The 221,954-nt window shown below is 39.0% G+C and overlaps 21 protein-coding genes across 30 annotated transcripts; 7 read left to right on the top strand and 14 right to left on the bottom strand.

The window, feature by feature from the left end:
• Positions 1 to 984: 984 nt before the first annotated feature.
• slc17a6a (solute carrier family 17 member 6a) lies at positions 985 to 9,170 on the top strand. Its single transcript, XM_058644940.1, has 12 exons — positions 985 to 1,596; positions 2,982 to 3,240; positions 3,618 to 3,736; positions 4,675 to 4,789; positions 5,856 to 5,943; positions 6,156 to 6,242; positions 6,335 to 6,477; positions 6,560 to 6,709; positions 7,582 to 7,714; positions 7,804 to 7,914; positions 8,020 to 8,147; positions 8,285 to 9,170. The coding sequence occupies exons 1-12, from the start codon at positions 1,511 to 1,513 to the stop codon at positions 8,612 to 8,614; spliced, it is 1,749 nt and encodes a 582-aa protein (XP_058500923.1). The 5' UTR covers positions 985 to 1,510; the 3' UTR covers positions 8,615 to 9,170.
• Positions 9,171 to 15,426: 6,256 nt separating this feature from the next.
• fancf (FA complementation group F) lies at positions 15,427 to 18,160 on the bottom strand. Its single transcript, XM_058644961.1, has 2 exons — positions 18,080 to 18,160; positions 15,427 to 16,585 (listed from the first exon to the last, which is right to left on the bottom strand). Exon 2 carries the CDS (start codon positions 16,543 to 16,545, stop codon positions 15,526 to 15,528), a length of 1,020 nt encoding a protein of 339 aa, XP_058500944.1. The 5' UTR covers positions 16,546 to 16,585; positions 18,080 to 18,160; the 3' UTR covers positions 15,427 to 15,525.
• A 420-nt stretch (positions 18,161 to 18,580) lies between these two features.
• LOC131469692 (growth arrest-specific protein 2) lies at positions 18,581 to 33,331 on the top strand. Of its 2 annotated transcripts, XM_058644960.1 has the most exons (9): positions 18,581 to 18,845; positions 20,464 to 20,653; positions 21,765 to 21,926; positions 23,907 to 24,037; positions 27,014 to 27,155; positions 28,210 to 28,273; positions 28,423 to 28,651; positions 28,744 to 28,851; positions 32,015 to 33,331. In XM_058644960.1, exons 3-9 carry the CDS (start codon positions 21,782 to 21,784, stop codon positions 32,222 to 32,224), a joined length of 1,029 nt encoding a protein of 342 aa, XP_058500943.1. In that variant the 5' UTR covers positions 18,581 to 18,845; positions 20,464 to 20,653; positions 21,765 to 21,781; the 3' UTR covers positions 32,225 to 33,331. The 2 variants fall into 2 exon arrangements, with proteins under 2 accessions (XP_058500943.1, XP_058500942.1); XM_058644959.1 differs by lacking the exon at positions 20,464 to 20,653 and having other exon boundaries at positions 18,582 to 18,845.
• A 374-nt stretch (positions 33,332 to 33,705) lies between these two features.
• Positions 33,706 to 37,268, bottom strand: svip (small VCP interacting protein). Of its 3 annotated transcripts, XM_058644971.1 has the most exons (5): positions 37,016 to 37,254; positions 36,798 to 36,861; positions 36,093 to 36,143; positions 35,127 to 35,240; positions 33,706 to 34,913 (listed from the first exon to the last, which is right to left on the bottom strand). In XM_058644971.1, exons 2-5 carry the CDS (start codon positions 36,858 to 36,860, stop codon positions 34,899 to 34,901), a joined length of 243 nt encoding a protein of 80 aa, XP_058500954.1. In that variant the 5' UTR covers position 36,861; positions 37,016 to 37,254; the 3' UTR covers positions 33,706 to 34,898. The 3 variants fall into 3 exon arrangements, with proteins under 3 accessions (XP_058500954.1, XP_058500953.1, XP_058500955.1); XM_058644970.1 differs by having other exon boundaries at positions 36,798 to 37,250; XM_058644972.1 differs by lacking the exon at positions 33,706 to 34,913 and adding an exon at positions 35,653 to 35,699 and having other exon boundaries at positions 36,798 to 37,268.
• A 2,328-nt stretch (positions 37,269 to 39,596) lies between these two features.
• On the top strand, positions 39,597 to 73,982 carry ano3 (anoctamin 3). 3 transcript variants are annotated; one of them, XM_058644911.1, is made up of 26 exons: positions 39,597 to 39,721; positions 42,654 to 42,836; positions 54,924 to 55,130; positions 57,574 to 57,704; positions 57,803 to 57,958; positions 58,067 to 58,167; positions 58,259 to 58,303; positions 60,879 to 61,013; positions 61,371 to 61,477; positions 62,654 to 62,709; positions 62,793 to 62,914; positions 64,238 to 64,372; positions 64,461 to 64,557; positions 65,370 to 65,430; positions 67,229 to 67,311; positions 67,493 to 67,633; positions 68,044 to 68,208; positions 68,519 to 68,555; positions 68,674 to 68,785; positions 69,080 to 69,137; positions 69,403 to 69,500; positions 69,789 to 69,955; positions 70,142 to 70,294; positions 70,866 to 71,016; positions 71,106 to 71,295; positions 71,787 to 73,982. In XM_058644911.1, exons 1-26 carry the CDS (start codon positions 39,682 to 39,684, stop codon positions 71,967 to 71,969), a joined length of 3,114 nt encoding a protein of 1,037 aa, XP_058500894.1. In that variant the 5' UTR covers positions 39,597 to 39,681; the 3' UTR covers positions 71,970 to 73,982. The 3 variants fall into 3 exon arrangements, with proteins under 3 accessions (XP_058500894.1, XP_058500895.1, XP_058500896.1); XM_058644912.1 differs by lacking the exons at positions 39,597 to 39,721; positions 42,654 to 42,836 and adding an exon at positions 45,827 to 46,038; XM_058644913.1 differs by lacking the exons at positions 39,597 to 39,721; positions 42,654 to 42,836 and adding an exon at positions 45,972 to 46,038 and having other exon boundaries at positions 57,577 to 57,704.
• Positions 73,983 to 81,086: 7,104 nt separating this feature from the next.
• On the top strand, positions 81,087 to 82,420 carry fibina (fin bud initiation factor a). The gene has a single exon (XM_058644967.1). It carries the CDS (start codon positions 81,363 to 81,365, stop codon positions 81,993 to 81,995), a length of 633 nt encoding a protein of 210 aa, XP_058500950.1. The 5' UTR covers positions 81,087 to 81,362; the 3' UTR covers positions 81,996 to 82,420.
• Positions 82,421 to 85,041: 2,621 nt separating this feature from the next.
• tmem276a (transmembrane protein 276a) lies at positions 85,042 to 87,654 on the bottom strand. Its single transcript, XM_058644962.1, has 4 exons — positions 86,868 to 87,654; positions 86,333 to 86,446; positions 86,093 to 86,230; positions 85,042 to 85,928 (listed from the first exon to the last, which is right to left on the bottom strand). The coding sequence occupies exons 1-4, from the start codon at positions 87,274 to 87,276 to the stop codon at positions 85,681 to 85,683; spliced, it is 909 nt and encodes a 302-aa protein (XP_058500945.1). The 5' UTR covers positions 87,277 to 87,654; the 3' UTR covers positions 85,042 to 85,680.
• Positions 87,655 to 88,653: 999 nt separating this feature from the next.
• On the top strand, positions 88,654 to 90,985 carry spi1a (Spi-1 proto-oncogene a). The gene is made up of 5 exons (XM_058644963.1): positions 88,654 to 88,753; positions 88,996 to 89,089; positions 89,170 to 89,354; positions 90,026 to 90,191; positions 90,294 to 90,985. The coding sequence occupies exons 1-5, from the start codon at positions 88,727 to 88,729 to the stop codon at positions 90,602 to 90,604; spliced, it is 783 nt and encodes a 260-aa protein (XP_058500946.1). The 5' UTR covers positions 88,654 to 88,726; the 3' UTR covers positions 90,605 to 90,985.
• Positions 90,986 to 91,840: 855 nt separating this feature from the next.
• On the top strand, positions 91,841 to 97,320 carry LOC131469680 (protein regulator of cytokinesis 1-like). The gene is made up of 14 exons (XM_058644935.1): positions 91,841 to 91,997; positions 93,108 to 93,240; positions 93,330 to 93,452; positions 93,564 to 93,797; positions 93,885 to 94,055; positions 94,157 to 94,306; positions 94,413 to 94,560; positions 94,650 to 94,786; positions 94,870 to 94,965; positions 95,246 to 95,392; positions 95,491 to 95,601; positions 95,735 to 95,842; positions 96,192 to 96,362; positions 97,012 to 97,320. Exons 1-14 carry the CDS (start codon positions 91,987 to 91,989, stop codon positions 97,081 to 97,083), a joined length of 1,812 nt encoding a protein of 603 aa, XP_058500918.1. The 5' UTR covers positions 91,841 to 91,986; the 3' UTR covers positions 97,084 to 97,320.
• An 18,334-nt stretch (positions 97,321 to 115,654) lies between these two features.
• On the bottom strand, positions 115,655 to 118,265 carry LOC131469690 (ubiquitin-associated protein 1-like). Its single transcript, XM_058644956.1, has 6 exons — positions 118,224 to 118,265; positions 117,994 to 118,142; positions 116,980 to 117,579; positions 116,696 to 116,869; positions 116,018 to 116,119; positions 115,655 to 115,896 (listed from the first exon to the last, which is right to left on the bottom strand). The coding sequence occupies exons 2-6, from the start codon at positions 118,114 to 118,116 to the stop codon at positions 115,762 to 115,764; spliced, it is 1,134 nt and encodes a 377-aa protein (XP_058500939.1). The 5' UTR covers positions 118,117 to 118,142; positions 118,224 to 118,265; the 3' UTR covers positions 115,655 to 115,761.
• Positions 118,266 to 118,845: 580 nt separating this feature from the next.
• clpxb (caseinolytic mitochondrial matrix peptidase chaperone subunit Xb) lies at positions 118,846 to 128,976 on the bottom strand. Of its 2 annotated transcripts, XM_058644931.1 has the most exons (15): positions 128,666 to 128,976; positions 128,097 to 128,171; positions 127,196 to 127,356; positions 126,945 to 127,059; positions 124,850 to 125,004; positions 124,564 to 124,723; positions 123,596 to 123,637; positions 122,900 to 123,076; positions 122,595 to 122,759; positions 121,685 to 121,773; positions 121,397 to 121,561; positions 121,013 to 121,312; positions 120,768 to 120,860; positions 120,340 to 120,446; positions 118,846 to 120,232 (listed from the first exon to the last, which is right to left on the bottom strand). In XM_058644931.1, exons 2-15 carry the CDS (start codon positions 128,146 to 128,148, stop codon positions 120,142 to 120,144), a joined length of 1,872 nt encoding a protein of 623 aa, XP_058500914.1. In that variant the 5' UTR covers positions 128,149 to 128,171; positions 128,666 to 128,976; the 3' UTR covers positions 118,846 to 120,141. The 2 variants fall into 2 exon arrangements, with proteins under 2 accessions (XP_058500914.1, XP_058500915.1); XM_058644932.1 differs by lacking the exon at positions 123,596 to 123,637 and having other exon boundaries at positions 128,666 to 128,974.
• A 522-nt stretch (positions 128,977 to 129,498) lies between these two features.
• On the bottom strand, positions 129,499 to 131,566 carry LOC131469698 (gliomedin-like). The gene is made up of 5 exons (XM_058644966.1): positions 131,478 to 131,566; positions 131,318 to 131,383; positions 130,998 to 131,123; positions 130,763 to 130,913; positions 129,499 to 130,643 (listed from the first exon to the last, which is right to left on the bottom strand). The coding sequence occupies exons 3-5, from the start codon at positions 131,077 to 131,079 to the stop codon at positions 130,181 to 130,183; spliced, it is 696 nt and encodes a 231-aa protein (XP_058500949.1). The 5' UTR covers positions 131,080 to 131,123; positions 131,318 to 131,383; positions 131,478 to 131,566; the 3' UTR covers positions 129,499 to 130,180.
• An 18-nt stretch (positions 131,567 to 131,584) lies between these two features.
• On the bottom strand, positions 131,585 to 139,380 carry LOC131469678 (mucin-2-like). 4 transcript variants are annotated; one of them, XM_058644929.1, is made up of 22 exons: positions 138,886 to 139,378; positions 137,755 to 137,806; positions 137,636 to 137,662; positions 137,487 to 137,558; positions 137,006 to 137,128; positions 136,315 to 136,377; positions 136,137 to 136,211; positions 135,861 to 135,944; positions 135,697 to 135,759; positions 135,359 to 135,439; positions 135,179 to 135,268; positions 134,671 to 134,751; positions 134,421 to 134,495; positions 134,169 to 134,258; positions 133,986 to 134,060; positions 133,643 to 133,717; positions 132,826 to 132,855; positions 132,634 to 132,711; positions 132,131 to 132,217; positions 131,975 to 132,049; positions 131,797 to 131,877; positions 131,585 to 131,715 (listed from the first exon to the last, which is right to left on the bottom strand). In XM_058644929.1, exons 1-22 carry the CDS (start codon positions 139,183 to 139,185, stop codon positions 131,600 to 131,602), a joined length of 1,893 nt encoding a protein of 630 aa, XP_058500912.1. In that variant the 5' UTR covers positions 139,186 to 139,378; the 3' UTR covers positions 131,585 to 131,599. The 4 variants fall into 4 exon arrangements, with proteins under 4 accessions (XP_058500912.1, XP_058500910.1, XP_058500911.1 ...); XM_058644927.1 differs by having other exon boundaries at positions 134,421 to 134,507; positions 138,886 to 139,376; XM_058644928.1 differs by having other exon boundaries at positions 134,421 to 134,507; positions 137,487 to 137,549; positions 138,886 to 139,376.
• Positions 139,381 to 140,810: 1,430 nt separating this feature from the next.
• On the top strand, positions 140,811 to 144,455 carry LOC131469705 (aromatase). Its single transcript, XM_058644974.1, has 9 exons — positions 140,811 to 141,129; positions 141,662 to 141,812; positions 141,920 to 142,074; positions 142,171 to 142,347; positions 142,768 to 142,882; positions 142,962 to 143,076; positions 143,180 to 143,342; positions 143,433 to 143,674; positions 143,757 to 144,455. Exons 1-9 carry the CDS (start codon positions 140,973 to 140,975, stop codon positions 144,006 to 144,008), a joined length of 1,527 nt encoding a protein of 508 aa, XP_058500957.1. The 5' UTR covers positions 140,811 to 140,972; the 3' UTR covers positions 144,009 to 144,455.
• A 322-nt stretch (positions 144,456 to 144,777) lies between these two features.
• On the bottom strand, positions 144,778 to 156,795 carry ap4e1 (adaptor related protein complex 4 subunit epsilon 1). Its single transcript, XM_058644973.1, has 21 exons — positions 156,485 to 156,795; positions 153,582 to 153,653; positions 153,360 to 153,483; positions 153,118 to 153,191; positions 152,919 to 153,040; positions 152,671 to 152,830; positions 152,416 to 152,582; positions 152,252 to 152,325; positions 152,046 to 152,168; positions 151,854 to 151,963; positions 151,622 to 151,761; positions 151,003 to 151,115; positions 150,769 to 150,887; positions 150,126 to 150,428; positions 149,429 to 149,540; positions 149,208 to 149,346; positions 148,862 to 149,117; positions 147,962 to 148,519; positions 147,696 to 147,880; positions 147,452 to 147,612; positions 144,778 to 146,368 (listed from the first exon to the last, which is right to left on the bottom strand). Exons 1-21 carry the CDS (start codon positions 156,623 to 156,625, stop codon positions 146,208 to 146,210), a joined length of 3,414 nt encoding a protein of 1,137 aa, XP_058500956.1. The 5' UTR covers positions 156,626 to 156,795; the 3' UTR covers positions 144,778 to 146,207.
• A 595-nt stretch (positions 156,796 to 157,390) lies between these two features.
• On the bottom strand, positions 157,391 to 162,973 carry gnb5a (guanine nucleotide binding protein (G protein), beta 5a). Its single transcript, XM_058644958.1, has 11 exons — positions 162,749 to 162,973; positions 161,269 to 161,405; positions 161,134 to 161,175; positions 160,180 to 160,256; positions 159,947 to 160,079; positions 159,456 to 159,599; positions 159,257 to 159,348; positions 159,077 to 159,125; positions 158,773 to 158,869; positions 158,519 to 158,685; positions 157,391 to 158,414 (listed from the first exon to the last, which is right to left on the bottom strand). The coding sequence occupies exons 1-11, from the start codon at positions 162,882 to 162,884 to the stop codon at positions 158,403 to 158,405; spliced, it is 1,086 nt and encodes a 361-aa protein (XP_058500941.1). The 5' UTR covers positions 162,885 to 162,973; the 3' UTR covers positions 157,391 to 158,402.
• Positions 162,974 to 163,523: 550 nt separating this feature from the next.
• Positions 163,524 to 175,584, bottom strand: myo5c (myosin VC). The gene is made up of 40 exons (XM_058644907.1): positions 175,119 to 175,584; positions 174,289 to 174,399; positions 174,022 to 174,193; positions 173,780 to 173,924; positions 173,537 to 173,693; positions 173,225 to 173,368; positions 173,060 to 173,141; positions 172,856 to 172,963; positions 172,651 to 172,763; positions 172,284 to 172,549; positions 172,105 to 172,186; positions 171,878 to 172,018; positions 171,651 to 171,773; positions 171,167 to 171,250; positions 170,903 to 171,034; positions 170,701 to 170,798; positions 170,520 to 170,606; positions 170,004 to 170,115; positions 169,704 to 169,915; positions 169,441 to 169,606; positions 169,205 to 169,351; positions 168,960 to 169,124; positions 168,778 to 168,871; positions 168,636 to 168,699; positions 168,280 to 168,554; positions 168,126 to 168,189; positions 167,968 to 168,048; positions 167,682 to 167,862; positions 167,503 to 167,596; positions 167,339 to 167,402; positions 167,092 to 167,260; positions 166,902 to 166,986; positions 166,733 to 166,831; positions 166,429 to 166,583; positions 166,104 to 166,193; positions 165,856 to 166,006; positions 165,482 to 165,767; positions 165,220 to 165,394; positions 164,592 to 164,672; positions 163,524 to 164,507 (listed from the first exon to the last, which is right to left on the bottom strand). Exons 1-40 carry the CDS (start codon positions 175,143 to 175,145, stop codon positions 164,355 to 164,357), a joined length of 5,235 nt encoding a protein of 1,744 aa, XP_058500890.1. The 5' UTR covers positions 175,146 to 175,584; the 3' UTR covers positions 163,524 to 164,354.
• A 209-nt stretch (positions 175,585 to 175,793) lies between these two features.
• LOC131469667 (unconventional myosin-Va-like) lies at positions 175,794 to 195,170 on the bottom strand. Its single transcript, XM_058644906.1, has 40 exons — positions 194,897 to 195,170; positions 193,662 to 193,772; positions 192,562 to 192,733; positions 191,782 to 191,926; positions 191,517 to 191,673; positions 191,286 to 191,429; positions 191,047 to 191,128; positions 190,853 to 190,960; positions 190,043 to 190,149; positions 189,657 to 189,922; positions 189,476 to 189,557; positions 189,255 to 189,395; positions 188,991 to 189,116; positions 187,765 to 187,848; positions 187,394 to 187,519; positions 187,033 to 187,130; positions 186,858 to 186,944; positions 186,301 to 186,409; positions 185,992 to 186,203; positions 185,758 to 185,914; positions 185,425 to 185,664; positions 185,020 to 185,268; positions 184,575 to 184,668; positions 184,344 to 184,486; positions 183,971 to 184,093; positions 183,294 to 183,428; positions 183,122 to 183,178; positions 182,102 to 182,329; positions 181,918 to 181,985; positions 181,655 to 181,729; positions 181,365 to 181,563; positions 181,090 to 181,183; positions 180,843 to 180,986; positions 180,593 to 180,747; positions 180,413 to 180,502; positions 180,161 to 180,311; positions 179,455 to 179,737; positions 178,483 to 178,657; positions 177,198 to 177,278; positions 175,794 to 177,073 (listed from the first exon to the last, which is right to left on the bottom strand). The coding sequence occupies exons 1-40, from the start codon at positions 194,921 to 194,923 to the stop codon at positions 176,921 to 176,923; spliced, it is 5,478 nt and encodes a 1,825-aa protein (XP_058500889.1). The 5' UTR covers positions 194,924 to 195,170; the 3' UTR covers positions 175,794 to 176,920.
• Positions 195,171 to 196,129: 959 nt separating this feature from the next.
• arpp19b (cAMP-regulated phosphoprotein 19b) lies at positions 196,130 to 198,123 on the bottom strand. Its single transcript, XM_058644969.1, has 3 exons — positions 197,929 to 198,123; positions 197,354 to 197,476; positions 196,130 to 197,224 (listed from the first exon to the last, which is right to left on the bottom strand). Exons 1-3 carry the CDS (start codon positions 197,971 to 197,973, stop codon positions 197,054 to 197,056), a joined length of 339 nt encoding a protein of 112 aa, XP_058500952.1. The 5' UTR covers positions 197,974 to 198,123; the 3' UTR covers positions 196,130 to 197,053.
• A 967-nt stretch (positions 198,124 to 199,090) lies between these two features.
• Positions 199,091 to 201,678, bottom strand: rsl24d1 (ribosomal L24 domain containing 1). The gene is made up of 6 exons (XM_058644968.1): positions 201,518 to 201,678; positions 200,361 to 200,474; positions 200,198 to 200,270; positions 200,040 to 200,103; positions 199,770 to 199,855; positions 199,091 to 199,537 (listed from the first exon to the last, which is right to left on the bottom strand). Exons 1-6 carry the CDS (start codon positions 201,596 to 201,598, stop codon positions 199,461 to 199,463), a joined length of 495 nt encoding a protein of 164 aa, XP_058500951.1. The 5' UTR covers positions 201,599 to 201,678; the 3' UTR covers positions 199,091 to 199,460.
• A 981-nt stretch (positions 201,679 to 202,659) lies between these two features.
• Positions 202,660 to 219,155, bottom strand: LOC131469670 (protogenin B-like). The gene is made up of 19 exons (XM_058644908.1): positions 219,010 to 219,155; positions 218,213 to 218,512; positions 214,405 to 214,549; positions 214,182 to 214,315; positions 213,435 to 213,731; positions 212,626 to 212,785; positions 212,253 to 212,500; positions 211,564 to 211,728; positions 211,017 to 211,322; positions 210,079 to 210,264; positions 208,282 to 208,377; positions 207,993 to 208,179; positions 207,602 to 207,729; positions 207,323 to 207,493; positions 206,784 to 206,966; positions 205,855 to 205,978; positions 205,623 to 205,761; positions 205,072 to 205,179; positions 202,660 to 204,976 (listed from the first exon to the last, which is right to left on the bottom strand). The coding sequence occupies exons 1-19, from the start codon at positions 219,074 to 219,076 to the stop codon at positions 204,575 to 204,577; spliced, it is 3,546 nt and encodes a 1,181-aa protein (XP_058500891.1). The 5' UTR covers positions 219,077 to 219,155; the 3' UTR covers positions 202,660 to 204,574.
• Between the last annotated feature and the right edge of the window lie 2,799 nt (positions 219,156 to 221,954).

Raw genomic sequence — 221,954 nt, 5'->3', positions numbered from 1 at the left:
TCCCTTTAATCCAATAATAAAGCTGATCTGAAAAATGATTATTAAAAAAGTATGATGTAGTCTAACTCTTTGTATGCGTGTGTGTGTATGAGAGAGCAAGATGATCAACATGACCCATTTTACAATAACAAGGTTTTTACCATCCAACAATGTGCATATATAATGTATACATATATATGTATATATATATAGATATACACATTATATATGCACATAAACACACACACGTGTATATCTATATATATATGTATATATATATATACATATGTCTCTGTGTGTATATACATATATAATTGAGGCTTACCCTAACTGATGAAGTTAAGTGATGAAAGAATAAGTATTTATTAAAAACATATAGAGTGGATTATAATGTGTGATGTGTATCATTTTATTGCATATAGTTTCTAAAGAGGACCCCAGTGATTTTAAGGCTACTTTCTTCTTCTCTTTCTCTTATTTGCAAACTTGTGGGGGATTTTCTTTTTAATTGCACAGCTGCTTTTATACCTGGAAGTAGTCATGTCCTGCACGTCCAACTTGCAGTGCAATTGGTCAGCACTTTGGCCCTGTTATTACCTGCCTGCAGGTTGTACTTCGACTGGGATTCGAGCCTACTTTGATCATTTCAACATTAGATGTATAGGTATGCCCAAATAAATTGTATTCGAATCAAACACTGTAGATTGAATCATGGGATTATTTTCGGTCTGTTTAATACAATACTGTTAAAACCCTGTGGTTAATGAATCATAAATCATGTTTAGAGCATGTTGTCCTGCTTTTTCAACAGTAAAATGTAGGGACATGAAGAAAACCCGCAACTGAAACAATGAATCAATGAAACAAGGTTGTCCCACATTATAAAGGAATATCTTGGGAGCAAACCCCGAAGCTGTTGGACTCACTAACTGAACATTACATGTTCATGTCGGTCGTGTGAACGTTTTCAGAAAGAAAATGGGGAATGAATTAGAGGAGAGGAGTTTGCAGGAAGCAGAGGGAGGAGGAGGGGGCGCTGCACGGAGCTGCTGACAGGTAGATGAGCTGTGCGCTGTCCGCGGTGCTGAATGCTGCTCCGGCTGCTGCTCACCGGAGATCTTCGACGCAGATTTGACACCGGAGCACCGCCACAACCTTCATCGGCTCGAGCTTTCCAGACTTCTAACACAAATATCCCACTTTTTTCCACGTTTTACCGTTATCTTTTTTCTTATCGCTGGCTGGATCTTAAGATGGCACTGCGTGGAGTAACATTGCGCAAGGCAAAAGCGGACTTATTTGACTGCTGTTTTGTGACTGTGAAAACAGCCCTTTCATACTGAACGTGTTTCTCCTCTATCTCCATTTTCTGGCTCATCCTTTTCAGGACATCGAGGCGTTTTCTTTCTTTCCTTCCTTTTTTTTAAAACAAAAGGGGAGGCGTGATATTTGCATTATTTTAACAATATGCTCATTATTGCTGCACATCCATTTATCGTCGTATTATAGAATTCTTTAAGATCATTTGGACATGGAGCCCGGAAAGGAGGGAGCTCTCCCTACCTCTAAAGAGGGATTAAAACAAATCGCGGGAAAGGCCCTCGGCAATCTGTACAGGTAAGAATAAATGAACATTTGTACATGTCTTTTTTAATCACGGAATAAAGCTGCTGTGAGGAATTCGACACAGACAATGTCCCAGGTGTTGGCACCACACATGAGACAAGGTATTGTCTTTAGCAAATACGTTTTCTCAAAATTGCAATTCAATCTAGAGGGAAAACTCGTCGTTATGAGAGGAATCACGGGTTTGGTTGTGAAAGCAGAGTCGTGTGGCCCGAATATTTAAGGATCACATATTTCCCTGGAGGATGATCCCCCTCCACCAGCAGCTGTGGGTGTTTTTTAATAATTAATGCAACAGAACGAGTCGTGACACAAGGTCGGGGGGTATCTAGTACCCTGTGTATCAATCTGTATTAATTCAAGATCGATTGAGTCCAAATCAATTGACTTCCTGATATTCTTCATAGTGTCACGAGGACGTACAAGTGGAATGTGGTCTCAGTTAAACCTGATAAGTGACCACAAAGAAATCAGATCTTCATTTTTGAAATCATAGTAGAGGAAGCTGTGTGCAGAGGAACAGTTTTTTCACTTGTATAAAATGGATGTTTTTTTCATATCTGAGGGGGGAAATGAAACGATGGTTGAATATGAAACGATGTATTACGAAAAAACGAGGCATTTACAAAAAAATCATAAAATAAAGAGGTTTTTTATTATATACGTTAGACATTTCCCTTTTTTTCGTTTGGTTAGTTTATCCTCATTCGTGTTTTAGTTATCGGATTTGAGTCCACGCTGCAGCACAGAAACGTGACAGGAAAAAAAACGAGTTGGTTTTGAAAGCTGTGATAGGCCCGGTATTTTACCGGGTGAGGCCTTCACATTTCAATGTCAGTTTTTTAAAGAAATCTATACCTCACATTTTTCCAAACAGATTCCGTGTGTGAGCCCAAGCAAAAAAAAGGACCAACGTCACACGCTCAGCTGTGCGAATAATAATAAGAATAAAAAATATATATATATATATATATAAAAAGAAAAATCGTGAATTATACTCCAGACACCAGGGATGTTGCTGCAATGCGGTATGAAGGTCATTTTCTCTTCGTTTGCCAGACACTCTCTTGCTTTACAGAAATGTAAAAAACAAAAAAACCGTTTGATTAAAATAAGCAGTGCTGGCTGTAAGGGCCTTGTGCCAAATTAAAGATAAAAACTAAAAATATAGTTATGGTCTGTGTATAAACTAGTACAATGCACAAAATGGATACGTATATTTTCTGTACAGCTGAAGCATGTGAATAAATACATAAAACACCGAAACAGACAGGCAAAATTCCCACTTTTCCATTTCTCGCCTTTTCATTTAATCGCAACAATCGTGTTCTCCTCTACTATGAATGTAACCTCAAATAAACGGGCTTGTCGTGCAGGAGGCTGGAGAAGCGGCAGCAGCAAACAGGTGAGGCCATCGAGCTGACGGAGGATGGGAGACCCAGAGAGGAGCAGGCGCGGAAGACGCCTCTGTGCGACTGCACGTGCTTCGGGCTGCCGCGCAGATACATCATCGCGGTGCTGAGTGGGCTCGGCTTCTGCATCTCGTTCGGTATCCGGTGTAACTTGGGTGTGGCCATCGTCAGCATGGTCAATAACCACACGGTGCACGAGAACGGCAAGATCGTCATAAAAGAGGTGCCTGGAAACTCCGCCCTGTTCTAAACCCGCACCCGCACCCACCACCATCATCATCACCACCACACATGAACCCCCCAGTGCATGAGGCCCTCCCTCACAATTTAAACCCAGAAATGATTTGTGATTTTTTTTTTGTTTAGAGAGCAGACGTAAATTATTGTGGACAATGATTCTGAAATGTTCATATTTTCATATATTACTGATTGATGAGTCAAAATTCACTTTCTTTGTATAACCCATATTTTTTGTGAGGCAATAAGTGGATTTTCATTATATTATATTTTTTTTTAAAAAGAAAAAAATTTGGGTTATTTTACACAATTTGAAAAAGAACACATTTTTTAATATTGATTTTTTTTTTCTGTGTCTTGAAGAAAGCGATATTCAACTGGGACCCAGAGATCGTGGGCATGATTCATGGATCCTTCTTCTGGGGCTACATAGTTACTCAGATTCCAGGAGGGTACATATCCTCAAGACTGGCTGCAAACAGGTAAAAGCGCCGGAATAAACAAATAGTGTGGGGGAAAAAGAAGAAAGAGTGAAAGGATTAAAAAAAAGAAAACATGGCGTTTCCATCCTGTTTCTATCCTGAGCTGTAATTAACATAAAAAAAAAATGTTTTTAATATTTATGCGATAGGCAGTCATATACAGACGTCAGGCTTGAAGAAAGGTGTCTGACCTTAGAGCAGATAAACTGGGGATTTGGCCGATGCCCGCCGGGCTTGCCTCCTCATGTTAATGAGCTCCCACGGGACAACCGTGTCTAATCCTTTATGTTCAGAGGCATGGCAACCACACCCACCCAAAGCCCTGTTCTAATGACTGTGGTATGATTTCAAGACCACATCTACAGCACATTATTTCACTTGCAACTGATTAGTCAGCTATATTTGGACAAATACAATGAGAGTAAAGGTGCTCCAGAGGACAACAAGCCTGTAAAAGATGTAAAACAACAACAACAACAGTTGTTTCGACAAATACAGCTTTTAGTAAAGTCTTTAAATATTTACAGTAACAGTAATGGGAGAAAAGTAGACGTAGAATATGGTCACATTATAAGTCCTCGTACATGACCATTTTATGATTGTTAAAGCCCTGTTTCATGAGGGAAATGGAGACTTAATAAGATGCAGGATGAAGAGCTTCATCATGCCAAGTCAGCTGAGCCCACTGACGCCTTCTTCTGCAAACACCTCCTGTCCTCACTCCCGGAAAACTGAGTAACTGCCTGTTATTTGTGTGTGTGAGGCTTCCAATTGGCACTGATTTATCTTCCTCATCACAACTATAATGTTCTTTGTGGGCTGTTTCATGTGAAATGTATGATGTCGAAAGCACGTTGAAATACTTTCTTGCTGAAGAAGAGCAATCTTGTATATCGACATTTGTTTGACAAAATAATCCCATTGTTTTGTCTGTTCAGGGTTTTTGGGGCTGCCATCGTGCTGACATCCATCCTGAACATGTTCATTCCCTCTGCCGCTCGGACGCATTATGGATGTGTCATCTTTGTGAGGATATTACAAGGGTTGGTGGAGGTACTGCTGCATGCTTTGCACATCCGATTCTAACCTTTAAAAGACCCACAAATGATGCCTCATTATCAAGCTGAGAGCTGAACTCAAACTCTAATCAACTTGTCCTGACATTCAATATTTAACCGTGTTTTGCAGAAATCCTCTCCACGTAGCTTTCTATTTGAATTTGCACAGGAAAATGGCTCCCATTATGAAGAACTCCTTTCATTCACACCACATACAATTGTCAGCTTACAAACAGAACAGCAAACAACATACAGTGAAACCCTGAATAGCTGGGGTTTTGAATATTGGTTTTCCTGGCTCTAAGAGCCTGATATTCACATACAAACCCACAGAACAAAAGCAATAAAACCACTTGATACAGGCAGCTCCCACAGCTCAAGCGAGAGAGCATGATTTCAGAGACGGACGCTATTATCAGACTGAAGGTCATCTTCTTTTGTGATTTTGTTTAGCTGCATGTAGTCGTTTCGACAGCAGCTCGTGACCACCGAGAGAGAGAGAGCGGGAGGGAGGGAGGGAGGGAGGGAGGGAGAGTCAGCTGTGCTCGGCAACCGTCGACTTATTACTGCAAATTAAACATTAGCATTTCAGGGTGTCTCCCACTGCAAACCCCAGCAATTTGTGTCTATCAATAGTTGATTGTATGCCACTTAGTGTGTAATGAAGATTTAATGGGAGCAGTTCAGTGTTTCTTCTTCCATGAAGCGGGCAGAGTCAGCTCGAGTTTGGACTGAGTCACACCAAACCCATTAGTCTCAATTAGAAAGGTCAGCCACACAGCATATCAGTTTGTTTGTTATTAACAACAATTTGTCTTGTGTGTCTGTGACAAATAAGGACAGACTTTGACAATCAAGCAGAATGTCTTCACATTATGTCACTTGTTATTGACCGAGAGTGGAAAGCAGATGTGACTTGTATTGATAACTCAGAAAATCTAACACGGTAGCTCGTGAAATGACGGAAACAATTATCAGAGAACTGAGAAAAGGTCGAGCTGCAGTTATCCCTGTGTTGTTCAGATCATAGCGTAACTGCAATGTCATATGTTGCCATGCAGGGAGTGACTTATCCAGCCTGCCATGGGATCTGGAGCAAGTGGGCTCCACCGCTGGAGAGAAGTCGTCTGGCAACCCTTTCCTTCTGTGGTACAAAATCTCCACACACACACACACACTCATGTTTCTGTCATCAGTGTGATATAGTTTGTATCATCATGTCACTCCTCACACTGAAACGTGAGCAGTGACTTATAGTGGCTGTAAATGCTTGTCACCAAACTCTGTAAATTCATTGCTCTCAGAAAAAATAACATCAAAATGATAAAATAGCGTCAAAATAACAGTTTTGTCTTTTTCAGGATCCTATGCTGGTGCAGTGGTTGCAATGCCTCTGGCTGGGATCCTGGTCCAGTACACAGGATGGTCCTCTGTGTTCTACGTGTATGGTGAGTGTCACCTGCGTGAAAACACCTATGATTTGGAAAATGTATATAGTAAGATTTGTCTGTGCAGCACAAATGACAAATGATCTCTGCAGGGTCCTTTGGAATTGTTTGGTACATGTTCTGGATCTTGGTGTCCTACGAAAGCCCGGCCGAGCACCCGACCATCACGGATGAAGAGCGGCGTTACATTGAGGAGAGCATTGGTGAAAGTGCTCAGCTGATGGGAGCGATGGAGGTGAGTCCTCAGTCTGTAGCCGCTTTTGTTTGTCACACAAGTTACAGTACACAAAAGCTCCTGTTCTCTTTGTTTTGACCAGAAATACAAGACACCCTGGAGGAAGTTTTTCACCTCCATGCCCGTCTATGCAATCATTGTGGCCAACTTCTGCAGGAGCTGGACATTTTATCTGCTGCTCATTAGTCAGCCGGCATACTTTGAAGAAGTGTTTGGCTTTGAAATTAGCAAGGTAAGGAAGTCCCTATTAATGCCAGGTATCAGTCTTTTATGACATTACAAACACTGTTCATTCATTGAGTGGATGAATATGCATTTATTTTAGAGTGGAGCAAAAGTAATATCATTCATATTTGAAGTAAATAGTAAAATGTCTTCATATATTCCAATCACACTAGTTTGTATGCAATGGAAACCTCCCATGATGCACCTGTGCAGCAGTCATCAATTGTATGTGTTGCTGCTTTGTTACTCTTCCCAACCACCTGCTGTGTAAGAGCATTAGAGACCTGGTTTGTAAATGTGGTTTACATTGTGTTCTATCATGTTGTTCTTATAGTTCCTTATTCAGGAAAAGTTGTGGTGTGGTTAGGAGGGTGTGTTGTCTGTATCGAGCTCCATGATACCACTCCATCTGTTAAGATACTGAAACATCATATAAATAGTCACCTTTAAAATAAGAACTTTTTATAAATGGTTAAAGGGGTTTTCTTGACATGTTGAGTTAGAAGAAAGCATGAAATCGTCTTTTAAAGAATAAGAATATTTATAGTAATAGTATTTCTGTGATGGTATGTTATGTAAACTTAAATATTCCCTTGTGCTTGAATGTGTCTTCCAAATGGTAGAATCCATTTAATATAATCTTTAAAAATGTATGAGCTTTGCCCTGCCTGTGTGAATATGGGGCATGAATCAAGCAGGTTTGGCAGCTGTAATTCTACAGCTACAGGATGAGCTTGTATCGGCACTTCGCTCTTATTACTCGCGTTGAATTATTGCCCTGATGTGACACGGGGAGTCAACGGTGGAAAGCACAGATGAGGATTTGCTCTGACACTGAGAGATCACTTTGCTGCAACAAGTGTTTGCTGGTTTCTTCAGGTTGGAATGGTATCGGCTCTCCCCCACTTGGTCATGACCATCATCGTACCCTTAGGTGGCCAGTTAGCAGACTATCTGCGGACCCACAACATCATGTCCACCACTACGGTCCGTAAAATCATGAACTGTGGAGGTGAGGCTTTGACCGTCTTTGTTTTCATAAAAATGCAGACATACTATAAGTGTCATCATTTATTTCATTCATGGTCCTGTTGTTTGCAGGGTTTGGTATGGAGGCCACGCTCTTACTAGTGGTTGGTTATTCTCACAGTAAAGGGGTGGCCATCTCATTCTTAATTCTGGCGGTAGGATTCAGTGGATTTGCAATATCAGGTGAGACTTATTGCGAAAATATTGCGTTTCAACTTTTTATTTGAACCTCATTCTTCTCTGTTCAAATGAACACCTACCTCTGAATATTCAATCTTTTTGCTTTAGGTTTCAACGTAAACCATTTAGACATCGCTCCTCGCTATGCCAGCATCCTCATGGGCATATCTAATGGTGTGGGTACCTTGTCTGGGATGGTCTGTCCACTGATAGTGGGCACAATGACAAAGAACAAGGTGAGTTGTTTTTGCTCCGACTCAAATCAGACCTTTGTCATGTATATCCAATTATTGATATTATTATTATAATAAGAAATCATCACAATTGAAGGTGGTCTATGATCAGTCACTCAGTCTGATTTGTCTGTCCCCAGACCCGAGAAGAGTGGCAATATGTCTTCCTCATTGCTTCCCTCGTGCATTATGGTGGTGTGGTGTTTTATGGGATCTTTGCATCTGGAGAGAAACAGCCATGGGCCGACCCTGAAGAGACCAGCGAAGAGAAGTGCGGCTTTATCGATGAGGATGAGCTGGCCGAAGAGACGGGTGATATCACGCAGAGTTACGGCGCAATGGGCGGTCCGGCTAAAAGCTATGGGGCCACTTCTCAGCTCAATGGAGGTTGGGTACAGGACTGGGATAAGACGGAGGAGTATGTGCAGGAACCGGCGGGAAAGATGTATGCTGAGCGTGGCTACTCTTAAAGCAGGGCGGCTGTGGTGAGTCTGCTTACAGAACCAGACTCTCCGTCACAGATTGCACAAATAACCACTATATTAGATGATATTTAAATCCATTCAGTGTATTACAGTAAAATGGTTCCTCGTAGTTTCAAGAAGCAAGTGTAAAGAAGTAGTTAGTCGCAATGCAGAACAATCCTTACTGATTGTCACATTTTTCACCATGTTTAGCTTCATTATACTGTTGATAGCAGTTGAAAAGAAAACTGCAGGCCATCGTTGTACTTCTTAGGCACCCAAACCTCATCAATCTACTTGAACAACCAAGAGCCAGATGACACTGCAGCTGACCATCATATGGGGTCTTTCTCTGAAGTACCACTCTGATTGCACTGAAACAATGAGTATTCTAAAAATGAGATTCTATCCTGTTTCTCAGATGTGTTTTATGTACTGTATATACCTGTATACTGTTTCTGTGAGACTGTTGTGGATTTTGGGTCGTTGATCTGTGTTAACATTAATATAAAAGGCCATATTTTTCATGGACAGTACCTTTTCAGGGAGATGTCTGCTTGCAAAAAAAGGCCTTCTCAAGCAAAGCCTATAATACACTATAAGACAAAAATAGAGTGAGTGAAATTGAAGTGTAGAGTTTTAGTGTGTGTTTTTTGCATGAATTTGCTCAATCAATGTTTCAGATGCAGCTGCCATAAGGTCACTGTCCCTCATCCTGCCTACTGCTTTCTTCTTAGTGTCTTCTGCCATAATAAATAATAAAATGAACTTTAATTATCAGGTTTTGGCTGTGATGTGAGACAAATTAAAAAAAAGGAAAAAAAAAAAAAAAAAGGTTTTGATGACTATTGCTCAGAAGGCATTGTTAATTGATGTTTGGTGTGCACTGCAATAAATTCTGTGTACCAGCCACCACCCATCACATTCTGTTTTGTAATGTAACCTTGGCTTGCTGTATCTAAGTGTACTTGTTTTGGAGTCATGTGATGATCAACACTTAAGATGTGTGTTTTAACAAATTACTAGTGTCCGGAGAGTCCAGCTTTGTGCTCATGATGCAGGGCATATTGTTGCATTTTGAAAACGAGGGATTGTGTACGAACAACCAGGCATTGTGATCTCTTGGTGTTTCTTGGTTGTTCTCATTGTCACCAAAAGTACTTTATTGACACTTTGATATTGTCACGTTTCAGTGGACCATATGAGATGGCTCTTCCACCTTAATAGATGGCTCTTCCACCTTTATTTGCAATTTGAACACCTTTTTTCATTTGCTGTATGGATTCTGCAAGGATGTTTAAAAAATATATGAATATTTAAGAATGTTTAAGATGACCAAAAGATGCTATTACGGCTTTGTGCCTAAAGTTTATGTAAAAAGATAAATGTGATTTTATGGCTTCTAATGTTGTCTTTATTGAAGAGATATGTTGATGTAAAAAAAAAAAGTGTTATAAAAAATAATACTCATATGATTTTATAAAAAAAACAACTGCCATTGTTTCATCTCGCGTGTGGGTGTGTTGTACTGTAAGATGTTATATATGTGTTTTTTTTTTTCTTCATCTGTTTATATAAAGGTTAGAGGTCCACTGGGACTGAAGGCAGACTACCTAACCAGTTACCACCTTCACCAATCAGTGTCCTGCATCTACTATTCTCTCCATGTTTCTCATTAGTAAATCAATGGCAGTGTTCCCTGGAGTACAGGGCAGAGTAATGGATGCTGTAGATTGGTAATTCATAGAAGGGAAGAGGTAAACAAGTGTAAACACTGATTCTGGAGCTTACCTCCTCACATACCGTGCAGGATCCGTGACTTTAGTTGTGTGAAACCTGCTGCCGAGGTGTCATGTAGGCCCAGAATAAAATGTGTTAAACCTCTCGACGGCAGCTCACATGTCTGACTTCTACAGGAGGAAGACAAAACCAGAGAGTTCCCTGTTTTCCCTGAGTGTAAGGCTGAGGCTAACAGTGTAACACAAGATGACCGCAATGACTCAAATCACATCAGTGATCAGTATCATTTAGGTCAAGAGCGCATATGAGTTTAAAAAAAATAAATACAAAATCTTAGTTGTAATGGAGGTTTCTATTAAGAATTTATGTTGGTGACGAGGGCAGTCATGTTGTCTTTGCTCTAATTCCAGTATTATTTTGTAATTAGTTATTAAATTAGTGTTTTGAGTGTGAATGTGTGTTTTAGGCTCATTAGAAGAACAATGAACACATGTTAAATTCACTGTAAAATGGAAAAAAAGGAAACGCCATTAGTAACAGTAGAAAAAGATTTGACTCATACATTTTGGTTATACAACATTCATCTTACACAATGCGATACTTTGATAAAGAAAAACAAAACATATATGTGTATATATATATATATATATATACATATGTATATATAGCCAGAGGTAAAGTGACTCTAATTATTATTATTTAATATATTTCCTTATTTTTTGCTATTTGTTTCATTTTCTACACATTCCTCAGCTCCACTCCGATCACATACCCTAGTAGAACAGTATTTCTGTTCTGTTCTAAGCTTGCGTACCAATGGTGGTACACGTACCACAGTTTGAGTACCATGTGTCTACGCTACAGTATGTAGAGCACCTACACCTTTCACCCGGGAGGACATGACTGGCAGGTATGACGTTTATGGAGGCGTGGGGTTTAAGAAGTGAACACATGATGGACAGTGCAGCAGTAGTGTTGCGTCTACAGTACAGCCTTGTTGACTGACGCCTCGATTACAGGAAGCAGCTCCATGTGTGAATAAATCTCCGCTTGCCTTCCGACTTAATGCCCAACTGAGAAAAGAAATCCATTAACACCTCGCACCGCTTGCTCCTCGGTGGACATGTTAATTTGACAGAAAACACAATTGTGCCACCAGCCACGTGGAACATGTTTCCTCATGCCTAACCAGCCGCAGTGGTCATGGCTGTTGCACCGTTGATGGCCTGTCCTGTTAGAGTGCACAATAATTGGAGAGATTTTGACGTCAGCACTGTCGTCATGGAGGCGGAAACTCTCCCACTATCCACCTGCCTGTGAACTCCACTGATATTTAAGTCTTAGTCACTGTGATATATAGTCGGTGCTGTGTGCCTGGTTGTGTAATCATGATGGTGAGTTAAAGGAGACTGAGTAGTTGTCAGTCTGTGGGGCAGGTGCAGTTTGGGTCCTGGGGGACTGTAATGGGATGAGGCCCAGCCGGAATGAGTGTTTGATGACAGGATTGCACTCCTCCCCTGGGATTGTGCCTGCATACAATCGTCCTCCTGGTGCCTCCTTTTCCTCCCTGTCTTTGACCCAAAATGTACACAGCAGTCTCTCCACACTGCTGCTTGAATATGCTTTCATTTACAGTCTGGAAATCAGCTCTCTCATAAGCGTGAAGATCCATTTTCAACCTAAAATTTCAAAGCAGTAATTACTTTTTTATGGCACCACAATACCTTGGGGCAATTGAATTTACACGCACCTCCTTCTCCTCCCTTGCTAATTGCTTTATTGATGAAGAGCATGCTCACTATTTTTCGTCTCAGATTTCCACACCCCACAACACATTAAAGAAGCATTAGCATAGAGAAGATTTATGTTTCAAACTGATTCCTAAATCTCCCATAAATTATTTACATCATACCTTTTTTTTATTATTTTTTTAGGAAACAGCTTGTTTGGCACACAGCAGCAACAACTATGTGCTATTGTTTTTCTCTCTGCTTACCTTCCACTTGCACTGAAACATTTATTAGGCTTTAACTAAATTTTATGTCACCGACAGTAATGAGGCCGATAAATCCTTGTTTTCACCTCTGAATTGAGGATTGCATCTTGCACACTCACAGGAAGGTGATTGCTACATCCAATTGTTTCTTCTCCACGAATCTGGTTCTTCCTACAGTCGTATTTGATGTAATCCATCACGGGTCCTTCCAGCTCCCCTCCCCCATGTTACATTATGTTGACAGCTTCATGCTCTCCTCTCGACAAAATGCTCATGTACTCACGGAGACAAAGGATAAGAGGCAGATAAGATTTCACATGATACACTTGACATCTATGGGTGAAATTATAATTTTGTGAGTAGATTATAGGGAAAATATTGGATCTTTGAGAAGGTTGATTCACATTTACGTGATCATAAAATGTTTCGTTGTTAGATATGAGGCTTACTTGTTAGTCAATTGTTTGATCAGAAAATGCTCACCACAATGTCCAAGGTCAAGTGTGTAAGAAAATGCAGCACAATTTCACATTTGGAAATCTTAGACTGACGTTTTTTTAAATAAAAAAAAGGATTCTATGAACATTATTTATCCCCATTGTAATCGCTGAGCTAAAAAGAAAACCATGAAGTGGCTGGCTGTTTTCTTTCTTTCTAAGTGAGCAAAAATAGAGGAGCATTTCTGCAGCCACAGCACCTCACTGGAGCGTCTGACAGCTGTGCATGTTTTTTATTGGATGTCAGGCAGAGGATGGTGTGAATACCTTCCACCTTTTTTCTTTTTTTTTTACAGGCAACAGTCACACCTGATGTGATTCTGTAAAAAGAAAAAAAAATCACATTAACCCTTTTCCTCACTGCTTCACTGCAACAAACCAAATTAAATTACATTGCCTATGCCTGGGTATATGATGATGATGATGATGGTGGTGGTGGCGGCTGCTGACCATCAGTATCCTCTGAGTGGGACACAGGTGTGTGGAGGGGCCTGTCTGCCTCTGCGATCTGTCACTGAGACCAGACATGATCCAGGCTGGATCGGCTTAGGCACGTGCCAAGGGAGGGCTCCACCCCACCCCCCTCCTCCCTGCTCCTCCACCCCGCCCCCCTTTGGAGAACTCTCTTTTCACACCACCAGATGGGGGCTGGATCTGAGCTTTAATGAATGCTATCCTTCAGGAGCCTTTAGAAGCTGCCACACAACAGTCGCCCTCAGCACATCTCACTACAGCGTTGCAATATCACAGTGCAGTATCCACAGATAGATGAGAGATAAAAATGTGCGAGAGGAGAAAAGAAACAACAAAAATAATCACATTTAAGAAGCTGGAAAATCAGAGAACTTGTTTTTATTAAAAAACAAAACAACTCCCGAACAAATGAATTCATTATGAAAATAATTGGCGATTCATTGTGAAATTAGTTTGATATGAATGAATATATAAATATAAACACAATGGTGTCTCTAATTCAGCAGTGCCACATATTAAAATTGGCTGGTTTAATTATTAAGTGGTGTATTTGGCCTCCTGCTGCTCAAATTGATGCAGTAACACTAACCTATAATTTCACCTGGAGGTTGAGAGCTGGGGGCAAAGCAGACAATAATGAGCTTTTCTCAAAACCAAGCTATCACACAGTTGTTGTATAAAAAATAACTTCAAAAACATATTTTCAGTAAACACAGGCAGGCACTTAAAGTTGGGTATAAAGGCTGATAAACACAAAATCTAAAACAAAAAAAAGCTTTTATTGCGAACTTCCAAAGGTTCAGTGACAACATGCAATCACACTGAGGTAGAAGAGTCTCATTAGTTTGCTGAAAAAAAATATCAGGTTTAAATAAGCTAACAATTCATATGTAATTTCGTCTTTTATTCATATCCACGTTAATCAATGAAATTCGAAGTAAATTACTTTGCATGTAGGCCTATAGTAATTTTCTCAACTGCTCCTATGTGTTTATATAATATATAAACACATAGGAGCAGTTGAGATCCCTTCAATCAGTTGGTTTCCATCCAGCTCGTTGCATATGTTCTTTATTGGTTGGAAATAAATTGGTGGTGTACTTGCTGCCCCTTACTCAGTGACCCATGTCTGTCTCTACGTGAACTGCTTTTATGGTGTGTTTAATGAGCTGTGGCCATGTTGGTGTTTCCTTCCACACGGACCACGACTCTAATCCGCTGTCTGACAGTTGGACACCAGCTATTGTGGCCGGTGTGATTGAAGACGCCTGATTTGACTAATTGATCCCTCGCCTCACAGAGCTGGTACGACACATGAGCCCGGCCTGAGATGTGTGAATTGGCATTCAAGTCACGTGACTGGCATTAAGCCAATAAAACATCTTTGATTGAGACCCAGTGTGGCCTTGTGGTGAAAGGTGATGCTGACAGATGGAGTGAGAAATTGAAATGATTTTAGGTGTGTGTGTACAGAGGGAGAACACAATGTCCTTGCTTCTTTATTGCCATTTTATAGACAGTTGTTCATTTAGCTATTCAATTAAACGTGTCTCTCTCCATAGGTTTGCACACTGTAACAATCAGGACTTTAAAAACAACAGATCTATACCTTATATACATTTATTATGATAAATGTAGCTGTAACTCCCCAGAGTGCAATTTATTAAGAATAAACTATTCACTGCCTGACAATTACTTGAATTTAATTCAGTTAGGTCATGTGCTTCTGTTGATTTCTAAGCAGCATGTGATGTAACCATCTGTCCAAACACTGTGAAACTGAACAAATATCAAATTGTACTGACTCAGAAGGAATGACTTTGATTTCAACAAGGAACACAGCTAAACTACCACAGAAGTATTACAACTAGAATGAAAGCAAAGTGAGTACATTTAAGGTTTTATTGCTTTTCCTACAGTAAATGTACACAGTGCATACTATGCAACTCATGCTTTTGTTTGTTGAGTCTGTGTCCAGGTTTGTGTGTTTTTCATGTGTACCTAACACCAAAAAACAATAAGTATCATTTTAAATGTGTGTTATGAATGTCTGAAGTTTGTTTTTGTTATCAAGTGTATACTTTGAAACTACAACAGCTTTCAATAATCAGTTTGATGGACACACTTAGGTTTAATATGCACACCTCTACAAACAATGCATCAATATACAAATAAACACATTATAGGTCTATAAAAAAAGCTTTTGACAGTCACTTGTTTAATGCTGATAGAAGATCTCCCCACACACTCAAACCTCTGACATCAAAGTCTCCATCAGAGACCTTCAGAGCATCAAACTGTTTTTCCACATCATCCCTCAGAGAAGGACAAGCCTCAAACAAGGCCAGAAAGTGCTCAGTCAGTTTCTGATAGGACACCATGGGGTTTGCACAGGTCTGAAGCCATTCACCCTCACTGAGGCTGTACTCCATACCAGAAACCCACTCTTTCAGTACATCACAGTATGCATCTCTAAACTTCAGATATTTTTTGGCCAGGTCCGTAATAACTGCAGGAGGCAGTGCTGTGACCATGAGTTTCAGAATGCTGTGTTTTTTCAGCAGCCAGTCTACGAGAATATCCTGGGGAGCTGAGTTTGTCCTTGTCAGCAGAGCTACAGCGATGACTCCACAAAAATGTTGTGGTGATTCTTCACATCCTTGGAGTACACGGTCTAAAAAATGCTCTGTCCTGCACATGTTACTGCCTTGGCTCATCAAAGCGCCCAGCCTCTCGATCAGACCCACTCCCTGCACCTCTGCATCAGCACCAACAGCTGAGGAGTCTGTGAGAGGACGTAGGATTTTGCATGCTGATTTAGACTGAATGATCCGACTGCAAAGGCCAGTCACCTCCAGGTCGTCACTGTGCTTGGTGTCCGCAGGACTCTTGCAGTCAAATAGTGTCTTCATGAGGGAGCCGGGCAGTTTAGGGTTGTTCAAAAGCCCAGAGAGCAGCAGGTGCTGGCACTGGGAAAGGTCAGAGAAGGACAACTCAGTGTATCCAGAGAGGGCAGATAGCAGATTTTCATTTGTGAGCTGCAGCTGTTTCTCCATCATCCCTCTTATCACAGGGTTATTGTCAAACCTGGAGAAGAGATGTTCGCAGTACCGGGCCCATTGAAAAGCTCTGGTCAGAGTTTGTTCATCCCACTGCTCCACCGCATCACTCTGTGCCACCACCGCCAGCAGCTCCACTGAGCTGGCCAGGTTTTTCAGCAGTGTATCCATGTGCCACTCTCTGCCTCAGGGTTCAGTCTCAGGACAGGCACTATGGAGACAGACACAATCTAGCATTCAATAAAAATGGACACATGTCCTACTAAAATGAGGATTTCATTGCAGATAAAAAAAAACCACTGGAAATGGAAAATCAGTTGCAAAGGAGAGGTACAGTGTGGTAACTGCAACCATCCATTTGCTGTTGTGCATTTGCTCCAGAAATCAACCTATTTTCAAAATATGTATTGGTGTGCACATTTCTTGCTTTTTCTCCTGCAACACTTTCCAAACTATTTGCAAATGTTTTTAATTTGATTTCAATATGGTCCTGCTCTAACTTTTCTGGCTCAAGACAGACACAAAATAGGAGGCAACAGCACACATAACTACTGCTCACACATGAGACAGACAATGTTTGTAATGTCTGAAATATTTGTGTGATTTCACCAGAGGAAATCATGTGCTAAATCTGTGCTAATATTGTTATGGATGCTGAAAAGTCAGAGGACACAAACTGAGGAGGCAGTCTAAGGATAGATTGTGTTTGCTTAGGAATGTGGTCAACAGCAACCTTGAACCACCCTCAGATGTTTTTTTGTGTGACTGCATATGAGGATGCATTGTGTTTAATGCCGTCTACATGTAATTGGATCACTTAGAATGGATGTTTTTGTTGAAACTGGTAAAAATAACAGGTGAGTTGGGTTAACAGTGTGCAAGTCATCAAGCATTTATTATAATTGAAATAGCTGTATGTAACATAAATCATGACAAACGTGTGTTACATTCAGACAATGATGATTAAGCCTGTGTGTTTCTCAGTATAGCGATATTTAGATCTCATATCACTGGGTAACACTTCGATGCTACACACAGAAAGTAACACAATTTTAGTCACAGGGAACAGCAACATTACACAACATAGATAGCAGAGTAAGCACCTAATTTAAGTTTTGGAAGTATATTCTACTGCTCTAAACCCCAGTTGTTAAGCAGTTTGATAAATGCTTCTTGTCCCCTCCTGCCCCTGTGCTGCTGCAGTATACACATTATTTTCACACTAAAGAAGCAGCATACAATAGTGTAACATTATTTATGTACCTGAAGACCAAACAAAGGCAGGATACTAACATAACAACCAAAGGTTCAGCACTGCCACTTTAATGATCTCACTGGGGGACAAAATGTAATTCTGCTTCGGTCCCCATGTAAAGGTTTAGACCGGCCCTGAGACCGTGCCTGAACATAAACTACTGAGCTCCAGCTAACAAGCATGTGAATGAGTATGTGGAGACCCAAAGACACCGATGACGCTTCTTGACTGGAGTTCAGTCAAAGACAGAATCAAACAGAGATGAAAGTTAGCCCGAAAAACTCAGTTGGCCAACTTGCTAACTAGCTCAGGTTAAGCGAGACTTCCTGTTGCACGTTTCAAAACAAAACCCGGCGAACAGCTGGCAATACATACAAAAGACAATGTGACACATTTATAAAGGATTATACAGTAGGAATCAACAAACATCTGCTTTTCATGTTAACTTACTGTTTGTGTGTTTGTGGCCTCCCTCTGTCTCTCTCCAGTCTCCTCCCGCCGTCTGTCAACGCCGCTGCTTTAACATTTGCGCATGCGCACACGAGTAGAAGCCTCGACAAATCGTTTCCTTCAAAATAAAAGCTGAGTATGTACTCACGTCCACACTGACTGCAGAACTGATATATAAAACTAAACTATACATACATTTAAATCCCCTCAATTTGTATATGTATATACTGGTTAATATAATATCTACATTACAGTGATTTTAATAACATAAGTGTTTTTTTGTGTTTTGTTGGTGGATAACAAACAATGAAATAAGAGGATACGATTTAAGATGGAAAAGATACAATATAATATAAAAGTAAAACCTAAATGTATAAAATAAGAAGATAATTACGCACATACAATATGAACATCTGATATTAATATGGGACAACACAAATAGTGGAGAGGGGGAGGCAGCGCCAGCAGCAAGAAACTTCCCTCCCATCACCAGCAGCAGCAGCAGCGTGTGGTGAGTGTGTGTGTACATACATGTGTGCTTGTGCATGTGTGTGTGGGAGTGTGTTAGTGTGCGTGAGCGCGAGCGCGAGCGCGCGTACGTGTGTGCGGTCAGATGCTAGTATGAGAGAGAGATTCCCGCTCCACACTGGCTCAGTGTTGTGGAGTGTAACCTGTGGGTCGATGCAACGCTGCGAAAAGCATGAAAAGTGCGACCCCGAAGTTCACAGTGAGAGGAAGGTGCGCACCAACAAGCTGAAGCCTCAGGGTGAGCACAGACTCCTGCGATACATTGTCGCTGCCTTCTAAATGATTATCATACTTCTGACTGTCTGTATGCATATCACGATGGGACATTACACTTTTCAGAATTACAATTTTCTGTAACTTTTTTAGGCTCAATTCATTCTCACTTGAACCTGAAGTTACAGCGTGTGGTTTTTATTTATCTCAAACCTAATTCAATGTATGTTTAATCATCCACGCTGTGATTTCTGCTTTTACTTCTGTACTTAGACATTTCAGTGGTTTTAATTATTGTGTGCAATGGGCTGGAGTTCAGCCATAATTCATCAGGCATCCTCCCTTGATCCTATTTTCAGAATGGTGAAACGTCTGATGTGGTTGTTTTTATTTGAGGCAGTTGCAAAAGGAGGAGGCAACACAGTCTTAAAATGTTATTGCTGAGTGTTTGACGAGGTATAGATACAACAGTTATCACACAGTTAAATCTTAATAGCCTATTTTGTAACATAGCCTGTCTGACTGAAATGTCGCTGTTTGTTGTTGGTGCAAATCTTTGCACATTTAGAGTATTTTTGTGTGACACTTATAAACCAAAGTGACTTGTTTGAATGTGTGCTATGTTTGTGGAGTATATGCAAGCCTTGTGATGTAGTATAGTATGTATATATTATGAGTATGTTATGATTCCATTGACATTTTCTGATGGTGGCAATGTAAAGCTGCTGATGCCATGCACCAAACAGTTTCTTTGTGGAATGCATACATGCAAAGTCCTCGTGTTTAAATGGACAAACTAGTCTCCAGATCAGTTTATTGCTGTGGAGGAGAAAGGCATGAACGTTGCCGAGGGTTAATAGGACAGAGCCACTCTTGTTTTTTTTGTAATTGATGGGATTCAGCAGTCGAATTTCCCATCCATATGCCTTTCCTGTAGCAAGCAGCAGCCAACTGCAGCTTTTTATGAAGGCTTTGCTGAAGTCATGAGGCCTCTGGGACTGAGAAAATGTATATTTGAATGTGTTCGTGCCAGATTCTGATTGTAATTCTGACTCTGAAGTTTCTGATTCTGAAAAACTTTAGCAGATGGTGTATGCAACATAAAGCCCATGCAGGCGCAGTGTTTTTGGCTGGAAAATGAGGAGGTCAGGCTGCAGTGTGGTGATAGAAACCAAGTATGTTCAATAACAGCTGGTTGTTTCTTTTAAGACTCTTCCCTGGGAAAATGTAGGGGAAACCCAGCAGGATGTTCATTCACGGTCCCGTTGAGAGAATACTGTTATAATAATAATTTTGAAGTAATAAGTAGTTTATGTAAAACAATGAAAACAAAACAATACAGCTTTGCGACTACGCATTTAAAATTTTCTCAGGAGTATTTCATCTGAGAAAAACACAAAACCTAGTGTAATTGATTTTTATCACAGCAGATATTTCTCGAAATTAAATAGCAGGATAAACACAAGTTTTATCAGTAACATTAACTAGGATTCCACTCCAGTTTTCAGAGAACCAGGGTCTTGCTATTGTTCAGGTGTTTTTATTTACACACAACACCAGTCATCAAGCTTGTATGAAAAGGTCTCGTACATTGAGACATGAGAATTCTCAATGTACGACACTTCCCTTGTTCTGTCTGTCAGCCTCCACCATGGGAATGTAGCACCTGTGTGAGACTGCTGAGTGTTTGTACACAACGAGGAGCTCTTGTCTTCTGGAAGATAAAGACGACCCTGGTCGGACATCAAGGTCCTGATGTCCAGTGTTGCACCACCGTGTGATTTGGTTACAGCCAACTCCTGTGGGACCTTGAAACGTTGCAGAGTTTTAAAGGTCAGATTCCTCACATTGTGCTGCTCTCCCTCAGTATTCAGACTACATTTTCCAGACATCACACTATGAACGTGTTGTTCGGGGCAGCTTTGCTTCTGTGTTTGAATAAGCCCTTTTTGTAATTTGCATCAGATATCTTGTCACTATTTGCATTCCAAAGTGAAATGTTAGATGCTTGTGTCCTGGCCGGAGGTGATACAGCACAAACACAACAACTACATTTCATTCTCTGTTTTTGTTTAATGTGCCAATGAACACAATGACACATAGTATACAGTAGCTTATTATTATCAATTGTGCTATTGGTCTGTCATCTGTGTTTTTAATTGATGAACAATAAGAAACTAAAGGATGTAGCATGGTGTATTCTCATTTATATGGACTTGGTCTTGAATAACAAGTCGTGTGACACCAGCAGAGGATCTGTCACCTCTCTCTGTATCACTCAACTTTACATTAGTCAGCAGTATATTCAGACACAGTAATGACAGCTGGGAATATTAACTGCTGACCTGTTTCATGTATGTCGTTGTGCCTGTCTTACATCTGGTGCCCATTTGTTTTTGTTTTTTTAAGTACTCACTTGTCTCAGCCTCAAAAAACATTAATGGAGTGACACTGGACTGAAGTGTGAATGATTTTCACTTTAGAGCTCATTGGGAGCATCTTATTGAAGAAGACTGTGAGAAATGTCTCATTTGCTGTATTGCCCTGAATACTGATGTCAGTAGCAGCCTCTGGATCAGATCATAATAATAACGTATTGATTTAGACCATATGATATAAGACTAGTGCTGCCAGGATCCATGAGAACATCTCATGTTATCAGATGGACTCTCCAAGAGGACAAAAGCACTGCATGTAGATTTTAGGGATGGAAATCAGTATCAGTCAGTTACTGGTCAAAATCAGTATCTGACCGGTTCGGATATCGGACAGATGAAAATGTAAAATCCGATACAATCCAAAATCCTATATTGCATGCTTCACCACGCATTTTAGCTGAGCAATGTATCGGACACAAAAAAGTGGTATCGTCTCATGCCTAGTAGATTTACATGACACCTCTGCATTTATGTTGAAGGTTACAGTGTGTCCCCGTCTTCCTCAGGCTGTCTGTAGGGAACTATGTGCAGCTCCCTGAGCCCTAAACATCCCAGTAGCCCTGGCCTCACAGACATGCAGCAGTATCACCAGTGGCTGGCCAGTCGACATGAAGCCAGCCTGCTGCCCATGAAGGAGGACCTGGCCCTGTGGCTCACTAATATTCTCGGTAAGTGACTCTCACTCCAGCACATGACACCAACAGGATGTTATTATATTCATGAGTTTATGAGTCATCTTGTGAAAAAGCTTACTACAATCTATTGGTATTTGTTATAGCTACACACAGTCACTTTGAGTTAAATAAATTACGAATCAAATAGTAGCTCATAGGTTTTGCATTAAAATTCCACATCAGCTAAGTTAGTTGTAATTACCTTTTCTGGTGTCGCTGGTGTATCCAACACGGACTCTTTGAAATAGCTTGGCTCTAGGAAAAAAAACCCTGTAGATTTCATGATCGCTAACAGTAATTGAACTGGTATTGCTGATGTAAACACCTCTGCAGGGACCTGGAATCAATCTGAACCTCATTACAAACTATTTTAAAGTACCTGACTGTGTGGACTTCTTTCCATGTTCACACACTCTCCCACAGGTTTGCCTTAATTGAATAATGGAGATCATTAACACTTTGTGAATACTGCACAGCCAGTGGTTGAGAATAAGCAGCGGAGGGAACAACAAAAGCTTTGTGTAAGGCTGTTGTTGTATAATATATGGTGCTGTGCTCCTCTGTGGATCTAAACTGAACTTTGTCACTAGTAAATCCACCTGTGATGAATTTAACTGACATTGCTTCAGATTTGGGGTTAACGACACACAAAGTTGGTAGAAAAACTCTAAAAAAGTGGCAGCTCTAACTAGAGTTGGCATACATTTTAAGATATGTCACTGCCGTGAATTTATGAGGAGACGTTTTTCTTGAAAATAAACTTTTTGAACCATGTGTGCTTGCATTTCAAATAGTTCACCTAATGACTGGGAGTTATTGGATACTCTGTGGACTGTGTTCGTCCAGCAGATATTTGTCAAACTGACCCAATTAAGCTCCTGAAACGGATTCCTGCCTATTTGTTAACAACTTAAAACAACTTTATTATATTCCCTGTTGTCTCTGGCAGTGCGTGTGTTTGTTCTGGAAACAAGTGCAATAGAAACCTTGGGCTCGCTGTGGTGATGGACTGTTTAAGCCTTCTGAAGCGCAAGCATCCATTTGTTACCCGTAAATTCACAGTTTTTAACCAGGTTGATTTTTGTGCCATATTTTGCATTCTCGGTAAAGTCTAAGGGAAACAGTGTTGACATGCAGAGCAGGGTTTACAGTTTCAGGTGGGAGGAGTGGTGTGGTACAAGGAAGAGTCCACTGATTGAGTGGGAAGTGGATGCTTGATAATACTGGAGAGTCATTTTGATGTTGTTGAAGGTGGTGAAAGGAACTGAGCCGCTCATAGGCAGAAGTATATGCAGAAGTTTAAATATTTCCTTGAGAGCCCTACACAAAGACAAGAGTGGGGGAGAGTCTGAACATATAAGACGGGAGCTCACTGAGTATTTTTCAAGATTTCAATCTTTTTTTTTTCTGCGCTCATTTACAACATTTGGAACTCATTAAATGTCAAACCCCTCAGACCCCTCCTCCTATAAGAAACAGAAAAGGGATAAAAAAAAAAAAAAAAAAATCTCTCCAGTTTCTTTCCACAGACACCCCCCTGCCACCACCTCCTATTTCACAATGATCTAACTGAGAAAGAATGGTCCTCTGGAAGTCAGTCAACTGGACACCACATGTTGATCACCAATCCATCTCTGGGACTGTGCAGAATAATGAAGCATTCCAATATACAATCACATGATACCTTTTCATATGTGTCATTTCTACCCCACAGTGTTTTCCCAGAAAGTCCCCCCAGTTTCACTCAGATCCATGTTGTAAAATTTGAACACTTTTGCAGAAATGCTTAAACCCAACAGTGTATAATAAGCTCAGACGCCCAAGTGGTTTCTGTGAGTTAACAACAACAACCCCTTAAATTCAGCTCCAACTGGGAATGGACAAGGGACCAGATTATATTTCCTTATACAGTATATATTTATACATGAGCACTATTTTTATGCTGGACTCTTTCTTTATGTGTTCCCTGGTCAGGTCTGGAAATCACCGGCGAGAGCTTCATGGATCGCTTAGACAATGGATTCCTGTTGTGCCAGCTGGCTGAGACACTACAGGAGAAGTTCAGGCAGAGTAATGGAGATCTGCCCGCCCTTGGCAATACTAAGGTATAGAGCAAACTTGGAGTATAACAGTAGTCTGGCATGATAACAGATTTGGTGATAACACTAATCTGGAAGCCAGGTCTGGGCTGAAAATGTTCCTAACTGACTTTCATCTTGAATGATCTGACAGAAAATTCTTTCAGGCAGAGGAAACATCAGTCAGGCATTATTGAGAGGCTGGATCAGACTGACTGACAAGCTCAGCTATTTACACAACTCTCCCTCTTGATTATAAGCAATGTGACATCCAGCCATACTAAGTAATACAGGTTTTTGCATTGTGACATAAATTAAATTTTTATGCACAGCAATAGCAATCAGAAAGACTTATTTATAATATCATAATATTTATAAGCATTTGTTTTAAAACTGTGTCACATTGGTTTTACCAGCTCTGCAACGACCATCAGTCTCTACTTAACAAGGACCACTGCAATTTTAGAAAGTAGTGCACAAAGGTGGGGTGGGGGATGGGGGCTGGCAGCCTTCAGCAGGGCTAAAAAAGAAAAAATAAGCCTGGCAGGGACACATTAACTGATGGGGCCCCACATCCCTTGTGAGAATTGGAAAAATATGTTGAATGTTGATTTCTTTTGAGCTTTGAGTGGGGGCTTATTGATATCGGGAGATAAAAAGCTAACTTTGCAGATTATTGTTGTTTTTGTAATTTCACCTTAGCAATCAGTAAAATGCATATTTAACTGGGTCAGTGCTGAAGAAAGCAAATGAAAATCTCTGATCTATATCAGGTCTAGGGCCACTTCAGTGACATTCAAGGGAAGGAAAATAAATCATTTAGAAATGATTTGTGTTTGTCTGCAGAAGTATCCTTTCATGAGCATTTGTAGAGCTTGTAGCCTTCCAGACCAAAATGTGGCTTTATGAGAGTTTATAAATAAAAATAAAATAGTTTGTTTGTTCTATAAAGCCACATGGCAGATTAGTGGCTAGTACTAGTACTGTTGCCTTACTGGAAAAAAGACCCGGACGGAGGGCCTTTCTGCATGGAGTCTCTATTTTCCTCCCACAGTCCACAAACATGCAGAGGTTAATTGGACACTATAAGAATGTGGTGTCAGCTGGGTTTGGCTCCAGCAGCCTTGCGGCCCTCACGTGGAGGATAAAGTGGTAGACAATGAGTTAAGTCTTTAACTTGTAGCCATGAATGTTTGTGTCAACATCTGCAGTTAATGTGGATATCAACTTACCGACGCGACATGTCTGGTGCTCAGTGCGATTGATTGGGCACGGTCTTTATTAGACAGAGGGAAAGCAGCAAAAGACTCATTAGTTGGCTCCTTGGTGAGCATTGTTGATGTTTGCACTGAGGCATTACTGCACTGATGACAGTTTGTCTGCTGATCTTAGTGTGAGTGCAGCAGCACAGATGTGAAGAAATACTTGAGGTCACTGACCGTGGGACGACTGAGGAGCTACTGAAATAAAGGAGCCTATTGATCGTGGAGACAAACAGAGAGGAGTCCTGAGAAAGAACCTTTTCATAATCAAAGCCACATTCTAAAGAATTATCGTCAATGTGATTTACCAAGTACAGGACAAGCAACTTGTTTTGGACCCATATGTTGATTTGTTTTGCTATTTTAAGACAAGTAACCTCTTTATAGACAGGACGAGATAGAGATAAAGAAATTATAACATTTCCCCCGTTTTATAGCTTTAATATCTGATACACAGTACCCCATTTTACAGGTCAGACACATAATTCTAGCTTGTAGTGTCCCTTGCTGGCTGTTGCTGTTGACACATAACCATTTTAAAGAGGACTTTGTCTGGATTCAAGTCCCATTATAAATCAATGTGGGGAGTGGAGTGAGACTAAGTGATTCCAGCCGAGAGAAATTATATATCACACTTTGTACAGTAGATGCTGTCTCTCACACGTCTTCCCACGTGTTTGTGTCAATCAATCAATCAATTACAGATGAATTAAGCTGCTTTTTTTTTTCTGTGTCATATTACGACCATGTGCCAAGATCAATACAACTATTTTATCAGCTGTTGTGATTTATCGCCATTTTCCTGGAAGCCTATAGCATTATTATGCACTTTTGCCTCACATGATGAGTTAGATGAGAACATGATGACCACTGTAGCTAAGCTACAACTAGCAGCTGGTTACGTCTTAATGCAAAGTCTAGAAACAGTTAAAAAAGAGCTGGCCTGGCGTTCTCCGATTCCCACTAATATGTCTTAAGGTGTTGAACTATTTGTAAGAGTTCATGTACAGCTGTGAAGGCAAAGGCAGCTGTACATAAATAATTTGATTTAACAATTATGGGATTTTTGAGCAAAGTATTTCCCTGTGCATATTATTACTTCCCATCCTTGAACATAATGTCTTCCAAAAGGTCTGCCCCGTCTGTACAATAGTCAGACATGTAGATAATTCAACGAGGCACCTCGGATATAATAACATGTCATTATGATTGTTAGAGATTATTTCTGCAGGAATGCAATGTAATTCAACAACACAAAGGATCCCAGAAAGTCAAAAGGAGACCCTGGAAAGAAAAGAAAAATACCCACTAAAGCATGCATATTTCCCGCATGAGCTCATTGCACCTTTCTCATAGCACAGACGCACATATCCTGTAAAAAAACCACAGGAAGGCGCATAAATCTCTCTGAACAGACGATGTGGGGGCTGAAACCCATGAGCTTGTCATTTGATCCCAAATCACAGAGGGCCTGGTAAAGTAGCCAGGGTTTTTTAACCTGCCATTTCCCATATTGATCTGTAAGAACAAAAAGGTCCTTGATCCTGATCTGAAGCCAGCGTCCCAGTAGATCCATTAGAAATCATTGAGAAGAGTTTAAATTATATGGGTTTTGATGAAAAGTCAACAAATCAACTCTGGCGGGCCCGTGTTTTTGTCTTTGTCAAACAAAGTTAGGGGGACGTATTCCATGTTCATGACTGTACAGAAACATATCTACTAACCTTTTTGTCTGTAACAGAGTATTCCATATCGGAGGATACCATGTCGGCGGAGTGCTCCCTCCGGCTCCTTTTTTGCACGTGACAACACAGCTAACTTCTTGGCCTGGTGTCGTGAGGTTGGAGTTGGAGAAACATGTCTGTTTGAGTCAGAGGGTTTAGGTGAGTCTGCAAAACCAATCTTTATGTTGGACAAACCTTTCGTTCACATACATCACTGTTAGTCTTTGGCTGTCACTGGCATTGCCAAGACATTGGAGTCAGGTTTCTATTTTCTGTGAATGGCCTGATTGTGCAGGTAGACTATCACACAGGTTGAGAACTGCCTCCCTCTTCTCCACTCTGTGGCTCAAAGGACACGCATCTGCTTGGCGCTCTACCTGGTCAAAAAAAAATGTCTGTAGTGAAACAAAAGGCACGCACACAGCATGGTGATTAGTTAGCGGGAAAGTAGGCCAACAATATGCAAATGTTTTCCTCAGCTCACAGGCCAATTTGCTCTCTTCCTCCTTTTTGCACTCACACACTGTGTTATCTATGTCTCTCCACAGCAAGGATTTCTTGCACATCACAATATTATGTGTCTGAAATATGTATTCAGCTATGTCTGGACTGACAGTCACATACATACAGTACGTGGCCTCGCCTACAACCGAAATGCCTGAAATATTTCATTTCTGACTAATGGCTTGACGCCCATCACTAAGCAATTTAAAAACTATGCAGTTAATGAAGGCCAAGTTGCAGGCTCACACAGTAGGCTCTCAGCACTGCTCCTGCACATGCAGTGGACATTAACAGTACAGTAACGGGTAACATCTGTTCTTACTTTCTTGTCTTTTCTCTCTTGTCCCTGATTTCTTGCTCTGGATGGATTTATCAGTTCAGAAGTAGATGGAACAACAGCAGGTTGGCCATGATGCATGGTGTGGTGTGTTGTGTATCATTCATCCTTCATCCCCTCTCACTGTCTGCTCATAAAGGTCATATAGAGGCACTTAAATATCTGCACCTCAAGACAATTGCAGCAATACTTTCATTTGATTTGGGATAATTGGTTGCAAAAGAGTGAAATGTTTGAATGCATGACGTTAATGCCCTTTCATCGTGTATTTTCCTTCCACTGCCACTCATCCTGATTCACTGCATCAGATACAGTGTCTGTGTAATAAATATATGATAAGTACCTGCATTTTTTTTTTATCTATTGCTATAGTTCTTCACAAGCAGCCACGAGAGGTATGTCTCTGCCTCTTAGAGTTGGGACGAATAGCATCAAGGTATGGTCTTTGTATTTCATACTTTTTCTTTAAGTACATCTCTGACTGTTCACACAGATATACATTGTTGGATTATTTTACTGTTTGTGTTCTTTTTCTCCGCTTGAGTTAAATGACAGTGCTCTTTATGTCCTTGGTCTGTACTATAGGTACAACGTGGAGCCCCCAGGCCTAATAAAACTGGAGAAAGAAATTGAACAAGAAGAGAAAGCGCCTCTACCTCCTCCATCACCCGAATCTCCAGCTCCGCCCCGCCCTCCATCTCCTGCTTCGTCTCCCTCCCCAACTCCATCCCCTTCCCCAACTCCGTCCCCTTCCCCGACTCCGGCCAAAGTGACATCCAGTAAGAAAAGCACAGGAAAGCTTTTGGATGACGCTGTAAGTCAGTGTAGTTCGTCCCTGATTTGGTTTCTATTTTTGATGTCAGAAGGGAAACATCTGTGATAAGTGTATCTTTGTGTGTGTTACAGGTGCGACATATTGCTGACGATCCCCCCTGCAAGTGTCCAAATAAATTTTGTGTAGAAAGACAGTCACAGGGTCGATACCGTGTTGGGGAGAAGATGCTCTTTATCAGAGTGAGTATATCGTAACATTACCCTGTAATGTAACTTCAGGTTTCAATGTATTCATGATCATTCATGATTGTTTTAGGTTAAAAGACAGTCAGTTTATACAGTCTAATAAGATGTGTAAGCAGAGCCAAAGGGGACTAGACTACCCTGATATAGTGTACATCTTTATCACAACAACAACATATTGCTAGGGCAAAATAACTGCTCATCTTTGCAAACCAAATCCACTCTATTGTTCAAATTTGAAATGTATTAATGCATTTCTCTTAGCATTGTTTTTATAACTCTTGGGTAAAGTTAACACATTTACTAGTAGATTAAATCCAGATTACTTTATGCCTCTCTGAAATCTGAAGTTTGTTGGAGGCCAAACCAGATGAAAGTTTTGGTTTCCCAGTCGTGAATGGTGTCAGGTATGTTAATGGCGTTACTAAACACAAAAGGCAGAGTGTTACTGAAATAACGGTGAGTGTATTTGTAATGCATTTTCTTTTGACAGCACATCTCAAGGACATAACATTGCATCAGATTAAAAGAGAATAAACTAACATAAAACATCGACCACTAAGATTAAAAATTTGGCATTTGAGACACAAACAAACATGATGATTAAAATGGTTGGAATTAGCTTCACCTTTCAAGTTTGACTTAATATTTCCTTAGAAAAATGATTTCATTCACAGTGCTGTGTGAATTCCTCTTCATTTAGCCAGCATATGGCACCCCGTTGACACATGGGACTAGCTGGGCAGTGAATCAACCATTGTGTCTGAAGAGCCTGTCGTTGCTGTGAGGTCTCATTTACTGGTAAAGGTATTCCAACAATGTCCATCTTCAGCCAAACATAATGTGGCTGACTGGTTGTAACAGGAAAATAGAAGCCACACATCTTTCAATGATATAATAACCAAGTTACTACTAGGAAAATCTGTATCACCCAGTGCTGGCTGTTGCAACTGGATTTTACTGAATCTTTCAGTCTGAGAAATGTCTCTCAACTTTGGATGAGAGGAATAAAACGGGTACTAGAGAGAGATAAATAGCAGTGATCACAGATTAGAGAATAACACTGGTCCCTTTGGGATCTTGGTTACTTGGCAACCCACAACCAGGCTTCACACCTCTAAGCTTGTGATTCATGCCGATTGCACCGAATGTTTTCGAAGTGCAGACATGCAAAAAAGGGAGCTCACTCTTGGATGCTCTCTACTGTCAGCTCATTAGATTGCAACCACGGACATAACATCCCAACCAAAGCAAATTTTAATTTAACTAGAAGGCACGGACAAACAAGAGCGTTATCAAATATTAGTGATAACAACATCACGATCATTTCTATGTTTTTTTCATTAACTATGGACTTCAGTCTTTATTGTGTTGCTGAGCAACCAAGGACAGATGGGTAGAGAGTCACACTGCTGGTGCAGTACTGGCATCAGACCGTCATTTCAAATGAATGAAAACAGAAACATAACACTAAACCGAGAGAAAAAAAACAACCTTAGGATGAACAACAGATAAAGGATTCTTCTTCTAGGCCAGACAGAATTAGTCACATGCAGAATTACACAAAGGTTTGCATGTATTACTCGGTCACAGTTACAGATACATCTTTTGATCCCAGTCAAAGCAAGTGTAAACCTCAAATCAGCTGTCTCTGCCATAGTTCCTCACGCAGGCTGTGATTTTTTAATTAACATTCCTCAGATGGTTTTACCCCCCCGAGCCCACAGAAACAGTCTCAACTGAAAAGGCATGAATAGACAAAAGCCAGTCACTGGCGAGGACAACAGTGACATGCAGCACATCTGAGACTCAGTGCTCCACAATGCTGTGTACAGCCTGAGAGGCTGACCTTCTCAGTTTGTGGAATAAATGAGGTGGTTGTAGCTTCAAGAAGGAGGCCGAGTAACATTGCAGTGTTTGTGAAAAGCGTTATCCTAGCTCAGCCCTGGGCCTGTGCCCTTCTCTGGGTTACTGAGGGTAAACTCCAGCTCCAGCAAGGGTCGTGTCCCAGTGTGGCATGATAGAAACAGGTCTGCATCACACAGATCCATTAAAGTCACAAAGCCTGAAGGCCTGGTGCTGGTGATTGGAAGCACTGCCCTGCCACTGCCCCCTAGATTGATTTTTTAAGAGGCTTATAAATGTTGCATGTTATGATGCTGGAGGGCAGGAAGACTAATATCTGGCCAGAATGAGGTGACAATCTCATGAGGTAGTTTATCCTTTTCTTGTTTTCATCAAATGATTTAGTATTTGTCTGAATCGTGATCCTACTGATTGTCGTCTAAAAGGTCTTCATGATGACCTATTTATTCACAGTGCCTGTGAGGAAGGCCTTCAGTGAACAAGCTTGTTTTAGTGGAGGTGTAATGATGTGTTAATGAGGTACAGGGGTGATAAGGCTCCATGGTCGGGCAGACGTGTTTTATGTTCACAGTCTCTGGGGAATGCAAGTGTCTGAGCATTCAATATACCAGAGCCTTCATTTCTTCTTCTCACCATTATAATGGTTCATGTTGCCATGGTAGCCAACCTTGAGAATGTGCCCTGATACAGCAGGTGGCATCATTTTGAAACTAATATTGCAGATTTAATGAGATGGAAAAATACTGCTTATTGATTGAGCACAGTAAAGGTTTTTATGTATTTTTTATTTTATTTTATTTTATTTTGTCTTTCTGTCTACCACTTAGTTCTAGCTGGTTGGACAAGCGTTCAGTTTCGCAGATGCCAGTTTAAAGTGTGCAATACTGACGTTTATGAGCAAACTGTCATGCAAGGCTCAGCTGTATTTGTGTTTGTAGCCAGTTATTAAAGGTTAGTAAGCTAAAGTACTGATTTTACTGTGTATGGTGAACACAGTATACATTACACCTGCTTTGTACAAGCATCATAGTGCATGTGCATTATGTTATCCCAGAATTCTAACTCTTGTTTGTTTTGTCAGTACCTGCTTAACAAGGCATTAGGCTGTTACAGAGAAAGCCTTTGCCACCAGGGACATCAACCAGTCTGAGGCCTCCACATCCATCAACAAGCTCTGACATCAAAGCCATGCCGGACTGTCCATTCAACTTCAACTCTATCACTACATTAGTTGAAGTGTCGAAGTGAGAGCTCAACACACTGTGCACCCCCATAATCCAATTTCTCTCCGCAGATGCTGCACAACAAGCACGTGATGGTGCGTGTTGGTGGAGGCTGGGAGACCTTTGAAAGCTACCTGCTGAAACACGACCCGTGCCGCATGCTCCAAATCTCCCGGGTGGAGGGCAAGACGTCTCCCATCAGCATCAAGTCCCCAAATATCAAGGACCTCGCGCCCGACAGCTACCTGGTGGTGGCAGCACACTACCGCAGCAAAAAATAAAGAGATGAGACTGTAGTTTGTCATTAGTGAAAGGACACAGAGGACAAGGCTGATGGATATGGCAATCTCACATAATGATGCCTGGTTTATTAATACAGTAGCAACAGACACAACAGCATTCATTGAAAACTCACGTATGTAATAGTGATGCTTGGGGCTTTTTTGTGGGTTTGTTTTTTTGAAATAATTCAACCAAATGGAAGTTTTATTTTGTTTTACATTAACTGTGAAACTAAAGCCAAATGCATTGAACATTACAATATGAGTTAACTTGGTACAAGAGAAGTGGTGGCTTTATCAGTCACTAACTGTTATTTTAAACGATATACAATATGATTTTTTTTTGTAGGTAGAATTTCTACTTTTTAGTGCACATGGTGTTTAAATGTAATCAAGCCCATGGTGTTTCTCTGCTTTTATACATGTCCTGAGTGAAGTTGTGCAGGTTTCAGGACCTACAGGAGGTCAGTATTCATTAGCATATGTGTATGTGATGGCTGATGGAAAGTAGACACTTTTGTTCATGCGTTTTTCCTCCTCCAGGACGTTTTGACCTGATTGCCATATATTATAGTGGATGAGTCATGTAATTAACCAAATATTGACACGATGTCTACATTCTCTCCCTAAAACCAAGTATTGGTTGTAAAATGTTATGGCGTTTATTTTGTGTATTTTTTATTAGGTTCTTGCAATGCTTTGATTGTTTGTACAAATATTCTGTGCAATGCATTTTTATACATCTAACTAAATATAACTATTTGACAATCATCTTTACATTAATTCATATTCTATTGCTTTATTCTCCACGAGGGTCGGCTGGAGCCAATCCCAGCAGGCATAGGGCGAATGTTTAAGTTCTTTTACTTGTTTTATGCCATTCACCTCTAAAGACTGAAATGTGTTTCACAACAATTAAGAAACATAATTCACATGTTCATTTATTGAATTGCTTTTCCCACTTTACCAGAAAACAGATGCGACTATTACAGGTCAGTGACTTTGACATGTGACATGTAATCCACAGATCTGCCTGTGGTAAAACAAATCCAACATATGCTTTTAGATGTCAAGTTTCAATAAATTCTTAAAACTTGATTATTACAATTTGAAATATCTTCACTCATTTTCAACCACTTTACTGTCTTAAGGGTCGCAGGTTGAGCTGGAGCCAATCGCAGCTCACATGGAGCAAAAGGCAGGGCACACCCTGGACAGGTCGCTCGTCCATCACAGGGTCTGAAACATCATGGTATACCATATTCAAAACTTCCGTGAGTCAGCTTTTGTCTTGTCTCGATCATCAGAGTGAGCTAAAAAAACCAGAATATCATATGGAGTGATGCTTTCATGTTCAGTACAATGTTAATATTAATTAGTAAACATAAGTCTCAACTGCGCATTACATCATTAATAATTTAAATGAGAATGAACTGAGATTTTATTTCTATATAAGTGCAAAAAGAAAACAAACAAAACAGTAGCAGAAATGTGATTTATTGTAGCAAATAACATTGGCTTTCCTGATCTACAAAACAGAGAGTGTGTATGCACTGGAAGCCATTAGAGTTAGGTGAAGGCCATCAGTAATGCTCTCATTAAAGCAATTCAAAGTTTAACAACAACAAAAAAAAAAAAAACATAATATAAATAATTAAGACATTCTTTCCTTCAGTTTCTTCATGTCTCCATTTCAGTTGATATTCATTTTATCCCACCATTAAAAGTTAGCAAGCTCAATTCCTGTTTGTCAAGACTGACAAACCGTGTACAAAATAGATGTCTAACAAAAGCTTCTCTGTCTTGTGGCAATTCATAAATGCATTTGAAATGTAATTTAAAAAAGTGAGCAACACATCAGTAATGTATTTCAGATGCATTATAATTTAAAACAACACACCAAAACTGTTCAGAGAAAAACCAAAGACTGCATGAAAAGACAATCAACATCGCCAGTGCAATAGGTCACCTTCACAAGGTAAATTAAGGTGTATTCCCCATTTTACACTTTTGAAATCTGAAGGTTGTGTGTTTGTTTGCCAGGTGTGTCATTTGAGCTGAATGCTCAATGACGTGATGTGAGATGTAAAATTAAGCAGTCAGGAAAATACTCTAGAGAAAAGCAAGAAAGTGAATTATAAGTTTGGTAAACACATGTTACAACACTGTTTGTACTAAATGTCGTGTTACCAACAAATAGAGCATTTCATAATGTGAAATGAATGGTACCTGGAAGCTTAATATTACTGTACACTAACTCATGACAAAGAGCACAGTAAAATTTCTTTGTAAACATTTACTGTGTTCAACTTCTGACATGGATTTTAGAAGTCATGCAAAAAGTAATGTGGACATTGACAATTATAAAGTAATTATTAATCACTGGTTATAAAAACTAACATGAGTAATGTAGTGGTGAAGCATAAACATCATCTCCGACTTGTACAAAGATCCAAAATATTTTGTGTGACTCAGTGAGAAGGAGGTTAGTCCTGCTGTTATTTCCTCACATCAGATTACACGACGCTGGAAAACTGTAACCGTTTGTCAACAGGGGAAACATTGTTGAAAAAGTGAACCGCAGTTCAGACACTTTTCAAGTCATCTTGCAGCAACACTCCATGTTGTTTTTGGAACTTCAGACTTAATTCTTCACATTTTTCCACCAGTGTACTCATCCCATCTGCCACTACAGAAAAAACACAAATGGGGGGATTATAACAATTTACGGTAGTTTTCAGGAAGATAAGCTTAATGACTTGATGATGTATACACATTCTTTTTTTAAAGTGGATTTACTGAAAAATAAAATCTGTGCTGCCTTTTTTGACATATAAGAAAAGCCCTGCATTTACAATACTATACAGTTTAAATGAAAATATATCAAGGATAAACAACTTACCTTTAAACCACCACCACCTGATAAAGAACTGTTCATCGCCTGTTTCTCAGTCTCTTCCTGTTTCTTCCTTTTCCTCTCGACCGCTTCTGGATTTTTGACACCCCTATATGTTGTCTAAAACACAGAATGTACAATGACCAAGGACTAAGAGGGAAAAGCTTTATTTAAGTATCTTATGTTAGAATTCTAAACAAGAAGTTTTTATAAGCATGCATGTGTTTCAAAAGCAGATTTGAATAACTTGTATTACTGCAAGCTTTTCGGGATGCACAAAGCATATGCTATCACATCTTACGAAAGTGTATTTAAATGCCAAATAAGTGATTCAGCTGAAGCTGTTTGGAAGAGTGCAGTACGGGTAAAAATACTGTGGAGTGGGGCTCAGGCTTTTGTATGTGGTAGTTTGGGGGTGTGGATTGCAAGGATGTCGATTATTTAAAGATGAAAAAAGTGAGACAGAGAAGCAAGATGTGGTGGTTAAAATACCAGCAAATCCAAAAGATTCACCTGGTCCATGTCTACTTACCTTGATACAACTTTAGTATGGCTCTTACGGGTTTGCATGAAGCTTTTCTGTACAATAAAAAATGACTCACCACACTGTCAAGCGTGTCTGCCTTGAATGGGGTGTGTATGTATTTTACAGTGGGCTAAAAAGTTAAACTTTAATTAACCTTTAAAGATGCAATAACATTAATAAGTACACATCAAATATTACCTTTGGAGAGGTTACAATGTTAGATAGTATAAAGTGCTGAATAGCTTTTGGTCACTTTTGCAAAGCTGTGATGTGTTTTGCTGTTGAATTGTACTTTGTAAGGCAGATTACAATTTTGAAACAACTCCCAATGTCACAAAATACAATTCAACCACATCATCAACTGCAGCCAGCAGTAAGATGTATTGCTTTCTAAACTATAAGTAATTAGTTTGCGCTACATTCATACATAAATGTTTATTACTGACCTCCTTTTGTCTCTTCTCAGCAGCCTCAGCTAACTGCCGTCTCCTTGTTTCCTGTTAAAAACATAAAAAGCTGTAAACACGATGGGCCAGTGAGGCCAAACACAAGGCATCAGTGGGCATTATTATAATATGAAAACCACATACTACAAAATTTATTTAAAAAAATATATGTAACCAAAACATTTTTCGACCAACATTACAAAATACATAACTTTACTACACCAAATATATGACCACAACATTTGTTTGTGATCATGTCCATCATTGGGGTGGCTGAAAAGATGCAGACTACCCCTTGTGACACTTTAAGTGGCATACATCACTAGGACTGTATGCTAGCGAGCTAGAAAGCGTTTACAAGTCAATCACGTGTTGTGCCATATTAGATTCCCCCACCTCTTCAGATAACTGGAATTCACCACGGTCAATTCATGCTTTAATACCGATGAGGATTAACATCATGTATCGTCTCGTCCATATGGAAGACGTAGGTTTTCACGTTGTTGACAGTGTTGGGCCTACAGCTGAGTTAAACATGCCGGTGTTTACAGAGGCGGAATACAGCCAACGCCTCCTGAACATGACCCAGTATAAAGCCTGTTTGTTAAGTCACGGAGGCTGAAATGATGTGCAGTGTAACACAAAAGGTCTGGGAACATATGCAACACATTACACTTGGATTAGTGCTGTAGTCATTTCGCTTACAGGATCTGGAGTGATAACGACGTCGTCCGCTTCACCGCAAAGGCACGAAAGGCACATCCCCATACTGACGTGAGTGGTCGATCCAAGGCAGCAACAAAAAACACAGCGTTGAAAATGAAGTATCAGTGTTTTAGTTTAGCCCACGCAGCTGTTTGTTTAGAGGGTCGTTTCAAAGAGTTGTGCTTAAAGTAGAAGAAGCAGCCGCTACTTCTAGTTACCGTTGGCTCGCCTGGCATTACGTGACCGGTGGCTAACGGTAGCTTCACTACGATAGCGTTAGCACTACAGCTAGCCAACGCTACATACAGTCTCTATCCACACCTCTTGTTTAATCCCCTCGGCATTTAGAAGTCAGCTGTTTCAGAGTCAGTCAAATATTTTCCCTCTCGGTTTGTTTTGGTCAGAGTTCAGCTGGCTGGCAAATCTACCAGGATGCGTTCAACGGCGGTACGTTGACAAACGCAGCTACTAGCCTTTTTAGGCACACAACTGTGATGTCAGCGGTTTAACACCAATACCCGTGTATTGCTGTTTGTCAAATATAAGAAGCGCTGTAACTAACTTGATATTGATAGAATTGATTCATTGTACATGATGTCAGTTTTTTGTGACTTTGAACATAGCTCAGCGTATAGGTACAATAATTGTGTTAGTGTGGCTACAGCGCCACCACGTGGTCAGCAGGGGTTACAGCACTTAAACAAATACACTAAACCCAGAAACTAAATCCACACATGGAGTGCTTGTTTCTGGGTTTAGGTCTTTTAGGTTAGAGGGGGGTTAAACTCAACAGAAAAGATTTGTATGCATTTTATATTTATCCACTAATGTAGTCCATGTACAGTACTGTGAAAAAGTATGTCCAACCAGTAACAGGTTTTTTTTCCTGGAAAAAAAAATACATTTATACATACATCATGTTTAATATAATATTGCATATTGTTTTACCTAAAATCCCAACAGTGAGGGGGAGGAGACCACACACTGTCCTTTACTGAAATCTGAAATGTAAAGCAGGTACAGCACATGACTCAAAAGAGACCTGTTGACTACTCTGGAGTCTTAGTCGGAGGAGAAGACAAGACTATTGCTTCTAACCCGTGCCTTTGTTGGGTAACCTTTTTTGATATTTGGTATACAAAGGCAATATCAAATACATTTCAAAATAGTGCAAGTCTCTTAATGCACCCATAACCCATATTCAAGACAGTAAACAGGAATTAATGACACAGTTTAAACCAGACATCTTATGTGGCCCTCCAAACAATTTCATGTGGCCCGCCACTTAATATCAAGTCATAATAAGTTATTTCTGTGTTTCTTTATTAATAGATTCATTTCGCATCATCAAAATGTTTATTATTGTGAACTGTATAGTATAGTTCATATCATATCAAAACAAACACTTTCTGGGTTTTTTTTGATACCATAATAGAATATCGTTCACATCGCCCACCCCAACTGAAAAGTTCATCACTTGACGACCCCCTCCTGACCAGATGCTCAGTGTTCCCCAGGTCATTTGAGTTTCAAACCCCTGGTTTAAACAGTATGCTGAATATATAATTTTCCTTGAGATTAACAATACATTTCCTCTTCTACATAGATGATAACTGCATTATTTTTTAATAGCATTGAACTCCAAATTGTATTACCCTAGACAGTCAATTATCTATTGATCTGTCTGTCTGTCTGTCTGTCTGTCTGTCTGATGTCACTTAACAGGATAATGATATTGAATGCATTATAGTGAACTATATGTGTCTGCTGTCAGAAATGTTACTGTAGTTAATACTGACCTTGTCAGGAGCAGTAGTCCATGTGGAGTTCTAACAAGGATGTGTGCGTAATGTCAGTACCTGTTCAACATGTACCTAATTCCTTTTGTTTTTTCTTGTATTTCTTATCCAAACACACTGGTGTTCCATTGGACAGTTATGTTATTAGCAGAACAGACGGACATACCTCGTATTTATAGATGGATGTGCTCTTTTTGGTCTGTGAGTGGATGGTAAACTGCACCAGATGGTGTTGTAGACAAACATGTTCTGTATGTGCTCCAAAAAGTTTTTCATGTGTGAGAAATTATTATGTAGTGCAGTAAAACTGTCAAAAACTTGAAATGTCTAGAACCAGAGTTTTTGAGGCCAACTCCACAACATGTACTTGTACTGTATGTGCTTATACATTTAATCTGGATTCTTTTTATTTGTTTTCTGCCTGTGTTTGTAGTATTCCGTATTTTCTGCTGCCTGTCTTGGCCAGGTTCTTAATGCCAATGGGATTTTCCTGGTTAAAAAAAGGTTACATTAAAACAAATACATATATATATTTATATAATATTAAATCATATTATATTTATATATAAAACTTAAATACAAAGAAATCTTATCATAGCTAGTTAGATACATATCCTTACTGTGGTTATAAATAAAATAAATAAAATAAAGTCCAGTCATCCATATGACGTCCAACCAGAAATATGCTATCACACTGTATTTTCAGTTAGAACAACATATTCGCTCACAAGTGGAATTAATCTGTATGATCTACATATAAATAAGTATGAATATATAAATCTATCTTTAGGAGAGTGAATCTCTTGTCATCAGCCTGAGAAAAGTGACTGATGCTCCAATTCCTTTTCAATCAGTATTGCACAATCAATGACCCGTGAGTTTAATGTTGTAGTAGCCCAAGCCCAACAACACTCTAAACTCCACCCATCCATCGCCACTGCACTGCCTGGGCTATTTCACAGCTTAAATACTGCGCTGAAGAAACAACAGCTTCATGAAGCTGCATTTCTTTTGTAGTTGTACAAGTTTTCAATAAGAGAATTTATTGATGGGGAAATTATGCTGAAGACACAAACCTACAGGCAATGGAAGTGAGAGTTTCAGAGGCGCTTGGTATCTCCTCAGGTATGTTTGACTTTTTAATCAGGGAGCACACCAAACTTAAGACAGCTTTAAAACATGATATCATACTTACACTGAGCTGGCTTGTATTCCTATTTTATCAGATATGTGTGAAATGTTTGTCGTTTTTTTTGGTTAAAGAATCTTACGTGAAATTATTTAAAATTTGTTGAGGATTTGCTGAGTATAAAACATACAGTTAATCAACTGGATGAAAATGGATTATATGAACTGAGATAGTGAATGAAGCAATGGTACATTACCCAATGATGGTTTTCTAAGAAGAACAGCCATGCATGCTTCTTCCATGACATGTTCCATAAATTAAAAATAAAGGAAGAGGTCATGCCGGTACGTTAAATGGAATAGTAATTACACACGGCACGTTATGTCTCTCCAGTGTGTGGCGTTAATGCTTTGACTGACATGTTTGCACAGTGCTGAAACAGCTACACTTTGAAGAGAGGAGAGCGTGACTGTTTTCGAGGGAAATCCAACAAACATGTCCGGCATCATTCAGTTTAATGAGCTATTTAATGCACGAGTGACATGACTTTTATTCTAAATCCTCACTGCCCCAGGCAAAGATAAAAATGGCAGAACTATTGCTTATGTCCTGACAGGCTCATCGGACAATGTGTTAAGCCATGTGCATAATGTTCAGTGGTGAGTCTGAGGGGAGCATGGGGGCAAACTGTGATGAACTGTGAGCTGGAAGTGTTTAGCACAGCATAAACTGCTTGGATCACTCAGTGTTTTCCTTTCTTGTGTGCAATAAAACAAGAAAAAAAATCAGAGTTAGCAGCTATATGTTTCCCTTTAAAAGATAACACCCATGGCAGGAAAAACTTTATTTAAATGAATCCCCCTTTTTTTTTTCCTTTGAGTTATTTTACAGCCAACAGTGGCTCTGTTGTTTTTGTTGTGTGTTCAAATGTCACTAATCTTGTATTTGTCCACAGTGGAAATCTGGAAGGAGACGGGAGTGTTATGATTTAATGGAATCCTTTATGTTGCCCTAAGTGACCACTGCTCACAAATAAACTATACGCTGTGTAAAAGACATCAGGCTGACAGACGAGGTTGGTAACCACATGTAATGGAAATGCTGATGTATAAATGCCCGCCATACTTAATGTATACATGCTTTAGCTCATAGGTTGTAAACACAGATGCTCCTTTTATTCAATTACCAAGTTGCTGGATAAGAAATCCACCTGCCTGCATTCAAACTAAATTGCATTTGTTTTATTAGCTGCTAACATATCGCTATCATAAAGTGCTCGTTCCCATCCACTGTGTTAGTCAGTGTCCATAGAGTACAATAAGAGTACAATAAGCCATGATGTGACAATTTCTCTACAAAGTATTTTAGTCAATTATATGCAGACGATCTGGCTGTGGTGCTTATACTTTCCTATGGTTAATGGGGTCACACTTTGCTCAACATCGCATCATAGGTTTGCAATCATTGAGAGTGGAATTTAGTGACCTGTAGCTTCGAAATGTATTTGTTTAAATAAATAATCAATGTTCCAGGAAGCTGAAACAGGAACTACCTGCTCATCAATCGATCTACCTAATGTCTCTATGCTTTTGACATCTTCAGGACACTATCACTGCACTTAATGGCAGTTAGTGTTTATCAGTAAAGCACCAGTGGGAATTGAGAAACTGCACTACTCTTGACTCAAACACTTCATCATCTGTATGGCACTGTCTTCAGTTCCTGCAGGCTTGGGGCACATTTGATATTAAGCATTTTAATAACATGTGGTAGACACCAGCATGTCCTGCAGTCATGTCAGCTCCACAGAGGAGAGATGTTGAAGGGCCATGTAGCTAATGAACTTGTGAGGAATAAAAATTAAAGATGTAAAGTACCTCTGAATGTTGGTGAGTCATGTCTTTTGGACTCTGAGTGCATCCTGCAGCTCACCCTGTTGGTCTTAATGAAGCCAAATGCACATGAGGGAAGGAGGGAGCATGTGTCAGCATGCACTGAATGAAAAACCTCAGATTATCTATTTCTTATAACACCAACAATCAGAGGGTCTTTAGCATTGTAAACCACTTGACATGTGTTACTGAATACCAACCTCAGCAGTGATGTGTTTAGGATGCAGAAAGGCAGCCTCCACACTGTGCAATCAACGCAATCATTAGAAAAAGAATGGCTCAGTAGCATTAATTTACATGAATGTATAATGTGCATTTTTGCCATTTTTAGTCTCACTCTCACAGTGAGGTTCTCCGTCACATTCTCACAGAGGAGTTCACATTTAGCATATACTTCTGTGCCATGAATAGACATGTGTTTAACATTTCAGTTGAATAGTTTTTTAAATATCAACTTTAATTCCTATCCTAGATGTGTAGTTGTGTCGGATGTAATATTAAGAAAGCATGCTTGAGTAAAATTAGGTGTTAAAAAGGGAAACAAATCAGCTCTTTTTCTTATGATGGAAAACAAACTCTGTGGTAATAAGATTGCTATTTTAGCAAAATGTATGTAATAAATAATGCAACCATCAATGGTTTTAGTAAATACATCTTTCTGTGTCGTACTCTGATATTATTAGATATTTCTGCCTGTTTTACTGATTAATTAACACTTTAATCAGAGGGGTTGTACTGCTGGTTTTGGAGAGCCAAAAGCCTCATTGTTGCCCATTAGTGTCAAGTATCAGAGGGTAAAAGGAATTATAAAGATGTGTTAAAAATGCATGAGTGCAGTAACACGAGAGGGATAAACAGGGCGCTGGACTGCTTTGATGAAAGCTCAATTGATCGAAACATATAATCTCCATGTCCAAACATTTTTTATTATGGTATGAATATGTGGTCCTGACCCTAACCCTTCACGATAAAAGCAACATTAATATTCCATTCTGTTCGCTGCTTATGTCTTATGTTGATGTGTGGGTGTTTGCAGGATCATGTCACCAGGACAACTGTATGTTTGCGCCCCTGCTGGAGAGTCAGGCCTCCAACTCTTCTGGAGGCGATGGGCATGTTCTTCACAACCACACCATCAGCCATTCAGCGTCCTGGAGCTCCTCACTTGCCAGCAGTGTCAACTCTGGAGGCACAGCAACAGAGACCAACAAACACTCAGGTCAGTTTTCTGTGTGTGACTTTTTTTGATTGAAATGTGAATGATTATTAAATATATATATTTTTTTTATTATAAATGATATTTATACAGCCATTGCTTGTTAAAAGTCCAGTTGGGCTATTGCACAGACAAGGTTGCCTCCAAGAGAAAGCTACTTGTTAAGTCCTTGCCGGTAGGAGAGCCTGGGCCAACTCAAAACACAGATAAGGTTGGAGCCAGGAGGAGATCATTCCAGAAAGGGTTTGTTTCTTCCCGGGTCTAATGAAATATGTTAAAGTCGATTATATGTGTTACCCTGAGGACAGATCTTCAGAATTGAAGTAAGCAGGCTGTGTACATCCTCTACTCTCCTTGGCCAAGTGTATTCAAACAAATGTCCTTCAGTTGAACTTGTCTCAGACTCCACAATGCCTTCTTCGCTGTCCTCAGCATTTATAATGGTGGCATGAGACAGCTTCTTAAATTACCATGGTGGCATCGTGCCAGTCGTATGTATGCCAGTGTTGGTGTGCTGACCTGTTACACCATAATAACAATTAGGACATGAGAAAATAGTATAATTCAAGCCTTAACTCAGCCTGACTTCAGCTCGATCGGGTTTACATCCACACTGTGGAGACAAACATTGGTGCTTCCTTTTGTACACAGGTGAATGTTGTTGACTTCTCTTTATTTATATGTATTCACTTTCAATCCTTTAAATCTTAAATAATGTCAGTTTGCTTTTATATGTGGCTATGGACCTCCTTTTGTGTCTTTAATGAAGTCTCTAGTAAAAATAACAACACGGTGAATATCAGCAATCTTAGCTTCGTATTGCTGCAAAAGTGCACATAAAATATTAGGTTGAGTTTTCTGCTTCATAAATATTTGTCCTACACTGTGGATAGCTTCCTGATTCTGATGTGTTGAGGGTCAGTGAGGCTGTCAACTTTTTGTGCTGTGGCTGCTGCATATCAAACACACTTACTGTCACAGTAATGATTGGTTGGGTTGACTGTACTGTGAAAGGGAAAAGTGTTCGTCCTCAGTTGAATGGTTTGCTCGGAACTTTGAAAACGACAGCATCAGCAGATCCCTCGGCTGTCAAGCGCCAGCAGTAATTTAGTTGAAAGTCTTGATGTTCCATGTCATTGTCGTTCAGGGACCTCTTCAGATAGTGCGGCACAGTCGTTTTGATTCTTAAAAATGTGTTGACAATGATGGAAGCCACAGCTTTAAACTTTAAACTAACTTGTTTATAAAAATGCCTTTGACTGGAACATTTTATTGCAAATTTCAACATATTTTATCATGCATAGAAACCTACTACCATCATAATGTAACAGTGTTGTTTTACAGATAATTAATAGGATTTTGATTACTCGATACTGACAGCTAAACTAAATGAAACATATGATTTCTTGTTTTAATTGTAAAAAGTATTGTATAGACATGATAATTAACATTATTTGAGGATGTAAGAATTTCAATATGACACATTAGAATACTTTGGTGTGAAGTACTTCATGGCTGTGCTTTTACCCTGATGTAAATAATAATAATAAAAAAAAAACATCTGTTTTTCTGCTGTGCTGGTATTTAACCACAGGGTGGCAGTAGTGTATTCATCTAAAACCTCGCTCCCTCAGCAACCCTCTCATCTGACCTAAATCTCTAAACTCAGAGGCAGGAATGGAAGGGAAACAGCACTGACCATATGAATGAGCTGCTTGCTTATTTATTTACAGGCCCTGTGGAAGAGACAGTTACCTGGTAATTCATTGACTTGTTTTTGAGGCTGATGCACACAGACCTGCCACCGGTGCTCAATAAATATCATAACAGTGGGAGGAGGAGCAGATGCATGCTGTGCTTGGAGACAGCAGATGGTATCTGCATGTATGACAGATGCCAGACTACCAAGCAGAATACCAGCACAGACAGAGAGACGTATTACAAAAGTGTGAACCCTGTTACTGTGATTCTGATCCGCTGGTCTGCAGCCAAATGTTGCTGACATTGAGACAAGACCAGTGACCTTGCAGCTAAAACAATGATATGTTCTCAGTAATGGTATACGCAGTTAAAGACCTAAAATAAAGTCATGCGGAGGCAACTTTCTGTTGTATTTCGTTATCTGAAGCTATTGTCATCATATAATTTGAACTCACGTCTCTGCTAACTTATATAACTTTTTAAATACAAAAATTAATTTACATGTCTTTACCATTCAAGCCAATTCACAGTAAATCAATCTGAGGGGGAATAGTCCCTTCAGTTTTAATATCAGGCTAACGTTAGGCTATTAAACTTTACTGCTGTCATTTAGCCACCCTGGTTTCAGGTTTCATGACAGATCTTATATTTGCTCTCGAGCAAGGGAACCCCGGCCGTCTGCATCAGCAGTGTGTGTATGAACAGCTGATCTGAGCTCTGTAGTAGGAAGTTACTGTATAGTATTGATTGTTTAGAGTTTCTCTGCCTGATCTTCAGTGGCTTCAGACAATCTGATATCTACAGTATGTATCTTTAAATGTAAGCTACATTTAGGATGAATTCCCAATGATTTTTTCCATTAGGCTACAGTTAAATGGCATTCTTTTTTGTGAAGGCAGTGAAATGTCATGACAGAAATAAGGGGGGAGTCTGTCTCATTATTGGAGAGGTGGGATTACATAATAATTTAGTCAGCACATCAGCCTAACTGATCTTTCATAGCTAATAGTTCCTGATACTATGACTCAGCTCTCAACATGTGCAAATGTGAATGATTGATGAATGAATCAATATACAGTATATACTGTGTATATGCCCTTGACGGTCCATAGAGATCTGCTGGCCCGGGTAATAGCCTATTTGGAGTCAGTAAATCAGGACGAAAGGGGACGTATCCATCTCAGGACCTCCCCTACCGCCCATCACCATGACAACAGCCGTGGATGGTGATGGTTGGGGAGCTGAGGAGGAGGAGGAGGAGAGGAGGGAGGGAGGGAGGGAGCATGCGGAGCTTAGACAGGTGTTGCTGGGGTTTGCGCATCGGCCGTGTTATCGTGAGGCGGCATGGATGCTGAGAGAACACTGACGCTCCCTCAACATAGTTGTTCATGTATGGTGCGATTCGTTTTTTCCAAACACGGGATTTAAATCACCCCTGGAAACCGAGGGATCGTCGCGATGGTGCACCACTCGGGATCAATCCAGTCCTTCAAGCAGCAGAAAGGTTGGTCTCGTATGATGAGGTTCTTCCGCGTCTTCTGGTGATTTATTTTGGAGCCAAGTTTGATGTGTGCTGACTTTTCTCTCTAGTTGAAGAGTTTGTGGTGTGATAGTGCACTCTCGGAGTCGGATTCTCCACTTGCTCCACTTGTGACGCAGAGTTGACGCGTTACGACCTTCTTAACTTCGTGCGCTTTGGATTCAAAGATTTGTATCTGTCACGAGCTACGATCGAGCAATACATACAGTGACACGAGGAAGGGAAGGTGGCCTGTCGTTGTGCATCGACGCCGTGCAAACATAATAAAAAGCAAGCAGATTAGAGTAAAGAATAAAAAGTATAGTGCAAAGTTTAATATATAATCTGAAATTATAAAAGACAATGTCAAATTATGTGCATAAAAATATTACATTTCGTACTTTAAAGTTAGAAAAAAATATTTCATTTTTTGAATTTCAATTGAAGTTACATGTTGGTAAAGTGGCTAGTATTGTTGCCTCCCAGCAAGAAGGTCACTGGTTTGAGTTTCCCAGTGTGTGTGGGGGTTCTTTCTGGCTCCATATTCCAAAAACAGGTAAATTGGACACTATAAATTGACCTTGAGTGAGAGAGTGACAATCTGACAACTTTTAAAGTATCCATTTTTGACAGTGTCCTGTATGTTATTTGATATTTTATCCACTTTATGGGACATACTGTATGGCAGGGGTGTCAAACTCATCTTAGTTCATCAGGGCTCACATACACACAACGCAATTCGATCTCAAGTGGGCTGGACCAGTAAAATAATAGCATAATAACCTATAAACAACAAGATCTCCAAATGTTTCCCTTTGTTTTACATTTGAGGAAATATCTTTTTATAAAACATATTATGAACAACCTTAAATTTCTGGAGAAAAAAATAAGTACAATTTCAACAATATTATGCTTAAGTTTCCATGTGTGCATTACAACTTACAGATCACAGTGGATCTACAAAGTCACAAAACATTTAGTCACAGGTATCTGACCAATATAGTTGTTCACATTATGGGCAGACTGTAATCATAATGGGAAATTTGTGGGCCGAATTGGACCCTTGGATGTCCCGGTTCTGGCCTGCAATCCACATGTTTGACACCCCTGCTGTATGGTGTCATTATTGTAGGCTGCAGGCCAGCGTACAGTAGATATGAATGCAACATGGATATTAACTAATATTACTTTTCCCAAGAGCGGTCCACTATACAATTATTGGACAGTTGCTGCAAATGTGTCTCTATATGCAGTCATTTACAGTCAAGTCCGCATTGAAATATTCAGTAGGCTTAACAATAACATTATGTTAAGTCTTTGCATTAGATAGAAGCATTAACATGCAACTCTGTCATTTCATAGCTGTGAGGTAATGAAAGTCGTAAAAAAAATGATTTGAGGCATTAAAATGTTCACAAGGAATTGTAAAACGCATCTCCACTCAGCAAGTTATAAAAGAAGCAATGTGAGACATCAGACACTGACTAATGCAGGGGCCGACGGTAACTCAGTAGATCGTGTATCAAACTGTGCAGTGAAAGAAAGACATCTGGTCTCCACAAGTAAATTTGATCAAATCTAAGTAATTACCGATATCAAGTCATTAACCATTACACTGATGCACTAGCAATGATCTTAGAGACTGATATTAGTGGGGTTTTTAACACTTGGTATTAATTATACATGTGCCTGTTGTCTATATTTAGAAAGATGGCAGGGGGAAGTTCCTGTTTCTCATGCTGACAGAAGATCAGAAATGAGGCAGATGACCTCCTTGTGTTTGTGTGTACCTGGCTGAAGAGGATGAAAGGGTTGAGGGATGAGATGATGCTGCGCTGAGCAGCATGAAATCTCATGACTGAGGGACGCCCTGCTGAATGAGGGTGTGAGCGTATTTGCAATAAGCCAGGATATTTACATTGACGTGATGTGTTTGTATTTAATCTCATTGACCCACATGCAGAACGGACAAGGGGCTGGGTCATATAGCCAAAAACATATTGTAATAAAAACAAATTAGTTATAACAATAACTTGACGGATGAAGTTGCTTCTTGAGAGAAGGCAGAACATATGGTTAATTGTGGTTTCAAATTTATTTAAGGCCAAAAAGCAACAGTTTTTAAACATAAGCTGAGGCAAAACATTTAGATTCCAAGGTGAGGATATGGAAGACAATTTCATGTCACAGGTCATACACCGTGGTAAGACTAAGTCCAGCAACAAGACTCAAGGTGCTTACACTACATCAGTAAAGTCTCTCCCAGGCAAATATTTCAAAGCAGCCTGGGGTTTCAAGATGTGCTGTTCAAGCTCTTTTGAAAAAGCATAATCAAACAGGCAACGTTGAGGATAGCTGACACCGTGCTCAGCCAAGGGAACTTAGTGTGTGGTACATGAGACACATTATGCTTTCACCCCTTTGAAATCTGAAGATGTCCAGCAGTGTCATCAGCTCAGAGCTGGCAGAAACCTGTAAGACCCAGGTACACCCATCGACTGTCTGGAGAAATCTGGCAAGAAGTGGTCTTCATGGAAGAAATTAGCCCCAAAAGTCATACCGTCGACATGGAAACTAAGCGCTCAACTATGCATGAAATCATAACAATTGGGGTGCACGAAAATGGAAAATTTTAAATATCTGGCTGTAGCAGAAGGCAGTTTGTTCATCTGCCGGGCAACATTGAAGCATGGTGATGGGAGTTCCGTTCAAGTGTGGGGCTGCATTTCTGCAAATGGAGTTGAGGATTTGGTCAGGATGATTTCCCTAATGCTGAGAAATACAAGCAGATGCAGATCTATCATGCGATACAATCAGAGAGGCGCCTGGTTGGCCCCAAATGTATTCTGCAGCAGGAAAATAACCCCAAACACACAGCCAATGTCATTAAGAACTATCATCAGCAGAAAGAAGAACAAGGAGACCTGGAAGTGATGGATGATACTGTACGGTCCACACAGAGTCCTGATCTCAACACCATCAAGTGTGTCTGATTACATGAAGAGGCAGAACGATGTAAACCAGTCGACAGCCACAGAAGATTTGTTTCATTCTCCAAGTTAGAAGACTGTCCCTTCACATTCTACACTTTGAGCATGAGCTTTACATTAACCATGAGTATAATATGTGTGTGTTAACCATGTGTTTCTGTAAACTTTGGTTGCACAGTCCTAAGCTGGCCACCTGTCCTCTTATGCAAGCAGACAGACAGATGGCTTTATAGATACAGACACTAATTTCAGGACAGATTTGAGGAGCACACGTGTACAGTATCATCTGTGATTATTTGAACAGGTTAGTGTAGACTATTAAGAAAGCATGGGTTTATGTAAGATGATAATGCTTCACACAAGTGCCTCTCATCAAAATGCTGCCAGGTAGAAAAACAGTTTACAGAATCACAGAACAAAGAGGCTGTTTTGTTCTGCATGTGTGTGTATATGTGTGTGTGTGTGTTGTCTGCAGTCTGCGGCTTTACACGTTCACACTCCTTAAGTAGTCAGTTGCTAGGTTATAAGGACATTACACCCCAAAGTTATGTGGGAGTGCAAAGTCATTATTCTTGCATTTTAATCAAATCTAAACGCACAGATTATTGTGACGATGGAATAATCGCGGAACTAAAATGTTGTCAACATAATGCTTGATGTTGTTTACTGAAGATGACGCAGTTCAGATGATAATGTGTTCCTGCGGACACAACAGAGGCTTTATGTAAAAAAAAAAAAAAAGAAATCCCATGACGTAGTAGAAGTCACAAGCAATCAAGGGGCATAAGAAGATAGTGTGGTATTAAAGGAATTGGGAAATACAGATTGAGAGACAAGGAAGAATGTTTAATCTGCTCAAATGATACAATCTGGAGGTTGTGCTAGGACTATACAACAGGCTGCTAAATGAATTTAAACCACTGGTTAAAACAAAACAATTGCCATCTGCTCTAAATCTGCAGGGTGTGCTCAAGGTCAGGTTAGTGGGTCCAGCTGCATGTGACAGACAGAAGAGACTTTGATATATATTTGATTTAATTTTTAATCCTGAATGTTGCACAAAGGAGAAGAGAGTTTAGTATGTAAATGTGTTTTATTATAAGGCAACTGTTTTATTATTTAGAAACTAAATTTCCTCCCTTCTGCCATTAGCTTGAATCTGCAAATTTCTTCATCTGCTCATGTTCAGCTTTTACTCAAACTGTTATATATCTGTTTTCTTTTTTCTCCCAACCATGACATCTTGTCAATCTTATTGGCCGTCGTGTTTGAATACAAGGTGTCTTGGAGTGAGTGTCTTCTTTTTAAGCCTTTTGTATCTATTTGTTCTTCTCCGTGTGTGTTATGTGACCGGGGCGACACATAACACCGTATTTGATGCCTCAGTAGTTGTCATTCAAAGAGTATTTGACAATTTGGCAATTGTTAATCACTTAAGCACACATCTTTCCTCTTAACACATTACCTATAAATGATTGAATCCAAATAGAGTTCAAGTTTATGTGATTTGGAGTTGAAAAATGTGCACTGAAGTTATGAAGATATATATCTTATGAAGATATATATATATATATATATATATATATATATATATATATATACATTTTCTTAATTGGGTGAAAACTCGACTCAGATTCAGACTTGAATATACAGTCAGTGCTGGTTTAAGTGCAGAGATTATGTTGAATATATCATCATGTAAACAGGCTCCAGTAGACAGATGTAAATGGAAACTCAAGATAAGGGAGGACATTTCACCACAGCTGACTCTAAGCTGACAGAGATAAGTGGGAGCGCAGAGATAAAGAAGGGAGGCAGCCAGGCAAGGACAATGAGCCCGATAACAAACAAACAACGGGCACACAGGATGAGTATATAATATACAAACTGAAAAAAAATTGCTGTTTAAAAACCATGATTTTTAAGAGTCAGATGGATTGTCAGGTGAATAAAGCAAACACATGTTTTTTTTTCCCACAAATGATGCTCTCACCCTGAGACCATGGTTATCTTCTTGGTGTAAAAGAAATGTTGGTGTGCCTTTAGCACTTACCATGTGACATGAGATATGAGCCCAAATATTCAGCAGCCGCTATGAAACCATCTAAATCCTCTGTATATGTGTTCATTGATATAGTGCCAAGCAGAGGATGAAACACACTCTTGGAGAGAAACTTTGCTGGCAGTGCTGCTGGCCTCGCCTCAGTCCAGCCTCCACATATGATCATTTTTTTGTCAACATACCACATGTTATGCCAATGTTGCATCCCCTGAAATGCACTCTATAAGTAAAACTATAATGATGTGTACCGAAAAAGTTCCCAATGCAGAATGTTCCCCCTCAGTTAAAAGCTGTAATGCTGAAAGTGTGTTCGTCTGAACGTGGATAAATAATTGAAGATATAGAATGAGGAAACACAGAGGCATGATGGGAAACAACCCACTGACCTGAATTCTCTGGTACTTTGTGCACCATCCTTGCAGATAATCTAATAATACATGCTTCAGTTGCTCAGGTCTCAATCAATGGCTGACGATGGAAAAACAGCAATAACTTCTTGGAACTTTAAATCTTGGACAGGTCTGTCTCACTTTCACCACCATGTTTTGCTTCTGTTGCTTCTGGCAACCAGTACTTGACTGTAAAATATGGTGTGTTACTTCCTCAATCCGGCTCAGAGTAGTTTGGCTGCAGGGACTACCAGAGGAGTATTGTTTGCCAATGCCAGAGAAATGTGTACTTTTTCTGACAGGCAGGACAGCAGTTTGCCACAAATGCAAACCAAGATATGCAGTCACAATGGCTTTTCCTGTTTGTATAGAATATTATTCTACACTCATGCCCAGACACAGAAAAAAAAAAAATGTTTGAATCTCACTCATGGATAAATTGCACAGGAAAGATCTAAATCCCAGATCACAACCTTCTCTGAGGCTAATCCAGCTCCGCCCCAGCTTCTTTGTTATGGAGATATTTCTCTCACGCCTCCTCGCGGTGAGCGCCAAGCCCCTCTGCCTCCTCTTGTCCTTCTTTTACTTTCTGATGATCCTCTTCTGTCACCTCCTTCCTGCTCCTTGTGCAGGGCCCACAGACGCTCCTGTTCACACACACACACGCACATATATATTGTACAGTCAATGTACACTCAGGATTAACTTCCTCCTGATAAACCAGCCAACACACAGTGAGATTAAATGCAGCGTTTCACTTTAGATTAATCATTTATATATTTATTTAGACCCACAGAATGCTGCTTCAGAATAAACTTAAGATGAGGCTAAAGCTTTGCAGCAGGGCAGTCATTGTCTGATAACTGTTACTTTGTATTTGATATCCAGAGGTTTGATCAGTGATTTTCTTTTTTCCATTGACACATTGTCCCTGAAATTTCCATGAAAGCATTTTCACACACCAGCTCTGTCTAATTTGTCGGTCTATTTTAAACTTTGAGCGTCTTCTGGGACCACATAGCTTTACCCCTACAGGCCCATTAGCTCACACTGATCTGATTCATCATCTCCAGCATTTTGATTCTCGCTGCTGTCTGTTGGGATTACCTTAACCACCTGGTTAGCGCTAAAAATGCATTTTGTGCATCTGGCTAATACACATTGTTTTTTCCCCTGTATCGTGATGGGAAGAAATGACGCAGGGTCTTCTCACTGAACCTGTGAAGTAAAATCCATCAACTTTTTAAAACAACCCACAGAGACAGTGAACAGTGGCACTTTCTTCTGTCCAGTCATAAAGCGTGTCATTTCTGTGTTTGCTGCAGAGTGAAACTGACCTTCACGCTCATTGGTCCATAAAATATATTATAATATGTCATTGTAGATGTAACTGGGACAACTGGGGCCCCTTTCAAAATAAAAACAGTAGAGAAAGCAGAGTATGTACACAGGGAAATCAAGCTTTGTGCATAATATCAAATTTAAAGTGTCTGTTTTATATTTGACATACTTATTTCAAACTATTTTAAGAAAAAAACTGAATTCTGGTATGGAATCTGGTATGGTTTCTCAGTTGTTCAGTTTCGCCTGTAGCCGGAGCTCACTGCTATCATTCACTTCATATCATATCAGTGTAAATATCCACTGCATGTTTCATGTCTCCCATGGGCTCACGCCTTCAACTGTCTCCATTCTGACATCAATAGAACAAGAAAAAAAAAAACACTAAGATCACTGACATGGTTATTGCATCCTGAATTATCAATGCATCTGCACATTTCAGGACAGTCACTGGGAGAATTCCTCACTGGAGGTGAACCCCACTCTCATCAGAAAGAGAGTGAGAGTGTCATAAATAAATTCATCAGGACCTGCACCACTGAAGCTGCTTCTTGCTGTGAAGGTCACGTACAGCGTGCTGCTCCTGTTGCCAGACGGTCATTGTTGTTATTAACCTTCTCTTTACACTTTATCATTGCAGGAGTATTAAAGTTGTTATTCATGTCTTGTCAACCACCACACAATTGTTCTTTCATAGCTAGAATGACCTTGAAAATAGCCTCTACATTAATAAGTGGTTAGCACTGCCCCACCACAAGAATAACACACTGAGTGAATGTTCTTGTTTTAAATCCCGCTTCAGCCGAAGCTTTACTGGGGAGTTTGCTTGTTCTCCCTCTGTCTGCGCGGGTTTTCTGCCAACAGCCCTGCTTCCTTTCACAGTCCCAACACATGCACGTTAATTTGAAACGGCATGTACATTTGAATGATTGATTGTCTTTTATCATGTCAGCCCATTTACAGGCTGATCAATATGTCCAAGTTTTACCCTCCTTGTTTCCCAGCGTTGGCTGTGAGCGGCCTCAGTTGCCTCCTCGATCCTCACAAAGAGATCATTGTAAAGCTAATGGAGGGTTGGATGCTTTTAATGACATATCAATGAGAAAGTGACTGTTTGTATACAGCTTAAAACGTGCTTAGCTTTGTTTGCTAACGAGCACACACTGTGTGTATGTAGTTAAGTGTTGTGGATACACCCTCGTGCTGCTTGTCCTGACGTTATTGAGCTGTGCAATTTGATGGCGGACTGCTGATGGTTTAATGCACTCCTCTCTGAAGGACAGACATCATTACAGCACTGTAGTCCATAAATGGATGGACCAGCTGATGACTGGTTTCTCCCTCCTTACTTCCCTCAATTTTACTACTCATCTGTAAAAAAACAAATGTTTTTCTTACCTTTTGTTATCAGGCGTTAACATCACAGTCAATAGTTTTTTTTTCAATATATATGATGCAGAAATGACATAATTTAAACAGCCAATCGAGCAATCAAGCAAAATTTAAAAAAAACAACAACAACAAATGTTTTAATATCTTTAATCAAATAGTCATACATACTCTAACTAAAAACAAATGAATTAGATGCTCACATATAAATGATTACATAACTGATTGTAGTCTCCCTGGCGACCAACAACACTTCAATACTGTAGCTAGTGTTATAACCCTCTTTAGTATTATTGACTAATGCAATATAAAATACTATGTGTTAAATGTCATGCCTGAAAATTGGCTCTTCCACAGGAATATTTGTGGCTGTGGCTGATTGTTCATCAAAGCTTCAAAGTTCACCCTTCACTGCAAATGCCACTGACTTAAATATGTCCTTATTTCCAAGTCTTTAAGCCTTAATATCCATCCATCTTTTACTGCTTAATCCTCCACATGAGGGTCAGGGGGGCACTAGTGCCAATCTCAGCTGACATAGGGCGAAAGGCGGTGTACAGCCTGGACAGATCGGCAGTCCATCACAGGGACACATAGAGACAAACAACCATCCACTCTCACACAAAGGCAAGAGTGCTAATCACTACACCAACCATTTCAAGAGAAAAAACACCCCTCCCCTGTTCTTCTCATCCTCAGGCATGCACACGAGCATCAGCGAGATCCCGAAGGAGAAGAGCCTGAAGCCGTCTCGCCGCAGCCTTCCCTGCCTTGCCCAGAGTCAGACTCACCCAATCAACCTCAACCACTTCCTTTCTGTGCCTCTGAGCCCGGAGCCCAAACCAGATGTGGAAGTTCTGACTCAGGGCATCAGCACTTCCTGCAGCCTTCTCCCCCCACAGACAGGTCAGTCTCTTGTGAGGAACCTGGTTAATGGATGTGATGCTTCAGTCGTGGAGGAGTGGCAGCGCTGGTGTGTGTTGATTTTAAAGTATAGCTTCGTTGCAGGTTCTCTCTGAAGTAAAGTATGATATCAAAAAGAAAATAAATGAATGGGGGGAATTTTAGGTTTAATGCCAGTAAGCTTAATTTAAACCGCCTACATACTAAGTATTAAATAAGCTATAAAATATAGCAAAGTATAACAAAAATGTATTGAACAACACTTACTCTCTCCAATCAGCACTTCATTTATATAATTGAAATTTAAAAAGTGTATAAACTAAATATTTAATACATGAAACAGGTAATTTCTTTAAAACATGACCTAATTAATTGGCCGACTGAATAATCAGTCAATCAGTAGCGTTTAATATAATAACAACAGCATTTAAAGCATGTGTAAAATAGAGTGTGTGTTAATGCTATAAGAGATTCACGTCTTTGTGAGAAAACACTCACATGTATCTGATGCATTTTCAAAGGGAGTGAGAGTGAGATTTTGCAGGAAAATACTGTTACAAGAAACACAATACATTGCTGTGTGGGCTGGTGAAATGAAAACGCCTGTTGAAGAGGAAAATTACTTGGTCTTATGAATAATTTCAAGTATCTTGGGAGGCCATTGACACCGGTGGTTGTGTGCATGATGGCATTTCCCTGACATTGAAAAAGCGCTTTATCCTCGACCCGGTGGTATTTCTGTGCTGTGAGCAGTGGGCAAAAAAACCAGGAGGAGCGATTGGAGTTTCATGCCGATCAGCTAAAGGTGAGGATGTTGCTATTATGGTGAAAACTGGCTCTTCGACGTTGTTCTGAGAATAGATATCTGAGGAATGGTTGAGTTTTCTCTTGGCCTCAGGAGTGTGTAGACAGGAGGAGGTGGAGTGTGGGCAGTATAAACAAACAACCAGAGGTCGACAGACAAGGACATGATCCTTCACCAGCTTCTCAACTGTGATTACTGACAGATTAAACAGGATCAAGCTGGACATAATACATGATGATGTTTTACTATCATTCTACTCATTTTGTTGAGGCTAAAAACAGATTCAGTTACAGTTATTATGAAAGATTATTCACAGAAAACATGTTCAGCTCCCGATATATAAATACCTCATTTATGTCATAATTCCACACCGCAAACTTATGACTGCTGAGATTTTTACAACAGAAAGTTCTTTACCTTTGGATAAACTTAGTCTTCACCTTCATTATTTTTCCTAAACAACCTCACGCCTACATATCTGTAAACATGGTTCATATGCAGGTACAGATGCGGACAAATTTAACACAAACCAGGCTTTGCTTTTGAGTAAATTTTTTTAAATAAGAAAACAGAAATGTGTTGGTCAAAATGATGGTGACTTTGATATGTTATTGTCAACAATCACTGCCAACAAACGACCTCTGTAACGCCAAATAAAACTCATGCATCTGCCAACAGGTAGTATTTCACTTTAAGTTTAAGACCTGGAATCATAGAGAATGGAATCATAGAGAATGGATGTTTATAAGAGCCATTCTTGGGCGCTTCTAGTTGTGTGTTTTGGGTCATTATCATGTTTGAGGACTCATAAACTGTGATCAAGATGGAGCTTTCTGACACAGGGCAGTATTTTGTGCTCCAGGATGCCGAGGTAGACTTTCGTGTGCCCTCCACCTGTGCCAGATATAGCAAAGCAGGCCCAAATCACAACTAAGCCCCCTCCATGTTTCCCAGTGGGTATGGTGTGCTTTTCTGTGAGTGGTCTAATTTATTTTACCATAAACATAGAGAATGCTCCAGATTTTTCTCCTCACTCCAAATAATAATGTCCCAGGAGATTTGCAGCTTGTCTACATGTATGTCTAACAAATCTAGGCCTGAATTATGACATGATCTAGATAACAGTTTCATAAACACATGTTGATCAAACATGGAAGTCACTTTTACATTCAAGCCAAAGTCAATGCTTTAAGCCACTGAGCCACTGAATCTGTCTGATTAATAATAGGCTGAGCCAAACTTGCAGTTTAACACTTAATCCATTTTTTTTGCCAACAAAGCTCCTTAGTGTCCATTCACTCAGCACCCTGGCCTGTGAGTGACAATAAAAAAGTACTAATTTCCTGCTCCGACAAACTGTTTTGGATTATTGTGGGGGAAGCGCATAATAAAAAGGATTCCTTGATAGAAAAGTGTGTGTTTAACATAAGCTGAGATTTAGTTGTCTCGACATCAGTGCATGGATCTGTATTATGCCATCGTGGTGGGAAATAACATGGATTTGTGTTTGTCTCAGATCTCATTTCAGTGTTGAAATTGAATAAAGGATAATATTGACTTGAGCAACAACAAAATACATCAGGGTTATGTTGTGTGATTTCATACCAGTTCAATAACTGTCTCGTTGATTGTGCTGTTCAGCAGACGATGGCGGGGATCTCTATATGGAGGAATCAGAGGTGACAACGTGTGAAACAAGGACAGACGAGCCATTTCTGCTACAAAAGCCTGTCACCCGTGCTAAACTAGAGGCCCGCGCGGATTCATTTCAGGTATCCCACTCCTGACTGATCCACAGTCACACCACTAAATGTTCAGAGTGTTGTGCCATTGTGATTGCATCTAAAATTTAGAACTGTTGTTGGTACAGCGAAAGAATCCTGCTCATTCCTCTGGGCTCTTTTTCCGAGATGGAAAAAAACGAATTGACTACATCCTGGTCTACAAGAAGTCCAGTCCACAGGTGGAGAAGAGGTGCACGTTTGAGAAGAACCTGCGTGCCGAAGGCCTGATGCTGGAGAAAGAGGTATAAATATGTATCTAACCACAAAATCAAGATATCAGGAGGATAACTAATACCATCTTTTAACTTATTCCTCAAATGTCTCTTGTTGTTATTTTTTTTACTTAAAAGCCGTCTTTGACAAACAACGACATCATGTTCGTGAAAGTCCATGCTCCGTGGGACACACTTTGCAAATATGCGGAGCAGATGAACATTCGAATGCCTTTCAGGTAAATGCAGTGTGAGAAAAACAGTTTGAACTTTCAACTCTGGGAAGTTCTTTCATTCTAATGATTGTTTTTTTCCTTTTTGTTTTTAAAGAAAAAAATGTTACTTCACGGACTGGAAGAGTAAAACCCTTCGCAGGTAAGTGGATTTAAGTTGTAGGCTTCTGTCAGTCTGTTCCTGTCTGGAGGCAGAAAAATGACAGTGTCTGTGTTGAGATGAAGGAACAGCATATAGCTGCGAGGCTAACAGAGCTGTGAGCTGTGGATGTCGTTTTACGAATGAAGCTATATATATATCCGACATATCTACATACAGGCTGTGAATATATACTGCATATATTAAACAAGAAGAAGAGTTCATTGATTTCTGAAAGTCATTCAAAAAAAAGTACAATATTTACAAGTGTGATTAAACTTTCCATATTCATTATTCACCACGGCGTTCAGCTCTGACACAGTTTGTCTAATAAGTGCTTGTCAATTTTCAGACTGGAACTGCTCTGGCTTGTTTTACATGCTATTTTTAGAGAGCGACGTGCATGTACTTTGATGTGTTGTTCTGCTCTGCACACAACGCCAACATTTCCATGCCTACATCTGACTAAAAGGCAGATAGAAACAGTCCAGCAAGTGAAATTAAGCAAATATAGCAGCTTTTCCTTTGAAGACTAAAACCTGTTAGTACCATACATTAATGTACATTTTAAAATTTAAAGGCTCTTAAATATATTCTCTCATGCAACATATCACTGGGATTTAGATATTTCTGATAGAGATATAGATAGGTTTCATTTTTTGTAGGTTGTAGGTTGTCACTGGTCCTAATTAACAATCCAGTTGTCCACACCCAAACCACAAAGTTTAACTTAGTTTCTTAAGTTAAACTCTAAAAAAATCAAATAATGTAATATCTATGTGTAGATATTTTATAAGGTGTACTTAAAGGCCCAGCTAAAGTAACTGTTGTACTGTACCCGTCAAATAAAAGCTAAAATAAATACATGAAAAGCTTAGACATGGATATCCAACTGTCCGTACTGATATAGTTAGTTTGCAACCTGACAGACTATCAGGAACAAATGTACCTTTTTTTCCCCTATGTTTAAAGAAACTTTATCCTACAAGATATGCTGTGTAAATAAACTATTACAAATGTACACACAGCTGACAATATCACATCGCCAGTCACTCACCCTGTTGTCCAAATCACAACAAAGCCCCACTTTTCATTTTTATGAGAGTGCTCTTCAGTCAACGTGACGAATGAGCACTCTTAAGATTTCTTCAGAGCTGCTGCAGTCTCTCACCAAGCGGTTGTTCTGAAAAGAAGTAAATAGGCCTAATGTGTTTAATAATAGTCTGTCACTAACTCGCACACCTGTTAAGCTGAACAAATGGGCCCTGTGCTGGTGATGGCAGCCTGCTGCTGTGATATTACCTGTCCTCGTCACGACAACATTCATAAAAAGTGTGTTTCCTCGTCGGAGTTCACATTTATACTCGTTCAATCCATACCAGAGCAGCCGCCTCACAAATGAATCAAAGGCTGCTCCAGCAGTGAGAAAAACACCAAGCCAATTGATTTTCAGCCACAACCAGCAGCAGCATATCAGTCCAACAGTTGGTCCAGATGGAAATATCTCGTCAAGTATTTGATCGATAGCCAGTACATTTGGTGCAGACTGTCATAAAACCCAGTGGATAATTTGTTATGTCTTTGGTGAGTCTCAAACTTTTTATGTAGCACCTTCATCGTCTCAGATTTTCTGCTCATTCACTCCCGTTGTAATTATTTCCATCCCACACCCGTCTACCATCTTAAAGGGTGGTTTCACCCATTTTTATCCCACTTGGTCAAGAATAAACATAAAATCAAGCATTATGATGCTTCTGTGTTTGTTTAATTTACATTCTATTACAGAATCAGATTGAAAAATGTTTTATTTATTTGATTTTGTCTGATCTTTCACTCATAAAACACAGTAAGTAAGCTGGGGCAGTGTAGGGCTTTTATTTTCTTTGAAGGAAGTGATTTTGATGTTGACTTTTTGTCAATTTTATTTGGTTTTTTTTCAATCCCAACGTCCTCTGTTGTTGTGGGAATGAGACACGTATCTCACATCCACTGTCTGATAATCGAAGAACACGTTTAGCTCTAGAAATTAGTTAAACAAAAAAAGTTCTTCTTCTTTATTTGATTAATGTACTTCCATTTCAAAACGTTTTCCATTCAGGCTGCTGTAGAAACATGGGGGCACAAAATGGCAGCCTCAGCAATGCGAGGTCTGTAAAAGACTAAGGTTACAAAACCAAAACATGATAACACACAAACAAACACACTCATGGACAGTAATGCTTATATGGCTGCTGCAGATGTTTTCTTCCATTTATTAAATTAACTTCGGAAAAATTTGTATAACGGCTCATGCCAGCAGCTTTCTGCTGAGCCTTTTAATCATGATGCAGCAATATGAGAAAATATAATTATCCATGGAGTTGGATTCAGCACGTATTTATCCAGGATCAGTGACTCCCACGCTCAAGAATAAGTGCAAATGATGCCTGCAACACATTTCTACATGTGCATGTATGTGTAAACACCTCCATTAGTGAGGATGCGGTGGTGTGAGATTGCCAGAATGGATTTAAGGAGGAATGTTCAACAACAACAAAGATCTGTGTCATTAATCTCACGTCTCCGTGTGTCCATGCAGCAGGTTTCATCGGAGATGTCATCAAATAAAAAGTTGGCTTCCCAGAAATCCCATGAAGCTGGACAAAGAGGCCTTGCCTGACCTGGAGGAGACTGACTGCTACACAGCCCCCTTCAGCAGAGCACGCATGCATCAGTAAGATACATAAACTCTCGTTATCAAAGTGTTGCATCATAGCAGTGTCTGTAGTGTTTGTATGGTATCCGTCCAATTTCGCTCTCATCCTTCACGTTCGCTTTTACACTGAGCTCTGGATGTAGAATTTGAAAAACAGCTGATGATATTTTCATGATGAAGTGATATACATTTGAAGTTGTTCATGAATAAAATATCAAACTACAGGGGCAGATGTCCAAGAAAGCATAAGCTTTCTCCCTTTTCCCCAAAAAACATTTGTTTAATGAAATCTCCACTCTCACACTCACACCTACGGTCTATTTAGAGTGTCTAATTTGGTGATCAAGAACTCATAGAATGTTATTTTCCACCCAGCTTCACTATCAACAACAAAGGGACCTTCTTCTCCAATTCCACCAGAAGCAGAATAGTGCATCATGTCCTGCAGCGCACCAAGTATGAGGACGGGAAATCAAAGATGGGTAAGACAGTGCCCTCGCTTCTCTTTTGTCCTCCTCACATCCTGAAGAATCATTCTGACAGTGTCACATTAGTGATTTCCAATGGTCAGTTTTAAATAATCACATCCATATTCCCATCATATGACTTATTCTATTACTTTATTACAGCTACGGTGTGTGTTATTAAAATGCAATGTTATCTACTAGGGAGACTGAGGCAGAAATAATATATTTAAGGGGCATTTTCTTTCTGTTTTTTCTGTTGATTTTACAACTTCATTTCTCAGCAAAGTCAGTAAAATGTCATCATTCTTGATTCATTTGTGTCTTTGCATTTTTTTAACATGTCAGTCTGTGATTTTGTTTTCTCCACTGAAACTCCAAAGTGTTGCTGCCAGTGTGACTTCACAGAGTGATAGTGGGGGGATTATAGTGCTTTTGTTGTTTTTTTTCCTGTGGGAAGATTAAAACCTGGGCAGTTGTTGCTTGCTGAGCTGTTAGTATCGTTGTTCCACTTGTGGCGGATCCCTCTGGCTGTTTTTTTTTTGCGATCAGCAGTATATACACTGTCTCATTGATTCCCATTCTCCTCGGACTGCTGCTGACATCTTTTGCTGATTAAAGTTTGAACTTAAAGAGCTGAAAATTGATTCCCCATGCATATTTAATCACCGTTGACTACTCTATTTTCCAACAAGTAGAATTAGCTCAGCCAAACAAAATGGAAAAAAAGCTTTACTGCCTGCACCTGTTCCCACCAACTACAGTTGCAGTCAGGAGATGACAATGCAAACGAGTGCACTGTTGTCCTGTAGAGCTTATATTTCATTCATTAATGTTGTATCACAGCCATTTTAGATGCAATTCAGTTTCATTTGAGACAATATTTCACGACCTGCATCAATGACGGTGTGAGCACCTTGTAATTATAGTTCAGGAAAAATTAGAAAGGTTGTTTTGAAGAGCGATTTGAAATAACCTGAGTGTTTTAAGCCTCTGATGTGCTTGTCTAATGCAGCTTGTCAGTTACATAATGGACTGAATTGTTATGACTTTGGTAGAGTGGATTTAAATGAATCCCTCTCTGGACCCCTCTCCTAATAATGCCTGGTACTGAATTTTTAATGTGCTGTCAATGTGTTGGTCTGTTTCTTATCCGTGCATCATTTCACATGATACACCTCATTGTTTATGCAGGTATTAATCGGTTACTGGGCAACAACACATATGAGGCTGCGTTTCCTCCACACGAGGTGAGACAGCTTTTATTTTTGCAGCTTTACTGTAAATTGTAAAAATGTCTCCAGTCATGCATAATTACACTTTGTCTCATCAGGGTGGTTACAAGAGCAGACATCCTATTAAGACGCATGGTCCCCAGAACCACAGGCATCTTCTGTATGAGCGCTGGGCTCGCTGGGGAATGTGGTACAAATATCAACCTCTTGACCTCATCAGGTAATCAGCTTTTGAGCAGATAACGCGGCATCATGAGCGGTGTTTGGAAATTTACCGGAAATCGTGTGTCCTTTCGATGACCATTGTCATGCTTTTTGATCGTATTCAGTGTTCTTCACACATAACATAAGTGACCCACTGATTTATTCATGCAGTGCATGGTTATTTAAGGTCCAATGTGTAGGAATTAGTGGCATCCAATGGCAACACTGCAGATTATAACAAACAGAGGACTCCTCCACTCATTCTTCCATTACCTAATGCTTCAGGGAGTAACAGTGACCTTCACTCACCAGACAGGATGCCGTTCTTCTTCATTTGTGGAGTTAGCTTCTATTTCAAAATGCAAAACACACATCCTAGATTGTTTGGACTACTGCAGAAAGGTGGTGCAAGATGGCAGCTCCTGTAAAGCTAAGCCCGTACCTAAATTGCATATGAAAGGCTCATTCTGAGGCTGCGAAAAAATTATTTACATTTTAAAGCAATTACACATTAATGCATGGGTATTTATGCAAATAACTATGGATATGATATTCAGATTTTACCATCAAAAGCTTGAAAATATTATAAACTGGACCTGCTATCACTATATTTTATGAACAGGCTTTTTTATAATTTTCCAACTTCAGTTTTCTCTAATATTTGATGGCAGAGCTGTTTTAACATTTGAGGATAAACCTACTTGATCTTTAGTCTTTTAAATTAAGCAGCAATGTGACAAGGAATATTTTTGACATTTTGAAAAAGGAGGTGCTTGGATCCTTACTCTGAGGATTTTTCCTGCCCTCCATCACTTAATCTTCAAACACTAACAAATCAATTGATGCATGTAATGAATGCACAGTGTCCTTCCTCTTGACCATGGCCTTTGTAAAGAGATAATTCATGTTGTTTGTCAGTGTGTCTGTTTGTGCGTTAACATCATGGTTGATGTGTGTAGAAAATGCACATACGTTCTCATTCTGAAACGATGTGTAAACAGAGATGAGATGAATTACTTGTATGTTGTGTACGCACTGCTGTTACATTACAGTTATTTAAGCTGCTTTTCTGAAGCAGCTGTGAAATGATTGTCTTGCTCAAGGGCACATCAGCAGCCGTGGTCCAGGAAGCAGACATATTTATTGATTATTTCCCACCATTGTCTTGTAGTGTGTTATTTTTTTTTACGTCCACATCCTCCCTTTCCATTAGGCCACCGCAGGCACCTCACACTGCAATATTTACACGCACAACTGCATCATAAATGTACATGGCCACGTTTAATTAACAGACGGGAGGGTTGAATGGTGAATTTTGACCACTCTATCGCTCTTGCAGGCGTTACTTTGGTGAAAAGATTGGCCTTTACTTTGCATGGTTGGGCTGGTACACGGGCATGTTGATCCCTGCTGCCCTGGTTGGTGTCTTCGTCTTCCTGTATGGTCTGTTCACTATGGACTCCAGTCAAGTCAGGTCAGTTCACACAACATACCATTTAAACCTTGTGTAGTTCTGATTCGTCATGTTTATTTCCCCTGAGGCTTGTTCATTTTCTCACCAGTAAAGAAATATGTGAAGCCAACACTACCGTCATGTGTCCTATGTGTGAGGAAACCTGTGAGCCGTGGACGCTGAGTGACAGCTGTGTCTATGCAAAGGTCAGCGCCATTTTGACGAAACTATGAACCGGAGTTGTGAGATTGTCATTGGAATTTAAAGTGGCAACAGAGAAGTGATATGACGCTTTGCTGCAGCACATAGTGCCTCTCAAATACTAACAATACAGAGGGAAAAAAATGGTCATCACCACTTTGGAAATAAAAGACAGAGTCGTTATTGCCAGAGACAAAGTTTGTATCCATATATGTAAATTCAGCAGGGGTTGTGTCAGAATGGGGGGGGGGAGAAGCAGAAAGAAACTGGATATATTGTTATTTCATTTAGTTTATAATGGAGAAAACATGTCAGCAAATACAATTTTTTAGGGGGACGCAAAGAACAGCTACAGAGGAAAACAAAAGCACTATCCTGTTTCTGTTCTGGATGCACAATAGTATACACACTTACTACACGCTGTAAGTCGAGCCTTCGTTTTTTCCAGGAACATTTACACTGCATGTGCCGGGACAGAATTTCATGGTGAAAGTGAGGTTTAGAGAGAACCCAGCTAAATTCTGATAGCAGCATCCCATCATCATTACACTGTTCAAATAACATGTACTTCATGATGATAAGTCAAAGCAAAAAATCGTGTCTATTGCCACTTTATATAGAGTGTGCTTCATGAATTATTTTTACTACAAATGGTTCCATAAAAGCTTTTATGTTTAACTGACAGATGTGAGAGTGGTGTCGGGCTTTTCCCTCTCACAGTTTCCAGAATTGAATTAGATTAAATACATCAGATTCTCTGTTTCAGGAAACATTCTTTATCTTCTTACAACAACCCTTCAAGTTCTTGTGTTTCTAGGTGACCCATCTGTTTGACAATGGTGGCACTGTGTTCTTTGCTATCTTCATGGCTATTTGGGGTAAGTGGAGGCTCTTTTTGTCTGTACAGTTTACACATTTTGAAAACTCTTGTTGTGTTACCTTAACTGTGCTCTCACTTTGATGCAAACCCTTCTGGAATTCAAATCTATTTATACAACAGGGTGTCAGTGCTCAAGCTTTCACTCGCAACTTAACTCCTCCAAACACATTAAGCTTTTCAACGGAGAACTCACTACACAAACACTCTGCAGTGCCAATACAGGAGATTTTCGTTCGTTAAAACATTAGTCAGCCAATAAATCATTGTCAGGTTTCACTGACTGAATGTCTGCTCCGACACTACTAGTGCTGTCCTGATGTAATTAGCCGTATAATTACACATGTCTCCGGAGGAAGATTCTATCATTTAGATGATAGGGTCTGTAGAATTGCATTATGATAGCCATGTGAACGTACTGCAGCTATATTTTTGTAGGCTGTACTGTGATGTTGAGTGTAAATAAAACTGTGCAGCATCTGGCTCCACTCCATCTTTCTGCCATGGTAAATGGTAAATTATCACCTGTGCCCAGAGGGAACACTGCACATTGTGTTCTGTGTTTGGGCTAAATGAAGGGCGGAGAGAGCTGCAGAGCCATGAGAGGTCCAGCCAGCCTCCTTGACTGAGCTCTGTGGCTCTAAATCCTGAAAGAAAGCTTTTGGCAATGTGGAACAAAATGAGCACTACTGCACCACTGAGTGAGTGCACTCTGGATCTAGTGTGAGAGTGTGTGCGCAATATAGAAATTGAAATTGTTTAGCCCATGGGTCCAGCATCTGAAAAAGCAGCCTCTTGAAACAAAAGTGGGCCAAGCTATATTAAAACTTCAACGCCTTGAAAAGCAATGAAAGTTGTTCTCAGTGTGGATTAATCTTCTGGTGCTTTTTTTTTTTTTCCCTTTATGTGTCCAAAATTAATTTTTAGTATAATTTGTTTTGGCACAAAAAAAATCACATGTTGCAAGTAACAATGGCTTTACAGATCAGTATTTTGGTATGTAGATGTCAGTAAATGCAGGGAAGCCTAAGATGATGTAATGGAAATGCTTTGGACTGTATATGTCTAATGTAAAGTGGAAAACTGTTCTCAGTCATCCAGGTCATAGTCATCTTCTGTGGTTAGCTGTAGGTGACTGGACTTGCTTGGTTGACTTGGTTCAATCATAGAACAATGTGCCCTTCATCACAGATCATACATGAGTGTCTCTCTCACTGTCTTTGCATTAATGCAAACTCTTCCTCACATACTGACCCAGTTAAATGCTGATTCTGGAGTGTGTGTGTGCGTGTGTGTGTGTGTGCTCGCAATGTAGCCTTTATAGAAACCATTTTAGTGTTATATATCTGTAAAAACTCAGAGGTGTTGACAGCATCATTGGCTGATCTTGTGTGTAGCTGAACTCATGGTATTACAGTTTAACACAAAAGGAACCAAAACCTCCAGACTAACTTCTGCCCACAGAGGCTTTGTATTTCAAGTCTTTCTAGATAAAAATAGATTTTTGCCTGACAATGACATGATTCTCGGGTGAAACACTGAACAGCCAAAGCCTGTTTGCTGTTGCCACTGCTCTTAAATGTCACCACATGACAGAGTAGTGTGTGAATCAAAGGCTGTAATCATTCTCCATAATGGGCTTTCTTGCATGTCACTGCAGCCCATGTTTCACTCACAATATCTGATCTTTCAGCTCTGTATTGCCTCCTAAGTGAATAACCCGTGTGATTATTGATCATATTGTGTGTTACATATCAGAGTTATCCAATAGTGTGATTGATCCCTGATCCTCTTTGCAGCCACGGTATTCCTGGAATTCTGGAAAAGGAGGAGAGCGGAGCTGACTTATGACTGGGATCTCATTGATTGGGAAGAGGAAGAGGTGCGTCAGCAATATCCTCAAACAGAGCTGCTATAATTTGATGACCTGTAGTCAATGTTCATACCTTGCATTTTCTACATTTGATGCTGCTTACATGATCAAAAACAGGAGAGTTATTGCTACATCAGGCAGATGTGGCTACACTTCAGTAGTTCATACTGGAATGTGTGTTGTTAATCAGGAGGAGCTGAGGCCTCAGTTTGAAGCCAAATACTCCAGGGTGGAGAGAGTCAACCCCATCTCTGGCAAACCCGAGCCATTCCAGCCTTTCTCAGACAAACTCAGCCGGCTCATGGTGTCGGTGTCCGGAATATTTTTCATGGTAAAACTCTTTGATCTTTAAGTAATCTGGCACTTTGGGATTTAGACTCAATATGAGCTCACTGTTATGTGTGTGTTGTATTTGAAGCCCTATGTGTGTGCCCATAGTGGTGTGACATCACCTCCTGCTGGACAAAGAGTGTATTTTATAGGTAATAACTGGATCAGGATTGCTATTTGTGCAGTTTACTGATACACATATGAATAGCGAGGGGTTGTTTTTTAATTGTTAATTGTTTCAGTAGGTTTCCCTTTTTTCCACACAGCCCTTAATTATAAGATAAGATGAAACCCCCTAAGCCTAAATTAGTATGGTAATCTTCTCTGAAGCAAAGTGCTTATCACAGTTTTTTAAACTCATTCATGATCCTTTCTTCTCTCTGCTACTTTCTCGCCATTGTCTCTGCTCAGATTTCCCTCGTTCTGACAGCTGTGTTTGCCGTGGTGGTTTTCCGTCTCATTGTGATGGAGAAGTTTGCTTCCTTCAACTGGAAGTTTGTGAAGAAGAACTGGCAGTTTGCCACCTCCGGCACTGGCGTCTGCATCAACTTCATGATCATCATGTCTCTCAACGTGGTAGGTGTCTGGACAAGCATCATCTGGCACATGTTCTACAGCATTTATTTAGACTGAAACTATCCAAAAAACTAGGGATGACTAGATACCACTATTTTGTATCTGATACAGATATCACAGGCTTGAGTATCTACTGAAGCCAGTGATTTTTGACCAGTATCGGATCGATACCAATACTGAATATCATATCGCCACAACCCAAAAAAAAAATTTACTTTTACAATTTTTTCCAAATTTTCTGTTAGATTCTCTTTATCATGATCTTTACGCTTCTCAACTCTTATCCTGTTGATGCCTATCATCTTGTCAGGTGTATGAAAAGGTGGCCTATCTGCTGACCAATTTAGGTGAGTTCTGTCCACATGTTTCATGGATTAATACTTTCATTATTGCTCACTTTCCAGATGTCGACTAACGCTGATTTTCTCCCCTCTCCACAACACAACCTCATTGTCCTGTCATTAGAGCATCCAAGAACAGAGTCTGAGTGGGAGAACAGCTTTTCTCTGAAGATGTTCCTCTTCCAGTTTGTGAACTTAAACAGCTCTACATTTTACATTGCTTTCTTTCTCGGGAGGTAGGTCAGCGCCCATGGAACTACACTTCCTGTTAATAGTGGATTTAGTGAGTGATGTACAGAGATGTTTTCTCTCAAACTCCAATGTCGACATCTGCCAAGACGGCCTCCCTTTCCCTCCCTTCTCTACAGTTATTATTTTTGGATCGTGTCTCGGCCCTAACAAAATACTGGCCTGCCTAGAGAGTTACTGTTACTGAGTTGTGGTTTATGAGACACAATTAGCAGCTTTGTGTCTTGAGTTTTCCTCTGATTGACTTTCGCTGCTAATGTTGCCAATCTTAATCTGTTCAGGTTTGCTGGCAGGCCTGGGAAATACAATAAACTCTTTAATCGATGGAGACTGGAGGAGGTGAGTGCAATTAAACGTCATTATAAGATGGTGATTCATTTCACGGGCCACTTTATGATTATTACACAGGAATAACCTAATAAAATGACTGTGGTCGTATGTATAGAAAAGGGGATGTTGACACACTCAAAAAATGTGTATTATGAATATCCCATATAATCACTGGGATTTTCAAATGATCGGAAAGCAATGAGGCCCAGTGTGTTCCAGGATTTATGGTTTATGGGAGATTTTCTTTTTCATATTGAAATTGATTTTTGTTCAGTGTCACCCGAGCGGCTGTTTGATTGATCTGTGCCTGCAAATGGGAGTCATCATGTTCTTCAAACAAATCTGGAACAACTTTATGGAGCTTGGTTACCCGTGAGTAGTGTCTTTATAATCATGCACTTCCTTATCTGTGGCCCATTAGAAATACCATATTTAATTCTTAGTGATTTTGAAGTGTTTAGCATTTTACACACCTTGTGTAATTTCTGCATAGTTTTTCTCTTTTCTCATTAGCATATGAAAAGGCTTTTTTCTCTCTCTCCCTCGGAAACACATCAAACCCTCTTGTGCCTGGTTTAACAAAAGTGTTTCTACAGCGCTCAGCGCATTGTCAGAAATAATTGCTTTGAGCTGACAGTTAGCTTTTTGCTATATTCTTAGTTTGCTGCAGAACTGGTGGTCCCGCAGGAAGATAAAAAAAGGAGGAGGAGGAGGAGGAGGAGGAGGGCAGAATGTAGAGAATAAAAACCAGCTTCCACAGTGGGACAAAGACTGGAATCTGCAGCCGATGAACGCCCATGGGCTGGTGGATGAGTACCTTGAAATGGGTAACGCATTACAGTCATTTGATTTTGTTTGATTTTTTTTTTAACTATTAACTTTGAACTTTTATCATGTAGGTCTGCTCCATATATGCTTCTTTGTGATCTTTTTGCTCCTTTAAAGCACACTGAATGAGCCTGGTGTATGATAATGTGCTATATAAATATATTTGCCTTGCCTGTCTTCTGCAGTTCTCCAGTTTGGCTTCACCACCATCTTTGTAGCAGCTTTTCCGCTGGCTCCTCTCCTCGCTCTGCTCAACAACATCATTGAGATTCGTCTTGATGCCTACAAGTTTGTCACTCAGTGGAGGAGACCCATGCCGGCCAGAGCCACTGACATAGGTTACTGTTTTTATTTTTGGTCCTGAGCCACGTTCTTTACACAGTAAACCACCAAATATGTTCCATTCTTAGGCTGCCAAATGCTGCACCTTCCACATGAATACTAGCACCACCCTCCAACTGCCATATAGTGCATGAAAAATGCTCTGTGCGGCATGTCACCCTGTAATTAAATGGAGAATCCACCTTGAAACATTTAGAAATCCCTGAGCAAATGATACATCACGCAGAGTCAAAGAAAAAAAGATCCTTTGTATGTTTAAACGGACAGAATATGCAGATGAACGTAGCCGCTGATCGCAGCCTGAATGAACTGTATTTTTAATAATAACTTTACAGATGTTTTAGATTTATAGTTTCACATTTAGTATCTCTGGAGGCTAAAGCCAAATTACAAAAGACTTAAAGAAACTCAAAAATGTGAGGTTAGTGGTTCATGTAAGGATGCATTCCCTGAAAAACCAACAAAAGGCTCAGTGATGTACACATCACTATGAAGACTATGTTCTTGTCTTTCTTCATGCTGGAAACAATTTTGGAAAATGTCTACTCCTTCTCTTTTGGCCGTCAGGAATCTGGCATGGGATTCTCGAAGGTATCGGCGTGCTGGCAGTCATCACCAATGCCTTCGTCATTGCAATCACCTCTGACTACATCCCCCGCTTTGTTTACGCCTTCAAATATGGCCCATGTGTAGACAAGGGCCATCACCACGAAGATGAGTAAGCATCTAGAACGACGCTCAAATGCTGAATATGTCCAACAGAATGGCCTCTCTTGTAGTCTGATAGATTCTCCTTTTCCCTCTCAGGTGTTTGCAAGGCTACGTGAACAGCAGCCTGGCCGTGTTTGACATGGGCGAGATTATGAACAGCAGCCAGTCCAGATACTGCAGGTACAGAGACTACAGAGCGCCACCCTGGAACTCTGTGCCGTATGAGTTCACCCTGCAGTTCTGGCACGTCTTGGCTGCCAGGCTCGCCTTCATCATCGTCTTTGAGGTCTGTCAACACTCCACATTTCTTTTTTGTCGGTTAGACGAGCAAGACAAGCAGCTTAAAACTCAGTCTCCAATTCTCCACTTCAGTCTGTGTAACTGCAGATGCACATTATTTTTTTTAGTTCTGTTCTTCTATATTCAGCCTTGTTAAATGGAAACCTCACAAGCCCAACTTAATTGAATCTTGCTGCTGCAGTAGGTTGAGGAATTTCATTCAAACTCCGCAGAATAAAACCTAAATTACACTGTGGTCCAGCTAAAAAGAAACCACTATGTTTTTGCTCTTTTCTTGAAAAGTTAACATAGTTTGAGTGTTGCCCTATGCAATAATTCCTGCTGCAGAAAAGCTGGCATAATATACAACATAAAATATTACACTGCATACGTATAAGATTCTTTACCTTATTCCACCGTGTTTACATTGGCATAGTCATTAAATTTTGCAACAAATACTGCAGATGATAACTCATAAATGCTGAATCCTCCCCTCAGCACCTGGTGTTTGGGATCAAGTCCTTCATAGCCTACCTCATTCCGGACATGCCGAGGGATCTCTGCGATCGCATGAGGAGGGAAAAGTACCTGATGCAAGAGATGATGTATGAGGCAGAACTCGAGCACCTGCAAAAAGAGAGGAGAAAGAATGGACGACGTTATCACCACGAGTGGCCTTAGCTTTGTTTCCCCATGTCTCCACTACACACGTCGCAGCACACAGACACAACCTTCACTGCCTGCTTATTTATATGTATGTATTTTAGCATCAGACTTCACTGATTCTGAACACCAAAGACAACTCCCGTTCAGTGACCAGATCCTCCCCTGAGCCTGTTTGGCTTCAGCTCAAGTCCCGGCCCTGACCACTTCCTCACCATCTGTTCCACATCTAGTGTTGGCGCTTATCTTCGTTCCTGGCTCTGACCCTCTCTGCCTCGCCCCGATCCCTCACATGGCTGCATCCAGCAGGTTGCCCTCGAGTCTGTGGCTTTAATGGGGGAACCTCCGCAATTGCAATGTTTACTATGCAGATCAAGAGCTGCAGATCACCATTGTTCACTTTTTTGGCATCCACCCTGCACTCTTCTGTGTGGCAGCTACCACTTCATTTTGACTCTGCAGCCTGGTGCAGCCTCTACAGCATGGCCGTGTATTTCTAACTATGAGTGGCAGCTGAGCCACGTGATGTGATAGCGCTACTGTGGAACTTACTGTATTGTTGCAAAAGTGATTCTGGTGTTGTGGCTACCAAATGAATATTGACTGCTCTTGCAAAGGGACTGTACGTATATTGCCCTTGAAGCATGATGATAAAAAAAAAAAAAATGGCTACCATTTCATTTCAGACAAAATGAACATAAAAAACAACGGGAGTCATCGTTAAGGATTTTAAAATCCTCTCAGTTCATTTGACATGAAGTTCTCGGTGAAATGATGCATGACAATATTGTTTTGTACCTCGTAATAGATGAAGTCCTTGTCTTGATGCCTGGTTCATGTGTGTCTGTGCTCAGTTTGTGCTGTTTGCTCATTTCTGTCTGTGCAACTGCTGAGCTTGGCTGTCCAGAGTTTGGGAAATGTGAACTTTGAATTTGATTGTGCCTACAGTTGTGTGCATCACAACTGTGTCACCAAAATCACGTGTGCCTGTTTGTGTTGCACACGCTTTTCTAGTGCAAGACTTTTACCTTTTTTTTTCCTCGTTCTGTCGTCCAAGCTGCTGTACAAACTCTGAACGCTGCTGTCAGGATTTGTTTTGGATGTGAGTCACACCACTGTACCTACTCGGCTCTCAGCTAACGGCTCTATAATGCACGGAGAGTGTACATTGTAATGCGACTCCCGGCGTGGACAACATATACAACTGCATGCAGGAGCTGCAAATCTGTTCTTCCACTCTGTGCTTGCAGCATGTTTTTCATTTGCTGTTGGAAACCCTGGTCGAAACTTGGACTACTCTGACATACCTGTGGCTTGATGTTCAGTTGAAAAAAAGTCTGCCCAGTGTTCTTCACTCAGAATCGTTCTTCACTTTTAGTATATCACTTAGCAGTTGTGGTTTCAGCTGATTCTCTCAAAGTGAGACATAAGATTTTTTTTTTTTCAATGCAGATTCATGACATTGCCTTTTATTGTGAGTTCTGATGGATTACAGCAGCAGGTTTTTCGCCCTAATGAGAACTCAGGAAAACAGGCAGCGAGAGCAACACATCCGTCTGAATCATGATCATTCCCCGCTTCATTCATGTTGGGATGGAACGTTTTGATGCAGCTAGAGAATTGATGTGAGAATTAATGAGCGAGTGGAACTGAGGAGGTGTAAACTAACTCACTCAGCACTAACGGTCACTTTGATCTTGTACTGATAAAATATGACAATGGCGGAGACTGAGAGTTAAGCGTATTATGCAGAGAAGTGAGTCTGAAGGTGAAGGATATCACTACCCTGAACGCATTGCACAACACTGAGAAACGTATTCCTCATTTTAACTGTCCTTTGTATATACATTTTATGACGTATGTAGTGTTTTTTATACTGTTTATCGCGTACGTCGTGTATGAGTTCACCTGTTTTCACCCTCTGATCGACAAAATGTCCACATTTCTCAGGTGTCCTTTGAATGTTTGCAGATGATCAAAGTTTTATCATGTTTTCTATAATGCAATCAAAGAAAGCCTGCTCTTTTTAGACATATATTTTTGCACTGCATGACTACGATGCACATTCACCATCATCTTTCTGCATAATCCCAGTATATTAGAGCAGATCAGTAATCATGGAATACAGTTATAGACTTGAATTGTTGGGAATTCGGATGCAGAATGTTAATGCTTTTCCAGTCATAATGTTCATTCATAATCATTTCATGCGGTAGATAGAGAGATTTGTTTAAAACTACTATACTAATATTTAACATTCTAGTCCAGGTTTTCAGAATATCTTCCTTGCTATGTGATCATGGAAATCTATGCATGTTGTTATCTTTGAGTGCTATGTTTATTTTTGAAGAGATGCAGATGTAAGTGTGCTGGTACATTTGTACTGTGTCTGCATGACCCCCTTATGACCCCTGCTTTGAGCAGTGCTACCTTCTGTAAAGTTGTGAACAACATCGTAAACATATCACCTTCCTTCTTTTTCAGAGTTGATCCGTTTTAAAGGTCAGTTTCTTGATGTGACAGAGTTTTATATTGTAAAATGATTTATAAATATTTGCTTTGATCACAGGACTAATTAATATAATCTGTGCTGGACTAAATTTCTGATTAAACAAAATGCAGACCTGTTGTGTTTGTTCACTCTACAGGAAATTTCAATTATGTTTACCCTGTAAGAGCCAAAGTCTTAAATATAATTGGAAAAGAGCAATGTGCTGAATAATGACATGACCTTGGATGTTTGTTTTGCCCAGCTACTAATCATTCCTGGATGGACCTCTTCTCTGTTATCTCTCTGAGAGCATGAATTCATGTTCTCACTAATACAGACGCTGCACAGTGGTGGAAAGGTGTTTCTCAGGCCTTCTACTGTTGGCAATAGTACAGTATGGGTATTGTGTAATAAGTAATAATGGCATGACCTTGCACATCTCTGAAAACATAGCAGTCTGAAGAGGATTACGCTTTCTGCTCTACGCTATGCCTCCTAATAGGATTGTGCTTGAGCAAGTGAGGCACAGTGACGTTTCAAGATTTTGTTGTGCATTAGGACGGTATCAGTCGTGACATGAAGTGTATCAGTAACATTGTTTACTTCGTTCCTGTTTACATGTAAAAACATTGAAATGTACAAAAAAAAATAGTATCACATTAAATAATTTGGATATCACTCTTTTCTGTAATAAATCTTGGATTGTATCTTTTAAATCAAATCAGGGTTCTTCATTCCTTCTCGTCTCTTTTATGATGTAGAATTGCAGACAGGCAGACACCGGGCTCAGCTGATATCTTCGTGATTATTCGACTTTAGCTAAATCTGCTTATGGCAAGAAAGAAAAACTGAGCACAGCAATAAGTGTAGAAGTTATTTTCTTTTCATTTATTCACAAACCACAAAGGTGTTTGCCAAAGAGTCTTCATGTAACATATTGTTAAAAAAGATTATGTTACATGAACCTGCTATTTGAGTTTGTGGGATTTTCCTTTACTATTACACTGCTGCTCAGGCTGAATGTCCAACTGTTTTTCCATTCACGTCACGTCACTTAACAGCGGGTTTGATTTCGTCCGGTGAAGTCTAAACACTCCAGAAGAAGCATGGTTACATCTGGATTGTTTTGAGCCCTGATGACAGATGCTTAATGCTTCTAATATGTCACATGTCGAGCTTTTGCTCCAAGTGCAATATTTCACTTTTTTAACCAACATACATTTTACTGTCCTAAAAAGCTGTGGTTTGACATTCCCAACACAGTTGTTTCCAAAGTGCTGCTCTGCGTCAATGATGGGTCATGTGGCACTGGAAAACTATTTTAGGAGTCATTGAAGAAATAGAAGATGAAATCCAGAAGCTAAAAGTACCACCTCACTAAAAGCTGTCACGATCTCTCGCAGAGGTAAGAAAGCGCCAAATTAAAGTGTCAATACAACAATAGCATTGTGCAAGATAATTGTATTTCTTTGTGAGGAATTCTGGGGAGAAATCATTCTGTGTTGGACTTATTACTGTGACAGTGACCTGCAGTTTAAGATGACACAGAAGACTGGAGTGCAGAGTGGTTTTTCCATCCTCTCACAATCCTCTCACGGTCAGTCACTGCACAGAAACACTGGTCTGAATGTAACACAATAACACGCATACATTTAATGTATGAAAAACAATGGGGAGCAGCTTCCTCACATATGTTCTCCCCACATAAAAGATGCTCTGGTTCAGCAACATTTTTATTCTCCAGCTCAGCCACAATAGCTGCACTAGAATTAAACCCGCAGGTCTGTACACCAGTGAAACATTAGTGACATTGTCCACATTTTGTGCTGAGTGGTTTTCCAAAGCAGAAATAATTCCAGCTTCATGTATCAGTGATTTTAATGGCGCCCTCTCTCGTGCAGGCTGCAGACATTCGTTCTTGTCTTTACATGCACCCTTGGGTGACTGATGTTATTCATACAGGACAGATTTACAGTTCAGGTTAGGAGGGTAATCAGAGGAGCCACTGAAACTGTGACCATAAATCCGACAGTGCTAACGCGTGAGAGGAAAGGGAAGCAATGATGAGCAGCTAGGGGACAAAGGAGTCACGACTCTGATGTTGACAAATCATCAGCGCTCACACAGACAGCTGCGAGCAGGAAACTGAAGAATGTGCAACACATTTAATGGATTCCTTATGTAAAATAACTGCATAAATATTTGAGCTGAAACAATAACTCGATTCATCGATTATTAATCGATTACTAAATTAATCGTCAACTGTTGTGATAATCGACTAATCGGTTTGAAGCTTTTTTCAAGATTTCCGATTGTTTCAAGCTTCTTAAATGTGAATATTTACATCATTTCTTTGCTCTATATAACAAAGAAATCTTTATGACTGAATCATATTTGGACAAAACAAGACAAAACAAGACTTTCGAGACCATCATCATTTCCAAGTTTGACAAACACTGATGAACATTTTTTTTTTTAAAGTTTATTGACATTTTATGGACCCAACGATTACTCCAATAATAGAGAAAATAATCGACAGATCAAATGATTATGAAAAAGACATTACATCTACTACCAATGTCAGGTCAAAACTGTGGGTCTATACCTGCAAACTCTCTCAAATAGATATAAAAATACATATATATATATATATATATATATCTGCTTAAATTCAGCTCCTGTACCTAAGAGACTATGAGACTTTAGCATTTGTCATCAACTCACTGGATTTCATTTTTACTTGTTTTACAAAGTAACTGAACTGACAGCATCTCAGAAAGACTAAATAAGTAGAGTTGGAAAAGGGATATTTTTTATAATTTAATTAATATATATATATATATATATATATATATATATACACACTTTTTTGATTACTTTTAGATGTGGGTCTAAATTAATTTCACGCATTAAATGTGTTTAGGTTTCTTGCTGAGCACAGCAGCTTGTGAGTAAGGCAGCACAGCAGACACACTGCTAAAATATTTGTCTGTGAAGGAGCTGTGAGATTCTGATGTTACTCATACGCAGCAGTGAGTGACGGATGAGTTCAACCTGTGTGAAGCGCAACAGCCTTGAATTACCTGCTGTCAAACCTCCTGCAGCAGCAGGAAATACATGATCTGAAAACCTCCATCATCATCATCTTCATCATCATCACCTTCATCATCATAGCCACCTTTGCTTTGTCATGGTTGCCATTAATATTAATGCGAGTGTGTGCTGCTGGCTGAGCAGCTGGGAACCCAGATAAGTAAACATATATCCTAGTGTTTTGACGAACACTGTTTCTAACAGCCTCTCTGTATATATTCACTGTCAACTGTGTGATGTGCTTCTGCTGAAGCGTCACAGCTGAGGGAAACGCTTATTCGTCATCAACATTGTTCCACTGTATCCACTCTCAGGGGCACATGGAAAAATCCCCTCCTTTTTTTGCTTTGACTTGGGATCATTCGTTGCATTCATTTCAACAGGGTCACACTATTTCATGTGTCGTTTAAAACTTTAAAACAGTAGTGAACAGAAAAGCTCATGAAAGTGTCACCAGTCACTTGTTGACCGTGTGTATGAGAGACTTTACAGTGGAATAATTACATTTTCTGTCTCATTAAATGTCTCACCCAAGACTTTTTTACTGTCTTTAGTAGGCTGGTCCACACAAGTTTAACAGGCTTTTTAAGGATTAAGACCTGGTTTTGGGGTTAGGGTTATAACTGGGTTAGGGTTAGGCATTTAGTTGTGATGGTTAAGGTTAGGGTAAGGAGCCAGGGAGTGTATTATGTCTATGAGTATCCACACAAAGACGTTTGTGTGTGTATGTGTGTGTACCTTTTATCAAGTGCTTGTTGTAATGCATGCAGGGCTACATGGATGAACTTGGCTGATCACCGACTAAGGACGTGTCATGTGTGTGAATTGTCACGTCTAAATAATTCTGTTGGTTGTGATGAGCATGTGGTTATTAAGATTCACTGTGAGTCAGTAGCTCTTCAGGCTCCCACGCAGCCTGCAGGCCCTTCAACTCTTCTACTGCCTCACACCAACACTGAGAGGAAACCCATCACCAGCATCTGAGAGGCATCTGTCCTTACTACATCCCACTGTACACACACACACACACACACACAGACACACATTAAACAGTAGAAGATCAACAACATCCCTCACAACTCCATTAAATTCTATTTGTTGTCATATCTGTGGCTACATCTGCTTCCAAGCCAGTTTTTTTCCCGCACAGTCGCAGCGCTGTGCCTCGGCGAGCTGGTCAGTGTTTATGCTCACAGATATGATATTTATTCAGGTGTGCGACTTGTACAGTATGGAGGAAAAGAGAGCGCCTGCATGCTGGGATGCATCAAACTATCCTTGCTTGTATCATTCATTCAGCAGTGTGTACAGAGGCGTGTACAGAAGTACAACAGCGGATTTCAAACAAAGAGCTCCTTATTATTTTTCTAAAAAGTTTAACTCCGGTGACGTTAATTTGGAGGAGTAAATACGAAACATATGCCCACTTGGCCTCCCTTTCGTTATTTCTTCGACTTCATCCTCAATGTTATGACAGCACAGCTGTCTTACAGATGCTGTGACGCTGGCTTTATTTAAACTGCTGACCCCTTGGTAACGCTATTAAAATCTCTCATTAACACATTTTTATGTGAAGAAGAGATCAACTATTGCACCTCTGACGAGGCTGTTTCTCCCTGTGTGCCAAATGTCCAGTAAGACAATGCTTGTTAATGTACTGCTAAAAAAAAAAAAAAAACCCAGACAGGATTAGGGGGATGACTACGGCCCCTGCTGTCTGACGTCCTAGGTGTGTGATAGGATGTAAGGTCCCTCTCGGGGCCTGTTTCCAGATCTCGTTGGCCTTGATGTCCCCATGCATGAAACATCACATGACCCTTCTGAGGAAGACCACAGGACACGGTCAAAACACGTCAAAGTGGTTAAAAAATACTTCTTTTTCTGTCTGTCTGACTGAGCGGAACTTTAACTCAAGGAAACCAAACCTTTTAAGGGCTAAATCCAAATCACACAAAGAATCAAAGACTGTGATGTGTTTCCTTCATTTTTATGATGGAGACTGACATTTTCAGGGCGTCAGACTTTAACTCCCTTATTGGTGGCCACACATTGTATTTCAGTTGGACACAAACATTACTCCAATGCTGGACAAGGTCATATGCCTTTGTTGTGTTTACACTTGCTCTGAAAAGCTTTAATTTAAAGCAGCATTCCTCATATTTGTATTGTCCCTACTTCGTTTTCACATACTGTATCTTTTCTCTTTCTTTCACTCTTTCTCTTTGAACTCGCTTCACCTTGTGTCCCAAAACCTTGCTTTTATCCCACATCAGAGAAGGTGAGCAGCAGATCCAGCATCTGACAGTGAAGTAGAACAATATTGTTTCTTTCCTTTATGAAATAACCACATCTGCCATATATTATATTAATCTGTTGTGGCAACAAAAACACGACCCCTCCCCCAGATTCAGATCCACTATAGAACATGAATGGATCGAACACAGGACAAAACCATCAGGTTCTATAGCCTCGTGTTTATAGCTCGCCATGTGGTTGTAGTTTGTGTGAGTAGCGCTGACAGGCAGAGAGACGTATCTTAGACCACCTAGTGATGATGCAATTATCCAGGACAGGATGTGCAGTCGAGGGAATAGAAGCCCAGAGGATTTGTCCCTCACTGCAGTAACTGAAGTCATCATAGTGAGCTCTAACTACTGTAGCCTCACCCTCACAGTCTGGGAATGCAATCCACAGCAATATCCATTTAACTTTGTCGTTGTTTTTGTTTGTTTGTTTCCTTTTCAAATCGTTTTTTGTCATGATTTACAAGATTTTTGTGGAAACTAAAATAATCACTGTGTGTTCTTTTGCTAGTACAAATCTTGGTGCTATTATTTTAACATAGACCAGATGTTGTTGAAAGTAAACTATTAGGACCTCAGCACCTGACCTGTCAGGTGCTGAGGTGCCCCTCTCTATTTGAGAGAGTTTGCAGGTATAGACCCACAGTTTTGACCTGACATTGGTAGTAGATGTAATGTCTTTTTCATAATCATTTGATCTGTCGATTATTTTCTCAATTATTGGAGTAATCGTTGGGTCCATAAAATGTCAATAAACTTTAAAAAAAAATGTTCATCAGTGTTTGTCAAACTTGGAAATGATGATGGTCTCGAAAGTCTTGTTTTGTCTTGTTTTGTCCCCCTGAGCAAGGGTCAAGACTTAACACTCGGTCATCATGCTGTTGTGTTAAGTGCATCGAACCTGCCAAAGTAATTATTAAGATGCAGCTCTGTGCTGCCATCACTAATACTGTAGTGGGCAACCGTTTGAATACCCTGTCACAGTCTCCTGGTGTCCCTGTTGTCTTGAAAGTTGCTTTGTATTCTTTGTCCATAAACTCTTTTTGTGCTTCTAATGACCTTATTGAAGTCAGATCTCAAGGCAGTTGCATCACTAGATTTAACAGTTGAATTTCTGGCTTTCAGCAGGGTGTGGTTGTCCTCCATGGTTTCTGATTTGCCCACACTGTGACGTTGACATCCTCTCCATGAATTCAGCTTATACCAACATCTATGGTCTGGTCTTTCATGGCAACCTCTCTGAACACAGACCAGTGACTGTTGTGAAAGTTGGACTGTCATTAAAATAGAAAACCACAATAAAGTTGTGTGTTACTTTTATTAGGAAAAACCTGCCTCCGCACTGCTCCGCACTGACACTGCGCATGAGGTTGGAGTAACCACATTCAGGAGCTCTCTTCACTCCAACAGGCGTCTGCGCCTTTTAGGTGACGGGGAGAGGTGTAACATGAGTCGGGATGAAAACTGTGCGCTGGATCTGGCTGTGAGTGCAGATGCTGATCGCCAAAGAGAGAGAGGAGGTGCATGATGGTTGCTGTCCCGCTTCTGCTGCTCATCATAGTCACATCTTTACCATGTTGCCCCGCAGTTTACTCCGGACCAGTCCAGGCGGAGATCTCCAATGGCACTTTCCATCACTTCTTTGTCCCGGACGGATACTACGATGAGACTGAAGACCCGGAGAAGTGCCAGATGCTGTTTAAATTCTCGGATGTGTCTCCATGCGGAGCCTCTGAGGAGCGCGACTCCGTCGTGCGGGACGACTTCGTCATTGCCAAACTGCAGGCGGAGGACGCGGCGCGGCTGCTGGAGGGCATCGGACGCACTGTGGCGCACGACCTGGACGGAGAGGACAGCTACGGCAAGTTCCTCCAGCGGGAGATCTCCCAGATCGGCGAGGCTTTCTCAAACGTGGAGAAGTCACTGGTGGAGCTGGAGGTGAAGTTCAAAGAAAGTCAGGAGACTGAGCTGAGAGAGGAGCAGCAGCTCAACGGCTATGTGGTGAAGCAAGTGAGTGGCATCAGGGACGCGCTGAGGGAAACTACAGAAATTTCTCTGGGACTGAAAGACAAACACGAGCTGTTGTCTCTCATTATTCGCAGTCATGGCACGAGACTGAGCCGCCTCAAGACTGAGTATCTGAACTTTGGCTCCTAAGGTTGTTTTGGCAAATTAACCTGTGCGTGTGTGAGAGAGAGAGAAATAGACCATCCAGTTAAAACAACAACTGGAAAGTTCATTGTGGTCTATATACTGCAGGAATATGTATTTGAATATCTCTGACCATTTGGTTGAGCCCATATTCCGAACAGTGTGTCGTTAAAATGAGCTCTAACAAAAACATCAACACATTCCTCTGGGTCAGGAAAAAAGAAAACTGTGAACATAAATTTCTCCTGCAAGGAACCAGGGGCCTGGAGCCCGCTGTTCCTCTGAGGAAGAATTATATTCAGCAGAAAGTAATAAAAGTCTCTCAGCTGAGCAGCCAACTTTCTGTCTGTGTATTTTAACGTATATAGTTTTTTTGTTTTCTTTTCAATTTTAAGATATTACGACAAAATAAATACTCATCTTTCATCACAGATTGTAACGTTGCCTTTTCTTCTTTTAGCTCTTATCTGCTGCCAAAACAATAATTTAGCTTTTCTTGTAAAACTCACTATACTTGTCTCTCATTGTCACACACACACACACTGTTGTGTTGGAAAACCACTTCCACCCTTTGAAGCTTGAGATTTACACAAACAAAAAACCTTTTGAAGTCTGAACTTTTGATTATCTGCAGTGGAAAGTGACCCCTGTCATATCTTTCTCACCATGTGTATTGCTGGCTCTACATGTGGCAGTGTTTTCTCTATCACCATGTATTAACTGTAGCCTGTGGTTGACATGAAACAAAGTCATTTATCTATAGGGACACTTATGAACAGCATATACAGGATGTTTAAATCTCTACGAAAATGGAATGTGTTTGCTACAACCTATTGTTCCAGACACAACTGTTTATTGGAGGAAAGTAGTTTTGAATTCCTGAAAGGAACTAACCCTGACCTATTGGTCTCTCTCTCACACACACACACACACACACACACACACACACACACAGAGAGAGAGAGAGAGAGAGAGAGAGAGAGAGGGAAACACTGCATGCTGTTTTAATTTTGTAGTGCCTTGAATTTATTATTTTGAATGCCTCCTGTGTTTTTTCTGTCTTTAACTACCATTTTAAAAGGCTCTTGTTTTAACCAGTGTCTGCTTCGACCACAAAGTTATGAGCATGCCAACTTTTTACAGAGATAATGTCTGTGCAGTAGTGAGGGAGCCTGCAATGGGCAGCCATGGAAGCAACTGGGTGTGATTTCCTCTGTCTGGTTTTCCTCACAGTCCAGCTTCCCCAGAGGGACCCTCTTTTTAAAAACAGCTCTGTGCAGCCCGGCACAGTGCTGAGCTGCCGGAGAAACCCTATATGTCTATATGGCTCTTAATTTCCAGGGGCACTGCACAGGGGCTCAGACGATTTGATGGAAAGGTTCTGTTTAAATTTCCACTGCGTAACCAAAGGCATGTCACCAAAGTGATCATAAACAACCGTCACCATTACACACTTCATGTGTCTGTTTTGGCACGGATCATTAATTCCACCTTTTTCTGTAAGTGAAAAAAATGTATATTTTTCCTATTCAAAGTATTTTTTTCCTACAGATTCAAAGTTCCGTGATGCTCAGACACAGGATGGGCTGCCGCTGTTAGGAGAATGTATTCTCCTCCTTGACATTATTTTAAGGACAAACAAAGAAAGGTCAGGAATGTAGACCAGAGTTGACCTTAGAACACGGCGATCCATCTCTGTGGATTACAAAGCTCTGAAACCACATGGCTCTGAGCACTGAGAGATACCTTTATACTAAAACTGAGTCAAGGATTCTCCTCCTTTAACATATTAACTGTAGTTTAAAGTATAGAGTATTTCATGTCATAGACATAGTTTTTATCAGAAGACCAAGTTCTTCCAACGATGAACCATGAAACCTTACACTGGGCAGACTCCATACTCTGATGAAGACCATGAGATGATGTAGTATAAGCCAGAGTATTGCCCATGTGTTGACATGTTGCTCTGCTCTTTTGCTCAGACACTTAGTGTATAATTAAGCTTGAAAAAAAAATAAGTCAGTGTCACTTTAATAACTCATATATCCTATATCATGAGACATAATAATTTATTAGTTGATTGTGTTTCATCAAACGACGATTTAGTAGGAAACTACATCTTGACTTCAACACATGGATATTAGTCAATGTGACATTTATAAATCTCTTTTGAGCGGATTTGTCCTTATGCTTTCACAAACGACCACTTTTTTAAAATGAAAATAGCTTTTTGCAATATCTACAGTATATTTCATTTTGACTATGTTAAAACAATAATATCCACGCGTGTTAAAAAGGTCAAATAAATGTACTGAAAATAATTGAATGAATGCAACGTTAATTCATCTCATTCTTCTCATTTATCTTGTGATATTTTTGAAAACATAGCCTTCAGTGGGCAATACCGTTTTGCAACCGTGATTTATATCATGGCTGCAGCTGCACATAATCAGCCTGTGATTATAATAAATACAATTAAGCAATACAATGGTAAAGTCAAGACATTGAGGACTGAAGAAACCTCGGGAAACAAGTGTAGCCAGAATTTGAATTAGATGTCAGAATGATTGAATTTCTCATAAAAGTTCAGAAAAAAAATAATCATAGAGTACAATGGCTGCTGCATGTTGTCAGCGGAAAGCACAGAGTATAACTTGTGTAAACCAGTGCAGCTGTTGTCGGAATGTTTAAAACATGTGACCCAAAAACTTCTGATGTCGTTATGTGGATAATCTAGTTTTTATGTGTCTTATCTTATGTTTACTTCACTGTGATGCACAACTGACATATTTGTTTCTGTTTTATTAGTATTTTTGTAAGCTTTGGTCACTGACTCATTCTTTGGCCACTGACATTCAAATATCCAGGAGTAGTTGCATAAACCAGACACAGCAGATATTTAAAAATGACGCAATAAACGTTTTGACTCCATTAGCTGGTCCTTCTGTCTGCTTACATACTTATGAACTCATATAATTTCACACTCTTAGAGTATACCAACGCAGGGAGAACCCCAATAAAGTCGATGTCTTTCAGTGAGGGAAAAAAAACATAGTTTTGCATGATTGTTTTATTTTTCAAAAATATTTTGATGGGGGGGGTAAGACATTAAAAACAACAAAACATTTCCCTCAAACACAGTTTGGTCTTGATGCTCATATTTTTCCTTGAATAAACACAAATTCATCTGCATACATACAGTTAAAAATTACATGTACATATCTTGTTTTGAATGAGTACATAATGATACACAGTTGCCCTTTGAAATGTGAAGGTACACATCCATCTTCAATACAGATTTTAAAGTTGTGCTATGGGTCTTCTGCCAGTGTTTCTTTTTCTGTTCTTCTTCCCCATCCCCCCACCCCACCCTCATCCACTAGCATATTTTACATGAAGACATTTTGTATAACTATTTGTCTCCTCGAGAGCAAGCAATAACACTGAAGAGTTCATTCATAGAGAGAGACACAAGAAAAAAGCACCAGAGGAACTGAAAGCGTCTTCAGTCAAATGTCGCCTCTTTTTCTCATTTTTCACGTGAGTTAAGAGTCAGTGTCCTGTGCTTTCTCTGTGCTGCATCACGGCTCTCACTGCTCTGAGTCCCTGCATGGGTAAAAGTGTCTCTGGAACAGGGCTCGTCACTGTTTCAGGAGGAGACAGGTGTCTGTTGGATGTGTGGTGTGGCCTGTCAGACACAGCCATTTTCCTGCCTGGGCTTGTGCACCACTGGAGTGTGTGGAGGGTAGAGGGAAGGAGCCAGTGTGCACAGGAAACCAGCCAGCAATGTAAGGCCCAGTCCACCCCACGCACAAAACATGGACCAGCCATAACCATGACTGATGTCCTCTGGTATCCCAAACATATAGCGAGGATAGCGGGACAGCTCGAAGTTGATCCCAGCCACACATGTGCAAAGAGAGATAATGCAGCATGTTCCTGCCAGAGAGGAAGACAAAAACAACAAGAGTGAGACACTACAGCACAAATAATTTCATCACCTCTCATGCGTCCATCCAACAGCTTTGCAGTGGTAAATACTTTAGCACCCCAGTGTGGTAATACAGGGTAGTGCTCTTTCTACAAAATCCAGTACATTTTACCTCCCATGAGGAAGAGAAGTCCAGCGACATACTGCATCAGATCATGCTCCTTACAGCAGCCCAGTACACCTATGATCCAGCCGAACAGGATGATGGAGATGGCCATGCCTATGAAGCTGGCGGTCATCCTCTGGAGGTCTGCAGAGCAAACAGCACAGAGTGAGGCCGTGCTCTGTGGGCGATGTTAAGTGTTGTCTGCTTTAAATCATCACATTATGAAAGAGCGTTTTGGGAACTCACGGAGCGCGTGCCATTCATCCTGCCTTATTGTCTTGGTCAGATTGACAGGCAGATTCCTGGGCAGCGCCGATGATGAGTAGTAGTATTTTATTGGCGTGCAGCGCGGAACCAATCCTGTGGATGTAAACAACGTGAAAAAAGATGCCACATATAAGCACACAGATGGAGCGGATATTTACCACAAGGCTCTCTGCTGCCACCCCCTCCCCAAAAAAAAAAACACCCAACCCATTCCAGCACCATCCACCCACAGCACTGAAGCTTACTGTAAGCATCTGGAGGATTCTCTTACTATGGCTTTCCTCTCTGAGCTGGAAAACAACACGGCTCGTCGATTGCATTGTAACTCTACCTATTCCTTGTTATTCTGCGTAGGCCTTCATGGTCTGTGCGCAGCATCAGCACCTTGGATAGCGCATTCGTGCACGGAGTGTGCTATTTACAGACAGCGCAACAACACAAATGTCCACAATAAAGACATTATAACATAAAACACCCCACACAGCCCTCCCTCCCTCCCCATCCAGCACCAAACCTTTAAATATCAAATCTTCTGTCTCTAAGTCAAATCCCTCCCGGTGGCACTTTCTCCACAGTCCGGTGATGGTGGAGTTGAACTGCCGACTGCAGAGAGACTCCATGGCGGGCGCAGGAGGCAAGAAGTGCCGCTTGGCCCGCAGCAGCATCAGTTCGCCGCCTCTGACATTGGAGCGCTCCCTCCCCACAGCCGTCTCCTTTGGCAACATGCGAAGCGGGAGGTTGTTGTTGGAGATGTAAATATAGCCAGGGTCGTTTCTTTTGTTTGAATAATTCTTGCAGCGCTCCCGGTGCCTCCTCGCGTCAGTCTCGTACCAGTTGTCCGTGCTGATCGCGACTGCTATCAGCCCCAAAGCGCAAAATGCCAAAAAAAGACCTGCCACGGTTAAAGTCCTCAAAGCAGCCATGTTCCATGCGTATCTCTCCTCGGTGCCGTGATGGTTCCACGGGACAGCAGGATTCCGCTCCTGGCTGCTGTTGTCAGTAGCTGAGGTGGGCAGGAAATTGAGCAACACAAAGGAATCTGAAACGCAGATGTAAACCTGAAGCCCTCATTTCTTTGATTTGTCAACCATCGTCAAAAAGAGCCACATTCTGAAGCGGGGAGATAAATAAATCTGATCCTGGGTTGTCTATTTTGGATGCCTCATCGATGCCTCTCAACTCAGTCAATAGCCGAGATACTGGCCAGTCCAATATTTCTTATCCAGTAGATGGAGACAGAGCAAGTATTTGAAAGCACAACCAGCCTCCAGGCCTGGACTCCCTGTTCTGTAGATCATGCTCTGTTTGGAGCGACTGCCAAAGTCTGTCAGTACTCGACTTTGTCAGTAAACACACCATTTCCTGCATCACCAGCAGCTGCTGCTGTTGTTGTGAAATACTGAAGGAGATAAGAGCCTAATTTTCCCTTTCTGATTTCATCACAGGCAACATATTCATATTCATGTTGGCTGTGGGTAACTTTCCATCCCAACAGTGAGTGATGATGTTTGTGTACCCAAACAGCAAAATATCCATGTATTGTTAGTCCATTATTGGGGGGGGGGGGAGTACTGCAACACAAAGCAGTTACAGAGGGTAGCAGCAGCTCTAATGTCCACCATGTTTTCATTGCTTTCATTCTCATGGTCATCACTTCCTCAATTGGAAACCATAATGCCAAGCTAAAAGAGGAACAAGCCAAACTTCACTTTTGGTTTCACCTCCTGTGTGCAGTTACTTGTAAAAATTCCTACTTTAATAAATCTCATTGGGGATTTACTGCTATGGAGAGTTAAATTAGATAGTATTTTCCTGCACAGCAGTTTTAGAGGAGACTGATTTCTTCTACTTAACCATGAAGTGTGGAATTATATAACCGTATTATTCTAGTTTGACGTGAAGAGTGGGAAGTGTAAGCATAAAGAAACACCACTGGCCTTTGTGTGATATCAAGTGATGTCCAATACCGTGACTTCCTTACACAACTATGTATACACGTCACCAGAGTCACTACTGATTCAAACACAACATTTTTACAAAGATTTGGGAGGAAATAACTTTTAAAAAAAACACAGATTCTGTCTTTTTTTCTGAACTCTATAACAAAACAGTTTCAATAATTAACATTGATTATTGATTATTGTGTAATTAAACCCCTGAGAACATGGATGTACATTTGCTCATACATGACACTTGACGCCTCAGGAACTAGTGGATGGTTTGCTAGTTCTGTAATATAGGAACACAGATTGCATCCAACCTTTTTCTCGCTTTCAGTTCCCATTTGTCTGGTGAAGTCAGTGCTCAGCAACATAACATGTTTGTCAGTGAAGCAATAAGAAAGAGTTAACATTCACGGTGGTGCTTGTTTACATGATGGACAGCTATGTCATATCATCCGTAAGTTCTGCTGCTTCATTTCTTATAAGAACAAATGTGGTATGTAAGTCTTTGATTATGACAGGATATCTTAATGTATATTGTGTATGTTTGTTTATATTACATTTAATGTACCTGAGAAGTAATGTAATGGGAGGAAGAGGAGGACTTTCTTTTTATGTTTTGCTGATGTTTAATTAGGATAACGACAAACAAATGTTCACTTTTTTAAAGGACTACATATAATATTTTCCTTTCCAAAGCCCACAGAGGAAATTATTCCAAATGAGCCAGAGAATTATCGTCCACCTGCAGAGCTGTATCCCTACCTCACTAATGTGGGGGAGATTTATGAAGGTGAGTAAACTCTGTTTAACAGTTACAAACAAAAGGGAATGCTGACAGGGCTGAGGGCTAAATATACTGTCACGTTTCAGACCACAGATGGACCTTCCACTCTGAGCGCGTTCAGCCGCTGGACCTTGAGAATTCACCAGTGAATCACCTCACAGAGCTTCAGTCTGTGACTCCTCAACAACTAATCCAACCTTACCGCTACAGCAGTGAGTGTATACCCCTTCACCTGGACCCTCCACTCGCACCTCTCTCTGTGTCTCCACAAGTAAGTTCATGTGTGGAAATAACAGTTTCCAACTGTGTAAAAAGACATAATCTCTGCACTTGTTTGATATACAGATATCAGATATACAAGGAAAAAGATGCCTAACATTCTCAATGTGATATCATTATTAAAATGCAGGACTGATGTCAAATATTACTACATTATGTGATTCATAAGGGTGGTTACTCATTCTTTGCTGCTGAATGGGAAGAAGTTTATTTACGGCATTCAAGTCGAGTCCAAGTGTGACGATCTGAAGCATAAAAATTATATTAGTCATAAGTAAAATCCATCATTGCTATTAATTTATCATGGGTTGTCAGTATGACACATTTTCTCCGAGAATGTTTTTTGCTTGGAGCCCTATCGACGTCATCAATGCTGTTGCATTACAGTAATAGCAATATATTTGAAAACAAAATGTCACCATTTATTTATAATTAATAAAGTGATGATGTGGACAGCCAGGGATGTTTTCAGTTAAATGTCATCCACGCCATGTGGTCTCTCTGAGCACTAAATTGTATTTTGGCAAAGCTACTTCCTCTTTTACTACAATTTCAGCATTTAAACGTAAATGTCAGTCGATGAACAACAGCAAAACCAAAAAAGATTTTGTCTTGTTTCAGTGTAATCTTGAACTATGTCCTGTTTTTAAATGTATCATACAGATCCCCTATTACACCCCGTCTCTGTGCTACCAGTACCAACCCTCCACCTCGCCTGGCCGTTACTACTCAGAGGAGGAACAAAGAGGAATCAGTCCCCCACTGGAGGTATCAGAAGGGGAAGATGAACTTGATGACCGTATCCACTCCTCCTTCAGGAAAGACCATAGTAAGTATTTCCATTGAATATGTTCTTCTGACATCAAATCCAGATGAATAAAATCCAAATTGAAGCTTTAAAATTGTTTTAACAATATATTGTTTACCCCAGGCAACAAGAGGAAAATCCGCCTGTACCAGTTCCTCCTGGACTTGCTAAAGAATGGTGACATGAGTGACAGTATCTGGTGGGTTGACCAGGACAAGGGTATCTTCCAGTTCTCCACTAAATACAAAGAAGCTCTGGCCAGCCACTGGGGTATTCAGAAAGGAAACCGCAAGAAAATGACCTATCAAAAAATGGCTCGGGCTCTGAGGAACTATGGTAAAACTGGAGAGATAAAAAAAATAAAGAAGAAGCTAACCTACCAGTTCAGTGAGGAAGTGCTGAGGAACCTCTATTTACGTCAGTATTCTCACTGATGGGGGAACAATGGCTGTCTTTTATTTTGATAAAATCACTAAAGTAGTTGAGATTAACTTTACCTGTACATTTGCAATTGAATTTAACTGATTTTTTTTTTTTGGACCAAGTTTTCTCACTTATTTATTTGAGATGCCAGTGCAGTGGAATTCCTCTGTGACAGCTGCATAATCCAAATACTAAATCTCTTTATTTCAAACTTAAATTACATTTTTTTTTGTCCATGCAGTGAGTACAACGATTAAATGACTAAATGTCAGGGACAGCAACCAAAGAAAAAGTGTACATTTCAAATGTTTTCAGAATATTTTGTTGTGCATTTGTGTAAATAAATATTAAGTAGTATTCCTTTTGTCAACCACTCAAAGGAACTGAATCTACTTTTGGACAAAGAAACATCCTTTCTCACAATGCACATATTCACATGGTGTAGCCACGGCTACAAATTAATATATAAATAATTTTAGCCTATTTAAAAGAGTACAGAAGAGTGAAGGATGTAACCGAGACAGAAAAACAACTGATAGATTCAAAAATGAATAAAGGTGTTTAAAACATAGGTTTAACATAACTACAAAGAAAGAGGAATAGAAAAGTCCAACATGAAGTGGAGCTCCATACACTGAAACACATTTTCTTTTTAGAGACTTTAATTTGTAATAAAATATGTTGAAGACACAGAATGAAAAGATTCACAACTGACAAGACTTTGACCATGAAATCTGCTGTTTTCCATGAATACACACAAACTCACTGCACATCCACAAAGGAAGGAAACTTGATTTCCATTATAATTACAACTTACCATTGTGTGCTCAAGATAGTGTAATTTTGTTGAATATGCTGATGTTCTATTTCAAAGAATATTAGGGTTTATACCAAAATGATGAGTCATAATATTATCTGCATTGTTAGAGAAATAAATATTTCACAGGAATTGAACTAGGAGGATAAAAGAATGACAAGATAACAACACTGAACATGTTTTCCAGATATGAAAACATGATATGATAACCATGTATTTATGAATTATTCTGATTTAAAATAAACAGTAAAAATGTAAATAATAATAATAATACTAAAGCAACAGAAATGTGCCTACTTACATAAGCCCTCTGGGCGGAGTCGTTTCAGATTAATTATTTACATTTTTGTTTTTGCAGTCGATAAGCGTCGGCCACTGGGCGATTTCCTGTGACGTCAGTAAAATCAGCCAATCAGAGCGCGGATGTTGTTTCTGTGCAAAATTTCAAACGCCATCGAGTTTTAAACGAACCGTCCATCAGCCGGTCAACCGTCGGAGAGCCACGAGAGCGTTAAAGAAGATAGGGGTTTGTTTGTTTTTTTTCCGGACAAAGTATAATCTTTCCGCGAGGGCAACATGAGAGTGAGGTACGTATTTAATACTTTAATGAACTAGAGTCTCGGTTGTTTACGTTAACACAGCAGTGTATTCACTTTGCAGAGTTGTTTCCTGGTTAATTATTAGATGAAGCTAATACAGAAAATCGGTATCACACTGGGACAGAGTAGTTTTGTGTTCATGTTACACTGTGTCCTTTTTAATCGCAGCTGTGTGTTTTATGATAATCCCAACTCTCTTCATTATTCGGCGTTTATTTTAACATTTGAACTAATGTTAGCCTCTACCACAGCGTCAGCAGCTAAGCTAACGTTAGCTGATAATGGTAATAATGAGCCTGCTTCCTGATTAGTGACGAGAAGATTTCCAGCTCTATAGTTTTATTCACTGGCAAAATAAGAAAGGTTCAGTATTTGTTTGATAAAACCCTTGGAGGTGATTTCCGGCAGATGTGCGAACTGTTGTTTTCTTATTTAAGTTCTCTCTTTAAATCTTTTTTGTTATTATTACTGCGATTGGTTTTTAGCCATATCGTCCAGCTGTACTAATTTGAAAGCTCACGTTTATATCGCACTAACTATCAAATCAGTCTTTATTTGTGTAGCATTGTTAATTTTCTTTAAACTAACTAAATTCATATAATAAACCCATTCAATTCACACATTCAAAGCTGGAATAGATCATTAAGAATAAATAAAAGTAATATTTGGGTGTAAAGGGAGTATTTAGACAAAGTAACAATTTGGTGAAATGGGCCTTTAAAGCATTATATATTTAGACAAAGTGATATTGGATAGAAAGAACCTTTCAATTTTAAGTACTTGGGACAAAGTAGTGTTTTGTGGGATCAACCTTGAAAATTAAGAGAAAGAGACGCTTACACATATCTTAGCAGGCACTCCAATAAACAAAATAAAACTGCAAAATAAGAAAGTAGATATTTTTTTTAGGGGGGGTCATGGTTTACAGGCCTTTTTTTAAATTTAAAAAGTCCCAGAAATAAGTAAGCATGAAAAAATATGGAGTGTGATAAACTAAATAAAATTATGCTGGAATTACAAGTCATTACTGCAGTATTTAGTACTAGATATGTAGACCTCACAGCACTGACCTGCTTAAACACTTTGTTTTTCCTACAGTGAAGTCCATGCAGCAGAATCTGTTGCCTACCTCAACAGAGCTCTGGTCAGGCTGCAGGATATATGGGAGGAAATTGGGATTCCTGAGGAGCAGCGCCTACAGAGAACCAATGACGTCAACAAGCACATCAAAGTGAGCTTCGTAAATTTGAATTCCGCGCAGTCTCACTGTTGTCCTTGCAGAACTAAACATAGCACATTGTCGTTTCCCTTTTCCTGCAGGGTTTGCTGGACTTAATGATCGCAGAGGAAGAAGAGCTCAAGGAAAGATTAGTAAAAAAAATAGATATCTGTCGCAAGGAGCTCAATAATTTGTGTGTTGAACTTCAGCGGCCCCCCTTTGAGGTACAGTCACATACAGGAAATGTCATTACTTTGTTTCCCATGTGAGAACTGCTATCATGTTTGGACTAACCCTGTGAATTCCTCTTGGTTAAAAAAAAAAAAAAAAAAAAGGAGGAGGAGGGCTGCACTATGCTGCAGATGGAGAAGAACAGCCGCACATGCCTCGAGGTGATGAAGGAGCACAAGAAGCAGAGAATGGAGGAGCTTAAAGGGCTCGTTGTCAAAGACCGTGAGCTGTGTGATATTATGTGCACTACCCCTTTCTGCATTGACCACGACTCTGTCCCATCACTCAAACAACTGGAGACATTTCATGCGTACCTCGATGATCTGACCAAAGAAAAGGTAATACACACTGACCTTTTTAAAATTAGATTTTTTTCTCACTGTCAGATGGTTGTAACACATTCTTCTCATCACTGCCTCTTTCAGTTGTGTCGTCATAATGAATTCGTAAGCATAAAGAAAGACATTATCACATGCATGGATGATCTGGAACAGAACCCGGAGTCCAGCTTTGAGATGGATGTGATGTGTGAACATGAAGAAGCATTTTGTCTGTCAAATGACAACATTGCTGCTGTTAAAATGCTTCTCAGCGAGGTAATATTTGCTTCAAGATGTTTTCATTTGTTGCTTTGAGTTCACACCTTACAATATCCCCGATGGCATCATATTATAATGGATGTAAATTGTCCTCCCAGCTCCAGGAACGCAAGGCTCAGAATGACCTCCGTTGTTTAGCTTTTCGCACTAAGATCCAGGAGCTTTGGGAGAGACTTCAGATTCCCCAAGAGGAGAGGGAACCACTCTCAGAGCATATGGTCAAATCAAAGAAGAAAAACATTGAGGCAGTAAGAAACCTTTCCTTGTCATTTACCTTGGCAGCAAGAGATTTCACACTGAGCTCCTCTGGTTCTTCCATGGCACGTTGTAATGGTGTGTATTTCACGTTTTCAGCTCGAAACTGAGGTTCAGCGTCTAGAGGTGCTGAAGATGCAGAGCATGAAAAGTGTAATTGAGTCCATCAGAGCTGAGATTGCCATTTTCTGGGAGAGATGCTTCTACAGCCCAGAACAGCAGCAGGCCTTTGTTGCGTATCATTGTGGTGAGAGGCTGTTAAAATACAAAGTTCTTGCACTGAATATGTTTATCTCAAAGAGAGTGTGGGTCTCAGTGCATGTTTCCTTACTACAGATGATTTCACTGAGGACCTTTTGAATCTGCACGAGGACGAAGTCAGGATTCTGAAAAAATACCACGAGGACCACAAAGAACTCTTTGAGGGAGTAACAAAGTGGCAGGAGAACTGGACCTTGTACTTACAACTTGATGTGCGTACACATCCTGTAAATACAGTGGTGGTGAACATTAACATCTTTTATTATAAAGGTTTGCATGTTTGTGCTCCCCTCAGAAAAAGGCCAATGATCCTGCTAGGTTCAACAACAGAGGTGGGAACCTTCTCAAAGAAGAGAAGCAGAGGACCGACCTGCAGAAAAGTTTGCCTAAGGTTAGGAAATATTATATGATTGTTATTGGGAAGCTGTGAATGGGATTTGAGGAGCGTGTGTGTGTGGGGTGTTATTTGGCAATAAAACAAATGCACTCATGTAACCTATATGCCAGAGTAGTGGATATTACTTGGAAGTTGTTGATGCAGGTGTAAATATTAATTGTTTGCCAGATTACAGATAACAGGGAGTGTTAAAACTGTTGTTTTTTTCTTTCTGTCTTTTTTTAATGGCAGTCATTCTGCTGTAAGACCTAATGGCAACTTCTTATTGTCCTAGCTGGAAAAGAGTCTGAAGGCCCAAATTGACGAGTGGGAGCAGGAGCATGGCAAAGAGTTTCTGGTAAATGGACAGAAGTTTCTCGACTATGTGCAGGAGCAGTGGCAGCAGCACCACAGTGAGAAGGAGAAAGAGAAAATGGAAAGGGTAAGTTATATATTTTCACTTTTAATTAAACTACGCCACGTCATACATTCCCCTGTGTTGTGAATCTTACTATTATATATATATTTTGTTTGAAATAGCAACTAAAGAAAACTAAACAGACTCAGGAGGACATGTTGTATGGAACAGCTGTGAAGACACCCACCAAAAGACGGATAGCAGGGACTCCCACTCCGGGAAAAATAAAGAAGGTATGATGATGATGATGATGCTGCTGCTGTAGTTGTGTCTGATTTTATGAATCTCTGGCTGTTGAATGTGCACTAACGCATAGTGACGCTGTAGGGGGAATAAAAAGCTGACTCCGTGTCTCTTTCCTCTCAGCTCAATGGCATGTCGACCATCTCCACTCCTAACAGCTTCCTTAGCTCGGGCCTCAGTGGGACCATGTGTTATTCCTCTGCCCAGAAACCACCACTGTCTGCCAGCAAGGTAAGCTCACAGTTGTCTCTCCCCCTCATCACACCATCATAGGCCAAGCAAGTAAATGCCTTACCACTGTATCTGAACCAGGCCACACTGCGGAGTAGTGACCAGCACTGTGCCTCACAGCAGGAGGGTCGCCAGGCAGGACAAACCATCCAGAGCGTGTTTTGTACCTGAAGCATATTATGCAAACAGATAGTCCTTTATGTTTTTTTACAATGTGCAGTCTCATCATTGGATGTCAGTATTTCTGGACCTTTTAATATTGTAAACATGTGTATACTTACTGTTTACTTTGGTAGTTTTGATGTTGCATCTATAATTATTATTATCATTCTGGGTGGTCTTGTTGTAGGGTCTTGGCCTGAGAACCCCTGGAAATGGAAAGACTCCTCGTGCACTAGAGCGAAACAAGGAAAACATCTCCCATCTTAGAAACACTCCAAGTGGCACACTAAGGTCTCAGGATACTCAAGATCACACCTTCACCTTTAACTCTATTGCTGGCTCCTATTCGGAATTTGCGGTAAATGAGGTTTTACATTTGTTTAGTACATAACTACAGTAAGTCCTCTTCAGTGCAATCTGGATATGCAAAACAAAGTCTTATGTTTTCCCAAATTAAATCAGTTCCAACATTAAATATGAAAACTTAATATTATATATAATTAATCCAGTTCACATATGACTAACAGTGTAACACCATTCTGTGTGAAAGTTGAACTAAAATCTTAGGCAAATTGTTTAAGATTTTCTAATCTGAAAGAAATGTTTACCTTTTTTTGTCAGACAACTGTCAGACAAAATTTTATAATAACTTTTTTTTAAATTGTGGAATGTTAGCACAACAAAACCTTAATCAAAAGCTTTTGAGATGCATTTCAGTATTTTCATGGCTTCTCATTACAAAGACATTAACACTCATTTCAACTCAATTCATGTAAATTAAGAAGACTGAAACTGTGGCCCATGGACAACTTTGGTCTATGGACCACAGTTTCTGCTTCATTGTGCTTAAAATCAGAACACCATAACATTAAAGAAAGAAGAAACACTTAAAGTCACTGCATAATGTGAACGCCAACACTGTCCATTATTTGACTTAAGCAGTTTGACACCTTTTCATAAACGGTTAATGCAGATGCTGACTTGTACTGATTGTCCTCTCTTGACAGAGAGACCTCTCGAAGGCTTCGAAATCACATGTGAAGACAGGACTACTGAACTCCACCGTCACTAATCTGTGATTCACGGGAGCCGAGTCGACACCGGGAGTCCTCCAGCTCAGCGGTATTTTTTTTTAATGTCGAGGGCATTGGGTGACTAATGTAAACTTTTAGAAAAGATGTAAATATTTTAATGTGTGAAGATGTAGAAACTTCCTGTTGTCCTATTTTTGTACGACTATTTCAGGCCGCGTCTGGAACAGTGTTTTCTGCTGTATGTGTTTTTGTGGCAGTTGACCGTTTCATACCGTGCTCCACTTTGACTTTTTGATTGTTGTTTTTTTTGATTCAACATTTTTAAGTCCAATGTTATGAACCATAATTACAATACTTCTATCACTATAGCCAGCGCACCAAAGTTGGAGTAAAGACAAACATTACTCTAGAACTCAACATTCAGTGCTTTTGTTTTAAATCCACCTGTAAATAAATGTTTTACCAAAAAAAAAAAACTGTTCATCCCTACTTCTGTTTTTAATTGGGGCTTGATGATGCAGCCAAAAATGTTGATATGACTACATGATAAAAGATTTTCAATTTTAATGGACAGAAAAACAAACATCTGAGATAAGAAATCCAAAGCGTTCATGTTCTACGAGTGTTTACATAATGCATAACCATAATATTGAATATTTGTTACAGTGCAGTTGAAGAAAATAATATTGGGACTTATAGGGCTGCAAGAACAATCGATTCCTAAATTAGTCACCAACTATTTGTATAATCAGTTTGAGTGGGTTTCTTTGCTTCATATTAAAGAAATCATTCAAACTGAATTCTCTTGGTTTGAGGATGAAACGCGACAACTGAGAACATGATCATTTTGAGGTTTGAGAAAACATTTTATAAATGTATAAATTATATTACAGCCCTACTTTTAATTAAAAATGTACAAGTTTTCATTCTAGTTTCTTCTTCTTTAGACAGAAGGCAGTGTGTGCTTTACGGTCAGGGTCAGTCAGTCAGTCATCATCTACCGCTTTATCCTCAACCAGAGGGTCGCGGGGGGTGCTGTGCCAATCTCAGCTACATCGGGCGATAGGCGGGGTACACCCTGGACAGTTCGCCAGTCCATCGCAGGGCCACACACACAGATAGAGACAAACAACCATTCACTCTCACTCCTATGGTCAATTTGGAGTGTCCAATTTACCTATCCCCACATTGCATGTTTTTGGACTGTGGGAGGAAGCCGGAGTACCCGGAGAGAACCCACGCACACACGGGGAGAACATGCAAACTCCATGCAGAAAGGCCCTTGTTCCAACCGGGGCTCGAACCCGGGTCTTCTCGCTGCAAGGCGAGAGTGCTAACCACTACACCACCGTGTGGCCCTTACGGTCAGGGTACAAAAGTATAATCCGTATTTCTGACAAAACCAAAATACAGAAACGGTGCCCCCTTTTCCTTTTTTGTATTAATCCAACTATGGAAAAGGATTTTGCTCTCAGCATCAAAACAACAAATAACCGCCCAAATTGTTAAATATTCCAATCCCAATCTGGCTCAACATTTTAAAACAGTAATCCAACCAATTGCATTATATGGTAGTGAAGTATGGGGTCCATTAACAAACCAGGACTTTTCTAATTGAGACAAACATGAAATTGAAATCTTCCACACTGAATTCTGAAAATACATTCTTAGACTCCAGAGAAAAACACCAAATAATGCATGCAGAGCTGAACCGGGCCAGTTTCCGCTCCTTATTGACATCCAGAAAAGAGGCATATCATTCTATAAACACCTCCAAACTGGTGGAGCTGCTCCTGCACAAAGACACACTGATTTAAAAGCCTTTGTGTACTTTCCATGACTTGATACATTCCACTCCTCCCCTCTGAGTCGATCTTTTTGGAATGTTCCACTTCCTTTGTCGGAGGCGGAGCTTGTTTTACGCAGAGAGTGGCCGTTTCTCAATACTCAAGTAAGCAAGTATGTACTTGCTTACTTGGGAAGTACTTAAAAAGTAGGCTGGCAGTATATAAGTACAGGAGTACACAAGTATGTGGCTGTATCTCAACACTCAAGTGAGCAAGTATGTATGTATTGTTCTGCTGTTTGAATGGTGTGCTGCAGCCTCATTACCGCCACCTACAGTGTTGATAAATGAACATATTAAATACTTTGAATAAATGCATATATATATTGTTATTATTTTCACATTTTAAATATTTAACTTCATTTGTTAATTTATTTCTATTAAAATATACAGTACAATGTGGAAAATAGATATATTACAGCATAGTTTAGTATGTTGTCCAAAATGAGACAAAAATGTCATCATTTAATATGTGGTCCAAAATTTGACAAAAATGTCATAGTTTAGTATGTCGTCCAGAAGTTGACAGAAAGAGATAGTTAAGTATGTCGTCCAAAATGAGACAAAAAAGTCCTAGTTTAGTATGTCGTCCAAAATGTGACAAAAAAGTCATAGTTTAGTATGTTGTCCAAAATGAGACAAAAAAATCATAGTTTAGTATGTCGTCCAAAATGAGACAAAAATGTCATAGTTTAGTATGTTGTCCAAAATGAGATAAAAATGTCATAATTTAGTATGTCGTCCAAAATTTGACAAAAATGTCATATTTTAGTATGTCGTCCAAAATGAGATAAAAATGTCATAGTTTAGTATGTCGTCCAAAATGAGACATAAATGTCATAGTTTAGTATGTTGTCCAAAATTTGACAAAAATGTCATATTTTAGTATGTCGTCCAAAATGAGATAAAAATGTCATAGTTTAGTATGTCGTCCAAAATGAGACCAAATTGTCATAGTTTAGTATGTCTTACAAAATGTGACAAAAATGTCATAGTTTAGTAAGTCGTCCAAAATGAGACAAAGAAGTCATGGTTTAGTATGTCGTCCAAAATGTGACAAAAAAGTCATAGTTTAGTATGTCGTCCAAAATGAGACAAAAATGTCATAGTTTAGTATGTTGTCCAAAATGAGACAAAAATGTCATAGTTTAGTATGTCGTCCAAAATGAGACAAAAATGTCATAGGTTAGTATGTCATCCAAGAAGTAACGTAAAAGTTGTAGATCAGTATGTCGACAGCTTAATAACAGTTGGCCAAGTGGCTGTATGGATAAAGCACTGGTTTTGTAAACCAAGGTTTGTGGGTTCAAGTTTCACCTGGGGTGTAGTTCTATCAGCTGTTTGAAATGTAACAGACCAGTCTTAGTTTAATATTATCTCCGAAATTTGACAAAAAACTCATAGTTTAGTATGTCATCCAGAAATTGACAAAAAAATCATAATTTAGTATGTGGTCCAAAATTTGACAAAAATGTCATAGTTAAGTATGTCGTCCAGAAATTGACAAAAAAGTCATAGTTAAGTATGTCGTCCAGAAATTGACAAAAAAGACATAGTTTAGTCTGTCGTCCAAAAATTGACAAAAAATCATAGTTTATTATGATGTCCAACAATTGACAAAAAAGTCATAGTTTAGTATGTTGTCCAAAATGAGACAAAAATGTCATCGTTTAATATGTGGTCCAAAATTTGACAAAAATGTCATAGTTTAGTATGTCGTCCAGAAGTTGACAGAAAGAGATAGTTAAGTATGTCGTCCAAAATGAGACAAAAAAGTCCTAGTTTAGTATGTCGTCCAAAATGAGACAAAAAAATCATAGTTTAGTATGTCGTCCAAAATGAGACAAAAATGTCATAGTTTAGTATGTTGTCCAAAATGAGACAAAAATGTCATAGTTTAGTATGTCGTCCAAAATTTGACAAAAATGTCGTATTTTAGTATGTCGTCCAAAATGAGATAAAAATGTCATAGTTTAGTATGTCGTCCAAAATTAGACAAAAATGTCATAGTTTAGTATGTTGTCCAAAATTTGACAAAAATGTCATATTTTAGTATGTCGTCCAAAATGAGATAAAAATGTCAAAGTTTAGTATGTCGTCCAAAATGAGACCAAATTGTCATAGTTTAGTATGTCTTACAAAATATGACAAAAATGTCATAGTTTAGTAAGTCGTCCAAAATGAGACAAAGAAGTCATGGTTTAGTATGTCGTCCAAAATGTGACAAAAAAGTCATAGTTTAGTATGTCGTCCAAAATGAGACAAAAATGTCATAGTTTAGTATGTTGTCCAAAATGAGACAAAAATGTCATAGTTTAGTATGTCGTCCAAAATTTGACAAAAATGACATAGTTTAGTATGTCGTCCAAAAATTGACAAAAATGTCATAGTTTAGTATGTGGTCCAAAAATGGACAAAAATGTCATAGTTTAGTATGTTGTCCAAAATGGACAAAAATGTCATAGTTAAGTATGTTGTCCAAAATGAGACAAAGAAGTCATGGTTTAGTATGTCGTCCAAAATGTGACAAAAAAGACATAGTTTAGTATGTCGTCCAAAATGAGACAAAAATGTTATAGTTTAGTATGTTGTCCAAAATGAGACAAAAATGTCATAGTTTAGTATGTCGTCCAAAATGAGACAAAAATGTCATAGTTTTGTATGTTGTCCAAAATTTGACAAAAATGTCATAGTTTAGTATGTTGTCCAAAATGAGATTAAAATGTCATAGTTTAGTATGTGGTCCAAAATGAGACAAAAATGTCATAGTTTTGTATGTGGCCCAAAATTTGACAAAAATGTCATAGTTTAGTATGTCGTCCAAAAATTGACAAAAATGTCATAGTTTAGTATGTCGTCCAAAATGAGACAAAAATGTCATAGTTTTGTATGTTGTCCAAAATTTGACAAAAATGTCATAGTTTAGAATGTTGTCCAAAATAAGACAAAAATGTCATAATTTAGTATGTCGTCCAAAATTTGACAAAAATGACATAGTTTAGTATGTCGTCCAAAAATTGACAAAAATGTCATAGTTTAGTATGTGGTCCAAAATGAGACAAAAATGTCATAGTTTAGTATGTCGTCCAAAATTTGACAAAAATTTCATAGTTTAGTATGTGGTCCAAAAATGGACAAAAATGTCATAGTTTAGTATGTTGTCCAAAATGGACAAAAATGTCATAGTTAAGTATGCTGTCCAAAATGAGACAAAGAAGTCATGGTTTAGTATGTCGTCCAAAATGTGACAAAAAAGTCATAGTTTAGTATGTCGTCCAAAATGAGACAAAAATGTCATAGTTTAGTATGTTGTCCAAAATGAGACAAAAATGTCATAGTTTAGTATGTCGTCCAAAATGAGACAAAAATGTCATAGTTTAGTATGTCATCAAAAATTTGACAAAAATGTCATAGGTTAGTATGTCATCCAAGAAGTAACGTAAAAGTTGTAGATCAGTATGTCGACAGCTTAATAACAGTTGGCCAAGTGGCTGTATGGATAAAGCACTGGTTTTGTAAACCAAGGTTTGTGGGTTCAAGTTTCACCTGGGGTGTAGTTCTATCAGCTGTTTGAAATGTAACAGACCAGTCTTAGTTTAATATTATCTCCGAAATTTGACAAAAAACTCATAGTTTAGTATGTCATCCAAAATTTGACAAAAATGTCATAGTTTAGTATGTCATCCAAAATTTAACAATAAAAATCATAGGTTAGTATGTCATCCAAAATTTGACAAAAATGTCATAGTTTAGTATGTGGTCCAAAATTTGACAAAAATGTCATAGTTCAGTATGTCGTCCAAAATGAGACAAAAATGTCATAGTTTAGTATGTTGTCCAAAATGAGACAAAAATGTCATAGTTTAGAATGTTGTCCAAATGAGACAAAAATGTCATAGTTTAGTATGTCGTCCAAAATTTGACAAAAATGACATAGTTTAGTATGTCGTCCAAAAATTGACAAAAATGTCATAGTTTAGTATGTCGTCCAAAAATTGACAAAAAAGTCATAGTTTAGTATGTTTTCCAAAATGTGACAAAAAAGTCATAGGTTAGTATGTCCTCCAAAAATTGACAAAAAAGTCATAGTTTAGTATGTCTTCCAAAATGTGACAAAAAAGTCATAGTTTAGTATGTCTTCCAAAATGTGAACTAAAAAGTCATGTTAGTATGTCGTCCAAAATGAGACAAAAATGTCATAGTTTAGTATGTGGTCCAAAATTTGACAAAAATGTCATAGTTTAGTATGTCGTCCAAAATGAGACAAAAATGTCATAGTTTAGTATGTCGTCCAAAATGAGACAAAAATGTCATAGTTTAGTATGTTGTCCAAAATGAGATAAAAATGTCATAATTTAGTATGTCGTCCAAAATTTGACAAAAATGTCATATTTTAGTATGTCGTCCAAAATGAGATAAAAATGTCATAGTTTAGTATGTCGTCCAAAATGAGACAAAAATGTCATAGTTTAGTATGTTGTCCAAAATTTGACAAAAATGTCATATTTTAGTATGTCGTCCAAAATGAGATAAAAATGTCATAGTTTAGTATGTCGTCCAAAATGAGACCAAATTGTCATAGTTTAGTATGTCTTACAAAATGTGACAAAAATGTCATAGTTTAGTAAGTCGTCCAAAATGAGACAAAGAAGTCATGGTTTAGTATGTCGTCCAAAATGTGACAAAAAAGTCATAGTTTAGTATGTCGTCCAAAATGAGACAAAAATGTCATAGTTTAGTATGTTGTCCAAAATGAGACAAAAATGTCATAGTTTAGTATGTCGTCCAAAATGAGACAAAAATGTCATAGGTTAGTATGTCATCCAAGAAGTAACGTAAAAGTTGTAGATCAGTATGTCGACAGCTTAATAACAGTTGGCCAAGTGGCTGTATGGATAAAGCACTGGTTTTGTAAACCAAGGTTTGTGGGTTCAAGTTTCACCTGGGGTGTAGTTCTATCAGCTGTTTGAAATGTAACAGACCAGTCTTAGTTTAATATTATCTCCGAAATTTGACAAAAAACTCATAGTTTAGTATGTCATCCAGAAATTGACAAAAAAATCATAATTTAGTATGTGGTCCAAAATTTGACAAAAATGTCATAGTTAAGTATGTCGTCCAGAAATTGACAAAAAAGTCATAGTTTAGTCTGTCGTCCAAAAATTGACAAAAAATCATAGTTTATTATGATGTCCAACAATTGACAAAAAAGTCATAGTTTAGTATGTTGTCCAAAATGAGACAAAAATGTCATCGTTTAATATGTGGTCCAAAATTTGACAAAAATGTCATAGTTTAGTATGTCGTCCAGAAGTTGACAGAAAGAGATAGTTAAGTATGTCGTCCAAAATGAGACAAAAAAGTCCTAGTTTAGTATGTGGTCCAAAATTTGACAAAAATGTCATAGTTAAGTATGTCGTCCAGAAATTGACAAAAAAGTCATAGTTTAGTCTGTCGTCCAAAAATTGACAAAAAATCATAGTTTATTATGATGTCCAACAATTGACAAAAAAGTCATAGTTTAGTATGTTGTCCAAAATGAGACAAAAATGTCATCGTTTAATATGTGGTCCAAAATTTGACAAAAATGTCATAGTTTAGTATGTCGTCCAGAAGTTGACAGAAAGAGATAGTTAAGTATGTCGTCCAAAATGAGATAAAAATGTCATAGTTTAGTATGTCGTCCAAAATTAGACAAAAATGTCATAGTTTAGTATGTTGTCCAAAATTTGACAAAAATGTCATATTTTAGTATGTCGTCCAAAATGAGATAAAAATGTCAAAGTTTAGTATGTCGTCCAAAATGAGACCAAATTGTCATAGTTTAGTATGTCTTACAAAATATGACAAAAATGTCATAGTTTAGTAAGTCGTCCAAAATGAGACAAAGAAGTCATGGTTTAGTATGTCGTCCAAAATGTGACAAAAAAGTCATAGTTTAGTATGTCGTCCAAAATGAGACAAAAATGTCATAGTTTAGTATGTTGTCCAAAATGAGACAAAAATGTCATAGTTTAGTATGTCGTCCAAAATTTGACAAAAATGACATAGTTTAGTATGTCGTCCAAAAATTGACAAAAATGTCATAGTTTAGTATGTGGTCCAAAAATGGACAAAAATGTCATAGTTTAGTATGTTGTCCAAAATGGACAAAAATGTCATAGTTAAGTATGTTGTCCAAAATGAGACAAAGAAGTCATGGTTTAGTATGTCGTCCAAAATGTGACAAAAAAGACATAGTTTAGTATGTCGTCCAAAATGAGACAAAAATGTTATAGTTTAGTATGTTGTCCAAAATGAGACAAAAATGTCATAGTTTAGTATGTCGTCCAAAATGAGACAAAAATGTCATAGTTTTGTATGTTGTCCAAAATTTGACAAAAATGTCATAGTTTAGTATGTTGTCCAAAATGAGATTAAAATGTCATAGTTTAGTATGTGGTCCAAAATGAGACAAAAATGTCATAGTTTAGTATGTTGTCCAAAATGAGATTAAAATGTCATAGTTTAGTATGTGGTCCAAAATGAGACAAAAATGTCATAGTTTTGTATGTGGCCCAAAATTTGACAAAAATGTCATAGTTTAGTATGTCGTCCAAAAATTGACAAAAATGTCATAGTTTAGTATGTCGTCCAAAATGAGACAAAAATGTCATAGTTTTGTATGTTGTCCAAAATTTGACAAAAATGTCATAGTTTAGAATGTTGTCCAAAATAAGACAAAAATGTCATAATTTAGTATGTCGTCCAAAATTTGACAAAAATGACATAGTTTAGTATGTCGTCCAAAAATTGACAAAAATGTCATAGTTTAGTATGTGGTCCAAAATGAGACAAAAATGTCATAGTTTAGTATGTCGTCCAAAATTTGACAAAAATTTCATAGTTTAGTATGTGGTCCAAAAATGGACAAAAATGTCATAGTTTAGTATGTTGTCCAAAATGGACAAAAATGTCATAGTTAAGTATGCTGTCCAAAATGAGACAAAGAAGTCATGGTTTAGTATGTCGTCCAAAATGTGACAAAAAAGTCATAGTTTAGTATGTCGTCCAAAATGAGACAAAAATGTCATAGTTTAGTATGTTGTCCAAAATGAGACAAAAATGTCATAGTTTAGTATGTCGTCCAAAATGAGACAAAAATGTCATAGTTTAGTATGTCATCAAAAATTTGACAAAAATGTCATAGGTTAGTATGTCATCCAAGAAGTAACGTAAAAGTTGTAGATCAGTATGTCGACAGCTTAATAACAGTTGGCCAAGTGGCTGTATGGATAAAGCACTGGTTTTGTAAACCAAGGTTTGTGGGTTCAAGTTTCACCTGGGGTGTAGTTCTATCAGCTGTTTGAAATGTAACAGACCAGTCTTAGTTTAATATTATCTCCGAAATTTGACAAAAAACTCATAGTTTAGTATGTCATCCAAAATTTGACAAAAATGTCATAGTTTAGTATGTCATCCAAAATTTAACAATAAAAATCATAGGTTAGTATGTCATCCAAAATTTGACAAAAATGTCATAGTTTAGTATGTGGTCCAAAATTTGACAAAAATGTCATAGTTCAGTATGTCGTCCAAAATGAGACAAAAATGTCATAGTTTAGTATGTTGTCCAAAATGAGACAAAAATGTCATAGTTTAGAATGTTGTCCAAATGAGACAAAAATGTCATAGTTTAGTATGTCGTCCAAAATTTGACAAAAATGACATAGTTTAGTATGTCGTCCAAAAATTGACAAAAATGTCATAGTTTAGTATGTCGTCCAAAAATTGACAAAAATGTCATAGTTTAGTATGTCGTCCAAAAATTGACAAAAAAGTCATAGTTTAGTATGTTTTCCAAAATGTGACAAAAAAGTCATAGGTTAGTATGTCCTCCAAAAATTGACAAAAAAGTCATAGTTTAGTATGTCTTCCAAAATGTGACAAAAAAGTCATAGTTTAGTATGTCTTCCAAAATGTGAACTAAAAAGTCATGTTAGTATGTCGTCCAAAATGAGACAAAAATGTCATAGTTTAGTATGTGGTCCAAAATTTGACAAAAATGTCATAGTTTAGTATGTCGTCCAAAATGAGACAAAAATGTCATAGTTTAGTATGTCGTCCAAAATGAGACAAAAATGTCATAGTTTAGTATGTTGTCCAAAATGAGATTATAATGTCATAGTTTAGTATGTGGTCCAAAATTTGACAAAAATGTCATAGTTTAGAATGTCGTCCAAAATTTGACAAAAATGTCATAGTTTAGTATGTTGTCCAAAATGAGATTAAAATGTCATAGTTTAGTATGTGGTCCAAAATGAGACAAAAATGTCATAGTTTTGTATGTGGCCCAAAATTTGACAAAAATGTCATAGTTTAGTATGTCGTCCAAAAATTGACAAAAATGTCATAGTTTAGTATGTCGTCCAAAATGAGACAAAAATGTCATAGTTTTGTAAGTTGTCCAGAATTTGACAAAAATGTCATAGTTTAGAATGTTGTCCAAAATGAGACAAAAATGTCATAATTTAGTATGTCGTCCAAAATTTGACAAAAATGACATAGTTTAGTATGTCGTCCAAAAATTGACAAAAATGTCATAGTTTAGTATGTGGTCCAAAATGAGACAAAAATGTCATAGTTTAGTATGTCGTCCAAAATTTGACAAAAATTTCATAGTTTAGTATGTGGTCCAAAAATGGACAAAAATGTCATAGTTTAGTATGTTGTCCAAAATGGACAAAAATGTCATAGTTAAGTATGTTGTCCAAAATGAGACAAAGAAGTCATGGTTTAGTATGTCGTCCAAAATGTGACAAAAAAGACATAGTTTAGTATGTCGTCCAAAATGAGACAAAAATGTTATAGTTTAGTATGTTGTCCAAAATGAGACAAAAATGTCATAGTTTAGTATGTCGTCCAAAATGAGACAAAAATGTCATAGTTTTGTATGTTGTCCAAAATTTGACAAAAATGTCATAGTTTAGTATGTTGTCCAAAATGAGATTAAAATGTCATAGTTTAGTATGTGGTCCAAAATGAGACAAAAATGTCATAGTTTAGTATGTTGTCCAAAATGAGATTAAAATGTCATAGTTTAGTATGTGGTCCAAAATGAGACAAAAATGTCATAGTTTTGTATGTGGCCCAAAATTTGACAAAAATGTCATAGTTTAGTATGTCGTCCAAAAATTGACAAAAATGTCATAGTTTAGTATGTCGTCCAAAATGAGACAAAAATGTCATAGTTTTGTATGTTGTCCAAAATTTGACAAAAATGTCATAGTTTAGAATGTTGTCCAAAATAAGACAAAAATGTCATAATTTAGTATGTCGTCCAAAATTTGACAAAAATGACATAGTTTAGTATGTCGTCCAAAAATTGACAAAAATGTCATAGTTTAGTATGTGGTCCAAAATGAGACAAAAATGTCATAGTTTAGTATGTCGTCCAAAATTTGACAAAAATTTCATAGTTTAGTATGTGGTCCAAAAATGGACAAAAATGTCATAGTTTAGTATGTTGTCCAAAATGGACAAAAATGTCATAGTTAAGTATGCTGTCCAAAATGAGACAAAGAAGTCATGGTTTAGTATGTCGTCCAAAATGTGACAAAAAAGTCATAGTTTAGTATGTCGTCCAAAATGAGACAATAATGTCATAGTTTAGTATGTTGTCCAAAATGAGACAAAAATGTCATAGTTTAGTATGTCGTCCAAAATGAGACAAAAATGTCATAGTTTAGTATGTCATCAAAAATTTGACAAAAATGTCATAGGTTAGTATGTCATCCAAGAAGTAACGTAAAAGTTGTAGATCAGTATGTCGACAGCTTAATAACAGTTGGCCAAGTGGCTGTATGGATAAAGCACTGGTTTTGTAAACCAAGGTTTGTGGGTTCAAGTTTCACCTGGGGTGTAGTTCTATCAGCTGTTTGAAATGTAACAGACCAGTCTTAGTTTAATATTATCTCCGAAATTTGACAAAAAAGTCATAGTTTAGTATGTCATCCAAAATTTGACAAAAATGTCATAGTTTTGTATGTTGTCCAAAATTTGACAAAAATGTCATAGTTTAGTATGTTGTCCAAAATGAGATTAAAATGTCATAGTTTAGTATGTGGTCCAAAATGAGACAAAAATGTCATAGTTTAGTATGTTGTCCAAAATGAGATTAAAATGTCATAGTTTAGTATGTCGTCCAAAATTTGACAAAAATGACATAGTTTAGTATGTCGTCCAAAAATTGACAAAAATGTCATGGTTTAGTATGTGGTCCAAAATGAGACAAAAATGTCATAGTTTAGTATGTCGTCCAAAATTTGACAAAAATTTCATAGTTTAGTATGTGGTCCAAAAATGGACAAAAATGTCATAGTTTAGTATGTTGTCCAAAATGAGACAAAGAAGTCATAGTTTAGTATGTCTTCCAAAATGTGACAAAAAAGTCGTAGTTTAGTATGTCGTCCAAAATGAGACAAAAATGTCATAGTTTTGTATGTTGTCCAAAATATGACAAAAATGTCATAGTTTAGTATGTTGTCCAAAATGAGATTAAAATGTCATAGTTTAGTATGTGGTCCAAAATGAGACAAAAATGTCATAGTTTAGTATGTTGTCCAAAATCTGACAAAAATTTCAGAGTTTAGTATGTGGTCCAAAAATGGAAAAAATGTCATAATTTAGTATGTTGTCCAAAATGAGACAAAGAAGTCATGGTTTAGTATGTCGTCCAAAATGTGACAAAAAAGTCATGGTTTAGTATGTCGTCCAAAATGTGACAAAAATGTCATAGTTTAGTATGTTGTCCAAAATGAGACAAAAATGTCATAGTTTAGTATGTCGTCCAAAATGAGACAAAAATGTCATAGTTTAGTATGTGGTCCAAAATTTGACAAAAATGTCATAGTTTATTTAGTCAGTGTCCAAAATGAGATTAAAATGTCATAGTTTTGTATGTGGTCCAAAATGAGACAAAAATGTCATAGTTTTGTATGTGGTCCAAAATCTGACAAAAATGTCATAGTTTAGTATGTTGTCCAAAAATGGACAAAAATGTCATAGTTTAGTATGTGGTCCAAAATCTGACAAAAATGTCAACGTTTAGTATGTTGTCCAAAATGAGACAAAAATGTCATAGTTTAGTATGTCGTCCAAAAATTGACAAAAAATCATAGTTTAATATGATGTCCAACAATTGACAAAAAAGTCATAGTTTAGTATGTTGTCCAAAATGAGACAAAAATGTCATCGTTTAATATGTGGTCCAAAATTTGACAAAAATGTCATAGTTTAGTATGTCGTCCAGAAGTTGACAGAAAGAGATAGTTAAGTATGTCGTCCAAAATGAGACAAAAAAGTCCTAGTTTAGTATGTCGTCCAAAATGTGACAAAAAAGTCATAGTTTAGTATGTTGTCCAAAATGAGACAAAAAAATCATAGTTTAGTATGTCGTCCAAAATGAGACAAAAATGTCATAGTTTAGTATGTTGTCCAAAATGAGACAAAAATGTCATAGTTTAGTATGTCGTCCAAAATTTGACAAAAATGTCATATTTTAGTATGTCGTCCAAAATGAGATAAAAATGTCATAGTTTAGTATGTCGTCCAAAATGAGATAAAAATGTCATAGTTTAGTATGTCGTCCAAAATGAGACCAAATTGTCATAGTTTAGTATGTCTTACAAAATGTGACAAAAATGTCATAGTTTAGTAAGTCGTCCAAAATGAGACAAAGAAGTCATGGTTTAGTATGTCGTCCAAAATGTGACAAAAAAGTCATAGTTTAGTATGTCGTCCAAAATGAGACAAAAATGTCATAGTTTAGTATGTTGTCCAAAATGAGACAAAAATGTCATAGTTTAGTATGTCGTCCAAAATGAGACAAAAATGTCATAGTTTAGTATGTCATCAAAAATTTGACAAAAATGTCATAGGTTAGTATGTCATCCAAGAAGTAACGTAAAAGTTGTAGATCAGTATGTCGACAGCTTAATAACAGTTGGCCAAGTGGCTGTATGGATAAAGCACTGGTTTTGTAAACCAAGGTTTGTGGGTTCAAGTTTCACCTGGGGTGTAGTTCTATCAGCTGTTTGAAATGTAACAGACCAGTCTTAGTTTAATATTATCTCCGAAATTTGACAAAAAAGTCATAGTTTAGTATGTCATCCAAAATTTGACAAAAATGTCATAGTTTTGTATGTTGTCCAAAATTTGACAAAAATGTCATAGTTTAGTATGTTGTCCAAAATGAGATTAAAATGTCATAGTTTAGTATGTGGTCCAAAATGAGACAAAAATGTCATAGTTTAGTATGTTGTCCAAAATGAGATTAAAATGTCATAGTTTAGTATGTCATCCAAAATTTGACAAAAATTTCAGAGTTTAGTATGTGGTCCAAAAATGGACAAAAATGTCATAATTTAGTATGTGGTCCAAAATGAGACAAAGAAGTCATGGTTTAGTATGTCGTCCAAAATGTGACAAAAAAGTCATGGTTTAGTATGTTGTCCAAAATGTGACAAAAATGTCATAGTTTAGTATGTTGTCCAAAATGAGACAAAAATGTCATAGTTTAGTATGTCGTCCAAAATGAGACAAAAATGTCATAGTTTAGTATGTGGTCCAAAATTTGACAAAAATGTCATAGTTTATTTAGTCAGTGTCCAAAATGAGATTAAAATGTCATAGTTTTGTATGTGGTCCAAAATGAGACAAAAATGTCATAGTTTTGTATGTGGTCCAAAATCTGACAAAAAGGTCATAGTTTTGTATGTCGTCCATAATTAGACAAAAATGTCTAAGTTTAGTATGTCGTCCAAAATTTGACAAAAATGTCATAGTTTAGTATGTCGTCCAAAAATTGACAAAAATGTCATAGTTTAGTAAGTCGTCCAAAAATTGACAAAAATTTCATAGTTTAGTATGTCGTCCAAAATGAGACAAAAATGTCATAGTTTAATATGTTGTCCAAATGTGACAAAAATGTCATAGTTTAATATGTTGTCCAAATGTGACAAAAATGTCATAGTTTAGTATGTCGTCAAAAATTTGACAAAAATGTCATAGTTTAGTATGTTGTCCAAAATGAGATTAAAATGTCATAGTTTAGTATGTGGTCCAAAATGAGACAAAAATTTCATAGTTTTGTATGTGGTCCAAAATTTGACAAAAATGTCATAGTTTAGTATGTGGTCCAAAAATGGACAAAAATGTCATAGTTTAGTATGTTGTCCAAAATGAGACAAAAAAATCATAGTTTAGTATGTCGTCCAAAATGAGACAAAAATGTCATAGTTTGGTATGTGGTCCAAAATTTGACATAAATGTCATAGTTTAGTATGTCGTCGAAAAATTGACAAAAATGTCATAGTTTAGTATGTTGTCCAAAATGAGACAAAAATGTCATAGTTTAATATGTCGTCAAAAAATTGACAAAAATGTCATAGTTTAGTATGTTGTCCAAAATGAGACAAAAAAATCATAGTTTAGTATGTGGTCCAAAATTTGAAAAAAATGTCATAGTTTAGTATGTCGTCCAAAATGTGACAAAAAAGTCATAGTTTAGTAAGTCGTCCAAAATGAGACAAAAATGTCATAGTTTAGTATGTCGTACAAAATGAGACAAAAATGTCATAGTTATGTCGTACAAAATGAGACAAAAATGTCATAGTTTAGTATGTGGTCCAAAATTTGACAAAAATGTCATAGTTTAGTCTGTCGTCAATAAAATGACAATAAAAGTAATAGTTTAGTATGTCGTTCAAAAATAGACAATACATTTAAAGCATTTATTTATTCTTTCATTTATTTATGCATTTATTTATTTATTCATTTACTCATGCATTTATTTATTTCTGTATTTATTCATTTATTTATGTATTTATTTATACATTTATTTATGTATTTATTTATACATTTATTTATTTATTTATACACAAGTCAGGTTTCGTCCTCCATAGTTAGAGCTGCCTTTCAGATCAGATGTTGACGGTTCAATTCCTTTATACTTGAAGGTTTAGGGTTCCACAGCCACAGTGAAGACTTAAAACCACCAAGAGCTTCTTCCAACTATCAAAAGGGTTTGTGGCGTTGTGGATTTGTTGGCAACCGCGAGGTTGTGACAGTCCAGCTGTGGCTGGTTCAAATCCACCACGGTCCGAACACCTGGCCCCAGCGCCTGGGCCAAACTACGCACGCTCACACTGCGATTGTCGTGGTTGGGGCTGGGCTGTGCTCCCCTGGCAGGGGGTTATACCATTTTATTTCACATTTTTGGCCAAAAAAAGCAAAATAATTGACAGGGGTTCACTCCCTGGACTGTTGACCACACAGTTGTGTCCAGTAACTGCTGCTTAAAAATTAATGATGAGCACATGAATGAGACTTCTGTGTGATTAATGTGTTCACATAATTTTTACATTGTTAACAAGTGAAAACTGTGGACGAGTCAAAGTGGCAACATTCAATCAATAAATACACCATTAAATAATGACTCAAATGTGTCTCACATTCATTCATTTACATTAGAATTAAATACATAAATGTCTCATTAAATGTGACATTCATTCATTCAAATACCAAATTCATTTGATGTAAAAAAAAAAAACCTCATAGAATGACTTGACTATATAATAAAAAATTTTTTTACATCAAATGAATTGAGTATTTAAACAAATAAATGTCACATTTAATAATAAGACATGTATGTATTTAATTCCAATGTGAATGAATAAATGTGAGACACATTTGAGTCATTATTTAATGGTGTATCTCTTGATTGAATGTTGTCACTTTGACTCGTCCACAGTTTTCACCTGTTAACAATGTAAAAATGATGTGAACGTATTAAACAGAGGCTCTGTTTAAAAGTGCTGTTAACATCGGTGTGAGGGGATGAAATCACAAGTGAAAGACATTAAATGTGCTAAAGTGTTGAAAGTGTTTTTTAAAGGTGGAAATGATGATGTTGTCAAACGTGTTGTTTTTGTCCACAAAGCAAAAATGATTGAGTTTGAATGATTTCTTTGTTTTTATGGAGCAAAGAAAGCAGAACATGTTGCCATTTAAGAAGTTGTAAAATCAGAAAGCTTGATTTCATTCTTTAAAAAATAATAGTTTCAGCCATAGTTTGTTGTTAGTTTACACCCGACATGGAAATGTGTCGGGATGCATGATATTATCATTATGGGCAGATATTGGCTTTGAAAAGTTTTATGGGATATGTTCGAGGTCTGCCGATATGACTAATGACTGCACTCTGATATATGGGCTTATTATTATTATTATTATAACAAAGAAATAATTAAAAGTGAATATTTTTGGTTTGTGGATAAAAAAAGACATTTGAGAATCATCATTTCCAGGTTTGAGAAACACTGATCAACATTTTTCAAACATTTTCTGGCCCAAACAAATACTCGATTAATGGAGAAAATAATAACATTAACATTTCCTGGATTCTTTGTCTTTCTGTAACAATCAGAAAACAACATCATTTGTATGTGAAGAGAAATTAAATGAAAGGTGTGTGTGTTTACATGTGGAGCACTGACGTCACATTAGCATTAGCAGGTGTAATCTGAACACCTGTGATCGGATCCCTCAGGTCGGATGTTAACAGCAGGTGTGAACAGAGCGTCAACAGAACATCTAAGTAATGTGCGGATCATTTTTAAGCAGCAGTTACCACACACCTGTCCCCGCTGCTCCTCGTCCTCCTCCAGCTCCTCCTGGTCCGGCAGCTCAGCCCTGCTCCAAACAAAGCTGTAGATCAGTTACAAAGACTTTAAAAATCCGGAAAACGTGGAATTAATCAACGTTCAAGTACTCGTTGGACAAATGAAAGAAAAATGGCAGCTGAAATTGTTCTTATTTCAAAACATTTTTGCTAAAACAGAGAAAAAAAACTACCACCTGTCGGAAATGCTGCCACCTGCTGGACTGGATGTCCTTTCCCCCTCATCTTATAAAAGCTGTCGGCTCAAGGCATAAGCTAACTAAGTGGCTGCTTAGGGCCCCGTGACCACCAGGGGGCCCCAAGAGCAATTAATTAAAAAAAAAAAAAGAAATTCAATTATTTTTTCTTTTGCGTGTGAGTGATGACACATATCAGTATCCTTGAGGGAAAAAAGCAGCAAAACACAGTGAATTTATGTTGAGACTTTATTTGGAGTGAAAACACAGCTGAGAGCCCAGTGTGTGTGTGTGTGAGAGAGAGAGAGAGAGAGAGAGAGAGAGAGAGAAAGCGGCCGCTGCTCAGTCCTGTCATGTTGTTGTCAACTGCTGTTTTACTTGGTTGTGTTTGTGTGTGTGTGTGTGTGTGTGTTACTACAGTGAGGCTGATATGACCCTGCTTACTCACGTGAAGAGAAAAAAGTGTAACTTTTATTTTGTGTGTGTGATGCTGTGGAAATGTTTGTGGAAGTGGGGATGGGAGGACTTAACTAAAATAAATGTGAACCATACATGGCTGTAGAAAGAGAACGGTAGCCTACAATAGTGTATGATAATAAGTTTTTTTTTTTTGTTTTTTTTTTACTTTATTATGCATGATAATAAGTTAGCACGCTACTTTTATTTTGAGGTTGTTACATGCCACTTCCGCTTCCGGTCTATCCGCTGTCATGTTAATAAATGAGAAACAAAAAACGAAAAAAGGAATTTACTAAAACCAAATTTGGGCCGTTATTTGGTTTTGTTTTTTTCTTTTTTTTCGTTTTTTGATGCTGAGAGCAAAATCTGTTTTTCCGTATTTGGTTCAATACAAAAAAGGAAAAGGGGGCGCTGTTTCCGTATTTTCGTATTTTGGTTTTGTCAGAAATATGGATTATACTTTGGTACCCTGACCCTTTACAAACTGTACATGTGAAAATGAATCCTTTTTTTTTTTTTTTTTAACCTGTACGTGTCATGAGTTCTTCGAGAGCCCTCTCACGGTGATTTTCATGAACAAGCAGCACCTCTTTGATTGCACTCTGCTGGAAACCCATTTCGTTAAACTGAGTGAGGAGCCGCAGGAACTCGGCAGCCTAAAATAAAAAAAAATAAAAAATAAAAAAGGTGTTATGATTTATTAATGTGTTCTCATCACATCACAATTGAAAAAGGTATTCCCATGGTCCTGCTTGTATCATGTGATGAGTCAGTCACCTTGCTCTCACAGTTCTGAAACATCTCCAAGGCCTCATCTATCTGGGCTTCATCATAGCCCAGTCCACACAGACGCTCTCTGGCAACCAGGTACTTTAGGATCTGTAGAAAAAAAAAAGGTAAAATAATTATATGAAGATCACATGCTGGTTCTTAACAGCACAAAATAATAAAACAAGTTAATGAATTGTGAGTTTGCAGAAAGGGTCCATTTTGTTTAAGTTCTAATGTGACTATGTGAAATTCTACATTGTTCTTGAAGTCCAAATGTTCTGCATTTAAACTTCTGCTACAATTATAGTTGCTGTGCTTAAATATCACAATTCACAATGTGTATTAGATTATAAGCTAATGATTGATGCTTAAATAGATAGGAAGGCATCAATTTAATGTTTCAGCTGGTGGTCTTAATTAAATTTATACGGTTAATTAATTAAAATACATCACTGACAATAAGGGTTTACAAAATAATCTACCAGGTAAGTGCAAAGAACTCAGAGCTACTTTGAAGGTAATGCTGTAATGTTAGGACTATTTCATTGCAAAGTAATTACTAATTTTACTTTTTGAAGTAACATTACCCAACACTGCTTATTATTCTGAAATGACTTTCATCATTTTCCATCACTAATCAGGATTTTCCTACAAGATCTTTCAAACCCTGAGCAGTTCTCCCACCTTCTCTGGGCAGTGATAGCCTGTTTTTTGCAGAGCCAGAATAGCTGTGCGTAAAGGGTAGCCCTTCTCTGTGATGGTTTCCAGAAGCTCCCTCTCTTCCTGGCTGAGTGCTGACAGCAACTCTGCTGTTGAGTCAAAGAAAACCCCACGAGAGCCACCAGTCCTCATGGCTTGCTGAGAAGGGAAGAAACAGAAAAGCACTGTGGGTTGTGTTATGATGAATAAGTGAGGAGAATAAAGGTGATGAAAGTATCACGTCTGGGCCAGTGGAGAAGAAAGAAAACCTTCTGTCTTTGGTTTCTGACTACAGGCCCTGCAGAGGAGGGTCTGTGCTGCTGCTGCTGCTGCTGCAGTCTGGATGGAGAAGCACTGGCAGGTGGTGAGTTAAGAGAGAACTTTCTCACAGAGATCAGTGAGCGCTGCCTCTTCTTTCCATTCTTCTGTCCGTGGGGCACAGGGCTGACCTGCAGGGATCTTTGCTTCTCCAGGTGGCGCACAGGTGGTTTAAAGTCTTGGATGGTTGGTAAATTGCCTCTGTGGCCCGAGGGGATCTGAGGTGCAGCGCTACGAGGTCTCTCTCTGCTTTTCATAGGTCGAGGTGCATCATCAGTGGAGGAGCTCTCATTATCTTCATTATCACCATCATCATCCTCTGAGTCAGGCAGAAGGAACTTGACAGTGCGATGGTGCTGCCGAGCGCAGTCTGCAGAGGTCAGGCTGTGACTGCGGGGCCGAAGGATCGAGGCCCGCAGTTCACTGCACCTGCAGCTGCTCCTGTGACGCCCCTTAGGGCTCCTAAACATCAGCCAGTAAGGAGGACAGGATGGGTTCTTGCCAACTGGCTGGTGTCTGCTTAAAATCAATTTCTCCAGCTTGAAATTATACTGTAAAAGAAAAATTTTCAAACAAAAAATCTTTGCATGAGTATTGAGTCAAAACATCCTCAGTGAACAGAACATCTTGCGTATCATAACATCACATGAACCAACTTGGATGTTTTACAGTGTTTAACATGTAGCGGCATCTGTTGGTTAAGTTGCCTGTTGCAGCTTAGTTTCTCCTCACCTCACCTCACCTCACCCTTCCAAGTCCAGTGTAGAAATATTAAGTAAAGAAAAATAACAACTCAATCAGAATTATACTCAAACAGTATGGAAAATTATTATTTTATCTTCAATTTCTGCGTTATTAAATTTTACAATCCAGACCCTTCAAGTTCTTCGATATGCTTTGTGTTTTGAAGAGTTTTACAGTGTGTGTAAATGGGAATGAATGAGTACAACAGGAAATTGTTTGACCTCAGTCTCCCGTAGTACTCGCTGCAGGTCTGATGTGGTGAGGTCTGGAGCTGTCACCACCTGTACTTCCTCCTCCAGTGGACCCTGTGTTGTCTGAAACGGGACGTCCTCCAGTGTGCTCATGGTCACAACTCACAACCTCAAACGACCTACATCAACGGAACCACCAGAGTTTCTGAGCGAACGGTTTTCTGGGCCTGAATATTTGTAGCATTGTTGTCATTTCTTACCTTTTGTGTGTTGTTTTCTCTGTGGTCCCCAGAACTCTGAAGCATGGACAAGTGTTTGGAGTTAATGACTGAGGCACAGACATCCTCACAATAAACCTCTTCATCACTAAGCCTCTGACATCATTGTCTGAGCGGTTGTTTACCAATAATACTTCAGACTCTTGTTCTCGTAGTAGCCAAGCTCTTAAAAATAGATACAATGTGTGGAAATAGATACAGAACAAGCATGGTATAGTAAAATCTGCACCGATACAAAAGTACAGTATTTGAATAATTTGTAAATCAACTTGTCAAATCCAAATATTTTACATTCAGTACTTTTGCATGAAGAAATATTATTGTTGACCTTTAAACATTTTATTTTTTGGTGCAGAGTTCTATAGTTTGACTTTGTAATTACACTGTGGATTTAAACTGGGATTAGGGAAATGCTGAGGTATTGGGAAACCAATGGTATGATGTGTTCCAGAGATTAGCGGATTACATAAAGTCAACAGCACAAGACTGCAGCACAACACTTTCATATTTGTTTATTTAACAAGCGTGGTGACTAAGATACGCCTCAGCACTGACGCGTTGTACTAACCTCAGAAGAGTTCAAGTTGTAGACCAATTACAAACGTTGTACAGAGATACACATTTTATTTTCATTTTAAACAATAACAATAAGTTCCAGACACACAATCGTGGGTTGTTTACAGGTTCAGTAACAGACCTCTGAAAACAGGAAAGCATGAGGGAAGAAAGAAAAACATAAAACCAAAAAAAAAGGAGAACGGATCTAGTTTAATCACATTCTAAAGCACAAACAGCATCAAGAGTATAGCAGCATGGTTCAGTCAGAGAGCATTTTGGTGAAGACATGAATGCAGACGTGTGAACTGAGGTGCTATGAAATAACAGGATATTATGTCACTGCAAATGAAGTGAGTTTAACAGAGTGGGTTTTGACTGTGAAAGAGGCAATCAGTTCAGTTAGACTATCTGTTTAAGAAATACACTTGAGTCATGAAAACAGGGGGATAACTACTAAAATAATAACAGGACGATTCATTAACGCTTCAGTTTCCTGCCCTGTCAAACAGTCTTCTGAACTGATCCTGTGAGAACGGAGGTCTGTGAGTAAACACATGTACATTCCCTTAAGGGTGGGTTAAAGGAGGAAGACAAATACTTAAAGCATAACCATTCCGGCTGTTTTTTTTAAAAAAGGTAATTGTTTTGTAATTGTATTGTTTAGTATGCTGGTGCATTACACTTCAAAATATGTTCTCCTATTTAGAGGTCATGTCATACAAACGGCTTACAAATGTTACCTAAGCAGTGTAGCTCAACATTTACAGCCTTATTTCACTGTGGGCACCATTATAACAATGGTGTAAAGAAGAACACATCAAAAATATTGATGTGCTTGTGGAATATTATGCCTTCATGACATAAGGCATTATCGGACATGGTAATGTCACATCTACACTTTCTAAGCAGCCCACGTATAAGTGTACAGTGTGATCCCATAGTTTGCTTTCCATTTGCTTCCTTTCCCATTGCAGCCCATCACCACAAAAAGAAAAAAAAACAAATAACTAGCTACACATCCATTCATGAATAAAATAGCCTTATCTGTATATAGATAAAAAAGTTCACAATCCCCAGAGATTGAAATATTTTATAAAGGTCCACCATGTGAGTGCACCACTAATTAATTAACATTGATGCAGTGGACCAAAGGTTGTTACACTATTATAATTTGTTAATCATGATAACAATCCTCAGAGAGAACCAACAACCTTCTTTACCACTACACACCACACATTTGTCAGGGGGCTACAAGAAAACCAACAGTTGGTATCCAATGATTCATATTAATCTTAAGATTTCAGGCAGCGTCGTCTTTAGCTGAAAATGTTTAACATGATGTTCAGTTGTTCGCAGCATCCGCCTGTCTGGGCCAGTTCTCCTCGTCAATGCCCGAGTCATATTCCTCTTCTGCCGACTCCTTGGCTGGAGCTCTGAAAATTACAATGAAGAGGTTCAGGTTTTTAATGCTTAGCTTCAGGAATCCGATCTACAACATGACGTGCATGTAACTCTGATCTGAGAGCTGAGAGATACTGACCTCAAATATATAGGTAGGGATTTTCCGTGGACAACTTCTTTGTTCAGCTCGACAGCTATGATGTCAGAGTGTGGCACCTCAAACATGGGCTCGAGGAGCAGCTTTTCCTATAGGAAAAGATAAAAGGTCCGGTGTGTAACATTTAGGAGGGTTCACTGGGTTTAAAAATCATTTGGCTTTTGTAGCCTTACAATCATCACTTTGAATTTACTTTTGTTTATGACCATCTTAACTGATTATTTCTGGGATGTGAAGGCCACCATAGTTCCCTGACATACAGTCTCACCATTAGATTCTCATCTCACCAATAAACCAGTTTGGCATATCCTATTTCTATGACATTTGTCAACCAATATATGCATTCATTTCTATATCTGGATGTAACCAATACCTAAACACTGACAGTGATATTTAAGAGTTTCACATACCATGATGGATCGGAGCCCACGTGCTCCCGTTTTTCTCTCCAGAGCCATCCTGGCGATAGCTTTCAAAGCACCCTGAGTCACATTGAGATCACACTGAAACAAATAAAACAAGCCAGTTGTTTAGCTCCAAACAAAAAAAAAACATGTTCCTAATTATCAAGTTATTTACTTGTAAATCTATTAAAGGATTGTACACACAGAGCAGTCTATGTGCCTGAATTCAACCTCTATGTCAGAGTCCTTACTTTGTCCATGCTGAAAAGCGCCTGGTACTGGGGCACCACAGCATTTCGTGGTTCAGTCAGGATCCTAACTAACGTCTCCTCATCCAGGCTGTGCAGAGGAACGACCACAGGAAGACGGCCAACAAACTCTGGGATCATTCCAAACTCGATCAGGTCCCGAGCCTCGACGTGCTTGAGCAATCTGTCTTTCTCAATGATCTCTGCCACTGTGTCTGTCTCGCCACTGGTGTTGGCCAAGTCTGCTGCTGCTGCCGCACGGCGCCCTTGACCCAGGTTCGAAGGCGTTCCAAATCCCAAATACTGAAAAAAGGGGACGGTAATAATTACAAACAGTAATCCTGGTTGAACATCTGTTTACAATCACGTCTAAGATATTAAATTCACCTTTTCATTTTTTCGTCTGCTGATTATTCTGTCAAGTCCATTGAAGGCACCTGATGCAACAAACAATATGTTCGTTGTGTCGACCTGCATAGTTTCTCCTCTCAGTTTCCTGGAGTTTTTCTCGGGAACATTGACAACTGTTCCCTCCAAGAGTTTAAGCAAACCCTGAGATAAGAACAATTTAATTAGCATCTTAAAAATAACGATGTATATAACGAGCAAAAACACAACAAACAAATCAACAAGTTGTAGTAATGTTGCATCTCTTGTAACTGATTGAATTCTGACCTGCTGGACTCCTTCTCCTCCCACATCTCTGAGCTGATGGATCCCAGGTACACTGCCAATCTTATCAACCTCATCCAGAAACACAATACCTGCACATAAATGAGAAGTACTGGGTCATAATGGTGTAAGTTTGACTTGTACCCTGACCATAGACAGCTCATCACTGATTAACCTTCAAGATTCAAAGTTGAAAACTTTTATTTCTTTGACCTCAATTTGAGCCCATGTTTTTCTAACCTTTATCTGTGTCCGTCAGCTTTCTGCTAATGTTTTCAACCACGACACATGAGAAATTATGTGAATGTGGAAAAAACAGGTTGTGGCTGATTAAGTGTAATTGCTGCAAAAGTTTATATTGGTATACAACACAGTAGAGAGCATAAGAGTGTGATTATATTAGCATAAGACAATACTTTCAGCAAAACAACAGGGAGAAACAAAGGCAGTACGATTTCTATTGAGATAGTATCACCTCTGTCTTACACAGCATGTTGGTTGATGGAGAACAAATACCTTACTGTCATATGTTGTTCAAACTTTTATATACTGGCTGCTGGCCCCCAACTTGTATTGATACCTTGCATTTACAACTAGCTTGTGTTTTTGGTCCATTGTCTTTGCAACTTTGATTTAAACCTCAGTGCTGTGTATATAAAACTTTCTAGATGCATATATAATGCGAGTACTGAGTGCAAATATGCATTTCTCTAATTTCCATAGGCCTGTCAGCTCCATTTTGTCCATCCTTGATGGCATGATGATGCCAGACAATGTGGCATGGTGAACAAAGAAAGCAGACGTTCTTTGTGGTTTGGCAACTTGTTTTGCTTTTTTGTGCTGACTATAAAACATAAGGTATTATTTAAACATGAGACACTGTAGGGCTGTTCATTTCAGTGCGTCTGCTCACCTTGCTGTGCTTTCTCCACAGAGTAATTGGCATCTTGCAGCAGTTTAGCAATCACAGACTCGATGTCTTCTCCCACATATCCAGCTTGAGTAAGTGTGGTGCAATCACAAATTGCAAAGGGAACATCCAGACAACGTGCCAGTGTCTGTGCCAACAATGTTTTACCTGAGTGATATTGGAGGAATTGTAATCAATTTTCTTTGGACAAAGCAGAATGACATTTACAAATAAACCACATAATAATAACAACGATGTAGTAAGTGCCACTTTGCACTCTTACAGTTCAAGACATTGTTGACACTAACCTGAGCCAGTTGGGCCAAGAAGTATGATGTTGCTCTTCTCTAGTTTAATTTCAGTGTTTGTGGAGTCCAGGACCTCACCGCCCCTCTTCTCCGGAGGCGTCTGCTGGCTGGCCTGCTGCTGCATGGACACACCCAGAGCATTTCCATGAGGACTGATGCCTGCAATCTGCAGCAGCTCTGCAACAACACATCAAGCCACAGGGTTAACGTTGTCACTGGGAAGTGAAAAAACCTGACTAGGAACGTACAACACCACAGGAAAGAAAACGAAAATAATTATTGGAATTTGAAACAGTGCTGCTACAATTCAAACATACCATTCACTGACGGTTAAGTGTCAGTCTGTGTTTAGTATCAACAGTTTCCATGTACAGGCTAAAAATAGCAAAGTGAACAGAAATGAATGTAGGTCACTGGGCTACCATATCTTATTGTTTGGTCAAACATTAATAGTTTTCACTTTATTACTGCAACAGATTCTATAGCTCATCTGTGTTCACGTGGTAAATGAGAAGGTAAATGAGAAGACTAACACTCACAACTCTATATATATCATCTGACGGGGGTCACTGAGGTCTGTAGAGTTTGGCATTTGTGCAACTCATGAAAATAAAAAAGTGCTGAGCGAGTGTTAAAGACTTCTACAGTCGACACTGGCAGAGACATCGGTGACACTACGGGCGATTTGTCACTTACTTGTGAATCTGTATTCATTCTCTCGTCTTCTCATCTCTATCTCTACAGGAAGAGGATGAAAGTACTCAAATAAATATTATCATTAATCACTGCCATGATTACATTTTCAATGCAATCCTGCAACAATGTTTACACATTCATCATGTATGGTAATGATTGAACAAATGCCAAAGAATACAGGTTATAATTCCAGACTGATTATAACTGATTGGAACTGAAGACTGATTATGACCATAGCTGCAACAGGTTTGACAATAAAAAATAAAAAATAAAAAATAAACATTTTAATTCTTTCATTTCTTGTGCTACTTTTGTAATGTGTCATGGTGCCTTTCATATTTTTATGTTAAGCAGTGGTAGAGTGAGTCTTCTTTCAACTGGAAGGTTGTGAGTTAGACTCCCGGCTCTGTTAGACACACCCCCGACAGCTGTGCAGGCAGGAGTGTGAGTGGGTATGAAAGAGGTGTGATAGAAAATACGCTGCACATGGATGTGCTGTATGAAAGTGTGCGTGAATGTGTGTGTAAATGGGTGAAAAACTACAGTTAAAAGCAGCTTTGAGTAGTCGGTAGTAGAAATATGCTATATAAATACAGACCATTTACCTTTTCTAACTTTTTAGTAAATGTACCTTCCCTTATTGTGACAACTGCAAATGCATTTGTTTTAGTATTTATACAGCAAATTAACATTAATATAGATTATAATCTTGTATGTTGTTAATGTTTCTACATGAAATTCACATCAGCTGTGTGTTCAACAACAGCCTGTTTACTTTCTAATTTTCCCCCATCAGACTGCAACAATGTTTGGCTACGCTATTATAATATTAACAGTGGACTTACTAGTGGAACTGATCCATGGAAGAAAAATCAATATGTACACAATTTGTAAAAGGTACATGAAAGAAACTTTAAAAACAAAGACAAATTTGCAGAATCACATCTACAAATTAGGATAATACTGACCCCGAGGTGTAAGAGAGGGCTGTTTTTCCACTTCAACCTGCTGACGACTTCCAGCAGGAATGTTGTTGTAGATACGCTTGTAATGATTGTATACTGCAACCGCTAACACCTTTTTTGCATAGGACTGGCCAACAACGTACTTGTCAAGATAAGCATATATCTGGAGGGGAAAAGAGACATTTTAATTTTAAAACTTAAAACTAATAAAATCAGAACATGTCACAATTCATTAATAGTTATTTCAAAGCTCATTATAGCAACTTTTGTTAATGCTTCAATTTCTTACCTTCTTAGGGGGAGGGGGGGGTTTCTGTGCAAATGCCAGTTTTACTGCCTCTGCAGCAGACTCTGGCTCTTTGTTTAACCCCTTCTTTGAGTCCGTTTCAGACAGAACCACGAAAAAGTGATGGCATTTCTCACATTTTACAAATCGTGTTGATGCTATAAAAGAGTGACAAACAATATTCAGTGCAATAATAATAAACAGACTTTTGAGAGATTGTGAAAAACAGCTCAGCTAATCGATAAACCATTCACAAACTGAAAGCATCAAGACGGTTATCAATATCAACTCTTTTTTCTTTTAAAAAAAGCATGTTGAAACGTTAAATGTTTAAATAAAACGATTCATTCACATGAATAAACTGCCATCCATTTTTCTCTTTTGCATTTTGCTACTTTAATGAATGATGGTAGATTTATGCCTTTTACAGCAGGCATTAAAGCAAATAATAACAATAATGCAGACAGGTGAGGGTTTACTATACATCGAGTCACTGCTGTGTAGTGGCAATGCACTCTTTATAACCAGCCAGAGGGACAAAGTAGTGTATTTTTATTATTTATATGTCCTCAAAGTAAGAAGGCATACTACAATGTGACAGGCGTCTTCTTTAAGACACCTGTCACAGTCTACTGTTTTTTATAACACTCTAGCTTCCTTTTGGGTGTCATCTTTCCTCCTTCCCATTCTGCTCTTATTAGGTATACTCCACTCCAATGGGAGCATGAAGTTGACACATGGCAAATTGCAAAGAATTGCATAAAACAATACACCGACATAAATTATGCCATAAAAACTTAAAAATGCATTCGATTTCTGAGGTCACAGTGACCTTGAACCCCAAATGCTAACCAAGCCCAGATGAATGTGTGTGCCAATAGGAAAGGATTCCCTCTTACAAAAATTAATTTACAAGAATGGGATTGTTGGACGTACAGACTAAAAACCCAAAAATATGACCCTCTAGTTACATCTGCAGATGGTGGGGAGGCATACAAATATAAGCTCCTACATAATCCTTTATCCATTTAATATTTACATCATGGTAAAGACGGCACTCTGCCTACAGGTCTCCACTGACAGGACAAGAAATACATGCAAAGATAAGTCTTGAGCACAGAGCACTTCTCACATCTGATGCAAAAAACTTGAAAATTAAATCCCAATAGTTTTCTGACTGTATATTCTTTACTTCACACAATTTAAAACAATAAATGTTAACAATACATTTAAATAATTAAACCAACTTTCACCTCAACTCTGGTCTAGATGGGGGCATGAATGAAATTATTATAATCACACATGAAAGACACACAATTAACTACCTCTTAACTTCAGGTGATTAAATAGTGTTCATATGGCAGCATATACCTGGGTGGTTATAGGTGCAGTAAATATTACTAAGTGTAATTTAAAATAGTAATTTCTCAGGACACTTTCTATTTTAATATTTCCAAACACAACTGTGTAAAATGGTGGTGAATGACATAATGTCAGTGGGGGTGTACACTTTTCTCTTGGGTTACTTATTGTGAATGATTGAGTAACCAACACGTGCATGAAGTGTACCCTTGGTCAATCACTGACACAAACTAAAGCGGAAGTCAACGATCTGACCGATTAAATTAAATTGTTGTACCATTTAATAATCATACTAGGATTTATTTGTGTCAAGATAGCAGCAGCTTCTAACGAACAATGCTTTGCAACACAAAGCAAAAAATACTTATTAGAAATCTATTTAAAAAAATCTTATTAAAAAATGTTAATGCCCTTAATATGAAAAATTGCCAGAAAAGTACTGAAGACTGAATATTTACTGTTTTAATAGACATTTCAGTCTTGTAGCAGGGTTTGTAACAACATAGTTCTGCACAGGCTCATTAATAAAAACAATTACTTGTCCATGTGCTTGGGGGCAGTTTTCTATATTATCAACCTTCATTTTTTTTCACATACATTTTGCTTATAACCCAAAAATTGTTCCAGATATGAGCATGATATTAACACTCACTCCTCTTAATATTAAAGGATGTATATACATTTTAACATAAAAATACAACTTAAATGGTTCTCTGACATTTAAAAGCTTACTTACAGACAAAGGTCTCTACATGTGTGCATGGATCTCCACATTTGGGGCAGCGCAGCTGACTTCCCCCCTTGCCGGATCCTCCCGAGCCAGAAAGTCTCTTCCCCTCATTGACGCTTTTCTGTATAAACATGATTATGTCAGCATATATTGAATTACTTAAATAACACCCCCCCCCCCCCCCCCCCATGTAGAAACTGGTGTGGTGCTGTACAGTAGAAGAAGGCTGCATAACTATATTTATCCAAGAAGATTACCTTTCCACCATCACTTCCACTGTCCTTTGGTGTCCCATCTTTCGAGGCATAGCAGGCTGCAGTGTCTGAAAACGTCCTCACCCGCACCCGGGTAGGTAAAGGACTTTCCCAAGAACCCTGCCGACTCAGAGAAAAGAACTGAATCCGGGAGCAGGACAATCCTGTAACAATAGCAAGTCATTCATTATAATAAACTATATTTCATTTCTCTGAGCTTTGTATTGTTGGTCAAACACGCTCATCACATGTTAAAGCATGAACTTGAGCTTTGACAAACTGTAGAGGTCATAAAGTCATTTTCTTTCTCTTCATAGTCATTCAGTCAACTAGAACTTGTTTGCAAATGAAGTGATACAATTTAACATTAAAATTTGGTTGTCTCTGCACTTTGTAAATAGGTGACAATTTGGTGGAATTAATGAAATTACACATTGCCTCTATGGTGTGGTTAATGTAAACATTTACCATTACATTAAATTATTGTTCTAACTTCTAACTCAACTCCATGAAATACAAGTGGAAGTGGAAAGGGAACTTGGCTTGTAACCGGAGGGTCGCCGGTTCAAGTCCCCACCAGGTCAAAAGGGCTGGGGTACCCCTGAGCAAGGTACCCAACCACATTGCTCCCCGGGCACTACTCAGTGTGGCAGCCCACTGTTACTAATTCTATGATGGGTCAAATGCAGAGTAATTTCCCTAAGGGGATTAATAAAGTTTTAGATTTAGAAATACTGGGTAATTTGACATCAGTCCCTTCTGAACTGTTGAAAGAGAAATGTCCACCTGATGTTGTAGTTGTATTGTAAACAGTGATCTAGGTCAGCTGGAGACCTACTTTAAATGGGATCAAACAAAACAATGTCATTCTGCTCTAACAGGGTGTGTGCTTTCAGTTTCTTACCTCTGTGAGCTGTTAGCAACAACCTAGCAGCCGAAGTGCATGGGCAGGACATATTTCTTCTTTTGACTCAAAACCCTGGAAATGAACTTAATGTTAACATGGTACAAACACAAACAGGAGTTGGCTCAGTTACACGGTGGCTCCCTCTCTGCATTGATAGCAGGGAGGGCTGAACATTTCGTAACTTCTACGTCACTGTTAGCATTAGCAAGTTAGGTCATGAAATACAAATTTGCCAAATCAGCAACAAATATCGTATATCCAATTTATTTGTACTCAGGAATTAAGTCATTCGGTGTGGTTCCTGGTTTTAACTAACGTTAATAAGACAGTGTCAGATAAACAACGCAGCTCGCTAGCTAGGTTAAATAAACAAATGACTGTTGGCTACCGAAGCTAGGCCCAGAGCAGAGCTGACTAAATAGTCTCTCGTAGAAGTGGCAAACGACCCCAGTAGGACAGATGTCCACTACTGTCCAGCCGTTGAGCAGAGTGGCTAGTTTATTTGTAGCATTGTTACTGTAAATGTTAAGGCATTAATGTGTAATTGACAAGCTAGTTTTACTCACAAGGCACGATGAAACCGTTCGGGTCTTGCAACACCCCCTCCAGAAAAACAAATGTGCTAGGTCACTGCCGCTCCGATATGTTGTTGGAGTTTTACAGGTCAGCCCGTCACATTCTCCAGTCCCCGTATTTACTTTTACAGACTGGTACACAATGTCGTCTTTGGGCTGTCGTTTCCCAAGTGGGACACGACCATACGGTCTATAGACACGACCCACAATGATGTAACGCTAATGCTAGCGGTTGGAAACTAGGTCGTTTCCACGGCTAACCAGATAGCATCCGCTACGGGTAACACTAGCTCATTGGTAGAACAACATGGAGGCTGTCTATGCAAATCACAACCATCCAGACTTTTGGAGATCTACTAATTTACAAGAGGGGGGCATTGCTGGTGCTCGTAAATGTGTAGACTCCTCCTCCTAATACTAAATAATGGTAATAATAACTTTAGACTCAAGTTGACACCAGATGTGGAAAGTTAAAGGTTTTCATTCCATTTTAATTCATATCATTTCCGTGTATTGAGGTCATTGTATTTTTTTCAAGATTTTAATAATTTAAAAAAAGTTTTGGACGTTATTTTATTGTTGTACTGTAATTAGCAAACGTGTTCCTTTTGAGATGTATGTCCTTGAACCTTTTGTACTCTTTTAAAATGTGATCACTATAGTGGCACTTTTAATTGAGTATCATATAATTGTACTATTTCACTTCTGATTTTCACAAACTTACATGGTTTTCACCAGGATAACATTAAGCACTCACTTTTTGGCAGTAAAATATGACATTTATTTAAGCAAACAAAGTAATACACACTGTGTAACTAGGTTTTTTTTTCCCCACTGTAAGTCTGTGGATTATTAATTAAAATAAAATAAATAACCATCTAGTATGAATGATCATAATATTACTTTAATGCAGCCAGGTTAACCATGTTATCTGAACCATCTCAAGTGACCCTGTTAACTTTTGTCAGAGTGTGACACACAGTGACAGTATAGATCAGCAAAAACAACCAACTCAGATTAACATAAGACAAACACATTTCTTTAATATTTTTAATTATTTTTAATTATTTTAATATTTACCGTGGCAAACATTGAAACATGGAACCTGTGCTACCTTATGTCACTCTGCTAAAACCCTTTGCTCCTTTTTTGTTCATTTGTTTTGGTTTTGTACATACCATATGTACTAATTACCACAAATAATATGCTTATACGTGAGAGCAAAATTTGGCAAATTACTTTGTTATACACCCATAATAAGAACAGAATCTTTCTTTTTTTGGCAAAATCAGTTGCAACTCCATAAACCTCAAAAAATAATTGTCCCCTGTTTGTGTGATGCAAGGTGTAAGCCATGCATTTCTTCATATCAAACCATGTGGTCATTACTCGGTACTCAATAGATCATCACACAGTAATTCCAAAAAATATAAAATGCAGTAACTTCTGTAAGAGGTTTCAAAAATCATTTTAATGCTAATTTTACAAGATTGTTTTTGGGTAATTTTAGGTCACTCTGAGTTTGACCCTGCAGGTTTTCACATTGCTGTTCTCCCACATGTATAAAAGCCTTTTGTTGGGATAGTATGACAGCATCGCCAAGATGCCTGTATCTGGCCGTAAATCAAAACTTGCATCAAGAGGAATCTTTTTCTTTAAATCAAAGGCATGTGTCACTCTCCTGTCTTTGTCATCCGTAAAATACAGCACACCACAAATAATGAAAGCATTTCCTGCTTTGGTCATAGGGTAGGCTGTGTTAATGACATACTCCACAGAGAATGAGTCAGAGTTGAGCTTCGCTACCATCACAATATCATCTGTATGCGATGCAAAAATGACCCAAAGTCCATTTTCATCCACAGCAAACTTGAAGTACGTCTTTGAGTTGCAGAAAAGATAAGTCAGGTTGTTAAATCTGCTGTTTCCCATGGTCAAAGAGTCTCTTTTCCCAGTGTTCAGATCTAATCTGTAGAATCAGAAGTTGATCACATGTTAAAATGCTAAACGAGACACATAAAAGACAATACAAAAATATAAAAATCTATATAGTTAATCATATCCTGTGTGTCTGACACAGACACTTACCTTTTAAGTTTGTTTGTGCCACCATTGTGGTAGTAAAAAACACCTTTGTAAACAACATGACCACATCCCTGATAGAATTTTCGCACATCTATAGTTTTGTTGCTTGTGCTCTGAAAGGTTGAAATGTTCTGAAATTCGGCCAAAATTCGACCTGGTGAAGAAATGTCAGTGTGTAAGACCCATGATGATTTGCAGCATTTGCAATGATGAAAGAATGAATTGCTGTATCAATCACCTGAAAAGTGATCGGCCAGCCAATATCGACCATCATCCTGCCGCGACGCATCTGACATCCACGCTCCAAAAGTGCTTTTCATTTTTAGTGTTTTCTCCGAACATTTAATGGCTTTGATAACACACTCTAAGGAATGAATAAAGACAGACATATAGACATGATAGATAGATAGATAGATAGATAGATAGATAGATAGATAGATAGATAGATAGATAGATAGATAGATAGATAGATAGATAGATAGATAGATAGAAAGATAGATAGATAGATAGATAGATAGATAGATAGATAGATAGATAGATAGATAGATCCATTCTCACCATTTCTTGTTCCCCCCTCATTGGCTGTCCCTGTGATCCTGGTGTTATGGAGTGGATATAAAGAGTCTAGAGAAAAATCTTAAAATCAGTTTAGAATATGAATTTGATGTAAAACAAGTCAACATTGAAAGCAAATGTAATACATGTGACACTTTCTTACCACTTTCAATACTGTTCTGATTGGTAATGTTCTCCTTTTGAGTCACATTATCAGGAAGTGAGGCTGTAAAATAAAATGAAACGTTTAAGTCTCTCTCTCTCTCTCTGTCTATTACTCTATCATCATTTAAAAGAGATTATCCTACTTGTCAATAAGTTCTCTGGTGCCTCTGTCACATCCTCACTTGTGGTATCAGTCAAATGGTCATGGCTGTTGTTTTGATGATATGACACCGACTCTAGAAAATAAAAACAGTATTAAGAACATTCTTTTTTCATATTGTCAAAGTTAGGTGTGTTTCCCTGCAATTGTTATTTACCAGGCTCCATGTCAGTGTTCAGAAGGGTCCCAGAGTCAGTGACGTTCATGTTGTCAGGTGGATGTGGTGTTGGTGATTCTGCTGTAGGAGGATAAACAGGTTTGGAGCGAGCAGAAAAAAACAAACATAACTAAACATGAACAGCATATAGTGTATGTATACAAATATAGTTTCTTACCATGTTTCACGGGTAAATGGGTAGTGGTTCTGTTGTCGCTGCTGGCGTACATGTTACGGTCCACTATGAGTGGAGCTATAGAGAATACATACATTGAGATTTCAAATTTATAGTCACGCACATTTAAGCATCATTTTCTGAAACAGTATTTCCCACCTGTTGTTAACCGTGTCGGTGTCTCTGTAATGTTCTCGGTGTTGGAGACATTCACGCTGTTGTTGTTGTGGTCTTTAGAAAATGACACTGGAGAAAATAGTGTTAAGTTAATTAATAAGTTAATGGTGTGAAACACATTTCATTATACAATCAAAACTGTTTATGCTTAAGATCAGGGGTCTCAAAGACCAAAAAATGACCTGGGGGCCACTGAGCATATAGTCTGGTCAGGATGGGGCCAGACATGTGAACTACAGTCCAGCTTTTTGTTCAGTACGGGTAAGCGATATGAACTTAAAATGACAATATTGGTGATGATATTTAAATAAAAGCATTTGTTTTGATATGGAACAATGTATGGTTTGCAAAAAAACATATTTATGACATACAGAAATAAAGTATTAGTATTAGTATTTCTATTGTAATGGAGGAACAGAATTATTGTCATCAAGGTCATAACAGTTAGGGTACATTGTTTCTCATAAGTAGAAACTGTTGTTTACCAGGCTCCATGGTTGTGTTCAGGAAGTTCATAGGCTCAGTAACGTTCATGTGGTCAGGTGAATATGGTGTTGGTGATTCTGTAGAAACATACATAAGATTTTTTTTTTTTTTTTTAAATCATACAAACATTAAATATCAATGTCAATAACATAACATATTGCTATATAGTAAAGGAACCTGTGTTTACTCACCAGTTGAATTTAGCTTGTTGTTCCTTGAGCCTAGAGTGAAAAATATGTCATAAATTGTCATATAAAATACTTATAGAGTACTATAACTAGATTAAATCATACTCTATGGTAAGGACTTACACTTGAATGATAAAGACTTAAAGATGGTATATGTAGTGTATATGTTAGTGTCTGACAACAGGTGACACTAACAAATCATAAATAGGTTATATACATTAAATATCCATCTACAGAGTGTATGGAAGAGGAAGAAAGAACATTAGCTAACTGAGGCTGAAATTACATATGTTGCTTCCCCGTCCAGGAAAGAATAATTCACACGAGTCTGCCTTTACTTCCTCTCCACTTTCAGATTTCTCTATTTTAACTTGTCTCCTCTGCAAACCCTCATTTTGTCTTCTCTTCTGGTCAGAGATGATTTTGAGAGGTACTGAGGATTTTTAGGTCCAATGTAGTTCAGTATTTCTAATGCTTAGAGACTAGCTGCGCTATGTTTGCTCTGCTCACATCCGCTGTGTTGAAGTGCTGCATTATAAGGAAGGTATTGGTGGTTGGTGCAGCACACCAACCAAAAGAACAAATGTCATTTACAGCCCGCAAATGAACATTTTATTGGGAATAAAGTGGCTGCAACATTGTTACCAGTGAAGCCAGTATTACAAATGAACATTACTATATAACTATAATACATTCCTTATAGCACATGTCATATAAAATGGGATTAAAAGATGTTCAAATCCACAATTAGACGTTGTTATGTGACTTCCTGTGAATGACACTGATACAGTTTGTACACAGTAGCGTGAGAGTTTCTTACCACTTTGCATGAGTATTTCATTCATGGTCCCACTAACATTGAAGGCGTCACTGGTTTGGTTTTCAGACAGCAGACCTGGATTATGACGGGGTGAAATTACACATTCAGTTTTATTTTGTTCAAATTGTCGTTTTCATTGAAAAATGAGAGACAAAGGGGAATGTTCATCCATCCATCCATCATCTACCGCTTTATCCTCCAACAGAGGGTCGCCGGACAAAGGGGAATGTGTTGAAGTTAATGTTAGTTCAATAGAAACAGCATTTACTGTAATAATTTTATTGTTGACTAAAGAGAAGAGCAGCTGGAATTCATATGTATATTATTCAACACAATGATTTACCTCTTTCCATAGTTGTATTGATAATGTTTCCACTGCTAGTGTTGCTCCTTGGAGTCAATTCTGCAGAAACTGAAGCTGTGAAATGAAATAAAACATGAGCAGAATATGCCATATTAATGGTAGTTACACTGCAGCCTTATGTTATTGTTAATTTTACAAAAAGAATGTAAGGGTTTATCCTACTTGTCAAGTTCACTGGTGCCTCTGTAACATTCTCACTTGTAGTATCAGTGAAACGGTCATGGCTTTTGTTTTGATGAAATAACTCCGACTCTGGAAAATAAAACAGTATTAAGAACATTCTTTTTTCATATTGTCAAAGTTAAGTGTGTTTCTCTGCAATTGTTATTTACCAGGCTCCCTGTCTGTGTTCAGAAGAGTCACAGAGTATTAAATATAAATACATTTGTACAGTCTATAAATGTAGGTTCTTACCATGTTGCACAGCCAAATCAATTGTGGTTTTGTTGTCAGTGACGACATCTCTGAATTGGTCCACAATGGGTGAAGCTGTAGAATACACTATATATATATATATATGTACATATACATATATATGTATATACACACATATATGTGTGTATATATATGTATATATGATATGAATATGATTATTAGTATATATCTTGTGTATTCAAGTCATAGTCACTCACCTATTCATGATATATGAAACAGTATTTCCCACCTGTTGTTAACTGTGTTGGTGTCCCTGTAGTGTTCTCAGTGTTGGAGACGTTTACACGGTTGTAGTGTTTATAAGACGACACTGACTCAAGAAAATAAAGGTGAATTGTGTTTAACAGGGCGTTTTATACAATCAAAACAGTTTACACTTTAGATGTGTGTATTAGTGTATTAGTATATTTTGCAGAAAATACTAATAATACTCTTTCTGACAGGACATTTACTTATGATGGACTACTATATTTATACCAGTACTAGAGTACTTTTTTCACCACAGATGTTTGAAACGCTTGACATAAATAACATATGTCATCTGTGAGGAAGGTTTCGACTGTACACACTCTTATAAAAGTGATAATGCATGTGTGATTATATATCACAATTACACTCTGAGCATGAGTGTGTTTTTCCTGTTGATCTGCTCTCTCTCTCTCTCTCTCTCTCTCTCTCTCTCCCTCTCTCTGAGGAATCTGACACTGAGTTGTGTGAGTTAAGTGAGTTTCTCTCACCAGTTTCCATGTCATTGTTTGTCTGTCTCTGCGAGGGATTAAAAGTAAAGCTATCTCTGGCTTGATCTGTTGAATGTGGCGTTGGTAACACTGTAGGAAGAAACACAAGCAGAGCATATACTTTTAAGATTGACCATGTGTGGGAAAAGTATTTCATGAATGATTTTCATTATCACCTACCTGTTAGCAGATTTCCCGGTGCCTCTGTAACATTCCCTGTGTTGGTGTCGTATCTGTTGTCTGGATGCAGAGAAACTGATTCTGTAAAAACAAACAAACACAGAATTAGAATAACTCAAATTATGTTTATTAAAACCATGAAGTATGCAGTCATGCAGTACACTCAAACTCTACAGCTATATTAGTAAAAATGAAGGTTAGCATCTAAAAAAGTGTAATTTTATAAATGTGAAAGTAAAGTGCTGCGTCAGCTACATCTATCTTCAATTTTAAAATGATTGTATTCCACATTATTAATTTGAGTCTAAAAACCAAAACCTCACATGACAGTTTCTTACCATTAGTAACTGGAGTATAGGTGACATTTCCTCTGCCATGATTTAAGGTGTCAATATGTCGACCTAAATATTTAGAAAGAGTTGAAATGTATCAACTAACTGAGTTACTATGCAAAGCCTGTTTTATTTATTTTCAATTACAATTACAAAACACACAATCTCACCTGTTGATAATTTTACTGGTGCCGCTGTGTTGGTATCATTCAAGGTGTTGTTGCTGCTGTAGTTCAGATTAAATGATACCGATGCTGGAAAATAAAAAAAAACATTGAATAATTGTTGTTGTGGGGGTTGATGACACATCATATTGTGACAGGAAATACCCCAGAGGCAATTTTGTGAGCATGTAATAATGTAGAAGTGTTGTAATAGGTTGGGTGTGATCCCATTTTTTAAGATGGTGTGTTTTTTTTCACAGACTTTCTTAAACGGTTGTTTACCAGGTTTCGCTGTCGTGTTGAAAAGTTTCCTCAAGTCAGAAACATATGACGTGATTGCGTGTGATGTTGTTGATTCTGCAGAAAGACAAAATAAGACACATTAATGCAAAACAGCATTTAACAGGGACTTCAAAGCCTTCAAGGTTACAAATGTGAATAATAGTTGCTTATTTCCTACCAGACTTGTTTATTCTTGTACTGTTTTCTGTGAAAGCCGCTCTGGTCGGGAGAGGAGTTGAATCTACATATATATACAAGGAGAAATGGAAAGTGTGACATAGTTATACTTTACTTTACTGTGGACTAATCATTTTAGACCCAATATGTTTTCATTTGAAAAATAAGATACTTTGGTATTATGTTCCTGGACTGGAGCATACAATCAAAATAAGAACTCTTAGATTTTTTTATTATTATTATTTGTTTTGGTGAAAGAAAGAAAGACCTTGGTCTCTTGACTTCAGAATCAGAATCTTTATTGTCATTGTGACAACGAGACATTGCACAATGCCTCAAGCTGCCAGACCTGAGACTGGAAAGTTTAAAATATGCTGTGGGATAAAAGAAAAGCCTCACAAGATATCAAGATACTGAGCAAGGTAGGATTATATGATTATATTAAAGACCAGATTTTAAAGTATCTTTAAAACCCTGCATCTATGACACTGGCTTATATTAAAACCATGCATTAATGCTGAGATAACCATCCATGCATCTATATGTTACTTACAAACTTCAATCATTCAGCTTTAGGGTCACTTTGTGGTGTAACTTCTTAAATGGTTCAATATTTTCTTCCGTCGTCAAGGTGCATAATGTCCGGGAAGAGGTTTTTAGCAGTTTAGTAGTTTTTGTAGATATGCTCTTACTCGTGTTGGGTTGATGACGATGCCCACAGATGGTTTTGTTTCTCATTTCAGTCCAATAACAGGCTGGACAGACTGGACCAGGTAAACCAGTCGGACCTGGTGGACCCCTTGGGCCAGAGAGACCTACAAGTATATTAAACAAATAGTTTAGCCATGTAAAAACAGGCCTCAACAACGAGCGAACCAAAACTGAACAGGAAAGAGTTAATATAGGCTACTATGAATATGGGATACATTCATAGATAGGGAAGATTGGAATACCCCAGTAAATGAGTGATGGATGAACAAAGTGACTTAGTGAGAACACAGCGTAAATGTGTTATCAGTCCAGTGAACAGCTATTGGACAGATGTTTCAAACGTGCTCCAGGTTTGTGTTTCGAAGATTCCTTGACATTGCTTTCTAATCCACACATTCATCCACCCGGTAATCTACAGGGATGGATTATTAGACGTGTAAGACTATACTATAAGTCTCTCACCTCTTCTTCCTCGTTTCCCCTTCGGCCCTGGCACACCCTGCGGCCCCAGTGAGCCTGCTCTACCTGGCAAACCTCACAGACACAAGTGCATTGTTATATTAGAACACATTTAGCAGAATTGATGTACATTAACATTTAATGTACAGTACCTGGCGGTCCGGGTGGTCCAGGTGGACCTAAGGGGGGGAAACAACAAATAAAGACTGAAAACAGCAGAGGCACCAATAAAAAAATTTGTGCTGGAGTGGAGGATATAATTGAAGTGCACCTGTTATACAAGCTCCTTTGTTGTTGCTACACAGGTCGGCGAGGGATTTGACCTGAAGTTAGGAAAAAACGGACACACACACAATGTAAAGGAAAAGTTGTGTTGCAGCCATTTTGTATGCAGTCTTTGTTTATGTATTTTAAACACTGGGTGGAGCAGGGGAGCAGTGGGGCAGGTACAGGTGAGAGGGCCAGTGATGAACACACCGTTTTTGACTGTGTGTTCATGCAGAGCAAACGCTACATTTACACAAGTGTTGAATAAATCAGTCGGAAGCTACAGTCGAGGGCGAGCGCCTTAATATCTCAATCAGTGGCTTTGAGCAGAAATAGTCACCGCAGCTTGACGGTGTAACTCAAATGCAGATTTCCACAATCTTGTTCTCGCAGCTGCAGCAGTGTGAAGTGCCACCACAGAATCTATCTGTTATTAAAAGATAAATGTTAATTACTGAAACGCTTGTCTTGAATGCCAGATACATTTCTCCTGAGGGAGAAAAACAAAACACAGCTCTGAAATGATTTTGTTCTCAGCATCAAGACTTTCAAACGATCTATATTATCTTCTGCTTTTAAGGGGTTTAGAGCGGTTCTCATTGTGCTATGTAAATTATACGTTTTATTACATAACATGTCATTTAGCAGACGCTTTTAACAATTTATTTATGAATCAATAACATACTTGGAATATTAACTCATAATGATAGGTTGCAGTCCCTTTCAATGAGTAAATAAAGTTTTGTTTTGGTCAAACACTTGTGCACCAGTGGTAAATTGCTAATATTAATATCCCTTCTGAAGAGAAGCCAATTCCCAGAGGATGTGAGGAGAGCTGAGGGAGGAGCAGCTCACAGTCAATGGAAAACAGATCCTTTCTTAATCACTGCAGCAGACTCCTGAATTCTTTGCATTACATGAACGTTTCTTATCACAAGAGGGAAAAGAGAAGAAATGTTTGTATGTATGAGAGAAAACATAATTCCTTCCCTGCTCTTTGTCATATTAACAGTAATCAGAACTACTGAAGTTGTGCTCTTCTTATTTTTATTTTTTTTTTTTTACAGCAAAAGCAATCAAATCTTTACAAACACACAAAAGAGCACATTTACAAGGAGGATGGTTGTTGTCTTACAGGGACCATGGAGTATGTCATCAACATCAGCATGTCCGCCTGATCCTCACTTTGTGTCGGTTCCCCATCCTGGTTTCGCCTGCTGCGGTGAAGCGTCTTCACATGTCCAGGTTCTGTGGACAGTTTGCAGCTCTGTGACAGCTCCTGCACCTGAGTGTCCAACCTGACCATCTCCTTCACCAGCTCTGTCTGCTGAACAAGCAGAAAGACTAAACCTGCAGAGGTGAGCAGCAGCAGCAGCACGCACAATCCCAGCAGCAGCTCTTTCCACATGGCAAATAATCCACGTCTCTCCGTCATGTCTGTGGCTTGGTTCCTTATTCTCTACTGAGGAGTGATGTGGGATCTGAAGTTCACAAGCACATATCTGAACACCTGCCAACAGATGATACGTCAGTGGGAAACTCAGCTCAATCTGTTGCAGAGGCATGTCACAATCTGTCTGAAACTATACTGAGGAAACCACATGATGAATTGCACAACAACAAGCATCTGGGAAACAGTTACAGTAACGTCTGCCTGCACACTTGCTTGATTTAGAAGCAGCTCATGGACATATTTCCAGAATGACTGCCCCACATCTCTCTAGTGCTCTTCTTCTCAATTATTGTCATCAGTGCTCTACACAGAATTATATGGAAGTGGAATAAATAAGTTGTGGACAAAGGGATCATTCTTTGGATTCACAAAGGAGCTTTCAGTGTGCTTTCTGTGTGTGTGTGTCTGTGTGTGTCTGTGTGTGTGTGTGTGTGTGTGCGTGCGTGTGTGTAAATCCTTTGAAATCTCTTTTCATGAAACGTTTTGATGTTGATAATCTAACTAAAAAATGAATTTCCCAATAAAGAATCAATGTTGCATATTTTCCCTAATTATTCCAGCTTCATTGTTAGAGTGAATGAAGTTTTTCAGCCAATTTAGAATGAAAGCAGCTTCCCTAAAGCCTCAAATGTGCGGCCAGTATCTTGTTTAGCAATATAACAGCTATTCAGAAGTGCTGAGCCTGAAGGGAAGCTCATTAGACGCACAATACCCATCTGCATAAACTGCTTTTTTTCTAATTAAGTTCGAATGTATGATTTCAGATGTTAACAAAACAACCAAAAAAAGTGTGAACGCCATTTCCACATAAAGGCTGAGCTTTTCAGATGTTGAAGATAAGATTTCTCTGTCACCAGTTGGCTCATTCAAGCTGCAGAGTAATTCTCCACTCCCTTTGTCACAGGTCAGTCTGACCCAGCTAATTAACTTCCTCTTAAAAAGCTTCCATGGTTGACAAGCTGGAGAATGGGATTTTCTTTCTTTTGGGCAAATTAAAATGTGAAGCTGATCTTTGAAAATAAAAAAAGAAGAAAACCATGAAAGCGTTCTGCAGAAAAAACACTTTATTCTTTTTGAATCGGTGTGTGGTTCCTTGCAGTGTTCTGCCATGTGAAGGTACTTGAGACCACAAAGTGGCAATGTTTCTAAGCAACCAGTGAGGTGAAGGTTTAAAACCAAGGCTTTATAAACACTTGGATCACACTGTGATTTATTTGGTGGAAGAATGTCATCTCTGAAATCCAGTGGGTGAAGCAAAGTAAGTTTCACTGATCACTTGATAATTACTTATTGAAGAAGTGGATATTGGAAGTGTTTTCCTCTCCTTTTTTTGAACTGACAGATTCATCTGTAATTTGACGTAGTTGGGCATTAACTTACATTTTATAGCTTCCCTTTGAGCACGGTAAGGAGGGAAAATTGACTCACTAACATTCATTAATTCTCTAGTGACTTTTGTTAAATTAAAAGCAAATTACTGACATTATTGAACGTAAGGAAAATAATGTTATATGTAAAATCTGTGTTCTAATGTTTCCACTGAGTTACTGACACAGTTTGTCGTTAAGCTTTATGTGGGTGTATTTTGGTTTCCATGTGCACCAGGGATCCGTTGCGTGTGAGCACTGAAGGACAAAAGTATCAGTTAGGATTAAAAGGAAGGTTGTCCAGAGATTTAATTTCGCGTTTTGAAGCTGTAGGAACACAAGTCAGACTCGACCTGCAGGTTGTTAGAGGACGAACTGAGCCAGTGCAGGTGTGTCTGTACAATGGCAGGACTTATGAAGGGGATGCTGCCGCTGGAGATGCTTAACATCGGCCCCATGGAGGTGAACACGGTGTCTGAGGTCACGGTCTTGCTGCTTCTTGTTCTTCTGCTGCTCTACACTGTTTGGAGCTGCACAAACCGGTTGTCACACATACCAGGTGAGAGACCAAAGCTTTGGCTTTATCACAAGATTGTGAAGACTGGTGCAAGCAGACAGATGTCACAAGAAAACAGGAAGAATGTGTTTACCACCTTATTTTTTGCAGGTTTTTGCAAGTTCAGGGGCCACATACAGCACAATTTAATCTCAAGTGGGCCGGACCAGTAGCATAATAACCTATTAACAACAACATTTTTTCCCTTTGTTTTACGTTTAATGAAGTATCTTTTTACAAAAACATATTATTAAAAACCTGACATTTCTTGAGAAACTAAGCGCAATTTCAACAACATTATGCCTTTAAGTACATTAAGTTAACATTTACAGGCATCTGGAACTGAAAAATAAAGTCTTTCACAAATTCATCCAGGAGGCTGGATTGGACCTACTGGTGATGATGCCCCTATCATATCAACATCAGAGCACAGACTTGATGAATTCAATATCTAATTCAAAGTCATGTCAACAAACCTGATGCTTCCTAATAATAGAGAACTATTATGTTGAATACACCTACTTCTTTCTTCTAGGTCCATCCTTCTTGGCAGGACTGGGTCCCTTTCTCTCCTACATCAGATTCATCTGGACTGGAATTGGAACAGCAAGCAACTATTACAACAACAAATATGGCAGCATGGTGCGGGTGTGGATTAATGGTGAGGAGACCCTCATTTTTAGCAGGCAAGTTCTACTGAGATACCAGGCATGGAGAATCTGACAGTACATGTCATGATAGTTCATTATAATGAAATTATAATGAAATAATAACAGTCTGGCTTCACCTACAGATCTACAGAGGTGTATCATGTGCTGAAGAGTGCTCACTACACTGCCAGATTTGGAAGCACAAAAGGTCTGAGGTGTGTTGGGATGGAAGGGAGGGGTGTCATCTTCAACAGTGATGTCCCACTCTGGAGAAAAGTGAGGACATATTTCTATAAAGGTAAGTGATTACTACAGATGTGGCAAAACAAAGCAAACTCTACATTCATATCGGTTGACGGTTGAATCCCTGAATCGTTGTCCTGCTGTTTCTCAGCCCTGACAGGCCCCACCATCCAGAGGACAGTGGCGGTCTGTCTGAGCTCCACTGCTAAACACCTGGACGGCCTGCAGGAGATGACCGACCCCTCCGGTCACGTGGACGCTCTCAATCTGTTGAGAGCCATCGTCGTGGACATCTCCAACAGGCTGTTCCTCAGGGTGCCACTTAACGGTCAGCTGCATGTGCAGAGTCTGGAACATCTTCACTCAGACTTATTATTTCCTGCCAGTTAATATTCACATTCAGTTTCTTATAGGAAGGATTGTGAAAAAATGTTTAAATTGCGATTATTTTTAACAGAAATTGCGATATGATTCACGATATCAGAGGTATATATCACATCATTAATCTTGAAACACATATGTAAAATGATTACTCTGTGATATTTGTGCAGGTCTGTGAGACACAAAGATGTTCTCTTTAGTCCGTAGAATAAGATGTGTATAGATCAAGACAGTCATTTAATGTAAAATGATATTTTGACACACATCTTGGCTTTGAAAAACATTGGGCCTCCTGTGATTTGAAAATGTTGATAGAATTTCATTACAATATAATTGTATATTAATATTTTTATTTATGGTGTCTCAGAGAAGGACTTGCTGATGAAAATCCACAACTACTTTGAGACATGGCAAGCTGTTCTTATCAAGCCTGACATATTCTTCAAGATTGGATGGCTGTACAACAAGCACAAGAGAGCAGCGTAAGATCCTCACACTCACCAGTGAAGCAACATTTGGTGTGGAATTTCTTCAACTGTGATGCTTTCTGAACTTTAACAGCCAAGAACTGCAAGACGCCATGGAGAGCCTTCTAGAAATGAAAAGACAAATGATTCATGACACGGAGAAGTTGGATGATGATCTCGACTTTGCGACGGAGCTCATCCTTGCACAGGTGAGTCAGTATTCAGGTCTGAACTACCTGTGTCACAGAGTTACTGTGCAGATAACGTCTGTGTTTGTCGTGTTCTCCTTACCTTCATTTGTCCGTGTAACAGAACCACGGAGAGCTCACAGCAGATAACGTAAGGCAGTGTGTGCTGGAGATGGTGATCGCAGGCCCGGACACACTTTCCATCAGTCTCTTCTTCATGCTGATGCTGCTGAAACAAAACCCAGATGTGGAGCAGAGAATAGTGGAGGAGATGAACACTGTCTGGAGTGAGTGAATGACTGATGAGTGATTTTATTACACCAGCTGAATACTACACTGTTCTAAAAAAAAAAATGCTGTAATTTTCTTGTTTCCAGGTGAAAAAGGTGCAGAAAAAATGAATTATCAAAGCCTGAATGTGCTGGAGAACTTCATCAATGAGTCTATGAGGTTTCATCCAGTTGTCGATTTCACAATGAGAAAAGCTCTGGAAGATGACGTCATTAAAGGCACAAAAATCAGGAAGGGAACAAACATCATCCTCAACATTGGCCTGATGCATAAGACTGAATTCTTCCCTCAACCCAAAGAGTTCAGCCTGTTGAACTTTGACAAAACTGTGAGTCATGCAGCAATATGTGATTCTGGAAAAAGCAAACAAACAAACAAACAAACAAACCACTTCCTTCTCTGTCTGGCAGGTGCCCAGTCGTTTCTTTCAGCCCTTTGGCTGCGGGCCTCGTTCCTGTGTGGGTAAACACATCGCCATGGTGATGATGAAGGTCATCTTGGTCACTCTGTTGTCGCGCTACACGGTGTGTCCTCGTCAAGGCTGCACCCTCAACAGCATCAGGCAGACCAACAACCTCTCGCAGCAGCCTGTGGAGGACAAGCACAGCCTGACCATGCGTTTCATCCCTCGCAGCACACAACCTCAATACAGTCAGCCCTGAAAACCAGTCAAGCTTGATAAGAACGTTATTGTTCCATCGTATTTGCCTTACTTTCTTTATGCCAGAAAACAGCAGTTATGTATTACAGCAGATTTGAAGTGAGAAGTGAGCTTTAAAGACTACAGTGAATACAGGAATCAGCAAAGACAGTCAACAAGCTCTCGGTGTAAAGAATCCACCTTGTCTTGGTTTCACAAACAACACGTACATATTAATCACCAGTAGTTGATGAAGTTAGTGTTACTGTGTCACAGTGGTCGATAACAGTAGATACAGAATGTTTTGTCACAGACACACTTTTGTCTTAACTATAACCACAGTGAGTAGTGTTAGTACAAAGCATTTCAAGTTGTGATTTCAGTACACAGTTATGTATGTAATCTAATGTTATGTAATGTATATACGTAGCATGTGCAATAATGTGAATTATAGGTGAGGCAAACTTCTTTTTTTGTTGACCATTATTTGCTGTCTTTCTCTACAAATTTACAATTGATAAACTTTTTTTCCTCTTCAAAGACTGAGAAATGTGCATTTAAAGGTGGATTGTCCAAAAGGGAAACCAAAACAACAGATGTAGTTACTACTGCAATTTAAGTGGGAAATTGTCTCTTTATAACACTCATAGTATATTGACTTAAAATGTTTCCATGTCGCAAATACTAAAACCAGTATGAGAGAGAGACACCTCTTTGCCATAAAGTCCAGTACTTTACAGCCTATATGGGACACACACACAAACACACACACACACTGACTCAAAATCAAGTTGAATTGCATGTGTTGAGTTTATTGAAAACTTACTAGAATGTAGCGTCAGGCACTCAAAGAAACAATTCCATTTCTTTCTGTACCACAGGCACAAATCAAACATGCCATCTTGGCATTAAAACATAAGGCCTTCAGTTAAAGTTGCGTTTCAGACGCTTTGTTAGTGTCACATTGTTGTTGTTTTTTAGACCAACAAAAGAGAGCAAAAAAAAGGTGACGGTAAACTTTCCCTTTGGGATAAATGAAATAAAACAGGATGAGACATGTTATCCAAACTGAAAACTGGTGCAGCGCAGTCAAAACAGTACGTGAAGCACAGCGATTGATTTCAAATCAATTTATATAAAATATTTTCTGTAAGAATATAACTCTTGATAAATATGTTTGCAATACTGCATTGATAGAAAAATATAACAATAATAATAATGATAATAACAATGAAAACAACTCTCACTGACAACTGTAACTGACAAACTAGAAACACGAGTGCATAGACGATCACAATTGAGGGCAGCATCGACAAAACACCTCAGTGATGAATGGAGGATATGGACATCGTGTAGAGCGACATCCTCAGAACAGTGTTTAAGAAGAAATATGAATGAGTGAAGCGGCTACAGCTGGGGATTAATGTCATCACCATGTTGAAGACAAACAAGGAAGCAAACAGCATCCCCTTAAAAACAAAACTACATTACTGATGGTGTCCATTCATTCATTCAGTCCATCACAGGGCTACAAATTATCCTATATTTGTACAATACAAGATATTCCTACTCCTAAAACCTAATAAATCCAGTTTTAGTTTCAGTGTATTTTAAACAGGATTGCTCGACTCTACTTGTATGTTAATGAACATGAAAGGTTTAGTCAGCAGTAACAGTACCAAATGTAAAATTTACCCTATATGCCCTTTTTCATCCCTTTTTCTATTTCATGGTATTTCTCTCATTGTGTAGCATTTATACCGAAGGCACTAATGACATGTCATTATTTCATCCTTTATACTTACATTTACATGCTCGGTCTTTACTGTATGTCACTCAACAATATCGTCGGCATGAAAGGTTTCAAGTCATTCTGGAGCCCTGTCATCATCCAAAGACATTAGTGTTTCTTTGGAAACAACAAACACTGTTTTAATATCACGGTTAATGAACTCTTTCCCCGCTGAGATTATGACCTGCCATGATTACAACTGTTGTGATTCTGTGATATGTTCATTAGACTATCAGTAAAACCACTGACTGATGGACAATCAAATCCTGCTGCGTAGCTAATGGTGGAAGAGGAAAGAGATGTGGGATGATAATGTCTAACATCAACTGTTTCCCTTTGTGTCCTTGCTCTCCAGCTCTGTGTGACTTCCTCTTCAGTAGTTCAGGGTCTGGTTGCTCACTGGTGTCACTGCAGTGGTGCAGCCGTAGCTCAGTGCTCCTGTAAAGCTCGCTGGCAGTGGTAGATGAGGCAGTCGGGCAGGTCGGGGACTGGAGAGCGCAGCCACACAGCCAGTGCACCCTCGTGCACGCGAAAATGCATCAGACAAGGCTGATCCTGCAGGAGCTTGCAAGCTAAAATTCCTTCCACGCCTGAGGGCAAAATGATAACGGTTACAATCCATAGTAGTAACCCCTAGAGCAGCAATAATCCATGAGTAAGAGCACATCTTAGTGTAATATGATGCCTTTTTGTGTCTATTTTACCTTCTATAGGTATTTATACTTGTTCATTTGTTTATAAAACAAAATATATTTTCATTTATGTATGAATGAATTAATATATACATTCAAACCACTATCAAATGAGTTCACACAACTCTCTCTGATTCTCAGTGAAGCAGTGTTTTCGATCTTGTGTCGCCCGGTTACATTCCAAGGCTGCACACAGGAAGTGATTTGTTTTATGTCAAGACAGACAGAGGCAACAGCAACATTGTGCTAGTAACGCGAGACAGCTGCAAACAGGTTGGAGACTGAAAACACAAACAAGTGGGCATGAGAAATGTTTAAAAAGTAAATAACACTGTTAAAAAAAACAGATGTTTGACTGGATAAATGCTTCTTGGCCTAGTCTGCCGCTGTATACACACAAACGCTCCCTCAGTCAGGTCTGATAGTATTGCTTGACAGAGCCCGTTTTCAGATAGAAGACACAGCAAAAAAATAACGTCACATATATATCTAAAATAGTTTTGTTATTAACAGTAATTGTCTTCTTACCCTTGTATCTGTTACATACCTTTACCCTTAAAATGGATAAACAACAATTGTATTACACTGATTAAAATCTGTGGTGTAAAATTCCTTGTTGTTTATCGTCCACTAGCTCACCATTCATTTTGTGTCTCATTCCTGTTCTGTAAGACTATAATAACCTTTTTTATGATATAAAAACATAGCTTTGCCAACTTCCTTCACATGAATATCTAATACTGCCATTACTAGTAATGTAGTGCAGAAGTGAAATAAAAATGATAATGAATTCCTCAGGTCGCAGGATAATAATGAATGACTTCAAGTTAAAATGAACCTGTGTTTAAACTACTAAGGTGGTGACTGATCTATGGTGAAGCCTTCTAACTACTATAGTTATCACAATGAATTCATCACAGTATTCTAATGCTGAACATGTTGAGGCAAGCACCAGAGCACAGCAGATAAATGCCTGTTTACCTATAACTTCCACGACATGAAGCTGAAGTTTCTTCCTCAACACATTGAGAGTGGCGACCAGAGGTTCTTGACCATCATCTATCAGAGTCAGATTCTGCTTCGTATCATGAGAGAAGGCCAGCCACATTGTTCCATACTCCTCTGTGGACACCGTCAACGGCCTGCAAGCAAATGTGAAACTACAGTCAGCCACTCATGCAGGTCTGTGCACATTCAACATCTAAACAAAGGCAGACTTTGTCACCTGATGAAGGCAGTGAGGGGGAGTTTGTATGAGAACTGCGCCGTCTGAGGCGTTCCAACAGGCACCTGGTAAGATACTGTCCCTGCTAATTCAACATGAACAGCAGGCCTCCTCACGGTCAGAGAATACAGGTACACTGCGACACTTCTCACATCCTTCGCTGGACTTTCAGACACACAGGACACCTAAAAATAAGACCTTGCTTTAATATGCCAGACTGAAGGACAGCATGAGCCGACGTTGGTAATTTAAGCAGAGTACATTACCTCTAGTAGTTCGGAGTCAAGATCTAGCAGTATGTGTTGAACGGCAGAGTCAGAGGAGTTGGTAATGAAAACGACTAACACTATGGAATCTTCTCTGTGTACGTGACAGGCTGAGAGATCCACATTTTGAAGGGTGCACAGGGGTGTGATTTCTGAACGGCAGAGTCCAGAAAGCTCAGCTGGCAGGTGAGAACTGAGACATACGTCTTGAGGTTTGTCAAGGTTTTCATGTGGATCAGGATCGGCATTTTCCAAACCATTATCTCCACTAAGGGGGGGGCTACTTCCCTTTAAGTCACTGTCAGTTAACTCAGCTTCTATGTCACAGGTGCCGTTAGCAGCAATGAGGCCCTGAGGGAGTTTGGACGCGTGTTTGGATGAGGACACGTCCACCTCTGAGGGGATGGTTGAGTCCAGTGGATTGTTACACAACAGGTTGTCTACAGTGGTTGAAGTAGAGACAACAGAGTTGGGCATTTGCTCAGTGGCACCGGAGGATGAGCTCTGACCTTTTGCTTTTCTTCTGAATCGCTGAGGTGTCGGCCCAGATTTTCCCATCTGTTCAAGGAAAAATAGTCATTAGTTGCAACCTAAATCTGTCCTCTGGTCGTTTACATTTTGGACACTCTTAATCGCACTAATTCAACAATGTCACATCACTCCTGCCAGAAAAGGAGGATTCCGCACCACATGAATTTATAAATGTTTCAGTCCTCAGATGTTGGACGGAGAAAGTCAAATCTGAATGTGAGTATGTCTTTTTGTCTGATAGACATATGAGGGCTGAAATGTCATGTTAGTGACATGAACTCATGTAATGGCCAGTGTGTTTTCTCTATGTTGTGCAGCTCTACTGCAAACAGATACAGTTAATCCGTACAAAAGAATTTGGAAGCTCACCAGACACACAGAGCTTTGTGAACTGATGCCAAAAAATAGAGAAGAAGCCAACTGCTGTTTCTCTTGTTCAGGCTCAGGTGTTGGTGTCAGAGTTGGAGTCTGGCTGTGCGAGCCAACAACCTCTGCCTGCTGGCTGGGTGACCGGAGAGGACTGGGAGCCTCCACCTGGACGGCTTCCTCCACAGATTCCTTCTGTGCCAGGTATCCCTCCTTCCCCCACACCCGCTTGACTCCCTCGAACTTCAGCGTTGTAGAGCTGAAGCAAAGATGGAGAATCACCAGTGAGCTCAAAAACAATTAACAGGTGCACTACTTGGCTAGAGGTTTGCACAATGTGTCCACATACCCTCCTTTGTGGGAGAGGTCAGTACTGTCTCCTGACAAACCGGAGCTCATGGACAACAGCGTAGGAGACTGTCTGTCGGCAATGCTGCAGGAGGACATGCTGATGGGCAGGGACAGGCCGTATGGCTCCAGGCTCAACACTGAAGCAGACCACTCAATCAGAACATTTCAAAACAAGGCAGTGCACATGGGGCCTCATATACCCGTCTAAACCGATTGTACCTTTTGCCTGAGAAAGTTCCTCCTGCCGTTGATGGGGAGGCTTATATGGAGCAGCGCCAGCTGCCAACGCCTCCGACACAAATCCGTCCAAAAATGAAAGAGAGGAATCCACCTGGAAACCAACATCATAACAACCGCACGTGAGAAATTCTCCCTTATTGTGGGAAAGAGAGTAATTGGAAATGTTTTGCAGGACTACAGATGTTATACGTGTGTGCTTGTGAAAACAACACTCCATTATCCCTTGTTACCGTCTTGCCACTCAAGATGAAAGATTGCAACACATCATGAATATGTATTTCGAAACGTATTCAAACTCTTCTCAAGGTTCACTGACACTAAATGCAGTTCTGTGGTAAATTCAACCATTCAGAACACTCTGGGCAAGCTTCAACAGCTGCCCTGATAATAACTTCACTTACAATCACTTTTATTTTGGCCACAATTGCCATTAATCTAATCTACTGTGAGTCATGAAGGACAAGCACATGCAGGCCTATTCAAACCATCATGTAATGAGCATTTACTCTACCAGAGAGCGGGGACTACAAAGTGACATCATCTGCTGCGGTTACAAGAGTTAAACAATTCAACGGTTTTGTAAAGGTTTTGACATCAGTGGACATTTCAAATCAAATTCACCGTTTTTCATCTTAACAGTCATTCTAATTCTGCAGCCCTTGCTCGTGTATTTTACCTCTAGAGGTTCCAGGTCAGCGTCTCGAGGTAGCACTCTGGCTCGTAGTTCAGAGTCTTGGCTGAGATGCTGCAGCTCCTGAGCCCTCTGTCTCAGCACTGTGTCCATTGAGCTGATGTACGTTTCAGAAACCTGCTGAGCGACAGAAACACCAGCTCTGCCCTCACAGAGTTTGGTCATTGCCATCAGGGCCCAGCTCTTGGTTTCACTGCTGGTTTGCTTTCTGTCCAACAGCTTCTCTAGCAGCTCGAGGACTGTGGCCGGTTTCAGTTCTTCACTCAGATGAGAATATTCACCGAGGACCTGAGCAAGGCAAGTGTAGTAATCAGGCAAATAAGAAGACTTACATTGTGCAGTAAAATCAAGTTTTTATACGCGTATGTTCTGAAGCGGGTCTCTAAACTACTAAATGGTGGATATGAGAATGTAGGTAAATGCCTTTAGTGATATTGTTCTTCATTGGGCTTGTTTTGACCTTCTGTAACTGTGCTGACAAGTATTTCAATATATACATACCTTTTAATTTAAATAATTATAAGTGTATACTAAATCAAGTACTTCATTCCATTTCCTTTTTTGCTTCTTATTATAAAAATAATTATACAAAGTGCTTATAGGACACATTATCAAAATAAGCACTCACCCAACTGATGACTTGGAGGAAGAACTGTGGCAGCTTTCCAGTCTCTCCTTTCAGCAGAGTAACATATGAATCCACAGCGAACAGCCTCAGCTTCCTGTCCTCCTCCACACTGTCAAATCCTGGACCATTCAAGAGAGAAGCCGGGCATTCAAATCTAATCAACAGTGGTATCAAATTGCTGAAATGAAATATCACAACACAGAGGCACCACCAACGCAGCAGCAGTTATCTCACCCTCTGACAGCAGCTTAAGGAAACTGTTTGGGATGTCAGGCTGCATCATGTCTCCACTCAATGAAAACACCGTGTTCATGGTCTCGATGAACCATTCGTTATCAGGTGCATATGTATAATATTTGTAGGAAAAACAGACACAACTAATGGAAAGAGAAAAACAAGTATAAAAAATAAAACAGCATATCGTACAGGCCTTGAAACTCCAGTCACAACTGTCTTAAAGAACCTTCTTTTCTCTAAACTAAGTTGCAAACCTTGCTTACTACTAGATTTATTTTCACTTTTTCTTCATCTAAATCTGTGTCACAAGAAAGTCCATTTGAATTCACAGACTTTTAAATGAAATGGGTTTAAATCTGGAATTGCAGGCTGCAGAGAACTGACCACTTAAACATCAGAATAAAGTTATACCACATTATCAACATTAATGTCCCGACACACACTATGTATACGACGTAGTGGATGGCAAAACAATGTAATAACGTTTGTGATCAGCTCTCAGCATTTAGATGATTATAATTCTACGACAGTGGGTTATGTTTGTAAGATGTTTCCAGTTTCCCCTGGTGCCGATTGGCCATCAATTTGACAATGAGCATCTCACTCAGAAGGATATTTCTCTGCCAGTTCTGCCACCTTCCCCACCAGGTCAATGGTCGTGTAGTCATCTGTACTCATGCGCAGAAACTCCAGCATCTTCTCGACAATGACCACAACATTCTGGGTGTTCGTGATCCGAAACAGCAACTCCAGCGTCTACAAGAGAACAGAGAACACAACAAAAACACTCATGTGAACCTACAAAGCCTAGGACGCCCAAGTCTACACCACACCAGAATCTGCCTCACCTCACGCTTGATGATGAGGTCAGGATGATCCAGACACTCGATGATGGTCATCTGATGCTGCAGGGCCAGTTTAGGATCCTGCTGGATCACGTAAGTAAGCGCCTTCAAGCCTAAATCAACGCCAAATGAATACGATTGAAATAATATTGGTAAAATATGAGTACTAAATGTTTGTTTTTTTTAAAAACATACCTAGATATTTGAGATTTATCTTCGGTGACAGGACAAAGTTGCCAATGCACTTTGCAGCTTTTTCCAAAAGATCCGATTTGGGATGAATGGTGTAAATACATTTCACACATTCGTACAATATTGCTAGAAATAAAACAGAGATCAGTGTGAGTGATTTCAACCTTCAAAACACATTTATCAGGAACGTGAGCCTCAATTTGACATACCATAGGTGATGTTATGATTCATCTCAGCTCTTCGTAAAGACTCGTCGAGGACTTCATACATGATCTCACTTGTTCTGTGTAAAGAGAACAGACTCATGAAAAACAAATAACCAACACAACAACATAGACATTCTGTTCACCCAAACACATGAAGTAATAATAACCTCTGGTCATTTTTCCCAAGTAAGGACAGTATTCTGATAAGCTGGATTTGTAGCCATGGAGCCGGAACACTGTGATAGTTAAAATCTATGGGCAGCTTCCCACCCACCACCTGCTTTAATATGCTGACAAAACTTGCTGTTAAGTCCTTATAACCTTCTGCATTCTCCTGCAACAAAAGAAAAAATGTTTTAACAAGAGTAGATTAAGTAAAATACAAGATATCTGAATCAGTTGATTCAAGAAAAGCAAGGCACCTGGATCATTTGTAAGTAGATGTGTAGCGAAGCTGTCATCACACCAGGATCCTTGTCACACAGAGCTTTTCGAAACTTATTGTGGATGTGCTGAACTTGATTTGGTGCTATTAGGTAGAATTTGTACAGTGCCAGGACTGCTTTCCTCCGAATGATTTCTCTAAAAACACAGCGTGAGAAACAGTTGAAGACAATAACATTCATGCAAATTGTGGAAACAGGTAAATAAATGAACAAGCGCTTCATACTTTGGGTGATTAAGCTTTTCCTCCACCAGAGGAAGGATGGCAGGAATCATATCTTTGGGGAACATTTGGCTGACAACAGTCAGAGCCATGCACACTTCAATAAGATTTGTGCTCTGAAGATCCTGCAAACACAAATTGTATTTTAATTTATACTCAATATGACAAATGCTGGAAAAGAAAAAAAAACTAATAAATGCACCTTCAATACAGTGTTGACAAGAAGAAGCAGCAACTCATGATTTTCATTTAGAAATAGTGACACAGCGAGGTAACCTGCAAAATAACAGAACACTAGTTGTCACTGTCACAGTGTATAAAGAGGCAGTTTTATTGATTTGGATATGAGGACAAGTAAAGTATGATCACGTTAACTGTGAGTAAATCAGAACCAATGGGAAAGAAGAAACTTTTTACTATTAATTTTACTATAAATTAACATACCAACTCTTTTCTCCAGACCGGTGCCTTGCTGAGCCAGTTTGATGGCATGAATGTAGCTGAAAGAAGCTTCATAGCCCAGACTTTCACAGTAGATCGCTCGCACCATTAGCTCCTTCATCTGCCTCTGAATCAGAATATGACATGAGAAGAACACATAAATAGTCATCAGTGGATTTATTTAAACGATCAAACTGTTGTCAAGTGACAAGAAGCTCACTGTACCATGGAGGTGTTGGGTGACGACACCTGCTCTTTGATAGACGCTAGTTCACGCTGAATAAGCTTCTCTTCCTCCTGAACAAGAGAAAAACACAAGTAAAGACTGCGACAAACAACAACAATTTTACTGCACTTGATTATGTTTGGGTGAAGAAACAAAATTCAGCCACGTCAAACGTTTTCATCACGGTGCTCCATCTAGATTTAATTTAATGTAGATGCACTTTTTTTACACTTAAGTATTATCATTTGTTATGCGATTTATTTAGGTGACAGGGAACTTTATGTGACGTTTTGATTTATACATTTCAACAGATTATGTGATGGCAGTTATTTGAAAATTTGAAATAGTTCTTTAAACTAAATAGGCTGTATGGTGTCATAAATCAAACAATTGTGTTTGGAATATACCAAATTAAGAGGCTTTGGTCAGATTTATAACTCATCTGGAAACAAATCATAGTATATTGTAGAATATTCTGTGAAGTCAGAGGGTACACACTGCCACCTAGTGAACATATTTAAAACTGCAGTCTGGTGAACATGAAATATATCAGGGAAAAATAAGTTTTTATGGGTTGGTCTAAGTTATCCATTTAAGGAGCATGTAAGAGCTAACCAGCTGATACTAATGTTAGTGAAGTAAGGAGGCTGGATGTCCCACAGACATTCACAGATGACAAGGCTTTTACTGAGGGACCATCAACAAGTCACTGTTTGAGTGTAAACAATGGGGTTGACGTGGATTCTCTTTAATAACTTCCACTGAAGCCAAATCAAAATATATGATTAACCATACACAAACAGGGAACACCACTACACTATACTGGATTATTATGAAATATGAAAGAATATAAAAAAATATATGAATATATATAAAAAGTATGAATACACAAATATTATACAAATATACAAATATTTGTCCTACAAACTGTTTTTCCAAGCACAACCATGTCATGTGACCCACCTTAGACAAACAAAAAGAACACGTCCCATTGTATTGGATTTTAGGGTGCACTCTATTGATATACAAACATATTTAATTAGCATCTATTTTCTGTGACACACAGAATAGTATAAACAAATAATTTTTTTAAATATAAAATAAAATGAATAACCATGTTTTAATTTAATTTGCGCCTTTACGTTGTGAGTGTTGTCATTTAAAAAACAACATGTATAAATAGCTTCCACGTTATATGACACAGCGGTCAAACTAGCTGACGCAGAATTTTAACGCGCTGATTACAAAAGCTTTTACGGTAAAGGCCTGCGATCCAATGCGTCAAGCTGATTTGTAAGGACATTAATATCCGGTTTTCAAAATAAACCCCTGAGTGCAGCATATCTGAGTCCACATTTGAAATCACATTTTTGAATGGGAAAAATAATGAAAATCCTCACAGCTTAGGTTTCAGAGATCTAATGACTGGACTTTGAGCAACTGTATAAAGAGAGTTCTTGCAAAGAGTTCTCAAAGAATGATTCTGCCAAAATGCACCACAGAGCACCAAAGGGAGTCATTCCTACGTGTGGCCATCGGACTTCACAACTCCTCCCTCCCTTAATGTGTGATATACGTGTTGGGATCTGTGCAATTTCCTAAATGATCTGTGCAATAACCAACTTATGTATAATAACTCAAATTACAACCATCTCATCCATTCAATACTGTATATAGTGTACATCTCTACTGTATTTATTGTACATATTGACATTTTACATTAGAGTGCATATGTTTATGCTTATGTTTATGTTCACTTAGCTTTCCGTTTACTCTTGTTCATTTCTTTTTATTTTTCTTATATATTTCTATCCTTGTTTCATGTTCTTTGAATAGTAGCAGCTGTAGCAGCTTTCACTTTACGGTTTAAGAGAAGTCCCAAATTCACACATATAAATCTTAAAATTCTCTACTTTAAGATGTAATAAAAACAAAAAAGACAGCATATTGCACTGTTTTGCTTCTAAGCCAGCAGGGATGACTTTGAAGATACTGGAATTCTAAAAGCTTCCATCAGGAGATTAACAGTGAATGTCATTGTAGCTCACATGCATGAACAGGAAGGTTAAGACACTTGATTTCAATGTCAATGTTTTTTTCTGTAAAGGAGTTAAGCATCAAATCAAATGTCTGCTTTTACACAAGGTTAGTAAATCAACAGTCTTTCTTTCTTTCTTTAAAAAGTGCAAATATGGGACATTTAACTGTAAATTTCTCTAAAACTGTGCTGTACACTAGTAGATATCAATGTGCTAAACACAACGTTTTCATTCAGAACTTTATTCAGATCTCTCTTCAAAGTCCAGTTATTTGGGTCTCTAAAACATTGCTATGAGGATGTGCTTTCAAACGTGCACAGAGAGAAGGCGCGCTCAGTGTTTTTATTTTGAAAACCGGATGTTTATATCTTTACAAATCAGCCTGAGTCATTGGATAGCAGGCTTTTTTTTTTACCGTAAACGCCTTTGTAAGGAGGGCTTTAAAATTTGAAATTGAATTTGAAACCCTACTTGTGCTGTTTTCATGTATTTGTGGAAATTGTCTGATGGTTTATTTTTCCTCCAGGCTTAACCACTTGTACATTGGACAAGAAAACGTTCTCGTTTAAAACATTTATTCAGTCATAGATCTTTCTGGCTGCTTGAACCTGTAACACTGCTTCTCCTTAGCTTTTAAAATAGTCTCTATTTCACTAAAATATCTGCGCCAGTAACACATCACAAAATCATGGCTGTTTGTAAATCAGTGTAAAACGCATTACACTATTGTATGGGACACTAGGTGTGCATTACAACGATGTAGATGAAAACACATTTTGAATTAGCACAGGCAAGCTAACCTTAAAACACCTCGACAAAGTGACTGTTGTTATTTCATCTGAGCTCCAGTTTTAAAGACTCACATGTTTGGAGGTGAGCTCAGTGATTCCTCTGATGAGGTTCCCTAGTTTGGAGGTGGAGGAGAGTTTTGCAGCTCCAGGCTGAGAATCCAAAGACAAGAGGCTAGGCAGAGCTGTCAGCGTCTTTTCCACAACATCGCTCATTTTGGGTTTGGCAGCTGCTTCCTTACTTCAGAAAAAAACTCAAATTAAATCACCTGTCCATTCCGGGGACAGGAATGGACGCAAACACTGTGGACACCGGCTGTAAAACAGTTGAGATTGTTGACAAGCGGCGCAACGCTACTGTCATTCAGTCGGCCATTGTTTTTTTTAAATAAACTTTATTTAAATGCACAAAACACAGAGCAGAAAAGTACTCCATCTAGTGGAGCAGAGAGGTAAAACATTGTTAAAACAGCGAATGAGCATTTCCAACTAAAAAACAAACACACTTTTATGAATATGACATTTACCATGTACTTTGACAATAAAATCCACGTTTTTCATGCTTAAATTACATTATAACATTGTTACAATTATACAATGAATTCACTGTAACAAAAACTGCGTATGTTAACTTGTTGGATGTGTATTGTGTAAATTATTTATTTATTTATTTAAACCAGCAACACTCTGGTTACAAGCCCAATTATTTTCCTCTTGGCCATGGGGTGACTGGACTGTAATAAAGTGTATTACCTTTAAAAGACTGTCAGGAATATATTAAGGAACAAAATTAAATTCTTGACTCATAACTTAGCATTAACCATTAGTATCAAAGAAGTCATTCATATAAATTGCCACTGTTATCAGCTGAGGAGTCTTAACATCACTTTAAATTAAATTTGAAACAGTGACTTCTGGCTCCAAATTGATCCAAGTAGAAAAGTATGAGATAAAGTGAAGAACAATAATGACACGCTGCTGTGATATTCCAAACTCAGTTTATTATGTCTGTAATATTTTGATAAACAGGCCCTTGTGTAACTGTACACTAAACTACAATAAATAATTACAGTAAATATGAAATTACAGCCACTGGACAACCGCATGATAAAGGATACATTCTAGGATTTAAGTTTAGATATTTTATTGGAGGACCAACAGGGTCAGGACTGAATGTGCACAGCAAGCAGTGAGTGGCTTCCACAGCAGGGAAAGATCAGTCCTATTTTAATATCATGGGGATATAAAATTAAAACATTGGCTGTAGGTTTACCTTAAAATTATCTTTGTCTTAGAATCTTAGAATCTTAATCTCTTAGAATAGAACTGGCACACGAATTACTGTAAAATACAAATTGTGGAGTTAAAAAAAGCTGAATTATCAATATATCCAATTTTAAATTGTTAGTTGTAATATTTTATGCCAGTGGTCATTCATAGCTGCTGTTAATTTTAATTAATTTCTGCAAACCATTCCAATCATCTTTGACTTAATGTTAACTATGTTTTTCATTTTCAAAGAAGCCACATATTCCTCTTGTGCTGTCTTTCCGCAGCTACTACAACAATTTCCTTATGTCCAGTTTTCTTTCACAGACTGCTTTCCTCCATTATTTTTTTGTGCAAATACAAAATAAGAAAGTAATTGTGGGAACATCCAATACATCACTTTACTGTGTCACTTCTATCCTAGATTGATGCTATTCTCTACCAATTATATTTTCTGCAATATACATTTTACACCGTAGGTTGTAACCATAAGTACTTTTGTGCAATCTTCGGTAATACAAGCGTGGCATTTGGTAATTATAATAATTTAATTATTCTCTGAAATATGCAAATCTACCATGGCCATGAGACTGGATTATATACAATGCTATTGATATGCTCTATGTACAACCATGACTGAGTCTCTATCTCTGTGATTGTACTCTAGCAATCAGAAAGGTTGGTGAGTCTTCGGTAGTTCATTTAATCGCCTGTGTCTTCCTCCTCAAGCCCAGATCTTGGAACAGAGAAACACAAGCTGTTAGACGTTATCACAACAAAAGTGAAGGTCAGACCGACAGGTTGTCAGACCACCAGAAGATATTGAGAGACACCTCATACCCGCAGAGTGTGGTCCCAGGATCCCGTGCAGAAGGCAGTGCCATCTGGAGAAACTCGCAGAGTACTGACGCGGTTCTCGTGTCCAAACAGAATTGACACCCGTGTTCCTTTGAGAACATCCCAGACATTTATGGTGTAGTCGTTATAGCCACCAAACAACAACCGACCTGCAAAAGCAACATATTTGTTCCTCATTTTGTTTTTTTTATCAATATGAGTACATTTAAAGGAAGGGAAATGTGGACGTATCTTACCACTGAGAGAGAAATCAACACTAGAGACTCCAAATATGATGCTCTCTTTGGAATAAATAGCCACTTCTCTGTCTGCCCTTAAGTCATACAAGCGGCACTGAAACAAAGACCTTAATGTTAAAGTTTGAATATTATTCACAGTTTTATTTCCTTCCACAATTGTGTGACGTAGAATCTGCTTTATGCTGACAGTAGTTACATAATTACAATAAAGACACTTTCTAGCTCCATAAGAAATGAACCAGCATTTCCCAAAATGTTGAATTATTCTTTTAAGAGAGATCAAAACAATCAGAATACGTACTGTAGCGTCATCTGAGCCGGATGCAAATGCATCTCCACTTGGATAATATCTATTAAAAAGCAGCAGTGAACAAATGAGTTTCTTAAAGTCTATTATGAGCAGGATTTGAATACATCTGAATTGTAATGAAAAACAAAAACATTGTTCATCACTGTAACAACAACAAAAAGATTCACTTACCGCACACTATTTATGTCTGATTCATGAGTTTCAAAGGATTGAATACACTGCCCTGAACGCATGTCCCACACATTTGCCTTCTTATCACAACCCTGTGGCAACATTAAATGAACGAGACAAATAAGTTAAATTCTTCTAAAAAAAAAAAAGGTGAAAAATGTCAGGAAGCAGTGAAATCTAAAGAAACAAGCATCCTCACCCCTGACACAAATGTGTTTCCCGTCTCAGAGGGAGCCAGGTCCAGACAGAGCACGTCTGCTGCGTGTCCATGGAAACTCTGCAACAGCTGCCCACTCTCGACATCCCATAATGCACATGTACCGTCCCCACTGGACGTCAGGATCTTTAACAAGTAGATGATGAAGGAGAAGCAGTTGAGCTGAGCTCAGTCAAAGTGGATGTGAGCTGACACAACAGGTAAAAGTGGATCGTCTTTAAAGTGTGAAAGATCATGTGACCAGGACATAGTGACCACAACAAAATGGCTGCTGAGAATTATTCATAAAATAAGAAAACTACAAAATGGAGGACAGTGATTTCTGATTAATATTGAATAGATTTTTTTTTCTTGAAGCCTTGATTGGTGATAAAACACAATATTAAATATACAACTCCATTTTTTCTTTATCTAATATATTCTTTTCGTGCGTAATTATATGTTCATTTATTGAGTGTTGAACATGGTCTCACCTGCATATCTGAGTTGGTGAAGCTACAGGCAGATAGGTAGTTTGTGTGCATGGCCACAGACTTCTTCTTCGCAGCCAAGTTCTCATTCTTGTCCAGGGACAGAGGATACACAGAGCATTTGTTGTCCAGGCCACTGTGACATAAAAAACAACAACAACAACAACAGTTTACAAAAAAACAACAAACAAACAGATGACCACACTGAGATCATCACTGGAAATTCAGACACTCACCCACAGGCGACAGCACATCCAGAGGGAGCATAGGCGCAGGCCATCACCCAGGTGCAAGGCATTGTCACAGCATGTTCCTAATAAACACCAACAGATAACACTGTATGAGCTGCATGACAATCAAATGAATCAGGTATAATCAGAGCACAGCGGACCGCTGTTCAACATTAGAGGTGATACAGAATTTAATTAACTAATGGAATGGTCAGTCTTTTTTTTCATAGCCTCTCCGTCCACCACCATTTCAGTGACAAAATTGGGATCCTTGGGGCAGCTGTTCTACCTCCTACAGCATACATGTGTAAAATATCTGTATTCATAGTCATGACAGCTCATACATTTGATTTGTAAGCTTAGAAGAAGAATTTATTGTGACTCCTTGTGTCTTATTTGTGATTTGGCGAATAATAATAATGTATTATTTCCTCCCACATTGCAAAAACAAGCAGATTTTGGGGAATAGGCAAATTGGACACTCTAAATTGACCACAGGTGTGAGTGTGAGAGTGGATGGTTGTTTGTCTCTATGTGGGAGACTGTCCTGGTACCTTGGGAGTGTCGTCATCAAGTAGCTTCGCTGAGGTTTCCACTGGCAGTTTGCTTTGGTGTGATCGACACAGGTTAGACTCCCACATTAGATTTTTACATACGATGCAACGCGCTATTTTTTTATATGATTGTCTGTAACTTACTGCCTAACCCTGTCTTATTTTAGCCCTAACCTCACTAACAGCTGTGTCCAGCTGACATGGTGGTAGAGGATGGATGGCTGGATTATTACTGTTATTATTATTATAATTATTATTGTTATAATTATTATAATAATAATACAATAAATACCTACATGTGAGGTTTAACAATATAGAAAACCACTTATTACACCATACTACATGCATTTGCATGAGGTTCGTTTTGATGTAGCTAAAACCCTGGCTTGTAAAAATCCAGTCTTACCTTGTTGGTGGTGAAAGCGTCCCATACAATCACTTTTCCATCCTGTCAAAAGAATTAGACAGGGTCAAACATGTACGGAGCTACATAGTATATGCAACAACAACATGAATATAGAGTGAGCGGCGAGCATAGAACCTGTGAGGAGCTGACTATCCTCCTTTTGTCCTTACACCAGTCCATACACAGCACTTTGTTACCGTGTCCCTTCAGAGTTCGCCGAGTCTTCATGACAAACTGACCCAGTCCCTCCACTTTCTCTGCCACCTGGTGTACTGCACACACACAGAGAGAGCAAGAGAGCAAGAGAGAGAGAGAGAGGTGGAAAAAGTACTGAAATATTGTACTCAAGTAAAAGTACCACTATTTTTGATACAATTTTACTACAAGTACTGGTCTAAAAATGTACTCAAGTTGTTTAAAATGTAATTGTTTTAATTAAAGGCAACCCTTTACAAATTAAAGTGCTGTCAAAAAAAAATGTAAACACATAATGTATCAGTCAAAATGGGTCAAAGGTCACAAATGCTTTAACTTTCTCACTCACTAGGGGACCTTAATTAACACCAATTCACCTGTCTTCATCATTCAACTGTCATTCATTCACCTGTCCTCATCCTTCATCTGTCCTCATCATTCACCTGCCATCATCATTCACCTGTCATTCATTCATTCATTCAACTGTCCTCATCACTCATCTGTCCTCATCATTCAGCTGTCATTCATTCAATGACAGGTGAATGATGAGGACAGGTGAATGATGATGACATGTCCTCATCATTCACCTGTCCTCATCATTCACCTGTCATTCATTAACCTGTCCTCATCATTCACCTGTCCTCATCATTCACCTGTCATTCATTCACCTGTCCTCATCATTCACCCAGGGTGTCCGGGGCCTGAATTTGATCTTATTTTATTTTTTTTTACTCAGTAACAGATGTGATTTAAAATGTAGTGAAGTACAGTACTTCCAAAAAACATACTTCAGTAAAAGTAAAAACTACACATTTTAAAAAATGACTTTAAAGAGTGCAAGTACACAAAAAACCTACTCAATGACAGCAACACGAGTAAATGTAATTCATTACTTTCCACCCCTGCACACACACACACATTACATTAAATGACATTAAATGGCATTACATTAATTAAACCTTCCAGTGTATACAGCCTCCATTAACACTGCTGGCAGCTGTGAGACTTAAACTACAGCAGGCCTTTGCTAAATGTGAGGATTGTTATCTTGTCCTCAGGCACCTTTTTAATCCACATCTGTACAACACTAACATTACAACTAAAACCGCTGTCTTATTTCCCCCCCTCTCGTTTTCTGACTATTGTGATATCGCTACGACTTGAGTGGACAAAACCACTGCACGGAGGAAATTCGGGTGGAAGCGCTGGACTGGAAAAACGGGAGACAAACAAACATCCTGTCAAATCCCGTGTAAAGTCAGGCCACAAAGATCAGCAATCAGACTGCACACATTCACACCCTCGACCACATCCACTTTACATTTGACCTGCTGCGGGAGAAATACAGACGCTATTTCAGCGCTATTTCGGTGTCATTAGGGTGAATGAAGGAGGCCTCTCCATTTTCAGCAGCACTCACGCTCGACATCGTGCAGCTTCGCTCTTTCCTCCTCCAGCTTCGACTTCAGGTTATCCGACTCGGTCTTGAGATGCGCCAGAGTCTCGTTCAGTTGTACCTCCTGTGTCGCCATTTCAGGGATCGGAGGGGATCTCATATATTTCCTTTGAGCAGACAGCGATCGGCAGCGAAAAGGCTTAAAGCACAGCTAACAGCTGATGCCGCTGTCATGACGTCACAGGTAGAAGATGCTCCTCCAGCTTCCAGGAGGAGGTAGGAGGAGGATCCTGTATCCTGGTGAGGCTGCATCCTCAACATCAGCAGCACACTATGGAGTGTGTGTGTGTGTGTGTGCGTGATACTTGGATTTGTATTGCAAATTTGATTTATTGAGGGTTTATTTTCTTTTACTGATTTTCTTTTCCTTCTTAAAAAAATGAATGATACATTTCTTGAGACAATAACCTTCTTATTACAGTCATATTTGCAAAATTAATGCACATTGAATGTCTGACATTTATCTAAATTTAATGACACAGCAGTACATGACATGTAAGACAGGACTCTTTTTAACTGCTACATTGTGCTGCCCCTGCCAATAATACAATAAATACAATCAGGCAAAGTAAAAATTAAATGTTGTGTTTAAAATAAAAATAAATGGAGCCTCAAAACAGGACACAGCACACACATAAGCCTTCATAAACATGCTTCAAATCAAACTGAAAAATGTCTAAAACACAAAATAACTACTCATCAAACAGCTTCAAACATACAACAACATTCATAATTTATACTTTTTTTATTAGAAAGAAATTCATTTAGAAAATACCGTAAAGATGAATTGATTACACCAGCGTGAGTCCACAAAATGGCTGTTTAAATATTGCAGATGGGCCACAGACCGGGATAAAAAAAACATTTTATTTAACAAAGTCACTGACCATATATTCTTTGTTCTAGGAGGAAAAAACCCTCTTAATTTAAAGATAATAAAAATGTTTAATAAAATCTGATGTCTTACTTTGCTATTAACATTTTATTAATATAAGTAATGCACAAATGCTAACACAACAGAGGCTTCTCAGCTGAGGTCCCAGCTTCTGTTTACTTCAGTCTTGGTTCTGAGGGGTTTGAAAAGTGTCTCGAGCTCTAAACCCTCTGAAGCTCAGGACCATAGTCGCAATGATGTTGTTTCCTTCTTTCATTTAGGGTTGAATTTAACTCACAGTACAGTAAATAAGGCCTATATAGGCTATAATTATTCTCATTGTGGAAAATTATTGATATATTTTTTGGCTTGGTTAAAATTGACATTCCAGTTTTCCAAAGTCCAAAATGTCTAATTTTGTCTACCAAGTAATCAGTAAGTTATCACTTTATGACCTAATGATAGATCATTGCCATTTTAATAGAACATAAAAAATATTTCAAAGAAAAACCTTTCTATGAAATGTTTTTCTATGAAATCCCAGCTGCAGCTCTACATTTTGAATGTACTTTAAAAAAAACGTATACATTGTTTAATTAAAGTGTTGACGTATTTGTAAACACATTCAGATGTAGTCATAGGCCGCTTTATGTGTCAGTGATGTGGTGTGGAGGTAAAGGTCAGAGGCTGGCTGTGTCAGATCCTGGTCAGAAAGCCCAGATTCAGACTGTTTGGGACCTGCAGAAGCTCCAGAGCCTGCACGGACGGGCAGAAGGGAAACATGACCTGGAAACGATAATCTGTGTCCAGCATCAGCTGTGTGGACCCTTCACGATCCTGGAGTAATGACTGCAAACAAAAGGGGGGGACATGTTTAGAGAAGAACAATTCACACTTTGCCGCATTCATGTTTGAAAATGGACAAGAACACACCTGAACTTTCCGGACAAACGATGACGTCACCCTTTTCTCAAAATCATCTATTGGTGTGTATGAGTTCAAAATCTTGACAACCTACAGAAACAAACTGAGTGTAGGTCTCATTCTGCCAAGATGCTGGAATATAGTAAATAACACAGTTCTTATGACGTGTTGCTGGATAAATACAAGGGATGGGTCAAAATATCGATTTGGTGTCATATCGTTGTCCGTCCACGTGTGATATGATCATTGATGCAGAGCAAATATTGATATTTTAATGAACAAATTAAGGCGCGCTAAAGTAAACAGTCCCTGCCAGTTACACTTTCTGGGCGTCACTACTTGATGTCTCCTCATGGCACTGCTGCTCAAATGAATGAGGGAAACTTCAGTGGTAGTTACCTGGCCAAAGAAGAGGGAGTATACAGCGGGATAATACGAACTTTGTTCTCTATGTTGTGAATAAATAAAGAAATCCTTTCACTTTTTACGGATGTTTTGTTTTCTTCAGTTCGACAGATATCGTGATGTATCACTATATGATTGTCTTGCAATATATTAATTATCACAGAATCGTTGTCACGTGAATTTATTGGCATCGTGGACCATGTGCCCAGTGATTCCCACCCCTAATAAATACCTGAACAGAGTTGAGCTCAGTGCATTTTTCAGTGATCTCCTTGGCATCGTCATCTGTGGACTTGTTGACTTGCAGTAACCAGGCAGCCTGAGACAGCGGCCTCAGGGTATCCATCGCGTTAGAGTTCTGCAGTTCCTTCTCCTTCAGCCACTCCTCCAGGTAACTGATGTTACACCTAAGGGTACAACGAGTCAATGAAACTGAACTTTTTTTTTTTTTTTATTATATTTCATTCAAATCCAAAAACAAAGCAAACGCAGACCTGATTTGCATTCCCTTCCTGCAGGAACACATATCTTTGCGCAGCATGATGTTGTTGAGGGTCGTTGCACCCACGAGGAAGAACAGTTGCTTGACAGCCTGTTTGATGAGGCCCTGATCCATGCCATGCTGGTTCATGGTGGAGTGGAAATGAGTGAGCTGCTGAATGATGGACGAGATGGTGTAGGTCTCTGAGTCCTCATAGATGCTGTTGGAACGTTTCCTGAAGCCTGTCGGCTTCATGCTGGAAATCCCCTGTAAACTCTCATGTTCCAACATGCCTGGCACTGAGGGTCAAGACAACAAGGAGGCACATTTTAGGGCAACAATCCAGGTCTATGCATGTGACAATAACTGACAGTAAGTGAGAGTTACCAATCGCAGGAGTGAGGTCCTTTTCCATGACTGTGATAAACTGATGGTAGATGTGGATGGCCAGGTCACTGAGGATCTGTCTGTGTTCTGACAAGTCAAAATTCTGCAAGCAGTTCTTCTTTTGGCGGGGAGTATTTAGCTTCATGAACTCCTTTAGAAAACAGACAAAAAACAACAACAACAAAAGGTTTAACTATGCCTGCAATATTATGTCAATAAAAGGACCATAAGGGAGTACAGATCCAAACCTCTTCCCCGCTGTACTGCTTCAGACAGTTGAGCAGGAGACACGTGTTTGAGAGCCAGAAGGACAGCAACTCAAAGTCTTTGTTGTGATTCTGAAACACAAAAATTACGGTTGTGTTTTGATTCAAGTTATTTTCAGCAACCCAATTGTATGTTTCTCTAATTATTTTGACATTCTACATATGTATTATTCCTTCCTTAGAACAACAGCATCTCAAAATCAAATGATATAAGCAAACTAAATTACACTATCATAACATCAGATATGATCATAAATAAGGCGTTTACTGTGCAGATAAAGCCTTGTGATTGTATTATGAAGCTCACCATGATGACCTTTTTGACAGCACTGATGATTGCATTCATCAAAGCCTTAAGTTTGGCCTCATCATTCAGGTAGTCAGCATAGCGGACACACATGAAGAGGAGGTAGGCTGGAAGACTCGGAATCATATTCACCACCACACCCTTGGGCTTCAGGTCTACAGGAAGTTGGTGACATGTTAAAGGGGGAGGATAGGTAATCAATAATTGATTCTGTTTAAATGGTTTGTTTTCACTATAGGGAAACGCTGTGGGAAATGCAGAGAAAGCCACAGCATCAATAGAGTAAAGAGGAAGAGAAGAATACCCAGAATGATGTTTTGGATGAGCCTGGGTTCGTCCTCTTTTTTGTACTCCAACATGCCGAGGTAATCTTTAGGAATAATGGGTGCAGGCTTTTGCTTGGCTGTGTGTGAAAGAATTAAATGATTAACTTAATTAATTTGACAATCCACAGATATAAACCACAATTCTACCTTTCTGTGACGTCTCAAGGCTCTTAATTTGATTCTGGAGCTTCTTAATGAATCTGTTTTTATGGTCAAGCTGCTCTTCAAATTCCTGGAGGAAAGACAAAACCTGTTACTGATTAAAAAAAAAGAAAAAGACAAGACATGCATTCACACCTTAGCAGTGTAACAACCAACATTTTATATCGATGTATACCATGGTCTCTGCAGTTAACTGTGAAATTTCAAATCTCAGTTTGATCTTGGCTTCACTCTCCAACAGCTGCTGTTGCTTCAAGTGGTCGTTCTCCTCTTCCAGGTCCTCTACGCGGCCTTGAAGTTCCCTCTTCACCTCCTCCAACTCCTCAGCTTTGTCCTCAAAGTGTCTAAAAAGCAGCAAAAATCAGACAGGCTAAGAAATCTCACCTTCAATCAAGGAACAAACTCCAACCTGAATATGTTACCTGCGCAATGAGCTTTCTTCTTTAATCTTTATTTGATGGACACTGGTGATCGCCTCAGTTTTTTCTTTCAGATGACATGGGAAAAAGAAACAACAAAAACAAGTTGGAGACTAAACTGACTTAAGGTCTTTCAATTATTGAACAATAGATTTAAATAGATCTACCTGCTAGCTCTTTGTTCCGTTCCTCCACATTGACCTGCAATTCTTGTTTCTGTCTCTGCAGCTCTGAAACCTGCACTTTCAGCTCTGGTATCAGCTGAAACATTTAATTCATTGAAATCAGTTTTACATTTTCTCTTTAGAAAGTAAGCAAGGAATAGGGGAACCATCAAATGACCCACCAAGTTCTCACTGTTGAGTCTGGACACTTCTTGGCGAATACTGTCATTGACGTTACTTTTCTCCTGGAACAGGCTCTGCAGGCTGCCGTTCTCATGTTGAAGGTGGTCCACTTTCAAAAGCAAGCCCTCCAGCTGGGTCTCGTAACTTTCCTTCTGCTCCTTCTGGTGCTTTTCCAGTATTCTGCCATCAAAAGAAGAACCATGTTATCAGGGTCAAGCGTGAGCAGGCCTGTCGCACAGATGCGACACATAATACAGCTGATAGTTTGTGTGATACAATAAATACCTGGTCGCTTTCTGCAACCCGTCAAAGGCTGCCAGCACATCTTCCATGTCATAAATCTTCTCAGAGTCATTTGAAGAAAGCCTTCAAAGAGACAATTTGTGAGGTCACATTCACACACACAGACATGGACACATGACAAACATAAAAAAAAGTTTTACCCCAAAAGAACCTCCTCTTCAACAACACCACCAAGAAGTTGTATTGTAATCTCGTTCATCTTTGCTGCATTGAGATAAAAATTTAATTAGCATAATAATACGTCGCTGTATACATTTTCTGGATAAGTTTCACTCAATATGTAAAAGTCTGCACCTCTTGCTTGTTCTGAATGTTGCTTCATCTTTCTGTCCATGTTATTCCTCTGATTTTGCAGGTTATTCATCTCTCTGCGTAGCTCCGGTATAGTCTTGACGTGCTTGGTGAGCTGGATGACTTGCTCCTGGAGGTCAGCGTTCACTCGACCTTCCTCCTCTACTTTTCTGTGTAGAATGACTCTCTCCTCTTTCAGCTTTTTTATTTCCTCTTTCAGAGCTTCCACCTCCTTCTCACTGTCGTGTCTCTGGATTTCATTGTTGTTCTCAGCAATCCTAATCCACAAAGCCCTCGCGTTAATAATCCTGAGCAATCAAACTACTTTTTTCTCGAGACTATACTTTTTTGTCACTCACTTTCTTAGCCTTGCTTCATTTTCTTTCTCGTCAAGAATATTCCTCCTTAGGACTTCAAAACTCTCTGCAAGAGTGCAACATTTCATAATTATGGTACAAATAAAGGCAAGTGTTGTACAGTGGGGATTCTTAGTCCTGTTACCTTCTGCCTCTTTGATGGATGCTTCAAACTTTTTCTCCAAGTTCCTCTTTTCAAGTTTTAGTGAATCTAACTCCTTTTGATACTGTGCAATTGTCTGGAGAAAGAACAACAATATTACAAAGTACGATTCATCAGCAAACAAAAAGCTGTATTAAACACTTAGAATTCACTTCAAGACTGACCAGAGTCGCATCCTCTTTCACTTTCTTCTCTCTCGTCTCTAAAGTTGCCCTCTGGCTGTTTGATTTTTCCAGTTGTGCCTCCATGACCTGAAGTCTGTCCACAGTTTGAGAGTGGCTGTTGGCCAAGCTGGTCAGTTTGTCTACCATCCCCCGGTTCTCTTTATTCTGTAAGGTGACAGGATTTCTTAAAGGGTCTGTCTTCTCCATAAAAAGTACAGTTAAAAGAACTTTGGAAACATCTTTACCTGATCTTCAATCTTCTTTCTGAGCTGCTGCACTCGGAATGAAAGCTGAACATTAAGCACCAGGCGACGCATGGTTTGAAATCTCCTTCGAGCCAGCCATGCTCTGGCATACTTCTGGAGAACCAGGGCTTTTTGCTCTTCCATCATCTGACGAGGTAATGAGGGTGATGTGATGACAGTCTGTATTTTCATTGTACAACACGACATAAAGAACTGATAAACGAACATTTTCTGACCTTCTTGTACCGTTTTCGGGCCATCCAACCCCGTGTGAAAGCCTGGATGGTGATAGAAGCCAGGCGGACTAACTGGTAGATCTGTCTCGTGCGGTAACCTCTCCAGTGTCTCTGGATCACCAGTGCTGCCCAGCCCCGCTTCAGTGTTGCAGCACTCACCATTTTACTGGACATTTAAAGAAGAAAAACAAGCACATCTAAACATCCATATCCTGGTTGACACAAGAGGGAGAACTACCACATTGTCACTGAATGCTTCTGACCGGATTGTCCTCTTTCCACGGATGTACTGTTGGAGGATGATGGCTGCCTCTCTCATGCGCAGGTACTTCCTTCGCTGGCTCCACCCGCGGACGCGTTTCTGGACGGTTATGCAAGCCCCTCGAAGTCGGTCCAGACGCAGCTTCTCTAGATAAGCTACCTGTCCGGCTCGAAAGAAGATCTTTGTCCGTCCAAACTTGTACTGGTTGGAGTCCTGGAGATCATGATGACAAAATGATACATAAATATGTAGTGCACAATATAGTGTGTATTTAAAGGCAGAATTTGAAGAGAGAGTTGACCTGGATCAACCTCTGCAGCACATTTTTGCAGGTCTGCTTCTTGTCATTGAGATCTGGCTCCTGATGTGTCATTAGAATACTGTAACGGCTGTAAAACTCAATGTATGTCCATCTGCAAAAACACAAAAACAAGGGAATTATTGGTACAACACAGCCATGCATATATGTTTCTAAGCACTATTTGTGTTGTTTTTGTTTTTGGAACCTCCCACCACTTAGCAGGGGGACGGCAAAGGTGATATATTTCAGGTTAATGGGAGCGCTGGTTGCTGCTCAATCAGGAGGCGAAGCATACAGTTTTTTGACTGCGGTTATAATAGTTTATTATGTCATATTTTGACTCAATAACTGTTTTGAGGTTGATTTAACTTTGGAACTTCAGAGAATCATTTTTACACACGTCAGAACCTGTCAGCAGCAACCGATGTGGCCTTTCTGGATTGGCAAAAAAAGACACTACAATGCTAATATTGTGATATGGCTAATACTGAATAATGTAATGTAATAGAAAGTCACCTGGATGGATAGCTTTGTGCACTAATTCGAATTGTTTCAAGGACTCCACAGGCTCGTAGCTGCTGCACGACCCTCCTGGAGTCATATCTAAAAATATGAACAGATACAAAACATGTAAACAAATAATTTAGAGAATCATTCGGTGAGTGGTTCATTTTGAAATAGTTTTATTAATACTCACTCAAATGGAATCTTTTCATCGTTTGGCTTGATGCAGCGCACATAGTGTGGGGTGGTAGAATTCAGTGTTTCCATCAGTAAGGAGAGGGAGCTGGAAAACTGCATTTGACCATTAGGTTGATGAGGAAAAACACAGACTTGGTTGTATTCCATACACACTTGCAAACACCATAATCTCAAGTGAGCAGAGTAAATATTTTCACCTTATCTCCCACAGAGGTTCTCAGCTGTTTATTGGTTGGTTTAACTCCAGGTCTGGCCGGCCTCACTTTGACACCTTTACTGCTCACAGCGCTTGGCTCCTCCTCTTGGAAAAAGTTGGCCAGAAATGGAAACTGATAACAGATGCAATCAGGAAAACATGTTAAAAATATAAAAAAAGTTAAGATCATTTAAAAAAATATGGAAACTTTCATTTGCTTTTGTGACTAAAGTGGCGTATTTAAGAGATTAAAATAAATGATTACCTTACTGACTCTCATAGTGTCTACCAGTTCTTCATACAGAGTGTCTCTGTTCTTTTCAAGAAACCCTTTGCACTGATACTCCACCTGTTCAGGATGCAGAGTTTTAAATAGGGATGATATTGATAATGATATAGAAAGTATCTTTCCAATATTGGCCATATCACTGAACCAGATATCAGAAAAATAACCACTTAGAATCTGATACAATGCTAAAGCCCTAAATTTCACATAACTAGCATTACATCGCATATTTATTTCTTCTTTATAGGAACAGTATATTTGTCATGCAGTTTTGAACATTATGTATTTTAAATGTCTGGAAACGGGTAGGTGGAGAAAGATGTAAAACTGACTGTATCGGACTGATATCAGTAAATACTCAAGGTTGAGATATCGGTATCAGTATTGGCAAAAAAGAGTGGTATTGAGCACTAGGTTTAAATATACTGTACTGTACTGTACTCAAGGGTCATCAGATGTTTACCTTGTCTGCAAAGTGTTGTATTACGAAAGCCTCGCTGTATAACCGCGGCCTCTCAAACAGAGTACCGGAGACGAGGTAGGTGTCCAACTTTTGCAGCCAGGTTTGATCAGTGCCCTGAGGAAACTGTAAAGACATACAAATATATTGAAGGACACAGGTGGTTAGAAAAGGAAAGGGGAATGTAATGAAAAATTTAACTGTACAAGGCCGAGTCATGTCAATCTCACCAAACATTCTTCATTCAGCAGGTCAAGAATCCCCATCTTTGCTTCAATCAAGTCAATGACTGGCTGGTTGTCATAGAAATCTATCAGAGTCCATGGGATGTCCTCCTTCATGTACTCCTCTTGCTCCAGCTTGAACACATGCTGACAATAGGAGACACGGTGGAATGAGTCTCTGAGGTGACAAAGAGGTGTGTACTGCAATGGTTTTGACTGACTGTGTCGCATACCAAGTTAAACTGCTGTTGCAGCTTTTCATTTGCATAGTTGATACAAAACTGTTCAAAGCTGTTGATGTCAAATGTTTCAAAGCTGAGGACAAAAGAAAGCAAGTTCACGTCAGACAGAGCAGCAAAAGAGACTTGAAGACATTATTGCGCTGAGGTAAAATGTGACGTATCTACATTACCCATAAATGTCCAGAACGCCTGAAAAAGCATGTTGCTTTCCAGGGACCTGCAGCGCTTTGTTTATTCTGGTAATAATACAGTCAAAAAGATGTGCATAGATATGTTTAGCAAGGGCATCTCTGGCATTTACTGCCCGCTCCTTGGGCATAGGCTTCACCACTGTCTCAGCTAACAGAACAATCCTCCGATGGCACAACCAGTGCACCAACTCCTCTGCACTCACACCCAGCAACTCACAGACAACTGCCAGGTGTGGATCACTGAGCTGCAAGATATAAAAACATTTTAAAAAGGTTTATATCTAACCTGGTTAATGTTTAACGCTCTAAAAAAAAACTTCTAACCAGAAGTTATTAAATGACTCACACTAACTGATGATGATGATTTGTCCTTTCCAGAGTCTCCAATCTCCACGTTTCCCAAATGAAGAACTGCGGCCAAAACTTTGAAGACATCTGACTGAAAGTCCTCCTTCAGCCCTAGAGGAGCAGAGAGAAAACGGGAAACTGAAATAAAAGTCTCATTAAAAGTGAGTTACAGTCTAACAACGAAATATTTTCTTTTTTTTTACCAAGCAGTGAGAAGGTCTGTCGAGTCTCTTCCATGTCTTTCTTGTCATCTACACCTTCAATAGCGACATCACCACCCATGGACGTATACCTGAAGTTATCTGCACTCACTGTTTGTGAAAGGAATATGTTATTTAGGGGATTAACAATAAAATAATCCACACACGGTTTAATACCACAGCAATAAACCATGAACTGACACTCACACAGTCTGAGGTTCTTGAACTCTGGCAGGTGAGCACAAGAACACAGCTGGTAAAAAATGTGATAATTCCTCTCATTTTCAGCCTGAAAAAAAAGAGGAAACTCATTAACATGTATGTTGATATAAGCAACATAACACGAGCCAACATCATGTTCTCGTACTCTACCTGAAAAACTACTCTGGATTTCTCTAAGAGGTAGGTCCTCATGTTCGCTCCAATGATCTGGTACTTTCTGTCAAAGCTGATCTCTGTGAATTTCCCAAATCGGCTGCTGTTGTCATTCCTGGTGGTCTTTGCATTTCCTATTGCCTGAGACAAAACCAAGCCCTTGAGATCTGCTCTGCAGTATCCATGAAGATATTACTTATTTATAGTATGAGGTTCATGAAAGTGGAAACTTAAATTAAGGGAGATGGCACAGCGCTGAAACACAAGTGTTGCCTTGTGAACAGGAGCCCTGGCACAGTAGAATCATACCTCTGTTACTGGATTGGATGCTAGGACTTTGTCTTCGACTCGGGTCTTGCTGCCAGATTTGCTTACAACAGCAAAGTACCTCATGGCATATCGAGCAGACACCGTTTTACCAGCTCCTGATTCACCGCTGACAATTATAGATTGGTTCTTGTGGTTTCTGTGAAAGAGAAGAGTGTAATATACTGTCATGAGCACAGTCTATATATTCTACTTTATGTGCATTTATGAGTTTTATTTGTTTACCTAGCCATCTGTTTGTAAGCCTCTTCTGCCACTGCAAATATATGAGGGTCCATGTCTCCCATGTTCTGGCCTGAGTAGGCATGAATGATTGCATCTCCATAGATAGGGAGCTGTTTGTAGGGATTTACAGCCACCAGTATAATACCTGAAAATCAGCAAACAATGCAAGTTCAGCCCAAAGTACAAACTGCCAACAGCTCAGTGCTTGGATATACTTAAGCAAACAGAAGCGTCAACTGTACCACAGTAGGTATAGATGATTCTGGACTCGACAAATCGCACTTTGAGATTATGCAGCACGGCAGGTTCGTGGAGGTAACTGAGAGCGGTGAGGTCATTCTCCCCAACCAAGATGTCTGGGTTGCGCAGAGGAGGGAGTTGTGGTTTCGAAGGGTCAACGGGATAGCGCTGCTCCTGTGACAGTGACAGGTTGTATAAAAGAATCAGGTCAGCTGTTGTTTATCCTTCACATCATAAACCTACAACTGCATGTGATGTATTGTACTTACTGTGCAATCTTCAAGGAGCAGTTCAAGAACATTGTCTCCAACGTGAAAATCTCTCACGATCTCAGCTGATTTCCACACATGTTCTTCGTCTGGAATCCACACTCTGTTGTACTAAGAGGGAAAAGTAAATACACAGTATGTTTTGAAATATGAATATTTAACATTACACATACGAGACATCGTTTCCACAAACATGAACTAGATGAACCAGAGTCAGGACCCACACGAGTAACTTACAGAAGATATTTTTTGGGTTGCCAAATAAATTCACAGCCTTTTACACACATGAATAAAATAAAGCTGTGATTTATTAAGCAAACTTTTACATTTTAGAAATACCTGGTTTACCTATTCATATAACACTAGGCATTACAGAAATGGCAGTTAAAAAAAATGTCAAAAACATTGTTTTGCACAAATTTGTATTATTTATACTGTGAAAATGCATTAAGATTAACTTAATTTTTAGATAATCTTTAGTGTGTCCACATATTAAATGTTCTGGAGACATTCATTGTATAATTTGTAATGAATCAGTTGGTTCATTTCAGTTTCACAAACTGAAACACATCTTTATTTTACATAGGTTATCATTTTACACGTTTAAATAACGATTATATTATAATAGGACATGTATATTTTCATACTCAATAATACAGAATCATGAATAGGTTTGACTCAAACAGTTAAGCATAACTTTTAAACTCTCTTAGGACCACTTCCTCTTCATCCATACAACTTTACATACAGCTCTAACAAAGTTTCCATATGTCTGAGTGAGATTGAAAATATACAGTGTACTGTAATGGCGACAGGAAGCTTCCTCTTACCTTGGTGTACAGTTCCAACAGAGTCATGTTATTGCATATTATGAGTGTTGCTGTTGTTGTTTTAAATTCTATTTTCTCTATAATTGTTTATCACCTGTTGTGTCTCACTATACTTTTCGGTAACCAACGATCCTCCTTCTCGAGCTACATCAACTAACACAAGATGACGTTCTGCTTCCGGGCGTATTTTCAAAATAATATTCAGTGAATGTATTTTAATTGCGGAAAACGTTTGAATTTTACTATATAAAAAAATAACAATATGTGTAATTTTAATTTGTAAATACAAGTTTAGGCTCCAGTAAATGTTTCCACTAAATCAACATTACAAATAGAATAAGCTGTTTTTGTGTATTAAATGATATGTATTTTATAAGGCCACACAGACACACATGGTTATCATGTTGTTGGTTCTATTTTGTCAGTTGTTGTTTTGTTATAACTATTCTGAAAATATATGCAAATAAACAAGATGGAAAAAATATATATTTAATAACTTTTTTCATGACGTTATTATATATTTGTGTGGCTTATTTGATTCTTAGCATATGTTTGGTGCCCAATCTCTAATTTATTCTTCTTTTGCTGCTCATTCTATTCCTATGTAGTATAAATCTCCACAATGTGAGATCAACAAAGTTAAGTCTTATAAAACTTAATCTTACCAAGCATGGATATGACTACCTGAAGCTTTTATTCTGAAATCCCCACCACTCATTTTCCGGGTCTTTTCCTTGTTCGATTGTCGCTCACCTGCTGTGACTCCGCCCACCTGTCTCGTGACTGCCTTGACAAAGTGGGTGTGCTCGTTTGATCAAGGATTTTAACGACCACAGAAACCGGACACAGTTGTCACTCGTCAGCCAGCTAACAGTGAGTGACCGTTAACACAAACCACAAGTTAAATGATTAAAATAAATAAAATAAGGTGTTTCACCAGCTTGACTCACAGTGTCTGTGGACTTTTCAATGAAGAAGCAGTGTTAAGTATTAAAGATTCACCTTACATACATTATTTATATTAACTCATATCAGAGATAACCAAAAAAAAGCTGTTATTGGTCTAGTAAGTCAAGTCCTAGACAAGTCTGAGAGTCTACAACCTAATAAATGAGTATTAGAGTGCAGACCACTGTTGGCTTATATTTGTTCATGCAAGTTTGTATCTCCAGTTAAATACAAGTTTGTGCCAAACAACAGTGAGTGTGTCACAAATACAAATTGTCTACATTTTCTACTCCTTGGTGGTTCATAAACCCCACATTCAAACACTGAGCCTGATCTATAAGATCAATAACACTTAATGGGGGGCTAAATCCCCTTTTACCAGTTATTTCAAATACATCATTCCTTAATAACAAGACCATTCAGAATGATAGGAGACATATCTACTGTGTGCATAGTCAGGACAAAAATACCAACCATTGATATAAGAGACGTTTTTTAACATATACATCTGTGCATTTAGCTGTTAAATGTACTAAACATTATTAAAATTGCTTGCAGTTATCATTTTTTATAAAAAAAGGTTAGTTCATTTAGTGCACTCAGATTGATAGTTACCAGTAGGAAAATGTTTAACTATGAAACTCATTTCACAAAATAGTATCTACACCTGCATCTGACGGCAAGAAATTACCTTTAAAAGATGTTTTGCAGTGCTGAAAAGTTGAAACATTAATGCATGATAATGTTTTTTTCTGCTGCTCTAATGCAAAAATCAGTGATGGTGAGAAAGATTTTGGTTTTTACTTGGTAAACAGAACTTAGAGAGAACAGTGTTCGGGTCAGCAGTCTTTGGTCTAGACACGGGTGATGAAGCTCAGGTTCAGGCTCGCAGGTATCTGAATGGTCTCCAGTGCCACAGATGAGGGTGTGAAGGGGAGTGTGACAGAGAAGATCTTCTTGCTATCCATCATCAAAGTAGATGTCTCAGCTCTGTCTTTCAAAATGTTCTAAAATAAAGAAAAGAGAGATATTGTTTAAAAAGAGATCTGGGATTAGTAATACTATGCACAACATTGAATGGTAAGTCCTGTGTATTCCTGAAAACACTGACAAATCTCTTCACTGACTCACGTTAATAGTTGTGATGAAAGAGGTTGACACCTGCTCTTCAAATTCAATCACTGGGGTGTACAAGGTCAACACTTTCAGAATCTACAGAGACAAGAAACAACAATCAAACACTGGAGAAATACAGTACTGACATTTAAAATGGCTACAGCTTTATTAAATGATGGACCTGCGCCAGAGCCGGCCCTGGGCATAGGCAGTATAGGCAAATGCTAGGGGCGCCGTCATCCGCAGGGGGCGCCGAAAACGGAGGAAAAAAAATAAATATATATATATAATTTTTTTTAATTATAAATACTACTTTTTTTTTTTTACCAGTGCCATTATTACTATTATTTCGAAATATTATATAAGCCCACAGCGACATAAAGTCATAGCAAAGATTATTAAATAATGCATCGTAGTTACCGTTGTTGGAGCAGAGTGTTAGCTTGCTAGCTTACTTCGGACGATAGCAACATTGTTTAATAATCAATAAATAGCTGAGTCGACGTGTGTTAATGTTACTCCACCTTAAATTCATCAGGGACGTTTGGAAACTTAACATTAGGCCTATTCAGGTGTTATTTTACAGGTGTCTTTCCTGCTTGTATGTCAGTTAAAATGCTTTAAGTTGTCCATCCCCTTTGTAATAGGGTGGTTGTAAGCCTTTGGTTTTATGTGTCACAGTTTATGTTTGTTAAAGTTTACATCAGTGTTAAAGTGCAGTTAAAGTGTATTTCTGCTAATATTTCATACCTTAGCTTTCCCATATCATTCATAGGCTATATATACATATATATTCATATCACTGCACTTTTTTTTTTGTTTTTTCACTCTGGTTAGACTGAATTGCATTGCAATGCCAATAAAGTTGAATGAATCTCATCACATTTTCATTATTAGTCTATATTAGTCTCATGTATAGCACACCAAGCATCTGTTTTTTTTATTAAAATGTAACATGCAGTCGTCACATATACTTCTCTTCTCTCTTCAGATGCACTTTTAAAATATTTCAGTACCACCCCCAGTGACACAGCATCAGGTGCTGCTGTCCCGTCTACCTCTGCACAGCCCAGTGACACAGCATCAGGTGCTCCTGTCCTTTTTAATTTTATCACTTGTATCTTTCTTTAGTTTTTATTTGGTGTGATATTTTTTACTCAAAGAAATAAAATCTTGAATACGCACATGCAGTTTCTGTGTGATTGTATGAAAGTTGTTTGTGAAATTGACTGCTGCTTTGCAAGGGGGCGCCAGCTAAAATCTTGCCTAGGGCACCAAATTACTCAGGGCTGGCACTGACCTGCGCTGTGGAGAGGGCAGTGCACATGCTGCAGATAGCTTGTGCGTCTGCCTCCGTCTTCTTCTTGATCTGCAGAAGCTGTGCAGCCTGTACAAGTGGCTCCAGAGTTTCCTTGGCACCACAGTCAGCCATCTTCTGCTCCGCCAGCCACTCCTCCAACTGCCAGACATTGTACCTGAAGCCAGAGGAAGTGAGAAACAATGTAGATTGAATTAAGGAATTTAAAATATTTTTTTCTTTTTTTACTCAAACACTTGGGCCAGTGAAGGTCCAACACAGGTTAAGAAAAGTTCAAAACAGAGGATTACAGTATGTGTGGGTGTTGCTACTATTCAAAACTGGACTGTTTCACAACTCACATTTTAAAAATGGAGCCTTGTTATGTACCACAGAACCGAACACTGCTTTGTGGATATTAACATTTTCCAATATCAGTGTTTTCTTGACTTTTTACATGGGGACCCACTTTTTACTGTCAATTCTGTAGCACTGAATAGTATTTAAATAGCTAAACCAGTTATTTAAAAGAGATACATGTTTGGTAAGTCAAACTACTGTATATATCTAACAAGTATTCCCAGTTTCTGTGAATAATTAATATATAATGATGTGTATAAGGTATCTAGAAGTTGTTTTGGTGATGATGATGTAGCCATGAATATAGAAGTATCTTAAATGTTTTTCGGTCACTGTGAATGTGACATGAAAGTGTTGAAACTGAGTAAACAATAAAAACTATACATTTTGTTTAAAATGTGACACTTTGACATTTGATCACAGCACTTTCACCATATCCATTTATGCTGAACTGACTTAACTGGTAGCTTTGTAGACATCTCATGATACCACCTGAGTGAATTTGCCCAATATTGGCAGAAAACAACACAATCTAATTCTTCACTTTTCTCCTCCCCCACAAATTGAATTACACAAATAAACAATATCATGAGCAGAGTCTCTTCCTTGCTGTACCTGATCTGTAGGCCTTTACTCCAGGAGCACATGTCCTTCCGCAGCATCAGGTTGTTGAGGGTGACTGCACAGATGGAGTAAAACTGCTGCTTTACCACCTGCTTAATGAGGTCTTCGTCCATGCCATGCTGAGTCATGGTGGTGAGGAAGATTCCGAGACGCTGCAGGAGGTCTTCCAATGTAATAGCGCCCTCATCGGCAAAACTTGTGGTTCTCTTCCTCTGGCCTGTTGTTTTGGACCCCAGAACTCCCTGGATTGTCTCGTACTCCAGCATGCTTGCCACTACACATGAATTGAAGGGAGATAAAAATCCATGTCATTCCATTATTGACAATAACATCTCGATGCCTCAGTAGAGCAGAGGAAATAATAAAAGATCCTTCCCATCCTCCGAGCTGTGATCCTTTCAGTTTGGTGCTCTCAGGGAAGCGGCACAGGAGCACTTAGACTCGTACAGATTAAACAGCTTCTTCCCCAGGGACATCAGAACTCAAACAGAAATTCACAAATAATCTAATCTATTCCTTAGCAACATGTCCTGTGGGCGCCAATAAGTACTTTACTTGTTATTGTGTGTATGTCTTCTGTTGGAATCTTTTTATTGCACTAGTTTTAACAAGATCCACTACTAATTTCATTCTATTCTATTCTATTCAACAACAACATTAGTTTTTACATTGTGCAAGCAAAATTGTGACTGCTCACCTATAAGAGGCTGCATGATGTCCTCCATGCACTTGATGAGCTTATAATAGATTTGAATGGCCAGGTCACCAATAACCTGATGGTACTCTGCCAGATCAAAGTTGGACAAGCAGTGCTCATTCTGCTTTGCAGTGTTGTGCTGTGTGAAAACCTAGAGTAGAAACAGGTGGTGCAGACGACATCCAGAGTCAATAATGGCACATGTCGAGCTGTGGGAAAAAAACATTAGCATCTAAAGCCTCTCCAGCTGACCTCGTCTCCACTGTACTGCTTCAGACAGTTGATCAGCCGGCATGTGTTGGCCAACCAGAAGGACATCACTTCAAAATCATCTCCTCTTCTCTTTAAAAGGGGGAAAAAAAAACATGTTTACAAAGGAACTGCAGATGTCAATATGTTTTACTTATTAAAGACTAAAGTGATACACTGCACCTTCATGACCCCTTTGATGCTGCTGATGGTGCAGTGGAGCAGAGTGCTGACACGATGTTCATTGTTCACAATGTCTGCATATCGTAGGCACATGAAGATGATGTAGGCTGGAAGCCCGGGAATGAAGCTGACTGCTACACCGCGAGGCTTCATATCTGACAATTACAACATTTAAACGTGAGGCACTCAAACAACGTGTCCTTTGTCGATGAAAGACTCCTGGTTTTCTTGAAGTCAAGTGGAAACATACCTACAACCAGATGTTTAAGTATGCGGCTCTCGTCGCCCTCCTTGTACTCCAAGATGCCTTGCTTTTCTTTCTCCTTGCGAGTGATATGAACTGCTTTGACAGGAGCATTCATTGCGGAACCACTGTTCATTTGCTGAATGTTTTCTAAATACAGCAAGAGCACAACATGAATAAAGACAGAGACAATGTTGTGCAATTATCATCAAGAAAATACAAATGTCATATGAAGTCAGACCTGTGTGATTACCTTCAAAATCATCTACTTTTTTTATGTAAAACTTAAGATGTTTCTTCAACTTGCGTATGTTTTTTTCTTGTTTTTCTCGGTGATCCATGAGTTCCTGAAATGATTCAAGCACAATAGTGTAAACAGCTGTAAATATAAACAGAGAAGAACATAAGCAGATTAAATAGTTTAATCGTGTACTGGCCAGAGTCATGTTACGGTTTATTTTCAAGGAACTGCAATGTAAATCTTATCAGTGAGTATCTGATGATGTGATGAGAGACAGGTGGACGCACCAGGTTCTCTTTGGTAAGCCGTGTGATCTCATGCTTCAAGCTTGCATCGATTCGGGCATCTTCAGGCAAGAAGAGGCTCTGATTCAACAGCTTCTTCTGCAGCTCAACTTCTTCCTTCAGCCTCTTCATCTCCTCAGTTAACTCTCTACACTTCTCACCATGAACACGTTCCTGCTTCTGCATCTGGCTCTCCATAAGCCTGGAGGAGGAACAGAGGAGACATAAGATTTGTTTTCATATGGCAGTAATATCACATAAAACTAACCAATAACAGATTATTACATCATTACCTATTGGTCTCTTTCAAGCCTTCATAAGCCAGCCATAGCTCTCCATCCTCATTCAGGTTTTTGATGTCAAGTGATCTTAGGAGGAGCAACAGAAAATGATGACACATTAATCCTGGATTACTAAATTTCCCTAGGTCCAACTTTAATTTAGACTTCTTATCATCACACAGAATGCAATGGAATACCTGTTTTATTTGATAGTGTAGGTATTATCTGTCAACCTGTAGTAAGCGTGTATAATTTAGATAGTGAAGTGTTCTCACCTGTCAATATCTTGAAATGCGTGAATTTCACTGAGCTCCAAATTTACACTTCCTCCCAGTAGAGAGTCCTAGAGGTCAGAAAAATGGCATTATTGCTAATTAATGTCAAATGTACACTTTGTCAAATTAAATTCACAGTATTCCTACTATGAACTAAAATTAAAAAAAAGTAACTCTGCCTCACCTTATGTTTAAGAGCTTCTTGGCGGACCATGTGTGATCGAAGAAGCAACACTTCCTCTTTCCGCACGTCCAGCTCCTCATTGGAAGAGTTGAGTTGTTCTAGCAGTATGTTGTAAGGCGAAGATCCAGGAGCGGGAGGTGCGAATTCACTATTTTCATTGGTCAGAGACCTGCGCAGCTCATTTAGATCCTGCTTCAACTTCTTGTTCTCAGACTCCAACTCTTGCCGCTGCAAGAAGACATTTAGAAATGTATGTCTGGTTCTATTCAAGAACGGACAAAACCCCCGAAATCACAGCGTGGCTCAGTCTGGGCTCAGTCACACCAACTCACATGGTAATTTCCAGTTATTTCAGAGAAACATTAGGGTGAATTTGAAAGGGTGAAAATGCTGTCTTTATTGAAATGATGTGTGGACATTTAACAAATAGATGTATAACTATTAAGAATAAGTGATAATAAGTAGAAACCGATAAGTGATTGACCTAGGGTTTTTGTTTAGAACCAGCCCTTACTATTTACAACATTTACACAGGCTGCTGAAGCCCTGCATAATGGATGTTATCCATTTCCTCTTCAACTCGAACCACAATGCTTGGCAGTTATCAGCAGTTACAGTTCAACAAGATTTAGTGAGGAAGAACTAACGTTCAGTTAATGGCGAGTCTGAAATTCTATCATATCAAATTCTATCATACTCAAAAGTGCTTCTTGATAACTTTGGTATGTGATTTGTGTGTATCTGTGTGTGTGTGTTCACAGGACTAGTCTGTGCTTCTTCCTGGATGTAACAATACATTTTGTCATTTGCCATAAACATAAATAAAGGTTACAACTGGCTGCATGACAGGAAACACTTTAGTTTACTCCGACTATATTGGGTTCAGGTCAGGCTTGAACCAAAAATGCAGGACATGTGTTGGGTTTGGTCAGTGTTCTCTTGGGCTTGGTTGGATTTGGACAGAAAAACTATGGCTCAAACCACACTCTAATCTTTACTGTACTGCTGACAAAGTCGTACCTTCAGTATTTCCAAATCCAGTTCTGCTCTGGCAACAGCCGTCTGCTCCTCCACTTCCTTTTTGGGGAACATACACATAATATGAACCATATCAACCGTTTAACTACAAGCACCGGTGAAAAACAATTAAAAGCCTATGAAGTCTAAACATGACTGGTGTTTCAGTGCCTACTTTTGCCTTTTCTTGCTGGACTTCTTCCTTCTTATCCAGCTGCTGCCACAGTGACAGTTTGTCCTGCTCCAAGTCCTTCAATTTCCTCTGGAGCTTCAGAAGGACAGGCAAGTCCACTGTCGACTGGGTCTCATCCTGACATAACACAGCAAGAATAAACTGATGAACGTGTCCATAACGTTGCCACAATGCTGCACTAATTGGATTATAACAGACAGGGCCACAGTTGTTCCAAGGAATGTTTGTCTGGTTCCCAGGGTGTAGATTGTAAATTTACCATCACAAAACCATCTGACATCAAGAAATCCCTCTACTTTCCATACCTTAAATAAATTAAATAAGTTTCCTGTAAAGGAGCATATATTCATCTGAACAACAACCCTCATGTTAATGGAATCACATGATCTTTAGTAGGAAAAATAATAATAAACATTTTTATCCAACTATGGGAATTACGGCATGTTAAACCTTTATGGCACAAGTCTGTTGATAAGTAACACTTTTTAGATCATAAAAACATGTTCCACCATGAAAAATTTCTAGTAAAAATCTGTGTTTTTTTTAAATTGCCAATGCAAAGGTTTTTGCACTCACCGCAAAGCCTACAGGTGAATACACATTTTGTGAACACAGTTATGATTATGATGGTTATGATATAATGTGGTTCAGTCCATTACCTCTGTTTGTATGGGACTGTCTTCTCCCTCTGTGGAACCTAAGCTCAGGCTAAAATCAGACGAGTTACTGCTGTAGTTGGAGTCACTCCTCTTGTGATCACATTTGCTTGAACTCTGGTAACTCTGGTGCAACAAACACATAGGAAAAAAATGTGAGTGAAAGAATAAGCAGCCTGACCTAAATGTATACCACCTTTAGAAAAATTCAGTCTACTTATTATGCAAAATATATTTTTTCAACAGTTTCTGTGGGCTTAGTAAAAAAGCTTTGCACACAAGACATTTGTTATATAAATCTATGAGTAAATACGTTTCAAATGACAAGTAATGGTGCAGTGTGAAAACCAAGTAAAGCCAAACTAAAGGTCCTCACAATGCTCGGATTCATCTCTTCTTTCAGATCTCTGTGCAGCTCCTCCAGCTGCAGGTGCTCACTCAGCAGACTTTGGTAGCGAGAGCGTTCTTCACTCAAGTCCTTCTCCAGTTGTTTTGTGTCCTCAGTGTTGGTTGTAACCTCTGAAACAAAACAATTGTGCTTTATTTATTGGAAAATTAACTATTCCTCCCAATGAACTGTAAAAATTCAAGGTGAACTGCTTAGTACCTGTTAACTTCTGGGCTTGTTCAAGGATTTGAGTGTTCAGCTCATCTTTCTCACTGCTCAACAAGCTGTTGTTCATATTAAGATCCTCGATCACCTGAATGCAAAAATTATTATAAACATATTTTTTCTGTGAAAAGAAACAAAGCCTCTCATAGAACAAACCTCCAAGGCCACTCCGTTTCCTAAATTGTCAATACATGTGATCCAGATCACCATCAAAATGTAATAAAAATCCTTCTGTAACTTTTTGAGTTGTGTTGCTTACTTCATACAGAAAGGTAGGTGAAGGCAATAACTTAGCTTTTTAAAGGTAAAACTGTAAATAACATAAGCAGCCACATGCTACTGTGATCCTATGGTCAACAAAACGGATTAAAGCAGGTCTAAAACCCAACTTTGGAACTGTAAATATTTGAGAAAGCAAACCAGCCTTTACAAGACATACCTGTTGTGTCTGCTCCATGTAGACCCTTTTCTGCTCCTCCAGGTTTTCTTTCGCCTTACGTGTGTTTTCCAACTCGTGCTGCAGGAAGGAAAGCTGCTCCAGTACAGAGGGGAGTGTTTCTGCCTTCGCTCTGGCCTCGTGCTCTGATCTACGTAGGTTTTCCATCTCTTTGCTCTGTCTCCCTCTCTCCATACTCTGAGTCCTCTCCACAACACTCAGCTTCTCACGGAGCTCTTTGTTTTCTTTTTGCTGCAGGGGATGATACACACATACACACGCCGTGCATGTGATTCGACAACTTCCAGTGACCTTGTGTCTCTCTTCCACACTGTTATTTCTAATGGTTCATTCACAAACTATGTAACACAGAAAAAAACTACACATCCATCCTCTCACAACATTTACCTGATCATTTATCTTGTGCTGCAACTGCATAATTTTGTTCTCCATGCCAGTGTTGAGCTTCTTAAAGTGCTCCACTGAGCGTGCTTCAACTTTCAGCTTCTTTAATTCCTTCTTGGCCTGTATGCGACGCACACAGCTCTGCAGCAGAACGATAGCTGCTACAGTGCGTCTGTAGTGCCGCCTGGCCAGCCAGCCTTTAACCCACTTCTGGATGATTAAAGCCTTCTGCTCAAACATCAACTGTGAAACCAAATACAAGAACATAAGATTATTTCTAGTATTCATGTGGTAGTTTTAACTGGTCTCAACAAGTTTTAGGAAGTAGCAAATGACCTTATAATACTGCTTTCTAGCCATGGAGGCCCTCACGAAGCACTGGATGGTGATAGCTGCAGAGCGCTGCTGCTGGTAGCGTCTCCTCATGATCCACATACGCACGTTCTTTTGAATGACAACAGCAGCCCTGGTTCTTCGCAGATGCTGAACATAACTGACAGGAAAAAAAACATCACACATGAGAAATATAAGAGTATTTGAAATAATTCTGCTGTTAAAGGCTCAACTCACCAACGTGCCTGGTGACCCCGTACGTGTCTCTGAATGGTGATGGCAGATTCCCTCATCCTCAGGTACTTTTTGCGAGCCAACCAGCAGCGAATGGTCTTCTGGATGCGGACACAAGCCATTCGCAGCTTATCAGAACGCAGCTTCTCCAGGTAAGCCACCTGACCAGCCCTGAAGAAGATCTTGCTTTTGCCAAACTGATATTTATCCTGGTCCTAGGAACAAGTGATATGTCATATTTTAGTGCAAAAGTGACATTTATTTTGTTGTCAACACTATGGCAGTTATGGCTTTCACACGATCAAGACATACCTTTACAAGTTTTTCAAGGACACTTTTGCATGTCTGTTTTAGATCACTGAGAATATCTTTTTGCTTCATGAGGACGCGATAACGATTAAAGAATTCTTGATAGGTCCACCTGTAATATTCAAACAAATGGCACAAATTACAAAATTCATTTTAATAACATGAAGCTTGAGTTTTATTTCAGTCAAGACTACTCTTTTGGACATTCCCATATTTCCTGCTTACATCTCCTCTGAAGCCTGCACAATAGCCCTGCAGTGCACTTAGCTCATTCATCTCACTGCTGCCTTTTTAATCATGTTGTCTTTTTCTGACTTTCTACCACACTATCACCACTAAGACTTTACAGTCTCATCTAATTCATTATTCCTTATCCTTCTTCAGTCTCATCGGGTCACCAACCACCAAGACCACCAGTCTCTGGACTTCGGGGGTGGGGGGGTTTCCTAATGTTGCTGCTCAGAAGCAGAAGTCCTCATCTCAGATATCTCCCCCTTGTGCCACTATAATCCCATTTTTCTGTACAATCAGCTCATTATTTATTTTTATTTCAATGTTACCTTGATGGAAAGCCTGCTGCTGAGATGCGGATCGTCTCAAGGACTCCGCATGCTCGCAGCTGCTGCACTGCCCTCTGAGGGTCCAAGCTTTATAAAAAAATAACATATAAACATACATTATTCAGCACTTGTTAAAGTGCAAATGATCAGAAACAGAAAAGGAAATCATCCTCACGTGAAGGGAGCTTTATGGTCATTTGGCTTAATGCAGCGTACGTAATGAGGAGTCGTAGCAGTCAGAGTGTCCATCAGCAAATGGAGAGACTGTCGAAACTAAGACAAGACGGCAACAAAATGTTGGTATGTTTACAGCGGATGCCTCATAAAATGTGCTTCATCTTTCTTTTTTAAAGTCCACTATAAGGATTTGACTTATGCCCACATGGACAGTATCCAAATATCTATAATTTAATCCTTCTCTGCAAACGTGTTTAATAATTCATCTTCCTCTGGTTTTGTGCAGATATGAAATGTAATACTGGAACTGTATGACCAAAAACTCTCAAATGACAACATGTAATGTTTCTTGACCTCACCTGCAGTCCAACAGTCTTCTTCTTGTCTCTCTGACTCTGACCAGCTCTTCCAATGGTGCTGGTAAGTTTGTTAGTAGAGCTTGCTGCCTTCTCTTCGTCCTCACACAGTTTCAGCAGCAAATCAAACTGCAAATATAATTTTTCAGAGTTGAAAACAAAGTTGTCATTGTACAGCAGATGGCACTGTTTTTAAATCTGACATTCAGCAGTGGATGTATTTCCTCTATTAGTTCTAGCTGAACAATTCCAGGGCGTGTGCCGAATGATTTACGACGCATACACAAAAGCTGAATACATTTTTTAACTTGTACCACAAAAAAGACTTGACAGTAAATACATTTAAATATTGTAAACACATTTTTGACTTTCACCTTGCTCTTTTTGAGCACATTTATCTGCTCCTCATTGACTGTGTCCTTGTTTTTCTCCAGGAAGCCTGCACACTGGTACTCCACCTAGGCACAAAACACCAGGTCACACTGCGTTCTTCAGCTAAGAGCAAAAGGTCAACTCCAGCGTCTGAAAAAGACCAATTAGTCCCACAGATTTGTGCTGAAAGCACAGAATTAAGACTTTGCCAATTGTTTGTGCTCTTTACTAGGAAACATTAGTCATCCTGGTCTGTGCTGGGAGGAGTGCAAGCCTGTGAGAGAGCAGGTTATGCCCTGGAGGAAATACCAGTTTAGATTTAGATCTCAATTATAAGTAGAAGTATAAAATAATAAGTCAATAACAATATACAGTGTATTGCAATTTAATTTACTTCAATATGATAATAACAAAGGTTCTGTAAATATCAACATCATGAGATGTCACACATAATTGCTCTTAATGTTTTCCCTGAGATTTGTGAAATTATTCTGTGTTTATCAAGTATGTGTTGTTTTCTAAAGCACAATTATCTGGTTTCTTCAACACTCCTTCAAGAGCAAGCCTCAACCTTTAATTACCTTATAGTTAAACATATATATGTAGAAACATTTTTATCGTGATAAAATAGATAGACTCACTGATAGACAGGCCATAGTATGAGGGGTTGATCTGTAGTTAACTGTCAGAGAATCTATATCACTTATGATGCAGACCAATGAGAAGGTAACTCTGCGATTTGCAAAGACTACACTTTTACTAAAGAGGAGCTCATACTATGCAATAGGATGAGTCAAACAACTTTCTGTTTTACCTGACTTAAAGAGCATAAAGAAAGGTCTTAACCTGAAATGTACCTCAGTATTTGAGACTTGTCCAAAAGGTTTGCAAATGTCCTCCTTGCTTTTAAATGAATGCTACATTCAGCCACAGAGCGTATCATTTTCTACAATTTTGTGACCTTGTGGGGGGCTGAAAATGAATCCTGTTAAACCAGCGGTCAGAATTTGAAATTAAGTCATGTCTGTATCTCTCTCACTTGCAAATTTCCTCCTTGCTTTTAAATGAAAGCTACATTCAGCCTCAGAGCATATCATTTTCTACAATGTTGTGACCTTGTGGGGGGCTGAAAATGAATCCTGTTAAACCAGCGGTCAAAATTTGAAATGAAGTCATGTCTGTATCTCTCTCACACTGTAAACATGACTTTTACTGGGCAGTCACGTACCTTATCGGCAAAGTGGTCAATGATGAACGCTCTATTTGATAACCGAGGTTTATCAAAGTGCGCATTTTGCTTCAGGAGGGTATTGTACAGTTTCTGGGCCCATGTGTCATCAGAGCCTTTGGGCATCTGTGGAAAGAGGAAGAAGTGACACATCACTTAGTCATGACATTACTCATGATCTCCAAAGACAGTGTGGTGGAGATCGCTGCAGGGGAAGGAAACCGTACCTACTTTTGATGACTTAAGTAAAGCATGGTATTTTACCTTACATTCCTCATCAAGAAGGTCCAGGACACCCAGCTTGGCCTCAATGAGATTAATGCATGGCTGGTTGTCATAGAAATCAATCAGTGTCCAAGGGATCTCCTCTTTCATGTACTCCTCTTGCTCCAGTTTGAAGACATGCTGTAGGGAGGGACAGCAAAAAAAGGATTAGTTTAAATTTGACGAGAAAATGTACGCGTTGCACAGCAAAAGGCACATACCAGGTTGAAATGCTGTTGAAGCTTCTCATTGGCATAATTGATGCAAAACTGTTCAAAGCTGTTGACATCGAATGTTTCAAACCTGAAGAAAGAGTTACAATTACGACATACAGTATTTGATCAGCTGGGGGAAGAATAGATAAATGAAAAAGCCAAAAATCAGGTGCACAATATACAGTACCCGTAAATGTCCAGCACACCAATGAATGAGTGTTGTTTTGCTGCAGATTTTAAGGCACTGTTAATACTGTCCACAACCCAGCTGAAGAGTTTGGCATAGATGTGTTTCGCCAGAGCATCTCGGCCATTGACAGCATTTATTTTGGCGACAGATTTCACGTAGGTTTCTGTGGTTGTCTTGAGTTTCCTGTGGCAAAACCAATGGGCCATTTCATCACGTGGCACGTCCATTAGCTCACAAAACACCATAAGGTGGCAGTCATCTGGCTGGGAATACATAAATTATACTCATCTACATATCCTCATTATTACATTTGCACATATAATAGACAATGAATTGGATAATAGTGAGCTCTCATGTTGTGTTCAGGGTTAATTGGCATTTACCAAGATGCTGCTTCGGTCTCCTGATTGATCTTTTACTTCCATGTTGCTGAGGTGAAGAAGTGCTGCCAGAATTTGGTAAATTTCCATTTGAACACTTTCACTGATTCCTGCAGTGAAAACACACCAAATAAAACAAATAGAGAAAGCACTCAAAGACATAGAGACCTGCAAACTTCCACCAATGCCACATAGTTTGGCTCTGTGTTAATACACTCCCCTTTCTCACGGGATTAAATGTTGTTTTAAAGAATTCCTGAATCTGGATCCATGTCCAATGATTCTTTCATGGGCCACAACTTACTTCCTCAGAAAATGTCATCTTATTCTATCCTTTTCTTTTTGAGTTATGCTACTCATAAACAAATATAACCTCTTGGCAGAATCAATAATAATCAAGGACCCAGCATGGAGCGCATATCGCCCCCTGTGGACTACTGGGGAATTACCAAAACAATATTGACCAATCCTGCTTGTGAGAAGCCAACATTATAACACGACTGTAAAGTCCTTTTGAACATCCAGGCTCATTTCTAACAGTAGAATCCATTTCTCAAACTTTTCATGGGCTCTTCTTGCTGTTTTCAGCTATAGTCTCCCTTTACTCGTGCTGTGTGCTTCTACCACCTCACCTGATCAGTCCCAGAAAGAGTCAGTTGGAGCTGATAGGTGTAATCAGCATTGTGTGGACTCATATGACAAGTGCTTGAATATAGCGGGCATTGGTTGATAAAGCATGTGGAGCACCTTAAATATTTAACATATGTGCTGTAAATGCACATTTTTACTGAAAACTAAGTAACCGAGACTTACCTAACAGAGAGAAAGCCCTCCTGGTACTGCACATCTCTTTGGCATCATCAACTCCATCCAAGACTGGGCTCTGGCCCTGGTTAGTGCAGTGAAAGTCACTTGCACAACCTATAAGCATAAAACATAGAAAATATTCTTGCAAATAATGTCTATATCATAATAAACAGAACACTATATTTCAGAGATTCACATACCCAGCTTGAAAGCTTTGAACTCTGATAAATGTGAAGAGGCACACAGCTGGTAGAATATGTGGTAGTTTCTTTCTCCATGGGCCTAAAAGTATAGATGCACAATGGGAACCAGGTAAATAATAATACACGGTAAGTTATATTATATCATATCATTATATTAGATGGTACATGCCAACAAGAGTCTTTAACAAGCTAGTCACATATAGACATGCAAATTAAACCCATACCAATGAAATTACCTGAAACACCACTCTTGACTTTTCCAGCAAGTAGGTCCTCATGTTAGCTCCAATTATGCGATACTTCTTGTCAAACCCGATCTCAATGTACTTCCCAAAGCGACTGCTGTTGTCATTCCTTATTGTCTTAGCGTTCCCAAGGGCCTAAAAAACACAGTAAAAAAAACAAATCAGTAAAAGTAATTTCATTTAGTGTTTCTCGCCCTATTTCAATGCAATGGGAAATGTCACCTCCATGATGGGGTTGGAGGCGAGGACTCGCTCCTCCACACTCGTCTCACCGGAGGAGCAGCTGACTGTGGCAAAGTAACGCATTGCATACTTGGCAGAGACGGTTTTTCCAGCTCCAGACTCACCACTCACAATGATGGACTGGTTTCTTTCATCCCTGCATTAAAATATGATAATAATGAAAAGGTCAAATAAAGCAGAAGCATCATTGAAGATCAAGGGTGGACATTTCACTTGCTTTGAAAGGTTTAAAATGTTTCACAACCTGGTCATCTGCCTATAGGCTTTCTCTGCCACTGCAAATATATGGGGGTCCATGTCCCTCACGTTCTGCCCACTATAGGCATTGATGATGTCAGTTTCATAGATAGGCAGGCTCTCATAGGGATTTATGGCAACCAGGACAATTCCTAAAAACACAAGGAAAATAAAACTCAGTAAAAGTATACATTTTGGCGTGAGCTGCTTTAAAACTCCAGTATGTAACTTCTGTCGACAAAGCACTGCTAGTGTCACTACCACGTCTACACTTATCCCACGCCTCAGGTGACCCTGCAGAGCATTCTGAAAGGACAAATCCAGGTCCATATTCTAACTGTTCTCTTTCAACATTCATTTTGTTATCTCACTACCTCACCCATGATTCAGAGAACCATGGTTAATTCCCTTAAGTTCACTGCTGTCACACTTAACTAGTGTAACTGTTGCGCTTCAGCCTTCCCTACATCAGTCATGACATAAAATGCATCACTATGTGTCGCCACAGACATGAAAACAAAACACCTATATATTGGGAAACAGAGCGAGAGAGAGAGTCACATGGAGTTGATAGGCTTAATCAGCACTATATGAACTCATTTGACAAGAGTTTGAATAAAAATGACATTTGCTTATATGTAAAGGTGACACACTACAGCTTTAAGAGCAGCCATTACCACAGTATTTGTCATCTAATGTACTGCAGATGATGTCAGAGTGTAGAGTGTACAGGGCTCCAAAGTCTACAGTGATAGTGAGAGTCAAAGGAGATGAAGCTCATTATTACCACAGTACGTGTAAATCAACTTGGAGACGATAAAGCGCACTTTAAGGTTGTGCAGCACAGCTGGCTCGTGGAGGTAGCTAAGAGAAGTGAGATCATTCTTTCCCACCAGGATGTTTGGGTTTCTTAGTGGTGGCAGGTTGTTGGTTCTGGCATCTATTTTGAACTCCACCTCCTAGAAATACACAACACGTTAGTTTTGAGTATATAAAGCATTAGTCCTGTCTTACATTGTACAAGCAGTAAATACAGACCTAAAAACAAGCAAAAAAGTGTTGATTAAATACATAATAGTAGCATTATGGCAAAACTAACTAGTAGCACTTCCCTCATTCTTGCAAACTCCTGATAATACTTACCTGACGTGCATGCCCAAACTCGACTTTCGTAGCCGCAGGTAGCAACAGAGCTGGGCAAATGCAATGTCACCACAATATTTCAACATTTTTATCCAACAATCCACTTTTAAAGCCATTTTGTTCCACATGCAAAAAGCAGCACACAAGGTGTGTGTGTTGCCTGAGAATCTACAATATATGTGTACACATGATTGTTACCTCTTTAGGACCAGGTTTTCTTAAAAAGACAGAACCTCATTTCTGAGGAACTTGTTAATTTTAGGGCTAAGATTTGAATTGTAGTAAGGTTAAGTTTAGGGATAACACTTTGTTAAAGCTGTCCAAACAAATGGAAGTCACCACAGTGTCCTAAGACGAATAGCGGCAATTTTAGATGATAAAGTTTATAGATATGCAAGACAACCTAACGTACCAAAAATCATGTTACCAAAAAATGTTGCAATATGTAGTAATATAATGTACAAAAACATATTTTTACTGAAAACGTCAACCTTAAATCGGGTCATTGTAAATCACTAGGACTGTATGTTGGTGAGCTACACTGCATCTTCAAGTTACTCACATGAAATATAAATGATTGAAAATTGATCAAGATTGTCTTGATAATGGAAATTCACCACAATCAACTTGGTCAGTACTTTCTTTCACGTTGTGCAATAATTGTGTATTGAATGCATGTATATTATACAGTGTACAATAATTGTGTATTGTCCCATCCCTGTGTGTGCGTGTTCCCTCCCTCACCGTGCCATCCTCCAGCTGCAGAGACAGTGTCAGGTCCCCAGGAGTGAAATCCTTGATAAGGTCTGCTGACTTCCACACTTCAGCTGCATCTGGAAGCCAAACACGGGCAAACTGATGGGCAGAGGGAAAACCAGAGTCAGAGCCATTCAACCACTACACTTTTATTAACACATCCTTTTTTCATTATTTCTTTTTTTTTTTTAAGAAAACTTCATCTTCTTCTTCATGTGCCATTTGCTATCAGCTGTCTTGGACCTCCATTGTTCCCGACATTGTGCCGCTCTGATACAGTCCTTCCTTGTATTTCAGTTTTGGTGGAATTTCACAGTGCTCTTTTTGTTTTCATCTTTTATTAGATCTTCATTTTTTTTTAACTACATTTGTTTTGTGCTCAAAACTTCATCAGCACAGCAGTAAAGTGACAATGACCATGAGGATTATGTGGATGGGGACTGGATATTTAAGAAGGCATACAAGATTTATTAGAGGTGCAACTAGAGATTATCTTCATAATAAATTAACCAGTAAATTATTTTTTTGATTCATCAAATTAATGGTTTTGTCCATAAAATGTAGTGTAAAATTACAATCAGTGTTTACCAAACCTCAAAATGACAACATCCTCAAATTCCTTTATACATACATGCACATACACATGTACAAACAGGTATCATCCACTTATGTATGTAATTGATCTTATGTAATGGATATTTAGATTGTTTTGTTTTGGGTTTTACAAGTAAGTTTATGTTTAGTTTACAGGAGTCCATAAAGTAATGTTTCATTACTGCCTCTATATATTTTGCAGTTTATTAGTTTGGTTAAATTAAAGTAAATCATTTTGTAATGTATTTACTTGACTATTTAGTTGCACTGACATTTCTTATTTTCATTATACTTATTTCATCTCCCCTCCCCTTTATTGAGAAACTCATGGGTCATTACGAGTATAAAAAGTGCAAGGATGAAGGATTAGTTAGAAGAACTAATTTGCAAATAATAAAGTAGATAAAAATGTCTCGTGTTTTCTATCAAAATCGAGTAGTTAAATGTCAATTGCTAAATAAATAAACCATACTTTTTTATGAAGCAATAAGTAAAACGCTGTCTGGTCACAAGTAAAGCATTATTTTTGATGGATAAATGAAACGGTGAGTCAGGCGATGTCGGCCGGAGGAAACTGTTAAATGAGCTCAACAAGCGACACAAGAGAGAGAAAAGGTGAATTTACCAACCTGAGAGTAAAGTTCAGCGGCTGCCATGTCTGTGGAGACTCCCGGTGGAGACTAGTGAACTTCCTGTGGCCGCGGTGGTGAGACGTGAACCACATTCGAGTCACAGAGAGGAACGAACAAATAAACTTTTCTTCAATTTCTCCCCTGAACTCACTCCGGAGAAAATTCCAACTGCTCAAACGTCAGTCAGGTCTGCGCGTGCCCCGACACGTTTAGCTCTCGTGCGTCATTTGCGCCATCTAGCGGCCAGCGCGGTTATGTCAAGTAATTCCCTGGATTGCCTGAACCTTTCAAGTGTTGTCACATGTCGATTTTTGTTTTCCCTGCGTGTTGAGTCGAGCTGTTTTACATACGCGACTACGATCAAAGGCAGCGAGGGATCAAATTTAGCAAATTAATTTAATTAATTTATTCTTGGTAAAAAAAAAATAATAATAATGTAGGACTTCTTATGTACGAGTATGATTATGATTATGTGCATACATGTTTGTTTAGTTCAATGTGGTTCTACAAATCTGGGCATGGGCCTCAGAGGTTTTATAAAGTTTATAAGAACCTAAAACTGCTAAGGTTTGGGAAGCTATGCTGTTTAAGATTAATTTAAATAGTTATCTATTTAAATAGACCATTTACACTTCAATCAGACAAATGCATTTAGTGCAGTTAATGCCACACCTCATTTCAGCTGACACACCTTATGTTGTTGTGGCTCAAATGTGTCGGGTAAATACGACATAAACAGTGACTTCTGTGTGTTTATGTGTGTGTCATGCTGACCTCAAAACAAAAGAGGAAAAATGTAATTTTCATTATTATACATTGTTCTTGAATTCAAAATATGACATACATTTTGGTTTGAGTACAGAATATTACCATAATAGGGGTACTGATCAATGCATCAGCCATTTTTAGCTCAATTCTTTTGAACATCTACACATCTAGAAAAGCTTAACTGGAGTTAAAAAAAAAATTAAAATTAAAAATGGTCTCAAACCATTTTTCTCTGTTGTCCAGAGATGCATTTTTGAATAGAAACTCTGGTGAAGACTCCCAATGTACTTCTGGTTCAGAAATGCCAGCTGCAAGACACCATGTACTTTGAGATTACATCTTATACATGAATAAAGGCATTGTAAAACACAAGTAACCTTAGTATTAAGTAGCCAATGCTCTATGAGGTGTTTCTGTTCTTCAGTGACTATCATGCATGACAAATACAAGGACACATTCAACTGAGATTATTATGCAAAACTATTTTATTTACAAAACAAATGGCACAGTGTGAATGCACAGTAAATGCACATGCACACTCCAGACATGTCAATGAAGTTTCTTTTCATAAAATCCTAAGTGATTCCAGTCAAACAGTGACAGACATTTCAGGCAAGATTCACAACTAAGATTCTCACTGAGGGAGCAAATATTGCTCAAGAGGAACAGTTCATTACTTTTAAGGCCATTTTCGAGGTCTGATGAGATGGGAACCAGCAGCAAGTCTTGGCAAACCAAAGTTACTAAAATGAATTAAAACACATCGGTTACAAAACGTGTGTGATCTAATCTTCAGTGCTTAGCGGGCACATTATCAAACTGCTTCACAAGGGGAAAGAGGAAGAGACAAATTTGAAAAAACAATACAGTGCAAGTACTTCACTTTGCACTAAATAGCCATGCCTGCAGATGAGCAGGTGAAAAGTTCAAGTTTCAAACTGAAATATTACCTGTAAATTTAACTTTGATTTCACACATACATCAATGCAATCACTGATAACATCTTTTCTATGGTTATAAGTCATAAGTATTTTTGTTTCAATAATAACCAAAAAGATTTGTTTGTGGTTATGAAGACAGATGCTCCTCACAGGTTAATCAGCTTTAGTTAGACAGGCATTTGTACAAAGACATAGATCCTAAAAATGTTCAGTGAAAATAAGATTAACATCCATTTATATTTATACAATGAGCTCGATAAATATTTTCCTGCTATTGATTTGTTGGACTCAACTCCAAATCCTTCCAATTTTTCTCAAATATTTGGCTTAATACACAACTTGTTCTTAGAGAATACATACTAAGGTGAAAAACAAACAAACATAAATGGCAGGTAGATATGAAATGGGAGTTGGAATGGTAAATAATTCAGTGAATATAAAAGCATCAACCAGCCAGTTTGCTGGCCACAATTGAAGTCTTTCTTTGAGGCAGGTCCTGAGGTGTAGGGATGTGGTCTCCTGTGATCTCCGTCTTCTCTGTCGGGGCTGAAGGCAACTGTTTATTCTTCATTTTTGCCTTAGCCATGTTGTAGTCCCCAGAGTCAAAGTACTTTTGCTGGGAAAACAATAGAGGAAGTAAGGATATTGCAAATGCGATCATCCATTTTCTTTACTATACATCATTCATTCAGACATGTAGTTTCATTGCTATGTGGATATGACCATGGTCATGTCAGAAACACACCCCTTTTTGAAGTCTTTTCCTGAGAAAGTCTGAGCCTCCAGGCTTGGCTCCAAGGGTGGGATACCTGGCCTTCAGTTTGGCCTCCTCTGCTTTCTCTGGACTGACTACTTTGTCCTCCATTTCCTGTTGGAAGAGCACAGAGTGTATAGATGGAACAGGCTACAACTAGCTCATGAATTGTTAAAATTCTTCACGAGCAATCAAAACTGATAAAGAGTAAATGTGCAGGCGCCATCACGAGGGAAACTCCCAACTAGTGTTTGCACCAACACTAACTAGCTATTCGCTGCAGCACGTTTAGAAACATCATACACAACTTAAGTTACAATCAGTTTACAAGTAAAGGTATGTAAACCAACACGTTGGCCCAGAGGCAGTGGGGTGTTCACTTTGCTTTGACAACAAACGTTGGAAGCTAATTAGCTAATTACTTGGCGGTGGCATCGCCGATGACATTAGTCAAGAGCAGCTACTAGCTAACTAGCTTTCTGCTAGCCGTATGCTACTTTACCAGATAAGACATGAAACGGTCGCCGGACACTCGTCAAAATTAACATTTCGTTGTCACAGTTTACCTGTTGGTCGTCTGACGTCCTCGTTTCTACAACTTCCTCGGACATATCTGAGCCGAATCGCCGCTCACAGAAATGTGGATGATTCGTCTTGTTGCCAGCTGCTATGAAGGAGGATGAATAGCAGCAACAGCAGCAGCCGATGTAGCGACGAGGCGGGCGAGGGCAGCAGCAGCAGCCTGTACAGCAACAGGCCGGTGAATCGATGCCAGAGATCCAGAGTCAGACATACTGTTCATGTTGTGTGATTTTCTCTTATATCATTATTTATTTATGGCCGAACACCCATACAGTGCTGCGAGGACCTTTTGGAATTCCTGGAAAAAAAATCTTCCGAAATGATCTCATTTTGGTTGGTGAAAACAGACGAAAATTGGCACGCAAATCAATACTGCCGAAACAATTTATAAAACAAGAATAAAAATGTATGTTAAAGTGGTACGAAATGGTTCAGTAGCGCCGCCAAAGGTGAAACCTGCTAGGACAAAGCCAAAACTAAGTTGCACCAAATTTCACGAAAATTGGTGATGTCACAGCCCAAAACAAACAAGTCTATCAAGACCATGGCCACAACTGAACAGAAAGTGGACCATTTTGAATCTGGCATCCAGGTCTCCCAGATTTAAAAGGGTCTGGCCGTGGCAACCGCTTGAAGTTAACTGTAACTTTGTCATACATTGACCAATCTGTTTGAAACTTTGTATTTGAGACAATAGACCAGGCCAGAAAACGTCAGTACGTGGAAACCAAGTCATGGGCATAGCACCACCTGCTGGCAGCACGGCAGCTGCAAGCCTACATAATGCTGCATATTTTTCTCTTTTCTTCCTTCCTTCCATCCATCCATTTTTACTTTTGTTTTCCACCATGTTTCTCAAATTTGTTGTACCAAGACCAATCATGCACGGCAACATAAGAAATAGCCATTCGGACAATTTGATGGTACTTCATGGTATGATTAAAACGTGAACTTTTTTACAGTGCAAATTGTGTCCATCATTTTGTGGTGAGTTACAAATATAGCCTTTTTTCCTGATAACATGCATTTCGTTAGATGTATTCTCCAATGCTCGAATTATAAAATGTGATCCATTGTTTATAATCAAACATTCCCATATAATTAAAAATATGGCTTGCTTCAAAAATATTCAATCCACCACTAATGTTAGCACAAACTGGGGCTTTATTTTATGTTGTGCATTAATCCATGTCACAGAAAATAAGAGCAATTCACATAAGATAGTCTATCATTGTTGTTACCTTTTAACAGCTGCATTTATCAAAACTTCATACTAAGCAACAGTACTGAGTTAATTCTTAAAACAGTTCAAACTACCACACAAACAATATGGGAGCGATGTGGTTAGTTGCTGCTATTTTGGAGGAAGGTCTCTGTTCAGCCAATATTTTGTGTCCTTTTTGGTGACTTAAAAAAAAACCTCTGAAAGAAACATCATCTACCATTTGAAAATAACAGTACAATATTATACAAGATCAACCTGTGCCCAAAAAGAATAAACACCATGGGCTCAAGATTAAATATCGCCATCCGCCATGTCGACATCCTCTTGTAACTTCTGCACCATTTTCTCTTCCAACTTTTTGGCCTTTCCTGTAAAAAAAGAAAAAGGACAGCATTTCAACAACACTGAAACACAGACTCATCTTAAAAACAGTTAGACATATTTTTTTCTTTGTCATTTAAGAAGTAATATACAAGAATATACATTGCTGCCGGTTAAAACAATGTAATCAAATTAAACTACTTGTATATGCTAATCGATTTTAATTAATGCTAATGTTTCCTTCGAATTGTCAAGCTCATAAGCTGATTCTGATTTTACCTGCATGTGGTGCCTTGATAAGGTGAATATTTTTCTTCACTTCGCGAATGGCCTCTTCCTTCTCCAACTGCTTGCCCTTCTTTAATCTGTAAAACAGAGACAAAGAAATAGTGAATGCAAGGCAAAAAAAATGCATCTTGTAAAACATGTAAAAACCACATTCATAGTATGTCACTACTACTACTACTATTTAAATCACCTCCATGACATAAAACTGTAAGAACTGAAAAATAAACTACAGAAGACGTATCATACAACAATAAAACTCACCTGTTCATGATAAATTTGGCCTGTCGCTTCAGTTTTATTTCCTCCACCCTCTTCATGGCTTCCACTGTGAATATGAACAATGAAACATAAATGCTCTGCTCAAAAATTAAACATCCATCAAATTTTAAAATGTGTTTCTGTGAAGCCACATCATTTACCTGTTTTGTCCCAGAGTTGTCTGTTATATTTAACAGGTATGTTTCTGCGTTTCTCGAACTCCAGAGAATTATCCTAGAAGACAGCGTGTTTGGTAGCTGAGTCTCAGTAATACATGTACATATAAATGGCACTGAGGTAGTGTTTTACAGATAACCAGCTCACCACTGTCAGCTCCTTTCCTGATGCCTTTCTGAATGCTTTGGTCCATCTAGTTTTTCTTGGATTACGCTTCCTCTTGAAATTCCTGTGACATTTTGATTTGCAGAACCTGAAGTTCTACATTTATTTAATGAGAAAGAAAGAGATAAACAATTAACTCAATTAGATGATCATATGGACTTGTGTACAGTTTTGAGTACAAAAGAGATTAATTTTAAAAGGGAAATTTAGAAATTTAGAAATTAAGATTTGATAAATATGAAACACTTCATATATTCTAGAACACAGTGGTAGTGGCATAAATGTTTTCTTAAAAAACAAAAGACATGATGTAAACACCTGTATACTGTATAACAGATCATCAACATTATATTTTCCCTTTCAAAATGTGTGCTTTTCATCTTCGGCCTCACTGAAATTTGGACCAGCTTTAACACATCAAGACCATGTTTATAAAGTAATTTTGAGGCTTCTGTGATAAGAAAGCCAAGATTTGACTAGTCTAGAAATAGAAGTTTTTATAGTGATTTTGTGTTTACACATGTTTCGAATTGTATTCAAGACGGTTGCAGTGCTTTAGTCAATGTAATAACATTATTAACAGCAGTAAAAGCAGCAAACATCAGGGAACCAGCAGTGTATATTATTTTTCCTCAACTTTCACCTAAACAGACGAGTAGCAGCAAACAGGGAAATAACATCAGTTACATTGTTTGGTTAATTTTACTTGTCAAAGTGAAAAAACAGTGTAGTGCCAAACATTAACAGTTACTGAGGATGTGATTATTTGTCAACAAAATATAGCTCCAATGTTCAGTTCCAACGTCGAGCCATTAGGGGGCGAACTACTACCATTGAACAAAACTCAGGCCTTGTTAGTTAAATGTCCTCCATTATTGTTCGCTCTGTTATTAATGCAGCATGGACCTAACGTTTAATACAGAATAAAGACAACGATAGAAAACTTCAATCCCACCTTGTAACTTGTGTTTACGACCGAGATTATCGCTGTCTGTCAACTGTTAAAAATTCTATGTTGGCCCACGTGAGTGAGAAAGTCCAGCACGTTCTGCTAGCCTGCTAACGACCACACACCGACAGCAAAAAGACAACTTCTGCTAAAGAAACAGGATTATTCAGACACGGAGACAGAAACATACCTTACAGTCGTTCCTTACAAACATCACCCCATGCCCAGGGTACACCGGCCCCGAGCAGAAATAACATTTTTCGATGCGCATTTTTCACAGCACAACTTGTGCGCGTGGACACCGTCAAAAACAAGACCGTCCCGTCTTCTTCTTCTTCCTCTTCTGTGATCCTCGCGTACTGCCCCCTGCTGGACCCCCTGCTCCACGTCATCTCCAGCCAGTTACCAACCATACAATTCATCACTTGTTCATCTGAACATTTGAAACGTGTGCACTCATAGTTGAACACTGGCAACGGTAAATAACATATTAAATCAACATGAAACCATATGATGTGAAAGTCTATTTGTTTTCTGTTGTTTTTTTCCCTTTTCTTATCCAGGGTGTATGTACTGTACGTGTGGTTGACTGAAGCTACTGGAGGTAGAGTTGTGGACATTTAATACACATATAATTCATGTTTATTTAGCTTGAACACTTTTCATTTCAGGGAGGTATTGCTTTGTTTGGTACTGTATATTGTGCAATTACAATTGTGAGTCATATTTTGTTGTTTTCTGTGTATAATGTATGTATTTTTATTTATTTTTTATTTTTATTTTCTTTTTTAAACAAAATAAAATTGCATGTCTTTTACAAATCCATAAATACAAATCCACTATACAAAACTGACATTGTTACTCACCAGATGTACCCCTTCACTAGACCTGTATACCGGTACCCTGTGTGCAAAAGACTTCATGGTCGCAAGTTCAACTCCACCCCTTGCAGGTTGTACTCAATTCACTTGTAAGTCGCTTTGGATAAAAGCGTCGGCCAAATGACATGTAATGTATACAAGGGCTCCTAAAGGCAAACAGAGTCAGACTTTAAAAAAAAAAAATCTGAACAGAAAATTGGGCTTCCAGCAATTATACAATAATATTTCTTTATCAATAAAGAATTCATGAAACACTCATAATGTATTTTTCCAAGAACAATTTTATTATCTAGTATTTGTGATCATCTTGAGAGTATCAAACACCTTCTGCAACATTTCAACACATAAAATACTTTGTTTTGTTGCACACTTGAATTAAAAAGATTGGGCTTCCAGCAATTATACAATAATATTTCTTTATCAATAAAGAATTCATGAAACACTCATAATGTATTTTTCCAAGAACAATTTTATTATCTAGTATTTGTGATCATCTTGAGAGTATCAAACACCTTCTGCAACATTTCAACACATAAAATACTTTGTTTTGTTGCACACTTGAATTAAAAAGATGTACTTTGGTATTCAAAAGCAGACATTTCAAAAACCCATAACTTAAATAATAACATGAAAGTCTGCACTCTAAAACTACATTTAACACTTGAATTGAGTCAGCAAAAATTACCTGTGGCTTTCAAATTATTATTATTGTTTATGTATCAAACTGACAAACTTTGAACCGGACTTCTGCTTAATTAATTTAGCACAATGTCACATTCAGCAGTGGTAGTAAAGAGAATCTAAATTTTAAATTTCCAATGTATTCTAAGTTCAATTCAGGTGAATTTTCAGGTTGATAAAAAGAAGACTGTATGATTTTTGACACCTCAAGCTTTTCGAAAAAAAAAAACTATGAAAAATGCTTTTCTAGCAATCAAAACCATGGGAAATCTATTTAATTTCAAATAATGTAAATGATAACCAAAGAAAATCACTAAATAACAGAGACTTCAAGTTTCTTTGGTTAGGATTATTTGTATTACAAAGATATAAAAAATGATTATGTTGCTGTTCACACGTAGGGTTTCTTTTATGATAGTCAGAATCCTTCACTGTCACACCTGGACAGCAAATATTATAGGGTGATGAATTCTTCCCTATACAGTAATATTGAACCGTGACAGATGATTTCTCCATCCCAAGAATAAACATCATCATCATCTGACACTGGGAGGAAATACTGCATCTTTGGTCTGTGAATAATCTCCACCTCATCACACCAAGGATCAACTGAATTAGAAGCTATACCCATCTGAGGAAGCAGACAACTCTTTGGATAATAGCACCGGCGTCACCGCTGCATTTAGCAATGGCATAGAAGGCAAATGGGACACAAGTCCAGGAGACTTGCGTTAAAGCTTTCACCAGAATAAAGCATTGTGGAAATATACACTGACAAAAGCATTCGAACCATTATTCTGAGAGAAATTTACATCATTGGCAAGAACTATTTTTTGGCAAACACACCTTCAATATACATCCACTATATTTTTGGTTGCCTTAGAATATCTTCTGTATTTTCAAAAACTCTTTGGGTATAATTTCTCCTGTCTTTGGACCTCATTGTCTTTTGTTTGCAAAGCCCTTTTCATTTTAAGGCCATATTAAAGCTTTGTTCAGTGCACCAAACATGTCAAACGATATATGTTAAGTAAAGCTCAAAATAGTATGACAGTATCTAATGCACTTGTTCTTTCCACACCTACACCATTCATAAACATACTATATGAAACAAAATCTCTTTCAACCATGAAAACAAAAGAGAGAGAATAAAAAAAAAGAGGACTTCATGATAGGAATGTCCTAACAGAGGATACATGAAGTGGAAATGACAGGTTTTCACCTTGTCCCCTGAGTGTGAGATCATAATACTGCACAACATGTGAAAAGGAGGTAGTAATGTATGTACAAGAACAGAGCACTGAGGTAGATAATCAGTCAAAAGGGCTCTACTACAGCCTTCACTCCAGTGGAAAGTAATTAAATATAACGAAAATGTAACACAGTACATTTCTGACATTCTTTTTAACATTCATCGTGGGTGAGCTTTGGTTAAGGACAGACGACACCTAACACAGTCAAACAGGTAGAAAGTTGTAAAATAAATGGAAATAAAATGCTTTAACGATCATTCATACAATATCCTGAGGTCGAGCCGAAGCAAGAGCACATTGCCTCCACCTCAGCAGCAGTTTTGCAGATCCCTTTGTGTCTCAGGAAATAATCAAGGCTTGAACTTCAGGAAGCAAACGAGGTAGAAGTGGTGTAGTTCCAGCTGCTGCAGAGCAGACACAGGCCTGGTAAGGTCAGGATTCAGCTGCTTGGGTCACGTGCAGAGAAAGATTAGAGCCATCCAAGGTGCCGCTGAACCGAGAAGCATCAGCGGCGGAGTGATGGAAGGTATGACTCGGCATCTTTTCATTTTCCACTTCAAAAGACTGCTTTAGCTCAGTTACAGTGACACCATCATCTGACCCAAAAGATTCTGGTCTGGAGCTTCGGCTTGTGGATGGATTGCTCATCTCTTCGTTTGAGTAGTTTCCAGAGTCTCCTGTCTCCTGACTGCTCTCACTGCTGTGGGAACTCTCTGAATGAAGTGGTCCAAAGATGATCTCCCGTGATGAAGGCTGCAGGGGCACTGAGGCTAGTTTCTCATCATACCTGAGAACGGTTTTGCCTGGCTCATACAGACTGGCTCTCGTCTCCAACTGAGAAGATAAAACGAAGACAGAAATTAAGATAAAGAGAAATCTAAATGAAAAATAATGCTGATTGATTGAGGATAATAAGTCACATCTCTTACATCACTTTCAGCTGGGTTTTGTGTTTCCCTCTTGAACAGCAGCCACCTCTTGCTTAGATTCTTGTTGCTGACTGGACCGGCACTATTTATGATTATATTAGATCCACCCTAGAACAAATTTGTGTGAGAGGGACAAATGTTTTTAATGGTTCTGTGCTCTTTGAACAGAGTAATAAGTTACTATATTATGTCTTAAAAAATATATATATTTTATTTCTACTTGGTAAGTACATCAAGTTTCTTTCAGAACTGAATACAATGAATTGAAACAGAGGTTTGCAGTCAAACTGCAGAGCTGCAAAAGCTTCTCAATGCAAAAAATCTGGTAACGCAGCTTTAGTTTGCTTAGTAATTGCAATATTTTTGGAAATTGTAATCCCTTAAACTACTTGTTATTTACAGGAATATATCACTTGTGTGGGATACGTAAAAATTCAGTTGTCTTCAATAGTTAATTTACTCAACTTTAGGTCCAGTTGCTACCAACTCAACGTGTTATGAATAAGAATCTACACAGACCTTTACTCATGCACATGTTTTGTTTCACTCACCCTGGCATCAAAAAAGTGAGCACTCATCATGGGTATAAGCGCCTCCACGTTCTCTGTGCGGAGTTCACTGGGCAGGGAAACACCAGCATGTGGACCTCCACCAGCTCCTACAGCCATCACTTTGTGACCAGGGGACTTTCTGTTGACAAAAGTCAGAAATATACCATTGTTCATCATTCAAAACACAATTATGAAATGTTTTTAAAATGTTTAATGTGATCATAACCAGTACCTTGGTCTGCCCTTGCTGATTAGGATCAAGGCACACATAATAATACAGGCCAAGGCGATGCTCACACCAACAATGATCCCCGTCATTGATCGCTGGTCTAAGTTGTAGAGACCGTCAGAGAGCACTGGAAGATAAACAACACAGAATAGGAGACGCACTTATGAGATAACGTTACAAGACAAAGGAGAGACTGCAAGATGTTTGTGTATTCTGCTCCAAAATTGAGTGACGACATATTTAGGCAAAATTGAGGAAATACCAGAATCCAATGTCTTGACAACACTTAGTATTTCTTAAGTTATTATGGCATTAAAAATGGAAAATATATTGCTGTTAAATTGAACGTGCAGTAAATGCAAAGAGCGACTGTTACTGTAATTTCCCATCATACTTAATGTGTAAATGATACAAAAGTAAACTAATTATACTGATTCAAGAATAAATATTAATAATAACAGACACAGTGGAACAGAGAATCAAATTGTCTAAAACTTTAAATAAACAAATTAAAGTTTATTTTAAACACAGGCTAAAAAGACAGTGTTTGCTTAACACTGCAGATTGTCAAAATATTTTGTGAACAATGTCAAAAGTCAGTGGTATTTTCATTATTTTCAGGTTTTTGTGAAGGTTTAACACATTTTGTAGCCAAATAATGTGTATAAAAGAGAACACATCATATTGTGACATTTCAATTTCACCAACTTTGATAGAAATCTTAAAATCTCTTTTCCTCCTCTTCATGCATCTGTAGTAACTGCTCATTGCCTTTGTGGGGCAGTAATGCTGTTTACTTTGTCATAATAGAGGAGCACTGTGTGTAGGACTAGAGGTACTTAAAAAAAATACTTAAGAATATATCTGTATTCCAAAGATAAAATATAAAGAAAGTAAAATGTGGGTATGTTTGAGTGCTTGGTCACATTTACCTGTTGTGTCTGGGAAGCTGTCAGAGTGGCGGGGGTTCTTGCTGCGGTGATTGTTTCCCCACTTCAGTGGCAGCTCCACGATGTTAGAGAAAGGCCCGACACCAACCTGATTGGAGGCAGAGATCTTCACCAGGTAGACGTTACCTGGCTCCAGCTTCTCCAGCAAGGCCATTGTGTGGCTCCCTGTAAGTGTCAGCAAGGATTAGACACTGATGCACATTAACTAACTGAAGACAAGATATGCCATATCTTCCTACAACAGTATCACCTGAAGCTGAGTTTATGTGATAAACAACGCACAATTACTAGTGGTGAGAGTGAAACCTTTATTCAATATTATACCACATATCTGTGAAATATTCAGCACATTTATATCTCTATAAGTAAAAATATTAACATAGTTAACAACAAGAACAACGGAAGCTATGTTACCTTGAGTCAGTACTAGTACTAACACATTTCCATTAACTTCCTGGGCTTGGTTGTTTCCCATTAGGGTTTTATGATTACAATTCCTACAGCGAAAATGTACTACTCACCCTCCCTCTGCAGTATTTGCCAGTGTCCTGCCATCCAGGCTTTCTGGGAAGCATACATGATGGTGTAATGTGTAACAATCACATTGGGCTCTGTGGGCTCCCTCCAGGACACCAGAGCAGTGTCATCCTCGATCAGCGTTACTCGCACTCCTGCAGGTGGTTGGCTTGGTGCTGTACACAAAGTTATCACATTCATCACAAACACGTAGAGTACAATTGAGTGAGAAATGTCTTTGTCATAGAGGAAACAGTGGGATACTGAATGATTTAACTTTTTACCTGCAGGCAGGGTTCGATGGTAAACAACTGAACTCCAGGGACTCGACATCTGGTCGACATGGAGACGCACGACAAACTCATAGCGAGTGTTTGAATCCAAATTCTGAACCACCACACTCTGTTTGGTCCTGTGAACAAACAACATTCTTAGATCATGAACAGAGAATAACCCACAGCTACTGACAGTATAAACTGGTCAACTCTGAGGTAAACTCAAATGTTCATATCATCATCAAAAACAGCCAACAATGAGCCATATGCACATGTTATTTACAGCCATGCAGAGTAGCGACTTAAACACTTAAGCAACCAAATCAGAATTATGTTATGGAGGCTTTATTTGTTATTCCAGATGTAAAACACTACATTTTTGGTTTGCTTCTCAGCTTACGTTTGTATGTAGCGTATAGTGGAGGAGTTGTGTGTGCCCACAGGTGTACAGCGGACTGTATAGCTAACAGCCTTTCCTGAGAGGAAAGCAGGACAGCTCCATCGCAGGGATACTGCAGAAGAATTGTTCGCCAAGACAGTCACTTGATCTGGAGATGGAAGAGCAGCTGCCACTTGATCTCTAGCCGCTGAAATGAAACCAACAAAATGTATATTTTCATTATATTTCTCAGAATTAGAAAATCTATTGAATTTTTAATGAATTTATCACACGTATACAATGTACTTACACACACATCCTGGAGTGCTAACTGTTTGGTCTGTCTGATATCCATCTCCAGCTTGACTGACAGCCAGAATCTTGATGTGATATTTTCTCCTTGGATCTGAAACAAAAACAAATGGTTTTCAGCTAAAATAACAAACAGAGGTGGCTCCAAATACCATTCCAGTAACAGCACAGCTTCCTCCAAATAAATAATCCCAGAGGATCTAAATACCATAAGTAATTATACTAAAAGCTGAAAGATCGTCATCTTCATTAAAACACCCAAAGTGAAAAATATCAAATAAAGAAGCTTCTATTTGTAAAAAGGCAAAGAGACAATCTGAGGGTGAGTTTTTAGGTTGTAACTGGCAACACATAGTCTACTGCATCATAATAAGTTCTCATTTATCATGTGTATCTATGTAAGGAGCATGAGAAAGACAGAGCAGCCCAGTAAACAAAGTGACATGATCAATAAGCCCTATTAAATTGATCACAAAATGTGATGTGTGCTTTTTCCAATTAAGTTGTTACAGGTATAAAAACCTGCCACTGGAAACAATGTTGGCTTTAAACACACTATAAGGAGCAGATAGGTGAGGTTAAGTGTTTCTTTGTACATATAGTAATTATGCACACACTGCATTAAGGACTGGCTAAAAGACTTTGGAAAGATCAATAAGGGGGAAGAGGTTGGAAGCCTTTTGCTAAATATGTGCATCACATTTTGTGTTTTTCCCTTCAAACACTACAACTGCCTCAGCCCCTAAATCAGCACATTTTAGTGAGTGTTAAGATTTGTTTTATGCGTCCCGTGTGAAAGGTCAGCGTGTGGGTATTGACCAGTGAAGGTGGTGTGTCCAGGCCTGTTGTGGGGGTTGGGCCAGGAGGAGCTTTCAGCTGCTGGGTCTCTACGCCCATGGGACTGGGGGTTTTGACTGGGGTCACCAGGTCAGGCCAAGATAGAACAGAAAGAATCTGGGTGCAGGACTGTGTTGGAGGAGCCGGGGCCCCTTTTGTTTCCCCTTTCACATTCTTCCTAGTGGCCTTGTGCTTTAGCCTTCAACTTGGAGCAAACATGGCTCCGAATCAGAGATTATAATGATGAGAATAAAACTTGATATTGCAGAATATGGCTGTAATAGTGATGCCAATTATGGCATAATAATTATATGGATGCTGAACTAGCATTCCACAAGCAAGCATTTGCTACATAAACACTCAAGTTAAAATCACTTACTTACAATCCACCATTTCTGTTTTAGTTCAAACTGGGCTCGAAACAAACCGGGCTTTTTAAGCTCACAACTAAATATTTTCGTTTTTGCTCAGTGTGGTTTATAATAAATCTACAAATATTGCTGTAGGTTATTTGCATGGACAGCAAAGAGAACCAGTTTGGGTTGGGTTCACATCCAAGACTGCTGTCGCATGGCTAAAGGTCAGTTGCCTGGTCCAGCTTTGGCCAATCCACTGGAGTCTTCTTTGTGTGTTCCAGGGTCCAGTTTAAGGGGGGCAGTGACCAGAGTCTCACAGGGCAGGCCTGGCCCTGGATACAACACAATGGCCGATAGGGTAATTATGCAAACTGCATGATGGGAAACTGTGGTGGGAGGGACATCTGGACCCTGACCTCTAACCCTGTTCTCACACAATACTGCAGCCAGACTGGAGTGGGCTTCTGGTTAGGCAAGAAGGGTCAGCCAGGACAGAGATTGAAAATGCAAATGCAGCATCCAACTGCCCACTGGACGATGCAAATCCAACCAATTTGGTCAGAGGGTTAGAGGACTAGATAAGACAGGAGAGGATCACTCACCAAGGCCACTGATGGTGTAGGTGTTGATTTGAGCCTGCAGTTGAATGTTGGGCTGCTCTGGTTGACCCTCTTCATGGTAACACAGCCGGTAACCCTGGACAACCACAGAGTCTGCAGAGGTTTCCCAGCGAGCCACAATGGAGTTGCAGCTAAGCGGCTCAAGTTGAAGAACAGGGGCTGAAGGCACTATGATGGATTAGGGGAGACAGCATGCATGGGATCAATAAACACACGTATTTATAATATTACTGAGCAACAAAGACAGACCAAACCTCCCAACAATACAAAACACTGCAGGACACTAGGGATAGAACAAGGTGGATAGATGGAAGACAGAAAGTTTCAGCTGCCTTAATAAAAAAAAAAAAACTTTACATTTGCACCTGGGCATGTAGTAACAATTGCCATTATACACATTATCCTCAAATCATGAATCATCAATGTAATACTCTGGGATCTACATGTTCTACTAAACCTATAGCTTAACTCCTAAAAACAAGAAATACAGCTTTGGAGGACATACAGCCTCCCCCAACACACCAGGCCATGAAATAAGGCTATTCTGTGTCCTCCATAGATGCCTGAGGCCCTCTCTTTATGACCCATGACTGAGGCCGCTCTAACATCACTGACAGCAAAGGGCAAAGGTTCCTGGGTAACCAACACAAAGACTGTGGGACAATGCAACAAGAGCTAACTGGAGTCATAAGCTGGCCACTCTGCGTGAGCTCTAGTCATCTACTTGGTATTCTAAGAGCAGAAAAGCACTGATGTGACAAAAGCAAAAGCAAATCAGCCACCATACAATTCTGTTACTCTATAGCACGTTCTGCATTTGAGAGATGAATTCAAATCTACAAAATGAGAAAAATAAGAGGAAATCTCTATCACCACATAAAGACATACAAACAAGTTACATAAGTCCTCTGCAGGTTTACCTTTGTTGCTGGAGGCCTTTGGTGTGCGATGTGAGGTCCAGGCTGAAGGCTCACACCAGCCCACACGGGTGGCTGCAGCCATACGCAGTAGGTAGATAGTGTCAGGCTGCAGGCTCTCCAGCAGATATTTGGTGCTGTTCTGCAGTAGCTCCACAGAGGTGACGCTGTTGTCTGCAGCTGAACGATATGATAGTCTGTATGCAGACACCTGACCACGGCTCACCTTGGCTGGCAGTGGCTGCCAGCTCACCTGGATATCAGTTGGGCTGTGGCTGGTAAGACTCAGCTCTGGGGTTCGTAAAGGCACTGCGGACAGAGGAGAGCGTCACAAACGTGCTTGACACTAATGTGGTGTTGACTGTCATACTTCTATCTATAAACTACACAAAACTAATGTTAGAGAGAAGATTATACAGGAAAGAATGTGGTACCCCCTTATTTCCACTTAAAATGTCTTCTGTGCACACATCCCTTGCATGCATGTTAGCTTAACTACCAAAGTGATTTACTGCAAGGAATGCTGCAAGTCTCAGTGTTCCGTACTTACCATCCTCCAGGGTATGTTGACTGACTTGGTCCGACATACGACTGGCTCCCATTGGCATATAAGCCACAATGTAGAAGCTGTAGTTTCGAGCTGATTCAAGGTCATCGATGATATAACTGGTTGTGTCGTTGCCAATAACAACTTGGTATTCTTCGTTGTTTAGCCCTAACATGCAACACATCAGAAAACACGTTCAGAAGTAGGTCGACATTATGCAAAGAAAGATGTGTCAGTGTCGTTTCAGAATGGCACTCATATCATCATAACTGCTTCCGAGCCTCTTAAAGCAAACTCAACTAAACATCTAATAATGTCTATAATACAAAGGCCGACTTGACTTAAAAGAGGTCTGCCATTTCATTGATCTGCTGTAAGTTAAATATCTCTTCACATTACTAGTTTGCAGGACCTTTAAAAGCGACTATGTCCCTTTAACTGCTAGAATGAGTTGGGGGTGGACAATGGGTTGGCTAAGCCCGTTGTTATTTCAGAAGTTGCCATTCGCAGTCCTCCTTGACCCCATGCTCTGTGCAGCATCAACAGATGTCCTCCACAAAGCTGAGCTGATCACATGTGACAGAGTGAGGTTGCTCAGTGTGCTCATCTCGCACCTCCTGACACATTAATCCTCATCCATTCTCAACAAATTTGCAAAACCTGAAACATGTGTGACTGTTCACTCTTCTCACCTTCTGCCTTCATGTAATGTATGGAGTAGGCAATGACTTTGTCTGCATTGTAGAGTGGTCTCTCCCAGGCCAGTAAGATAGCAGAGCTCGAGATGGTCTCAGCATGGACATTTCTTGGTGCACTGGGCCTGTCCTCAGACATGACAACAATAAGGCGAGCCAAGGACAGCACAGAGCCCTGTTCACTCTCTGCCATGCACTGATAGATGGCATCATCCTCAGGAATGATCTGGGTAATAACCAGTTTACTGTGAACCAATAAAAACATTAAAAAAAATCAGCACAAGACAAAAACAGCAACTTTAGTACATAAGATTTTAATAAATAGACTATAATATGCTACGAGTATTAAGTATTTGATTGTGGACAATACCTGTTATACATTTTAATCCTTCCATTTAAGTGAACCTTTTCTCCATTTTTTAGCCAGCTGATGTGTGGTGAGGGAACTCCCTCTGCTTGGCACATAAACCTAGCAGTACCTGCTCTTGGACGAGTCTGGCTCTCAGGCCTCTCCACAATGTTTGGTGGCTCTGAAAATGAGGTGCGAGAGAAAAGTAATGAGAACACTATTTCTTACCGTGTACTTATGCATAAAACATTGACTGTGTCGCATGTTGTACACAGCATGTGTTGACTAATACGTTCACATACAGCACCTTATGCACACAAAAAATACATTATTTTCAATCAGATGACCGCCCAAATGGTTGCAACATGTATTAGTTGTGTTTTTCTAGGTGCATCTGTGCTGATATGTCAACTTTTTTGAATGCAGTGACTGATTTCAAAGATCCAGATGAAGCTCCAGAATTGGTTGGTGAATTATAAGATTACCCCAGACAGTCAAAATGTCTTTCTTTCTCTAATGTATCGAGCAAAGCAAAGCCGGGGTGAAGGAAAGCTGCTGGGGTAATCGATTTTCTTTGTTTATACTTTGTTTTCTTAGTTTAAGGTGCAGTAACTTTAGTCATCTCTGCAGCTCTGTGGTTTTATTTGCTTTGTAACTATGGATACAACAGGAGCTGGATGTGAACGGCTCATAATTCTCTGAGGATAAAAAATCTAATGAGTACAGAGTCAACAATAGCTTTAGATGTGCTGTGGAATGAGGACTTCGAATTTGGGAGAAGATGTGGTGTAAAGATCTACGTAGTTTAACTATACAAGTGTTTACAGTACCTAGAACTGTGATGTTGGCTGCAGAGATGGTGTAGTTGCGGGTTCCAGGAGTGGTGGCTCTGCAGAGGTAAATTCCACTGTGCTTGGAATTGACGTCAGCAATAACCAGGTTCCCATTACCCAGCACTTTAGCTTTGTACACATCAATGGGTTTGCTGTCGGCACGGCTCCAGGAGATTATGGGGCAGGGGTTTCCTGTGGCCACACACTCCAGAACCACAGTTTGGTGACGAGAGACTGTGACATTCTGAGGTCCAGCAATGATTCGAGGCCTCTGACGTGGTTTAGGGCCCGTACCTTCATGGGAAAGGACAATATATTAACAATAAAATAAACAAAGGTGGTCTTAATAGGATTGTAACCTGGGGTCTGGATAGGTTAGCATCTCTAGGCTATGAGTTTTATGGGATTAAAATATCACGCAGGTAAACTTATTGCCACAGTCACGACAGAACGGTTCTAAAGTCCAACTTAATTTCTCCTTTATTTGCAACTCCAGCTGTCAAGAACTGAAATATACACATTATATTACTTATAATACTTATTATATTATTACTATATATTTATATGTATATAATTAGCCAATATACTATATGACATGCACTCTATATGTTTTCCCTATTTAACAATTACATATTATAATAAACTCAATGCCAGAATGGAACACAACTTAATATGAAACGCATGTAACACTGTAACTCTTTAATGCCCTGTGTGACTGTTTAGTCGTAGATCTGCTCTCTTCACCTTGGTTGACGGTCAACGCGGCTTCTCTGCTCTTCAAGCGGCTTCCAATGTTAGTTGCCACACATCGATATTGTCCGGCATCTTCCAACTGCACATTGTGAATTTGCAAAACTCCATTGGGCAAAACTGTGATTCTACAAACACACAAAGGCAACACTTGTTAGACCAGACAGCAGGAACAGAATTAGGCAGACCACTAATAGGATCAGGCTACTGCAGGTACCTGTCTGTCTGTAGTGGTAATGTGCTTTGGTTGAGCTCCCAGGTGATGGTGGCAGGAGGGTTGGCGGTGACTGCACAGGAGAATCGTGCTACTGACCCCTCAGTCACCGCCATAGGCACAGGATGCAAGACAAACTCTGAGATACCTGTGGAAACATTTATTAATGATCAGCAATCTTTGACTTAATGGCTACTTGTTTTAGTAGTGGATCACTGAAGTTGTTATTTTAAAAGTTTAACATTATGGTCACACACTAAATATAGCATTTTCTTTCACTTCTGTTAAAACATCATACATTATGCATGCAAAACAATGACTGTGATGGATGTTAACTGCTTCTATGAAAGGAATTGATCTGTGTAAAGCTCCATGATCTTGCTTTTGTGCAGATGAGCTATCAGCCCCGCACTGAACAGCTGGGCCAATCAATCCAATCAATGCAAGAATGACACTGAATGATGCATTGTTATAGATGAAAATTAATCAATCTCCTTTGCATAAGAGGGATTATAAGGAACCACTAGGAGCTGAAAATATCTAGAAACAATTTTGTAGCACAAAAGTAAACTTGTGTGTTGCAAAAGTCACTGATGACAATTGGATTTGGTCAGGGTCATGTCACACTGATGACATGCACATTTAAAAGTTACATACTGTATGTTTTTATTCAAGACTTCAAGACATCAGATTTTTCCCTAGAACTGTAGACATACTGCTAAACCCATAATCCCTCGAGGATCATATCGCTCCAGGACAAGTGCAATGTACACTGATGTTGTTCTCTATACTGACTGGCCTTTATCTTTATGTACTATTTGATTCTAATGTAATGATGTTGTCTCATAGTGCAATGACACTATCTATCTATCTATCTATCTATCTATCTATCTAAGTATCTGTCTGTCTGTCTGTCTGTCTATCTATCTATCTATCTATCTATCTATCTATTTTGTTAAGTGCTTGTTTCGCAATAACTAAAACAGCTCTCTAAGTCACGCTCTGTTTGTGTGCATTAAACAAGTCTTTCAATGATCACAAATTAGAAACCATTCATCTGCATTAGTGAAGAGTACACTCTGTAAGATATGAACAGTGACCTTCATTCATTAAGGTGATAACTCTCTCTCCCTCCCCCTCACTCACAGGAAGGAAGTCAATATCATGTTAAAGAAAATCAATAGCCTGTTCTCCCACTGAAACTGCACTTTTAAATCCTGGACTTTAGGGGTTTCCAAATTAAAGAGCAATCCTTTAATTTGAGAGCCAACCTCATCAATATTACACATGTGCACCACCAGTTACCCTGTTTATGTAAAGCACGCTGGGTGGTTAGGCTGTACCACAGGAAACAGTTGTAGTAAGTTTTGGTTTAGGGGTAAAGCACGACAACCAAATGTAGGGCTGAACAATTAATTATCTTCAAATCGAAAACACAATTTGAAACATTTTAATCAGAGAATCGCAAAAACTGTTCTATGCCATTTTGAAAAATGCGATACTTCAATGTTAGAAACAATTCATATCTTCATATTCTCATGCTTGTCGTTAATATTTTGATTTTTACTTTTTTTTATTTCTGTTTTAATTCTTTTAAATCTAACAGTAAATACTGAACTGAAAATCATCATTAATCAAATCGCAATATATATATATATATATATATATATATATATGTATGTCAATTAGATATCATTCAGGCCTAACTGAATCCTAGTGGTTAAATACACCTTGCTGCAGATCTGGTGAGAATCGTGAGAGGTGTTGGTTAGAAGTTCAAACAAGATGTTGTTTGCTCTCATCTGAGAGATAACAGGCCTTTTGTCACTGTTGCTGGGGTAAGATATGTAGATAGGGGGTGTGGACTGCACAGACTGGGCTGCTAATTTGGTCACCTCTGTTATAAAAAACAAATCAATGTCTAGGTCAAAACAGCACAAAGGTTTCCCTAAATAGGTCAGAGTTCACCTCATGCCCCCATGCATTCTATTTTAGCCCAAACTGGACAAGAGATCCCATACAGTTTACTATGAGCCTCAAAAAAGAGAAAGTTATGACTCTTATGTCATTTAATACCACTGACAACACTATAGCTCTAATATATATATATACATATATATGTATATGTTCAGAGTAAGTTATGTACTAGTTTTGCCAAAACTGTAAGAAATACTGTAAATGTGTGATATCTGACAGTATGTATATCTAAGAAGTTTTAAAACTGGTGGTCTTGTCCTAAGACTGCAAAAAATCCAAATATTTCTGAATATAAACATGCTTTCAATTGACCAACACTAATCATTGTGGGATATAAGGCCTGTCCATTCACTGGCCTTTCTTCAACAAAAGGCCTCTGCATGACAGGGCAACAGAGGGACTGAGCCAATGAAAGGGATTGTGAGTTTGGAGAAAGAACAGCAGGGCAGCCATGGCAGAGCAGGACTGTGACATCACAAAGCCTTTCCCTGCTGACCCCTGACCTCCAGGACCTCTGGACAGAAGGGAAGCAAAGGCGAGGCCCATCCTCCACCCCCCACCTACAGCTGACCAAAAACCTTTAACCCTTTCACTGACAAAGAATGGACCTCAAGATCAAACTTTACTTTTTAGGGGTTTTATGTGATCATCTCACAGGCAAATTTCCCCCCCATTCAATACATTGGCAACAGTTGAAACAAAACTGTTGTGTGACAACTATGTTGCTAAGATTTTATTTCCTGTTTGTATTCTTTGTATTTATAACTATTTTCCTGCATGATACTTTTATGTAACTCTTAATCATTTTGAGTTAGGACTGGGATTCAATGTTTTTGTTTTGTATTTACCTTTTTGATTTCCTGCAATTCTACAAGGATTGTGATTTGATTGCAAACTGATTGCAACTTTGATAACTGAGATTTTCTTTTCCTCCTTACACCAAAATTGATACTTTTTTAATTTTTTATCTTTCAAGTTAGATTTCCAATTGTCCACTCGCTATTTTTTGCTGTTAAGAATCAGGACACAATGCTCATAACTTTCAAACTTCAGTGTTACGGTCAAAATCCGGACATTTTCAGAGGACGATTGTGATCCCTGACACCAGTCAAGGGATAGCCCTCCCTAGATCTGAGAAAAGTGACCATGGTAGACCAGGCCCAGTGAAAAGACACAGCTGCCCTGTCCACTGATAAGTGGACAAACAAAATGCTCTGAAAACCTGGCCTTTTCTTCTGGGGCAGTCAGGGGCACTCCAAACAAAGGCTAAAAGGCAAATGGCTTTTCAGGGATTCCTCTGTGTAGCAGACCATTCAGCAATCACACAGCCACAATCTGCAGTGACAATGCAATCCCACCAACATGCAAGAGGGAGAGAAGTTTGATTTCTAACATTTTACCAATGTTTCCTGAGCCCCAGCATGCTGTGTATGTTTCCTCAAAACCAGGCAAAGATATGGCACTCACTCACTCACACTCAGGGCTGACTATTTATGGAGTATTTACAAGCTTTTAGATAGACTCTACATCTATCTTTAACTATCTCTTAAAATGTCCCTACAGCTGAACTGACAGCTTTAAACCCAAGCATGGCAAAGTCAGACCAACTTCCAGTCACATGGAATCCTGGACTTAAGAGGCTTTTTTTTTCCTCTGTAAAGAAAAAAAGAGAAGCGTGGGCAACATCTGCTTTCCATCTCCAGGTTAATAACCCATGAACTTGCTATTCTAATGCCTTCATGATGACACCACAGACTAGATATCACCAAAATGGTTAACCTGATTTGTTCTTGGTAAAAGACAGGAATAAAGACTTTCTTTGCTCCATACTCACTTGCGATAGTCAGACGTGATCTTTGGCTTAGGATAGCTCCATATTTATTCTGGGAGAGGCACTGATAGAATCCTTCATCTGAATCCTCCTTGGTTTGCTTGACCTTTGGTATGTACAAGGAGCCGTTTGGCAGAAAATGTATGTGCTCGCTTTCTGCCAACCGAACTCCATTCTTGAGCCACTTGATGGTGACTGGAGGCTGCCCATGAGCCTGACAGTCCAAGACAGCAGGGTCCTTTGGTAGTAAAGTCACATCACTGGGCTCTGTGATGAACGACAACTCGCTGAAACATAAAACACCTGCAGGGAAATAATCAGAACATTAGTCAACTAAACATGGACTAGATATCACCAAGTCATGTATACCTAACTTAATTTGATGCACAGTATGCCATTATTAAAACTATACTGCTATAACTAGATAGATGCTCACACCTATAAAAAGCCATACTTCATACTTAAACACATAGAAACTGATTAAAACATTACTATTGCAGGAAAAAACATAAAACATGATGTATGTCTTGACACGATGGCTAGGTTTATTATTAGGTATTAAATGTACTACTAAAAAATAAGAAATATTAATCTTAAGGAATCAATCTGCTTCTAAACATAGAGTTGTTGAGCATCAAAAACCAAACAATTAAAAACTAACACAAGGACAGAATCAGAGGACTAACAGTTACGATGTGAGAGGATGCGTGTGCTTCAGTAGTTAACCAGAGCTCGTTCTATGGTCCGCACACTTTCACGATAACTAACAAACAAAAAGACACAAACGAAGAGACACTTACCCGATAAAGGAAGAAACAAAACAAAAAGCAGCCATAGCTGACAGATTTTCATCTTAAACTTGGCCATATATCCGGACTGTTATCTCATTTTCCTTCGTCGCACCGTGAACCGCCGCCGCTCTCCGGCGTGCTGTCCGTAGCGTAGATCCCCAACACTGAACTGAACTGAAGCGCTTCTGACGCAGCAACCACGGTAGCAGCGGGGGCCAGGGGACCCCGCAAACCCGCCCTCTGACGCATGCGCAGTATGTGTGTGTGTGTGTGTGTGTGTGTGTGTGTACGTACACACGCTTGCATTTGTTGCTTCTTTTCTGGCATAAACATCACTTATAAGGCAGAACTGGTTCAGTTTAAGGCTAAGATTTAATTAATTAGGGTTAGGGTTAGACATTAACTGATAACGGTTAAGATTAGGGATAAAGTTAATGCAGTGTCCTCACAAGAGTAGTTGCACAGCTAGCTGTGTGTGTGTGTGTGTGTGTGTGTGTGTTCTTCATGTTATGGGGTTTATGTAGATTGGGTTTAGGGTAATATTAAATTATCAAGGTTAGGTTAGGTTCACAGTATATTACTGTAGTGTTGTGTTTTATTGTGAAATGACTAGAAGTGTTTGATTCTCTTCTGCAGTTGAATACAGTAATTATAAAGAAAATACTGCCAATCCACACTGATATGACAAAACTGTGAAATTACACTCAAATAAAACAGTACAAATCCAACTAAATCACAGTGTGAACTGACAGTAAACAGCTGTCACGTTGGAGCTGTCCTGTAAAATTATACAGTTACCTACTATGAAAGTGCAAATATACACAGTAATTTGCTGTGTAAGCAATGAAAGTAGTAGACAGTCATTTATTGTAATTTATTGTATTGAATGTAAAGTCAAATATTTTACATTGTAAGCCGGAGTGTATAATACCAAGACCTGTTTGTAGTGTTCAGATGTTAAGCAAATTTTAGTTGTTGTTTTGGGGCTTTTTTGTTTGTGAAAGCGGCTAATATAACTTTCAGCTACAAATGACTGATAGTATGTTATTGGTTGCATTTGAAGAAGGAAGGTTTTCATCCAGAAGCAATATTTATTCTTATAAATGACTCAACCAATCTTGATTTAAAATCCGGAGTCCTCTAGAAGACTGGATAAAATATGTCAGGTACAAATCTTATTAGTCTTATCTGGAGCATGCATTGGCAGCAAAGGTGTCATCAGGGGAGAGTATAATACTGTAAGCATACTATGCATGTATATTCTGCTGCCTGTCTTATTGAATCTCCTCGGCTTCTAAAGTGCCTCTCTGTTTTAGTTTTTAGTGGACAACCCCTTTGTCACAGCAGATATGCTTCAACATTTAATTCATTTAGTCAAATTTGTAACACACTGAATGAACATGAACACATCAAGATGCGATATCACAACATCACACAGCATCCACGGAAACACTGAACCTTTGAATGACTGCTTTGTTTCCAGTGTTGCAACTCGGCTCAGTGTTAAACCTTCTTTTTCTGTAGCATGTTCAGGGCAATAAAAAAGATAAACACAGAGAATTGTCAATAAAGGGCCACTGGTAATAAGGTCACACTGAACAGCATCTGCTCCTACCACAGAACCTGGTAATTATGAAGAGGTATTGATGGCTGTAAGTCAGCTGCCTAATGAATTCAGATATTGATCCGGCGACCATGCCTTTTGACAATGACCCTCTCGTCTGCCGGCTCTCATTCAGCCGCAGTACAATGGGCTCCAGCTGTGAGATCAGTTGTGTTGGATCAGCAAAACACTCCTTCTCTGGCTCAGGTGAAATGCAGTCATCACATTTAGCGTGGGAGATGTGTTTATACATTATGAATCTTATTCATTTTAACATCGATGAATTGCTGTGTAAAGATTTTAAAGAATTACTGTCACAAACATGCACCTCCACACTCCACTAACTAATCAAATGAGGAGACCCAAGTGTAATTATGTATTGATTAGAGCTAACTATTGATTTAATCATCCAAAGCCGTATAGTTATAATTCACTGCTCAGAACCAATGGTCAGGTAAATAATAGCATCTTGTAGTTTAAAAGTACTCTCTCATGCTTTTTGAGTGAGAAAAAACATAAAACAACAAAACAGAAAAGTTGGTATGATTCTCTATAGATGTTAAAATGACACTGTTTGTAATGTGAGATAGTCTGTTGTTTGTTGTTGTTGTTGTTGTTGTTGTTGTGCACATTCTCCACTAGTTTTAAATCATTTTGGTTGGTTCAGTTTGTTGTATACAAACAGGAAACGTGTTCACATATTCCTCGTGAAAGTTGTCGACTCATGTTGACAAATGTTTTGTGGAGGTCCAGGTTAGCACCGGCCTGGCCCGTGATCAATAGGGTTAAGGTCATTAACATGTTATGAATATCACGGGGCCCTGGGAAAGCAAAGCAGAGGACCAACGAGCCGCACTCTGATTGGCCGGAGCGTGACTCCAGGCGAGGCAACCTCCCCACTGACCTTAGAGGTCATCTGAAGAGCTGATGACCTCTGACCTCATGTCAAGAGGGTGATGGAAAGGCTTTGCGTTTGCATGGAGTTCAGTGTTAAAATATTAAAGGTCTGTGGCGTATGACAAACAAGTAAACATCAGTTTTACCATAATGTTAGGTTGATCAATACAATGATGACATATACTGGACTTCCAATCACAACTTTATGTCTTTAAATTCAGAAAAGTCAGAAAATGATCATACTACCAACTTAGTATGTTTGTATAAGTGTGTAATCACTTTAAAATAGAAATCAGTTTATTTTTGTTGCCTTGTTATAAGTATTTTATGTTATAATAGTAATTTGGATTTATATAGTGCCTTTCACGCTAAGGTACTTGAGGCAAGGGTTTTGTTTTACAGAGGTGACCATGTTTAAACAAGCCAGAGCAGATGATGATGCGCTTTTGAGAGG

This window comes from Solea solea, chromosome 12 (genome assembly GCF_958295425.1).
Source record: "Solea solea chromosome 12, fSolSol10.1, whole genome shotgun sequence".
Lineage (NCBI taxonomy): Eukaryota > Metazoa > Chordata > Actinopteri > Pleuronectiformes > Soleidae > Solea > Solea solea.
This window is presented reverse-complemented; position numbering and strand designations above follow the sequence as displayed.

Excerpts from the sequence above, each read along its gene's own strand:
- ap4e1 (XM_058644973.1), bottom strand. The coding sequence starts at position 156,625 with ATGAGCGATGTTGTGGAAAAGACGCTGACAGCTCTGCCTAGCCTCTTG. Across the intron at positions 148,520-148,861 it reads CACAAAGCTCTGTGTGTCTG|ATGGGAAAATCTGGGCCGAC; the intron begins GTGAGCTTCCAA and ends TTCCTTGAACAG. Across the intron at positions 147,881-147,961 it reads TTGACTCCGAACTACTAGAG|GTGTCCTGTGTGTCTGAAAG; the intron begins GTAATGTACTCT and ends TCTTATTTTTAG.
- LOC131469667 (XM_058644906.1), bottom strand. The coding sequence starts at position 194,923 with ATGGCAGCCGCTGAACTTTACTCTCAG. Across the intron at positions 189,117-189,254 it reads TTCTTGATGAGGAATGTAAG|ATGCCCAAAGGCTCTGATGA; the intron begins GTAAAATACCAT and ends CTCTTTCCACAG. Across the intron at positions 183,429-183,970 it reads ACAGTCCCATACAAACAGAG|GATGAGACCCAGTCGACAGT; the intron begins GTAATGGACTGA and ends GTGTTATGTCAG.
- myo5c (XM_058644907.1), bottom strand. The coding sequence starts at position 175,145 with ATGACTCTGTTGGAACTGTACACCAAG. Across the intron at positions 171,774-171,877 it reads TGCTGAATGAAGAATGTTTG|TTTCCTCAGGGCACTGATCA; the intron begins GTGAGATTGACA and ends ATGTCTTTACAG. Across the intron at positions 167,261-167,338 it reads GAAGAAAGCTCATTGCGCAG|ACACTTTGAGGACAAAGCTG; the intron begins GTAACATATTCA and ends GCTGCTTTTTAG.
- LOC131469692 (XM_058644960.1), top strand. The coding sequence starts at position 21,782 with ATGTGCAGCTCCCTGAGCCCTAAACATCCCAGTAGCCCTGGCCTCACA. Across the intron at positions 21,927-23,906 it reads GTGGCTCACTAATATTCTCG|GTCTGGAAATCACCGGCGAG; the intron begins GTAAGTGACTCT and ends TTCCCTGGTCAG. Across the intron at positions 28,274-28,422 it reads TTGGGACGAATAGCATCAAG|GTACAACGTGGAGCCCCCAG; the intron begins GTATGGTCTTTG and ends TCTGTACTATAG.
- fibina (XM_058644967.1), top strand. The coding sequence starts at position 81,363 with ATGATGGTTGCTGTCCCGCTTCTGCTGCTCATCATAGTCACATCTTTA.
- rsl24d1 (XM_058644968.1), bottom strand. The coding sequence starts at position 201,598 with ATGCGCATCGAAAAATGTTATTTCTGCTCGGGGCCGGTGTACCCTGGG. Across the intron at positions 200,271-200,360 it reads CAGGAAAGGAGCTGACAGTG|GATAATTCTCTGGAGTTCGA; the intron begins GTGAGCTGGTTA and ends GCTGTCTTCTAG. Across the intron at positions 199,856-200,039 it reads GCCAAATTTATCATGAACAG|ATTAAAGAAGGGCAAGCAGT; the intron begins GTGAGTTTTATT and ends TCTGTTTTACAG.
- spi1a (XM_058644963.1), top strand. The coding sequence starts at position 88,727 with ATGATGGACAGCTATGTCATATCATCC. Across the intron at positions 89,090-89,169 it reads TGTGGGGGAGATTTATGAAG|ACCACAGATGGACCTTCCAC; the intron begins GTGAGTAAACTC and ends GTCACGTTTCAG. Across the intron at positions 90,192-90,293 it reads CTCCTTCAGGAAAGACCATA|GCAACAAGAGGAAAATCCGC; the intron begins GTAAGTATTTCC and ends TGTTTACCCCAG.
- svip (XM_058644972.1), bottom strand. The coding sequence starts at position 36,860 with ATGGGGATGTGCCTTTCGTGCCTTTGCGGTGAAGCGGACGACGTCGTT. Across the intron at positions 36,144-36,797 it reads TCGTTATCACTCCAGATCCT|GAAACAAGGAGACGGCAGTT; the intron begins GTAAGCGAAATG and ends TGTTTTTAACAG. Across the intron at positions 35,241-35,652 it reads CATACTAAAGTTGTATCAAG|ACAACATATAGGGGTGTCAA; the intron begins GTAAGTAGACAT and ends TCTGTGTTTTAG.
- gnb5a (XM_058644958.1), bottom strand. The coding sequence starts at position 162,884 with ATGAGATCCCCTCCGATCCCTGAAATGGCGACACAGGAGGTACAACTG. Across the intron at positions 159,126-159,256 it reads TCAGACATAAATAGTGTGCG|ATATTATCCAAGTGGAGATG; the intron begins GTAAGTGAATCT and ends GCTTTTTAATAG. Across the intron at positions 158,870-159,076 it reads CCGGCTCAGATGACGCTACA|TGCCGCTTGTATGACTTAAG; the intron begins GTACGTATTCTG and ends TCTTTGTTTCAG.
- LOC131469678 (XM_058644927.1), bottom strand. The coding sequence starts at position 139,185 with ATGACGGAGAGACGTGGATTATTTGCCATGTGGAAAGAGCTGCTGCTG. Across the intron at positions 135,945-136,136 it reads CAACACGACAGCGAAACCTG|CATCGGTATCATTTAATCTG; the intron begins GTAAACAACCGT and ends TTTATTTTCCAG. Across the intron at positions 132,050-132,130 it reads ACCGACACGGTTAACAACAG|CTCCACTCATAGTGGACCGT; the intron begins GTGGGAAATACT and ends TATTCTCTATAG.
- ano3 (XM_058644911.1), top strand. The coding sequence starts at position 39,682 with ATGGAAGTGAGAGTTTCAGAGGCGCTTGGTATCTCCTCAG. Across the intron at positions 64,373-64,460 it reads ATGGACTCCAGTCAAGTCAG|TAAAGAAATATGTGAAGCCA; the intron begins GTCAGTTCACAC and ends TTTTCTCACCAG. Across the intron at positions 68,786-69,079 it reads ATTGCTTTCTTTCTCGGGAG|GTTTGCTGGCAGGCCTGGGA; the intron begins GTAGGTCAGCGC and ends TAATCTGTTCAG.
- arpp19b (XM_058644969.1), bottom strand. The coding sequence starts at position 197,973 with ATGTCCGAGGAAGTTGTAGAAACGAGGACGTCAGACGACCAACAG. Across the intron at positions 197,477-197,928 it reads GGACGTCAGACGACCAACAG|GAAATGGAGGACAAAGTAGT; the intron begins GTAAACTGTGAC and ends CTCTTCCAACAG. Across the intron at positions 197,225-197,353 it reads GGAAAAGACTTCAAAAAGGG|CAAAAGTACTTTGACTCTGG; the intron begins GTGTGTTTCTGA and ends TTGTTTTCCCAG.
- slc17a6a (XM_058644940.1), top strand. The coding sequence starts at position 1,511 with ATGGAGCCCGGAAAGGAGGGAGCTCTCCCTACCTCTAAAGAGGGATTA. Across the intron at positions 3,241-3,617 it reads GCAAGATCGTCATAAAAGAG|AAAGCGATATTCAACTGGGA; the intron begins GTGCCTGGAAAC and ends TGTGTCTTGAAG. Across the intron at positions 6,478-6,559 it reads AGCTGATGGGAGCGATGGAG|AAATACAAGACACCCTGGAG; the intron begins GTGAGTCCTCAG and ends TGTTTTGACCAG.
- fancf (XM_058644961.1), bottom strand. The coding sequence starts at position 16,545 with ATGGATACACTGCTGAAAAACCTGGCCAGCTCAGTGGAGCTGCTGGCG.
- LOC131469670 (XM_058644908.1), bottom strand. The coding sequence starts at position 219,076 with ATGGCCAAGTTTAAGATGAAAATCTGTCAGCTATGGCTGCTTTTTGTT. Across the intron at positions 207,730-207,992 it reads ACTATACGCTACATACAAAC|GACCAAACAGAGTGTGGTGG; the intron begins GTAAGCTGAGAA and ends GTTTGTTCACAG. Across the intron at positions 207,494-207,601 it reads CCATCGAACCCTGCCTGCAG|CACCAAGCCAACCACCTGCA; the intron begins GTAAAAAGTTAA and ends CTTTGTGTACAG.
- LOC131469698 (XM_058644966.1), bottom strand. The coding sequence starts at position 131,079 with ATGAAAAGCACTTTTGGAGCGTGGATGTCAGATGCGTCGCGGCAGGAT. Across the intron at positions 130,914-130,997 it reads GCTGGCCGATCACTTTTCAG|GTCGAATTTTGGCCGAATTT; the intron begins GTGATTGATACA and ends TTTCTTCACCAG. Across the intron at positions 130,644-130,762 it reads GGCACAAACAAACTTAAAAG|ATTAGATCTGAACACTGGGA; the intron begins GTAAGTGTCTGT and ends CTGATTCTACAG.
- tmem276a (XM_058644962.1), bottom strand. The coding sequence starts at position 87,276 with ATGGCTGCTTTGAGGACTTTAACCGTGGCAGGTCTTTTTTTGGCATTT. Across the intron at positions 86,447-86,867 it reads AGAAGATTTGATATTTAAAG|GATTGGTTCCGCGCTGCACG; the intron begins GTTTGGTGCTGG and ends TTACATCCACAG. Across the intron at positions 85,929-86,092 it reads ACTTCTCTTCCTCATGGGAG|GAACATGCTGCATTATCTCT; the intron begins GTAAAATGTACT and ends CCTCTCTGGCAG.
- LOC131469680 (XM_058644935.1), top strand. Across the intron at positions 94,307-94,412 it reads AGAAGAAAAACATTGAGGCA|CTCGAAACTGAGGTTCAGCG; the intron begins GTAAGAAACCTT and ends TCACGTTTTCAG. Across the intron at positions 96,363-97,011 it reads GCTCCTATTCGGAATTTGCG|AGAGACCTCTCGAAGGCTTC; the intron begins GTAAATGAGGTT and ends CTCTCTTGACAG.
- LOC131469705 (XM_058644974.1), top strand. The coding sequence starts at position 140,973 with ATGGCAGGACTTATGAAGGGGATGCTGCCGCTGGAGATGCTTAACATC. Across the intron at positions 142,348-142,767 it reads CCTCAGGGTGCCACTTAACG|AGAAGGACTTGCTGATGAAA; the intron begins GTCAGCTGCATG and ends ATGGTGTCTCAG. Across the intron at positions 143,077-143,179 it reads CGGAGCTCATCCTTGCACAG|AACCACGGAGAGCTCACAGC; the intron begins GTGAGTCAGTAT and ends TCCGTGTAACAG.
- LOC131469690 (XM_058644956.1), bottom strand. The coding sequence starts at position 118,116 with ATGAGCACACTGGAGGACGTCCCGTTTCAGACAACACAGGGTCCACTG. Across the intron at positions 116,120-116,695 it reads GCTATCACTGCCCAGAGAAG|ATCCTAAAGTACCTGGTTGC; the intron begins GTGGGAGAACTG and ends TTTTTTCTACAG. Across the intron at positions 115,897-116,017 it reads TTCAGAACTGTGAGAGCAAG|GCTGCCGAGTTCCTGCGGCT; the intron begins GTGACTGACTCA and ends TTTTTATTTTAG.
- clpxb (XM_058644931.1), bottom strand. The coding sequence starts at position 128,148 with ATGTCCTGCCCATGCACTTCGGCTGCTAGGTTGTTGCTAACAGCTCAC. Across the intron at positions 125,005-126,944 it reads ACATGTAGAGACCTTTGTCT|CATCAACACGATTTGTAAAA; the intron begins GTAAGTAAGCTT and ends ACTCTTTTATAG. Across the intron at positions 121,774-122,594 it reads TGTGGAGAAAGCACAGCAAG|GTATTGTGTTTCTGGATGAG; the intron begins GTGAGCAGACGC and ends ATTTATGTGCAG.